Source organism: Bufo gargarizans, chromosome 7 (assembly GCF_014858855.1).
Source record: "Bufo gargarizans isolate SCDJY-AF-19 chromosome 7, ASM1485885v1, whole genome shotgun sequence".
NCBI classification, from domain to species: Eukaryota; Metazoa; Chordata; class Amphibia; order Anura; family Bufonidae; genus Bufo; species Bufo gargarizans.
Window position 1 is genome coordinate 16,842,154 of NC_058086.1, and position 288,358 is coordinate 17,130,511.

A 288,358-nucleotide genomic window follows, 5' to 3' on the forward strand; every position below is an offset into this window, starting at 1 on the left:
CCTAAATATATGCCAATGGACTGTTGCAGTGGTGGCTGACATGAAGCCTGATTCTCTGCTATGACATGCAGACTAATTCTCTGCTGACATGAAGCCAGATTGTCTGTTACGGGACCTCTCTCCTCTGCCTGGGTGCTGGGCCTAAATTTATGACAATGGACTGTTGCAGTGGTGGCTGACGTGAAGCCTGATTCTCTGCTATGACATGCAGACTGATTCTCTGCTGACATGAAGCCAGATCGTCTGTTACGGGACCTCTCTGCTCTGCCTGTGTGCTAGGCCTAAATATATGCCAATGGACTGTTGCAGTGGTGGGTGACGTGAAGCCTCATTCTCTGCTATGACATGCAGACTGATTCTCTGCTGACATGAAGCCAGATTGTCTGTTACGGGACCTCTCTGCTCTGCCTGTGTGCTAGGCCTAAATATATGCCAATGGACTGTTGCAGTGGTGGGTGACGTGAAGCCTCATTCTCTGCTATGACATGCAGACTGATTCTCTGCTGTCATGAAGCCAGATTGTCTGTTACGGGACCTCTCTGCTCTGCCTGTGTGCTAGGCCTAAATATATGCCAATGGACTGTTGCAGTGGTGGGTGACGTGAAGCCTCATTCTCTGCTATGACATGCAGACTGATTCTCTGCTGACATGAAGCCAGATTGTCTGTTACGGGACCTCTCTGCTCTGCCTGTGTGCTAGGCCTAAATATATGCCAATGGACTGTTGCAGTGGTGGGTGACGTGAAGCCTCATTCTCTGCTATGACATGCAGACTGATTCTCTGCTGTCATGAAGCCAGATTGTCTGTTACGGGACCTCTCTGCTCTGCCTGTGTGCTAGGCCTAAATATATGCCAATGGACTGTTGCAGTGGTGGGTGACGTGAAGCCTCATTCTCTGCTATGACATGCAGACTAATTCTCTGCTGACATGAAGACAGATTCTCTGTTACGGGACCTCTCTCCTCTGCCTGTGTGTGTGCTGGGCCTAAATATATGCCAATGGACTGTTGCAGTGGTGGCTGACGTGAAGCCTCATTCTCTGCTATGACATGCAGACTGATTCTCTGCTGACATGAAGCCAGATTCTCTGTTACGGGACCTCTCTCCTCTGCCTGTGTGTGTGCTGGGCCTAAATATATGCCAATGGACTGTTGCAGTGGTGGCTGACGTGAAGCCTCATTCTCTGCTATGACATGCAGACTGATTCTCTGCTGACATGAAGCCAGATTCTCTGTTACGGGACCTCTCTCCTCTGCCTGTGTGTGTGCTGGGCCTAAATATATGCCAATGGACTGTTGCAGTGGTGGCTGACGTGAAGCCTCATTCTCTGCTATGACATGCAGACTGATTCTCTGCTGACATGAAGCCAGATTCTCTGTTACGGGACCTCTCTCCTCTGCCTGTGTGCTAGGCCTAAATATATGCCAATGGACTGTTGCAGTGGTGGCTGACGTGAAGCCTCATTCTCTGCTATGACATGCAGACTAATTCTCTGCTGACATGAAGACAGATTCTCTGTTACGGGACCTCTCTCCTCTGCCTGGGTGCCGGGGCCTAAATATCTGAGAATGGACTGTTCCAGTGGTGGGTGACGGGAAGCCAGATTCTCTGCTATGGAACCTCTCTCCAATTGATTTTGGTTAATTTTTATTTATTTAATTTTTATTTTAATTAATTTCCCTATCCACATTTGTTTGCAGGGGATTTACCTACATGTTGCTGCCTTTTGCAGCCCTCTAGCCCTTTCCTGGGCTGTTTTACAGCCGTTTTAGTGCCGAAAAGTTCGGGTCCCCATTGACTTCAATGGGGTTCGGGTTCGGGACGAAGTTCGGATCGGGTTCGGATCCCGAACCCGAACATTTCCGGGATGTTCGGCCGAACTTCTCGAACCCGAACATCCAGGTGTTCGCTCAACTCTAGTCCATACCACAAGAAATCTCTCATATGACCATAAAAGAGTATCTTCTTGGGTTTTAGTGATCAGTTTGCTAGCACCAGCTAATAAGCAGCTAGGTCTATCAATATCATGTTGGAGGGACGGTCCCTACTTTTGACCTAAGTCAGGGGCGGATTAAGTGCTTGACAGGCCCGGGGCTGTCTACCCAACTCGACCCAACCCCCCCTCCCCTCCATTATTACCCTCCATTATTATTATTTTTTCTGTATGAAGAGGCTGCGGTGCTTCGTAAGTGCCAAAGTCTCTTCCTAGGCCATATGACATCGTTCACATGATCTAGGTGCAGCTCTGTTTCATCTGAGTGATTAGGTCTGATCTGTAATACCATTACCAAGCACAGTGCTATCAAATGGACAGCGCTGTGCTTGGTAAGGAGCAAAGAGGCTGCGGCGCTCACTTTAACATCGCGGTCTCCTCAAACAGCTGATTGGCGGGGGTGCCAGGAGTCAGACCCCCACCATCTCATAACCCTCTAAATACAGATTTCATAGATGTTACCTGCAGTCCTATGTAAAACCCTACATGTGGGGTGTTACATAGGACTGCATGGAACATCTACTACATTATCTGCACACAGAAAGTTATCACTGTTATCTGGGCTGTTACATAGGACTGCAGGTGGCAAATTAAAATTTTAGTTGCCAAATTTAAAATACATATGATTATGATAAAAAAAAAAGACTTGGAGGAGAAGATGAGATGCAGGTGACAGTAGTGAGCCATCTCTACATATAGGGCAATACAACATCACATACCTGTTACATCCAGTGACATCTACTGTCATGTAGATCTTCTTGCCTCTTCTCCTCCGTTTGACCCAAACCGCCATGACTAATTCTTTCAGCCACGTCTCGTCTCTACAGAGTTTGTTACACAGACATGTTAGATTTCTCATAAATGGGGTATTTTATCAAATTGGTGTAAAGTACAACTGGCTTAGGGTCCCATAGCAATCAATCAGATTCCACCTTTAATTTTCCAAAGGAGCTGTGAAAAATGAAAGGTGAAATCTGTTGCTATGAGTAACTAAGCCAGTTCTACTTTACACCAGTTTGATAAATTACCCCAAAGGTCCCTATAGTGTCTACAGCAATTATAATGTCCCCTAGAGTGCCCCCAGTAATAATAACATCCTATATTGTGCTCCAGGTAATAATGCCTGTATAGTGTCCCCAAAAATAATGTCCCCTAATAAAAACGCCCCCCACTACCCCATATAGTAATTTCCCTGACACTACCCCCATATAGTAATTTCCCCGACACTACCCCCATATAGTAATTTCCCCGACACTACCCCCATATAGTAATTTCCCCCACACTACCCCCATATAGTAATTTCCCCGACACTACCCCCATATAGTAATTTCCCCCACACTACCCCCATATAGTAATTTCCCCCACACTACCCCATATAGTAATTTCCCTGACACTACCCCCATATAGTAATTTCCCCCACACTACCCCCATATAGTAATTTCCCCTCCCCCACACTACCCCCATATAGTAATTTCCCCCACACTACCCCCATATAGTAATTTCCCCCACACTACCCCATATAGTAATTTCCCCCACACTACCCCATATAGTAATTTCCCCCACACTACCCCATATAGTAATTTCCTCCACACTGCCCCATATAATAATGTCCCCCACATTGCCCCATATAGTAATTCTCCCCTCACTGCCCCATATAATAATTTCCCCCACACTGCCCATGAAATAATTTTCCCCCACACTGCACTCCCATGAAATAATTTGCCCCCACACTGCCCCCCATGAAGTAATTTGCCCCCACACTGCCCAATGAAGTAATTTGCCCCCACACTGCACTCCCATGAAATAAATTGCCCCCACACTGCACCCCCTCAAGTATTTTGCCCCCACACTGCACCCCCTGAAGTAATTTGGCCCCACACTGCCCACCATGAAGAGTTTGCCCCCACACTGCACCCCCTGAAGTGATTTGCCCCCACACTGCCCATTAATTAATTTGCCCCAAGTAATAATCTGCCACACATGAAGTAATTTGCCCCATTTAATAATCTGCCCCCCTCCGAACTGATTTTCTACCACACTGCCCCATGTCCTCCTCTGCCCCCCCCCCCCACCCCAAAGTTGGCACACAGAAACAATTTCTTTTTAAAAGATAATACTTACCTGTGTCCGGCATGGTGAGGCAGGCGCACATTCTTCATTGTCCTGCGTCCCTCCCAGCACAGGCGCGCGATGACATCGTCACGCACGCATGCACTGGGATTTCACTACCGCACTATTCGCTCCCGTGCCCCGCCGGAGTATGTGAGCGTTCAGGTCGGCGTTGGGCCCCCCAGGGACGCCGGACCCAGGGATACCAACTCGAACGACCCTATTATAATCCGCCACTGACCTAAGTCACTCTTTGCTTTTAAATGCCCATCTTTTTGACTTTGGAAATAGAGATGCATAAAAAAATAAAATCATACTTACATCATCAATTTGAGCACGAAGAGGCCGTCGCGGGCCATCTTGCTTGAAGCTCCTGCACAAAATCTTGTGCGCGGTGATGTATGATGTTACTATGCTGTCCGACGTGATGACATCATCACTCGCTGTGCAAGATTTCGCACTGGATGCTCAAGCAAGATGACCGCGGTGGCCTCTTCGCGCTCAAATGGATGTTCAATTTAATATTTTTTTAACAAACCCTGAAAGGCCGTAATATTGATCTCAGATACCGCGATCAGCGATGAACGCAGCGTCTGAGGGGTTCAATAAAGGGGGCAGCAAAATTGCCATTCCCTGTCATTGTACCCACTATTTACAAAGAAATGCGCCTCATGATGAAGTATTTCGCGAAGCAACCAAATCAAATTTTTGAGAACTTCACTCTTCTCTAGTTGTTATTATGGGGCATCAGTGAACATTATAGCAAGAAGGGTATAATAGGAGAGAACTACAACTCCCAGCATGTTCAGACTGTTATTATCGGGCATCAGTGGACATTATAGGGAGAGGGTTATAAGAAGAGAGAACCTCAACTCCCAGCATTACCAGACTGTTGTTACAGCGCATCAGTGGATATTAAAGGGAGAGGGATATAAGAGGAGAGAACTACAACTCACAAAATGTTCAGACTGTTATTATGGGGCATCAATGGATATTACATGGAAAGGGGTATAAGAGAAGAGAACTACACCTCTCAGTATGACCATACTGTCATTATAGTGCGTTAGTGGCCATTACATAGAAAGGGATATAAGAGACATACAACTCCTCGGATTTCTAGAATGTTATTATGGGCTATCAGAGTACATTACAGTGGGTAAATATAAAGAAAGAACTACAACTCCTATTGTATGACAACTTATAGATGGTAACACTAACCTCTCTCACACACACAGGAGCTCCACTGACATGGTGACATCACACATGTCCTTCATCATTTCTCTGCACTGCTGAGCTCTGTCTCAATGGGTAAATGGCGTGAAATATTATATATGAGCAACAGGCCTTGCACAGGCAGGGCTGCCATCAGAAATTTTGGGGCCCCTTACACAGCTCAAGGCCTGGGCCCCCCTCTTACCCCGCCCCTTTAGAATCTTTCCTGGCTCCGCCTCCCGGCCCCCCTCCACCCCCAATTTCATTATTTTTTTTTACAACTACAAAGAAAGTAAAAAGTGATAATCAGTGATTTCAGTAAGGAATTATTTTTTAACCAAATAATATGAAGCCTGCTACCACGACAAGGTAGACTCGGATCCGTTCGGGGCCGTTTGTGAGAGCCTTCAAACGGAACTCACAAGCGGAGCCCCAAACGCTAATGTGAAAGTAGCCTAACTTACAAAAGAAGCTATTCAGTCGTCTGCTGTGCCGTCCTCCGCTTGCTTTTGAGGATTCTTTCCCCTCCTTTCTCTCTCTTCCTCAGTGTGCAGGCGCAGTGTTATGGGGAATCTGTGGATGACAAACTGTTATGGGGGGGATCTGTGGATGACACACTGTTATGGGGGGGATCTGTGGATGACACACTGTTATGGGGGGATCTGTGGATGACACACTGTTATGGGGGGGATCTGTGGATGACACACTGTTATGGGGGGCATCTGTGGATGACACACTGTTATGGGGGGGATCTGTGGATGACACACTGTTATGGGGGATCTATGGATAACACACTGTTATGGGGGATGTGTGCTGTGACACACTGTTATGGGGGGGATCTGTGGATGACACACTGTTATGGGGGGGAACTGTGGATGACACACTGTTATGGGGGGGATCTGTGGATGACACACTGTTATGGGGGGGATCTGTGGATGACACACTGTTATGGGGGGATCTGTGGATGACACACTTATGGGGGGGATCTGTGGATGACACACCGTTATGGGGGGATCTGTGGATGACACACCGTTATGGGGGGGATCTGTGGATGACACACTGTTATGGGGGGATCTGTGGATGACACACTGTTATGGGGGGATCTGTGGATGACACACTGTTATGGGGGGATCTGTGGATGACACACTTTTATGGGGGGATCTGTGGATGACACACTGTTATGGGGGGATCTGTGGATGACACACTTTTATGGGGGGGGATCTGTGGATGACACTCAACCACTCTCAAACTTGTTAAATGGATCCCAAACACAATATGCACAATAATAACACCCCCCACCCCCTCCAACACTTAATTAACCCCTTCATGACCTAAACTTTTTTTTTTATAAGCAGCACACAGCTAAATGGGGCTGGGTGGGCTGGCAAGGGAGGGGTTAATAATAAGTGATGGATCATGGAGGATCATCATGGCCCTGGTCTGGATAATGTTGTCTTTGCTCGGGGGTAAAATGCAAAGCAGTTTTCTGGATTATCCCACAGGGCTAGCTAGCTGTGTGTTCTGACTGCAGCCGAACACACAGCTAAATGGGGCTGGCAAGGGAGGGGTTAATAACAATAAGTGATGTAGGATCATGGCCCTGTGGGATAATCCAGAAAACAGCTTTGCATTTTACCCCCGAGCAAAGACAACATTATCCAGTGCCATGATCCATCACTTATTGTATTGTTATTAACACCTCCCTTGCCAGCCCACCCAGCCCCTTGCCTTATGGATGGATACAAGTCAAGTAATAACCTAATTTAACCTAATGGACGTTATGGACCTAATGAATTATTAGGGGGGGGGGGGTCCATCCAAGTCCAAGAAGATCATGTATGTGATGGAGGAGAGGGTGAGGGCACTAGGGCAGCTGCACGCACGCACATTCAGACCTTGGTGGTAGGAATGATGTGTCCCCGTGCCTGGGCTAAAACACCCTAGATTCCCTGAGATGGTGAAAAGGGGAAATAAGAGCAGCCTGCTTGCACAGAACCTGGATGGGAGAGATGACACAAACACAACTAGACAGCAAACAACAGAAACTACACTTATCTTTTCTGAGCTGGAACAGACAACCTTCCTTCCTTGCTTCCAAGGCCAGACTGATTTCTATAACGCGCTCAGAGCACTGGAATTGAGAGCCATTTAAACTAATGACCCCACCGAGTGCACCTGATGGGAGGCGGATCCAGCACGACTCCAAAACAAACACTAAACACGTGCTGCTATTCTGGCCGACCTCAGCACATAGTCAGAGCAGGGCATGACAGGACCATTTTGTTTGTGAACCAAAAGGACTGTTGAAAATATTTGCAGCTACATGGGAAATAATAGTTGTGCTGTGATCTGCTGATTCACTGCTTAAAATGTAAAATGCAATGGTTCACTGCTAAAGTTATCAAATGGTTCACTCTTAAAGTTATTAGGATGTTTACTGAAAAGGTTAACTATGCATCATCAGTAATAAAAGTGGTTTATGTAACTTTGCTATGCACAGTGTATTCCAAAAGGCTAAATATGGGTAGAAAATAGTTAACTGGAAGCTCTTAGTAATAGTTGATCAGTAGTGGGCTGGACTCTTTTGCCCTCGTTAGGGTCTTCTAGTAAGCAAGCCAGAGAGAAGACCTGGTTGGTGTGTGCTGTGCCAAGCAAGCCGATACAGAACTATTCTCAAGGAAGATACGATTCCTTTGAGTGAAAACTGCCATAACAGCAACTTTGCTGGGAATTAACCTCTGATGAAATAAGCACTGGCTTTTTAAAGAAGGTTGAGGTTTAAGGGCCATGCATGCACAAAGTCAGTAAAGGTAATGCATGCACATGGCTTTAGACTTTTCACCTGCCAGACTACTGATAAAGACCTGCCATCTGATCTAAGACTGCACACCGTTGTTGGGCATTGCAGAGTGATTGCATGTGCAGCGTGCTTCCCTCCAGGGCCAATCGTGTTCCAGGTTTATAGGAATGCCGAGTGGTGTGGTGCGGCTTTAACAGTCTCTGTGTGTCATGGTGCTCCTACCTGGATACCATCGCTCTCCAGGGCTTGGCTCCTAAGCAATAAAAGGTATAAGTAATGGTGGAGAATAAGTCGAGTCCAGACTTTTATATCAACAGCTTCACTTGCATCCACTTGCATCCAGCCTTTGGCTGTTGACCCCCTTGCAATCTTCTATCTGTAAATCTGTAAGGATTCATGGTGCTCTATTTCCTGCTTCCCTCTGGAGAGACTCCTGGTGCATGAGGGGGAACTTTCCCCTCGCTGCTACATCTTGTCAGCTCCACTGTCTAGACTAGACTAGAACAATCTAGAGCTGCAATCCTTCCTTCTGGTAGGAAACAGAACTTGCCCATTTCTGCCCAAAAGGGAGAGAATGGAATGGTAAGTTCCATTCTATCTAAGGACTCTCTCTCTCTGCCAGATACACATCGTCATCCGCTGAACAACCAGGAACATTACATGAATATAACCGTTTCAGAGCAATATTATCAATGCACAGTGCGAAAAGACCTGGAATAAGTACACAGATGACATTGCGGTTAGTCGTTAAAGAGATCAGCAAGGTTAAGAAATGGTAATACCACTCTAGGGTATTGCACATGTGTTTGGTCAATTAGGAATATTGCTAGTATCCATAGAGAGAAACTCAGAGAAGACCACCATCAACACCACCTCCCATACAAAGCCATTGGGAAAAGTCTACTCTGCGAACTACCTGAAAATGTGCCTACTGCTAGTATTAGTACTGTGACACCAATTATTCAGTAAAGACAGTTTTTTTTTACTATAATCAAGTTGACCTGGTCAACGATATCCCCACTTGATCCAGGTTTTTCTTCCTATTCTCCTGCCTTGCACCGCGCTGCCCAACCACCACCAGGCAGGAGACCCAGAAGTCCAGGGTGTGTCTCGGGAGGAAGAAAGGTTATGTTCCTCCACTTTGCTGGATGTGCGGCCCTGGAAAGTGCCGGGTTTACCACCGTAGGGACTATGACCACCCTCATTGCCACCACCACCACTCCCTATTACCACGTCTCTCCAACTTCCTGCTAAATGTCATCCAGGGAATCGCCCATCAACCAAGAGGAAAGTAACCAAAGCAAAGCACTTTGACCATAACTAAATCTATGGGATAGTGGGGTGGTATAGGGGAAATTGTGCTGTCTAGTTAGTTCATTCCTTGAGGGAATCAGACCACTACAATTGGTAAGTGTTACTGTTCTACAACATTTCTAGTCGTCTTCTGATATCATTCTCTGGACTCTCGGTCTTGGTTTAATTTTATTATTAATGCTTCAAATTTGTAATACTTTGTTAAGAGATCAGCTACACACAGAAGCAAACCAGAACTCCCACCCACCCTAACTACAAAACACATAAAGCGTTCTTCTCCTCCCCACAATTTCCTGTCACAAATGCTAGTAAAACTGTGACATTTATATCTGAGGTCCCTAGCGAAGGGACAGGACTGAACTGGACAGGAGCAGACTGAACATCATACAGCAAATCATACAATGGGATCAGGTAAGAAAAGTAGGTGGTTCTTAGTATGTTCTATAGTGGAGGTCTAGTCTTATTAGTACATTATAAGGCTCAGATTCAATACTATATGGAAAATAGGAGAAAGTACCTGGAGAATTTTGAGTGAGTGAGGGGCAAAGAAACAACAACAAAAAAAAACATTGTAAATATATAAGTGACTGTTATAATATGACAGGTACATGTAGAGATAGAAAATGTATTAGGTATGGTAAAGAGGCACTTTTGGAAAATATTATTTATAAGGGGGAATAATAATTTAGGTTTTCCTGTAATGTTGAATCAGTGCAGGTTGAAAATCGTGCCAACCTCATACCATGTGATCTCTACAGCATATCAAATGTATATTCTCTTACTTATATGGATGTTTGTATTGTAAGTTGAGTTTTAGGAAGAAGCAAAGTAGTACCCTGCTTATCCTTTAAGGATTTTTTTTCTTTTCTTTTTTCAAAAGTTGCACATAGAAACCTACATAATATGGCCATATATGTAGTTCCCACATTATACTTCAATTCCCAAATATACTATCATATAATACAATGTAATACCAGGTGGTTTAAAGATAATTTTGGTAAAGAGGTTACCAATGACAAAGGGGTGGAGAAGGGGGTTGTCCCATCTGGGACATTTGTAGCATATCTCTAGGACATGTCATAAATGTCAGATAGGTGCAGGTTCCACCTCTGGGACCTGGTGCTATTTCCAGAACGGGACTCCAAAGTAAACAGAGAGCACACCACGCATGTGTATAGTCTTCTCTTTTCATTGCTATGGGACTTCCAAAAATAGACAAAGTGAGCACATTCAGCACAGCAGCAAATAAAAAGCAAGCCACACAAGTACAGACACCCCTCTATTCATCACTATGGAACTTCCAAAAATATACAAGCCAGGGAGGTACCATAAAGGTTCCAGATGGGAATACCCCTTTAATGGTAACAGCCATGTCTAGGGTACTAAAGGGTTTAATGGTGGTTTAGAGCTGTGAAGGCACAAATGTTAACCTTGGGTTGCTCCTATGGGGCACCTTGAGAAATGGTGGCCCAGGAAAAGTGCCCAGTTTATTATTCTGTAAAACCAACCCTGCCTACAAGGGGAGTATTGATTATATAGGATAAAATATTGCATTCACCCCACTGGATGTCAAAAATGGTTTGAAAAGAGAGAGTAAGATTTATGTGGTAAGGGGAGCATTGTGAGCGACATGAAAAATATAATTTTATGTTTTTCTTGGAGAAGAACGGGAAGTGGTAGATGGCTGAGAAGATCCTAAATAGTGTTGAGCGAATTAAAGTGTCCAAAGTAGACTCCAATTCGAATTTCAGGGAAAATTCGATTCGCCGCGAAACAGAATTTCCTCGTGCTTCATAGTAGTAAATCCATTTTCCCTGAAATGGGGTAAAAGAGAAAAACCATACTTACCTCATACTTACCTCATTTGTCAGAGCAGCCAAATTGAATTCTATAAAACTTTGCTCAACATTAATCATAAGGGTAAGAACGATACATGACACCTTGACATGCTAAAAACAGACAGCGGAAGGCATGTGTGCCTGACCGTGGAGAATAATTCAGTTGTGAAACAGGAGACAGAGGGTTTCATACTGTCACACTGAGGTGAGATACATATTTGGATCACATTTTAAGTCATACTTATCGGAAGGCAAGAAGTCAGTTGAAATAACCAGCTATAAGGTTCAGTGACTCATCCTGAGAATGGTATGACAAAGATAAGGACAGCTGAAATGTACTGATCGTAAGTGCTCAGTACGTGAATAGGATGCCATGCCATACTGTATCTCATCCATTTGTGCTGTACTAAATAATGAACTCTGTATTCTCCCACAATTCATGATAGGTCCTCAAATTGTCTGGATGTCAGCAGCTCCTTGGATCCATCTGCTCCCTTATCTGTTCCTGCCGCCTGTGGTGATGGGTAAATATAATACACTATAGATGCTAATACACTAGTGAAAAATGAAAAAGAGGACACCTGGAACAACCTGAACAACTTAGTGCAATTGACAATTGACTAAGATCGAGTATTGGATAGACAGTGGGGGGCACTCTATATCTGACCACTAATGGACATGTCCATTAGTGGTCAGATATAGAGTGCCCCCCACTGTCTATCCAATACTCACTCCTTCTATTTCGGTACTGGGGGTACCGCGGGGTGTGCACCTGGTCATTTCCTGTGATTTTGGTTGAGCCACTAACATACATTTTGACTAATTTACTAAGATTGACAAAGTATAAACTGCCAGCGGTGTTTGGTCAATGATCACACAACCAAGATGGTGCACTGTTTATTTTGGGTTCTTCAGCAGGGTACTGTATATGTTGAGGCAGGGGCACATTAATACAGGGTGGCATCTGTCCTTGCTGTGGTAACGGTCATACAGATGATGGATATCCTCCTGTGGTAGGTCATTTCAAGCTCTTTCAACTTTTAGCCAAAGTCAACCTTCAGCCAATGTAGTTGTTGGTTGCTCTGCATGTAAGATCCATCGCCTCATCCAGTCCCAGAAATTCTCTATTGAGGAGAGATCTGGCAATCGAGCTGGACAGGGAAACTGCTGAATACCCAGAAGACCATGTTGTGTAACATAGGTAGTGTGTGGGTGCGAGTTATCTTGTTGGAACACTAAGGGGGTCATTTATTAAGACCGGCGTTTTAGATGCCGGTCTTATTAACCCTGTGCGTTGGCAGTGGATCCGCTGAAGTCTAAATCTACACCAGCTTCCTTGCTGGCTTAAATTTATAAAATTTTTACCCCTGAAAACAGGCGTAGAAAATGATAAATGAGATGGGCCTACCCCCTTCCCCACCCACACCACACCTCCTTTTTTAGACCTGGATTGAGCGGTGAAAAGTCCCAGAGTGCGGCACAAATAACTTTTGCGCTACAATCTGTGCCAGAAATATGCCAAAAATAGGCAAATTTCTGTTAGTAAATGACTCCCCAAGTCTCAGAAGAAAATGAACACTGCAAAATTTGTAATGTAAAAACACTCCCAGAAAGAGTTATAAGTCCCAGTAAAAGTTATATGTCATTACGTTATATGTACCCCAAAATGACACCATTATAAACTACAACTGGTCGTGCAAAAAAACAAACTCTCATATGGCTAAATACATGGAAATAAACTGTTCTGAACCTCTGAAGGCAACAATGAAAAAATAAAAGAAATGACTTTACCATCATTTAAATGGGTTGTCCACGTACCTGAAAAAAATTGAGGCTGACCAGGCAAGGTCTTTAACCCTTTCACGTCCGATGACGTACATGTACGTCATCGGGACGGTCTTTAAATATGGCGCCCACTCGCGCGTGCAGCAGGCGCCATAGCCGCCGAGTTTCTGCTATTTTAAATAGCAGAGACCCGCGGCACATGTATGCGATCAGCCATAAGGCCGTGGTTAAATGTGACCTTCAGATGCCGTGGTTAAATGTGACCACGGCATTTGAGCAGTCTGGAAGCGGAAGTTGCAAACTTCCGCTTTGGTAACAGCGTTCCCCGGCTGAGATCGGGGAACCTGTTACTTCATTGAAATACAGCATTGTATTGTTATATTCCAAATGAAGTGTTCAATGATGTTTTTTTTTAACCATCAGTGAACACAAAGGGCAATCTAAGGGTGACTTAAAAAAAGTTTGAAAAAAGTTTTTACAAATATAAAAAAAAGGGCTTATGGCAAATGGTGTAATGGGAAAAAAATTAAAAACTGCCAATTTGCAATTTTTTGGGCACCATGGTCCTCAGTGTGGCCCTAGAAGCAATGTTTTGTTGGGGGAACACCCTATATTATGGCATTCAATTACTATGGTCCCACAGAAGTCAATGGGGTGCCCTATTAAGACTGCATAATGGAAACATTATTTCTATATATTCATTCTCCAGCACTAGATCATATAGAGCAGATGGATTGCCATGTTCTTGTGGTCATCTCAAGGTGTCACTCAATACAGTAGTGAAATTCTGGAGGTGTCACACGTTACAATAGTTTAAAAACATATAACTCTGGTCTTTTGTACCTGAGAAATTAGCACCTCAGTGAGAAGGTGAGAGCGGTAGGGAAGGGTTTTATGACTCTGCTCAAGGATTCCCCTTTAATAGATGTTAAATCAATCAGCTATGTTAGGTGTTAAAATCTACTGAATTAGCAGCACACAGTCAGAAGCCTTAATATAGTGGAATAGTGCATGAAAACCAAAGTCTGCATCTCACCCAGCTGCCAATGTGAAAAATATTAGATTGACATAGCAGCTGTATAGTGCCACCTAGTGAAACCCTGACATCTAGCAGTCTGGAGGAAGATGGTCTCACAGAACTTGAGTTACCACAATAGTTAGAAGTTCACCATACCTCCCAATGTTTTGCCAGGCAAAAGAGGGATACAGTACTTATCGTTTGTGGTGTGAAAGATCCATTTAGTCACTAAATATATGAATATTTTTTAATGTTATTTTACCATTACAATCATCTGAATAAAGATATTTTAAGGTTCAAATTGCACCAAATGTTGACATAATATATACGTGGGGTTCTAATAAACGGCATTTTAGTCAGTTTATTAAAGCATATTTATTTCCCAGGATAAAAAGAGGGACATTTAAGGAGCAAAGAGGGACAGAAGGACTTAGGACAAAAGTATGGAATGTCCCTCAGAAACCCTGGGGAAATATGAGTTTGTAAAAAAAAAAAAATTTTTAAAAGAAAGGGATCCGCTCACCACTGTCCCCTCAGGGTAGGTGCTCAAGTCCAAAATTGAGACACCCCTCAAAGCTAAGTTGAATTAATATAGTATAAAGGACTGGCACTCATATATGGAATATGAACATGATTTATTGGGAATACAAGAAATAAAAATAGAAATAAAATTCAGCCTGTCAATGTACAGTCTCATTAAAATACAATCATAAACACAATCAGATATAAAAACTCCTAGGATAATATATGGTGTAGGAGCCGATGGCACTCTGCTCAATCTGTATAAATCTTGTCTTGGACTGACAAAAGTGCCGTCGGTTTCCACCACCCTAAAATGGTATTCCTCTCAAAATAACCATGTATCGTCCCACAGACAGCAACTGATTAAACCCCGTTGGTTTCTGTGTGTCAAAATGTCCCGTATCCACGGACTCCAGAATGGCCGGGTAATCAGTGCTCTCTTTAAAACAATGCATCTATCTCCGCAACAGCTGTTGCAAACAAATAGCCAAATAATCCACTTTCAGTGAGGCAAAATGTCTATATCCGCAATGGCTCCTCACTGTTGCAAACGGATAATCTACCGATCGTACTGTCACCCTTTTCAGTAAGGACTTATTCCGCTGGCTGTTACAGACAGTAGATTATCCGTTTGCAACAGTGAGGAGCCATTGCGGATATAGACATTTTGCCTCACTGAAAGTGGATTATTTGGCTATTTGTTTGCAACAGCTGTTGCGGAGATAGATGCATTGTTTTAAAGAGAGCACTGATTACCCGGCCATTCTGGAGTCCGTGGATACGGGACATTTTGACACACAGAAACCCACGGGGTTTAATCAGTTGCTGTCTGTGGGACGATACATGGTTATTTTGAGAGGAATACCATTTTAGGGTGGTGGAAACCGACGGCACTTTTGTCAGTCCAAGACAAGATTTATACAGATTGAGCAGAGTGCCATCGGCTCCTACACCATATATTATCCTAGGAGTTTTTATATCTGATTGTGTTTATGATTGTATTTTAATGAGACTGTACATTGACAGGCTGAATTTTATTTCAATTTTTATTTCTTGTATTCCCAATAAATCATGGTCATTTTCCATATATGAGTGCCAGTCCTTTATACTATATAAATATGAGTTTGTGTTTCTTGTAAACCGGTATTCTGGTACTTATAGGCTGATATGTGTTACTCATAGTTGCCAACAGTGGCGAATTTGCAGGAATTGTCCTGACAAATTTCAGCTATCCTGAGCTGAAAATGAGTTGGGCTTATGTTAGCCCATCCCGGAAGGGGACGTTTCTGGTGGGTTTAGGGTTCTCGCAATTGGGTCATAAATGCCCCAGATTTACAAACTGCTGCCAACACTTACCGCATAAACCTCGGATAATAATACCATGCAGGCTTTATTGAAGAAAAATTAACCATAAAATGTAAAAATGAAAATATAGGCTCCTAAGATGTCCTTATATAAATGTATTAATTTCTCATGAATATCTACTACCTCCATTTTCTCTCATACTCTTATGCTTATGTAAGTGTTCTGATGGTTCTGATGATTATATCCTACCATTATATTCCAGATTTCCAGAACTAGAAACCTCAGATTGCTTGTAGACACTCCCAGAGCAGCGCAATCAATCATGGAAGTTAGGTGGTTGACTAAGGAGGATGATAGTATAGGTGTAACCTACCATCGAAGTGGGGTGGTGTTTGCCTCAGAAGCTTGGTACTAGGTGAGGGAGGCACCAACAAGTCCTTCTATAGTTAAGCTATCTAGTGAGAGGATTAGAGCAGCAGTGGATCTGTAAGTTGAGTATGCTTATCTTATTTTTGTTTTTATTTTTTGCAACATGATGATCTTTTTTTGTTAAATGAACACAGTAAGTAGCTCACTTGTGACATGAGTTGTGGTTATACAATGATTCATATGTGCTGCTTGTATCATGTTTCCTACATTGAAAAATGAGATAACAAATACAGAACCATGGCCAAAATAAAAGACACCTATATAAAAGTCACATGCCTGTTCATCACACCCTGGAGTGAGAAATCCATTCATTCCTTTGATTAAAAGTATTTAGAATCTCTCTTCATCTGCTCGACGGCCACGACTGTGCCCAGTAATTGATAATATAAGAAATATTCCCTTTCTTGTAAAGCAGGCATTCCGTTGTAGATCTATCAAGCATCTTCAGGAAAAGAGGTTTTATAAAGCGTTAGAAGATGGTGCAGTCTGTTGTTTGATGCACTTTCAATCCATTTGCAGTTTATTTAGGTAATAGTATGACTTTCGAACCATACGAATTTACCAATTTTTAGTTGGCAAGAACTGACGAACAGTTCAGGCCACGATTGGATTATAGCATTAAAGAGGTTGTCCCACAACAAAAAAAACATGCATCACCCATTCACAGGATAGGAGATAAATATATGAGTGATGGAGCCATCACTGATCCCAAGAACAGGGGTCCCATGTCCCCCTTTTGAATGGAAAGACGGTCTTGTGCACCAGGATAACTCATCAGTATAAAAATTCTAAACAACCCCTTTAAGGCTATGTTCATATGGTGATTTTGACACTATTAAACCATGGTTTCTGCCTTGGTTTATTTCATTTCAGCAACATGGACTTGCTTGCAGTTTAGCCCCATTGAATGGAGCTAAACCATGAGCAGACTCTTGGCATGGTTTCCAGTGATGTCCATGTGGAATCCACACCAAGAAAGAACATGTCTATTCTTAGTGCAGTGTGGAAAAGTAGATGTACATAATCCATGGCCACATGAATGGCAGCACAGATTACCATTAAAATCAATGGGAGGCAGTTGCACCATGGATGCCGCATGGTTCTTAGTGCAGAATCTGAGCTGAAATCCATGGAAGATTAGATATCATGTTAAAAAGAGTACCAAATATTGCTTACTGCTAAAGTCATATATTCAGTCCATGTCAACTTCAATTTAAGAAGTCAACAGTTTTGAACCTGCAAAGGAGAGGGGTTGTGGAGTGTTTTACTGCAGCAAGTTGACGGTTGTTCGGCATTTGGTTATGCCTACTTGTAGTGGCAGTGCGCTCCAAGTTAAAGGGGTTGTCATCTAAAACATTGGTGGATATGCCACCAATATTTGATAGCTGTGGGTCCCACCTCTTGGGCCTGCAGCTATCTCTAAAACTGAGCCCACAAAGTGAAGGAGAGCAGATCACGCATGTGTGGCCCCCCTCCATTAATTTCTGTAGGAGTGCAGCAAATATTCAAGTACTGGCATCAGCCCCATAGAAGTGAATAAAATGGTGGTGGCGCTTGCGCGGTGTGCTTCCAATTCACATGCGGACCGCTCTCCTTGATTTTGTCGGCTCTGTATTAGAGATAGCTGCGGGTCCCAGAGGTGAGACCTACAGCTATCAGACACTGGTGGCATATCATAGCCGTATGCCACCCAATGTTTGAAGGGTTAAAACTGCTGATGAGCTTCCTTTAACCAAGTACAAAGGGAGGCAACAGTGTCTATCTGCAACATAGAATTCAAAGGGTAAAAGAGCAAATCAGGGATGGACCCTCAACACTAATTTGACTGAACTACAGTTGAATAGCAATGGATAGCAGTGTCATATAAGTAGCTCATCTGCACAAAATCTAGGCAACATAAAATCACCAAATGCGACTCTAAAACCTGTCTGATAGTAAGTGGAGATATAAACACACAGAAGGCCTTTCTAGCATATAACCTATGTCACAGATTCTACTGACAGGAAAACCAATGGACACCACAATGGAAGCTGATGGACCTCATTTTTATTCATTGGAGATAGTCATGTGCCAGTGATATCCACTCTGCAATGGGTCCGACACTACAATGTCGTTATAGACCACAGCACACATGTGAACAGAGCCTAAGGCAGGACTAATGCTACACACATTCTGCTGATATCAATAACCAGTACAACCTATAATGAGCCCCTTTTTTCTCTCTCACTTCAGCACATCTTGACTGCACATATAATTCCTGGACCCTCTTGTCCTGTTCATGGGATGCAGATGGCAATTTCACATCAAGCCCATGCTACATATCCGCAAATGTTATTGATGAAAAAAGGTGAGTTCCCCTATGTAATGGTGGTGGAGTCCACTGTCGGACTGGAGCACCTTCGGCCAATCAGTATAAATGATTATAAGGTCTGGTCCTAGTTAAGTGAATGGGATAGAACACATGTACAGAAATTACAGTGCGCCGCCACTGCAAGCAAGATGATGCACAGTGTAATCTTGAAGAGTAAGTGGCGCTCGCACGAACACGCCTCCTCTACAAACAGCTGATCGGCCGGGGTGGTGGGATTCAAACCCTCACTAATCAGATATGGATAATATGTGAATCGCGGCACACAGTTTCTTTTAGTTGCAATTTAAGACATTTATTGGTGTGATATCATACAAAGGTCATGATCCAGTTACATTTAAAGTCGAGATAGGTGACCACTCTTGACAATGGTGACCAGACGTTCACCATTGTCAAGAGTAGTCATCTATCTCGACTTCAAATGTAACTGGTTTATGAACTTTGTATGACATCACACCAATAAATGTCTAAAATTGCAGCTAAAAAAATCAGTGTGCCGCAATTCACATATTAATATTTACGACTATACAGTCTTCACTGGCACCAGTAACTGTAGTGTGCGGTGCCCCACCTCTAATATTAATCAGATATTGAGGACCTATCCTGAAGATAGGTCATCATCAATAGTGTTGAGCGAAGTTATGAAAACTTCGATTCGGCTGCTTCGCCGAATTTCACAACGAAATTTGCTTTGTGACTAATTACTTTGTTACAAAGTGCATTTCTTTGTAATTAGCAGGCACAATAACTGTGAACGGTCCCCATTGAACCCCTCAGATGCTGTGTTCATTGCTGATCGCGGCATCTGAGAATAAGGGTCCATTCACACGTCCGTTTTTTCTTTCCTGATCTGTTCCGTTTTTTGCTGGCTTTTGTGTTGACAGCATACGTCACCGGACACCGGTCTTCAATCATGATGGCCGCGGTGGCCTCTTTGCACTCAAATGGATGAGGTGAGCTTGTATTTTTTTCCCCCCCATTTCAGGGAAAATTGATTTGTTACCACTTACCATGAAGTACAAGGAAATTCAGCTTTGCAGCTAATTGAATTTTCCCTGAAATTCGGATCGAAGTCCACTTCAGATACTTTGATTCGCACAACCCTAGCCATCAATATAAACCCTCTGCACAACCACTTTAATTAGAACCGTTTTTTGCTGCTCATTTCTATTTTATTCTATATGAAAGGCTGGCTAATGCAATACAGTTATGTGTTTAAACAATAGACACGTTTCTGACCTTGAAAGTATTGTTATCTTTGCAAGGCAAGACTTTGGTAATGGACTTCTTTATATCACCAGACGTCATAGTGATGCACTTATGCGTAAATGTGTGTGGGTGTACTCTGCTCTCTAAATGTAATAATAACCTCTGACAGTATTTACCACACCAATGTTAGAACTTTTCAATTGTGAATAGTTTTTTACCACATTGTGCTTGGAGGTCAGTATCTTCAGGTGCATGCACTGTATACTTCCATTTTCTGAGTATAACAGAAGTAAATAAAATAAATGTTCTAGATATTTGATCCTTGGTTTATCACTGCAACCTCTGAGAGATATGTCCTTCCGTACTGTTATGCAATGGATGTGGGTTGACTGTGTCAACCAACAGATTTGACTTGGGTCTACTCCTAAGGGTGTTATCCTGGCAGACCTGGTCCTGGTTTTCACCCTTTAATCCATGTGCAGGGAGCTGGACTTCGCTGCAGGGGAACCACCAAGCAGCTATCTCCTTGAGTAGTCTCTGTATGACTGACAGCTGACCCATGGAGGTCTAGAAACCGAGGGATCACGAAAAACCATAGTCAGGAACAGGCCAAGGTCAGGACAGGCAATGTATGAGCTAAACAGTTAACAGTTCAAAGTCAGGGTGGGCAGCACAGGGTCAATACGGAATATAGGTCACATCAGGCAGAGGAGGGTATATATCAAGAAATATGCAGAAGTTGGTAGATGGGCAGACAAACAAGCTATGACATAACCTAGCAGGATAACACCGGGCTCGGAATCTGTTACTCAGGCATCCTCCCATAGGGGATGCCTAAAGTATGCCAAGGTGCCCAGCCATAGACTGGTGTTAATTATGGTGTGCACCTGCTGGCCATTTAAAAGCTGGAGGGGGAGCGCGTGCAACCTATGGGCAGAGAAGAGGCGTTGCTGCCAAGCAGGCCACAGTCTGCTTGGAGGGACAGAACAACCCTGGTGGCCAGAAGACTGGGCCAGATGAGCAGAGCAGCAGCAGCCAAAGGCCTCCACTATAGTAGTATCCTCCCTTAATCTTTTCTTTGGTCCAGATTGCTGCAAAAATCTGTTCAGAAAAACAGGAGCAATAATGTTTTCAGCTGGCTCCCAAGATCTTTACCCTGGTCCATAAGCTTCACAATCCACCAGGAAGAAGGTTTTACCTCTGACTTTCTGTATATCCAGAATATCCTTGACCTCATACTCATTTTCTGGAGTATGGTTAAACACAACAGGCTTTAGAAGAAAAATAGAAAATGGTGCCAACTTGTATGAGGGTACCTTGAGTCTGTTTTTGGAAGAGAGACAGATCTTGTCCCCTGGAGAATGTTGTAGTGGAGTCCTGTGCATAGGATCAGTGGACCTTTTCATTCGAGCAGAAGCCTGTAAGCTAAAATTGAGGAAAAATAAGCACAATGGATAGTCAATTTAAAAAGTTTTTTAACATTTTTATTAATTTTCTGTTCTTCTGGAGGACCAGAAGATTGAAAAGTAAACGAAGATGTGAACCTAGCCTTACGAAGGACTGCCAATTAAATATTTTCTACCCATTCATAGCCTTTTGGAATACAGAGTGCATGGATCATAGCATCACAGTAAACATTTTAACAGCTTTAGTAGTGAACCATAATATTAACCCTTTAGCAGTGAACCATAACATTAACTCTTTTTCAATGAACCAGCAGGTCACTGCATGTGGATCTATTTACACTCCCCTAAAGAATTATTAGGAACACCTGTTCTATTTCTCATTAATGTGATTATCTAGTCAACCAATCACATGGCAGTTGCTTCAATGCATGTAGGGTTGTGGTCCTGGTCAAGACAATCTCCTGAACTCCAAACTGAATGTCAGAATGGGAAAGAAAGGCGGGCTACCACTCATCACCACTACAAATAGGAAAAAGAGGCTACAATATGCACGAGCTCACCAAAAGTTGACTGTTGAAGACTGGAAAAATTTTGCCTGGTCTGATGAGTCTCGATTTCTGTTGAGACATTCAAATGGTAGAGTCCAAATTTGGCGTAAACAGAATGAGAACATGTATCCATCATGCCTTGTTACCACTGTGCAGGCTGGTGGTGGTCGTGTGGGGGATGTTTTCTGGGCGCACTTTAGGCCCCTTAGTGCCAATTGGCCATCGTTTAAATGCCACGGGCTACCTGAGCATTGTTTCTGACCATGTCCATCCCTTCATGACCATCATGTACCCATCCTCTGATGGCTACTTCCAGCAGGAAAATGCACCTTGTCACAAAGCTCGAATCATTTCAAATTGGTTTCTTGGACATGACAATGAGTTCACTGTACTAAAATGGCCCCCACAGTCAACAGATCTCAACCCAATAGAGCATCTTTGGGATGTGGTGGAACGGGAGCTTCGTGCCCTGGATGTGCATCCCTCAAATCTCCATCAACTGCAAGATGCTATCCTATCAATATGGGCCAACATTTCTAAAGAATGCTATCAGCACCTTGTTGAATCAATGCCACGTAGAATTAAGGTAGTTCTGAAGGCAAAAGGGGGTCCAACACTGTATTAGTATGGTGTTCCTAATAATTCTTTAGGTGAGTGTATATGCCCCTCAGCTTTATGAACACCCTAACACCATGGAGTCAATCGAAGAGCTCAGAGGTCAATGGCAGGGGGAGGCAATACTTATTCTTGACAGTAATTTTAATTGATACATGGCCGAAGGGAGATGTCCTTTTCTTAACTACTTCCCCACCATCGTATGACTACATATGTCTGTGGTAGGGTCTTTGGTGCCCTCTCCAGAGCGAGATATTTGTTTGTGATCAGCGATAATGGCAATCAAGGACATTTAATCCTGGTAAAAAACCTGGAAGCATGGACTTCCCAGGCAGGAATGCTTTCCCCTTGCTGAAATCTGGGAAGGCATTCCTTAGTAGTAATAGACCATAGCCTATACAAGGCTTCTGCTCCTTTTACTGGTATATTCCAGTTCAGACCTGCAAGAGGCAGCACTGCATTGGAATATACTGAATTTTGCATTCAGTAGTGGATAAAATTCCATTGCTAAATAAAAATGATTGCATTTTGGGAACCCATTTCCCTAAAGTTAAAAAGCAGTAATTAAAAAAGTTTAAAAAATATAAAAATATAAAAATTCTAATTACTCCCCTTTCCCCATAATTAATATAAAAATGAATAAACAATTTAAAAAAAATACCATTATAGGCATTGCTGCATCTGAAAATGCTGTACTATTAAAATATAAAAATATGTATCCCATATGGAGAATGGTGTAACAGAAAAAAAAATCTAAATAGTCCATTTATAGTTCTTTTCATCAGTTCACCTCCCCCCCCCCCCCCCCCCACAAAAAAAAAAGGATAAAAACTGATCAAAAAGTCATGCATATCCCAAATGGTTATTACTAAAAACTACAGATCACCCCGTAGATGTAACTATAAGTGTGGTATTGTTGTAATCATACTGACCCAGAGAATGAACGGCACAGGTTAGTTTTACAACATAGTGACAGCCGTAAAACCAAAACCTATAAAACTGTGGCAGAATTGAATTTTTTTAAATTAAACTACATTTGGAATTTCTTTCCAGCTTCCCACTATATCGTATGCAATATTAAATGGTGCCATTACAAGGTAAAACGTATCCCAGAAAAAACAAGCCCTTGTGCAGATATTATAAATGAAAAAATAAAAAAGTTATATCTAAGGAAAGTCAGGGAGTAAAAAATGAAAACACAAAAATGGAAAATCTCCAGGTAATGAATTGGTTACCAAAGAAGAAACTGGCACATGCCAGCAAGGACTACTTCTGGATGAAGCCGTTTTTAAGGTTCTCTTTAATATGGACAGACATGGCCTGTGTCTTGGATAGAGACAGCGGATAGACACGGCTGTGTGGTGGAGTAATTCCTTGCATTGGATTGATTGAGTAGTCATAGGCACAATGCTGTGGCATAGACTCAGCCTTCTTCTTATTGAAGACATCTGCAGGAGGTAGACACTGTGGATTCTGAGGAACATGTGTAGCCTGGGCTGGTTGTAGAAATTTCAGAAAATGGGAGTGCCAAACAGAACCACAATGCAAAATCTGCCACAAGTTCCAATCTATAACTGGACTATGCATATGGAGCCAGCGCACTCCTAATAGGAGAAGACTAGTAGACACAGGCAAGACATAGAAGGAGATCATCACCATGTGGAAAACTCCCGCTTGAAACTCCATGGGCACAGTGATGTATTGTACAGATTCTGTTAGTGCCATCTCATTAATGAATGTCAACACTAAGGACTACTTCAACCACTTAGTAGGAATACAGCATTTGGTTACCAAAGCCTAATGCAGAACCTTGCCGAGAGGTTCGAACATAATGACCTTTGGTTCTGCAAAGCATGCACAAGTCTTTGTTGTGTCTACAATATGGTGACACTCCTCCTCAGACATTCGAACTTTGTCCAACTGCATAATCTCTGGAGCTAGGGCTGCTCCTAAGGCCATTATCCGTGCATTCCCCTGGTTTTTACCCTTTAACCCATTTACAAGGATCTGGACTTCGCTGTAAGGGAACCACCAGGCCACTGCCTCCTGGAGTAGTCTCTGTATTCATGACAGCTCACCCATGGGGTCGAGGCACAGGAGCAGGGAGCGATCAGGCAAAACCATAATCAAGGACTGGCCGAGGTCAGGGCAGGCAGAGTATGAGCTATACAGTAAAAAGTACAAAGCCAGGGCAGGCAGCACAGGGTTAATACAAAGTACAGGCATAGGTCAGCTTTAGCAGAGGAGGGTCAATGTCCAGAAAATAGGCAGAAGTCGGCACACAGGCAGGCAAATGAAATTCAGCACACCTTAGCAGGATACTAGCAGACTCTGAACCTATTGCTCAGGCATCCTCCTATAGGAGAAGGTGCCTAAAGTACACTAAGATGTCTAGCCTTAGGCTGGTGTGAATTAGGGTGTGCACTGGAACTTTAAGAGGGAGTGCGCATGCCCGCATCCTATAGGCAGAGGATGAGTAGCCTTTCTGGCAAGCAGGCTGCAGCCGGCATGGAAGGACAAAGCAAACCCAGAGGTTAGGCCCTCTGGGAATAAAGGAAAGGTGAGAGGCAGGTCATAGAACATAAAAGACTGGGGCAGGTGATATGACAGGACCAACTTTGTAAAAAAAAAAAAAAAACAACAACATGGTTTTGCGGTACTATGTCAGGAGTTGTTTATGCTATATGTGTGTATATGTGGCCACCTAGTGGCTGAGACATATGATTCAACAAATAGGCATCTGGAGTATTCACCTAAAGGGTTTAGACAAGATCACAAAGAAGCTGAGGAAATTGACTATGGACTGGGAAACAAGCTCACAAACATTCCATATCCTCTTCCAAAATGTATGTACTGTAGGTAATTACACATTAGAATGTCTTACTAAAAAACACAATAGAAAGAAGATGCCTATTTTAGAATTTCTGTTAACTAGACCACAATGAATGTGAGTCAAATGGTGGTCCAAAGGCACTGAGTAACAACCAGCATTGTCATATTAATGGAAATACTGAGTTTGAACTTGGGACCTCTTTGATTGCACAGGGCATGTACTGCTTTCAGTGCTATCCCCTTTCCGCTCATATATTGGAGATTTCCATATTTCCAAGTTTGCTCTCAGGCTCACTGTTGTTCAGTTCAGCTACCATAAACTTTATGGCCTATCTACTTTTCACAGCTGATTCCAGGTTAGAAACAAGATGTTATGCAACCAGTAGCTGAAGTGGTAGTCAAACCAGACAATTCTCTTAGCCAAATGTTACTGTATTTACCATATTTCAACAAAAATTGGCCCATGGGTATACGTGGCTCTGATTTGTAGCATTAGCCATAATCTTTGCACCTAAATGCTTGTTGTAAACCTGTATGGGGATTTGTGCTGCCCAATCTGAGAGTAGGATATGATAGAGGGGGAAAAGCTGATCTCTAGGTTTATATGATTGGTAGAACATTTTCTGGGTAAAAGGCAAAGAAAATGCTGACAGAACTCCTAGGAGAGACCGTGAGAGTCCCACACACATACAGTGATTCATAGTTTTTCCTGTATCATTGTGTACTCAGAAGGTTGTCAGTCATCTGATGTGGGAGGAGTAATCAGGACTCTCACTGCCTATCCTAGGAGTCCTGTCGGGATTTACTCTGCCTTTTACTCAGAAATCCTTCTCAAAATCACATAAACCTATATATCACAGAGATCAGCTTCTCTTCCTCTATCATAATATGATCTTGGATAAGACAGCAGAAATCACCTAACAGATTCACTTTAAGCTTAGCATTGTGGTATACTGTATGTATGGTGTATTTTACAACAAAATGTATTTAAGAAAAAAAGATTTCTTTCAAAAATGAGATATTTGCAGATTAGATTATTTTTACCTAAACAAAACTCATATCAAGCCTTCTGTCCAGTAATTGCCAGTGAAAATTTCAGAAAGTAAATCTACCTGCTATAAAACAGCAATTTTTTTTTTTGAAGAGTCCACTTGTCAGCACACTTCAAAGGGGTTGTCCAATATCATAAAAAAAATAATGCAAAGACAACCAGATAAAATAGCAAAAGAGCAGATACTCACCTGTTAAATCCCCCAACGCAGCAGTGCCCCGTTCTTGGGACTCCCTGCTTCCCTATATGTTAACCATTGTCTATTCAGCACTGAGTAGGTCTTCTGTAACCTGTGTTTGTCTAATGTTTTTAATGTAGTATTGTGATGTATACTGAATTTGTTAAAATTTTTCTTTTCTTTCAGAGACATTAAAGGTTTCTGCTTTCTTACCTCCAGAGATAACCCAAGAAGATGCACAATAAATCTGACTAGTGATGAAAAACCTGTGAGTTCTAGTTTTTTATTTGTTTCTCACTTGGGCTCTCTATGACATTAGACATAGAGAGTGGCACTGGTAAATAGTTCTGTACTAATACTGTATATCAAAAATATATCCTGAGCTATATAAGCAAGAATTTATTTACTAAGTTATGTGCCTAGAAGCAACATGGAAATGGTTTCATTCCAATGTAATATTCTATCGTCAATCTCTTTTATTAAAGTGCGGCATACTTCACAGGTAAAGAACAGTCACTTGGACGAGAGATGTAGACCAAAAAGAGAAAAAGAAACCTGGTTTAAATGTGATATGCTCTTAACTATTTTAGGACTGGTCTATTTAGGGCCTTTAGGGCGAAGCTATTTTTTTAGATTTCCCATCGTCATGATAAAAAAAAAAAAATTCCTTTCGGCATAGCTGTATTTTTCTATGGCCCTATTTTTTGTGGGGTAACATACTGTATAACTCATTGATTCATTTTTATTAACTCTTTTACTTTTCCCAATAAATACACTGTTTAAAAAAAAAATCATATTCTGAGCGCTATAATATTAGATTTTTTTTTCTATAGGTTTCATTGGCAGCATTTTGGGGCACTTAGGTATTTCTGATCATTTTTATTTTACTTTCTGGGAGGCAGGGTGAACAAAAAACAGCAATTCTAGATTTTTTTTCACATTGCTCACTGTATTTTTTCACTGTATCACTGTATAATTATCATATTAACTTTCGGCCTCATGCCCACCATTGTATTTTCAGCCCTCATCCGATCCGTATATTTTGCGGGTCGGATGAGGACCCTTTAATTTCAATGCGGTTCACATATGTCCATTCCACAGCCCCACAAAAAAGATTGAACATGTCCTATTCTTGTCCATTTTGCGGACAAGGATGAGACACCATAGAAGTTTGAAAAAAAAAGGCTGGGTATGCTTGGATCTGTGTTCTGCGACAGTAAAATGGATACTCTCATGTGCATGAGGCCTTATTCTGTGGGTCTTTACAATTGCAACGAAGCCACATATCTTTTTTATGTTCTACCACTTTCATACAAAAAAATTCCAGTAATTTCAAGTTACTCCCTATCCATAGGACATTCTACTGCTGGGCCCCCCATTGATCACAAGAACAGGGGCCTCATACCACGCAGGGCTCCACAGAATGAACAGAGCAGTAAGTGGAGCATGTACACTTCCTCTTTATTTGTCTCTATGGGACTGCTAGAGATAGCTGGGTACAAGTGCTTAGATATTTCTGACAGTCGCTCAGAGAATGTGGGGTACAGTGCCCCCCATTCCTGTAATTGATGGGGGTCCCAGTGGTAGGACAAGCAACAATTTATTGGTTATGTGAGATCCACAATTAATAGAAATTACTGGAATACTCCTTTAAGTTATAATTTGGTGATGTTTAGACCTGGTTAAAGGACTTGTTACAAGATTTAAATATATCACCTATCCGGGGTATAGATGATGCATTTCTGATAGGTGGGCATTCAAGCACATTAACCCCCATTGATCACAAGAACAAGGGTGTCCTCATCGCTATCTCTGTTCCATTCAACTCTATGGGACGACTGAGGGAGATTGAGTTGATCCCTGTACTCTGCTTCTCTTCTGCTGTCCCATAGAGTTGAACAGCAGAGCACATGCTCAACCACTGATCCAATCATATGAGATGACAAAGATACCAATTAGACACTTGTAATATTGGGACAACCTCTTTAAGTCAGAAATTGAATGTATTGGTGCAACTTTTTTCCTTTATTGCATTGTTTTGCTTTATTTGTACACTACATATGTAAGTCTGTTATTTTAACTCAGTAAATCTATTGTCCGCATTATTTGTTGGCTTTAGGTCAAAGAAATTTTGACTGTTGACCATAAATTGAACCTGAGTGTGATCTGTAGCAATGGAATGGAAAGAAATACAAGGCATCACATTTCTATCTGAATTCTTTGCATTTCACAACTGTAAGTACTTTCCTAAATGAAGTACTAAATTAAGTCTAATCTGTTGACTTTGAAATCCTTACATTCTTTAATACTTGGGCAAAGAAAATGGAGAGATTTACCAACGGTGTTGTTGGATGCATAAATATAAATGTGACCGCTCGTGGCTGACATACGTAAACATAAACCGATAATTTGCTCTACATATTAGAACGTATTTGGTAAATTTGAAGCATTTTACAACTCATCTTAGTCATGCCACGTTTGCTCAACGTTTTTGAGAAATGAAGAAGTATAAAGAAGGTAATGTATACATTTTACAGAATAAGAAAAGTGAGTGGAGTGATTTTCCCTATTGTGTAAAATAGGCATTTACGCAAAATGTATGACTTATTTGCTCCATTTTAGAGTGGTTTGCACTATCCAGGCAGTTTTCATTTAATAAGGGCCGGCCAAATGTTTAGAGAGTGGAACTAAATTTTTAGACAGATTTATCATTGCGACTTTTTGCTAAAACTCCCCTGGTGGCATACAAAATGACAGAATCTTTGTAATAACTATGGCTGGATGTTGGACTGAAAAATCTATAAATATTTCTTGAGACACACAAAAAAAAATTGATGTGTGTCAATTGTAAATTTGTCATAAAATACTGGCTTCAAACCACGCTGGTGAATTTTGCTTGGAAAATCTACACCAGTGCTGTCACCATGACCTAAGGTAAATGGTGAATTCTGTGTTATCTACAGTTAAAACCAGAAGTTTACATACATTATTTAGATATGCATGTTTTTCTCAATATCTGACATGAAATCAGAATAAACCTTTTCTGTTTTTGGTCAATTAGGATTACCATAATTATTATTATTTGCCAAATGCCAGAATAATGAGAGAGAGAGAATGTTTTAAGGCATATTTTTGACTTTCTGCAAAGTCAAAAGTTTACATACATTTCATTAATATTTGGTACCATTGCTCTTATGCTCTTTGGTACCATTGCACTGTATGACTTGGGTCAAACATTTTGGATATCCTTCCACAAGCTTCTCACAATAGTTGGTCGGAATTTGGGCCCATTCCTCCTGACAAAACTGGTGTAACTGAGCCATGTTTGTTGGTCGCCTTGCTTGCACCTGTCTTTTCAGCTTTGCCCATACATTTCCAATAGGATTGAGATCAGGGCTTTGTGATAGCCACTCCAAAACATTGACTTTGTTATCCTTAAGCCACATTGTAACCAGTTTGGCAGTATGCTTTGGGTTCATTGTCCATTTGGAAGACCCATTTCCGCCCAAGCTTTAACTTCCTGGCTGATGTCTTGAGATGTTGCTGTTACGGTCCCTCCCATGACAGAAGTTAGAAGATCTAGGAGACTGGCTGCACGTGAGGTTATCTAACAGCCTCTCTGTTTTCACTTGTTGCAGTGTTGTTGTTGGTAATGACCACACCTCTTGTCTCAGGTGCAGCTTGTGGTCTTTACTGCTCCTCTATTTATTATGGACTTCATACCATATGGTTGATATTATCTGCCTGGAGTTGGAAGAGCTGGTGCGTGGTCCTCATCTGAGTTCCTGCTCATCCATTTTTTATTGACGATAAGTTTACATCTCTTTGTATTTTGTTGTCCCCACTTGCTCACTGTTTACTAGGCCTCAGGGAGATGCTGGTTCATTTATCTGGGAAGGAACCAGTAGTCTCAGAACTTATCACTTCTCCTAGGGATATTCAGGGTTACTAGGGCCTAGGTGTATGAATATTCCCACCTTCAGGGTCTAGTCATACTGACAAGAGTCAGGGATAAGTTAAGGGTTTCCTAGGTGGTTACCATTTACCTTTCCCTAGCCTTGAGGCCTAGTTCCTGGTCATTTTCCTCCTGTTGTCATTCTGGTGTTCCTCCCCTCCCCTTACATCGTGAAAGTTGCTTCAGTATTTCTACATAAACTTCTTTCCACATGATGCCATCTATTTTGTAAAGTGCACCAGTGTTCTTAGGCTTCCAAGCTTCTCCCTTTTTCCTCCAAACGTAACAATGGTCATTATGTCCAAGAAGTTCAATTTTAGTTTCGTCAGACCACAGGTCATGTCTCCAAAAATGTAGGTCTTTGTTCCTGTGTGCATTTGCAAAAATGTATCTGGCTTTTTTATGTTTCTTTTGAAGTAATGGCTTCTTCCTGGCAGAGTGGCCTTTCAGCCCATGTTGATACACGCCAAAAAGGGCTTTAATTTTCTCACTTCACCACACAACTGCTAATAAGCCTTTTTTCTTTTCCCCCACTAATACACGCCAAAAAAAGGCTTTAAAACATATAACTGCGGCCGTGAACGGCAAATAATATATATTTTTTGCCACTAATACACGCCAATAAGGGCTGTAATTTTTGGCACTTCACCACACAATGGCTAATAAGCCCCTTTTTTCCCCCCACTAATACACACCAAAAAGGTCTTTAGTTTTCTAACTTCACCACATAACAGCTAATATGCCCCCCCCCCCCCCACACTAATACACACCAAAAAGGGCTTGAATTTTCTCACTTCACCACACAATGGCTAATAAGCACTTTTTCTTTTTCCCCACTAATACACGCTAAAAAAAAGGCTTTCGAACATATAACTGCGGCTGTAAACGGCAAATAATACTTTTTTTGTCACTACTACTCGCCATAAAGGGCTGTAATTTTCTCACTTCAACACACAACGGCTAATAAGCCCTTTTTCCCACTAATACGTGCTGTAAGGGATCGGGGGTCATTCTCACAAGAACCAGGTTTCATGTCCAAACAGTGCATTTATTGTGCCTCAGCAAACCAAACATAAATAATACAAAATAAACACCTGCCCGGCTGGGCTCTAACTAAACATGAAGTTTCTGACTCACCTAAGTCACAGTTCACACCCTGTGAACCCATGCGGCTTTGTCAGCCAGTGTCCCACGGCCTTCTGGCTGTACAAAGTCCAGTACGCCCACTGTCTCCAGTTCAGTGTTTATTGTGGGGGATTGGGGCTTAGTAGTCCACCTGACTATAGCCCTGCGACCCTCCCAGGCGTCGCTTCGTTGCCCAACTCCAGGCTATCTCCCAGCCTTGTGGTTCCTCAGCCTTGCCCAGCTGAGACCACACAGACAGAGCCTCCAGGCCTCTGTCCACAGGCAACACACTCCACCCTTGCTGACACTCTGGGAGGTGCTTTCTGCCAGACTGAGTACCTCCAGCTGGTCTCAACCGTGGTGGAATAGGGGCGTGGACCGCACTATCCACCTCTTCCTTGCCTCTAACCTGCGTGAGACCTGTCACTATCTGACAGCGGCAAAAAAAGGCTTTCGAACATATAACTGCGGCTGTGAACGGCAAATAATATTTTTTTGGCCACTATTACACACCAAAAAGGGCGTTAATTTTCTCACTTCATTACACAACGGCTAATAAGCCCTTTTTCATTTTCCCCACTAATACACGCAAAAAAAAAAGACTTTAGAACATATAACTGCGGCCGTGAATGGCAAATAATATATATTTTTTGCCACTAATACATGCCAAAAAGGGCTGTAATTTTCTCACTTCAACACACAACGGCTAATAAGCCCCTCCCCCCCCCCCCCCCACTAATACACAACAAAAAATTATTTAGAACATATATATATAACTGCACCGCACAAGGGCTAAAAAGACCCCAATAACAAGAATGGTTTGCTGGAATTACAGAGGTATTGCAAACCTGAAATGAGCAGCAGTATATTGGCAATTTGGATCCGCAGTCAGTGCAGCAAGGTGTAATAGGATTGTTCCTATTACCCAGGCTGTAAACTCCCCTATTGAACCCTGTTCTGCTTCTATACTGTGGAATAATTCCTCCCTATCCTTTCCCTTCATTTCTAATGCTCTTTCCCTGCACTTCTATTGAGCAAAATATAAGTTTTCAAGTCTTTCCTAGCACTGTTCCTAGGGCCTTCTAACATCTCTCCCTGCACTAAGTACACAGGAAAATGGCTGAATCCAAGATGGCTGGGGCTATTTATAGGGCCGTGACATCACAGGGCTGGCTGGCTGCTGATTGGCTGCATGTTCCCCGAGTTCCTTGCTCCATGTCCTAACATGTGAAGCAGCCATTTTAGGAAATAATGTGATTCGTTACCACGAATATGACATCATCATATGGGCAGTCAAGAATTGTTTAAAGGCATAGTAATCTTAGTGTATGTAAATTTTTGACACTGCAGAAAGTAATACAAAGGCCTTAAAACATTCCCTCTCTCATTATTCTGGCATTTGGCAAATAATAATAATTATGGTAATCCTATGTGACCAAAAACAGAAAAGATTTATTCTGATTTCAGATATTAAGAAAAACATGCATATGTGTCTTTTTATATAGTGTGTGGTTTCAACTGTATATATAGGTGTTATCCGTCACTGTAATGCTGTCTGGCAGACTTAAAAGTGATCTCTGCTGAACAAGTGGCCAATGTGAAAGCATCAGGATTTACTATTGTAAAAAAAATATAAATATTGACATGGAGAATTAGAAGAAATCACTTTACAGTATATTCCGAAAAAATAGTTTGAACATAAAAGTTTAATTTAAAGAGGCTCACCAGTTTCATATTAACATTTTGATCTACCTCAAACATTGCAGATTTTTGCCCCATATGCCTGTTTCATCACTTTTATTACCCTGTTCTTAGCATCCCTGTATCCTAGCAGGATGTTTACATGCAGAAATTCCTGTTTACATCAGCTTCCTGTTGGGTTTGCTAACAAAACCCAGCATGCTTTGCTTTGCAATGTTTCACAAGGCTTGCTCTGCATACCTCACTATTCTCTCTGCAGTCACACCCCCTACACATCCCCTCCCCATGTTAGCTATGTAAGCTGTGTACCGGGGTGGGCTCCCCAGAATACAGCGTAGTCACGAACGAGGAAAGCAACTCCAACACCAGCTTTTGCCAAAGCAGAATTTTACTAACATGTTGTAATAAACACAACTACAAATGCTCAGAACATAAAATAAATTTACATACACCCAGCACGAAGGCCAAGACCCCTGTGTTGCACAGCACGGCGCCCTCTAATGGATGCCAGAGGAAATTTTACTGCTCTATAGTATTCCCCCTCCCATAACTAGTCTGGTAGCACGTGCCTGAGTATTACTCCTGAGCAAAACGCTGAACTGAGCTGATTGAGTTCATGGGGGGTTTTATCAGCTCTCAAATGTGCAATGTCCCTTTAAGTGATGAAGTCCTTGTAGTAACAATAGCAACACTTTAGGCCTGACATGAAGCAGAAACCCTAACTAGCTAACTACAGAGCTGGTCTAAGTCTTTAGGCGCCAACACTGCAGTGAGGTGCGTGCACAATCTTACCGGACGGGTCTGCTCTTTATCAGCCGATAACTCGGAACCGAATAACCAGTCTCTCCAGCAAACATGAAGACCAGCAGGGTGTGCAGCTTTTTTCCTCACCTATTATCAGCCTTCCTGGAAATAATCCTCTTTTCTCTGGACAGGATCTGTGTCTTGGACAATGATCAGCTTCACTCAGCTGCAGCTGTGGTCACTGAGGGGTCCTCTCACTGCTGGATACATCAGATCCTCTGCTCACACACAGTTCCTCAGTCCAGCTAGCTTCTAAGATGACTAGCAAGTTCTAAATTCAGTCTGTTAGCTGTGTCTTGGAAACAGTGGCATCTTGTGGCCAAACAGTAGAATGTCAGTCCAGATCATCTAACTTAATTTAAACAAACACAATGTTCAGACAATGAGAGCTGTTTCCTCATCTCACAGCTTGGCAGAGCAAGTCCTGAGAATCATACAGAGCAAAGCATGATGGGTTTGTTTAGAAAACCCAACAGGAAGATGGTGAAAACAGGAAGTTATGCATGTAAACATCCAGCCAGGATACAACGATTCTGAGAACAGGGGAAAGAAAGTGTTGACATGAAAAACGGGTATATGGGGCAAAAGTATGCAGTGTTTGGGGGTATTCTGGGTAAATGTATGAAACCATTTAAACAGCCCTATAAACGTATTCTTTAGTGTTGGTTTCTTGATCAGAGCACTCCTAGATAAAAGTCAAAGGGTTGCAGTATAGATTTCAATTATATTGCAGTCTAAAGCACTTTATGATTCATACCTGTATTATCAGGTCAAAATGTTATTTGGATTGAACTATTTTATGGACTACACTTAAAATCAAGCAGCTAAAAAAATCTATAGTACTGTAGAATACAATATAGTATTTCTATATGTAGGTAAGAGGAGCAGATCTGTTGGCTCTTACCTAATAAAAAAAATCTTACACAAAAGGACAGCAAATAGAGTCCAACCTGACTGATATTGCTTTGTTAAAAAAAAAAAGTTAAACCGCATAATACATATATATTTTTATGTCCATAACCTGGTTTCAAATAAGCACTCACTCTGATATCTATGTATGTATATATTGTGTCTGCAGTGCTCCTGGATCCACCTATGTCTACTGACATTAAAATGATAAGCTATGGATTATGGCAGCTCACGTGGGACTTAAATCACAGGAGAAATATAGGAAATACAGAGTGCGAAATCCAATACAAACCAGTTAATCAATTATGGCAGGTAAGAAATGTATAAAAAAGTAAGCTCTAATTGGTGGCAAGCTTCACTATTTTTAGGACCTGGCACAATGACCTAATCAGCAATAGACTTAAATCTAAGACATTTATGAAATTTCAGAATAATATGATTAGAGATGAGCGAATTAAAAAATTGATTCGCTGGTTCGCAGAATATTTGGGGAAAAATTTGGTTCGATCTGAATATATTTGCGGCGAATTTAGGTAAAAACGGCTATTTCCTGGTTGCAGAAAGCCTTTATAGTGGTGTAGAACACTGTGCCTTGCAGTAACACGCATAGGGAGTCTGCTTTGGTAGTGAAATAATACTGTGAGTCCATATGACATGCAGATGACAGGCTTCGCTCTTAGAGTCACTGCACACATCACTTATTAGGGCAGTCACGGGGCCAAAACTGACCAAATAACTCAAGTATGAATTCAGCCTTACAGGTCGATGTTAGCGCCAAGAAGAAGCACACTCCTTTTACACCGCGTCATAAGCTGATTCCGCATAGATGTCTACAGGCCCTGTTCTATTAAACGCTTATACAAGTAGAGCCCCCCAGACAGAGTGGAGAGGGTGTGAGCAGTAAGTTTGTGTTGACGTCACTGATTATTTTGCTCTTCCTCTGATCCATCAGAACAATAACCCACAAAAAACTGATCCTGTCTGTGGAGCATCCGCCTTTACACGGTCAGAATTTGGTCAGTAATCCATCAGTATTGCTAATGCAACAAAAAAAACAGGAGTGGATCCAAAACAGAGATGACACATGAACGGAAAATTTGCATTTCTTCTGTGTTTTGTAACCACTCCTGCTTTTAGCTACCAAATCATATGCCAATTCTGATGGGACCATACAGCCTTACAGCTGCTACACAGAGAGGGTCCATTGTGCGTTTCATTTTTTCTTCCTTCTGACAGATCAGAAGAAGGGTCAAATAAATGATGATGTCAGCCAAGCCAAAAAGGCTAAATAGTGGCCCAGTCATGACGTGGGGAGGGTGGGAACAGCATGAGAAGTCCACAGAGTGGCCCTGTAACATAGTGGTGAGGTGAAAGCAGCATGATGAGACGACAGAGTCTGGAGGTGGCGGCAACATCAGGAGGCCACAGAGTGGCACAATGACAGAGTGTGGAGGTGGCAGCAGCATGAGGAGACCACAGAGTGGCAAGGTGATATGGTGTGGAGGTGGAAGCAGCATGAGGAAGCCACAGAGTGGCAAGGTGACATAGTGTGGAGGTGGCAGCAGCATGAGGAGACCACAGAGTGACCCAGTGACATAGTGTGGAGGTGGCAGCAGCATCAGAAGGCCACAGAGTGGCAAGGTGACAAAGTGTGGAGGTGGGTGGCAATACCAGTACCTGCCGAAGATGGTGGGCGAAAGTACGAGCACTTTGCATCAGATGTGTGGCATTAGGCGGGTGGCAGCATAGCCAGAAGAGGCAGGTAGCCAGAAGAAACCAGTCTCTTTTGTCAAAGTGTTGGTGTGGCACCATGGATGATCTAGTCTGATGCATCAGGAATTGTTGGGTGGAAATCCTGGATGATTCATGCCTGATTCATCTTGACAAAGGTCAGTCTCTCCACATTTTAGGTGGACAGGCGAGTTTTCTTGGGGTGACTATGGCCCCTGCCGCACTAAAAACCTACTCTGATGGCCACACTACTGGCCGGGCAGGACAGCTTTTCCAGGGCAAACTCGGCCAGTTGCGGCCACAAATCCAGTTTGGCTACCCAGTAGTCCAGCGGATCTTCAATTACGTCTGGCAGGGTGCTCTCAAGTATGCCACCACCTGCTGGTTCAGGTTCTGCTCTATGTCTAGCTGCTGGTGAGTAGTTTCTTCACTATGTGAGTGAAGAAAGCTGCTCATCGGCGACTATACTCATTCTGCTGCAGATGGAACTGGTACTGCTCCTGCCACCCTACCCTTCCCAAGCAGCCATGGCAGTGAAACTTGAGCGGAGAGGGCCCCCCCAGTCAGACCTGCGAGAGGATGAACAATGGCGCAGATAGGCAGCGGCCAACTGACTACATAGGATGTCTCTTTAGTAGTTCAGTTTGTCCTCCCTCTCCGCAGGTGTAAAAAAAGGCCCCAACAAGGTCCAACAAGGTGGAGAGCCAGAAGTCATCCCTCTGCCAAATGGTGAAAATTCGGCTGTCACTACCCAAGCAAGTGAGCATGCAGCGGGCCATTTACGCAAGTGACTCAGAGGAACTCTCTACCTCCATCTCCACTGCATACTGCCACGGTGTGTCTGGGTCCTCAGCCTCATCTTCCTCATCGCCCTATAGCTCCTCTGGCTGCTCCTGCTCCTCCTTTTATGCCACCTGTGAAGAAAAACCCACCTATTTTGCTACACACTGCTTGTGCTCCGAAGTCCTCCCCCTTCTCCTCTTCCAGTTCAGCCCCAACAGGGCTCATGTGGCCGTGAGATCTATGTATAAAAAGAAATACCACATGCAAAGGCCGCACAGCATGTAAAAATATATAATCTATTTATTTAGGACACACAGCCAAAAACATAAAAATCATTGTATACAACTACATCCTTATGTGTGGACTACATATCATGTCCTACACATACCTACAACTACCAAGTTCATAATAAGAACAATAAATGCTACCAAAGTAATGCAAAGGTTGTAAATAAAACATAAAAAAATGCATAATACTTATCAAATAGAATGGACAGGCATGGTGTGTAGGTAAAAACGCACCACGCGTATCGCCAGTCACAGCTGACTTCCTCAGTCTATTCTATTTTATACATGGCCATGAGATCTAGGCTCCACGTCTCCAGTCCCCTGAACAGCCAGATTTACCAGCGCTTTTCTCCTTTCGTACTCAAAACACTCAATAGCTGCAGCCACTAAGGGTGCACTTAAGGCGCCACCCTGCAGTGTTAGGAAGTCTTGCCCAAGTCATTCCTATTGAATCGTTACTGACCCTACCTAGCCAGGATTCAAACCCTGGTCTCCCATGTCAAAGGCAGAGACCTTAACCAGTACACTATCCAGCCACTGCTTACATCCTGTAGTCCTGGCGACTGACAAGTAATATGGCCTCCTCAAAGGGCCTGAGCAAATGGCATGTGTCACGCATGAGCTGCCACTGTCTGACATGGAAGTTACACAGGGGAGTACTCCTGTCCGCTTGGATCATCAGGAAATCCTTTATGGCCTTTTTCTGTTTGTACAGTTGGTCCAATATATGGAGGGTGGAATTTTAACGGGTGGAAGCGTCGCATATCAGCCTATGTTAGGGGATGCCGTTCTGCCGCTGCAGAGGGTGTGCTTTGCAGAGTACGAGTGGCTGAGGTGCATGCAATGTTTCCTGGCCATTTTTAGGATGTCTTGCAGATTGACAACCATATTGAACATGTGTGCCATGCAGGGCACATGGCTCAGCCCTCCTTGACGCAGCGTCAACACAATGTTCTTTTCGTTGTTGGTCACCATGGTTCAGATTTTCAGAAAGCCGGGATTCGATTTCTTGCTGAAGGACATGGAGTAGTTCTTTCCCTGTGTGACTCCGTTCGTCCAGGCAAACGAGGTGCAGAACAGCGCCGTGCCCTGCACATGTGTTATGCTGAAAGGGCACTGTGAATTTTCCCTGCAGTGGAGGCTGAGGACATGGTGGAGGATGAGGATGAGGAGCCAGAGGCGGACATTGTCGCTGGACCAACGGTGTGGCAACGTGGAGCCAAGTTGCTGGTGTGGCTCTGCAGGAACCACATTCACCCAGTGACTGACGTCTCTTCCTGCACTTAGTACACGTGTAAATGGCGGAATCTAAGATGGCTGATGCTATTTATAGGGCTGTGACATCACAGGGCTGGCTGCTGATTGGCTGCATGCATGGCATTATGGGTGATCCCGCCTTCCTAGAGTTCCTTTCTCCATGTCCTGACACGTGCAGCAGCCATTTTAGGAAAAAATTTGATTTGTTACCACGAAGTGCAAGGAAATTCGGCTTCGGTGCAAATCGAATTCTTCCTGAAATTCGAATCGAATTCCACTTCATCAGCTTCTATTCGCTCATCTCTAAATATGACATAAAAGTCTGACAGGTCCACTTCCAGGACTCCAACCTGCATATGCAAATGCTCACAACTTCAATGATAGCGATATGCATGTCTGGCCTCATCTACACTTTTCTAGAGTGTTATACAGGAGTGCGGAGCCCCCATTTGCTGATATATGGGGGTCTCAGAGATGGCCACACAGTGTACCATTTGTTCTTCTTACTCATTCCTGCTCCCACTCCTCTTCTTTCTGACATGCAAGATCCATGTGAGTCACCAAACACTGACAGGTACAGTACAGACCAAACGTTTGGACACACCTTCTCATTCAAAGAGTTTTCTTTATTTTCATGACTATGAAAATTGTAGATTCACACTGAAGGCATCAAAACTATGAATTAACACATGTGGAATTATATACATAACAAAAAAGTGTGAAACAACTGAAAATATCTCATATTCTAGGTTCTTCAAAGTAGCCACCTTTTGCTTTGATTACTGCTTTGCACTCTCTTGGCATTCTCTTGATGAGCTTCAAGAGGTAGTCACCTGAAATGGTTTTCACTTCACAGGTGTGCCCTGTCAGGTTTACTAAGTGGGATTTCTTGCCTTATAAATGGGGTTGGAACCATCAGTTGCGTTGTGGAGAAGTCAGATGAATACACAGCTGATAGTCCTACTGAATAGACTGTTAGAATTTGTATTATGGCAAGAAAAAAGCAGCTAAGTAAAGAAAAACGAGTGGCCATCATTACTTTAAGAAATGAAGGTCAGTCAGTCCGAAAAATTGGGAAAACTTTGAAAGTGTCCCCAAGTGCAGTCACAAAAACCATCAAGCTGTCACCGCCAGACATTTGAGAAGCTCTGACAGACGTTCTTCGGAACCTCCTGCCTGAGGTTCTTTTGTTTTGCTTTTGTTTTATCATCTCATTTCCCTCTCTCAGCTGTCATCTAGTTACACTGATTGCATCCCTTTAAATCCCCTCCCATACTGCATCACTTTGCGGTTTATACAACTTCCTGGAGTGTGCTGATGCTAGAAGCTGTTACTACTGCATCCACAAGATAAGTATGTTTTCTTTATTTCTGTTTGCCTGTGGGCTTGATCCTAGGTGACCCTGACTCCCTCCGTATTAAGTGTAGGGAGCCGGCGGTCGTGTCCCCTTACTATTATAGGGTGTTCAGGTGCATACAGTCGAGGAACGAGGGTATGCAATTTTCTACCATTGAGATTTTTGCATAGGCTGAGCAGTAAGGGAGAGAGCTAGGGCTCTTACAGGGCTTACCCTCCTGTTCCTTAGTTTAGGATAAAGTCAGTCGGATCTTCATTTGTGTCTTCTAGTTTTCTGTAACACCATCCGTGACACAAGCGCTACAAAGAAACTGGCTCACATGCGGACCACCCCAGGAAAGGAAGACCAAGAGTCACCTCTGCTGCGGAGGATAAGTTCATTCGAGTCACCAGCCTCAGAAATCGCAGGTTAACAACAGCTTAGATTAGAGACCAGGTCAATGTCACACAGAGTTCTAGCAGCAGACACATCTCTAGAACAACTGTTAAGAGGAGACTGTGTGAATCAGGCCTTCATGGTAGAATATCTGCTAGGAAACCACTGCTAAGGACAGGCAACAAGCAGAAAAAACTTGTTTGGGCTAAAGAACACAAGGAATGGACATTAGACCAGTGAAAATCTGTGCTTTGGTCTGATGAGTCGAAATTTGAGATCTTTGGTTCCAACCACCGTGTCTTTGTGCGACGCAGAAAAGGTGAACGGATGGACTCTACATGCCTGGTTCCCACCGTGAAGCATGGAGGAGGAGGTGTGATGGTGTGGGGGTGCTTTGCTGGTGACACTGTTGGGGATTTATTCAAAATTGAAGGCATACTGAACCAGCATGGCTACCACAGCATCTTGCAGCGGCATGCTATTCCATCCGGTTTGCGTTTAGTTGGACCATCATTTATTTTTCAACAGGACAATGACCCCAAACACACCTCCAGGCTGTGTAAGGGCTATTTGACCATGAAGGAGAGTGATGGGGTGCTGCGCCAGATGACCTGGCCTCCACAGTCACCGGACCTGAACCCAATCGAGATGGTTTGGGGGTGGGCTGGACCGCAGAGTGAAGGCAAAAGGGCCAACAAGTGCTAAGCATCTCTGAGAACTCCTTCAAGACTGTTGGAAGACCATTTCAGGTGACTACCTCTTGAAGCTCATCAAGAGAATGCCAAGAGAGTGCAAAGCAGTAATCAAAGCAAAAGGTGGCTACTTTGAAGAACCTAGAATATGACATATTCTCAGTTGTTTCACACTTTTTTGTTATGTATATAATTCCACATGTGTTAATTCATAGTTTTGATGCTTTCAGTGTGAATCTACAATTTTTATAGTCATGAAAATAAAGAAAACTCTTTGAATGAGAAGATGTGTCCAAACTTTTGGTCTGTACTGTATGTCTGTGACCAGATGGTTGGGGGCCAGACAAAATGGCATCACAAGCCGAAATAACCGTTGGGCTGCAGGTCGTGCACCCCCAAGATAGATAGATATGGGAGGTGGGGGACTTGTCAGGGTTGAGGGAAAGCTGAATGGAGCAAATACAGAGATATTTTTATTGCAAACCTGATCCAGAGTGCTCTGGACCTCACACTGAGCTGAAGGTTTACCATCCAACAAGACAATGACACTAAGTACACAGTCAAGATATATATTTTTTTATTTTATTACAAGGCTACAACATAACAAAATGTGAAAAAAGTAAAAGGATGAAGACTTTCTGAATGCACTGTACACATATATATAGGATTACATAACTATGTACCCATAGAATGTATTGAATTAAAAAAGCTGACATTTTGATGTAGATGTTTAGACCACAGACCTCTCACAAAGGGGTTAGGGTTACTGTGCTCTCTTAGGCCCCTTTCACACGAGCGAGTATTCCGCGCGGGTGCAATGCGTGAAGTGAACGCATTGCACCCGCACTGAATCCTGACCCATTCATTTCTATGGGGCTGTTCACATGAGCGGTGATTTTCACGCATCACTTGTGCATTGCGTGAAAATCGCAGCATGCTCCTCTTTGTGTGTTTTTCACGCAACGCAGGCCCCATAGAAGTGAATAGGGTTGCGTGAAAATCGCAAGCATCCGCAAGCAAGTGCGGATGCGCTGCGATTTGCACACACGGTTGCTAGGAGACGATCGGGATGGAGACCCGATCATTATTATTTTCCCTTATAACATGGTTATAAGGGAAAATAATAGCATTCTTAATACAGAATGCATAGTACAATAGCACTGGAGGGGTTAAAAATAAATTAATTAATTAACTCACCTTAATCCACTTGCTTGCGCAGCCCGGCATCTCCTTCTGTCTTGATCTTAGTTTTGTGTATCAACAAGGACCTTTGGTGACGTCACAGTCATCACATGATCCATCACATGATCTTTTACCATGGTGATGGATCATGTGATGACTGGAGTGATGTCACCACAGGTCCTGTTGCTACAAAAAGCTAAGATGAAGACAGAAGGAGATGCCGGCTACGCGAGAAAGTGGACTAAGGTGAGTTGATTATTTTTATTTATTTTTTTTAACCCCTCCAGCGCTATTGTACTATGCATTCTGTATTCAGAATGCTATTATTTTCCCTTATAACCATGTTATAAGGGAAAATAATACAATCTACAGAACACCGATCCCAAGCCCGAACTTCTGTGAAGAAGTTTGGGTTTGGGTACCAAACATGCGCGATTTTTCTCACGCGAGTGCAAAACGCATTACAATGTTTTGCACTCGCGCGGAAAAATCGTGGGTGTTCCCGCAATGCACCCGCACATTTTCCCGCAACGCCCGTCTGAAAGAGGCCTTAGGGTACTAATTTTCCTTATGAAGCTCCAGCTGGTAAGGAGTCTTTACTTGGGCGCAATTTTGCATAAGGTTACCATCTAATCCATTCAGGTCATGATAGATGTATATTCTTATAGATTTACAGACAACTGTGTTTCTTCCTCAGGATGCTCAAAATGTTAGAGTTAAAAATGTCAAGTTAGTCATATTGCACAGCCTACATCCTGACACTCAGTATGAAGCCAAAGTGCGGGTAAACCAGACAAACTTCCCAGGAGGCAGATGGAGTGACTGGGGGAAGCCTGTACAATGGACAACTCCTCCTGAAGGTATCAATCAGGATATCTAATGTTCACATTTATATGTACACAGTAGGTCTACAGTAGGCCAGTTACTTGAGTTGCCTGCAGTTTTTGGCATAGACTTTCAGGTTACTTTTGGAGTGTTGAACTCAGTCAATAGAGGTGCACCCTCTATTCTTCATTTCACCTTTCTAAATCCACCTAGCTTTTTAGAGTGTCATCTCTTATCTCCGAACCCTCAACTTCTAGGACAAGCTTTGGAATTAGTGCCTGCTTTTAATGTATGTGGTATATTCTTCTTTTAAAAAAATAAATAAAAATGTATAATGCTTTTGTTCATTGGGTGATTGGCAGCTCCTTCACCCAAGGTTACCCATTATTTGGAGTTAAAGTTCCTAGGCTCATCAGTCCATGTAAAGGAACCTCTAGACATGTCACACTTGACAATGAATTAAAGGGGGTTTATTAGGATCAATAGTGTTGGTATGCAGTAAAGCTATGAATAAATAATAATGCCTTAATGGCAGAGGTCTGATTGCTAGAACAAAGTAACAGGTGCTCTGGAAAAGTCTTCCCTTGACTCCACTCAGGTTTCTTCAGAACACCATGGTTGGTCCATTATAGTTCATTGCCAACCATGCAGCTTACAAAGGGCTGACTAAGGGCTCAAGAAAATAATTGTGATTTGCCTGGGAAACATGCTGGATCTTCCAAGCCAACCGCAGCTCCACTGAACTGACTGTATCATAGTGTTTTATGATGCTTTCAGTTCATATCTGGCCGCTGATCTCTGAAATGTGAGTTTAGTACAAGAGATTTGTGATCAGATATGAACTGACTGCATCAAAAAAACTAAGATACAGTCAGTTCAGGGGAGCCATGATGAGCAGTAATGGCCAGTTTGCATTGTTCGCCCACAAACACATGTAGGCTGCCATCTTAAATTACAAGTCCGGCGATGCATAGGTAAGCCCTTCCCTGTGCCTGCGCCGTGAGCCAGTCTGAAACAAATGCGGTCAGCGGGAGCCGGCAGTTCCGAGAACAGACGCCGGGGGCCTTCATCGGGCTGTTCTCGTAACTGCCTGCTCCCGCTGACCGCTTTTGTTTCAGACCGGATCGCGGCGCAGGCATAGGTAAGGGCTTACCTGTGCCTCGCTGGACTTGTAATTTAAGATGGCAGCCCGCATGTGTTCGCGGACAAACAATGCAAACTGGCCATCACTGCTCAGTAGATCCAGCACACATTAGCACCAATGTTGATGAAGTGGCAGAAACAGACCTTGGCTAGGGAAGGTTTAAATCTGCCCTAAAACGGTTAAATACATATAATCAAATAAACCTGAATTCAACTACATCACATGATTTTCCACTGTGTCGGCCTAAATTTACCTGCATTCACAAGAGTCACTTTTGCAACAGTTTTGCTGCATTTTAAGGTAAATTAATAATATATGAAATAAAAACCAAAAAGTTGGTAGAAATAAACAATTGTAATAAAAAAAATCACAAAACAACAAATAATATATACATGTATAGTATCCAAATAGTTGTAAATGCCTGCACAATAAAGTTAATCAATTCTTTAAGGTGACTGGTTTAAGCTGTAAAGAATTAGTGCATTTTTTTTTCTGCAAAATAAAAATTAACTTAAAAGACCCCAAAAGGACTGCTAAAAGAAGGCGTCATACAACCACAATGACACAAAGATTAAATAAAAACTGTGATTGTCGAGCGCCCAAAAAAACTTAAAAACCAAAATTGCCCCCCCACCACCAACACCACCACCACCAATACTTTGTATTCATTTTTGTTCTACCTGTTTTTTTTACTTCAGATGTACGGTATGTGGTTCTAATGTTTCTCCTCATTTTTTTCAGGCCGTCTGGACTGTACACATAACAGCTTAGACACTGTGTCGTGTTCATGGGAAGTAGCTAAAAATTTCTCTTCAACCTCATGCTATTTGTTAGCTTATGTTGTAAATGATGCAAGGTGAGTTCACCTATCAAATGTTCAGCTATTTGTTCATACTGGAAGTTATGATTCTCAGAGACAAAAAGTGGCCTTTCTGCCAAAAGCTACAGTTGCCAGAGAAATGAAATGTGGTCCTCAGATACTGCGGTTACAATGGCACAATTATTCTTGAGTTATTACAGTATACATGGGATAGGATAAGGTCACATTATACAATTTTACTTTTATTTTGTCCAAATTAAGAGTGACCAGCCCTGTGTCTTCGAGTAGGAGTGTAAATACAGCTGACGGGTCAAGTTGCCCAGCCTGTATCCAAGTTCATATGGATATAAAGTGCGGAGTAATGGGACAAGGGTGGACAACTGATGGCGGATGGAGTGGATATATCTGTATCCAGTTCAGGTTGTGTACAGGCCATGGACTATTACTGTGAGACATAGGTCTCCTTGAATGAACTCATTTTCAAGGCACTCTTTTAAAACTGGGAATGTGAACAAGTCTAATGGTGCTGGGGACCCTTCATTCCCCCCTGTGTGATCAGCCCAAGTGCATCAGTTCCCCCCAGTGCCATCAGCTCCACTATATCCCAGTGCCTTCAGCTCTTCCTCACCCCAGTGCCATCAGCTGCCCCCCAGTGCCATCAGCTGCCCCCCCAGTGCCACCAGTTTGCCCCAGGTGCCACCAGCTTACCCCCCAGTGCCACCAGCTTGGCCCCCAGTGCCACCAGCTTACCCCCCAGTGCCACCAGCTTTGCCCCCAACTGCCACCAGCTTGCCCCCCAATGCCACCAGCTTGCCCCCCATTGCCACCAGCTTGCCCCTAGTGTCAACTGCCACCAGCTTGCCCCTAGTGTCAACTGCCACCAGCTTGCCCCCAGGTTCCCCCAGATTGCCCCCCACCAGTGCCACCAGCTTGCTCCCCAGTGCCACCAGCTTGCCCCCTAGTGCCAACTGCCACCAGCTTGCCACCAGTTGCCACCAGCTTGCGCCCCCAACTGCCCTACAGTGCCACCAACTGCCCCCCAGTTCCACCAGCTTGCGCCACCAACTGCCCCCCAGAGCCACCATCTCCCCCTTCTAGCCATGTCCCCAGCAACAGTACTTACATTTACTGTAGGGGCACAGCTCCTCTATATTTTTCTTTGCGCGCTGCACTGACGTCCTGACGTCACACAGGGTTGGGTCATAGTGCGCGTTTACGTGCACTATGACCTGACGATGTGTCAGGAAGAAAGTGCAGAGCACGGGCCAGCGGGTGACCACGGAGCGGTAAGTAATAGCAAGCGCTTCACTCCCACTCCGTAGTCACAAAAAAAGAATAGGTGAAAGACAGGAGGAGACCTTCAGGAAGGAGTTAAATGGGAGGGTGATATTCATAGTTCATACTATACTTTTTATGTCCCCTAGTCAAATCATACAGTGAGCAAAAACATTTAATAATGTGCAGTAGAAGTAAAAAGCTGGTGATCAAGGGTGCAGTTCAAACAATGTACTTTATTATAAAGAAAAAAAAAAGTGCATAAAAACAATACAAAGGCATGGTTTATAATGTGTTATGGAGATATGCGGCCTTCTTCATCAGTTACAATGAAGTCTTGATAGTAGCTGAGGCAATACATCGTTGGAATAGTACCCTTGATCATACACTTTTTTTTACACTGCACACTACTACAAGGATCCAGACCTAGGATCTTGCAGGACAGAGTCGGACTGGGGTTCCTTGGACCCACTAGAGGAAATTGTTCTCAGAGCTCAACCTTCATATCATCATCAAAGAAATAAACCCTAGTGGCAACTTATTGTCTACAAAGGCTCATCCAAATGTTTATTTCTCCTGGACTTTTGGGGTCCACTTTGGTATCGGACCATGGTCCCACCGGAGGATCCACTGGTACTCTAGTGGGCCAGTCCCTCGCACAACCCCCTCTGGTGAACTTAATATCGCTTGCTTAGGCAATTTGAATCTAACTTTAGACACATTGGCATACCTCTTGTCTTTTCTATATATATCAGCTAATGACAGTGGAAGCATACTTTGCCTTGTTAGTATGAGGCCCTGCCACTGATTCCCATCTATTGTAAGTGTCTCTATGGGGACTGATGACAACACGGTCTCTTCCTGTATACTGATTAATGATCTGGTGACTTGGCTGGATTCAGTGATGGATCTTACTTAGGGACATAACAGCCAACGTATCCCACGTATACCATTGCCCACCAATTCCTAGTTTCATCTTTGGAAACCCATGGTTGAACCCTTGGTCTCTTAGGAATCAAATTTGATGAGCAGTGAGTTGGAGAACACCTTATCTTATGTACAAACATCTGTAGTTATCAAGCCTGAACATGGTGAGTGAATTTTCCCTGGAGATCTAGTGCTAATTGCAAGGGTTTCATGTACAGTACAACATATGTTATTATTACTTATATTTAACAATGTGAACAAGCAGGTGCAATGGTTTGCAGTTTGCACTTACTTCCTCTGTGAACAAAATATCACAAAGCCTGCATGAAAGCTTCAGTTTACCCCATAGTAGAACAATACACATCCTGTGCCAGTAAGGCTTTGTTCACACCTACATTGTAGTTTCTAAAGAGAAAGCATGGTGCTGTGCCAGTTCGACTGCACAATGAAAACCAGTGGAGCCCAAGGGACCCTACTGACTTTTTACAGGGTCTGTTAAATTCTGCCAAGGTGTCCTCTGTTTAAACTGTACTCCATTTCTCATATCAAAAATGATACCTCCTATGTTTGACATGGTTTAAATTGACCTGCCCTCTTCCTGACCCTGCTTTGGTAAACATAGACCATGCCAGTAACAAACACCATCATAGAGGGCATAGTGAATAAAACATAACCTTCATTAGAATAATGTATTAAATGGAAATAGGTGAGCCAAGAAAACAAAAAGGAACACAAATCTGGTTAGCTATAAACCATAGGTACATAAAAGAGGATGCAATAGGGGAATGCAAAATAGATATTACTAGGGTCTCTAACGGTACTGGTGAGGTAGAAAAGATGGGGTACCTTCTAATCCTAACCTTCACCCTAGATATCCTAAAATTACAGGGCAACCTGCAAGGGGAAACCCTGCAACACTGGAACCTACCAATATTTGCAGCCTTCAGAATCCCTATACTGTCCCATCATGTTATTCCTGCATTTGTGATAGCCACCTGTCTTGACTATGTTTTTGGCCCAGTCCAAGCCCAGAGGTCAAGCATGAAAATAGTGGATTCCTTAGACTCTGCCCCTCAGGTTACTCTGTGCTGACCAAAGTGTGGTCGTCTTAAGTGTTTCTGCCTCACTACCATGGTCCTTATAACACGTTAGAATCTAGCTTTGTTTTGCTTCTGACTTTCATCCATACATTTGCTCCCTCATGCATCTATGTTGTCTGACTCTGCTGTGCATTGTCTCTCAGAGAAACAAATCCCACATTAGACCTTGGAAATTTGAGGATACTCCCATAAATTCTCAGACACTCTTTTTGTGCTCTTGAATTTCCACTTCCAAACCTTCAGTTTGAGCTTCACACTTATAATTAGATTGTCTTTTTCTAGTGCTCGGACTGCTTTATATTTCTTTATTTGGTTGTCTTCCACAGTACTTTTCACAACCCGTGAAGTGTAGGATCACTGCTTTTGTATTCTCCCCTCATTTTGCACAGTGGTGCACTTACAGATTTGAATTCACTTTAGACGTAAAGGGGTTGTCTCACCTGAGATATGGGAAGCATATTGCTAGGATATGCTATTGTACCAATGTAAGATGGGTGCGGGTCTAAGAGGTGAACAGAGCTCTCAAAGTGCACAGACGCCCCCCATTCATTTTTATGGATGCTCCAAAAATAGCCTTGGTTGTTTCGGGCAGGTCTAAAGAAGTGATTTGAGCAGTGGCCGCACGGTGCTGTCTCCATTCATTTCTATAAGACTTATACCACTCGGCTATTATTGGCACTCCCAAAGATGTGATTGGAGAGTGGCCACACATGTGTGGTGCTCTCTCCTTCACTTTGGGAGCTCTGTTTTGACATTGGTGACATATTCCAGTGATATGCCACCAATGTCTCAGGTGAAACAACTCCTTTAAGACAAAATAACTTTTTCCTATGTGACCTAAAAGGTTATAGTTCCCCTTTAGATCAACAATCCCATGACTATGGTTGTCTATACACTAGCTTGTATAATATCAATAAAACAAGAGGGTTATGCGATATATTCTGACATTTATTGTTACCCTCTTTCAGACATATAAAAGGAATCTGCTATCTTCCCCGCAGTAGTAACCGTAGAAGTTGTGTAATGAATATTACTGTGAATGGTGAACATGTGAGTACACAGGGATGCTGAATTAATTTTTATATTTTTCTTTATTGATGTCGAAAAGGAAGATGACCTTAAAGCACAAGCAGATGTTACAAGGTGCAGATAAAACTTTAAGAGTGGAAAGGTTATTGTAGATGCAATCGGACATTAAAAAAGATTTGTTGTCTCAACTGAAAAAGAACATTTTCCATAAAAAAAAAGTAGATATAAAAACGCTACATTACAATTCCCATGAAGTCTTGTTCTTTTCGGCACAAGTTGTTCCAATCTTAAAGGGGTTCTCCAGGGATCAAAAAAATGAAAATACTTAAATATTATTTTGTAATAAATATAATTAGAAATACCTTTCATTACTTAGAATGGCTTGTTTTTGTCTAGGGAGCAATCATTAGGAGAAATAAAATGGCCGCTGTCCTATCAGTACACAGAAAACCTGTCCTAATCACACAGGTGGACAAGGTACTTCACCACAATGAGCCATAGTGCGGCCTCACCCTCTCTGCTCTGCTCGTCAGGGATTATGATCCTGAATACAGGTGAATCTCTGTGGGAATGGGGATAATGAGGAGACCTGAAAGGAGGGTGAAGTATGGCTAATGAGCAGCAGCACTTGTTTACAATCTCCATTACCACAGCAATACATTGCCACAGCCTGTCCTGTCCGTCCTCTCTTTATTTTATTTCTCCCCATGAACTAAATTCCCCAGAGATTTAGCTAAAGTTCTTATCAGCTGTATTCAGGAGCATATTCCCTGACAAGTAGAGAGGAGGAGGAGGATGAGGCAGCCCTTTACCTCAGTGCTGTGAAGTAACTTGTCCTCATGTGTGATCAGGACAGGTTTTGTGTGAACTAATGGGACAGCGGCCATTTTGTTTCCCTTGATGATTGATTCCAAGACAAAAGGAGCCATTATAACTAATTAAAGATATTTGGGAATATATATATGATAAAGTAATATTTAATTTCTTAATTCCCGGAAAACCCCTTTATCCACTTTGCCAGACCTTTAGAACAACTGGGGAATCCTGGTTTACCATAAGTTACATATACTATATCAGTGATGGCTAACCTTGGCACTCCAGCTGTGGTTAAACTACGACTCCCAGCATGCTCCATTTTTTTTCTACAGAGTTCTGAGAGCAGCCAAGCAAGGGGGGCATCTTGGGAGTTGTAGTGTTACCAAAGCTGGAGTGCCAAGGTTAGCCATCACTGTACTATATAAACGTTATTCTATAAAAATTGCATAATTACATCTTACAGACCTATAAATAATACTCCCATTAAGATGACCAAGTATTACAGCCATGCACTGGACAGGTAAATACAGTACTGATCAGGAACAATTATGGGTATCGTAAACATCAGTTAAAGGGAACCTGTCAGTAGACCAATGCTGTCCTAATACGGACAGACTTCCACATGACTTGAAATACACATGTAAAGAAGTGTCTGCTGGGCAGCTCTCCTCTGGCTTCTCCATGCCCTACTCAATTTGATTGACAGGTGGTTTGACTGACAGACCTGTTCTTTGTCATGTAGGAGACTGTCAGTATTTCATGCTGCCCTTTGTGAGCTTCTGCTTCCCTTTAAATCCAATGGCCCATAATAGCTTCTCTTGATTTATAGTTGTCCACTTTAAATTTCTTATCCATTCGGTCAAAAGCAGCTAGAATATTCCTATTAGTGCCTCTGAAGAGTTTGAAGCCCAGGTATCTCACCGCTTTTAAATCACATCCCTATCATGCCATTTCCAATGCCCCTTATGACAACCACAGTGCCCCCATTACAGCCACTGTGCCAACTAATGGCAACTCGTTCCCTTATGATGTCCAATTGTATCTGCTCTGTAGCCTATTCAGTATGCGACATTTAGCTCTATTATTGGTGTTTACCTAATTCTTTACCCTTTCCTTTTAAACGTTAGTTTAGTGATGCCATGACTGTTGCACAGTTTATGAACGTGAGTGTGATTTGCAGTGTCGGAAAGAACATCAATAAGACAATCACATCTTTATCTCATTTCTATCCATTTATAAATTGTAAGTACTGACTGCTGCATTGCATAACTGCTGATCTACTATGTTTTATGTGTTAATTCTTTCATGGGATACAAAAGCACATGTATTTCCTATTACTATATCCATATGGGAATCCTATTCTAAGTTGAAATGGATTGTCCAGCAGTACTAAAGTATTAGTAAATGCTCAGAATGGTTTAGCAAAATGAATAAATAAATCAATACTCACCCTCACCGATCCCCGCCACTGCCGTTTTAATGCTTACTGGGTCCCCTCTGGTCTCTGCTAGTGATGAGCAGCATGGGCAATATTTGTTTTCATGATATTTCACAAATTTTTGGCCTAATATTTGCGAAAATTAGCAAAATTCTAGAATTCGGGATCTCCAGTCACTATTTTCTTGATTGCGAAAATCAGCAATGTAATATGCGTGTATTGTGCGCGGAATACAGGCGTGGCTCACTTTTGCTACATTTTTCAAGCTGCTAGAAATTTTTTGAGACTGGAGAAAATGCACAGTACAGTAATTCCTATCACCCTGCACTGCAGCAGCTACACTATATCACTATCTAACCTACACTGACTATCTCCCACTAACTATCTGTATTATATATATATATATATATATATATATAAGCTAACTAACTAATGTAATTGACTCAGCAAAGCACAGAGCACAGCAATGACACTGATGTCTCTGTCACAACTGCAAAAAACAGCAGAAAATGGCTGCTGGGTAGGTTCTTATATAGTAAGGGGTAGGCAACTTTCCTATTGGTTGCTAGGGATGTGGCTAAGCTCTGACAAAGACACTGCAGCCTTCTCATTGGCCCACAAGCAAGAAGGGGAAAAAAAAATTTGAATATTCGTGATTACGAATATATAGCAATATATTCTACCTCTTCGCGAATTCTTGAAGTGCTGATATTCGCAATAAAAATTTGCGATTAGAATATTCGCGCTCAACACTAGTCTCTGCTTCCTGATCTGGGCTCACCGCACAGAAAATGGCAGGAGATAAACGCTTAGCCAGTTACTGAGACTGAATCAAGGTATCAAACATTCTTGTAAGTTGTATTCTCAATTAGAATCTTGAATTCGGGTCAAATACTCATTTACGGTTACCACCACTACCCATTTTTTACAGTTTGCATCGCCCTTTAGATCTCCTTATGTTATTTCCAAATATACCTCTCTGTCCTAATACCTCTTCTTTTGGCCCTGAAAAACAGTTTTTTTTATAAATATGTATATGAGGATGAAAGTGCTCAAGAGGCTGTACGTCTCTCCAAAAGAACCCAGCCGCACCTATTAGAATGGAGCCTCGCTCCTCCCCTCCTCTTCTTCTCTCCACCTTTACCCTCTGCGCCCTCATTATGCCTTGCGCATGCGCCGTCTGTGTCCTTCTGTGGTCAGATGCTTCATCCACTAAACTTCACATGCATCTGAAGGATGTGCCGTTCAGTGGATGAAGCTGCTGGCCACAGAAGGACACAGAAATCACAGACACAGGAATGTATTTGAATGGAGGAAACATCACATGGAAGTGATTTTCTATGGTCTTATAACCCTCCATCAGCAGCCATTTAATGGACAAGACCTTCATGTGGACAACACAAAAGACTTGGCAAACAAGGGAGCAGACCTTATGAAATAAAGAAAATAATGCAGACTTTCAACAAAGGCTGTATTAGTAAGTGCCCTATAATCATCTCACAAAAACATTAGTCAACAGTAACAAGAAAGTGGCCAACCCCTTTAATCTTACAAGGGTAAGTTGCCATTGGTTACTCATTGCTGAAAAAAGGAACATGTGGTATTACACGGGACCATTCGAATGAAGGGCTGCCTAGGGAATACACTGATATAATAAGTTCTCCGGAGCGAGAGTCAACTTTTATTAAGTGGCTTCCTGCTAAAGGGTGTCCTGAGTGGGGAACACCTTTTTATCATGCTCATATACTCTAATAGGCTATGATTCTGTGCTATGTAAGGCTCCAGCCTGTCCTAGCTCTGCTAAAGCCTGGCCTAGCACATGGGTGCAGGGTGGTTTTCAGCAGAGCGGGCACAGTCAGGAGCAGCAGTGTGTGCTTCTGCCAGTACAGTGCTCACTGCCGCGCGTATTGTAGAAGTCAGAATCCATAGACCACATACAGTGTATATGCTGAGATGAAAGGCACTACAGAAAAGCCCAAACTTCAGGGCCTGTTTTGCTACAAAAATAATAAAATTACTGAATAAAATATATCACAAAAATTATCATTAGGTCATTTCTAACAGTTTAAAAAATGGGGGTTATCCAATCCCTATAATTGGGGGGGGGGGAGTCAATAGCAGACCGAGACAGGAACGAGCCTGCTGGTGACGCCAGGGAGGCTCATCCACGTTGCCGCCTGCTATTGGCTGCCTTGCCCCCGTCGCCAGATGTTTTGATCCGCTCGACAGGCAGATGCACCGGTGCGGGTGCCGGGGAGCAAGGTAAGTACAACCTGTGTGAGGGGAGCTGGCATAAGTGGGGGCATAATAGGGATGGATAACCCCTTTGAGGCATAATCTGTTTAAGAAAAATTGTAGTTCTAAAGAAATATTAAAACATAGACAATTCTTTTGCAGTGCGTCTTGATCCACCTACGTCCCTTGACATCAGGATGATGGAGGATGGTACATGGAATCTCTCCTGGGTCAACACTTATCGAAATTACATAGACAATGTGGAAACTGAAGTCCATTTCAAACCAGTAAAATGGTCATGGAAGGTAAAAAATTATTACCTAAGCCCCTCAAAATAAATGAAATTGAGCAAGCTACCAAGAGAAACTTTATATTGCCTATACATGGAAATTAATGTTAAGGTGACTTTCACACTAATGTTTTCCGGTATTGAGTTCCGTCATAGGGGCTCAATACCGGAAAAAAAATGCTTAATTTTTCTCCCCATTCATTGTCAATGGGGACAAAACTGAACTGAACAGAACGGAAAGCTCCAAAATGCATTCCATTCAGTTTAGTTGTGTTCCCAAACTGGAGAGCAAACCGCAACATGTGGTATTTTGCTTTCCGTCTTGGGAAAAACGGATCCGTCATGACCCCCAATGCAAGTCAATAGGGACGTTTTCTCTGCCACAATCTGCCACAATAGAAAATGGATCCTTCCCCCTTTGACTTTCAATGGAGTTCAAAACGGATCAGTTTTGGCAATGTTAAAGAAATGTTAAAGATAATACAACCGGATCCGTTCATAACGGATGCAGATGGTTGTATTATCAGTAACGGAAGCGTTTTTGCTGGAGCAAAAACGCTAGTGTGAAAGTAGCCTAAGATTTTCAAAAATAAGAAATAATGTTATCTGTTCTCAGGATGCCAAAAGGTTTACAATTACACAATGTGACCTGTCAAGTTTACTGCGTGACCTATACCCGGACTCTCTGTATGAAGCTAAGGTGCGCATAAACCAGACAAATTTCCCAGGTGGCAGGTGGAGCGACTGGAGCAAGCCTGTACAATGGACAACACCTCCTAAAGATATTCTAGGTAATTAATCAGTTTATAATTACATAACACTGATCAACTATAGCATTAACACCTGATATTGTCCAGATTCCTCTTATGTCACCAAAACAGCACTGACCCTTCAAGGCATGGTCCACAAGACCTCTGTCCTTTGGTATCTGGCACCTTACAGGCTATGCGTACCTTTGGGGGCAATTTTTTATTATTGCATTGTATTTTTTCAAGCTAAAAATCATTTTTAAACTGGTCTTTATTTAAAAGAAATATGGAGCCATTTTTTCTGTACAGCTTTGTGTTCCTCTAGTACAGTGTTTCCCAACCAGTGTGCCTCCAGCTGTTGCAAAACTACAACTCCCAGCATGCCTGGACAGCCTTTGGCTGTGCGTGCATGCTGGGAGTTGTAGTTTTGCAACAGCTGGAGGCACACTGGTTGGGAAACACTGCTCTAGTAGAAGGGTCTAAGGCTACTTTGACACTTGCGTTTTGCCTGATCTGGAAGGGATCAGCAAAAACGCTTCAGTTTCTGACAATACAACCGTCTGCGTCCGTTATGAATGGATCCGGTCGTTTTATCTTTGAAATAGGAATGACAGATCCGGCATGAACACCATTGAAAGCCAATGGGTGCCGGATCTGTTTTTTATTGTATCCGTTTTGCTTAGCATCCAATGCCAGACAGAAAACTTATTTTCTCTCTTTTCTGTCAGCCAGCTCACCTGACGGGCTCCTTATCTCTGCTCTCTAACATTATAAACACTCATAATAGCTCAGTTCTTACAGTATCTTACCGATAAGAAGGGGTTGTCACTTCAGCAAATAGCGCAGTTAATAGAGCAAGTTCCTAATGTATTGGGATTGTCCATATTGCCTCCTTTGCTGGCTGGATTCATTTTACCACCATATTATAAACTGCTCGTTTCCATGGTTACAACCACCCTGCAATCCAGCAGTGGTGGTCGTGCTTGCACACTGTATGAAAAAGCACCAGCCTATGTGAGCACCCACATTCCCAGATACCAGAGAGGCCGACACTTTTTCCTATAGTGTGCAAGCATGACCACCACTGCTGGATTACAGAGTGGTCATAACCCTTGGAAACGAGCGGTGTATAATGTGATGGAAAAATGAATCCCCCCAGCAAAATAAGCAATATGGATAATCTTAATTACAATACATTAGCAAGTGGCTTGTATTAACTTTCTCTTCTTGATAAATGCCACTTGCTGAAGTGACACAACTCCTAGTACTTATGAGATAAGGGTTATTAGATGACCAGCACAAAGTGAAAGTAAAAAGTACCATTCACACAGCTACAAAAACTGTTAACTCTTTGTTACAGAACAGCTCAATATTTTTAATAAAGACCAATTGGAAAATTATTTTTTGCCCAAAAAAATAAATAAACAATCATGAAAAAAATTGTCTCCGAAGGTGTACATAGCCTTTAAGTCCTGTAAATTGCCAAGTGAGGCCTCCATGGATTGCATTTGTTTTTATAGCACATCCCACAGATGTTTGATTGGATTGAGATCTGGGAACATTAGTGACCAAGCGTGGCATGGCACATTATCTTGCCATTGCCACTGCCATTAGAGAATATTGCTGCCATGAAGGGAGGAACTGCAACAATGTTTAGGTACATGTAAAATAAAGATTCCAAATTAATTAATTTGGACCCAAAGTTTCCCAGAAGATCATTGCCCAGAGCATCACACTGCCTCCATTGGCTTGATTTCTTCCTACAGTATATCCCGATTCCATCCCTTACCCAGATAAGCAACATACATGCATTGGACAATGGTCTTGGCCATCCACATGGTGTAAAATAATATGTGGTTTGTTAGACTAGGTTACCATGTTCCATTGGTCCAGTTCTAATGCTTGTCCATAGTAGGTACTTTCTATCATAGTCAGCATGAACTTTTTCAGCAGTTTTTACAACTCATTGGTGAAACCGGACATGTGCATCAAGGAGTCTTGGTGACCCATGACTGTTGCCAGTTTACTAATTCTCCATGCGTTTAGTGGATGCCAACCATTGCCTACCAGCAACACCTCAGTTGTCTGGTCACCACAGTTTGACCCTTGTTAAAGTCCCTCAGATCCGCACTCTTGCTCATTTTTCATGCTTCCAAGACATCAGTTTCAATTTTTTCTGGCCAATATGTCCCACCCCTTAACAGGCGTCATTGTGACATAATCAATGTTATTCACTTCACCTGTCATATTTCAAAGAGGAAGGCAAATATAAAGAACATATTGTGTAAAAGAATTAAAATGTGGTCTGGATTAGGGGTGATCTTCTCAAAAAGATGGTGTTCTTCAGCACTCCAGCAATGTTCAGTAGTTTTATGTATTATTACCTTTTTATTGTATTATATTATATCACTGTATTAGGCCTCCTGCACATGACAGTATTTTTTAACGTCCCGCAAAACGTGGTTCCGTTGTACCGTGATCCGTGCCCGTTTTTTCTTCCGTGGGTCTGCCGTGATTTTTGGAGGATCCACGGACAAGAAAAATGAAAAAAAAATCTAAGTCAAGTTTGCCATTGAAATGATAGGAAAAAACGGACACGGATCACGGACACGGATCACGGACGCGGATGACAATCTTGTGTGCATCCGTGATTTTCACGGACCCATTGACTTGAATGGGTCCGTGAACCGTTGGCCGTGAAAAAAATAGGACAGGTCATATTTTTTTCACGGCCAGGAAACACGGATCACGGACGCGGCTGCCAAACGGTGCAGTTTCCGATTTTTCCACGGACCCATTGAAAGTCAATGGGACCGCAGAAAAACACGTTAAACGGGACAACGGCCACGGGTGCACACAACGGTCGTGTGCAGGAGGCCTCATATGTATTATATATTATTGTAGCTTACAGTTTTTATTATATTAGGTCTTGTGAATTTATGAGTGCTTATTTTAATTATTTTTTTCTTTTTTAACAAAATCATTCTGTCTTATTTTTGCAGTGGAGTTATGGTGTATGGAGTTTTGCACAATATATATATTTCACACTTGATGTCCCTTCAATTTCATGGCCTATTTGTGATTGTGACACAAAAAACCCATACTGAATAGTATATTACAGGATAATGTAAAAACTTAAATAATTGCAAATGAATGACGCATGGTGTCTAACAACCATAACAATTGTGGCTGGTTGTTTCAGCTTTCTAGAGGTCTACACATGATCCCAATACACAACATCTTGATTTGGGGTTGGATGTGAAGTCACCTCTCCCCTTCATAAGCAGCAAGTAATAAGCTATGTAATTAACAATTACATCCTGACTTTACATCCAGAAACTACAGTCATGACATCCTGCATTATCTGGAGATGTATTCATAAGAAATTAATGAAGAGTGTATCCAATCCACATATAGTACTGAAGATTTAACACTACTACTACTACTGTTCTGCTGATAAACAATGTCTTCAATCTCCAGGTTCAACCTTCCCTACACCTGGAGTGGTAGCCATCCCAGTTGTTTTGTTGATTGTAGTGGTCGCCCTTTGTTCTTCAAAAAGGTAAAGTTAAAACTGTATTTTGCATGGTCCTATAAGGAATCTTTGTGTATATAGTATGTTTGAACTCCTCTACTGGATAAGCCATCATTATGTCCTCTATGATAGGGGTTTCCTGGAAAACCTAATCTGTTCCTAGGAGACAACAATATAGGAGTAGGTCAGAAACTTCATTAAAAACATATATTTTTAAGAGGGCTGATCGAATGCTAGTAAAATAAAAGTCATTTTGTTTAACTCTACTTTGGGAGTGCTCCAAGATTTATAAGTCCACTACTTTGACCAATGATCGGGTTTTTATCGCTTGCACACCACCTTTAACATCTGACATTGTATAGCATCTGATACTGTATCCGTATAGAGATATACCCTTATTTTTTGCTTTATAACACGTACCTGTTTTAGAGGAGGAAAATAAGAAAAACACATTTTTTATCCTCAGAGCTCAGAGCCCCAATCAGACCCCCAATGTTAATAAGACTAGTGTTGGGCGCTAATATTCGAATCATGAATATCGGCACTTCGAGAACTTGCAAATATTTAGAATATTGTGATATATATTTGTAATTTTGAATATTCTAGATTATTTTTCATCATTAACCTCCCTTCTTGCTTGTGGGCCAATGAGAAGGCTGCAATGTGTCTGTCGGAACTTAGCAACATCCCTAGCAACCAATAGGAAAGTTGCCTGCCCCTTACTATATAAGAACTCCCCAGCAGCCATTTTCTAAAGTTTATTGCAGTTATGAAAGAGGACAGCAGTGAATATTGCTGTGCTCTGTGCTTTCCACACTACATTAGATAGATAGTTTTATATATATATATATATATTACAGCTAATACAGATAGTTATTGGGAGATAGCGTAGGTTATATCCTGATATACAGTAGTGTAGCTGTTGCAGTGCAGGGTGTTAGGTAGTGTGATAGGTTCTGCTGTCCATACATACATGCAGACCTGCTCAAATGTAAAGTTTCACGTATTGCGCCAAAATATGTGCATCATTAGTGCAGATTAGCGCAATCGCGAATATATTGGAGCACTCTAACTGCATATAAAGCCATTTTTAATGTTCTGCCGTGCCAACCATTTTCTCCAGTCTCAGGAAACCTCTAGCAGCTTGGAAAATTTAGCAAAAGTGACCCACGCCTGTATTTCGCGCACATTACGTGAATATTACATTGCCGATTTTTCGCAATCAAGAAAATAATCTCGAATTTGCGAATATATGACGAATATTCGCCCAAATATTTGTGAAATATTGCGAAATCGAATATAGCCCCTGCCGCTCATCACTAAATAAGACCCTCAATCAGACCACAGATTAGACCCCCATGTTAATAAGACCACCAAAAAGACCTCAGATTAGACCCACATGTTAATAAGACCCCTATTCAGACCTCAGATCAGACCCCCATGTCAATAAGACCCCTCTTCAGAGACTAAGATCAGACCCCTAATGTTAAGACCCCCATTAAGATCTCAGCTCAGATCAGATCAGCATGCTAATAAGACCCCTATTCAGACACTGAGATCAGACAAAAGAAATAATTACTTACCTCTCCTACTTCAGATGCCGCAGCTGCTCTGGGGATCCAGCGCTCTTCCGGCTCTCCCTGCTGCGCTTCCCAGTCCTCCTGCTAGTGAACGCTTTCATAATGACAGCACTCATTAGTATTTGCCCATAAGACACACTGACATTTTTCCCCCCACCTCGGGGGGAGGGGTTGGGATTTTGTCTTATAGGGTGAAAAATGCAGTACATTGTTTTGCAGTCTCTAATTTATTGCTTCACTGTTTTGCTTATTATAGTATATCTTATAATATAGCTAACACAATTTTTTTCAATGGTAGGGTCAAGAAGGTAATGTGGATAGGTGTTCCAGATCCAGCACATTTTTTTCACCCCTTAATAGACACTCACAAAGGAAACTTCAAGGTAAGATGAACTACTATTGTTTCCTATAGCACTGAAGGATTTATATTTGTCATAAAATTGCCAGTTTAACTTCCATATTTGTTCTTTTGGCGTTTCTTTGTTATATAAACACTTTTGTAAAAAATAAATAAAAATATGTACCAGGTGTTGGGATTCACTTGTGAAAGAGGGTCAGCGAGTTCACAGGATTCAACGGTTTAAAAGTCCAATACCGTTAATTTTTCATCCAAGTTTTACTGGCTAGGGCAGCACTAAAGCCCGCCCATCAGTGCCGGTGACATCACCGGGCTTCCTGGCAGCCCCATGGAGAGCCTGATTTATCATCGGAACTCCAGAAAATGCCTTTGCTCTGCGCCATTTAGCGCAGGGAACAGGAGAGCATCGGAGCATGAACTGCTCTGATGCGCAAGTTAGGGGGGCTGCCTGGGTGAAAATGGAGGTATGTCCGGGTTCAGCTCTGAACCCGGACAACCCCTTTAGGTGAATCCACGGTACCAAAAGAGAACATAAACAACAAAACAAAAACTCTTGGCCGTCTGGGCGCTAACTAAACAGTTTTTATTTTTCCCTATGCTTTCATAGGGCGAATAGGCTTTACATAGCCAACAGGTCATGCAGCTTCCAGCATTCTGACCCTGAATGAGCATTTCAGCCCTGTATTTATCCCCACAGTATTTAGCCCAGCCACTACACTTGGGCTTGCCTCAGGCTAGGGGAAATTGTTGTACTTGAGTGGGAAGGGAATGCAATTTCCCCACTACCAACATCTACATGCCATTCCATAAAAATCCAGGCTCATAAAACACTTTCAAGAAAAGTGCCTCAGCAAACTGCTGAAACCACCCAGCTTTCCTGGATTCTTTTACCTCACCCAACTGAGCATTCTGGGTGAGATCTGCCCCTCCTCCAGTACTTTGCCAGCCACCGTGCTACACAGGATAAAGATCCCATGCTACAGACACTTGCTACATGTTAGTGTCCATTCAAAAAGTTGACCATCATTATTGTGTCCATGATCATTTCCAGGACAAATATAACATCAGACATATGAGGTACATTGAAAAATCTGCACATACGTATACATGTATTTTTGTGCATAAAAAAAATAATTTTATATTGTGCAGCCTCCACCCTAGAAATATTGCTCCTGAGGACGAATCTGGTATTTGTAGGGTACACCACACAACATGAAGTACCTAAGGTACAGCTACACAACTGACATCCCGTGATGCCATATGGCTCCCAACCATCTGGTTACAGCCATGCCTGCCTATGTTTGGTGACTGCTCACATTTAATGAGATCCATGACCACTCTGCCATAAAGCCCAGTGGAATGCTGCAGTGATGGTTGAACTTATAGAAGTTTCTGCAGTCTGCACACAGGATCTTTAGAGCTCAGCCACAGTGACTATTGGGTTGTAGGTCACCTCTCTTACCAATTTCTTAGGGGCGACCAGCTTTAGGAAGAGTCCTGGTTGTTCCAAACTTCTTCCATTTAAGAATTATAGAGATCACTGTGCTATTGGGAACTTTCAGTGCAGCAGAAAATTGTTGTTCCCTTCTCCAGATTTGTGCCTCCACGCAATCCTGTCTCTGAGCTATATAGGCAGTTCGTTCCTTCTCATGGCTTGGTTTTTGCTCTGATGTGCATTGTCAGCTGTGAGACATTAAATAGACAGAGATGTGTCTTTCTGAGCCATGTCCATCAACTGAATTTACCACAGGTGACTCAATTCAAGATGTAGAAACTTCTCAAAGATGATCAAGAGAAATGGGAGGCTCCCAGAACGAAATTTCAAGTGTCATGGCAAAGGGTCTTAATACTTATGTCCATGTGAAAATTTAGTTTTCCTAAATCTGCAAACATTTTTAAAATTCTTTTTTCACTTTCTCATTATGCAGTATTGAGCTCAAATTGATTGGGAAAACTAGATTTTTATTTTTATTTTAGCACAAGGCCACACCATAACAAAATTGTGAAAAGAGTTTGAAGACTTTCCTAATCCATGTTTCCAATGAAGAGAGCCACATGCATGCTTGGGCTCCTATTTTCTGGAGGGGAAATAGGGAGAAGGGGAGCCATATTCTCCCAGTAGGTGGGAGTCCTGGAAATGGATGTGGCACCTATCAGACATACAGGTGAAACTCGAAAAATTTGAATATCGTGCACAGTTCATTTATTTCAGTAATGCAACTTAAAAGGTGAAACTAACATATGAGATAGACTCATTACATGCGAAGCGAGATGTTTCAAGCCTTTTTTTGGTATAATTTGTATGATTATGGCTTACAGCTTATCAAACTACAAAGTCTCAATTTTGAGGTACCCTTTGCTCAGGGGGTATGGATTAATTAGCTGACTAGAGTGTGACACTTTGAGCCTAGAATATTGACCCTTTTCACAAAATTCAAATTTTAAGATGCATTATGCAATTCCTTTTAATTTGCATTACTGAAATAAATGGACTTTTGCACGATATTCTATTTTTTTGAGTTTAACCTGTATATGGCATATTATTTTGATATGCTATAAATTATTGTGGCCCTTGGTATTGGTTCATACTGACAATGTGGCATCAGGACAGAAAAGGTTGTGCACCCCTGGCATAAGAGTCTGTTACACTTGGAATACTGTGTGGTACAATGTAAGGTTTGTCTTGTCCTTACGTTAATCATTAATTTGTTTGTCTTTTCAGAAATGGCTATCTACCCCTTATGTTTTTTCATCATTCTTTCTGGATCCAAGTCCTCTTGATATTTCCCCGCTGAATATCAATTGTAAAGTGGAAGAACAAAGTTTGAAAGGCCCCTCCACTGCAGAAGCAGAAAAAGACAAACTCGGACATTCCAGCTCCAGCTATACCAATCAGGAATATTTCTCCTCTGTCTGTCTTGGTTATGACCATTTTCCAACAACAGCTGTAAATGAGTCTTTACATTCCCCAACCGATGAAGAGATTCCTCTGTTCCAGGCTGAGTACCTCTGCGCCCCTCAATCTATTGCTGGTTTTGGTGTCCACAACGGGTCCTTTGAACGGGATGCTTCACCTCAAGTCATTCAAAATCCTGTCCTTGCAAAGGAAGCCATTGCTAAGCCCCAATGTGATGATGAGGGGGGTGAAACGTTTACTCATCAAGAAACAGAGAATGTGAAAGAAGACAAAGGAAAAGAAATCTTTGAGGATCAAAAAGAGTCAAGTGATACATTCTCTACTCCCATGGTATATCAGCAAGATGGCAAACCGTCAATGGAAGCTAATGTTGCAGCGGACTACCTTTCCCTAAAAGAGTTATACCAGAAGCATTGTCAATGGGTGTAATTGGATTACGCTGTTTTAAACGAAGGCATATGATGTACCACTATACCACCATAGACAGGGTTATGCATGAGCGGTGCATTCTGAGAGTAAAGAGAAAAGCTAATAGCACCTGGAGAGAGAAGAGAAAATGAATAGTGATGGACGAACATCTGCCGGGACGGTTCGCGAACGCGATCAAATGTTCGTGAACTGCAAAATCGCGGCAGGTCCCATTCATTTTAATGGCAGGCGAACCTGAAACACCTTCAGCTCATATTTGCAGGCAAGAAATAATTACTAGAATTGCACAAATAGTCCCACAACGTGGACAGTGACATGCCAGATGTATTATTCGAATTTGCGATCTCCATTCATTTTTTTTTTTAATGCAAAATATGTGTACACCAGTTATAATTATTTTTTCCAATACCGTTTGTCACTGTGTGTAGCAGAGGGAACGCAGCAAAACCTCAAACAAATGCTGCTGTACCCAAATGCACTATATAGAAAGTATATTATTGGTATATAACACCCCGCTACTATTAGTTTTTTGGGGGCAACTGGTATATCACACCAGTTATAAATATTTTTTCTAATTGTGTTTGTCCCTCTATATACCTGCAGTATAGCCGCAGAACCGCACACAACTGCTGCACTATACAAATCCACTATAATATGCTTTCTATGTTAGAAAATATATTATAAGTGTATTACACCACTCCGTACTGCACACCTAGACATAGCACACCTATAACAGTCCTTAAAAGGACTTTCGTGGACCTATTTGATAGCGTTTTTGTCCCTAACAGTCTATCTCTGCTCCACACAGCAACCTCTCCCTACAATGTCAAAAGACTTAAAGGGGTTCTGCACCTTCATTTAACTGATGATCTATCCTCTGGATAGATCATCAGCTTCTGATCGGCGGGGGTCCGACACCCGGGACCCCCGCCGATCAGCTGTTTGAGAAGGCAGCGGCGCTCCAGCAGCGCCGCGGCCTTCTCACTGTTTACCGCCGGACCGCCCGCCCACTGACGTCACGACTTGTGTCAACTAGAGTGGGCGCGGCTAAGCTCTGTTCACTTGAATGGAGCTTAGCTGCGCCCACTCTAGTTGATACAAGTCGTGACGGTAAACAGTGAGAAGGCCGCTGCGCTGCTGGAGAGCCGCTGCCTTCTCAAACAGCTGATCGGCGGGGGTCCCGGGTGTCGGACCCCCGCCGATCAGAAGCTGATGATCTATCCAGAGGATAGATCATCAGTTAAATAAAAGTGCAGAACCCCTTTAATGTAAAATGGCGGCCAGATGTCCATGTGCTGAAACTTTTCAATTGGCTGTCCTGTACCAGCTGATGGATGTATCATGGGTCAAAGTTTTTCACAATGTAAAAGAAAAAGGAGGGCGCGAATATCTCCATATGTTTGCCCGTTCGGCGAGCAGCGAACGAGCAAAGTTTGCCGCAAACCGTCCGCTGGGCGAACCACAAGGCCATCACTAAGAATGAGAGGTTAATAGGAATCATTTAGGTGGAGTGATGGAAGTTGGCATTTGCTACAAGGTAGAGATGGATATCAACACCACATTGTAAATGGAGAGTAGGTAAAATTGTGTACAGTCTGACTTTGACACAAGCAATTAGCTTTGGTGTCTCTTCATGGCCTCTGGCCAGTTACATAATGATCTGATGCTCTCAGCATTAATTAATGCTGGAAGCATTGGGTATTTATACACCTGTCTGGCGGCCGAAGGTGCCCTCCTGAATTTGACCGTATTGCCACCCTCAGGATGGTTATACAGTTGAATACTGCAGTGGGGGCGGCAGCATTTTTTGCTGCTCTGATGGTATTTGGTTCTACTGGGGTGGTATTTTGCACTGCACTAAGGCATTTCTGCCCCCACCTACTTCTGTTGCCCCTCCTTCTGTCAATTTGGATAGGCCTATAACATGGGGCCACTTTTAGGCATTTTTTTATTTCCAGGGCCACTTTAAGTTCCCATTCCGCCCCTGCATGGCACCCATTCAAGTGAACGGACAATCATATAACACATTGTGATGTTTCCCAGACTGGGAGTCACACTCTGCACTGGTTTTTCTGTTTGGCTAATAAGTAAGAAAGTTAATGGTACAATGAGACAATCCCTTTAAGGGCAGACGAGTGTTCCTTGTTTGTCCCTTATGCATAACCTTGAACCTAAATAGGCTTTGGTGAAATGTTTTTATCATGAAGAAATGAGTAATAAAGTAATGATATTGTATATTTTTACAACATAAATGTTGGACATAAAAGACATACCGTATGCCACTGACCAGCAGCTACATTCAAATAAATGCAACTTATTTCCTGAATCCACCATCCAAGATTCAGCATACCACGGGTCAGTTTATAACAACCATAACGGGAAAGTGCAAATCCAAATGCAAATGTATTTGTTACTATAAGTGATCTTGAGCTTTAATCTTTAGATGAGAATTGGTGTCAGAAAAGATAAATTATTTATATGCATTACGGCCTTAATGTACATTTGTAAATTAATTTTGTGACTTCTTGGTGATGTGGAATGGTGAATGTTGCTTATAATGAGAGTTATACTTTGTTTTGTACAATAAACAGTATTTTTTTGATTAGCTTTTTAAAAAAAAATCCATGTGATTGTGTCGTCATCTGGAGCCAGTTGTAGCTATTCATGTTATTACTGTATGTGCTTTGTACCACCAGCTCTTATAAAGCATTACATTTATATTTTAGAGTTTTAATGGGATACAGCTTTGCGTTCAATGACATTGCTTCAGTGACATTAAAGGGGTTGTCCAGGATAGCCTTTTTTTTTAAACAATGTAATTTAAAGATAGCGGCTCGCCGCACTTAACTTATGGATCTAGGTGCTCATGTACCAGGACTGCCCCACAGTCCTTGCAGGAGTTTGAAAATGAAAAAGTTTGTGGTGGAACAGGCACTCTATCACCCGGAACCGTTAGTAGAAAGTTATTGTTTATTAATAGTCAATACGTAATAAAAAGTATAAAAGCAGAGACATGTATGGATCAAAAGCATGTATACATGTAACCTTCTTATAAAAATCCACTTATAAAAACCTCTAATATTAGTATCACATAGGGCCTGTCTAATTGGTGTCCGGTATCTCCCAGCAGACTCCTGGGCAGGGTAACCTATGTGAGAGCAATCACTTGGTCTGAATAGATACAGCAAACGTGTTCACACAAATAGATATAAAAATACATATGAAGGATAAAAATGGTGATGAATAAAAATGATATAAATGATAAAAATGGAAAGTCCAAAAAACCGAAAAAAAAAGGTTCCAGGTAGAAGAATAATTCGAATGGGACTACAGGATGAAGATTGTGTAGTCCTGTAAACTCCTGAGAGCATAGATGTTATTGAGAATGTCAGTTGGAAATGTCAATTCGATATCTCTGTTGTACCCCAATGTGTCTCCTTCATGTGGAGGTTTTGTTAGAAGCGGGCATTTAAATGAGTCCGGCTATCAAGTATTCAAGCTGGTATGGGGTAAGTGAGTCTGCTGCGGTCCACTGTGTAAGATTGGCACTCACCCATTTCTTTCTGTACTATCTAGTTGCTCAGGTTAGGTATCTAAGAAGTGTAGCGGATATGGGAGACAAGAGCTATTGGGAGATGGAGGTTACCGATTTAAATTGCTATTGTGCCTTGAGGGAGGCCCTCGACATTTGGAATGTTCCAGCACTCCACTTCATATATTAGAACATAAGGTGTGGTCCCATATACGAACCCTATTTAATCTAGAGGGTTCCTTTCCGTTGTTTGCCCTTGTGGCACAACCCATTACTGCCTGAAGTACAGAGTGTACCTGACCAAGTTTTTTGGTCTTGCAGAGGCATTCAGACCATACAACATATGCTCGATGGTGAAGTGTGGTGCACCTTTGAATCTCTAAGAAACCATTATCATATCCCACACCAGGCCTTCTATAGATTTCTGCAACTGAGACATGCTTTGCAAGCCTTGTTTCCCTCCTACCCCAGGGCAGATGTCCCTACCACCCCATTAGAAGCTGTCCTTTTACTACTGTCTTCAGAGTGTACTGTGTCCTCCCTCTATGCAGCCTTGTTGGCCCAATACCATAAATCACTTCCTTCCTATGGCCCAGAATAGGTATGCACTCCATATTCAACACCTCTCAGATGAGACATGAGGAGAGATGTTAGCGTCTCATCTGACAGTATCCCTAGCTCCACTAATAAGCTATCTCAACTGTATATAACTCGCCCTATTATCTCACCCCTGTTAGGCTACATTCCCACAAACGTATTTTGTTTCTGTGTCTGTTACATTTTTTTTGTGGATAGGATGCAGACCCATTCATTACAACGGGTCTGCAAAAAATGCGGACGGCACACCGTGTGCTATCCACATCCATTGTTACAATGAATCCACAATAAAAACGGATGCCATATGGTCTAATTTGCGGACCACAAAACACATACGGTCATGTGAATCTAGCCTTAGGCTGTATAGAGCTGGAGTCATTACCTAATTGTGTTGCCCCAGGCAGACTTTATTCATCTGATCTGGTCCTGCCCGATACTTCAATCCTTTTGGGCTGAGGTGATAGTAAAGCTTGAGGATACTTCTGCTGGCGATTTAGTCACTCTTGTAGAATATAGCTGAAAGTAAAAAGCGTGGAAGCATTGTTATATTGAGTCTACAGATAAGTATAACCTTCCCTGTGTATCCCGAATATAGTTGGCGTACCCTATAGCCTTGGTAAGAAATGCTAACAACTTGGCAAACTGGTTTCCCAACTCAAATCCAATCAGATTCTGAAAGAAAATACAGTGTTTTGTTTTAACAAAGCTAGAACCAGCCCTGTACCTCACATGGATTCTGAGATCTCCACATTCATTGCTCTGCTAGATTTATATCAAGTTGAAAGCTCAAGAGGAGTGTCTGTTCTGCTGCAGCTAAGGGGGCGTGTCCATGCTCTCCCTATCACAGCTCAGGAGCCAGTTGAAGGATGAAACTGAGCATGTGCGGCCATCTCAGTGAGCAGGACAACAAAATAAGAAAACAAACAAGCATTAGATACAGATATACAGATACATTTTATTGAATAACTCAGTGGCTATGCTAAATTATTAATAACATGCAATTACAAAAGTATTCAAATCCAGGTGCTGGTTTGAAAATTCTTGGGGCAACCCCTTTAAGATGCAATAGATGGGAATATGTTGGCAATTTTGCCAATGAGCTAGTGTAGCCTCAGATGGGTTATCCACAGAAGCCCGCTCCACCTCTCCAGGGACGACTCCTCCATCTTTCTCGAACTGCATTTGATGTAGGAGATTGTAGATCTCAGACAGCCCCGTAATTACGCCTTAGTAGCATCCTATGTACAATGAACCAGGTCATCCAGAAGGAATGAAAGCGCCATGAAGAGGCCTGAGGCGGAGCTGAACTACATTCAATAAACTGGGGAGAGTAATCAAAGATACCTCATGGAAGGTACTAAATATTATTAATAGAGGGAAGGGTGGGATGGGAGACAAACGTGTTGTCTATCGAGGATAAAGACCTATGTGTGGATAATACGTATACTGTCTAGTAGAGGAGTTTAGAAATCTCCAGGGGTCCTGCCATTCAATCTCAGAGAGCCACCTCCTCAATGGCGATGTGGTCACCACTGGTCAGGAGGGAGGGAGTCTGGATAACCTATCCACAGAGGGGTCTGGTACCAAATTTAAATCTCCTGAACAAATAACATAGTGTCCTGGATAGTCCAATGCAAAGAGTTAGCCAGGTCTGCTGGCGGGGGGTTATAAATAAACAGAACACATAAAGCTTGTCATTGAGATTAGCTGCCAGAAATATATAGCGTCCCTCTCAATCTGACTCCACTGTTTCCACCTGCAATCTAATCGATCTCCTGATCAAAACTGAAACTCAGAGAGAATGACTAGTATGATGGGAGTGGTGCATCCAGCCCACCCACCTTTTATGGAGAGATAGGATCTGAAGCAGTATTAGATGTGTCTCAAGGAGACACACCACATCAGGAGAGTAACGTAAGAAAGAGAACACTATATAACTTGTTGCTTAATCCCCGGACATTCCACACCAGGGTTTTAAGAGTGGAAGCCGTCATCATGGCACTATAAACATACATATCCGCAGGATAGGAGGTCATAAACAGGGAGTCTGATCCGATTTGCGGCACCTCCCTGCAACTCATGCCCACACCACGTGTAAACATTTTGTTCATAAAAAGCAAAAATTGAGCAACACCCCCATATTGCTGAGAACAAGAGCCCCACACAGGAAACCATATTTTGCAAAGTGTTTGCAATGGGCCAAGGGTTTCCCTCACCCCTTGGGATGTTTCTACGAAATATATCCCTTTTTATAGAGCAAATAAATGTGACGCCAGCTAAGGTTAAGCAGTGGAAGCACAAGGCTCCCTTTTGTAGATGGTACTGTTGGTACCCAGAGGTAGGATTGCCAGAGTGGTGCAGGGTGGCCTACAGTCTCTGCAGATGTTATATATGTAGTGTCCCACTAGGTAGGGGTGGGCACTACACAAGGGTCAATTGGTGTGCGCGTTACTCCTACTCACAAGGGACAGAAATGTTATATTTAATTGTGTATTTTCTAATGTGTTTTTATATGCAATGTACCCCTGTATGATGCAACAGCAGGCCTAGTTGGGTGTAGTTAGACATCCCAGACACTAGAGGGAGATAGGGAGCCCCTAGTATAAATGTCCAGGCCCAGACAGGGAGAGTTAGTGCAGAGTCAGGAGTCTGAGAAGACAGTGGTTAGAAAGCCTCCTCCTGACATGCAGCTTGATAGCCCTGGCTGCTAGCTATGACCAGGAGGCTAGTGAGGAGATCCTGCCTGCCTGAAGCCAAGAGAGCCTTAGTTAGCTCTGAAGTCACCCCAGTAGCAGGACAGAACCTCCTGGGAGAAACCCACAGTCATCCACCTAACAAGTAAGGAAATTCCAGGGAAAGATAAGTAACCCTGACGGGCAGATGCAAATAGAAAGTAACGCAAGGATTTAATTAATACCAGAGGAAGATATAATTACCAAGGATTTAAGCCACCCTTTAGGCATCCGGGCCTTGGGACAGAAAGCCAGACAGGAGTTCTAGAAAGAACAGTGTACACTATTTCTGAGGAAAGGTACAACCTGCTGCTGAGTGCTTGTGAATTTACCCTCTGCGTATCTTGCATAATTATTACCTGCCATTCTGTGAATAAGCCTACTTGTGAAACTGTGATTTAAAGACTGTGTTACCACCTACTGTACAAAGTTGGACTGTTCAGTAAAGTAACGTTTGGTTCACTATTCGACCTGTGTACCTCCATCATTCCAACTACCAACCGGTGTGCCACCGTCAAAGGCACTGGCGTCACGAATCCAAAAGGGACCTTGCCCCAGGCACTCAAAATACCTGTAACATCCAGGGCACCTCATCCACCATCAGGCCTGGTCCCTACATACAGAGGGTGCCCCAGAGGAACTGTGTCTACCTCTCCTTCACTGCCACGCGCCTGCCCAGGGTTCTCCAATACAGTGAGCAACCCTCGATTGCCCATAACCGTGACCTCACCTCGCTATACCCTGCAGGTCTGGCGTGTTGCATATACACATGTCACGGTTTTCCTATCTGGATATTCGTGGATCCCAGATGGTATGTGGTCCGAAGCAGTCCAAAAGGGGAGTTAACTTGGATAGTGTAGAAATAAAGTTGAGTCCTGACTTGGTTGGTATGGAAGGTCAACAGTTGCTTTACTTTGCATAAACGATAATTCAAACAATCCACAGAACTTGTCTTGGTTCCCAACAGGTTTTAGCAGGACTTTGGCAGGCAAATACTTCTGCAGAACAAACTTCTCTCTACTGAATCTGTGGTGTACTCACTCAGCTCTGCTATGTCAGCAATATTAAGTAGAAGTGCTTTCCTTTCTGCTTGTTGCTGTTGTTCTAAGTCTGTCTCTAACTGTGATTCCAGGAACTTCTTGTCCTGGCTGGATTTTATGGAAAGTTTAGTCCCTCAGGGACGAGCGTCTGCTGTTTCTCCCTACAGCATGGCATACAGGAACCAACTGGTTCTCACTAGACCGTACTGTCTCCTCGGAGGACAGTGTCTACGAGAGCTGAAAAGTCAGGTTCCACCCTCTGTAAAGTAGCACTGCCAAGTCTGCTGCCACCCGCTGGGGAACCAGGTTATCATATGAACAATACAAATGCATAAAAAGAAATGCACACTACATGGAGGACCTGGAATAAAGACATAAGATGAAATGGTTATTCCATATACACACATAAGCAGGGTGTAGAAGTGGTAATGCCACTTGGGGGTGTTACATTCCCCGGCACTTAAGAGGCAAGCCGCCCTCGCCCTCGGCTTGTGCTTAGGGTAAGTTCCAAGGGTAACCAAGGGAAGTTAAAGTGCTGCATTAGACTATATATACAGTTACTAACTAATGTAGCAATGGCTACCCCGAGGTCTCTGTCCGTATGAGTAGGGTGTCCGTGAAAAGTTTCCCTCTCAGGTATAACCAGAGAACCAAATAGGTGTGCACTAAGCGCTCATTCCCGGCTAACTTTGCAGGGTTCTGGCCACGAACACCAAAGGAAGCGCGGGGGTGTATTTACTCTGTTATCCCACCACTATGCAATGAAACGCCTGCAGATAGAAGGGTGGCTTTATCCCGTGTTCCCTTCCAGCAACAAGGTCTAATCATGTGTAGTGTCCCACTAGGTAGGGGTGGGCACTACACAAGGGTCAATTGGTGTGCGCGTTACTCCTACTCACAAGGAACAGAAATGTCATATTTAATTGTGCATTTAATGTATGTTTTAATGTGTTGTTAGATGCAATGTACCCCTGTATGATGCAACAGCAGGCCTAGTTGGGTGTAGTTAGACATCCCAGACACTAGAGGGAGATAGGGAGCCCCTAGTATAAATGTCCAGGCCCAGACAGGGAGAGTTAGTGCAGAGTCAGGAGTCTGAGGAGATAGAGGTTAAAAAGCCTGCTCCTGACATGCAGCTGGATAGCCCTGGCTGCTAGTGATGTCCAGGAGGCTAGTGAGAAGCTCCAGCCTGCCTGAGAACAAGAGAGCCTTAGTTAGCTCTGAAGACACCCCAGTTGCAGGACCCAACCTCCTGGGAGAAACCCACAGTCATCCACTTTACAGGAGAGGGCGATCCAGGGTAAGCTAAGTGACCCTGATGGGCAGATGAAACTAGAAAGTGCTGCAAGAATCTAATACCTGAGGAAGATAGTAACCAAGGATTTAAGCCACCCTTTAGGCATCCGGGCCTTGGGAGATAAAGCCAGAGCAGGAGTTCTAGAAAGGACAGTGTACATTGATTCTGAGGAAAGGTACAACCTGCTGCTGAGTGCTTGTGAATTTACCCTCTGCGTATCTAGCATAAATATTACCTGCCATTGTGTGAATAAGCCTACTTGTGGAACTGTGATTGAAAGACTGTACTACTACCTGTTGTACAAAGTTGGATTGTCCAGTAAAGTTTACGTTTGGTTCACTATTCTACTTGTGTACCTCCATCATTCCAACTACCAACCGGCGTGCCACCGTCCAAAGGCACTGGCGTCACGAATACAACAGGGACCTTGCCCCAGGCACTCAAAATACCCGTAACATCCAGGGCACCTCATCCACCATCAGGCCTGGTCCCTATATACAGAGTGTGCCCCAGAGGAACTGTGTCTACCTCTCCTTCACTGCCACGCACCTGCCCAGGTTTCTCCAATACAGTGAGTACCCTCGATTGCCCATAACCGTGACCTCACTTCGTCTATACCCTGCAGGTCTGGCGTGTTGCATAAATTGGCGTCACGAATAGGATACGAATATTCCTGCGCCATAGCGGATTTAAAAACTGTGTGCTGAAAATTGTCTTAAAGTGACATGCCCCAATTGTTTTATTGAAAATTGCTGGGCCAAAGTGAACTGTAATAATTGCGGTGTGAAGATTGTGCTATATGGACTGTTTTCTGCTTATTTAAGCCACCGCTTGCTGTCAATGAATAGACAGCTATTTTGCTCAAAGATGGCCGCTTAGCTTGATTGAAATTGTTTGCTGCGTCATCTTCATACTAAATTGGCGGTAAAAATTGGCGCCTTCTGCTAAAAGTGCGGGAAGGCTGTATGCTGGCGCCACCGCCCTGTCTGGACATTTGCATGTCTGCTGTGATGGACTCCGCCTCCCCCATACTGGAGTACCTGGGGGGCGGCCTCCCAGTGCAATGGGAGGATCTGTCTGAACTTGTTGGCGCCACCCTGTCGCTCTCCAGAGAAGGATCGAGCATGTTGAGGAGTGAGGACTGTTCTGCTGAGATGTCCGCGCCTGATTTGTTAACCATGAATGTGACTGGTGTAGATCAAGAGGACGCTCCACCGGCCTACTCTCCGGGACCGGAGAGACACGCCTTCCCGCCACCGAGGACGCAACCGGAGACCTACTATGGCTCCTGGAGGGACTTCTTCCAGCCCTCGTTCAAGTGGTCAGCGTTGATGGCAGAGATCCGGGAGGCCGCAATAAAGAAAACGACTAAAACCAAAATATTCTATGAAGAGCTGGCAAAGACCGTTCACGAGTGCCACACCGACACACAACCCCGCCTGGAAAGGAGAATGGGGTTGGTTGTGGCCTTCGACAAGGACCGAGGCTTCGGTTTCATAAAAGACTACCTGACTGGAAGAGACTTGTATGTCAATCGGAGGTCCGTCAAGCGGAGCTACCTCCCAGAACATTTCCATAACCTCCGCGAGGGAGAGGAGGTTGAATTCACCCCTGCTGAGGGCCTGCGAGGTCCCTACACCACTGCTGTGTCCCGTCCGAAAAAGAAATCGGAGGACTAGGACCTTGATGAGGACCACCCTGGCTGCGAGCAAGAACCTGTGTGCTCTCCAGAACCGGCCCATCATGCCTTTCAGGAAAGGGGCTCCTTCATTGGCCCGAATGTATTTTGGCAGCCGACAGTGGTGGAGAAGAGGGTTAGCCCATGGCCCTCACCTGAGTTGCCTCGCAGGGAGAAAACTGTCCGTGAACTTCAGGATGCTGAGAGATTTCGAGCTACCCTAGAAAATATCCGCAGAGGGAGGGAAACGGACGCCTCACCTGAGCCTGCAGCGGCTGCGCAGGACGAACCACCCACCTTCCAAGTGCCGACGGCGACAGCGGAGACCAGCTATCCCGACTCTGAAAGCCTGGACGACCAGATTGTGCGGCTGGAGTTAAAGCTACGGGAGCTACGCCAGATTGCCTCCGCCAGGATCCGGACCCCACCTGACCTACAAGAAAGAGGACGTAAGGACTCGGACGTCTCCGGGTCTAAGGTGAGAGTACCTGTCCCTGCCAGTCGTCCCTCCTTAGTACCGGCACCTGCGGTGGGATCCTCTTACGCTGTGCACCGGCGCACAGAGCCAGTTGTTCCAGAACCCACCGGACCGCTTGCAGCAGCGGTACCCAGGCCAGTGCAGCAGCCCACGATTGTTATGCCTGCTCCGGTGAGGTCAGCGACTTTGATAACTCCTAGGCCTATGGGGCCTATACCTATTAGGGGTCCGTTTATGTTGCAGTTGCCCCCCAATACCGTGTTGTGGGCACATCCGTCTATTGAACCTCAGTACAGGCCCGATATACAAATGGAGCCAGGGAGCACCACTGAAATGCAAAGTGGATATGACATGCCCCTGTGAATTGGCCTGCTAGGCCCTTGATGTTTGCTTTATTTACCAAGGGATCCTAAAGAAGACTAACCCTTTCAGGACAGGAGTCCTTTCTTGTTTTGGCCCTCTGTTGCTGCTGCCAGTTACCCACGGTTCAGTGGAGGCGGCAAGCCACTGAAATACCACGTGCAGCAAGGCCATCTTGTTTACAGGACCTCCTGCCTGCTTTCTCAGAGTGAAAACCCAGTTGTGCCTGTTTTCATGTTGCACCTTTTAACCCTTTTACCCCCTTTTCAGGTTGATTACGGGTATTACAGCACTTGTTTTATATATGCCATTTAAATAATGTGGACTATTTTATGTGCTGCTATGTTATTATGCAACTCGAATTTTAAGAATTGGGCCCAGAGATAGACTCAAATGCACATGAGCCTCTGAGAATTTGCTACTATTTTAAAGAAATGTGCCCAGAGATGGACTCCACCTCGTGCGAGCCTCTGTGATTCTATCTTCCTCTCTATTTGCATCTGCGATATCCTTACTTGGCTGTGGATTGAACAAAAAAGAAAAGAGCCTGGGTACGGACTCATTTTATATGCTTTGAGCCTCCAAGAATTGTTATTTAATGTTTTTACATTTTCCATGGACTACAACTGTTCTATCATGGACAATTTGCACTTGAAAGTATTATTATGGACTATCCTGGTATTTATTGTTACGCTGTGCCAGGTCAGCGCCCCTGTTCCCATTGTGTTATCCTGAGAGAAGAGAACGACGCCCCTTTTCACCATTACTTGCTCCTAATCCAGTGGAACTGCCTGATGTATACATATAATGTATCTTTGCAAATGTAGATGTGTTTTCCTGCTTTGCGTTATCTTCCCCATTACAGGTGCAGTATCCAGCTGTGCAGGGACCCTCCATGTTGCGCCGAGGACGGGCAACGTTATAGCGTGGGGGTATGTAGTGTCCCACTAGGTAGGGGTGGGCACTACACAAGGGTCAATTGGTGTGCGCGTTACTCCTACTCACAAGGAACAGAAATGTCATATTTAATTGTGCATTGTATGTTTTAATGTGTTGTTAGATGCAATGTACCCCTGTATGATGCAACAGCAGGCCTAGTTGGGTGTAGTTAGACATCCCAGACACTAGAGGGAGATAGGGAGCCCCTAGTATAAATGTCCAGGCCCAGACAGGGAGAGTTAGTGCAGAGTCAGGAGTCTGAGAAGACACAGGTTAAGAAGCCTGCCCCTGACATGCAGCTGGATAGCCCTGGCTGCTAGTGATGTCCAGGAGGCTAGTGAGAAGCTCCAGCCTGCCTGAGAACAAGAGAGCCTTAGTTAGCTCTGAAGACACCCCAGTTGCAGGACCCAACCTCCTGGGAGAAACCCACAGTCATCCACTTTACAGGAGAGGGCGATCCAGGGTAAGTTAAGTGACCCTGATGGGCAGATGAAACTAGAAAGTGCTGCAAGAATCTAATACCTGAGGAAGATAGTAACCAAGGATTTAAGCCACCCTTTAGGCATCCGGGCCTTGGGAGATAAAGCCAGAGCAGGAGTTCTAGAAAGGACAGTGTACATTGATTCTGAGGAAAGGTACAACCTGCTGCTGAGTGCTTGTGAATTTACCCTCTGCGTATCTTGCATAAATATTGCCTGCCATTCTGTGAATAAGCCTACTTGTGGAACTGTGATTGAAAGACTGTACTACTACCTGCTGTACAAAGTTGGATTGTTCAGTAAAGTTACGTTTGGTTCACTATTCTACTTGTGTACCTCCATCATTCCAACTACCAACCGGCGTGCCACCGTCCAAAGGCACTGGCGTCACGAATACAACAGGGACCTTGCCCCAGGCACTCAAAATACCCGTAACATCCAGGGCACCTCATCCACCATCAGGCCTGGTCTCTATATACAGAGTGTGCCCCAGAGGAACCGTGTCTACCTCTCCTTCACTGCCACGCGCCTGCCCAGGGTTCTCCAATACAGTGAGTACCCTCGATTGCCCATAACCGTGACCTCACTTCGTCTATACCCTGCAGGTCTGGCGTGGTGCACATGCTTTACGCTTTGTCACTTGATGATTGAAACAGGTAGCTAAAACATAGATATCCATAAGGCGGTGCGCAGGGCCTTAGAACACAGACACATAGGAGGAGGAACCGGTATTCTCCAATATTTTCAGGAGGACTATTTCCTCAAAACTTATAGATTAGCTACGGGTTACCCTTACAAAGTGTTAGACCTGCTTGTGACTTTACCATACCTAGGCTTTCTAGCTAACACAAGAGAAATACCAGACCATTAGTACTTTTAAGACCTCAGAGGCAGTCCGTATGAGTAAGAAAGCAAAAACGCTAACTATCTGACTAGCAATATAAAGTCCAGAGTCCATTTAGAGTGCGAAAGAGGTCACATTGTGCTCGTAACAGAGTCCATACAATGGGCTAAGGTGCTTAAACGTTGCTGAAACTTTAAAACATTAGTGCCAAAATGGTGCAAAAATATAAAAGTAGGAATCACAAAGAGCTCAAGGCTACGTTTGAGTCTATTCTTTAGGTGCTTGCTTGTAACGTTGCAAAACAGGAACACATGATGCAAAAAGAAAAAAAATCAATTGTAATCCACATAAGGTAGTAGGTAGTTCCCACAGTAGGTAGTTTTCCTCACAGCACGAGGTCTCCTCCAGGAGGGGTTGAAGTCTTCCTCCTGGGTCCCATATTTGAGGGCACAAAGGTCCTTCTTTAAGCTGTGTGACATCCTCATTGCTGTCACTGCTAGCTCTGGTGATCTCTGCAGCTGCAACTCCAGCAGAAATTTCATCTGCGATCTACTGGTGGCTTTCTGTGGCAGAACTTAGAACTGCAGGGTCACCTTTTTTTGGAGGATCCTCTGCAAGCATTGGCTTTTTCCTGGTAGGTGACAGATTCTCCAAACAACAAGAAAGGATAGACCCTTGGTCTTTCATACCCAGAAGCTCTGGTTTCAGTGGTGGTTCCGGAGTGCATGGAGCAGTATCAATGAATGCCTCCTTATCCTGGCACAGTGCTCCTGCTTGGTGGGCTCAGGCTGTACAGCAGCAGTAGTAATAGGCCCCTGAGATTTCTGTAGTGGCAGTGATAATGGCCACAGACTGGCTCTTTTCTGGCTCTGCTACTCCAGTAGTCAGGGGCAACTGTGGTAAAATTTGCCTGGCAGATGGCCTACTGCTCCCTACCGAAGGAACTGGAAGTCTTCTTCGCTGTGGTTGCAGCAGTTGAAAGTCCCTAGTGGCCATGAAAATGGCCACAAGGCAGTCCTTATCTGACCCCATTATGGCAGTAGTTAGAGGCATGATGCACGTGGCTGCAGCTGCTGATGGTGCAGGTGGAACAGTGTGGTCCAGGTGGGTGCTATCTTCGCTGTCAGACATGGCTTTTGATACCGTGTACCTGACTAGAGGGGTAACTGTAGGCTAGATTGCGTTTTTTGTGCGCGTTGCTATGGACAACTGCAGCGGAATTGGTGCCTGGCTCTTTTAAGAGACGCTGTGATTGTCCAATTTTGGGGAGTATGATGCTTTGGCAGGCACACAACAGTCCCAAACAGTCTTTAACAAGGGCATTTTCCCCAGTAGTACTCACTCGGATCTTTGGACGGAGTTTCTCAGGATCCAGTGTAGAGAGAACTGCATTCGCCCTTTTCCAAGTTGGCCGCCGCTTCACTTCCTCTAAGGGAGCCATCAATTCCCTTTGTCTTCCCTGGTGCTGACTTGAGCTGAAGACGAAGAAGGAGCTTTGGGGGCTGAGCTGCCACTTCCCTTCTCTTTGCCATGCAATCGCTCCCTGTGGACGAAGCTGGATTTTCGCGCTGTGTTTTTTACTGTAATCCTCGAGGCTTTACAATGGGGTGGCACATAGTTTTGTGTTATCAGTATCCTGCTCGTGACGCCAAATGAAGCCACGGGTTCAGTGTCTGGGGTATCCATTGGCCCTTGGGAGGTTTCTACGAAATATGTCCCTCTTATAGAGCAAATAAACGTAACGCCAGCTAAGTTTAAGCAGCGGAAGCACAATGCTCCCTTTGTAGATGGTAATGTTGGTACCCAGAGGTAGGATTGCCAGAGTGGTACAGGGTGGCCTACAGTCTCTGTAGATGTTATGTACACGTGTCACGGTTTTCGTACTTGGATATCCTTGGATCCCGGATGTGATGTGGTCCGAAGCAGTGCAAAAGGGTAGTTAACTTGGATAGTGTAGAAATAAAGTTGAGTCTAGACTTGGTCCACAGAACTTGTCTTAGTTCCCAACAGGTTATAGCAGGACTTTGGCAGGCGACACAGAGATGCACCGATCCGTGCGACACAGAGATGCAGTGGTGGCCGTGCGTGGATCAGGAGCAGTGTGGGTGCCAGGGAACGGGGTAAGTATAATCTATATGAGGTGCCCGGGCATTGGGGGGTTCATTATAGGAGTATAACCCCAATCTGTCAGCCCAATTAAGTACAGTACAACATGGATAGCACTGCTGCCATTGACCTCAAATCACTAACTTGCATGTCCATACTCACCCCTTGCATTCCCCTGATGTGCCCCTGCAAACTGGCCCTGGAAAGCATTGAGAGGACTGAAAATCACACTCCAGGATAAGTCCTCTCAATGTATTATAGGGCTGGTTTGTGGACACGTGGTAAGGGGATGAGTATGGACTAACAAATTAGTGATCCAAGGTCAGTGTGCGCAGGGTGGTTCATGTTGTACAGTACTTTAGAGGGCTCGCCGGACCTGACAGATCCCCTTCTGCCCCTTGTCCCCTTGTCCTTCTTGCACACATTGATCGTGGTGCATTTTGTGTGTTTTGCACTGTGATTGCAGCCTGTTTTGCATGCTGAGTATTCACGCCCCATGGGATTCCTGCTCTTTTCCAAAACAGCCAGAGGGGCAGAGAAGGACTGCTCTGTGGGGAGCTTGGGGATGTGTCAATAGCAGCCCTGTGTGCGAGGTGGTGTAAGGTTTGTGTAACTGCTACAGAATGCCCCAGCAGCACAACTGTCAGCTGGACGTCCAGGTGGACTGGAGACACAAAGAAAATGTCACTAGATCTTCCCCCTCCTGATTCTACAAATGCCGCCATTGAAAGTCCTCCAAAAGAACTAAGCCAGGTAAGCAACAGAACACACACGTGCAGGCGGACAGGTAATGCTCTAGATGTTCGTGGTGAGCAGATGTAGCAGAGCTGTTTTTGACACTGCACTCTCTCGTTTACCAGCAGTCCTAAGTGAATCCACAATCACTATTCCTGGTGTGTTGTGGTAAATGACAAAATCATTCTGCTATATGGAACAATTTAGATCTAACACATGTGTACACTATCAGTATTCTTGGTTGATATCAAGCAGGCCTGTAACAAGAAGTTTCAGCATATCCATTAATAGTTGGAGATATCAAACCTGGATACTGTGCCCAGAGGCCGCTCCATAGTCTACTAATCATATTCATTGAAAATGTGTATTATACATTACAGTAATCCATATTTCTATATTGATGTTCCTCCTGATTGTGTTTCCTTCTTTTGGAGACCTATATACTTTGACCACCATGAACCACCAAATATGAATCTCCCAGGGGGATATGGAAGTAAAACCATTTTTCCACAGTGTAGTCAGAGGTGTCCATACAGTATGTCCTCTTAATTGTCCATCATTGCCTGTCAATAGGCCAGGATGCATCTACCTGGATGTTTCTACATGAAATCCTCTTCCTACCTGTTCCTGGATACATAGACAATTTATGTTCTGGACCTCCACAGTGCTCTTCTCATAAATGTACAGCATATTGTTCTTCCTAAAGAAAGCAAAGCTTTGTATGGCTGACACAAGGGACTCCTGCAGCACTTAGCTCATATGGCAGAAAGCCGCTTCTCTATAATTTGACTGGCGCTGACTCAGGAGCAGGTTGCGCACATCTGTCCTTCTATATGATCACATCCCTTGGTTTATGATCTCGAAATGTATACACATTTACCGTACAGATGTGATGTTACGTGGAGTTCCACATTTGTCATGCTGTCCTGTTTTTGTGCTGAGCAAGCGATCCTCAGTTGCTCAACCTTTGCATAGCGCTGACTCTCTAGTTAATCATTTTCCACAGTGGAGAGAATGACACTAAGCATCTGAGAAGTAAAATCTAGCCCAAAAATTGAGTAACTAGAAGGCCAGGTTCACACACTGCAGCCATGAAGCAGCAGAAAGCCCCACCACTACGCACGCCATATAGCAAAGACATGATCCGTGGAATGATTCATAGCACCTACAAGTCTCTGATACTTCATTTATAGACCTGAGACTCTTAGGATGTGTATAGTAGCAGTAATATTAGCATACTGTATTAGTATTATTATTTAGGCACTGTATAGATCTTATCTTCTGGTATAGCTCATCATAAGTTATACCTTATATAGCAGACATATTAAGGGTACTGTATTGCATTATTATGTAGGCACTACCCTATGTTATATCTCATTAGGTTGTATGGCAGTATTATTAAGGGTATCATATGGCATTATTATGTAGGCACTACCCTATGTTATATCTCATTAGATTGTATGGCAGTATTATTAGGGTATCATATGGCATTATTATTTAGGCACTACGCTATGTTATATCTCATTAGGTTGTATGGCAGTATTATTAGGGTATCATATGGCATTATTATGTAGGCACTATCCTATGTTATATCTCAGGTTGTATAGCAGTATTATTAGGGTATCATATGGCATTGTTATTTAGACATTAAACAGCTATTCTGTTATAGCTTATAGGTTTGTGCCTTGTATAGTAGTATTATTAGGGTTCTATATGGCAATGTTATTTAGGCACTATCCTCTGTTGTAGCTCTTTAGTTTGTGCCTTCTATGACAATCATTAAAGGGGTTTTCCAGGCTTTTAACATTGATGATGTATTCTCAGGATAGGTCATCAATATCAGATCAACGGGGGTGCTAGGTGTCGGAGCCCCCGCCAATCTGATATTGACGATCTATCCTGAAAAGAGGTCATCAATATTAAAAGCCTGAAAAACCCAGTCAAGGGCCCTATTTGGCTCAATAACAGCTGTGCTTCGTATGGCAGCATTATTAAAGGGGTTGTATTGGCTGAGTCTTTGATGGCATATAGCTAGGATATGTCCTCAAAGTCAGATAGGTGCAGGTCCCTCCTCTGATATCTGCACCTCTCTCTAAAATGGGCCCCCCAAAAGTGAAGGATAGCGCAGCATGCTTGCACAACGTGGTCTCTATTCATCTCTGTGGGAGTTCGAAAAACAGCAGAGTGACAGCGATTTTCGGAAGTCCCATTGAAGTGAATGGAGACTGCACAGCACAGAGTGCAGCAACCGCTCCATTCACTTCTATGGGAATGCCAGACATAGCTGAGCCAGGGCTCTGCGCTCACTTCAGGGGTCCCGTTCTAGAGATGGGTGAGGGTCCCAGAGGTGAATTAGCCATATACCACCATTTTCTCAAATAAGACAACCCATTTAAGGGTACTGCAGTAGCCCAGAATAGGGTTCTTGCAAATTCTATCTTGTTGTATAATGTTGTAATGTATTATATACTCCAGTATTGCTATGTATGGATCAGCCGGGTTTAGCCATTCAGATTCTGCTCTTGTAGAAAGCTAGTTGATGAACCTGGGTCTGCCCCTAGCCACATGCGCTCACTCCTTGGAGCTTTGCATCAAGAAAGCCATCTCTACTTTACAGTATTCCAGAAGAAAAGAAAGAACCAAGAAGATCCAGAATCTGCATGGCCATATATTGGAGTCAGTCAGTGAAGTAATAGATACTTTACTGCAGTGAGAGGGACCCCTTTCCACACTTTGACACGGTCCTGGCCAGCCATACCTTAATCCTGTACCTCTAAGCTGGGAATTACAGATGTGTATTTTCAAGAACCTAATTGCCAGCATTAGATTAGGCAGAGAGAGGCTTTGGAAAAATAGAGGGAAGAAGTACTACAACCCCCACCCTTGCCTATATCCATACATCCCCATCTGGGAAGATTTGCTGTGTGAATTGCTTGGAACTGTGTTTGATATTGTTGGATGTACTACAATTCTCATTTTGCATTTTAGTAAAGAAAGACTTGTCTATTTCTACAATTGGCCTGGTTACTGACTCCAGCACCATTCGCAGGCCACAGCTCCTACATCTCCTCTCCTCCCCCATACCATACTCACAACACCAAGGGCACCCCAACTACCATCAGACAGGAGCCCCAACATCAGGGTGTGCCCCGAGGGAAGAAAGGGTACGCCCCCTATAATTGCCCGGCTCTAGGGAGCATTGGTGTGGGGTGGCAGTACTATATGTCATTATTATTTTTGGCACTATCCTCTGTTGTAGCTCTTTAGCTTGTGCCTTCTGTGACCGTAATATTATTGGCATCATATGGCATTATTATTTAGGCACTGAGCAAGTACACTCATGTGCATGACGACTAAAAGAGCATAAAAAACTGCAGTAATGAACTGAAAACGAAACAGGGGCGGGGGGGGGGGGGGTAGTCTTGGCCTGATGTCAGCTATGTCAGGACCATTTTTAAGTTTATACCAAGCCAAGATGGACCCTATTGACTTAAAGAGTTTTGATAGGATTCATGTATTTTTGACTGCGTTGACTATGCTATTCTTGCAACCACAATACCGGAAACCCTGATGGGCTGGCAAAATCACCAATCTGATAACAGCCTATAGTTAAAGGGCTTCTGTCACTCCACTAATCTCCCTAAAATCCTTATGCTGCGATTTCTCAATATATATGGCTATTACTCTGTTTGGTTCAGTAGTTCTATCAAAAAACTGACTTTTATATTATGCAAATTACCTCTCTAGCAGCAGGTAGGGCGGCTACCTGCTGCTAGCAGCCGCATCCTCCATTCATAATGACGCCCCCTCCTCATGTTGATTGACAGGGCCAGCGGACGCGCTCGTCCTCTGACTGGCCCTGTCTGCGTTTTAAATCTCGCGCCGGTCATCAGTTGGCGCAGGCGCACTGAGTGGAGGACGCTCGCTCGGCCACTCCATCCTCAATGCGCCTGCGCCGGGTGTACATGTGACGTCATCGGCGCATATTATAATTTGCATATTATAAAAGTCAGTTTTTTTATAGAACTACTGAACCAAACAGAGTAATAGCCATATATATATTGAGAAATCGCAGCATAAGGATTTTAGGAAGACCAAAAAAAAAAATATGAGTTTAGTGGAGTGACAGAAGCCCTTTAAATTATTTTAAAGGGTTTTTCCGGAAATACAAAACCAAAGGCTTTTCACTACCAAAATTAATCACAGAAAACCCTTTTTATAGTTTGTCCAAAGGTTGAATCAAGGACTGGGGATTTATTTTATGCTCTTTGTGGTGACACTGGTTTTTAACCCTGATGTAATCTCATCTGCCAGTTCATTGAATAATTAAAAGAGTTGTTCCACCAAAATATTCTACATTTTTCAACCCAGCAATGAAATGAATGGGAGAAGCTCTGGATCCATGTGAAGTACAGGGCTGGTTCTAGCTTTATTCGGAAAGAATTATGTACTACATGATGTCTGATTTTACTTTTTCATGTTAATTATGGGATTACCCCTTAAATTAAAAGTTTCTGAAGCTTCCGTTGAACATAACATGCTGACTTTTCTGGAGGAAATCCCTGAGCAGGGTTGAGTAACACTGCACCAGGTCAATTCCCACTGGCAAAATCCATGACAAAAGTGATAGTTTAATAACACGCACAGTTCCAGCCGCAGCTGCTTATTGCCTGAGGGACCGGAGGATGAGAGAATGAAGAGCAGATCTTTATGGTGAATGCACAGATGTGTGAACGTATCTGCTCCGCAATAACAATGTCATATGGATCCCTACATGTCATGGAGATTACAAGTATTACTCACAGATCCAGTCAAAACCATATTACTGTCTTGAAGCAGAATAATCTATGGGGAAAAATGTATATTTATATATTTCGTAGAAAGCAATGGGGGTTAGGAACCAGAACTCTCTTCAATATATTTCATGGTCTTAGAGGCAACTGAGGTTTAATAGATCCAATACTGGAGGTTGCAGCCATACTTTCTGCCATTGGGACATACACAGGATAGCAATAAAAATGACAGCTTGTATCTCCAACCAGAAGCCTGGAGAGTTTAAATTGCAATAAATCACAGACGTGGCGCAGGTGCCATACAACAGGGTGATTCCCACCTTCATCCATTTCTCAGACTCTTTCTCTCACTCTGTGGGGAGACTCTCTATCCACCCACTGCCACTAACCGGAAGTCCACTCTCTGCTCTCTTATGGTTTCTATTCTGCTGCAACATTTCTCCCAACCAAGCCTGTATACGGCGTCGCTTACTCACTTGCAGGCATAGCCATGGTGCCGGGGGCTCTACTTACCCATCATCTCAAACTGGGCATGGGGCAAAAAAATAGTTCCCAGGAGAGCTATTAAAATAATACCCATTGCTTGTCTTCTGAGTCAAACCTGTGATAAGATTGGAAAAATATGAAACCAGCCAAACCTGTGAATAGAGATGTCGCGAACATAATATTTTCAGTTCGCGAATGGCGAACCCGAGTTTTTGCAAATGTTCGCGAACGGGCGAACCGCCATTGACTTCAATAGGCAGGCGAATTTTAAAACCCACAGGGACTCTTTCTAGCCACAGTAGTGATGGAAAAGTTGTTTCAAGGGGACTAACACCTGGACTGTGGCATGCCGGAGGGGGATCCATGGCAAAACTCCCATGGAAAATTACATAGTTGACGCAGAGTTGGGTTTTAATCCATAAAGGGCATAAATCACCTAACAATCCAATTTTTTGGGGAACAAAATGGTTTAAAACATCCAGTGTGTGTATACGATCAGGTATGATGTATCGATCAGGTAGTGTAAGGGTTACGCCCACTTCACAGACATTGACAGACCAAACTCCCCTTTTAATGCACCGCAAACAACCGCCAGTGGCCACAGTACAGTCTGTGTGGGCCAGACACTCACTGGCTTGCAACTGCGATTGTATTTGTTACAGAGAAAAAAATAATTGACTTTAGTTTTATCTGCAAGGTATTGTGACACCCTGTAACGGTATGAGTGGTGGCCTGGCCAGTGGCCACAGTACAGTCTGTGGGCCAGACACTCACTGGCTTGCAACTGCGATTATATCACAGAGAAAAAATAAATTGACTTTTTTTATCTGCAAGGTATTGTGACACCCTGTATGAATGGTGTGCACATAGTACAGTCTGTGAGCCTGCAGCCTCTCACTGTCTGGCAACTGCGATTATATATTTTAAAAAAATAGACTTTTTTATCTGCAAGGTACTGTGACACCCTATATGAGTGGTGTGCACACAGTACAGTCTGTGGGCCTGCAGCCTCTCACACACGGGCAGGCAACTGCAAAATATATATATATATATATATATATATATATATAAAAAGCAGACTGATGTACCAGCCCTAATCTGCTGTCCTTACAGCAGATGAGTCTGTGGACACAGAACACTGTCCTAGCTAACGCTTTCCCTATTAGATCAGCAGCAGTACTGTCCCTCCTCTCACTAAGAATGCAGCTTCTGAATGAATCTAAAATTGATGCTGTCCAGGAGGTGGGAGGGTCTGGGAGGGAGGGTCTGCTGCTGATTGGCTGGAATGTGTCTGCTGACTGTGATATACAGGGTCAAAGTTTGCTCAATGATGATGTATAGGGGGCGGACCGAACATCGCATATGTTCGCCCGCCGCGGTGAACGCGAACAAGCCATGTTCGCCGTGAACTGTTCGCCGGCGAATAGTTCGGGACATCACTACCTGTGAATGAGACACCTCAAAACTCAGTCCCTACTATAATCAAATAAATAGGTAGCAACAGTTCTGAACCTGTCTGGTCAAAGTCTCTCCCCCACTTTATGCATCAATAGCAAAATAAAAAAAGTTAAAGGGTTTGTCTCACTTCAGCAAGTGGCATTTATCATGTAGAGAAAGTTAATACAAGGCACTTACTAATGTATTGTGATTGTCCATATTGCTTCCTTTGCTGGCTGGATTCATTTTTCCATCACATTACACTGCTCCTTTCCATGGTTACAAACACCCTACAATCCATCAGCGGTGGCCGTGCTTGCATACTATTAGAAAAAGTGCTAGCCTCTCTGGTGGCTGAGACTGCAAGAGGGCACATAGGCTGATGCTTTTTTCTATGTGCAAGCACGACCACCACTGTGGATTGCAGGGTGGTCATAACCATGGAAACGAGCAGTGTATAATGTGATGGAAAAATTAATCCAGCTAGTGAAGAAAGTAAGATGAATAACAACAATACATTAGTAAGTGACTTGTATTAACTTTCTCTACATAATAGACGCTATTTGCTAAAGTGAAAGAATCCCTTTAAGGGTTTCGGAACATTAGGACACAAAAAGAAAATGATTAATTTTACATTAGCAAAATGCATTTATAAAAAATATGGTCATTTATGACCAAATATACACCACATTTTGGCATATGAAAAAAAAAAGATATAAAGTAGTAGGGCACACCACCACTAGATACCACACGGAGAATTGGTATAAAAATATTTATTCCTGATTGTTGTGACATATAATATTATTAAACATACTAAAATACATAAAATTATTACTTTAAAATTCCTAAAACATAAGTCATCAAATAGTGTAGTTGACTGAATTTTGGACAAAATATTGTATGAAGCAGTCTCTCCTGAGGGTTAATTAACCCAAATAATGTCTCTGGCGGGGGTAAAAGAATTGATCAGATGATCGGATAGAGTTGTTTAGATGATAGTCACTTATATCCTATGTGGTTTAATTACCACTTCCCATAATCACAATAGTACCGCTATAATGTCGCTGCCTATTTGCAGACATAAACCGGGATGGTTTTACTCACTGTTTTAGGTGATACCGGTTTTGTTATATCACTCGTGGCGTCCCACGTATAGTGAAGATCTTTATAGGCTGCGGTACGATGCGGTTTAGCTTGCTGCAACAATGGTGAAAGAACTTTCGGGATCCTTGGTGATCGTATGTAGCTGTGCTGTCTTAGAGATCACCTGGTAACATATGCCTTCTGCGCGGTTTATTTAAAGTCCGCAGGGTTGGTTTTCACCAGGAAGAAGGATCTCAGCAAAGAACAGCAGGTATCCAGCTTTTCTTTATAACGAAACGAAAAATCACCGATCCCTTTCTTGAAGCGCTTTTTATCCTCCGGTTCTGTGCTTTTATCTCATGGGATTAATTACCATACGCGTTTCGGAGTAAACTATGACTCCTTCTTCAATCACTTTAGAGGATTGGGTGAATCCTCCTTGCAGGAGCACCCAAAACATTTGAGCCCTCTCTAAACATTTGAATTTTAACCCTACATTTTGGCATATATTTGGCGCAGATTTTGTTGCAAAGGTGATTTGTGGCAAAATCTGCAACTTCTTCTCCTTCCACACCACGTACACTGAAAAAGGGGCCGTGATATGGGTGTGGAAGAGGGCAGGCTGACAGGCCGGTCTCATTTATTATTTTCTATGCCAGTTTTTAGCATAGAAAATGATCTAAATCAAGGGAGCTGGCGTAGATTTAAGGCTGTTGCACATCAGCTGTGCATGCGCCTAGGTTATGTAACTTAGGCGCATCAAGAGACAGTGCAGGGTTATTAAGACCGGCGTCTAAAATGCTGGTCTTAATAAATCATCCCTCATATGCTTGGTATGGCTCAAACTGCTGCACCAATAGAACAATTAAAAATGTATGACTTATGGTTCCCCTACAGCCGCTGCCTCCGTGCTGCAGCAGCGTCCAGTTCCTGGGGAACTAGGATTGCAGGGCGGCCCTCACTGACATCAGAGCCCATGCCAATGAGGAGATGCACCAGGACACCCGAACGTCAGGGTGTACAGGTGGCAGCTCCACCCGGCATACTGACACACTGTTGTGAGCTGCCTTCTTCTGCTATAAAAGGCTGGCTCCTGCAGTTCCATGTGAATTTCTTGTCCTCTGGCTCCACCTACTCGTTCCTTAAATTACAGAAGACTCCCATGGATTTGGATTTCTGGATTTGGCATTGTGACTAAGGTTTTGGTTTCTGGCGTTTGGTATAGTATTCATCTCCTGGCTCTGACTTTTTGGCGTGTTTTTGTTTTCTCATTTGCCTCTGGTGTATTTGTCCTTTGGCATTTGACCCTTTTCCCATACTATGACTGTGTGTGTTGTCCCTGTTTGTGTGTCGCGCTTCACTTACTGCGGTATAGGGACTGTTGTCCAGTTGTGGGTCATTGCCTAGGGTGATTGTGCAAGTAGGTAGGGATAGTGGGTCCGGGCAGTTTAGGGCTGCATTATCCCTGTTTGTGTGTGACGGTAGTCGTTATCCTGACAGTATGGCTTTCAGAATGTAGTAATGCAAATGCTAAAAAATATCACTGTGACCTCAAGGTCTAAAATAGCTACACCCTCAAGGGGTTAATGCTATCCCATCAGGAACTCCTTCGCAAGCAAGACTCACCCACACCAGTGATCAGCTGGTCCACAGTAATGGATCAGATGTGAGACATTTGTATAGTAACTGCCAAAACAATCTAATAGACAGGAGAAGAGAAAACAACAGGAGTGCACCTGCTGGTCATAACAGTTCCTCAGCTTTAGAATTAATAAATGCAACATCCATGTTCCTAAATATATAAAACTTAAAATTCAAAGTAGCCTACCACAGATTCCCTATAAATGCCTATGCTGAAGAGCCTCAGTTGCAATATTTATACGAATGTTCTTACTGTCCTAATATGGGCATAGTTATCTTTTGGGCCCCCAAAAGGCTTAATGACCTGGATACTTCCACACCATCATTAGTTATCATTATGACCCTTGGTGAGAAAGCCAGTCATACAGGTCCCTAAGAGCGGCCACAGATGTTGATAGCTTCCTACTATTGCCTGAAGCACATCCCATGTGATGTTATCATCAACTGAAAAGCCAACAGCTTCATCTGTCCTATGGTTAAACTGGACATGTAAAGCGCAGGGGTGGTAGGCAGTAGGGCGGTAGTCAATTCTTGTCAAAGGAATGATACAGCACACACAAACTAGCATGAACAGCAGCTTTACTTAACAGTGAGGTACAATGGTTATGCAGTACCCTAGACCCGGGGTGGCTGCAATTGTTACATAATGTACTGTACTGTAATATAATGTTATACACTGCAACACCTGAGCCTGCAGACACCATCTTTCTGCTCAGGGCACATGAGTTTTGCCACACAGTAGTGACAGTTCCAGTCCAGGCTCAAAAGCCTTCCCATGTTGTGTCCCTGAACTTTGATTCTGCCTCCTTTTTGTTGACCCACTGCCCTTACATCCTATGGCAGGCTCTGAGTGTTAAATGTGTCCTCCGCTACCATCAGAAAGAGAGATGAATTGAGGAATTTTCAAGATAACCACCTTGGAGCATTACAAACCTTGCTGCTGCATCGGGAAACAAGTTAAGATACCCTATGCGCCCCAGATTAGTGGAATAAAGGGCTACAATAATCAGCATGGTGATCAGCCTACAACATTTCAAACCTTGCTGCAGTAGAGGGATAATGCATTAAGACACCCCGCACACTTTAGGTGCGATTTGTCCAGTCAGATTATTGAAACTGCACAACGCCATGCGAATTGAAGACATTATGACAGATTACAGTTGCTAGGCAGAGATCTCAGTATTAGAGACTGTATCAAGAGAAAGAGTAATCAGAGAGCCATTGCTGCAAACTACATGCTCAGCTCATGCTTGGACATCTGGGTTGAATTTCCACTGTGTACAGATAAATTTGTTAAATTCAATCTGGCCTGGTTACTGACTCTCCTAACACCACAAGCTGGCCATTGTATAATTTTAAAGCCTTCTCTTGCATTCACATGGACATTGAACATCGGCACCCACATTACCATCAGGCGGGAACCCTAGCTACAGACAGTGCCTGAGAGAATATAGGGTGCCCATACTTCACTGCACTGCACTGCCCCCAGGGAGCAACGGCCTGAGGTTGCACACGTTGACATATCATAATCAGGGAGACTACCACTCCCATTCTCTGCTCCAGCTCCTAAGGGGCTCACTGCAGTTAAACTTCAAGTACTAATCTTAATGTTTGCTCTTAGTAGGTGGGTCTAAATCTAGATAAGTGCGTAAAATAAAATAGAAAAAAATCTAGAGGTTCTTTTCAATGAGGCATAATAAGGATGTCCACCTACAGTGGGACAGTGTCTCATTGAGGTAGAGACATGCTACTCAGCCAGGGTTTTGTAAGCCCCTTGCTGTGCACACTAGTAGGCCTGCATTCACTCAATGGGAGCATTCTGCATTCTCCTTGAAGCAACACAGCCGTCATTCCTCCGGTTCTTCTTCCTGAGCAGCTTTCCCTTTCTTTCAAGAATGCAAATCTTACCTGGTAGTTATCATGATTTGGTACTCCTGTTCCTGATATCTAGTGTTTAGCTAGTTGCTTGTGGTTCCTTGTAGATGTTTGGTGCACACAATCATGAATATGTATCACAGAGTGTTGCAAGAAGTACCATATGAAAAGGGAACAGTAGATGAGTGAAATAGGGACTGTCTTGTCATAATTGCAGTTACTAAAGCTTTCAGTACATTGGTATTGCCTTTTGGTATGCAGCCATCATTTAAAGGGGTTATCCTGGAAAAGGTAATGATGACATCCACAGGATAGGTCATTTATTATTATCACATCAGTGGGGTGTCCAAGTCCTGGCATCCCCAACAATCAGCTGCTTCAGGGAGCTGCTGCACTCACCGAAACTATGGTGAACGATTGAGGCTCCCGGAGTTCCGGCCTTTCCGAAGACCGCGACATACATCATATAGTGGAAGTGCTTGGTATTGCAGCTCAGCGCCATTGACACTAGGTCATGTGACCGATGTACAGGGATGTCACTGGTCTAAGAAGAGGCTGCGGCACTAAGGCCTCTTTTAACAGCTGATCGGCTGGGATCCAGGGTGTCGCACCCTTGCAGATCTGAAACCGATGACCTAAATCATAAATATTTTTTCCTGGATAACCCATTCAAGCATACTGATGAGCTATAGTTATGAGAAAGGGGACTCCTCCAGATGCCTGGAGATTGTTCTTAATGTCCAATACTCAGTGTCAAAAGGCAGAATTAAACCATGTGTGGTCAGCAGCACATGGAGAACATTCTGCATTGCTAATTTAATTCTGCCACATTCTCTTCTCAAAACAGGCCTATGATTATAACAAGCTTTCATCAAATGTAAACCTATTTTAGGCAATTTCATGATTGCAATTAAAATAGTGACATAATGGTTCTCATCAAGTCACAATCACTGTTGATTTATGATGCTCAATATTTGCATTTTCCAGAGCTAGATTTCCTGCATGCTGAGTATTCAGGAAATTATACAGTAGTCTAAAACTGGCCATTTTATGAAAAGTCATTTTTGTACAATAGTCCTGATCAGTAGTTGTGCAAGTGTCAGCTTAGAAGTTTACAAATACAATTCTATTCTATACACACAGAAATATCCAATGACAGATGATATGATAAGGGACAATGTAAATTCTCAATTAAATGTCACTTTCTTAACCCAGGAAGAAGTACATTGGCAAATTAAAAATACTAAAGCAGACAAATCACTGGGTCCAGATGGCATTTACCACCAAGTTCTGAAGAAAATTAAAGAGGACCCGCACTGCACAAAATGCAGTGCAATATGCAGGCAACATGTTATAGAGAAGGAGATGCTGATGTATAGTTTTTTGTGGGAAAAGTTTAAGTAAAACTCTAAATAATTTATACAATCATATCTTTGCTCTTTTTCACCTCCTGTGAATACCTATCAGTACAAGAGGGAAGGGTTATTAGTGACTGACAGCTAGCTCTGTGTGCACATGTATACACACGATGCTGTCAACCACTGATAACACCTCTCTGATAGCTGTGTAGGAAGTGAAAAAAGCTAAGATATAAATGTATAAATTACAGGCTTTACTGAATCTTTTCGCACAAAACGATATATCAGTCTGTTTAGATTCTCCTGTTCTATAACATGGTGCTTTCAGTTTTCATTGAATTTTGTGGAGACAGGTCCTTTTTAACCCCTTGAGGACCTCCGCCATACATGTAATTTGCTATCCTGGAGCATTTTAACGATATTAGTCTTATAATACATCATGAGGGATTGGGCTGGCAAACTAATTTGATTAGCTTCTATGAGATGGTAGGTTCCAGGATGGACCAGGGAAATGCTGCATATGTTCTGCACCTAGGCTTTTCAAAAGGAGTTTAATTACGTACCACGTAAATGCTCAGACTATGAAAGAATACGTATAATTGGGTCACTCAGTGGTAGGCTGCAGAGGATACATACATATTAATGGTAAAGCCTCAAATAGGGTAACAGTCATCAGTGGGGCACTACAAGGGTCAGTATATTAAAGAGGTTGTCAGAGATTTTGATATCGATCACCTATCCTCAGGATAGGTGATCAATATCAGATTGGCATGGGTCCGACTCCTGGCACCCACAGCAATCTGCTTTTTAAAGAGGTCACAGCTCTCCATGAACGCTTAGACCTCTTTCTAGGCCAGTGACACCACCGTACATCGGTCATATAGCCTAGGTACAGCTCAGTTTCATTCAATTGAACAGGCCTAAGCTGCAAAACCAAGCACAGCTGGAATCCAATTGAGGCAGCCTCCTCAAACAGCTAATTTGTGGGGATCCCTTGTGTTTGACCCCACTGATCTGATATTGATTACCTATCCCAAGGATATGTAGTCAATATCAGAATCTCTGAAAACCTAATCTGGTAGAGTTTCCATATTTGTTGATTATTCTAAGTTATGTAAGGTAATCAACACACAGGATCCAATCCAAGTTATACACATGGGCCTATGAAACAACCTATATTTTGTACTAAATACTAAAACACTGAGTAAAACTGCCACTGCAAAAAGGCTTGGGGTTAACTGTATACAGTAAACTTTCAGCGACCAGTGCCAGGCAGCTGCTGCCAAGGAAAATAAAATTATAGAAGATTATAGAAGACAAGAACATAGTTTTACCTCTATAAATCACTAGACAGGCCACACAATTGTCATGGAAGGGAGTGGGGGAAACCCTGCACTGTACAATGTCAGGTATAAAGGGGAAGCAGCAAGGCCAGGACGCCAAGATAAGGGAGCAGGTCACTTCCTAAAGCATCCGTAATCCTCACCCTAACTCCTCACCGTATGAGCAGACCTGGATGGTAGGACGGCTCGTACCCAGGATACCTTTAGCCCTGATAATCCCTTTCATAGGAGCAGGGGAGAGATGACCTGCTCTTCAAAGACACGAGAGAACAGGAGTCTCATTGGCCTAGTAGCAAGGAAAAGTAGGACTGTATACAGTAACAAAATCGGCAGGTAATTACACAGAAACACACTTACCTGCTGCAGCCACTATAACTGGAACCCATGCATAAGTACAGGAGCCCACACACCAAACAGGACATTGTACCAACAACAACCACACACAGGTATCCAGCACACCAGATGCTGCCTGGACCTCATGCCTCAAGGTGCACGGCAGTTCCAGGCAGCGCTGCATACAGGCTTATGGTTCACCCCTCTGGGAAACCAGCCCCCTTCCGAAGGTACACAACACAGGAACAAATCTAACAAACATGCTGGACTACAAACACCAAGGGACCAGACATGTAACAACCACTAGACACGACAACAACCACCCATACATAAACATCACCAAACATATGCAAGGGTAGAGAAGAGAGGACAGAGGGATGACAACGGAGAGACATTGCAGGAGACATCGATGTCCCGTCTCCCACCAGGTGGCCCTCAAAGAAATGGGTAGACAGTACACCCTGGACTGGAGCAGAGCTCCAGCACCAACGACTGCTGGAGTACAACTGACTCCAGCCAGGGAGCCACAGGTAATAAAACCCAAGTGACCACACCCAGTCAGGGAGTTAAGCCTTCCAGCATCAGACAGAGGAGGAACCAGGAGAAGGGGAGCAAAGAACACACATGCAGACAACCACGCGTTGCCCCTGGCAACCGGTATGTACGGCAAAGGTGTCACAGCATACAACACCAAGGCCGTGACAACAATACTGTGTATAATTTAGGGCAGCTGTATATAAGAAGGACATTCTGCAGCAAAACTAGAGATGTGCAAACAAGGGCAACCAAGGTAATTAAAGGGGTAGGAAGGGGGCGGAAGCTTCCGCCAAGCTGTTAAGGGTGGTAGTGTCAATCGAGGACACCCGAGCTGGAAGTCAGAGGACAGAGGACACCCGAGCTGGAAGTATGGAGTCCAGTGGCAGAGGCCCACAGAGGCAGGAGGCAGGTAGCGTGGTCGATCAGTCCGGGTCGGCAGCAGAGATGGCAGCGAGGTAACAGCAGGAGTAGATGGAGGCGTGGTCGGTGGTAAGCAGTGAGTCAATGCAGGCGGCAAATCAGCAAGGTCAAACGGTCCAGGTTGGCAACAATGGTAAATCAGCAATAGTGGTGTTGGAGCAGAGAGGAAGCTTGCTACAGGCTTGGAGGCACAATAACCAGCAAAGGGCTGGGTTCAAGGGCTGGGTTTTTATAGGGAAGTAGCAGGTGCAAGAGATTGGAATAATCAGCAGGTCAAGGCAAGGACAAGAGAGGTAGTTAGAAGTTAGCTAGAGAATAGTCCAAGGAGAGACGGTAGTGGGTAGAGCTACTGCCTGGGACATGACTGGCCACGGGTTCGAGTCCTGACACAAGCAGTGTATTATTGTAAATAAAAAAGCCCTTGCCCTGCGAGATCAAGCGCAGGGCAAGGGAGCGAATCGAAGCATGACATGCTCCGATGCTAACATCCGTGGGGCTGCCTGGGTGAAAATATGGGTATATACAACCCCTTTAAGGGAATGGGTTGCTTGAAGTATCAACACAGGTTATTGGGGGTTATTGAAAAACAGATAACTTTACAGTGCAAATACAGGTCCTTCTAAAAAAAATTGCATATTGTGATAAAGTTCATTATTTTCTGTAATGTACTGATAAACATTAGACTTTCATATATTTTAGATTCATTACACACCAACTGAAGTAGTTCAAGCCTTTTATTGTTTTAATATTGATGATTTTGGCATACAGCTCATGAAAACCCAAAATTCCTATCTAAAAAAATTAGCATATCATGAAAAGGTTCTCTAAACGAGCTATTAACCTAATCATCTGAATCAACTAATTAACTCTAAACACCTGCAAAAGATTCCTGAGGCTTTTAAAAACTCCCAGCCTGGTTCATTACTCCAAACGGCAATCATGGGTAAGACTGCCGACCTGACTGCTGTCCAGAAGGCCATCATTGACACCCTCAAGCAAGAGGGTAAGACACAGAAAGAAATTTCTGAACGAATAGGCTGTTCCCAGAGTGCTGTATCAAGGCACCTCAGTGGGAAGTCTGTGGGAAGGAAAAAGTGTGGCAGAAAACGCTGCACAACGAGAAGAGGTGACCGGACCCTGAGGAAGATTGTGGAGAAGGACCGATTCCAGACCTTGGGGGACCTGCGGAAGCAGTGGACTGAGTCTGGAGTAGAAACATCCAGAGCCACCGTGTACAGGCGTGTGCAGGAAATGGGCTACAGGTGCCGCATTCCCCAGGTCAAGCCACTTTTGAACCAGAAACAGCGGCAGAAGCACCTGACCTGGGCTACAGAGAAGCAGCACTGGACTGTTGCATGTCATTCGGAAATCAAGGTGCCAGAGTCTGGAGGAAGACTGGAGAGAGGGAAATGACAAAATGCCTGAAGTCCAGTGTCAAGTACCCACAGTCAGTGATGGTCTGGGGTGCCATGTCAGCTGCTGGTGTTGGTCCACTGTGTTTTATCAAGGGCAGGGTCAATGCAGCTAGCTATCAGGAGATTTTGGAGCACTTCATGCTTCCATCTGCTGAAAAGCTTTATGGAGATGAAGATTTCATTTTTCAGCACGACCTGGCACCTGCTCACAGTGCCAAAACCACTGGTAAATGGTTTACTGACCATGGTATTACTGTGCTCAATTGGCCTGCCAACTCTCCTGACCTGAACCCCATAGAGAATCTGTGGGATATTGGGAAGAGAAAGTTGAGAGACGCAAGACCCAACACTCTGGATGAGCTTAAGGCCGCTATCGAAGCATCCTGGTCCTCCATAACACCTCAGCAGTGCCACAGGCTGATTGCCTCCATGCCACGCCGCATTGAAGCAGTCATTTCTGCAAAAGGATTCCCGACCAAGTATTGAGTGCATAACTGAACATAATTATTTGAAGGTTGACTTTTTTTGTATTAAAAACACTTTTATTTTATTGGTCGGCTGAAATATGCTAATTTTTTTAGATAGGAAATTTGGGTTTTCATGAGCTGTATGCCAAAATCATCAATATTAAAACAATAAAAGGCTTGAACTACTTCAGTTGGTGTGTAATGAATCTAAAATATATGAAAGTCTAATGTTTATCAGTACATTACAGAAAATAATGAACTTTATCACAATATGCTAATTTTTTTAGAAGGACCTGTATATGGACAATACAAGGATCTTTTGTTACCAAGCCCTATAACAATGTCAAAACACCATCCTTTGCGTCTGGGGATAAGAAACTTTCAACATTGTCATAGACAGGGTTTTTTACTGTAAGAGCAGTGAGACTATAGAACGTCCTTCCTGACTATGTTGTAATTAATTAAAAAAGTTCAAGAAGGGTCAGGAGTGGACGTCTTATTGAAAGTAAGAAAAAGTTAAAGGTACAAGATTTGTGGAGATTGGAAATTTATACAGAAACTAGTTCTGACTGCATTGGTTGGGGGTCAGGAAAGGATTTCCCCCCTAATATGGGTTAACTAATGACAAGTCAGATAACTAGTGGCCAGATACACATTAAACGTTATGTCAAAAAAGCTAATGAAGGCTTCACCATGCTTCATATCACACTGATGCTGGAGGCAGAAAGAGCAGCTGACTCGTGAGCCAGTGGTAAAAAAAAATTTAGGTAAATGAGTGACAACTTTCACATCAGCGTTTTTCCTTTCCGATATTGAGATCCATCGTAGGATCTCAAAACAAGAGGCAAACGCTTTAGTTTTGTCAATGGGGACAAAACTGAACGGAAAGCACATGAGAACAAGACGGATTTGGCATGAAACATAATGTAAGTTAATTGTGCCGGATCCGTTTTCTCAGACACAAAAGAAATCGGATCCGGCACCCATTGTCTTACCTTGGTTTTAGTGCCCAATACGTGATACAAATCAGTGTAACAACCACTAGACAAGAGATAATACAATAGATATAATACAACCAGATCCATTCATAATGGATGCAGACGGTTGTACTATCCTAATGAAAGCGTTTTTGCTGATCCATGGCGGATCCAGCAAAAATGCAGATGTGAAAGTAGTCTGAGTGGCTCCACCATGAACTAGGTGATAGTTACCCACTTTATCTTTGTTGGCATAACATTTAATGTTTATCTGACCGTAGGTTGTCGGACTTGTTATCATGTATGATGTATGAATATCCCTCTTGAAAGTCACCTGATGAATCCTTACTCGGGAGGAACCATATCGAGGCACTTGTTTAACCGGATGCATCAGGGCCAAGTTCAAAACCAGGGTCACTCTGCTCTGCGATATTAGGGCATCTAAGCAAGAAAAGTATCAGTAGTTGCTGATTGCACTCAAGGGCCCAGATTTACTAATCCTATAGTTCAATGTTCCTCAACTCCAGTCCTCAGGGACCACCAGCTGGTCATGTTTTCAGGATTTCCTTAGTATTGAGCAGATGAAATAATTAGTGTCAATTCATGAGGACTTACCACAGGTATTCATTCTGTGGGATATTCCCAAATCATGACTGGCAGGTGGGCCCTGAGGACTGGAGTTGAGGAACACTGCTATAGTTGACTAGTGATGAGCGGCAGGGGTCATATTCGAATTCGCGATATTTCGCGAATATTTTGTAGAATATTTGTCGAATATTCGCGAATTCGAATATTCATTATATTCAAAAAAAAATTTACTCGAAAAATCGGTAAGGTAATGATTGCGTAATATGCGAATATTCCGCGATCAATACTGGCGTGGGTCAAAAACAAATATATAGCACTATAGAATTTATTGCTCTATATTGTTTTTTTTTTTCGACTATTCGCTATATTGCTTTATATTCTTGTTTTAGAATATTACGAATATTCCGAAAAACGAATATAGCACTATATTAGCTATATTGTCTATATATTTGTTTTTTTCTGAGAATATTCGTTATTTTTTTCCATCTGAAGTCATGATTCCTCCCTGCTTAAGTAACTTAAAGAGGACCTTTCATGGGTCCAAAGAATATGAACTAAGTAGCAGGCTACATAGAGCGGCGCCCAGGGATCTAAGTGCACTTACTATTATTCCTGGGCGCCGCTCCGTTTGCCCGCTGTGGCCCCCGGTAATTTCTCAACATTTAGAGCAAGGAGGAGAAGACGCCAGTGTCTCTCCTTCTCCCTGACAGCAGCGCTGTCCAATCAGAGCTCAGAGCGAGGCAGTTTTTTTTTCTCCCTGGCTCTGAGTTCTGCGCTGCGATTGGACAGCGCAGAGCCATATAATGCCTGCCGGAATCCATATAATGCCTGCCGGAATCCTCTGCCGCAAGTGTGAAAGTACCCTAACTCCACACCAACTAATGGTTACTTTGGTTTAAGACACAATTTTACATCAGACTGTGGCACAATGATGGTGCTAAAAGGTGCCCAATTGTGTCGCGGTTTACAACACTGTCTACAGTAGATGCATTGACATTAGTCAATTGAGACCAAGGTGTTTTGGACCCTGATGGTTTGTTATAATTATTTCATATTCTGCCATATATCTATGTATGTTTTATGTTTCATGGTTTCAATGACATGGTAGTTAGGCAACTAAGTTACAGTCTTTAATGTATATGAACTATAAATCAGTGATAGTCCTCTAAAAAAAATATTTTGCACAGACGTTTAAATGACAAATTCACGTCAATTACATTTTGGGGGGTTTTAGGTTAAATGCTTTTTTTGTGCCCTATTCCGTTTTGTTTCTTTCTTCCAGGATTCGGTGTCTCTGGTAGAGTCTCAGAGTTCATGGAGATCCCGGGACTGGCTGAGATTTGCTCCTGTCTGGATGATTGTGATTGTGATTGCCGCAGCTGGAATGACATGGTTCCTTTTAGGTAGCTATATCTGTCATCGAAATTACCATCTACAGAACAATAGGCTTGTTAAATTACTGTTCCATTAGTGTAAGTCCAGCTATTTTAGCTCATTCGTATACATCGCCATCTGTCGGTGCTGACTTCACAAATTAAGGAGAAACTAGCATTTTTGTATTTAGTATCACAATCAACTTAATGTTATACCTTTATAGAGGTCTTTTTTATATTTTTATTAAGCATAATACAATATATCTACTTTTATACTTATAATAACCTTATTATTCATGTTCCAGCAAAATGACCACCCTGTCTGTCCTAAGGGTAGGCTCATACCTCCATATAATGGATCCAGCAGCCTGTTCCGGGAGAGAACAGCACCCCACAGTTCCCCAGATCCAGCCTACCCTGATACTGACGTTCACTGTCACCCCATTAACTATAATAAGATCTGGCAGGGATCCAGGCACTCTTTGACATGAGTGTCAGGTTTCAGCCGGATAAAAACCAATGCAAGCAGCAATTTTTGTCCGAACAAAACCCGCTCTGTGCTTCACATAGATTTCCAATTCGTTGCTCTGATAGATTTTCTGACAGGTTAGGGGCATGTCTTTTCTCAGGGAGCTTTCTGTTTCTCACAGAGTCTTCCCCTTTTGCTGCAGCTCTCTCTCTCTGTGAGGCTAGGTCTACACGACGACATTTGTCGTGCGACATTTTGTTGCACCAATGTCGCACAACAATTTTTATGATAGTCTATGGTGTTGCACTGCGACATGCGTCATGCTGCGACTAGACAGTCGCAAAGAATCCATTTGAGATGGATTTTTAAGCGACTGTTGCGTTGCAGTCGCAGCATGTCGCATGTCGCAGTGCAACACCATAGACTATCATTATAAAAATTGTCACGTGACATTGATGCGACAAAAAGTCGTGTGACAAATGTTGCAGTGTAGTTGTGACTTATTGTCGCGCGACATGTCGTCATGTAGACCTAGCCTAAGGGTGCTCGCACACAATGCACTTGTGACATACATTCAGGATGCAGTTTTCAATTTAGCCAGTTTAGCACTTTGGGACTGATTTAATTAATTTCAGCTTCCTACAATAGAAAACTGCATTCTAAATAGATGTCAGAACTGCACCCTAACTGCCACAGCACCGAACAGTAAATGCAACAGGTGACAGTTAAAAGATAGAACTGAGCATGTGTGACCATCTCATTGAAGTGGACAGAGAAATTAGGAAAAAAACTAACAGCAGGTGGCGCTATACAGATACATTTTTTTGAATAATTCAGTGGCTATGCAAAATTTTTAATTAAATGCAATTAAAGCAAACTTTAGGCTTTTCTAACTTGTGTCCTACACTATAAATGCATGATTATATTATCAAAATGTGATTTCTCTTTCTTACTGCATAACAGAGGTGGATTTCAAACCAGAACTCACAACCAATAAAATATTTGCCTGCAACCTGCGAATTGTGAGCCATGAACTTACCCGGGACCTCATGCACCCTGAGAGCAATATATTCAAAAGGGAAGCCGCTCAGCTGAATAAACTGGTATAGTTTTCTCCTGGTTCCTTTATGGACTCACAGAGCATGTGATGAAAGAAACCATCATTTTTCTTCTTATACTGTACATGAATGACACCTTCAAAATTGTTATTCCCTAGACACGGTTATAGGCATTAGGGCTCTTTCACACGAGCATGCCCCTTGCGGGAATCACGCTCCAAGTGAGAGAGGGATTGTGCGGTCTGGACTACAGAAGCACACGATATTATCATGATTGACAATGCTGTGTTCCTCTGACTTTTCTGTAACGGAATCATACTGACATAAAGCTGTCAGTATGATTCTGTTACAGAAAGGTCATGCAGAGGCACACAGCATTATCAATCATGATATTGCCATGCGCTTCTGTAGTCCAGACTGCACGATCCCTCTCTCACTTGGAGCGTGATTCCCACAAGGGACATGCTCATGTGAAAGAGCCATTAAAGGGTTTTTCAAGATAGGTCATCAATATCCAGCCAGTGGAGCCAGACACCTCTGATCCCCATCGATCAGCTGTTCCCAGCAGGAACTAGCACTGAATGAAACAGGAACCACAGCACTAGAGTGCCAAAGCCTCTTCAAACAACTGACTAATGGAGGGCAGCAGCGTGGTTTCAGGAGTCGTATCACCACCGATCTTATAGTGATGACCTATCCTGAAGATACGTCCTCAATATCAAATCCTGGAAAACACACCTCTAAAATAATTGCAGCACATTTGTTTAGGCATGTGCACCAGAACTGAAATCTACCTCAGCAAGGGAGTTGTGGTGGATTTTAGGTATACGGTCAGTTTCCTGACATAAATTATAATAAATGTGTGGGGCTGACTAGGCCCAGCCCCATACTGCACACTTCCCACTTTACCAACTTTTTGAGAAAGTGGCCAGCAGGGAGCAAAGCTCACAAACAGTTGAAAAATTTTGCACAAGCGTGGCATGTGCCTAAATTGTGACTTTTTGATGACAGAAACCCGGAGTAGGGGTACGATAAATGTTACCCATTGTGTAAAAAAGTATGGCTCTCAGAAAATGGTACCAATCAAACCGTCATCTCATCCCGCAAAAAATGAGCCCCTTCCTAAGAGAATTGCCAAAAATATTTTAAAAATATGGCTCTCAGAAAATGGCAACACAAAAACAAGATTTTATTCTGTTCAAAAAGGCTTTCACTGTGTAAAACGTAATACACATATTGGGTATCGCCGCATCCGTAACAACCTGCTCTATAAAAATATCACATGAGATTTCCCCATTTTTTTAAAACTATGCCAAAACAGACACTTTTTGTGAGGCAAGGTGACAAAAAATTGAACACCAAGTGATCAAAAAATCTCATGTACCCAAAAATGAGACCAATTAAACCGTCATCTCATCCTGCAAAAAATTAGCCCCTCCTAAGACAATCGCCCCCTCCCCCCAAAAAAAAATATGGCTATCAATGGTAATACAAAAACAAGATTTTATTCTGTTTAGAAAAGCTTTCACTGTATAAAACTTAACAAAAATAATACACACATTGGTTATTTCCACATCCGTAACAACCTGCTCTTTAAAAATATTACATGAAATGCCCCCCCAGGTGAATGCTGTAAAAAAAAAAACTGCCATTTTTTTCTCACCTTTGATTCACAAAAAAGTGTAACACCATGCGATCAAAAAGTCTTATGTACTCCAAAATGGTACCAATCAAACCATCATCTCATCCCACAAAAAATGAGCCCCTTCCTAAGAGAATTGCAAAAAATATGGCTCTCAGAAAAGGGCAACACAAAAACAAGATTTTATTCTGTTCAAAAAGGATTTCCCTGTGTAAAAGTAAAAATAATAGACACATTTGATATTGTCGCGTCCGTAACAACCTGCTCTACAAATATCACATAAGATGCCCCCTCAGGTGAATGCTGAAAAAAAAATTTTTTTTTAACTTAGCCAAAACAGAAATTTTTTGTCACCTTTCCTTACAAAAAGTGTAATACCAAGTGATCAAAAAGTCTTATGTACCCCAAAATGGTACCAATGAAAATGTCACCTCATCCCACAAAAAATGAAACCCCACATAAGACAATCACTCAAAAAATAAAAACCAATGGCACCCTTAAACCAATCCATCAAAATCTGCTTCAAATGCCATATGGAGCTCCTTCCGTTCTGAATCCGGCCATGTGTCCCTACAGCAGTTCACTACCACATATGGGGTGTTGCTGTATTTAGGAGAGAATGGGTAACAAATTATGGGGTGCTTTTTTTCCTGTTACCCCTATTGAAAATGAAAAATATGAGGCTAAAGCAACATTTTATTGGAAGAAATGAAACTTTTAATTTTTACAGCCAAGTATTTCCAAATTCCGTAAAATGCTTAGGGGGTCAAAGTGCGCAGTACCCCCTTAATATATTCTTTAAGGGGTGTAGTTTCCAAAATGGGGTCACTTTTTGAGGGTTTCCACTGTAGTGGTAGATCAGGGTCTCTTCAAATACAAAATGGTGCCTAAAAACCATTCTAGCAAAATCTGCCTCCAAAATCCATATGGCGCTCCTTTCCTTTTGACCACTGGAACGTGCACATAGAGCAGTTTACCGCCACATATTGGGTATTTCTGTAAACTACAGAATTAGAGTAATGTATATTGAGGTTTATTTTGCTGTTAACCCTTGCTGTGTTGCAAAAAAAATTGATTAACATAAAAAATCTACCAAAAAAAAGAAAATTTTAAATTTCACCTCCATTTTCCTTAAATTGTTTTGAAACATCTCAAAGTTTAACAAAGTTTGTAACATCAGTTTTGAATAATTTGAGGGCTGTAGTTTCTAAAATGGGGTCATTTATGGGTGGTTTCTATTACAAAGGCCCCTCAAAATCATTTTATAACTGAATTGGTGCTTAAAAATTGGTTTTGTAAATTTAGTTGAAAAATTGTTTTTACAATTCTATGCCTTCTAATGTTCTAAAGAAATAAAATTACATTTACAAAATTATGCCAAAATAAAGCAGACATATGGGGAATGTTCATTGATAACTATTTTGTGAGGTATTGCTATCTGTCTTAAAAATAGAGAAATTCTAATTTAGAAAATTGTGAATTTTTGAAAATTTTTGAAAATTTGGGATTCTTTTATAAATAAAGGTGAAATATATCGACTCAAATTTACCACTATCATGAAGTGCAACGTGTCACGAGAAAACAGTCTCAGAACAGCTTGGATAAGTAAAAGCGTTTCAAAGTTATTAGCACATAAAATGACGCATGTCAAATTTGCAAAAATCAGCCTGGGATTAAGGCTAGGTCTACACAACGACATTTGTCGCGCGACAATAAGTCGCACGACAGATAGGGCACAACTACACTGCAACATTTGTAGCGCAACATTTTGTTGCACCAATGTCGAGCAACAATTTTTATAATCTCGAATGGATTTTCTGCAACTGTTGCGTCGCACTCGCAGCATGTTGCATGTTGCAGTGCGACACCATAGACTGCCATTATAAAAATTGTTGCGCAAAATTGGTGCAACAAAATGTCGCGCAACAAATGTGGCCGTGTAGACCTAGCCTTAACGTGGAAAGTGGCTCGGTAGTGAAGGGGTTAATATACTTCTGGTACTACCCCCATAAGCTCGATACTATAAGTTATATATCTGGTTATTTATTTGGAAGAGCTCAGGTTCTCTTAGCTGTCTTCTGCCTTATATTTCTAATGCTTTGTACTCTTAACACTCTATTCTACATCTTTAGGTTACTGCTCTTGTCTTGGCTTCAGAACTGGCTGCATATCACAACTCCAGCACAGTCTATGCTTTTGGGTGAGATTTAGGTGGCTATTTGGGCATACTAAAGTGCTGTTGCAGGATGGTGTAGTTACTAGTGTTGAGCGCGAATATTCAAATTGCGAATTTTTTTCTTGAATATCGTAAATTCGAGATTTTGCGAATATTTCAAATATAGTTCTATATATTCGCGAAATCGAATATTCGTTTTTTTGTTTTTTTTTCATCTGAAAATATGATTTCTTCTTGCTTGTGGGTCAATAAGCCATTGGCCCACAAGCAACTTAAGCAGGGGGGAATCATGTTTTCATATGGAAAATAAAATGACCAATATTCTAAAAAATGAATACATAGCAATATAGTGAATATATTCGTTATTTAGAATTTTGACATTATTTTTTTCCTATCTGTACAGTTGTTCGCATACTCCTCCCCGACAAGCGTCCCCGTCAACATGGGAACGCCTGTGTTTTAAAAAATACCATCGGATCTGAGTTTTCCCTGAGATCGTGAAAGCTCAGATCCGATGGTATATTCTAACGCACAGGCGTTCCCATGGTTACGGGGACGCTTGTCGGGGAGCAGGATGCCAAAGTGGAATAACAGTACACATAAATTACAGTCTATATGTATTTTTTACGAATATTCGTAATATTGCTCTAACTTCGTCTTTTAGAATATTCGTAATATTCTAAAAGACGAAGTTAGAGCAATATTACGAAAATTCGTAAAATATACATATAGACTGCAATTTAGCTAATATAGTGCTATAGTAATTTTTTTAATAGTGTATATATTTTCCAAAACTGAAGTTCAGAAGAGGCAAAAAAAATTAGACAAAAAAAAAAATATGATTATAGCACTATATTAGCTAAATTACAATCTATATGTGTATTTTACGAATATTCATAATATTGCTCTAACTTCGTCTTTTAGAATATTCGTAATATTCTAAAAGACGAAGTTAGAGCAATATTATGAATATTCGTAAAATACACATATTAGCCTAGCCATAGTCAATGTCATAGGAACGTTGCCTTATACTGTCAAAAGAAAAAACTATGTCTGAAGGAATACCATGCAATTTGACAATGTGATCAATAAATGCCTGCGCCAGCGTCTTAGCATTGGGCAAGCCAGGAAAAGGGATGAAATGCACCATTTTGTTAAAACGGTCCACCACCACCAGAATCACAGTCTTCCCCGAGGAACGAGGCAGGTCCGTAAGTAAGTCCATGGACAAATGTGTTCAAGGACGGGAAGGAATGGGTAAGGGAAGGAGAAGACCTGATGGCCGTGAATGAGGGACTTTGGCACGAGCGCAGGTCTCGCAGGCTGCCACAAAACCCTCAACCGACTTACGAAGCGCTGGCCACCAGAATCTCTGAGCGATGAGATCCACAGTGGCTCTTGCCCCTGGGTGCCCAGCAAGGACCGTATCGTGGTGTTCCTTAAAAATCTTGTGTCTTAAAGCGAGAGGCACAAACAACCTCCCAGGAGGACAAAGATCAGGAGCCTCTGACTGGGCTACCTGCACCTCTGCCTCCAATTCAGGAAAAAGAGCAGAGACCACCACACCTTCAGCCAAAATGGGACCCGGGTCTTCAAAATTTCCACCTCCCGGAAAACAACGTGACAGGGCATCTGCCTTCACATTCTTAACCCCAGGGCGGAACAAAATTAAACCTTGAAAAGAACAAAGACCATTTGGCCTGTCTCAGGTTCAGACGCTTGGCTGACTCCAAGTAGGCCAGATTTTTATGGTCAGTAAACACGGTAATAGGGTGTCTGGCTCCCTCTAGCCAATGGCACCATTCCTCAAAAGCCAACTTGATGGCCAACAACTCCCTATCTCCCACATTGTAATTTCTCTCTGCGGAGGAGAGTTTCTTCGAGTAAAAGGCACACGGTCGCCATTTGGCAGGAGAGGAACCTTGAGACAAGACCGCACCCACACCCACCTCAGAAGCATCAACCTCAACTATGAAGGGTAGAGAAATTTCAGGTTGTACCAAGATGGGAGCGGAAGCAAAACTCTCCTTGATATTAGAAAAGGCCTTACGCGCCTCTACCGACCAGGAAGAAAAATCTACCCCCTTTCTAGTCATATCAGTGAGTGGTTTAACAACAGAGGAATAATTCAAAATAAACTTCCTGTAATAATTGGCAAAGCCCAAAAAACGCATCAGCGCCTTCTGATTCTCAGGAAGCTCCCACTCAAGCACAGCGCGGACCTTCTCACTCAAGCACAGCGCAGACCTACTCGGGGTCCATGCAAAAACCAGAAGCGGAGAGAAGAAACCCCAGAAATTGAATTTCTGGAGCCGCAAACACACATTTTTCCAGTTTCGCGTACAATTTATTCTCCCGCAGGATGAGCAAGACCTGACGTAAGTGTTCCTTATGAGTTTTGAAATCAGGAGAAAAAATCAAAATGTCATCCAAATACACTAATACAAATTTCCCCATTAAATGATAAAAAATGCTGTTCACAAAATGCTGAAAAACGGCTGGAGCATTCATCAAACCAAAAGGCATAACCAAATTCTCAAAATGGCCCTCGGGGGTATTGAAGGCCGTCTTCCATTCGTCTCCTTCTCTGACCCTGACCAGGTTGCATGCCCCTCTTAGATCTAATTTGGAAAAAACTTTAGCCCCAACAATCTGGTTAAACAGGTCCGGGATCAGAGGAAGCGGATAAGGGTCACGAATTGTGATACTGTTCAGCTCCCTGAAATCCAGACAAGGTCTTAAAGAATCATCTTTTTTCTTAACAAAGAAAAAACCAGCAGCAACAGGTGACTTCGAGGGTCGTATGTGTCCTTTTCTCAGACTCTCAGAGATATAAGCATGCATAGCGACCCTTTCAGGTTGGGAGAGATTGTATAAACGAGATTTAGGCAGCTTGGCGCCTGGGATGAGATTAATAGGGCAATCGTACTCCCTGTGCGGGGGCAAATCCTGAACTCCACTCTCAGAGAAGACATCCGAAAATTCAGAGAGAAAAGATGGTACAATCTTAGTAGAAACCTCAGAAACAGAAGTCGTAAGGCAATTCTCTCTGCAAAAGTCACGCCAACCATTTATTTGCCTCGCTTGCCAATCAATGGTGGGGTTATGTTTAGTGAGCCAGGGTAGCCCCAACACTAGAGGAGTAGGCAATCCGCTAAGGACGAAACATGACACATCCTCAACATGAGCATCACTCACAATTAAACGGATATTGTGAACTATGCCCTTTAATGATTTCTGAGAAAGTGGAGCGGAATCAATAGCAAAAACAGGAATATCCTTTCCCAAAGTGCATACCTGGAAACCATGAGTTATCGCAAAATGATTATCAATGAGATTGACAGCTGCTCCACTATCTACAAAAATCTCACAAAAAATGTTCTTGCTCTCTAGCGCCACCCTGGCAGGCAGGACAAAACGGGAACTACAAGCAAACGGAAAACCTTCAATTTCCGCCTCAACCCTGCCAATGTTAACAGATGGAACATTTTTAAAGGATTTTTTCCTTTTTGTTTCTTTATTACTTCCAAAAAACTGCCTGAATCTCCTAGAGGGACAAACATTTACCAAATGATTTATACCTCCACAACAAAAACAAACCTTCCCATGTGGGCTGAATCTTCTATTGTCAGAGGCAATCAACCCCAGCTGCATGGGCTCCTGCTCAGAAGGGGTTGACAGCGACTGAGACCCCTGCGCACTGAATGAGACCACTGCACTGTCCTGGGATTGAGTATGACAGGAAGGAGTGATCTCTCCTCTCTCTCTAAGACGCCTGTCAATACGAACGGCCCGAGACATGGCAGAGTCCAAGGAGGTAGGCCACTCATGAAAGGCAAATGCATCTTTCAATCCCTCTGAAAGACCATGGCAAAATTGACTTCGGAGTGCAGCATCATTCCAACCAGTATCAGCTGCCCATCTCCGAAATTCTAAACAGTATATCTCTGCGGATTGTTTACCCTGGCATAACAGACGTAGTCTAGACTCAGCCAAAGCAATACGATCCGGATCATCATATATCTGACCCAGGGCTAAAAAGAATTCATCCACTGAACAGAGGGGCCGTGCCCCCACCGGCAGCGAAAAGGCCCACGACTGAGCGTTACCCCATAGCAGCGATATAATGATCCCCACCCTCCATTCCTCATCACCAGAGGAATGGGGAAGAAGGCGAAAATGGAGTTTGCAAGCCTCTCTAAAACGCACAAAATTCTCACTACCCCCGGAGAACGTATCCGGGAGCGAGATCTTAGGCTCAGAACAAACTCCATGAACGCAAGCTGAACCGGTCACTTGAAACTGAGAAAGAGTCTTACGGAGATCTGCTACCTCCAATGAAAGACCCTGGAAGCGTTCAGTCAAAAGTGAAACCGGATCCATGCTTGAGACGGTTTTGGCGGTTTATAATGTCACGGAAGGTGTACAGGAAACAAGACAACACAAAATGAATATATGACTCACTGGATCCAAAACTAAGGAACAAAAAGGGTGACCCCTGCATCAGACCTGGCACTCTCCCTGACTGCTCAGCCTATGCAAAAATCCCAATGGTAGATGACACCTGAACACCCTATAATAGTGAGGGGACACGACCACCGGCTCCCTACACTAGACACAGAGGGAGTCAGGGTCACCTGGGATCCAGCAAACAGAAAAACACAAATGAATGCACAACACTTATCTTGTAGAAGACTGGGAAGTAGGATCAGCATGCACACACACTCCAGGAAGTAATATAAACCGCAAACTGATGCACTATGTGGAGGGATTTAAAGGTAAGCAATCAGTACAACTACATGACAGCTGAGAGAGGCTAACGAGATGAGGAACTGAAAGCAAAACAAAGGAAGCTCAAGGAGGAGGTTCTGAAAGGCATCTGTCAGAGCTTCTCAAATGTCTTGTGGTGACAGCAGCATCAACTGACCCATGCTGCATGGTCCACCTGCTTATAGAGTGTAAGCTGTGGAAAAACCCTAGTTTTTGTAAGGGCTCATGCACACAACAGTATTTTGCATTCCGTATATGGACCATATTTTGATTCCGTATACGGAATGGTTCCGTGACCCAGCAAAATTTATCAAAATTCTTGCGGACAAGAATAGGCATCTCTATAATAGGCATCCTGTTCCATTCCGCAAATTGCGGAAGGCACACGGGCGGCATCCGTTTTTTGCGGATCTGCAATTTGCAGACCGCAAAAAACGGCACGGCCGTGTGCATGAGCCCTTATTCACAGTGTTGCTTGTGTAGGTGATCTTTTTATTGACCTCTGTGCCATAGGCTAAGCTTGGAGGGATATATTTGCCAGACTTGGTTTTCTTTAGAAAGCTTGTCCCTATGCTGCTGTTATAACATGGTATATGTCTAGTTTGTGATGGTCAGTGCCTCATATTTTCCTTTTTTTTTTCTTTAGAGAGGGCAGCTTGAAGGTTTTCTTTTGGGTCATCCTAGATGTACCTAATTCTCACAGCAAAGATGTTACTGTGAACTCGGTGAAGGCAGCGCTGACTCGTGTCCTGCAATCCAAGCGTAACCGCACAGGGACCTACATATATGATCAATACCATGTGGATCCAAGCTCAGTGGATATATTAGGTAAGTGAATTATGCATATATTATATTGTATTATATTATATTGCCAACCACCACAGATCATAGCAGGACCTACTGTTTTTCAACCATGACACTTTTACACTGTATTTGTGAAGGCTTTTATTGGATAGGGTGTTTCTGGTGGAAGTAAGTCCAATGACAAACCAGGAAGAAGGATTCAAGCATGGGAGATAAGAGAAAACTGCAATTGAGGTGAATTTGAAAAAAATAAAAGCTATCCAAGGAGGAATGGGAGCTAGAGTAATTGATGAAAATACAGAATGAAAAGTAGTTTATGACACAATCCCTTTGTCAGCAGATTTGTACCCGGCTGACCTGTTACATGTGCACTTGGCAGCTGAAGGCATCTGTGTTAGTCCCATGTTCATATGTGTCGGCATTGGGAAAAGTTTTAATATGTGCAAATTAGGCTCTAGGAGCAACGGGGGCGTTGCCATTACTCCTAGAGGCTCTGCTCTCTCTGCAACTGCCTTGCCCTCTGTACTTTGATTGACTTTAGGAGAAATCAGGACCAGGCATGATGACTTTTACACTGCCTGGCTCTGTCAATCAAAGTGGAGAGGGTGCAGCAGTTGCAGAGAGAGCAGAGCCTTTAGGTGTAATGGCAATGCTCCTAGGGGCTCATAAGCATATATTAAAGGGCATCTGTCAGCAGATTTGTACCTATGGCACTGGCTGAAGGCATCTGTGTTGGTCCCATGTTCATATGTGCCCGCATTGCTGAGAAAAAATAATCTTTTAATATATTCAAATGAGCCTCTAGGAGCAATAGGGGTGTTGCCATTACACCTAGAGGCTCTGCTCTCTCTGCAATTCCGCACCCTTTCCACTTTGATTGATAGGGCTGTGTGATCACATTTACACTGTCTGGCCCTGACAATCATAGTGGAGAGGGTGCAGCAGTTGCAGAGAGAGCAGAGCCTCTAGGAGTAATGTCAACACCCCCATTGCTCCTAGAAGCTCATTTGCATATATTAAAACAACATTTTTCTCAGCAATGTGGTCACATATGAACATGGGTCCAACACAGATGCCTTCAGCTGCCAAGTGCACATGTAACAGGTCAGCCGGTGTCATAGGTACAAATCTGCTGACAGATCCCCTTTAATATTACCACAAGGAAACCCCTAAAATATTCTTGCCTAAATGTGTAGGGGCAGGTAAAGAGTTCTCCTATTCTTGTCCAGTGTTATCATTTTGCTCAGAAATGTTTAAAGGGGCAATCTAGTGCAGAGAAAAAAAAAGTTTTTCCATAAACTGCATATGCTGTAAAAAATAACAGGACATATACGCACTGTTTCCCCGCCACAGGTTGCATAATACTGGGTTAGGTAATAGAGTGACAGAATAAGGGGGATATTTACTAAGCAAACTAACTAAAAGTCTGCCACATATTTTTTGCCAAAAAAGTGATGTACACAGCTCGATCTAATTTATAATATTTTTAGACACTTTTTGCACCTTCTATAAAAGTTTTGAAAATTGTCTTAAAAATGGGTGAGTCAATAAATAGCATGATTTGTATTTTTTATTTTTATTGAAGTTTTGCATTTCTACAATAGACAAATAGCACAAATAGCAAGGCATGAAACAGTCATAAAATAAACAAAATAATGACAGTCATAAAATAAACAAAATAATGACAGTCATAAAATAAACAGTTCAAATTACTGATCATTACATTATTTCGGACTAGGAATGAGCGAATCGACTTTGGATGTTTCATCAGAAGTCAATTCACATAAAACTTTGTTTTATACTGTACGGAGCAGACTCAGGTTCTGTTCCAAGGACCTCAGACATAGGCCTCATGCACACGTCTGTGTCTGCTTTGAGGTCCGCAAATTGGGGGTTCTGCAAAACATGGATACCGCGGCCGTGTGCGTTCCGCATTTTGCAAAATGAAACGTCTGGCCCACAATTGAGCAGTCCTATCCTTGTCCGTGATATGGACAAGAATAGGACATCTTCTATTGTTTTTTTGTAGGGCCACGGAACGGAGTGCTGTCCGCCTCTTTTGCTAGCCCATTGAAGTGAATGGGTCGGCATCCAACCCGCAAAAAATACGGCTTAGATACGGACCCAAACCACAGTTATGTGCATGAGACCTTAGGGTCCATTCACACAACCGTATATATTTTGTGATCCGCAAAATTACGGATGATGTCCATGTGACATCAGTGTTCCATCATTTTTTTTTGTGGCTCCATTGTAACAATGCCTATCCTTGTCCGCAAAACAGACAACTGTAGGAAATGTTCTATCTTTTTTGCGGAACGGACATACGGATGCGGACAGCACACAATTTTTGCGGACCAATTGAAATGAATGGGTCCGAATCCTATCTGCAAAAATTGCAGATTGGATGTGGACCAAAGACATGTGTGAATTGGGTCTTAAGGTGCATTCACACGGCTGTGCCCAAAACTAGTCTTGAAGCACAGAAAATAGGTTTTGCAGCTTTTGTTTTTCACAGTTTAGGAAGTACATAGGAAATATTAACCAGTGCTTTTTTTCCCCACACTGCTCAATACAAAATGCCACTTTCACGTAAAAATGTAAAAAGAAATTGCTAAGCATGCAAAACAGTTGTAAAAAACAACAGGTGCTAAAACACACTATATGGACAAAGACTGTTCAAAAAAATGCAACAAAAATACTGTCAAGTCAGGCATTTTTAAGGAACTTTTTTTGTCCAAAATAAACCACCAGAAACAAACCTGTGTGTAAAGGGACTTTTAGGCCTCCTGCATACGAACATATTCTACCTGTTGCCGTTCTGCGGGCCACAATGCACGAACACCGACCGTGGGGCAGCCGTAGTGGATCGCGGACCCATTCACTTGAATGGGTCCGCGATCTGGCCGTTCCGCAAAAAGATAGGACATGTTCTATCTTTTTGCGGAACGGAAGTACGGGCCGAAACCCCACGGAAGCACTCTGTAGTGCTTCCGTAGGGTTCCGTTCTGTGTTTCCGTTCCGCATCTCCGGATTTGCGGACCCATTGAAGTGAATGGGTCCGCATCCGTGATGCGGAATGCACACGGAGCTGTGCCCGGGTATTGCGGATCCGCAAATGCGGTCCGCAATACGGGAACGGGCAGCACACGTTTGTGTGCAGGAGGCCTTAGATGGTCAAACATGAATTGATGAAGAAAGCAAGGACAGCTCTGAAATGGGGGTTTGAATTGTGCAAATGTATTAACAGTGTGAGCCATTTTTTTATGCAAACATGCATGTGAAGTTCTCCAGCCATGAGGTGGTTAAGGAGGAGAAAAGTGACCAATCACCACCAAATATTCTGGCTTCACCATTTTCACCACTTTACAAAAACATGTATTTTACAATCTTCCCTGACGTGCAGCATTCTGTTTGTTGTCTTTGAGTATTACACTTTCTTATAGGATATGTGTCCGCATTTCATTTCTTTGCATTCCTTTCACTTGATTTTATATGCTTGTTTTTCTTTAATGTCCATTGAATTATGTTTTCAGAGGGCACCATACAGAACAAGCAGCTCTTCTCCTCCAGCACTGGTAGGGTAGTTCGCCTCATCCGCTGCTTTCATCAGGTTTTCATAAATCAAAATAAAATGATAAATTGCAAAAAAAATAATCACAAATTCTCTGCCACTTGGTGCTCGGAAATGATTCTTTTCATCAGAGCTGCTGTCACAGACTGTCACATTTCCATTCAAAACCACTATAACCACTTTCACATCTAAGCAGACAAGCCGCCAAATACAATGCCTACTAGAAGACACTATATTAGGACTGCCTGATAAGAAAACTATGGAAGAAGCATGGTATCAGGGCAATAAAAGCATTTCAATGGTCTCTTGTACTTTTGCACAATGAATACACAGGGACAACAGTATAATTACAGTAATAAGCGAATATATTGACTCTGATCTCCCATTATTAATGGAGTGCCTCTTTAGCTTCTAGGGGCGACCAAATGCATACAACTGTATGGCATCCGTGCGCTATCCATATTTTTTGTGGATAGCATGCTTACCCATTCATTTCTGTTGGGTCATGCACGCATCCGTACTTTTTGTGGATCCGAGTGGCCGTTCTTCAAATTATAGAACATGTCCTATTTGTGTCCGTATTGTGGATAAGAATAGTTCTTTCTAGTGATGGGAGTAAGAAAAATGTCGAACGCACAAGGAAGGTATCTGTATTTTGCGGATCTCTTGTGTGTGGACCAAAATACGGACACGGTGGTGTGCATGAGGCCTTAGTCTGTACAGCTGTTAATGTCTGCCATTGACTGCAAGATTCCTATACAAGTGTTCTAGCTTTTCAGTACAATAAGACAATGTCATAGAGCAGCAGGAAATGCTAGCAGAATGCTTGGGTGTATAGGGAGAGGCATTACCAGTAGAAAGAGGGAGGTGCTCATGCCGCTCTACCGAGCACTAGTGAGACCTCATTTGGAGTATTGTGCGCAGTACTGGAGGCCATATCTCCAGAAGGATATTGATACATTGGAGAGAGTTCAGAGAAGAGCTACTAAACTAGTACATGGATTGCAGGATAAAACTTACCAGGAAAGATTAAAGGACCTTAACATGTATAGCTTGGAAGAAAGACGAGACAGAGGGGATATGATAGAAACTTTTAAATACATAAAGGGAATCAACAAGGTAAAAGCGGAGAGAATATTTAAAAGAAGAAAAACTGCTACAAGAGGACATCGTTTTAAATTAGAGGGGCAAAGGTTTAAAAGTAATATCAGGAAGTATTACTTTACTGAGAGAGTAGTGGATGCATGGAATAGCCTTCCTGCAGAAGTGGTAGCTGCAAATACAGTGGAGGAGTTTAAGCATGCATGGGATAGGCATAAGGCCATCCTTCATATAAGATAGGGCCAGGGGCTATTCATAGTATTCAGTATATTGGGCAGACTAGATGGGCCAAATGGTTCTTATCTGCCAACACATTCTATGTTTCTATGGTATACTGATATATACTGGCCAAACATGTGAGAGAAGGACACCTTCTGACACACATTTGGTTGTTGGAGTCAGTGGGCAGGTTACCATAAACCACACCTCAGGAAACATGCCCAATGTTCAGACCAAGAGTACAGCAGAACAATTATGCAAACCCACCGTAACAATTATTGCAGTAGAGCAAAAAATATCTAATGTTGACGCCTAAGACGCATACGCTGCTATTTACATCTGCGTACAGGGGCGGACTGGGAACTTAAAGTGGCCCTGGAAAAAAAAAACTATTAGTGGCCCTTATGGTGTAGGTGGGTCCAAATTGACAGACGGCAGGGCTAACACAAGTAGATGGGGCAAGCAATACCATATTGCAGCACAAAATACCGCCCCAGAATAGCCAAATATCTCAGTGTAAGGCCTCATTCACACGACCGTTTTTCGGGTCCGCATCCGAGCAGTATTTGCAGCTCGGGTGCGGACCCATTCACTTCAATGGGGCCGCAAAAGATGCGGACAGCACTCTGTGTGCTGTCCGTATCCGTTGCACCATTCCGAGGCCCCGCAAAAAAAATATAGCATGTCCTATTCTTGTCCGTTTTGTGGACAAGAATAGGCATGTCTACAATGGGCGGCCCGTTCCGTTCTTAACACAGGCGACTTCCGTTTTTTGCGGATCCGCAGATTGCTCACCTCAAAAAACGAAACGGTCATGTGCATGAGGCCTAACACAGTAAAATGCCCCGGCAGCAGCAAAAGCCACAGTGCAGCACAAAACAATGCCCCAGCAGCACAAAATATCTAATTCTGTCCTCCTACTCCAGGCAACTCAATATGGCCATACAGTCGAATTCAGGAATCAGGAGGGCACCTGTGATCCCCGGCAAGGTGTCACTACTTGATGTGCCCATCGTTAATTAACTCTGGGAGCAACAGATCATTACTTACCTGGGTGGCGGCCATGAGGAGGGCTGAGGCAGCCCCCTGGGCATCGGCCCATCGGGAAATTTCTCTGTAGAGTCTATGGCTAATCCGCCCCTGTCTGCATACAAATGTAAATAGGTTGGACCCCTGTACATTTAGGCAGTATCCATACCGGACCCACGTTCCCCCTTTCTACTTGCATTTGTCCTTTTTACTATAATTTGAATTTAATTTGTTCTAATTGTTTATTAATTTATTTCATGAAATGATTTGGCTGCTTTTTTTTTGTTTTTTTACAAAAACAATATTCTTGGGAACAATGAGATACAGAAACTTGTACACCACCATATGTATGATTGTAATACTCTGACCCAGCCATGTTGGGTATGACAATGGATAATTAATCCTGTGTTATGAATGGGGGGTACTAAATATCTGTGATTGACCTTTACTCCAAAAGGATAGCTACGGGTGGTTTGGTGGGGCATGTGCCCAGGTGCTCGGTGCCATGGGGGTGCCAATGAGCCCCTTTACCTTGGCCATGGTACTTAGATACAGGGCCAGGGAATTGAACTGAAGCTTTGCCCTGGATAAAGCAAAGCCCAGCTACAACTTTGCTTTCATTAGACACATAACTGCCTGCAATGCCATTTTCACAAACCATTCAGTGTTAATGATATGTTGGTTATTATACTGTTGACTTGTATACTATTATATACTGACTTAGTTTTCTTTTTCTTATATGTTTTTTGCATGATTACTTGTCTATATTCTGCAGCCTGTTATAGATACAGCAATGTTCGGGCTGGCCAAGAAATCCGCTTATCAGGGCCTGATTATACGTCTCCTACCTGTGTATGGCATATCCAGGGTCCTCCGGGTCACTTGCTGCGACTGCGTCTCAAGTGGACACGTTCTGATTGCAGGGATCGTCTGGCCATGTACGATGCAGCCGCCCCACTTGACACTCACATCATCACTTCGTAAGTCTTTCTATTCACAGAGCTGTATAATAGTTGATTATGTCCTGGGTGCTGTATATGATTTAGTAGATTACCGCAAATCAAATTAGTAATAAGTGGCAACAGCTGATACAGGTGACATGACTTCATGGCTACAAAGGTAATCACATGTATTCTCTGGATACTTTAAGGGAATCCGTCATCTACATCCGACACTATAAACTGCAGGAGCACATGGGTAGTACATGTAATCCTTTATCGGGACTGCTGGGCTCACACTGAGAAGGTCGTCTCCGTTTTGTGCATGAGCGCAGCAGCCCTGGCAATGTATTACAGTGGAGCTTTGAAGGGGAATGTGTGTAATCAAGATATTAAAGGGGTTTTCTGACATTTTAATACGGATGACCTATTCTCTGGATAGGCCATCATTATCTGATCGGTGGGGGTCCTATACCAGGGACCCCGCCGTTCCCTGTTTGAGAAGGCACTGGCGCTCCTGTGAGAACGGCCTTCTCTCAGCTTTTCCTAGGCCAGTGACAACGCGTTCATCCGTCAAAAGGCCTAGATGAAGTGAATGGGGCGAGCTGCAATACCAAGCACAGCCGCTATACAATGTACGGCGCTGTGCTTGGTGAGCAAGAAGCAGGCAGCGGCGCTCACTGGAGTGCCAGTGCCTTTAGAAACAGCTGTTGGGTGGGGGTCCTGGAGACGCCACATATGCGGTGAAACATGTAGGGAGAGCTCTGATCTCTTTTTTAAATACAAAAGCATTAGTGTTGTGAAACAAGAGGGCTGACCTGCCGGCGTCCCCCTTAATCTAATTTTGCAAAATTGAATTGAGAATCATAATGGAGGATATTTAGGAAATAGATTTTTTTTGAAAAAGCTAGCTCAAATTGGGCAGGGAACGAGTATTAAATTGGCAGCTGTGATATCTAGAAAGTGAGTTGAACAGTGTAACAAACTATCATACTAATAATAAATAATGTTGCCAACAGAGAGCAACTGATTATTAGAGCTTTTCAGTACTCTCAGGGAATAAGGCTACTTTCACACTTGCGGCAGTGTGATCCGGCGGGCAGTTCCGTCGTCGGAACTGGCCGCCGGATCCGCCGATCTGCTGCTGCCTGAAAGCATTTGTGAGACGGATCCGGATGCGGATCCGTCTCACAAATGCATTGCAAGGACGGATCCGTCTCTCCGCTTGTCATGCGGACCGACGGATCCATCTTGTACATTTTTCGCATTTTTACCGATCTGCGCATGCGCATGCCGGAACGACGGATCCGGCATTCCGGTATTCTGAATGCCGGATCCGGCGCTAATACATTCCTATGGGAAAAAATGCCGGATCCGGCGTTCAGGCATGTCTTCAGTTTTTTTCGCCGGAGAAAAAACCGTAGCATGCTACGGTTTTCTCTTTTGCCTGATCAGTCAAAGCGACTGAACTGAAGACATCCTGATGCAAACTGAACGGATTACTCTCCATTCAGAATGCATGGGGATATGCCTGATCAGTTCTTTTCCGGTATAGATCCCCTGTGACGGAACTCTATGCCGGAAAAGAAAAACGCTAGTGTGAAAGTAGCCTAAGCAGAATGTTTACATAATACATAAAAGGTGTTCTAACAAAGCAGCTGCTAATCTATCTTCTTCTATCAATTTAATTTTTTTATTATTATTATTATTATTTATTTATTTTATATATATATATATATGTAAAGAAGGACATATATATGTGTGTGTATGTATGTTCCGCGATCACTCAAAAAACGCAACCATCGATTTCAACGAAACTTGGTATACACATCCCTTGCTACCTGGAAAGAAATCTTGTGGGGGTCATACTCCCCTACACAGCAGCTGCATGGAGTTTGTATGCTCCAACTGTTTTTGCTACACGCATATTGCGTACACATATCACTTACTATCTGGGAAAGAATACTGTGGAGGTAACATGCCGGAACACAATGAGTTTCTGTCTGTCCCAACGTCTGTCTGTTCTTTATGCACGACCAAATGACTGGACCGATCTTCACCATATTTGGAACACAGGTACATCGGGTGTCCGGGAAGGTTTTAGACCGGGTCTCAGCTCTCTAGGACATACCATTACTGAGATATTCCCCAAAAATGACCTGCATTAGCCAATACAAGCCTGCAAGTCTTTCTCTTTATATCCCAACTGCCACACACAAAGTCACATGTCCCTTATCAGCCAATACACACAGTTTTACTCCAGGTTTCCATAACAATCCGGCCATTTTTCTTCACTGCTGTAGGTCAGCTTTAGGCTAGGGCTACACGACAATAAGTCGCACGACACATAGGGCACAACTAAACTGCTACATGTGTCGCACGACATTAATGTCGCACCAATGTCGCGCAACAATTTTTATAATGATAGTCTATGGTGCGATAGTCACAGAAAAATCCATCTTGGATGGATTTTTTGCAACTGTCGTGTCGCAGTATGTCACATGTCACATGTCACAGTGCGACACCGTAGCCTATCATTATAAAAATTGTTGAGACAAAATGTCGTACGACACTTGTAGCCCTAGCATTTAAGGCGCAGGGCGCTGTGGAGGTCACTGTTAAAGGGGCGGGCACTGTGGAGGTAACAGTTAAAGAGGCATTCACTGTGGATGTTACTGTTAAGGGGGCAGGCCACTGTGGCGGTCACTGTTAAAGGGGCGGACACTGTTATGGTCACTGTTAAGGGGGCAGGGGCCACTATTAAAGGGGCAACTGCTGTGGAGGTCACTGTTAAGGCAGCATGGTACTCTGAGGTCACTGTTAAGGCAGCAGGGTACTCTGGAGGTCACTGTTAAGGGGAAGGCTACTGAGGAGGTTACTGTCAAGGGAGTAGGGTGCTGTGAAACTCACTAATAAAGGGGCGGCTGCTGTGAAGGTGGGGCACTGTGGGGAGTCAATGTTAAGGGGTGGGGGACTGTGGAGTTCACTGTTAAAGGGGCGGGGTGCTGAAGAGGACACTGTTATGGGAAATACTGTCGATATCTTTTAACGACACACACAAACATTAAATGAAATAGATAAAATTATAAAAAATACATCTAATTTTTATTGTAGCAGTGGTGTGTGAAAGTTAACACAACCACCATCATAATATATCTATACCTAAATAATAATACCATTAATACATACAGAAGATTTGAAAAAAAACAACACGCTAATGTTTTTTTTCTTATTATTACCAAAGGCTTTTGAAAAAAGATAACACAGAGAGCTATAAAGATATATTATCTTGTCTTGTGTTTATTGTAAAATAATATAATAAAGGTTATTTTTTTAAAAAAGAAAGAGAATAAATAATTAGGTCTAAAACAGAATTGGTATTGCCCTCGGCTATTGATTTATGTTCATTTTCAAAACATTATGAGCCAAAAGGGTCATTCTTTTCTAAAATTAGCTGCCTTTTGGGTCCATTCACACGTCCGTAAGTGTTTTGCGGATACGCAAAACACAGACACTGGCAATGTGCATTCCACAATTTGCGGACTGCACATCGCCGGCACTATAATAGAAAATGCCTAATCTTCTCCGCAATTGCGGACAAGAATAGGACATGTTCTATTTTTTTGTGGAAACGGAAGCACGGATGCGGAAGTGCAGATCCGCAAATGTGGATGCGGATCCACAAATGCGGATGCGGACAGCACATTCGGCCCCATTGAAAATGAATGGGTCTGCACCCGTTCCGCAAAATAGCGGAATGGATGCGGACACATTTTGCGGACGTGTGAATGGACCCTAACATGCAAATGATCACCTCCACAGAATGAGGGCGAGCGATGGCTTCTGCGATCGCTTGTCCTCACACAAAGTCATTGTTCCTGGGTAGGAGAGTGCTGTTTGTTTAGACATATCAACAGTATTTCTCGTGATGCAACAACCCCTTTATTCCAAATAATGTATTGCCCTTATGTATTTCTCTTGATCCTCTTTGAAAGTTTTTTACACCTTGATTGGAGTCCACCTGTGGTAAATTTAGCTAATTGGACATGACTTTGAAAAATACAGCCCTGTCTATGTAAGGTCTCACAGCTGACAATGCATATCAGAGCAAGAACAAAGCCACGAGGAGAAAAGAACTGCCTGTAGTGTTCAAAGACATGAACGTGTGAAGGCACAGATCTGGAGAAGGGTACAAAAAATTTCTGGTGGGCAGAAAATTTCCAAGAGCACAGTGGCCTCCATAATGCTTGAATGGAAGAAATTTGGAACAACCTACCAGGTCTCTTCCTAGAGATGGCCGCCTCACCAAATGAAATAATCGGGGGGGGGGGGGGGGAGAAAAGACTTGGCAGGTAAGGTAATCAAGAACCCAATGGTCACTCTGGCTGAGCTCCAAAGATCCTGTGTGTACATGGGAAGATCAACCATCACCACAGCACTCTTCCAATCTAGGCTTTATGACAGAATAGCCAGAAACAAGCCTCCCCTCAGTAAAAGACACATACAGACGTGGACAAAATTGTTGGTACCCTTTGGTCAATGAAAGAAAAAGTCACAATGGTCACAGAAATAACTTTAATCTGACAAAAGTAATAATAAATTAAAATTCTATAAATGTTAACCAATGAAAGTCAGACATTGTTTTTCAACCATGCTTCAACAGAATTATGTAAAAAAATAAACTCATGAAACAGGCATGGACAAAAATAATGGTACCCCTAGAAAACACAGAACATAATGTGACCAAAGGGACATGTTAATTCAAGGTGTGTCCACTAATTAGCATCACAGGTGTCTACAACCTTGTAATCAGCCATTGGGCCTATATATATGGCTCCAGGTAATCACTGTGTTGTTTGGTGATATGGTGTGTACCACACTCGACATGGACCAGAGGAAGCAAAGGAAAGAGCTGTCTCAAGAGATCAGAAAGAAAATTATAGACAAGCATGTTAAAGGTAAAGGCTATAAGACCATCTCCAAGCAACTAGATGTTCCTGTGAGTACAGTTGCACATATTATTCATAAGTTTAAGATCCATGGGACTGTAGCCAACCTCCCTGGACGTGGCCGCAGGAGGAAAATTGATGACAAATCTAAGAGACGGATAATCCGAATGGTAACAAAAGAGCCTAGAAAGACTTCTAAAGAGATTCAAGGTGAACTTCATGCTCAAGGAACATCAGTGTCAGATCGCACCATCCGTCGTTGTTTGAGCCAAAGTGGACTACATGGGAGACGACCAAGGAGGACACCATTGTTGAAAACGAATCATAAAAAAGCAAGACTGGAATATGCCAAACTACATGTTGACAAGCCACAAAGCTTCTGGGAGAATGTCCTGTGGACAGATGAGACAAAAATCGAAGTTTTTGCCAAGGCACATCAGCTGTATGTTCACAGACGAAAAAATGAAGCATATCAAGAAAAGAACACTGTCCCTACTGTGAAACATGGAGGAGGCTCTGTTATGTTCTGGGGCTGCTTTGCTGCGTCTGGCACAGGGTGTCTTGAATCTGTGCAGGGTACAATGAAATCTCAAGACTATCAAGGAATTCTAGAGAGAAATGTACTAGCCAGTGTCAGAAAGCTTGGTCTCAGTCGCAGGTCATGGGTCTTGCAACAGGACAATGACCCAAAACACACCGCTAAAAACACCCAAGAATGGCTAAGAGGAAAAAATTGGACTATTCTAAAGTGGCCTTCTATGAGCCCTGACCTCAATCCTATTGAGCATCTTTGGAAGGAGCTGAAACATGCAGTCTGGAAAAGGCACCCTTCAAACCGGACACAACTGGAGCAGTTTGCTCATGAGGAGTGGGCCAAAATACCTGCTGAGAGGTGCAGATGTCTCATTGACAGTTACAGGAAGCGTTTGATTGCAGTGATTGCCTCAAAAGGTTGCGCAACAAAATATTAAGTTAGGGGTACCATCATTTTTGTCCATGCCTGTTTCATGAGTTTATTTTTTTACATAATTCTGTTGAAGCATGGTTGAAAAACAATGTCTGACTTTCATTGGTTAACATTTATAGAATTTTAATTTATTATTACTTTTGTCAGATTAAAGTTATTTCTGTGACCATTGTGACTTTTTCTTTCATTGACCAAAGGGTACCAACAATTTTGTCCACGTCTGTAAAAGCCCTTTTAGAATTAGCAAAAAAAGCACCTAAAGGACTCTCAGTGTCACAAATACAGGGGAGGAGAGGGACACAGAACTAGGCCTCAAGGCTATGGAGAGGGAAAAGGTCACCTCCTAGGAAGCCCCTAAACCTGGCCCTAAATCCTGTCAATATGTATAGACCCTGAAGGTGGGAAAATACATATGCCGGAACCTAAACCCTAGCAGCCCTGAAATGCCCTAGGTAGTGGCAGGGAATGAGACTACTGGTTCCTTCCCAGGTGAACGAACCAGCGTCTCCCTGAGGCCTAGTAACAACAAGCACTGGGAAACAACCAACTACAAAGAGCAGTGCAACTTATCTTATAGAAAATGGATGAGCAGGAACACAGGTAAGGTTAACACACCAACTCTTCCAAATCCAAGCAGAGAATATCAACCACATGGTATGAAGTGTGAGACCAAACTAAATAGCAAATGCAGTAATGACCACAGGCTGCACCTGACAAGAGGTGTGGTCATTTCTAAGCCACAACACTGAGAATCAAGAGACTGTCAGTTAACTTCACATGCAGTGAGTCTCTCCGATCTTCTAACCTCTGTCACAGAAGGTACCATGACAGAACCCCCCCCCCCCCACCCCTTCTACGGGTGACCTCCGGACACCTAGGACCGACCTTATCCAGATTAGCCCTGTGAAAGACTTTCACAAGGCGGCTGGCATTAACGTCGGCCGCTGGAATGCACATTCTCTCCCCTGGACTGTAACTGTTCCAGTGAACGAGATACTGGAGGGATCTACTGAGAATTTGGGAGTCCACAATCCTGGCGATCTGAAATTCAAGATTACCGTCCACCATGACAGGAGGGGGTGGCAGGGAGGATGGTTGAGCAGGTTCGACATATCTTTTCAGTAATGATTTGTGGAAAACATTATGAATCTTTAAAGCCTGTGGAAAGTCAAGACGAAAGGCTACCGGGTTAATAATGGCAGAGATGTTATATGGACCAATAAACCTTGGGCCCAACTTCCACAAAGGTACTTTCAATTTAATGTTTCTTGTGGACAGCAACACAGAATAACCCACTCTCAGGACCAGACCACTCATATGTCTCTTGTCATCCATTCGTTTAAACTGGCCCATCTTTTCAGATTATTTTGAATTTTACGCCAAATAGATGACAAAGAAGAGGAAAATCTTTCCTCTTCAGGTATACCAAAAATATCAGTGCCAGAAAATGTGCCAAACTGCAGATGGAACCCATATGACCCAAAAAACAGCAACTTATCAGTGGACTCCTGCCTACAGTTATTTATGGCGAACTCGGCCAAAGGCAAAAAAAGAAGATCACTCCTCCTGATTCTCTGAGACAAAACATCACAGATAAGTATCCAGATTCTGGTTAGTGCGCTCAGTCTGTCTGTTTGACTGAGGGTGAAAGGCCAAAGAGAAAGACAATTGTACCTCCAAGCGAGTGCAAAACGCCTTCCAGAATCTGGAAACAAACTGAGTCCCCCTACCAGACACCATATCAGAGGGAACACCACGTAGCTTCACAATGTTGTCAACAAACAGTTGTGTGAGAGTTTTAGCATTAGGTAGCTCTGGTAATGCTACAAAGTGTGACATCTTACTGAAGCGATCAACAACCACTAGAATCACAATTTTTCCAGTGGAATTCAGCAAATCTGTGATAAAGTCCATGGACAAATGAGTCCAAGGTCTGGACAGGATGGCAACGGAAGTAGAGATCCTGAAGGCCAAGTATGTGCCACCTTAGCACGTGCACAAGTACTACAGGCTGACACATAGCCCTCTACACATTTACGCAACTCCAGCCACCAGAATCTACGAGAGATGAGATCGACCATGGATCTGCTCCCAGGGTGTCCTGTAAAAACTGTATAGTGATGTTCCTTGAACACCTTGTGCCTTAATTCAGAAGGAACAAACAACTTTCCCGGAGGACAAGAATCCGGTGCATCTCCCTGGGCCTCCAACACCTTCAAGGTCGGGATAAAGAGCGGATATTACAACCCCTTCAGACAAAATAGTACCAGGATTTTCCGAATCACCCCACCCAGGAAAGCTATGCGACAAGGCATCTGCCTTGACTTTTTTAATCCCGGGGCGATAGGTGACAATGAAATTAAATCTGGTGAAAAACAACAGCCATCTGACCTGCCTTGGGTGCAGACGTTTAGCGGACTCCAGGTAAGCCAGATTTTGGTGATCGGTAATTACCGTAATGGGATGAACCACTCCTTCCAACCAATTACACCATTCCTCAAAAGCCAACTTAATAGCCAGCAATTTTCTACTGCCTATGTCATAATTTATTTCAGCAGCCCGAGAGTTTCTTAGAGAAGAAAGCACATGGGCGCCATTTGCTAGGTGAAGAACCCTGCAACAAGACTGCTCCTACCCCTAACTCAGATGTGTCAACCTCCACAATAAATGGCTGTGACTCATCCGGCTGCACCAGTATAGGAGTAGACGCAAAACGCTTCTTCACTGCTGAAAAATCTTGTAATGCCGCATCAGACCAAACTGAGACATGACATGACTATACCTTTCCTAGTCATAGTCATGTCCAATAAAGGTTTAACCACAGTTGAGTAGTTCAAAATGAATTTACGGTAGTACCGTAGTTGGTGAACCCCAAAACTCGCATAAGTGCTTTCAGATTTTCGGGTCGATCCCAGTCCAACACTGCACAGACCTTTTTAGGATACATGCGAAAACCAGAAGAAGAGAGTAGGTAACCCAGGAATTGCACTTCCGGAACTGCAAATACACACTTCTCCATCTTAGCATACAATTTATTCTCCATTAGGATCTGTAACACTTGTCTTACTTGATCCTGATGAGTGTCCATGTCTGGAGAATAAATTAGTATATCATCCAGATACACCACAACAAACCTGCCACCAGATAATGAAAGATGTCATTAATCAAATGTTGAAAAACTGCAGGGGCATTGGTTAACCCAAAAGGCATGACCATATTCTCAAAATGCCCCTTAGGGGTATTAAAGGCTGTCTTCCATTAGTCCCCCTCCTTGATCCTTACCAGATTATATGCCCCCCTCAAATCCAGCTTAGAGAACACATTGACACCGACAATCTGATTGAACAAATCTGGAATCAAACGAAGCTCATGGAAATCTAGACATGGCCTAAGAGTTCCGTATTTTTTCTTAACAAAGAAAAACCCTGCATCAACTGGGGATTTGGACGGTCTAATATGTTCCTTAGCCAAACTCTTGGTTAAATACTCTCACATGGTTGCTCTTTCGGGTTCAGAAAGATTATACAACCGAGATTTGGTCAATTTAGCTCCAGGAATAAGGTTAAAAGGGCAATCATACTCTCGATGTGGGGGCAACTCCTGGTCTCCACTTTCAGAGAATACATCAGCAAAATCAGAAATAAACGAAGGTACAACTTTAATGGTCTATGCAATAATCACTCCAATCAAGAATCTGTCTTGCTTGCCAATCGATGGTAGGATTATGTTTACTTAATCATGGTGAACCGAGCACCACCGGAGCAAACAGACCCTCCAGCACAAAACACGAGATGGATTCTTGATAAAATTCACCCACCTTTAAAGAGGACCTTTCACCGATTATTACACTGTGAACTAAGAATACAGACATGGAGAGCGGCGCCCGGGGATCTCACTGCACTTACTATTATCCCCGGGCGCCGCTCCGTTCTCCTGCTATGCCCTCCGGTATCTCCGGTCACATAGTTATGGTAGGCGGAGTCTGCCCTTGTTCTTCTGTAGCGCTGGCCAATCGCATTGCAGAGCTCACAGCCTGGGAGAAAATAACCTCCCAGGCTGTGAGCTCTGCGCTGCGATTGGCCAGACTCCACCTAACATAATTTAGTGACTGAAATCTCCGCCTACTATAACTTAGTGGCTGGAGATACCGGAGGGCATAGCGGGAGAACGGAGCGGCGCCCAGGGATAATAGCAAGTGCAGTGAGATCCCTGGTTGCCGCTCTCCATGTCTATATTCTTAGTTCATAGTGTCATAATTGGTGAAAGGTCCTCTTTAAACAGATGTTCTGCACAATTTTTGATAAACATTTTTGAGTGAGTGGAACGGAATCAATTGCAAACACTGAATTATGATTGTCTTATGCATTTGTTGTCAAACCATGCATACGAACAAACTGACTATCAACTAGGTTAAGCTCCACCTTGAGCGACAGGAAAAATCGGGTACTACCAGTAAATAAAAAAAGGAAGTTTTCTGGCTCCCCACCCACACCTCCAATAGTAAGTTGGTGATTAAATGTTTTTTTTGGTTTTCACCTTGACGCTGAACGTACGGACATATATTCACAAAATGTCCCTTCTTTCCACAACAAAAACAGACTCACTTCATAGGCCAACGCGACCTTCAGCCTCTCAGATAGCCCCTGACAGAATTGGCTATGGAGAGCAGGATCATTCCACTCTGTATCCGTAGACCATCTCCTAAATTCAGAGCAATAGGTCTCCCTGCCGTAAACCATGTAATTTGGTCTCAGCCTGAGAGATCTGATCTGGCTGATCGTAAAAAAGACCCAAGGCTCTAAAAAAATCTTCTACCGACTGGAGGTACTGTGATACAGTCGACAGAGAAAAAGCCTAAGACTGGGTGTCACCTTTAAGCAATGAAATGATCATACCCACACGTTGACTCTCATCCCCAGAAGAGTACAGATGCAGCTTAAAGTACAATTTACATGACCCCCTGAACTGAATGAAATTGTCGCTACCCCCGGAAAATCTGTCCGGGAGGGCAACCTTAGGTTCAGGGCAGGCCTGGTACCCACCACCGGGACTAGCTGCCTGTGGTCTCTGGATCTGCAAGACGGTCGCGTGGAGGTCAGCTACCTCCAAAGACAGACCCTGCAGCTGTCTGACCGGTGCAGACATAGGATAAATAGCTGCACTGATCCGAACAAAATGGCGGTTTTAGACAGTTGATAATGTCACGAATACAGGAGAGGGACACAGAACTAGGCCTCAGGGCTACAAAAAGGGAAAAGGTCACCTCTTAGGAAGCCCCTAAAGCTGGCCCTGACTCCTGTCAGTATGTATAGACCCTAAAGGTGGGAAAATACATACCCCGGAACCTAAACCCTAGGAGCCCTGAAATGCTCTAGGTAGTGGCATGGAATGAGACTACTGGTTCCTTCCCAGGTGAACGAACCAGCGTCTCCCTGAGGCCTAGTAACAACACGCACAGGGGAACAACCAAATACAAAGAGCAAAACAACTTATCTTATAGAAAATAGATAAGCTGGAACACAGGTAAGGTCAACACGCCAACTCTTCTAAATCCAAGCAGAGAATATCAACCGCATGGTATGAAGTGTGAGACTAAACTAAGTAGTGAAAGCAGTAATGCACCTGACAAGAGGTGTGGTCATTACCAAACCACAACACTTAGAATCAAGAGACTGTCAGTTAACTTCACGTGCAGTCAGTCTCTCTTTTAACCTCTGTCACAGAAGGTACCGTGACACTCAGAGTGTGAGAAACAAGATTCTTTGGTCTGATAGAGCCAAGATTGAACTTTGTAGCCTCAATTCTAAGCGTCATGTTTAAAGAAAACCAGGCACTATCCAATACCATCCCTACAGTGAAGCATGGTGGTGGCAGTATCATGCCGTGGGGGTATTTTTCAGTGGCTGGGACAGGGAGACTGGTCAGGGTTGAGGGAAAGCTGAATGGAGCAAAATACAAAGATATTGTTAATGAAAACCTGATCCAGTGTGCTCTTGACCTCACACTGGACTGAAAGTTTACCTTCCAACAAAATAATCATATTAAGCACATAACCAAGACAACGCATGAGTGGCTTAAAAACAATTCTGTGAATGTCCTTGAGTGGCCCAGCCAAAGCCCTGACATGAACCCAATCGAACATCTCTGGAAACAAGTGAAAATTGACACATCCAACCTGACAGAGCTCGAGAGGAACTGCAGAAATTCCTCAAATTCCCAAGAAGACTGGAGGCTGTAACCACTGCAAAAGGTGCTTTAACTAAGTAGTGAGTAAAGGGTCTGAATAAATGATGGAAATTCTGTATTTTAGTTTTTCCTTTTCAATAAATAAGCAAAGAGGTTGAATTACAACATTAAGGGACATTTATCAAGATTGGTGTACCTATACCCATGCCAGCCAGATAAACGGCCTCTTTCACACGAGCGATACAGGTTTTTTCAGGAACTGTTCATGGAAAAATGTATGGTTTTGCGGGCAAATTCAATCAGTTTTGTCTTCGATTGCATTTAGTGTTTCATTTTTTTCTGCGCAGATGCATTTTGATGTGTTTTTGATGCGCGTGAAAATAAACTGAAGAGTAGATATCCATATCTCCGAGCAACCATCAGTGAATGATGTACTGCAGCCTGTTTGCATCTGGATGCCTTCAGTTTTTCACCCAAGCCCTATTCACTTCTATGGAGGCAGGGGTGCGTGAAAAATGCAGAATATAGAACATGCTGCAATTTTTCCTGAACGTACAGATGATGTGTGAAAACTGGATTTAGTCCGGATGCTATGTACTCATTACATGCGTTGCATCCAGATGGAAAACTCACCCATGTGAAAGAGGCCTAACTTCTGTCACTGTCTTGCTAAATTTATCGTAAATCCGGCGGGCCGCACTGAGACCATCCTTCCCGCTAAGCCCCCTTTAACCGCAAAGAACAAAAGGGGGTTAGTCAGCACATCCCAATGCGCAGGTGCACGTTGCTATGGCTGAAAACACAACATAGAACAAAACATACAATGCAACAGCTCTCGGCAAACCAAACAAAGTACAACAACGTATTGTAATGCTAATGCTATGCTTATAAATTAGAGATGCTTGGCAAATACATTTTGTACAAAATTATTTGAGCCCGTCTGCCACACGTCAAGGCGATCTCTGTAAGACGGGAACCTAATACTAAGTTCAACCTGTTATGTGCCATGACAGCGACCATGAAGTTCAGGGGATGTAGGTTCCACATGCATGCTGGGCCCCCTTTGGTTTTTATATTTTTAGTGCCAAAATGGCCTCCATTGAATCCAGGGAATGCAAGTACCAACATGCATGCCGAGTGCACTCCCCACTCCATCTCTAATTCATAAGCATAGCATTAGCATTACAATACGTTTTTGTACTTTATTTGGTTTGCAGAGAGCTGTTCCATTGTATGTTTTGTTCTAAGCCCCCTTTAACCGTCACTTCAGAAAATTTGCAAACTATTGTGGCGTAAAACATTAACAAATATCCCCTATTCTCATTATGAAGTATTAAGTGCAGAATGATGGGGGGGGGGGGGGAGGGGAGTAATGGGTGAAAACTATTTTTTATTTTTTTATTTAGCACAAGGCCACAACATAACAAAATGTGAGAAAAGTGAAAGGGTCTTAAGACTTTCCGAAACCATTGTATATACAACTTATCTAATATATAAAGCTGAGTGTATGTGTGTATGTTTGTATGTCTGTTAAAGGAATCCGCAACGTCTCATTTACAATCACTAAATTTGGCACACAGGTACATCAGGTGTCCGGGAATGTTTTAGACCGGGTCTCAGATCTCTAGGATGTATCATTCCTGCAATATTCCCAAAAAATGCAAATATGGAACATCACATGAACTACATTAGCCAATAGAAGCCTACAGGTCTTTCTCTTCATATCCCAACTGCCATACACATGGTTACATGTCTCTTGTCAGCCAATAGAAGCTCGCAGGTCCTTAGTCTCCACATGCACACAGTTTTACACCAGGTTTCCATAACAACCCAGCTATTTTTCTTCACTGCTGTAAAGGGGCAGGGCACTATGGATGACACTGTTAAGGGAGCGGAGTGCTGTGGAGGTCACAGTTAAGGGGGCAGGTAGGGTGGCCATTCAGGCCACCCTCAAAAGATGGACTTAAAAATCCCACCCCTAGGTCCCGCTAAGCCACTCCCTACCTAGTTGGCCACGTCCTCTCCCACTCCGCAGCCGATGGGGATTGAAAAAATGAAGGTAAAAATCAACTTCTGTCAGCTGAAGAGGTCGAAGGGAGAGTGACTTTCTTCCTGCAGCTCACGCTCAGACAGCACAGTGCTGGTATCTGAGAGTGAGCTGTTCAAAAGGACATCCCTGTGTCTGTCCAGGCCCTGTGCCAGACGGAGGACAGGGAGTCTGAAAGCCGGACTGTCTGGCCTAAAACCGGATCTCTGGCCACCCTAGGGGCAGGCTGCTGTGGAGGTCACAGTAAAGGGGGCGGTCTGCTATGGAGGTCGGTGTTAAGGGGAAGATTGCTGTAGAGTCCACTGTTAAGGGGGTGGGTGTTGTGGAAATCACTGTTAAGGAGATGGGGTACTATGGAGATCACTAATAAAGGGTCGGCCGCTGTGGAGGTCACTGTTAAGGGGGCAGGATGCTATGGAGGTCTCTGTTAAGGGGGCAGGGAAAGGTGGAGGTCACAGTTAAGGGGAAGGTCCGCTATGGAGGTCAGTGTTAAGGGGCTGGGTGCTGTAGAGGTCATGGTTAAGGGGGTGGGGTGTTGTGGAAGTCACGTTTTAAGGGAACAGAGCTCTGTGGAGGTCACTGTTAAAGGGATGGGTTATTGTGGAAATCAATGTTAAGATGGGGTACTGTGGTGGTCACTAATAAAGGGTCGGCTGTGGAGGTCACTGTAAAAAGGGGAGGGTGCTGTGGATGTTACTGTTAAGGGAGGAGGGGACTGTGGAGGCCACTATTAAAGGGGCAGCGGGGTACTGTGAGGTCACTGTTAAGGCAGTGGGGTACATTGGAGGTCACTGTTAAGGGAGTGGGGTACTGTGGCAGTCACTGTTAAAGGGGCAGTCACTGTGGAGGTCTCTGTTAAGGGGGCCAGGAATGGTGGAGGTCAGTTAAAGGGACGGTAAGGGGTGGGTGCTGTAGAGGTCACTGTTAAGGGAGAGGGCCCCTGTAAAGGTCACTTTCAAGGGGGTGGGGTGCTGTGGAACTCACTGTTAAATGGGCAGGCTGCTGTAAAGGTCAAAGTTAAGGGGGTGGGCTGCTGTAGCGGTCTCATTTTAAGGAGACGGGGCACTGTGGGGGGTCAGTGTTAAGGGGTGGGGGGCTGTGGAGGTCATTGTTATAGTGGATACTGTGATAAAATATGAAATATACCCGTACGAAGCTGGGTCCTTCAGCTAGTATTATATACAGTGCCTTGCAAAAGTATTCACCCCCCCCCCCCTTGACTATTTTCATATTTTGGTGCCTCCCAACCTGGTATTAACATGGATTGTTTGAGGATTTGCATCATTTAGTTTAGGACAAAATAACAGAATAACAGAAGTCAATGTGCATAACTATATAAAGTCAATACTTTGTAGAGCCACCTTTTGCGGCAATCACAGCTCCAAGTCGCTTTGGATAAGTCTCTATAAGCTTGCCACATCTTACCACAGAAATTTTTGCCCACTCCTCCTTGCAAAACTGCTTCAGCTCCTTCAAGTTGGATGGTTTGCGCTTGTGAACAGCAATCTTTAAGTCTGACCACAGATTTTCTATTGGATTGAGATCTGGGCTTTGACTAGGTCATTACATGTTTCCCCTTATACACTTACATGTTTCCCTTATACTACTCATGTTGCTTAAGCAGTGTGTTTGGGGTCATTGTCCTGCTGGAAGGTGAACCTCCGTCCTAGCCTCAAATCACGCACAGAGTGGTACAGGTTTTGCTCAAGAATATCCCTGTATTTAGCACCATCCATATGTCCCTCAACTCTGACCAGTTTTCCAGTGCCAGCTGCTGAAAAACATCCCCACAGCATGATGCTGCCACCACCATGTTTCACTTTGGGGATGGTGTTCTTTGGGTGATGTGTTGGGTTTGCGCCAGACATAGCGTTTTCTTTGATGGCCGAAAAGTTCAGTCTTATTATCATCAGACCAGAGCTTTATTTTTCTCATTTCACTTCACCAACTTAGACTATTGTGCTCTGATCCATCACATAAAATTTAGATTAACAAAACATTGAACTTAAGGCTGTAATGTAACAAAATACGAAAAAAGTCAATGGGGGTGAATACTTTTGCAAGGCACTGTATATGGTATTGATATATATATACACTCACCTAAAGAATTATTAGGAACACCATACTAATACTGTGTTGGACCCCCTTTTGCCTTCAGAACTGCCTTAATTCTATGTGGCATTGATTCAACAAGGTGCTGATAGCATTCTTTAGAAATGTTGGCCCATATTGATAGGATAGCATCTTGCAGTTGATGGAGATTTGAGGGAGGCACATCCAGGGCACAAAGCTCCCGTTCCACCACATCCCAAAGATGCTCTATTGGGTTGAGATCTGGTGACTGTGGGGGCCATTTTAGTACAGTGAACTCATTGTCATGTTCAAGAAACCAATTTGAAATGATTCGAGCTTTGTGACATGGTGCATTATCCTGCTGGAAGTAGCCATCAGAGGATGGGTACATGGTGGTCATGAAGGGATGGACATGGTCAGAAACAATGCTCAGGTAGCCCGTGGCATTTAAATGATGGCCAATTGGCACTAAGGGGCCTAAAATGTGCCCAGAAAACATCCCCCACACCATTACACCACCACCACCAGCCTGCACAGTGGTAGCAAGGCATGATGGATACATGTTCTCATTCTGTTTACGCCAAATTCGGACTCTACCATTTGAATGTCCCAACAGAAATCGAGACTCATCAGACCAGGCAAAATTTTTCCAGTCTTCAACAGTCCAATTTTGGTGAGCTCGTGCAAATTGTAGCCTCTTTTTCCTATTTGTAGTGGAGATGAGTGGTACCCGGTGGGGTCTTCTGCTGTTGTAGCCCACCTTTCTTTCCCATTCTGACATTCAGTTTGGAGTTCAGGAGATTGTCTTGACCAGGACCACAACCCAACATGCATTGAAGCAACTGCCATGTGATTGGTTGACTAGATAATCGCATTAATCAGAAATAGAACAGGTGTTCCTAATAATTCTGTAGGCGAGTGTATATATATATTTGTGGTCAGGGCGACGGTCCCTGGATGAAGGAGCTAGCGCCAACCTCTGGCTGGTGAATGCCGGAAGACTGTAACGAGGATAGGTCTAAAAGGGGGCCTATCCTTAAGGAAGAGCTAAAAAAGGGGAAGGGAGGGGTACCTGGCTGCACGTCCCGTCCCTTGCACTCCGAGGAATATATAGCAAGGGGGCGGGGCCTATGCCCTTCCCACAAATACAGGCTGAACGGCAGCCTTATCTACTTGTGGTCAGGGCGACGGTCCCTGGACGAAGGAGCTAGCGCAGACCTCTGGCTGGTGAATGCCGGAAGCCTGTAACGAGGATAGGCCTAAAAGGGGCCAAAAAGGAGACACAATCATACAACAGATACTTTATTGTACCGTTACAGGGCAAGAGAACAGAAAGCATTACGGATTTCTGATTGGGGATTCGGAACGTACCTAGCAAAACATGACGACCTCCAGCGCCCCATGCACCTGATGACATGAGGAGGTATCTGGTGCCTTGATGCCGCAGAGGCCGCCCCAATACGAAAGGAATGTCCCGAGATGCCCTTCGGGTCGTGACCTAACCCCACCACTAATGAGCGCACATGTGACATGAACTGGGGCGTGGACAATGGCCCTCTATTGAAGGGGAGTAGGGGACTATCTGCTGCTGCTGCCTGCAGGGCCACAGACAACTGACGCAGCACCTTGACCGGGCACCAGGCGTTGTGTGAGGGGTAGAAAGAAACCAGGGTTGGAGGCCCTGTCTGAGCGGTCTTGGTAGATGGAATGCTCAGCACAAACAGGTCGTGATGCCAGGTCAAGTGCTGCTTCTGGAGATGACGGCCGTTGCAGACGGAGGTGGTGAATTCCCCTGGACGAAGGAACCCGTAAAACCCTAGGTAAAGGGCGGCTTTAATGATTGTGCTAATCAAGGACCCAAAAGGATCACCATCCAGAGCCAAGGACAATTGCCTAAATAAGGAGCCAGACATGGGTTGCCGGACCACCGGCCTGCTTGCACCGGCTTTCTCAATGCCCCGGAGCGTGGCCTTGATGGCCTGTGATGTAAAGAACGAAATCCGGGCCGGATTGTCCAACGTGAACTGATGTTGCACCCCCGCTAAATACAGGCGGATGGTATTGTGAGCGAGTCCGAGGTTGGCATGGCAATGCGCGATGAAGGCCATAATGAATGACACGTCATCCACGTCGCCCTGTGGATGACTCTCGGCAAATTTCCTAAACAGATTCCAGCCCGTACGATAGTTCCTGACTGTATTTTCCGACAAGCTCTGGTGCAACAGGTCCTTTGCTTTGCTGATCAATGATTTTAGTCCCACACCAGGTTGCTGTATGCCGGAACGTCTGCCCCCGTTGCGTCTGCAAGTGGCATGTTCTGAAAGAAGACATCGACGTTAAACCTGGACAGAGCATCAGCAGCTGTATTCTTGGAACCCTGAATGTGGGAGCACTCAATGCAAAAATTGTGTACCATAGACAACCAAACCAGCCTACGCATAAGAGCCATGATCTTAGGGGATTTGGCTCTGCCATTGCGGATGATGTCGACCAAGTCCTGACTATCGGTAATGAATAATACCCTTGAGTTTGACCAAACGTGACCCCATACATGGGCTGCTGCCACCACTGGATATATCTCCAACAAGGGAGAAGACCGAAGGGCCTGCCCGTCCAGCATAATCTGAGACGGCCAGGCACCGGCCAGCCAGTGGTTGCCAAATATGGCTGCAAAGCCCTTGGATGCGGCCGCGTCAGAATAGACCGTGGGAGAGGACGGGTCCCGGGGGGGAATGAACAACCTGACGCCATTCCATGAGGACATGAACGTGCTCCACATGGACAGGTCTGCCATGGCCTGTTGGTCCAAACGGACGACACTGTCCTGTTCCGGGGCCGATGGCAGGAGCAGCAAGAGCCGAGACACAAAGGTGCGCCCCTGGGGCATGACCCTCATGGCGAAGTTTAGCCGGCCCAGCAAGGATTGGAGGCTTGTCTTGGTCAGGAAGCAGGATTTGGCAGCCTCCTGGATGGTTAACCGGATCTGCTGTAACTTCTCCTCGGGGAGCCTTGCTTCCAACTTAACAGAATCCAGAATGACCCCCAGGAAGGTGATCGTTGAGGAAGGACCGACCGTCTTCCCCGCGGCGACAGGAACCTGAAGCGCCGAAAACAACTCCAGCAGGGAGGATAAACCGGAGGGCTGACGGGAGGGGTGCTCCACCAGCAGGAAATCATCCAGGTAGTGGATACACATAGGAGCCTGCCCATGTTCGACCAGAATCCAGTGCAGGGCCTGGGCCAGCCGGTCAAACAGCCATGGGCTGCTTTTTGAGCCCAACGTTAGACGATTGGCAAAGTTGTATCTGCCTGCCCATTTGATGCCATAATATTGCCACAGTTGCGGGAGGATCGGGGGCAATTTAAAGGCATCGGCAATATCAGTTTTAGACAACCAGGCCTTCTGCCTGCTTTGAGAACAAACTGAATGGCCTCGTCGATAGAGGAGTATGTCATGCTGAACTCTTCTGATGGTATGAGAGAGTTGATATTAGGGATGTGCGAGGAATGAGGAGCCGAGAGATCGTAGATCAGCCTTTTTTTTTTTGAGCCTTTCTTAGCCACCACTCCAATCGGGTTGACTCTCCAAAGTTCAAAGGGGATCGAGTCGAAAGGGCCGATGATGAAACCTTTATCCAACTCCAAGGATAATGCCGCTTGCACCGCCTCAGGATCCTGTCTGGCAGAGAGGAGGTTCTCACACTCCCAATTCGAATGTGGCAGGGCCACCAATCCCGTGTGGAACCCTAGAGACAGGCCAGTGATCAAGTGTTGCACGAACTGCCGATCGTCATGACCTTCCAGGAGTGCCTCCAGGAGATCCACGTTGACGTCGGTCAGTCATGCCTGCTTGGCAGATTTTTTGGGACAGGTGGACCTGGGATGTGTCCGAAAGCAGACCGTGCACACGTGCAGGGCCCTGCACCCACTGAACATGCAGTGACCGAAGTTGAAATTATTGCATATCTGGCTCTTGCCCAGATACACAATAGGCCTGCCAAACTTGTCCATGAGGGCCGGGCCCCTGGGGACACCCGACGTTCCCGGAAGGGCTCTGTCCGGATGGGCGGACGCCTCGTTGGGGCACCATTCCGTGGCATGGAAAATGGACTGGCATGCGCCATAAGTGGGGGCTCGGAGACCAGCAAAATGCCTGCAGAACAGCTCCATATCCAGCACAGCCCAATTGGTCATGAATTGGAACTGTGCTAGGGAGGCTGCGGCCTTAGCCGCGAAGGACCGGTGATAGTCATAGAACGCCTAGCCCCCATACTTGTGACCCAAATCAGTGACCTGGTACAAATAGGAGTCCAGCTCCTCCCTCCTATTAGGCTGAGCCGAGCAGATGATGTCTCTGAACAAGCTGAATGCGAGAACAAACTCCGGTATGGACAGCTTGCGATTCAACCGGGCATCCTTTGACCTCATCACCACTGACACTTCCCCGCAATCAATGGTTCTGTGCTCGCTCGCATCGTGGGATGCTATAAGGATAGATGCCAGGTTGACTTCTTTGCCTGCCAGTATATCCCTCCTAATGTTCTCTGCCACAAAATGAGCTGGGACAATGGCCGGCGGAGTAGAAGACATACCTGGGGAACCCGCCAACGGCCTTGATACTGCCGTCACGGGCGCCACTGACTGTGAAGAGGTGGAGGCCCTGGACTCCAGCTCCATGACCCTGTGCTGGATGTCCGCTACCGAGGCAGCCAGACTCCCCATAGTGGCATTCAACTGATCCAGTGATGACTGGATAGTAGGTACTGCCAGCTGCTCGCTGGATTGAACCGGGCTAGACACCAGCAGCCTATAAAGTTCGGCTTTCCTGGCCGAAGCCGGGTGACTGATGCCCCTTCTATTCAATTCGGCCACCAGTTTCGGAATTGTCCAGTTCCTCAGGGATCCATGACCAGCCAGACCGGAAACCACGGACCCGGAGATGGACGAGGCATCGTCGATGTCTGAGGCCTGGGACATGTTGACCGCGCTGCAATAACTCTACGCCCTGGATATCATCTGAGGACAAAACCTTTGTTACTCGTGCGGACACCAGGCGTGTCTTGGACATCCCGATGGCCCCCCCCTTTTTGCCCCTACCAGAAAGACTGCCCCTAGATTATGGCCGGCTTGACGGACCTGAATTGATACTCACCTGGTTATGGATTTGATGAAAATGGTAACGAAACCGTAATGGAGGCCCGTACCACCGACCGAGGTGGAGGCCTTGTTTATGGGAAACTGAAGGTACTGAGACCCCAAACGTGCTGCCGTATAAACAAAGAACAAGTATGAAAATCTAAATGCACTGGGAATAACCAACCTGGTTGCGTCAGGCCGTACAACCTGCCTCTAAGGGTAGAAAAACAAAAACAAAACAGGGCCTAAACGTTTAAAGGCAACAATGATGAGGACAGAATAGCCAACAACCCAAGATGACGTGCCCCCCCGGGCGTGCTGCTAGGTCATGCATGCTGCTATGGGTGGATGTGTGCCAAGATTGGTGAAAAGACCCCTTGGACGTACTTAGACAGGACACCATGCCGCCGGGGCGGCTGACACCCGACATTGCCTGAACGCTTCAGACAGACGTGCAACAAGAGACGAGTAAGACAACCCGGACGTACCAGGTAGAACCACGTGCCACCGGGGTGGCGGACGTAACATTAGCCCGAACGTTTCAAGCAGACGTGCAACAGGAGACGAATATGACAACCTGGACGTGCCAGGCAGGACCACGTGTCACCGGCGTGGCAGACATACTTTGCCTGAACGTTTCAAGCAGACGTGCAACAAGAGACGAGTATGGCAACCTGGACGTTCCAGGCAGGGCCGCCTGTCACTGGAGTGACCAACATAACAATGCTTGAACGCTTCAAGCGGGCATACCACATGAGATAAAAAGACACCCTGGAGATCCAGTCAGGACACTGTGCCACGGAGTGGCGGACGTAACATTGCCTGAACGTTTCAAGCAGACGTACCACAATAAACAAAATGACAACCTGGAGTTCCAGGCAGGACCACATGCCACCGGAGCGGCGGACGCAACAATGCCTGAACGCTTCAAGCAGACGTACCACAATAAACAAAGCGACAACCTGGAGTTCCAGGCAGGACTACATGCCACCGGCGTGGCGGACGCATTAATGCCTGAACGCTTCAAGCAGATGTACCCCAATAGACAAAGTGACAACCTGGACGTTCCAGGCAGAATCATGTGACACCGGGGTGGTCGGCAGAATGGCGCCTGAACGTTTCAAGCAGACGAGCAACGAGAGAGAGAAACGAGTATGACAACCTGGGCGTGCCAAGGGGGACCACATGCCACTGGTGCGGCGGACATGACATATGGGACGTGTAAACGTGCCTGCGGCCAAACCCCCGTGACACATACCATACCCGTATAGAAGTCAGGACGTACCACCTACTGCAAGCAAGGAATCCTTGGAATGGCGAGGAGCGTCAGATAACCGACCAGAACCAGACACTGCAATGATGATGCATGACGACAATGTAAATGTATGTTTTTTTGTATTTTTTTTTCACAGGCCCCCAACCCAGCTTTCCCACAGAACGCAGGCACTGCTGCTCCCGCACGGAGAGCCCCACAACACCGCTCTAGAGCAGGGAAAGTAGAAAATCTCTAACAGCTTGAAGGTATTCATACATGACAATCACAGACAGGCACTGTAAGGCCGCTGGTTAAATGTACCGTAGACGCCCATATATGATCAGAATGAGAAATGTGCCACAATGAATACATGTCTAGGTTCACCCGACATGTGTCGTAATATCTGAGACGCCCATACAACTTGTGGTGCTTAGAAGTACACTGACTTGTTGACTGTGTCTCAACTGCACAACCTTACCTAAAATAGGAACTAAAAGCAGATCTATGTGGTATGTGATGCGGGGCGACTGTGCACCTGAGTGAGCTAAAAACCCAGACATAATATCATTAACATAATATCATTTCCCATTATGATTTAACCGAAGTGGTGTTCAGTAATGTAGGCACCTATGAACAATGATGCACGTTGTGGAACACTGGGAACAGGGTGACGCTCCCCTGAACCAGCCACGTGCCTAGTAATGTGCACGTGCTGGTGTACATGCGCCTCTGTAACTGCGACCGCAGCCCCCCGGCCGGCGGAGGAGTTACCAACACAATGCGAGCGTGACCAGGGGCGGAGCCGCCCAGCGTGCCTAGCAACCGGCACACGCGGCTGCCCCCCGGACCACACGCCTGCCCGCGACTTGCTTGCGCCGCCCGGCCTGAACCAGGAGGTGAGGTCAGCGGAGCTCCGGCCCCAAGCCCCCCCCCCTCCCCCGCGTGTCTGCGGCGTCCCCGTTGCGAGGTGAGGACTTGAGCCGCCGTCCGCCGCCCCCCGCACCTTGGCAAGGATCCGACCGGCCTACTGGCATCGGATACCAGTTGCTTACCTGGGCGACCCAGACTAGGCGAAGCCGATCCAATACTTACCCGGATAGAGGCTTAAGGGAGCGGGACGTGCAGGAACCAGACGTGACCGGAAGTACCAAGTACCTGGCTGCACGTCCCGTCCCTTGCACTCCGAGGAATATATAGCAAGGGGGCGGGGCCTATGCCCCTCCCACAAATACAGGCTGCACGGCAGCCTTATCTACATATATATATATATATATATATATATATACATACACCAATTCCCTCCCCATCTTGGAAGCACAGAAAAGACATGTCCATTCACAAGTGAAGGCACATTTTACTATTAGAATATTACTACTGTTTCTATTACTGCTGCCATTCATCCTTCTGTGCCTCTCTGTTGTCTACAGTAATCCACCCCCGTCATTTGAGAAATACAATGCAAGGCATCCTGTTTTCTCTGTAGAGCGCTCACTCATTTACGATCATTCTGAGTTATCTTTTTTGTTCTTTTTCCCTGTATTGCTCAGATACAGTCTTATGAGCCCTCTGCTTAAAGCTTTTAAAGTCATAGCTATCCATTTTATAAAACTGATGAATGACATTTATGTCTTGGTTGACTGTTCATAGCTGCACTGTATCGGCATGCACTGCATGGTACACTGCATATCCTTCCATTATTTGTTTAGATCACAAGCTCGCTCATTGTACCCATATGCTGCATGGAAGCATTTTAGGGTATGACAACACGGCACCGACATGATGCAGTTAGGGAACGCATGCATCCAACCGGCTTGCATGTTTATGCTTTTAGGGTGCGTTTTTTGCATGCGATTGTTGTCTGAAATGTTGTCAATTTTCCTGGTACTTTACCATTCTGGCTAACTTCAAATAGTGACACCTGTAGTAAAATATATATCGCAAGTGGCTACCCTACTGTATATCTCATGCAGTCAGCATCCAAACGCAGCAGGACATGTCTTACCTGCGGTCAATCAGGTGCCATCATCACAACTTTGAAAGTACCAGGTCTATCTCAGAAACCTACTGTATTTTCCCATTGACTTCTATTGGGCTCCTAACTTCATCATGACCACATCATGACCGTGCCCTGTGGTCACACCCTTATAAACAAGGTGACTGCTTTCAGTGTGTCAGAGAAAATCAGGCTCAGACTGGCCCACAGGAGAATAGGTGAATCCCCCGGTGGGTCCCTGAGCAAGGTGGGCTCCTCGTCCCCCATCCCTTGCACAAGTAGCACATGACACAGTAGACTGATTGAACTACATATAAATAGTAGGCATACAGGATCTCAAGCAGCCTATGTTCATATAAAAAATTGGGTAGGCTAACAGACAGAACAGTTTATTAGTATAGAAGCATCAGTTGGCTGAGATGTCTTTAGGTACAGAGGCAGGTCAGACACTATCCTCTTACCCCAGGGACCTGTCCTGCCATAGAATCTGACAACCAATTTCACCAAATCTGACCTTAAAACAAATTTTGGAACTTCACTCACCTACTACTTGCTACTCTCCCGAATGTATGTTAGCAAGAAAAAAAAGGACAGAAGGAATGTAGTAAAACTGCAGGATCAGGCTACACAGGGTTTGTTTATACCCTGTAGCCATGGAGATACATAGGACTGCACAGGAGCTGTAGACACAAAATGGTAGGAAATGTCAATAAAGACTATTTGAAGAGATCCGTCATAGGGTCCCAACAGTGGCGGATTACAATAGGGACGTTCGGGTCGGCAGCCCCGGGCCCAGCACCGCTGGGGGGCCCAACGCTGACCCGAACGCACACATACTGCGGCGGGGCACAGGAGCGCATAGCTCCCTGTCCCGTCGCCGATCACCGGCATTCACCGCATAGGCCTCAGGCCTTGTAGGCCTATGCGGTAGTGAAATCCCGGCGCAGGCGTGCGTGATGACGTCATCGCGCGCCTGTGCCGGGACGCAGCACTGTGACGCGCCTGACTCATCCCACCCGCCTTCCTCTGCGAGCAAGTGCCTGGTCCTGGACATAGGTGAGTATTTATTTTTTCATTTTTTGTTCATTTTTTATTTTTTTATTTCATTTGCCTACTTGGGGGGACACAGGAGGACCTATTAGGGAAGATAAATCGATTACATGGGGGGGAATGTGGGGGCTGTATGGGGCCTAATTAATTTGGGAGGGAATACTATGTGGGGGCAAATTACTAGATGGGGCAGTGTGGGGGCAAATTATTATGAGGGAATACTATGTGGGGGCAAATTACTATGTGGGGCAAATTATTATGAGAGGGACTACTATGTGGGGGCAAATTACTAGATGGGGCAGTGTGGGGGAAACTATTGTGTGGGGGCAAATTATTATGAGAGGGAATACTATGTGGGGACAAATTACTAGATGGGGCAGTGTGGGGGCAAATTATTATGAGGGAATACTATGTGGGGGCAAATTACTATGTGGGGGCAAATTATTATGGGAGGGACTACTATGTGGGGGCAAATTACTAGATGGGGCAGTGTGGGGGAAACTATTGTGTGGGGGCAAATTGCTGTGTGGGGGCAAATTATTATGGGAGGGACTACTATGTGGGGGCAAATTTCTATCTGGGGGTAGTGTGGGGGAAACTATTGTGTGGGGGTAATTGCTATGTGGGGACTATGTGGGGGCAAATTACTATGTGGGGGAAACTATTGTGTGAGGGCAGTGTGGGGGAAATTGCCATGTGGGGACAGTGTGGGGTAATTACTATGTGGGGACAGTGTGGGGTAATTTCTATGTGGGGACAGTGTGGGGTGATTTCTATGTGGGGACAGTGTGGGGTAATTGCTATGTGGGGGCAATTTACTATGTGGGGGCAAATTACTATGTGGGGGCAGTGTGGGGAAAACTATTGTGTGGGGGCAAATTATTATGAGAGGGAATACTATGTGGGGACAAATTACTATGTGGGGGAAAATTATTATGAGAGGGACTACTATGTGGGGGCAAATTACTAGATGGGGCAGTGTGGGGGCAAATTACTAGATGGGGCAGTGTGGGGGCAAATTGCTGTGTGGGGAAATTGCTATCTGGGGAAAAATTACTATATGGGGCAGTGTGGGGGCAAATTACTATGTGGGGGAAACTATTGTGTGGGGGAAATTGCAATGTGGGGACAGTGTGGGGTAATTTCTGTGTGGGGTAATTTCTATGTGGGGACAGTGTGGGGTAATTGCTATGTGGGAAAATTGCTATGTGGGGGCAAAATACTATGTGGGGCAGTGTGGTGGAAATTACTATGTGGGGGCAGTGTGGTGGAAATTACTATGTGGGGGCAGTGTGGTGGAAATTACTATGTGGGGGCAGTGTGGTGGAAATTACTATGTGGGGGCAGTGTGGTGGAAATTACTATGTGGGGGCAGTGTGGTGGAAATTACTATGTGGGGGCAGTGTGGTGGAAATTACTATGTGGGGGCAGTGTGGGGCAAATTACTATGTGGGGGCAGTGTGGAGGAAATTACTATGTGGGGGCAGTGTGGGGCAAATTACTATGTGGGGGCAGTGTGGAGGAAATTACTATGTGGGGGCAGTGTGGTGGAAATTACTATGTGGGGGCAGTGTGGAGGAAATTACTATGTGGGGGCAGTGTGGGGCAAATTACTATGTGGGGGCAGTGTGGGGCAAATTACTATGTGGGGGCAGTGTGGGGCAAATTACTGTGTGGGGGCAAACTACTATATGGGGACAGTTTGGGGGAAATTACTGTGTGGGGGAAAATTACTATGGGGGGATTACTATGTGGGGGCAGTGTGGTGGAAATTACTATATGGGGGTGTTGCTATTGGGGAGGCACTATAGGGGCAATTCTATTATTTCTGGGGACACTATACAGGGATTATTGCCTGGAGCACAATAGAGGGTGGTATTATTACTGGGGGTCTCTAGGGGACATTATAGCTGCTGTGGACACTATAGGGACATTTGGGGTAATTTATCAAACTGGTGTAATGCAGAACTGGCTTAGTTGCCCATAGCCGCCAATCAGATTCTACCTTTCATATTTCACAGCTCTTTTGGAAATCCAGTTCTACTTTACACCAGTTTGATAAATTACCCCAATTATATCTTTCAGGGTCACTATTTTTTCAGCAGTATAGTTCCTGGGGCATTGGGGAGCACAACGGGCACAGTATTGGGGGTGGCAGGATGACACTGTGGGGACACCAGGATGAGGAGGTTGATGGAAAAATTGAGAAATCTAACGTGTCTGTGTTACAAACTGTAGAGACGAGATGCGGCTGAAAGAATTTGCCATGGTGGTCTGGGTCAAATGGAGGAGAAGAGGAAATAGAAGGTCTACATGACAGGAGATGTCACTGGATGTAACAGGTATGTGGTGCTGTATTCTCCTCCATGTCTTTTTTATTACAATTATATGTATTTTAAATTTGACGACCAAATCTTTCAGTTTAGGACCCAATTTGGGGTATTTTTTTTTTGCCTGAAGATGTCATATGGCCTAAGAAGAGACTGTGGCGCTCATAAGGCACCGCAGCCTCTTCATACAAAAAAAAACAAAAAACAACTAAACTAAAATGGAGGGGGGGGGGGGCCCAAGTTGGGTAGACAGCCCCGGGCCTATCATGCACTTAATCCGCCCCTGGGTTCCAATACCGGAGGAAACGCTTCAGTTTTGTCCCCATTTATTGTCAATGGGGACAAAACTGAACAGAATGGAGTACACCAGAATGCATTCTGTTCCTTTTGGTTGTGTTCCCATACCAGACAGAAAAACGCTGCAAGCAGCGTTTTTGAGTGTGTCATGGGATGCGGAGCAAAAAGGATCTGGCATGAAACACAATGTAAGTCAATGGTGCCGATCCGTTTTCTTGGACACAAAATGGTTTTAGTGCCCGATCCGTCATGGCTATTTTAGACATAATACAACCGGATCCGTTCATACCAGATGCCGCCGGTTCTATTCTCATGACGGAAGCATTTTTGCTGATCCATGACGGATCCAGCAAAAACGCAGATGTGAAAGTAGCCTAAATAGGACTGCACTGGAGGAATAAAACATATCAGTTTCAAAGACTGATTTGTCATAAGGTTAGCACTATGCAAAGATGTATTCATGATTTTCTTTTGTTATTTTATATCACTATAAAAATATCATATAAATTTCAAGTCTTACATCCTTATAGCAAATAATATGCTTTTTCATGAATGATATTCACTTTTTATATTGCTGTGTAACCCTAGCCTGGACATGAATTTTAATTTCAAACTGAACTTATAAAACCCTAATCACCATAATCAATATATAATATATATTTGCAGTGTCAGAATGGAGTTTCTAGCGCCCGCCAGAGGCAATTATTCTTGGGGCCCAACCCCCATATTATCAATAAAGTCTAAGGCCCCTTTCACACATTGGTCAAGAGTCGACTCCCACTTAGCAACAACAGTTTAACTCTATGCTTTCTGTTGTGTCTGCTGTGTCATTGAGCTTACCTTATATTATATAATAAATCTTAAAGGCACATTATCTTTTTCTGCTTCTGTGGACACAAAATATAACTATTACATGACATCCAAACATGAAGTCACTGTAAATAACTCTGCTTTTGTCTTTAACACACAAACATAGGAACTGTATTAAGGTTATTGGCACGTTTAGCTGTATAAACATATAAGCCATATTAGCAACCTAGGACAGGTCTTAGCTGGCCAGCTACACAGCTAAGTTAGTTTTTCTTTGCATCATTTTTTAGTACCTTGTACCTTGTCCAGCAGTTTTCTGGCTGAACTTACTGGGAGGACTGCAACTCTCAGCAAACCCTGAACTGCAGTCCACAACAACAGTCACAGCTTGCAGACCATGGCTAGCTAAGTCAATTACTCCCAACACAAGTAACATCAGGATACCAGGCAGCACACACCTATCACCTGCGCAACACACTCCACACGCTCCGCGCTCGAGGTTCCTTAATTCCGGGTCTACACGTGTTACAAAATGAGACCAAAATGAGCTCACCGATTGGACGAGTGGCCCAATGAGTCCCCTCCCCTTAGCCAATGAAAGTCTAGATTAGAAACCCGCGGGCAGAGATTGGCTGCTGACTGCAAATAAAGGGCGGGCGGTCAGGCGCGTTGTGATTGGCGGAAAGGAACGTGCGGGGTAAATAGAAAGTGACAACCAACCAAGCGTCATGGTTGTCATAGCAACTGAACCAACCTGAGCGCGACACGATAACAGATCCTATAGAGACTTATATAGGGGAGGGAGGAGGAAAGGGCCCGCACTCCTTACCACCTGAACAGAGGGAAAGCAGGGCCCGGGATGGAAGACAAGTGGGGTGGGGGGCCTTCAATGCGCTCCGGGGCCCCCTGCCATGGGCCCCATAGCAGCTGCATGGTCTGCCTATATGGGCGGTACGCCACGGGTGGCAAGTGATTGGCTCCAAATGTTTTTTTTTCTCTTGGACTTTTGGGGCCCACTATGTTATCAGGGCCTGATCCCACCATCCCATAGCAACTAATCTGATTCCACCTTTCATTTTTCAGGGTTCCTTTGTAACATGAAAGGTGGAATATGATTGGTTGCTATGGGCAACTCAGCCAGTTTCACACACACAGCATTTGTTGAGAAAATGAAACTGCAATTTTTGAGGCCAAAGCTGGGAATATATTCAAAAGAGAAATATAAAGGAAGGATTTACACTTTTTCCTGCTGGATCCTCTACTGGATTTGGCTCAAAAACATACATTGGAAAGCCACAATAACGGCAGCATCTAAAAAAAACACTGTGTGTGTGAAACCACCCTTATAGAAGAACCGTAAAATAATTGTAAGGAACATTACAGTGCCAGCATCCTGGGAGAAGCCCCCTGCACATAGCTAAATGTGACACTGTGTCTGTCTATAATGAGATTCATGAACCAGGTTTCCTATGTAATGGCCGCAGTAACAATACGGGATGTATACAACGCAGCAACTGAAGTTTAAAGGTGACACTCTTGCTCCCCCTACTGTACACAACAAAATAAGCCCAGGACGGCACAATTGACTGCAGTACAGTCGGCCATGGCTGTGCTGCTCCCTGAAAAAGGTGCATCATGTGTTGTACTTTACAAGTTACATCAAGAAATGTAAAGTCTTAAAATGGAAGTGAAGCTCAGATTACACTAATGTTGGTATATAATTACCCCTATTGTAATGTTATTATTGCACTCACTCCCTTGCAAGCTGGAGTGATCCTAAAAGCATACCTCCCAAGTATTCCTCTTTTGGAGGGACAGTCCCTCTTTTTGACCCAAATCCCCCTGTCCCTCTTTGCTCCATATATGTCCCTCTCTTTGATTTGAGGTATAGATTTGCTTTATTACATTTACAATATTGGACCAGAAAGTGTTTGTCTGGCTCCTATCTGTATACTAGAGCCAACCTTCCATATTATTTCATCATTTGATGCAATTTGGATTTTAGAAATGTCTATATTCAGATAATTGTTGCGATATTGATGTTTATACTTATGCAGGGAAAATGGATCTTTCACACAGTGAACCAAAATTGTCCGTCTTTGACCTTCCAAAAAATTGGGAGGTATGTAAAAGAGTATGTCCACACAGGACAGGTTTGTTGTCGAAATGCGTGTAGCGGTTCCCTACAGTTATAGTTGTAAAAATTCATGCACATCCTGCAGTAACAACCCCATCCGAATTACTGGAACAGTTTTTTTTTCTCAATATTTCGGCAGCCAATCTGCAATGTGTGGACATTAGTGGTGAGGGAATTTCTGGAAATATGATTTTGGTCCAACTCGGACATTTGATTCCATTTGGAACCCAATTCAAAAGTGATTCCATTTCCCTCTCTTTCCCATCTGAATTTTTTTTTTTATTCAAGTCAAATTTAGATTTTCTATAGAATCGATTCAGTCATCTCTAGTGAGCATGTTCTAAAAGTCCTGCAGGTTTGTAGGATGTTTACCTCTAGAAGATGACATCAACATGAATCATCAATGTACAATGAACGTGCATGTGGTGCATGCCACAAAGTGTCAGGCGTAACTTAAATGCATTTTCAGAAAACATGAGGATTGGTCTAAAATGGCACTGGATAGGACATTCATCACAATGGAACATCAGGGTTCATTTTATTCTAATCGCAAATTTTTATAGCGAATATTGGCACTTCGAGAATTCGTGAATATCTAGAATATTGTGCTATATCTTCGTAATCGCGAATATTCTAGATTTTTTTTCATCAGTACCCATGATCCCTCACTGCTTTTTGCTTGTGGGCCAATGAGAAGGCTGCAATATCTTTGACTTTAGGAGTAGTGTTGATCACGAATTTTCGCATTGCAAATTTATATCGCAAATTTTTCGATTGCCGATTTTTGCAATCAAGAAAATAATGTCTGGAGATCACGAATTCTCGAATTCGTGAATATATGACGAATATTCGCCCAAATATTAACGAAATATTGCGAATTTGAATATTGCCCCTGCCACTCATCACTGACCATGAATATGGACCCTTAGGATAACATTCTCTCCTGGACGGGTTAAGATTCATTTTCCCAAAAATCTAAATAAACTTGCAAGAAATAGTAACGTAATAGACAGGAATGTTCTGATATAGCTGATTGCAGTGTACAAGGGCACAAGGAGCCATCTTCTCTACTTAGGTATTATTACGACAGCAGTCCGTGCCCACTGCCATCTCACTCTTGGGCATGGTCTCCTAGTTGCATGTTGTGCTCTGCTGGCAGCCCATGAATCGCTCCTTCCCAGCACTGTGCCATCCTGCTCTTAAAGGGACAACAAGGGCACCTAACCTTCCTCAGCTGCCCACCCTAGAGTATTTAAGGCACCTACCTTGTGGGAGGTGACCTCAGCAATAGATTCTAGTTGTCTAGTTTTCTCCAAAGGTACGATACTTATTTGCTCTCCAGTGTACCAACTTCTGCCTTTCTTTAGATTTGACCCTTGGCTTCCTGATCTGACCTCTGCTTGATCTCTGCACTAATCCTGAGGTGCCTGCTCTGACCATGGACTGACTTTGGATTGCATGAACTTTGCCTGCCTTGACCTCTGCTTGTGCCTGACTCCTTGGGGTTTTGCATAGGTCATCCATGGTTCAGCAGTCTGAACAGAGATTTCTCCCATAACAGATAACAGCCTGGTGGTTCCCCTGCAGCGGATTCCAGATGCCCATATAAGAGTTAAAGGGTGAAGATAACACCCTTAGGAGTAGACCCAAATCAAGCGTAAAAATCAAGAAAACTTAATGTAAAGAAATCATCACTTTGAATTAATCACTTACCAGTGTATATCCCAAAATAACAGCAAGAGAAAGTACAACTAGCCTTTACAAAAATACCTCATACACTGTATTGGTCTAAAAGTAAAAAAGAAAAGCGAATGGCTTAAAAGGGTTGTCTCACAAATAATATTCTACAGTTTTCAAACCAGCTTCTGGATCTGAATACTTTTGTAACTGGATGTGATTAAAAATATGTATTATAGCTACTGAGTAATTCAACTAAATCTGTCCGTATTAGCGCCACCTGCTGTTTGCTCTTTTTCTTGTTTTATCTTGCTGACTGCGACGGAAGCACATGCTCAGTTCTATCCTTCAACTGTCTCTGCTGCGGACAGGACACGCCCTCTAAGAAAGGACACACACCCTGAGCTTCCAGCTTTATTTTTTTTTAGCAGAACATGGGGAGATCTCTAAATCCATGTGAGGTACAGGGGTGGTTCTAGCTTTGACAGAAAGATACTGTCATGTACTAGATGATGTCTGTGTGACGAACCGAACCTCGCAGCCCCGTCTGACATCACTACTACGTCAGGATCTCGCAGTACGGTCTCTTCACTTTCACCAAGATGTGACGTTCCGCACCCCCTGGTTGTACGTAAAGTCAGCTTAGCACCGTTTTACACTACACGGAGAGTGAGAGAGGGTGGCCCACGCGACCTCCGTCATGGCACAACACTCACTCACAACCCTGACAGGCTGAGTGACTGTCTAAGGGCTTTCTTTGATGCAGTTGACCAGCTTGGGCCCTCAAACAAGGGGTCGTACTGTCAGAGAAGCTTCCTCCCAGTCCTGCTGCTGGAGGTGTGAGGCTGGGCCACTTGTTTAGTCAATTTCCTATGCACGATGCCCATCACCCTTGACAGAACATTGGCAGGCATCAAATTATAACACCCCATATTCCTCACGGTCTGATTTATTTATTTTTGTACATTAATCCTGAGATAACCCCTTTAATGACAAAAACTCTTTTTGGTCTGTTCTTCCAGGGATATATTTCAAATAAATTGCAATAATCAGCAGTATTTAGGTTACCAATGATATTTATTGCATCCACGTATAATTTCATTTTATGATTACAATGTTCTCTCTATTATGTTGTATGATACAATCGTACATTAGATGTGTTGTAGTCTTGTTATTGTAGCATTGTTTTAGCATGACTCTGGCGACGTGGGAAATGTAACATATGGTCCCTGCTCCTCTCTTACAGACACTACGGCTGCAGTCGTCAGGAGCCAGTGTCTGAAGTGCTGTCTTCTGGGAGCGTGATGCTGGTTGTCTGGAAGCAGGGAATGTACAATTACTATGATCCATTTATGCTCACAGTGCTGCCTCTGCCTATCACAAGTGAGGAAGACCAGGGAGTATAAACTGGTGGGAGGAAAATTACACTGGGACATTGCCCTTGAGTTACAGGAGCAATCTAGAATGACTGAGATAAGTGGAAAGACGGGAACGTGATGACGACTGAAGTGTCATCATCCCCCAAAGCACCAAAAGATGGCTGCCAATTCAGAAAACAAGGGGGGTGGAGGGCGCGCTTTCACCATTAAAACACCGGAAGGCCTATTTAAAATTCATTATGTTCTCATTTGCATGTGGTAAACAGATGCTCGGTGAAGGCCAGGACTCCCGCCCTGTGCCAAACAAAAATGTCATTTATAGATTGTTTTATGCATGAGAAAGCTCCAGGGCGACTGGGGTAATATAGGAAAACTAGAGCGAGAAGTCGCCTGCAGCAAGCAGTCCGGAAACTCATTACATTTCGCAGAAAAAAAAAGATCCGGATTGGTTGCTATAATGTGTTGGATACTCCTAATATATTCCAGTGGAATATAATGGACAATAAGGACATAATGGGATAGCTGCTGTATTTATTCCAATCTGCACTGGTCCAGCTAGGAAAGAAGGTCAATTAATTTTTCCCATTTAGTTTACTTGACTGATCCTATACAACCAATTAAAGGGGATCTCCGGGCTACAGATATTGATGACCTGCCCACAGGATAAGTCATGAATATCAGATCAGTATAGTACTCATACAGAGTGTATGTACCAGTGAGTGCCACCATGTTTTTGGCCAATACTGGTGTGCTGACTCATCAGTGATAGAAAAGGATAACCCCCCCCCCATGAACATTAACCCCTTCCTGACTCATGCTATACACAGTGCACACTGATCAAGTTGTGGCAGAAGCTGCACTTGCTTGATCGGAGGTAGATGCCTACCCTGGAAGTCAGCTACTGACAGCCACGCCCAGGGCCCCTGCTGTACCCACCAGTGTTCTGCCAGATTTCTATACCTTGCGAAAACGCTATACCGGAAGTGACGCGGCTGCACAGGAATCAGCTGGAGGAGGGTGTGTGCGGCACTGTGCAAGCGCACATCCACTGGATTAGCAAAAAATCATTGCAGCGCCGTGGGAGAAGGACTTCATGCGCATGCGCGAAACCATACACCGGGCGTGCGCACTTAGGGGTAGGTTGATTTTCCAGCGCAAAATGTTCCATCAGATCTCCCTACCCCTGAGTGCACACGCACAAATCATCAGGAGCAGTTCATCCTTACCGCAGAGCTGAGTGCTGGATATTGGGGTCACCACATAAGCGGTGTCCCCTAATATCCCGCACTCAGCTCTGCTATGTGGAGACCTCAATATTCTACACTCAGATATGCGGTAAGGATGAACTGCTCCTGAGGATTTGTGCGTGCGCACTCAGGGGTAGGGAGATCTGATGGAACATTTTTACACTGGAAAATCTACCTACCCCTAAGTGCGCACGCGCGGTGTACGGTTTTGCGCATGTGTATGAAGTCCTTCTCCTGCGGCACTGCAATGATTTTTTGATAATCCAGTGAGTGAAGGTGCGCTTGCACAGAACCGCACACACCCTCCTCCAGCTGATTCCTGTGCGGCCGGTATAACGTTTTCGTAAAATGAGAACATTTACAGGTATGAAGAATTCCAGGGAGATATGATAACTATGAGATATAGGACCTCAGGTAGTGACTTCCATTCAAGTCCTGAAATATCAACTGGAAAATGTAATTGCTGTTTGTCAACTGTCTGCATGACATTCGGTGCAAAACAGCACAATGTGACCTTGCACCTTTATGTGATGGTTGGAGTACATATTGTGATAATTAAGCATTGTTCCTGTGAGTCATGATGGATGCTGACATTCTTTGAAGTTATAAATAGTTTCCCCGTCTTACTTTTATAATAGGGAACATGGAAGACGGTATGTCATCTTTTAATACATTCTTGAGCACAACCATTACGTATTGTCAGCTTAGCCATGTCGACAAGGACACATTTAAGTAAAGATATTCTGATGCAGTAGACGTGCCTCACCAGTAATGTATGTCAAATTGATGAGCGGCATAGGCAATATTTGAATTTTGCGATATTTTGTGAATTTTGGGCCGAATATTCGCCATAAATTCGCAAATTCGAGAATTCGTGAGCTCCAGTCATTGTTTGATAAATTTGCAATTAGAATATTCAACGCTATTCGCGAATACGAATATATAGCACTATATTCTAAATATTCGCAAATTCTCGAAGTGGCGATATATGCAATAAAAAATTTGTGACTTGAATATTCACGCTCAACACTAATGTCAATGCCACGATATATACTGCCATTGTCAAGTTTTCTGTGTATGTAGATCAGCTCTATAAAACTAATGATTTTCATTTTGGAGATTCTGAAAGAGATATGGAGACTTTAAAGGGGTCTTAATTTTTGACAATTTCCCCCAGGATGGCCCCTGAAACAGAATATTCATACTTATCTGCTCCACATCGCTCCATTCCACCATGTGGCCTCCACTCTCTCCATCTTCCAGTCCCAGCACTGATTACATCCGGCTGGCTATGGACATGGTCACACACATTGCTCCGGCCAATGACTGGCTTCACAGGTGATGTAGCCGCAAGCGGCACATCACTACTGAAGATAATCATTAACTGGAGCAGTGCATGTGACCATGCCCATAGCCAGCCAGAAGTCCACTGCCAAAAGAACCTAAGATGTGAATGTGAATCAAAATTGAACCATGATGTAACGGATGGTCTGGTCAGATAAATCACATTTTCTATGTCTGGACGGTCATTTGTGTCACAACTTGGAGAAGAGATTAAACTGGGATGCACTAAGGGAGGAAGACAAGCTGGCAGTGGTGACTGGATGCTGTGGGCAATGTCCAGCTAAGACACCATGAATCCTGGTATTAAAGGCTATGTACACCTTTGGGGGGCCCTTTTTTATTATTTTATTGTACTCATTTTGAGATAAAAATATTTTTTTCAATCGATCTTTATTAAAAAAAAAATATATGGAGCCCTTGTTTGTGTACATAGCAGAGGAACTCTAGAAGCAAACTCTGGATTTTCTCTCTATTCCGTCAGTTGGGGAGCTGACGGGCTCCTTATCTCCGTTCTCTCACATTATAAACACTCATTATAGTTCAGTTATTATCTTACTGATAAGAATGTGGCTTAAATAAGTGTTTAAGACCTCTTAGTAGTTTAAAGATAATGTTTATCAGATGACCGGCACAAAGTGAAAGTGAAAGTACCAGTCACACAGTTAGAAAAACAGTTAATCCTTTGTGATACAACGGCTCAATATTTTTAATAAAGGCCAAATAAAAATATGATTTTTAGCCAAAAATGAGTAAAACGCAGTCATAAGCAATATTGCCTCAGAAGGTGTACATAGCCTTTAAAAGGGTTTTCTGAAATTTTTGTATTGGTAATACAAACAGGATAGAGGATATTTAATAAAAGGCACATTGCAGTTGTATTTCTTGGAGATATGACCAATTTTGAGTTTTGCTATGTGACCCTCTGATTTCTCTGTGTATCCCTGGTTACAATGCCACTAAAGATGAGTGAATTTCTTGAAATTAATTTTGAGTCCCATTCCCTCAATTTTTGAAAAAAATTGATTTGGGTAGGAATCGATTCTAACAGAATCAAATATATAACACTCTCTGGTCTCATATAACTTATTTTTTTTATAAAGACTCTGAGACCAGAGAGAGAGTTTGAGAGAGAGAGTTTGAGAGAGAGAGAGAGAGAGAGTTAGAGAGAGAGTGAGAGAAAGAGAGTGAGAGAGAGAGAGAGAGAGAGAGAGAGAGCCTAGTATGCTACTTTAGGTTTCTGGGCAATATACAAACCGGATTCCAAAAAAGTTGGGACACTATACAAATCGTGAATAAAAACGGAATGCAATGATGTGGAGGTGCCAACTTCTAATATTTTATTCAGAATAGAACATAAATCATGGAACAAAAGTTTAAACTGAGAAAATGTACCATTTTAAGGGAAAAATATGTTGAATCAGAATTTCATGGTGTCAACAAATCCCCAAAAAGTTGGGACAAGGCCATTTTCACCACTGTGTGACATCTCCCCTTCTTCTTACAACACTCAACAGACGTCTGGGGACCGAGGAGACCAGTTTCTCAAGTTTAGAAATAAGAATGCTCTCCCATTCTTGTCTAATACAGGCCTCTAACTGTTCAATCGTCTTGGGCCTTCTTTGTTGCACCTTCCTCTTTATGATGCGCCAAATGTTCTCTATAGGTGAAAGATCTGGACTGCAGACTGGCCATTTCAGTACCCGGATCCTTCTCCTACGCAGCCATGATGTTGTGATTGATGCAGAATGTGGTCTGGCATTATCTTGTTGAAAAATGCAGGGTCTTCCATGAAAGAGATGACGTCTGGGTGGGAGCATATGTTGTTCTAGAACCTGAATATATTTTTCTGCATTGATGGTGCCTTTCCAGACATGCAAGCTGCCCATGCCACACGCACTCATGCTACCCCATACCATCAGAGATGCAGGCTTCTGAACTGAGCGTTGATAACAACTTGGGTTGTCATTGTCCTCTTTGGTCCGGATGACATGGCGTCCCAGATTTCCAAAAAGAACTTCAAATCGTGACTCGTCTGACCACAGAACAGTCTTCCATTTTGCCCCACTCCATTTTAAATGTTCCCTGGCCCAGTGAAAACGCCTGAGCTTGTGGATCTTGCTTAGAAATAGCTTCTTCTTTGCACTGTAGAGTTTCAGCTGGCAACGGCGGATGGCACGGTGGATTGTGTTCACTGACAATGGTTTCTGGAAGTATTCCTGAGCCCATTCTGTGATTTCCTTTACAGTAGCATTCCTGTTTGTGGTGCAGTGTCGTTTAAGGGCCCGGAGATCACGGGCATCCAGTATGGTTTAAGGCCTTGACCCTTACGCACAGAGATTGTTCCAGATTCTCTGAATCTTCGGATGATGTTATGCACAGTTGATGATTATAGATGCAAATACTTTGCAATTTTTCGCTGGATAACACCTTTCTGATATTGCTCCACTATCTTTCTGCGCAACATTGTGGGAATTGGTGATCCTCTACCCATCTTGGCTTCTGAGAGACACTGCCACTCTGAGAAGCTCTTTTTATACCCAATCATGTTGCCAATTGACCTAATTAGTGTTTATTGGTCTTCCAGCTCTTCGTTATGCTCAAATTTACTTTTTCCAGCCTCTTATTGCTACTTGTCCCAACTTTTTGGGGATTTTAAATTATACATTTACTCGGATTAGACGTTTGATCTGTCATCTACGTTCTATTACAAATAAAATATTGACATTTGCCATCTCCACATCATTGCATTCAGTTTTTATTCACAATTTGTTTAGTGTCCCAACTTTTTTGGAATCCGGTTTGTATATGCATTGTCTGATGGAGGAGGTACTATTTCTCATAATAGAGAACACCTAGTGTGTTAACTATTGTAGGCTAGGCAACACTACTCTGGGTTTCTGGGAAACAAATTCAAATTCGTTTTCCAAAGCCTGTCTGATGCTGGGCAGATGTAAGATGTGCTAATTTTCATATTTTTTTACCAAGAAAGAGCTGGGTTCCTGGTATGAGATACTAACTTTTTTCCTTTCTTCTGGAAAGGAGACCCAGTTCAATCAGTGCTTTTTTTTATAAGATTTTCCCGGTGGTAACCCAAAACTGTTCAATCATTGCTTTCTCACAATTTTTTTCTAATCTATTGCTGTGCTTGTGTCCCCACGTAATGCTTCTCTAGAAAAGAGACATGCAAGGTAATCTCCTTTTCAAAATGATAAGAAAACAGAGTGTCTCATACCAGGTACCCAACTCTTTCTGGGTAATTGCTTTTTAACAGGCTGCCTGAAAGCCTTGGTGGGGGTAAAAGAATATGAAAATTATCTGTAGCACATGTTACATTTGATAGGCTTAGGAAAGCTAATTTCAATATATTTTCCAGAAACCCAGAGGAGCATTGTCTGGCCTACAATACTCCTCATACATACTACACATACTAGGCATTCTCCATAATGAGAAAGACTACCTCTCAATGCATATAGATTGCCCAGAAACCCAGATTAACATACAACTCTCTTTCTCTCTCTCTCTCTCTCTCTCTCTCTCTCAAATTCAGGATGAATTCCCATTCGATAGAATCAGTTTGCTCATCAAACTTATAACATTTTGAAAATAAAAAAGTGTTTTTACAGCGGTCACTAAGGGGCCTTGGGCTGGAGCGCCACCTTTTTATGGCGGCACTTCAGCCCAAGTTAGTGCTTAAATCAAGCGCTGGAGCTCTGTGCCTGCAGATACCAGAGATAGCTGAGGGCTCGGAGCAGTGATCAGAAACTGTGACAAGTGGTCTCTGATCATGTGATTGCCGTGATACACTGTATCACGGCGATCACCGAAAATGCCGGCAGCAGAGCTTTCGGCAGTAAACTCTGGTGCAGGGATCGGGTCCCCCAGCTTCCCCATAAGGGAAAGCTGAGTCTCGGTCCTCCCCCCCTCCTGTCCTCAAGAAAGATGCGCACACTATAAGCCAGCCGCCGCTGCCCCTGCAGTATGTTTCTCTCCTCAGGAGAGGAGAGATAAGTAATTATGCTCATTGTGCCCCCTGTTTCAGGATCGCAGAGCGGTTAGCAGAGTATCAGCATACAGCTGACACCCTGATTTAAAATGGCCAACATCGGTGCCGCTGCCGAAATGGCCGACATGGCTGCTGCGCTGCTGTGGCAGCGTCCCAATAGTTACCATGGTAACTGGACGCCTTTACAGGCTTCCGGTTTGCCATGGTGTAGCTAAGCTTGATCAGGCTCCTGATAAAGGCAGGAGCCTGATTAGGCTAAGTGTAAAGTCAGTGTATTATAGAGGGATCAGACCCACTGGATCTTCAAGAATCAAGTGGGTCTGGGTCAAAAAAAATTGAAAAAGGTAAAATTAAAATTAAAATAATCTAATTTCTTCTTATAGCCGCACATTTATAATTGATAAAAAATTGAAAAAATAAAATATACTACACATGTTTGATATCACCGTGTCCATAACGACCTAATCGATGAAAGGGTCATGTTACTTTCCACGGGCAGTGAACGCCATAAAAAAAAAAGAAAAACTATGATCTAATTGAAATTTTTCCCACCTCACTTCCCTAAAAAAGGTATTAAAAGTGATCAAAAAAGCTGTATGTACCCCAAAATGGTACCAATCAAACTTTCACCTCATCCCGCAAAAAATGAGCCCATACATGAGACGATCACCCAAAAAATGAAAAAAATATGGCTTTCAGCAAATGGAGACACAAAAATCGTTAATTTCTAACGATAATTTGTTTTCCTTTAGTCCTAACAGCAGCACAGATGGGGGTTAACTGCCCCTGTGGACTGGTAGGACCGGCGGAATTTTTAATGAGCCCAAGAACCAATAAACGATCTTCAGCTCCCTGAAAGGGAGGAGATCGTCCCCCAGCCCACCGTGTTTTTAACAAGCATAATGTACTTAGGGTGGGATATTTGTGTGCTGCTGTTAGGACTAAGGGAAAACAAATTATCGTTAGAAATTAACGATTCCCTTACGTCCTACCAGCAGCACAGATGGGGAGATAGCAAGAAGAATCCCCTAGGGAGGGTCCTCATGCCTGGCAGAACTAAGAACTGTCTGCCCAAAGGCCGAAAACTCTGTCATCCTAGCATCTATCCTATAATGGGAGATGAAGGTTGACTCAGAACTCCAGGAAGCCGCCTTACAGATCAACTCTAAGGGGAGAAGTCTTCTCTCCGCAACAGAGGTGGAGACAGCCCTAGTAGAATGGGCTCTCACAAACTCCGGAGGATCTAGGGATTAGGAGACGAAGGCCTCCCTGATGGCTTCCTTAACCCAGCGACTAATGGTAGCTTTAGACGCTTTACGGCCTTTAGACTTACCGGCAAACAGGATGAGGAGATTCTCGTCTATCCTGAACTCTCTGGATCTATCCACATAGACCTGGAGGCATCTAGAAATGTCCAGCGGGTCTCTAGCTGGAGTATCCGAGGAGGAGGCTGAAAACAAAACTGGTAGAGATTACCTGGTTGATATTTTGGAAGGTTGGGACCTTAGGCCTAAAGTAGGGTAAAAACTTCAGGAGTACTCTGTCCTGCAGAAAAATGATATGGGGTGAATTGCGGAAAAAGCCTGCAATTTAGAGATTCTTTTGGCTGAAGCTACAGCCAGAAGAAAAACCATCTTTAAAGTCAAAAACCTAAATTCCACCTCCTCCAATAGCTCGAAGGGGGGAGATGCTAGCCCCCTGAGCACTACTGAAAGATCCCACTGGGGAATAGGTTTCAGTATAGTAGGCTTTAGTCTTTCAGCTCCCTTAAGGAAGCGTTTGATGAGTGGGTCCCGAGAATGTGGCCTGTTAAGACAGGCCAAGATGGCACAAATCAGTACCTTCAAGGTAGCTGGAGAAAGACCTTTATCTAATCCATCTTGAAGAAATTGTAATATCGCAAGAAGGGGCGGATCTGCAGACGCCACCTGTTTGAAATCACACCATGACATGAAGATTCTCATGATCCTGGAGTAGGCCTTCTTCGTAGACTCTGCTCGGGAATGCGACAAAGTTCTCAGGACCGACTCGGAAAGCCCTTCTATGTTGGGAAGGGACTGATCAACCTCCAGGCTGTCAGGTTGAACCTGTGCAGATCTGGGCAGAGGTGAGTGTCCCACGACACCAGGGTCTGCTCCGGGGGGAGTCTCCAGTATTGTCCCCGACTCATCTGAATGAGCTGGGTAAACCAGGATCTCTTGGGCCAGAACGGTATGATGGCAATTACCGAGGCCTGATCCTGATGGATTTTCGTCAATACCCTTGGTATCATGGAAAACGGAGGGAAGATGTAAGCCAGCCTGAACCTCCACGGTATCGACAGAGCATCTATCGCCAGGGGGTTGTCTTCCCTGTATAGGGAACAGAACCTCAGAACCTTGGCGTTGAACCTGGTTGCCATGAGATCCACCTCTAGCATACCCCATCTGTGAACTAACTGCCTGAAGATCTCCGGGTGAAGAGATCACTCTATGGTCAGTAATCCTCGACTTAGGCGGTCCGCTATCATATTGAGGGAGCCTCGAAGATGAGTGGCAGATAGATGGGAAAAGTTCGACTCTGCCCACCGAAGAATTACCCCGATCTCTGAAAGAAGGGGCAATGATCTTGTGCCTCCCTGCTTTTTTATATAGAGAACCGCAGTCATATTGTCTGACTGGACTTTCACAGCTTTGCCCTGAATCTGAGGGGCGAAGTGAAGGAGGGCTAGCCGGATAGCTCGAATCTCGCGAAGATTGGAGGAGAGACGCCGCTCCAGGGGAGACCAAGATCCCTGTACTGGGGATCCGTCTAGGTGAGCGCCCCAGCCTACAAGGGACGCGTCCGTAGTCAATATGAGCCAAGCCCTGCATACTTCAGCTCCCTGAGGGGAGCGACATGCCAGTCCACCTGTCCAGAGGACAGAAAAAAAACACGGTGGGCTGGGGAACGATCTCCTCCCTTTCAGGGAGCTGAAGATCGTTTATTGGTTCTTGGGCTCATTAAAAATTCCGCTGGTCCTACCAGTCCACAGGGGCAGTTAACCCCCATCTGTGCTGCTGGTAGGACGTAAGGGAACATGTTTTTTTTTCTAAAATTCTTTTATTGTGTTAAAGTGAAATAAATAAAGAAAAAAGTATACATATTAGTTATTGCCACATCCATAACAACCATCTCTAGTGTGGTCAGCGGGAGCAGGCAGATCCGAAAACAGCCACCGGGGGCCTTCATCAGGCTGTTCTCGGAACTGCCTGCTCCCGGTGACAGCATTTGTTTTCAGACTGGCTCGTGGCACAGGCACAGGTAAGGTTGCTTTCACACTAGCGTTCGCTGGTCCGCTCGTGAGCTCCGTTTGAAGGAGCTCACGAGCGGACCCGAACGCAGCCGTCCAGCCCTGATGCAGTCTGAATGGAGGCGGATCCGCTCAGACTGCATCAGTCTGGCGGCGTTCATTCTCCGCTCCGCTCGCCTCCGCACGGACAGGCGGACAGCTGAACGCTGCTTGCAGCGTTCGGGTGTCCGCCTGGCCGTGCGGAGGCGTGCGGATCCGTCCAGACTTTCAATGTAAGTCAATGGGGACGGATCCGTTTGAAGATGCCACAATGTGGCTCAATCTTCAAGCGGATCCGTCCCCCATTGACTTTACATTGAAAGTCTGGACGGATCCGTACTAGGCTATTTTCACACTTAGCTGTTCTATGCTAAAAATAATGCAGACGGATCCGTACTGAACGGAGCCTCCGTCTGCATTATTATGAGCGGATCCGTTCAGAACGGATCCGCCCGAACGCTAGTGTGAAAGTAGCCTAAGGGCTCACCTGTGCCTCGACGGACTTGTGAAAAAAGATGGCAGCCCGCATATGCTCGCGGGCGAACAATGCGAACTGGCCATCACTGAAAATAGGAAGTCTCCTAAATAAAAATAAAAATTAAAAAGTAAAAGTTTTTTGTAAGTGCAGCCAAAATAAAGTAAAGATGTGGAAATATATTTCTGATAAAAATATTGAATAGTATTTATGTATGTATGTATGTGAAATTTTGCAGTTGAAAACATGCCAATTTTTACAAATTTTCATAGATTTTTACGTTTTTTTATAAAGAGACGCATATTTTATCTGTAAAATTTTCCCATCTAAGTAAAGTACAATATGTGACGAGAAAACAATGTCAGAATTACTTTGATTTGCAAAACCTTTACGAAGTTATCTTCTGCTAAAGTGACGCATGTCAGATTTCCTAAATCTGGCTTGGTCATTAAGGCCCAAACAGGCTTGGTCACTAAGGGGTTAAACAATAGAACCTCTCAGGCTGATAAAATGTGAACCAGCAGCAGAAGCTGTGCAGCTCACACCTTGTGACTCCTAATGAAACATGGCCATTTCTGCCAAACCAGTTTAGCTTTGCCTTTACTAACCTACGTTCTAGTTATTTGCCTTTATTGGAATCTATAAAATCTATATGTAGCCTTTTACTAGTCCAATATGTTCGCCTGTTTGAGACATCCCATTTAACACGTGACTTTTCCATGGTAACTTCAGGGGAAAAGCTGCCTTTTGTATCTTGCAAAATAGAGACATATTGTATGAAAACATAGTCTCATCCCCATTTACTGATTAGGAAGCAGTGAAAAAATGTAAATGCTATTTTACTGGACTATAATTCAGCCTGCAACTGTGAATCATTACACTGATGTAAAGCAAGGTATTAACGAAGATAATGCTCCTCAACTGTATGTATATTAATTCATTATGTAAACCATCAATTCATCTTCAAAGGTGAACCAGGAAATTCTGTGTTAGGCCTCTTTCAAACTACCGTATGGCTATTTCAGTGTTTTGCGGTCCGTTTTTCACGGATCCGTTGTTCAATTTTTTTGTTTCCGTTGTGTTTCCATTCCGTTTTTCCATTCCGTTTTTCAGTATGGCATATACAGTATACAGTAATTACATAGAAAAAATTGGGCTGGGCACAACATTTTCAATAGATGATTCCGCAAAAACAGAACGGATACGGAAGACATACGGATGCATTTTCGGACATGTTCCGTTTTTTTGCGGACCCATTGACTTGAATGGAGCCATGGAACGTGATTTGCGGGCAATAATAGGACATGTTCTATCTTTCAACGGAACGTAAAAACGGAAATACGGAAACGGAATGCATACGGAGTGCATTCAGTTTTTTTTTTTTGCAGAATCATTGAAATGAATGGTTCCGTATACGGACCGTATACAGAATGCAAAAAACGTCCCGCAAAACGGAAAAAAAAATGGTAGTGTGAAAGATGCCTTAAAGGGATTCTGTCACCTCTTTTTGCCCTATAGAGATGCGGACATGCACGGCTAGATCGCCGCTGGCATGTCCGCAATATACCTGTCCCATATCTCTGAGTGGTTTTATTGAGTGTAAAAAATTATTTAATATATATATGTAAATCAGCCTGGTAAGAAGCTCAAGGGGCTGCACTAATTCTGGAGCCCAGCCAAGCCCCCCTGTGAAGGAGCCCAGCACCACCTGTATCCAGGAATCTCCTCCTTGCTCACAAAGTCAGATCGCCGTAATCTCGCGATGTGCGAGCTCTCGCATGCGCAGTTCCTTCCCTGAGGCTGATGCCAGCACAGGGAAGGAACACTATGCCGGCACTGCCCATGCGCGAGCTCATGGCGATCTGACTTTGTGAGCAAGAAGGAGATTCCTGGATACAGGCGGTGCTGGGCTCCTAGCAGCCATCAGCGAAAAACGCATTGCATCTGGAAGCAAGTGCAGATGCAATGCGTTTTTCACTGAAGACCCATTAACTTTTATGGGGCCTGGCTGCATTAAAAACGCAGAATATAGAGCATGCTGCGTTTTTCACGCAACGCAGAACTGATGCGTGAACATAAACGATCATGTACACAGAGCCATTGAAATGAATGGGTCAGGATACAGTGCGGGTACTATGCGTTCACGTCACGCATGGCACCCGCACGCAAAACTCGCTTGTGTGAAAGGGGCCTAAGGGCTCTTAATGCTCTCTTCCTTTTTTTAGCTGAATTAGAACCTTCTAGTGGGAGCGGTAGAATGGAGAAACCCAGCACAAATACAATGCTATAACTCCTGACTCTCATAGACTTAGCATAGAGCATTAAAGGATAACTGTCATATTTTTTATTTTTATTTTTTGCTAAAGTGTAGGTCAAGTGATAGGTCAGAATTTTGCAATAGACTTTATTTAACCAAAACGTTTATTTTTGGTAGAAAACTGGGGCTGAAATGGCCCTTAGCAGCAATCTTCAAAAGAGCGTTGCTAAAGGCCATCCGTCTCCGATTAGAAAATACAGGCTGTGCAGCCGGACACTATGCTTCTGCCTCCTGTGCTTCCCTGGGAGACAGAAGGCTGGTGTCACGGCTGTAAGTGAGCAACACACAGTAAATAGCAACTGACCGGACCCAAACTAGGGAGGATAAAGGGTGACCCCTGTCAGACCCTAAAAGCTCTCCCTAAGCTGCTATGCACATGTACAGATCCATATGGTGGATCGAGACATGCCCGCGTACCTAAGGCTGATGACCACTGAAACCCCTACAATAGTGGAAGGGGCACGGCCACCGGTGCCCTGCTCAGTATATAGACGGAACCAGGGTCGCCTCGGATCCAGTCAGCAAAGAAACAGAAACACACAATGTCTGAACACTTAACTGAAGGAGCTGCGGCTGCAGTGAAAACAGATCCAAAGTCAGCAGACAATATCCGAAGTACTTGCTTCAGCAGAACACAGATCCAGTGAAAAGATATCACACAGGTGAAGATACTCAAGCGAGAGATACAGCTCAAATGAAAAGTATAATCCGCACCTCTACAAAGGAGGAGGGGTGATTTAAAGGCAGCGAAATCAAACACAGGAGAGACAGCTGGGAGGAAGGAAACAGAAAGTAAAGACCTCATCACAGGGGTGGAGAAACAGGGCAGAGGGAACTCCTCCAAGCTCTAGTAGTGACATCATCACAGGGGTGGAGAAACAGAGCTGTGAGAACGTCTCAAAGCTCTGGTAGTGACAGCTGGGCACAGGAGTCTTAGGAGTTAAAATTACATTTATATTCCCCCTTTCTATGCAATCTCATGCTCCGTTACATTCACTAAACTGCGATCCCTGTGATAATAATACATGAATCAGCCGCCGGAAGTAAAAGCACTGTGCGCAGTGAGACGGCTGCTGCTTCATGAATTATTATCACAGGAATCGCAGGTACCCTTTGCGCATCTTGGCTGCAAAAAGGTGTCACACATCTGGTATCGCCGTACTCAGGAGAAGTTGGGGAATGTGTTTTGGGGTGTATTTTTACATATACCCATGCTGGGTCAGAGAAATATCTCTCTAAAAGACAACTTTTCCCATTTTTTTATACAAAGTTGTCATTGTATTCTAGGAACTCGCCATGCCCCTCACGGAATACCTTGGGGTGTCTTATTTCCAAAATGGGGTCACTTGTGGAGTATTTATACTGCCCTGGAATTTTAGGGGCCCTAAAGCGTGAGAAGAAGTCTGGAATATAAATGTCTAAAAAATGTTACGCATTTGGATTCCGTGAGGGGTATGGTGAGTTCATGTGAGATTTTATTTTTTGTCACAAGTTAGTGGAATATGAGACTTTGTAAGAAAAAACTAAAAAAAAAAAAATAAATAAACAAATTTCCGCTAACTTGCGCCCAAAAAAAATCTTCTATGAACTCGCCATGCCCCTCAAAAGTGATCTTTTTATAGCGCCGCAGCGATTTTACGGTGTTTTTGCAGTGATCAGGAAAAAAAATTCTGTCACTGCGGTGGGGCGGACTGAACGCAAGTGTGCGCACAAGATCAGGCCTGATCGGGCGAACACTGCGTTTTTTGTAGAGCCTATAGAACATGTCCTATTCTTGTCCGCAATTGCATTTTCTATACAGTTCTGGCAATGATCGGATCCGCAAAATGTGGAAAGCACATTGCCGGTGTCCGTGTTTTGCGGATCCGCGGATCCGTAGATCCGCAAAACACATACGGACATCTGAATGGAGCCTTACAGGGGGGTGATCGATGACAGGGGGTGATCAGGGAGTCTATATGGGGTGATCACCCCCCCCCTGTCATTGATCACCCCCCTGTAAGGCTCCATTCAGACATCTGTATGTGTTTTGCAGGTCCGTGGATCAAGCCTTTTTGGCTTGGCTGACATCATCATTTATTTGACCCTTCTTCTGATCTTTCAGAAGGAAGGAAAAATAAGACGCACAACGGATCCTCTCTGAGTAGCAGCTGTAAGGCCTGTATGGTCCAATCATAATTTGGTAGCCAAAAGCAGGAGTGGGTACAAAACACAGAAGACATGCAAATATTCTGTGCATGTGTCATCTCTGTTTTGGATCCACTCCTGTTTTTTGTTGCTCCACAGACGGGTTCCGTTATTTGTGGGTTATTGTTCTGACGGATCAGAGGAAGGGCAAAAAAATCTGTGATGTCAACACAAACTTACTGCTGACACCCTCTCCACTTTGTCAGGGGGCTCTAATTGTATAAGCGTTTAATAGAACAGAGTCTGTAGACATCCATTTGGAATCAGCTGACGACTATGGTGTAAAAGGAGTGCTCTTCTTCTTGGTGCTAACATTAACCTGTAAGGCTGAGTTACTACATGAGTTATTTAGTCAGTTTTGGCCACGTGACTGCCCAAATAAGTGAAGTGTGCAGTGACTCTAAGAGCGATGCCTGTCATCTGCATGTCATACGGACTCATGGTATTATTTCACTACCAAAGCAGACTCCCTGTGCGTGTTACTGCAAGGCACAGTGTTCTACACCACTATAAAGGCTCTCTGCAGTCAGGAAATAGCCGTTTTTTAACTAAATTTGCCACGAATATATTCGGATCAAAACAGACTTTTTCAAAAAAAAAATTGATGAACCAGCAAATTGAATTTTTGAAAAATTGCTCATCTCTACTTATGGTAGCTGTGGAAAATTACTAGCTTCTCATTATTAGCTAGAAAGTCCCAAAAGTCTCTCAGTGTTCATTAATCATTTACACAGTGCTGTGCAAATACAGTGCAAATGAGCAGGATATATATGACAACAAACATATAAAATGCAGTTACACAGTATTGAACAGTATAAGTCAATGCAATTTAACCCTTTAAAGTGAAATTAATAAGGAGTTGATGACTTTGCATAGGGGAAATAGGGGCAAATGTCCAGACTTCAAAATACCCCTGCGCCCGGGCATTACAGAGGGTCCAAGCCACTCTGTGCGCCCTTGCTCCTCCTGCTTCCTCTGCCAGCTCCTTCTCTCCTTCCAGGTTCCTGCATAGTCATCTCGCCCGGCCATGCCAATCAGAAAGGAGTCAGAGGGGCTGTAGAGGAAGCAGGAGGAGAAGTGGTGCACAGAGTGGCTTTGGTGCCCCTAGGTGCACTTACCTGCTTATTTGCATATGGATTAAAAGTATGTTTTCTCTAGAATAAAGCAATAGATTGCTGCGTGAAAGGTATCATTGCATTCACATGTCCTGGTGACATATTCCCTTCAAATAAACAGCCTTTTCAGTTCCTCTACCATGATTACTTTATCTATCCTGATGAATCCTTACTAAAAGGACATGGAAAAAAAGATAAAATAAATGAATACTTATTTTTTGCAAACAGATTCTTTTAACTTACTAGATAGCCTAAGAAAAGCAAGTCAGATGATGCACCTACTGTACAACCATTGAGTAAATTCCTTACCAAACCCTTTTGGGTTTCTCCAAGAAAGGCATTAGACAGGCATTTAGCAAGACGTGGGGGGCAGATAGACAGGAGGTACCCATACTACTTCAAAGAGCATTTGGACAACAGCAATCTCTTCCAACTTCCCCATACACATATCTATGTGTTTTTAATGGGGAAGAGTATTTCCCGGAAAAAAAAAGAGTTGGGAGTTAAAATTCAATGCTCCCGATTTTTCTCTCTCCTAAATCACCTATCTGGAGAGTCAGGTGGCGCCAATATACATTAAATTGTTGGCAAGATCTGCAGAAAACTGCGTGCTCAGCTATCAGCTGCCTAATATGTATGGGGGACTTTAACACGCAACTGTAATATCTACACACAAGGCTTGTAACTATGCAGACAAATACGTAGGTCTACATAAAAATTGTATACACAAAAGATTATTTTTAATACTATTTGCAAAGTTGCTTCTGTTTATTTTATTTTATTTTAGATGCAATGAAGCAATAAATATGGTTGCAAGTCAAAATAACAGACCATTCTACTTTTTACCCGTTCCACTCTCTCCACCTCCCCTTTTCCTACTTAATGGCTCCAACAATATAGTAATATTACCATGCTCTGTAACAAATCATGGGCAAATTGATGATTTCATTACTCTAACCTGATTATATTATTTTGCAAAGAATTTGTTTTAGTATTGAGTTACGTTTATGGATAGACTTCTGTAATGGGAAATTCAGACAGTTATTTATATTACTAGGTTGTGAAGAGAGCATTGTGTTGAAGAAAGGATTCCATGTCCAGGGCCACCTGAGGACACCTTATTATCCCTTCTACTACCCACCATATCCATATTGCACCTGGAACATAACGGTGAGAAAAGACCTTTTTACTAGGTTTATTTACAGTATATAGGGTCTTTTTATTTCTGTTGGCTTTTATAAGTTACATTATTTTGTATTGCTTCCTCTCACCTTTAAAGGGCATCCGTCAGCAGATGAAAGCATCTGTGTTGGTACCATGTTCATATGTGCCCGCATTGCCGGAAAAAAAATGATATTTTAATATATGCAAATGAGCCTCTAGGAGCAATGGGGGCGTTGCCATTACACCTAGAGCCTCTGCTCTCACTGCAACTACCACTCCCTCTCCACTTTGATTGACAGGATCAGGCATGATGACGTTTTCACTGTCTGGCCTATCTAAGGGCAGAGTGTGTAGCAGTTGGAGAGAGCGCAGAGCCTCTAGGTGTAACATCAACGCCCCCATTGCGCCTAGAGGCTCAATTTGCATTTATAAAAATAATTTTTTCAGCCATATGAGCATATATGAACATGGCACTAACACAGATTTCAAGTGCACATGCAACAGGTCAGCCAGTTTCATAGGTACAAATCCGTTGACAGATACCCTTTAAATGCTCTTTCTCTAGTCTATAGGAAGGAGAATTCTCCTTTCATTCCTAAAAAATTAAAGGGAATGACAGTGGAATTCTCATCTGGTTTCCGTTATGCAGGACAGAAAAGAAAGTCCTGTCGACAGGACTTTCTTTTCTGTCCTGCATAACGGATAACGGAAACCAGACAGATCCATTATGCTTGCCCATACAACGCTATTGTGATGGATCAAATTGGAATGCCTCTAAAGGTTTCCGTTTTGAATTCCCGTTATTTTCCGTTATAACCATGTTATAACGGAAAGCAATAACATAATTCATAATGTTGATGTGAACCCGCCCTTAGAGAGAACACTGCCCAGGAGTCTGACGCTACCAGTCTGATACTGATGTTATATTCTAAGGATGTCATCAATATCATGAAACAGGATGATCCATTTAAGAATCAGATGTAAAAAATCTGAGTTATACAGAGGTACAGTACCATACAGGGTTCATAGATCTCTATAGAACCTGCCGTAACACAGCCATGTGCACGTGGACCCGTATCCCCATCAACATGGCAGATTTTTGTGTTTCATACAGTCACCACCATAGTTATACTAAAAACAGCTGAACTATGTCAGACAGTGACACCTGGACTACAGGCTTTTTGCTGTATGTACATGTTTGATTAGGTCTCCTATTGTCATGACAGGTCCCCTCTCCAGAATACGGGGTCGCTCTGAGGTTTGAAGGCTACATGCTGACAGGACAATACACATATGCCCCTTGCATGCAAGGACAGTGGATAATCCAAAATAGGAGGTAAAACTGCTTTTAAATTCTTTTATTTCACCTTTAAAGGGACTCTGTCAGCATGCGAAACTGCTGAGAGCACTAGGTAGGGACTGGGGAGAGAAGTACAACCACCCCTTTAGGAAGCTTCTATTTTTAAGGATTAGTGTGAATATGAACTTTTATTCTGCTTCTGGGGTTGTCCCAACTGGACATTTAAGGCATATATATAGGATATGGCATAAACATGCGACATGTGCAGGTCCCATCAGAACAGAGCTTGCCAAGTATGGAAAGGACAGTATAAGGACAGTGGCATTTTACATTCACTGCTAAGGGTCTTCTCAAAATAGCCAAGCTCTCTGCATTGAGCTGCATCGCCTCTGGACCCAGGTACAGGAAGAACAGCTTCCTTGAGAGACTGGCGGGCACAAATTTTGACCAGATAAGGTCAAACAAGTGCAACATTTTGCATTTTCTTAGCATAATGAGGTATCTCCAAGGTAAGATAACCATCTCACTAGCGCCACCTTGTGGAAGTGGCTCAATATAAGTCACAGGGGAAATAGCCAAGTCAAATATCCATCCGTAGACCAGGGTTGCCAACCGTCCAGAAATTCCTGGACAGTCCCAAAAATAGGTGATTTTTTTTTCCTGTGTTCGTGAAAAAATTTGACGTGTCTGTGATATTTTAGAGGCTGGTGGTACTTAACTACATTATTTTGGTTGTAATGATGATAATTTTACAGCTCACAGTAAGTGCTGGCAATGAGTCCTTATTAGTATATTCAGCTACAGACATGTATTACGGTACTTATGATCTTTATCATTCATGACGGTTTTCCAATTTGTCCGTAAAATAAGTTGACTGCCCGTGATTTTGGGCTAAGTAGTCCAGAAAAAAAGATAAATTCCGGTTGGCAACCCTGCCGTAGACAGCTGTTTCACAGTAGGATTCTGACTGGCCGGGTGTATTGCCTTTTAATGCAGCTTACATGGATGCTGCTTGTCTTCAGGTTACCAAACAGCAATCATGAAGTACATTATATAGTATGTGCAGACATATTTACATGGTGTAAAGCATGATTAGTGAAGCGTGACTATTATATGTTGCTTTCTGTAGGATGTGTGGAGTGAGGGTGCTGAAACCTTACACTGAGAGGGTCGAAGGAGTATCCAATAATTTCACAGTAAATTTTACCTGCACCAGATCACTAACCGGACCAGGGATTCAAGTCGCTTACAACCTCTACAATAAGACAGATCGTGAGTTGCACAATTAATCATTTAGTGTAACTTTATAACTTTTCTGAAAATATATTCCGTATATGTGTTATATTTTTATGCAGCCTGTCCTGGGGAGTTCCTGTGCATAGTCGATGGTATGTGTGTCCCATTATGTGATGGGGTAAAGGACTGCCCCAATGGGTTGGATGAGAGAAACTGTGGTAAATATAACAACAGTTGTAATTTCATTCATACTTTTCTTTCTTGACTACTGGATCACCTACTTGTCATACGTTTACCCTAGTATGTCCTGCCCAGTACCAGTGCCCAGAAGGACAGTGTATCCCAGCCAAACAGATCTGTGATGGCAAAAAGGACTGTATAAATGGTACCGATGAAGAGCAGTGCCATGAAGGTAGCATCTTTACCATATTATTTCTTATAAGTCATTCTTAAACTCTTTGTCCTAATGGTATTCAAAAAAATATATCAGGATCCCGTATATGACAATATAGCGGGATCCTCATGGGATTATGAGCATCCCAGGTTAGATGGCTATTCGTTTTGGCGGGAATTTTTCCCGCCGAAAGTGGATGGTCAGGATGGCTAAAAATAGCCATTGTATTTAGGGTAGGGAAGGTGAGGCCGGATTGGACGGTTATGTCCTATTCTGGGATTGTTGCTGCAGTCAGGAAGATTAGGAACCCCAGCAACAGTAGGGCATTGGCTAATGGTCAGGAGTGTTTATGGCCAAAGGTGTATATAATGGCGGTGGCCGACAGCATTGTGCTTTCTGTCGTATCGCAATCTGAGGAGCTGCTGCCCGCCCGCCCGCCCTCCCTTAAGTTTTGTTTGTCACGGCCACTTTATTGAAAGGAGGGGTAAAGTCGCTCGCCATATAGTGAATGAGTTGATTATGGACTTATGGTATTTAGGCCGAGCTTATGGCTGGTCTAATCTGTGGTTTTAAAGTTATTTAGTTATTATCTATTGTATAAGCTATTCTTTAATAAAGTTGTCCGTGGCCTAATTTTATACATGCACTAATGTGTCCACGTGTCTTATTATTAATTTATAGTTATTAGTTTAAGTTATTTAATGGGGAGGTTGTATAAATAGATTTTTCAGTCCTTGAAGTTGATGTGTTGGAACCATGAAAAAATTAACTGAGTGACTTTGAAAGGGGTCACATTGTGCTGACTAGATGACTGGATCTGCAAGATTGTGTGGTTTACAATGGAATGAGCTTCCTATGCCTCAAAAAAGTATTTAGCAAAATTAGAAATGAATTCATGAGAGTAATGGGCCACAACCACACCTGCCCAAGGTTTTGGTTTTGGACGATGCAGTGTGGACTGAGTGACGGCAGACATTTTGGTGGAGGTGTGCAGCGAAAGAATTGAATAAAAATGTTTATAATCGTGGACATCCCCTTTAGTATATGGTTTTCACATTTTTTATGTATATCGAAAGACACAAAAAGATTTCTGGAAAGGAAGAAAGAGAGTCGAACAACAAAATTCTTGGGGGAGCTGAGGAAGTTACTGTATGACCTTTTTCTAACATGAAAGAGAAGGGACAGCATATCATAGGTAGGGCTTCCAGATATAAAGACAGGCACTCGGTGAAGAGCTTCTCATCTGGTGGCGTTGTGTCAGGGAGCAACAACCTGCAGGGCAGAACACCAATAGAATAACTGAGGTGCAGCCAGGTATTCCCTCCAGATTGCTCGCAGAACCAGATCATACAGTGATCAGTTGTTATTGCCTGATAAAAGGACAGGTGAAGCCCCAAAACGCGTTGCCAGGATAACTTTAAGAAAATATCACCTGCTATGCAGTGAAGGCCTGACTGTTTACCTTGGTTGCACCACTGGGGAACAAACAGAACACTCACCCCCTTTTCATTTTTTAACTACAGATCTGCAAGCTCCTCTTCTACCATCCAGAATAATTGCATCGTTTCTCAGGGAGCCTGATGCATACTGTGCATTTGGTAGCCCAAGACACTTCCTGCTGGCCTTGGATAGGCCGGCACTGCTCACATGAACAGTGCTGGCCAATCCAAGAGCAGGACTGGACAAACAGGAAGTGTCTGAAGTCTGAGAAGCAGTGCGCCATCTTGTATGACAGAAGCGGAGCCCTGGAATTTGCCAATCTGCAGCTAAAGAGATACAAAAAGGGCATCAGGTAAGTGTTCTGTTCGCTTCCCAGTAATAGTTTTTTTTTTTCTTGAACTGGAGGGTCGCTTTAATAAATGTGGCACCTCTTTGTCTGCTCCCTGCTGCTCTGGCTCCATTATGTGACCTTCCGGTCCCAAGCTGAAAATTTCTGGACAGGGTCATGGGTGCCGCTGCAACCAATGATTGACCTCTGCAGTGACGGGCCCCTTGGGGACACCCCACTGCAGAGGCCAGTCATTGGTGGACATGGCATGTCTGGAAGCTTACAGGCCAAGGGCCTAGAAGACCGCAGAATGGAGCCAGAGGATATAGATGAAAGATCAATGTGGCAGGTTCATGTGATTTTTAAACTGTATTTTTGTCTTGCCTCTTACACAGCTGTTTCTTGTGGAGCCTTCAACTACAGATGTGCAGATGGGAGCTGTGTGAAAAAGAATAACCCAGAATGTGACTCTGTTAAAGACTGTGCAGACGGCTCTGATGAACAGAACTGCAGTAAGATTGGTCTAGCATAAAACTAGTAAAACTTAGATGTTGTTAGATATAACTTTAGCCCCAGACATATGAATTCCAGTCTTATTCCTTGATAAGGGTGAGTAATGTAGTATTCTGTGACATTTTCTTATTTATTTCCTATTTTAAGACAAGGTCCTGTCTCCTGTCAGGTCAAGCTGTACCTTATGAAAAACTGGAAAACTTGACATTTCTTAGGGTAGTTTTTTTCAAACATCAAAGCAAAAATAGCAATGCAGCAATTTTCAAAACACTTGGTACTGGATCCGGCGTTAATACATCTCTATGGAAATTAAGGCCAGATCTGGCAAGTGCGGTATTGTTACGGGATTTTGGCCGGAAAAACTACCGCAGCATGCTGTGGTATTTTGTCTGGTCAAATACCGTACAAGGGACGAAACAGAAGACATCCTGATGCAGACTGAACGGATTGCTTTCCATTCAGAATGCATTATGACAAAACTGATGCGTTTTTTTCCAGTATTGAGACCCTTTACCGGATTTCAATACCGGAAAAGAATAACGCTAGTGTGAAAGTACCCTTAATAAAATGTAGCTACGAAAGTTATTTTTCGCAATGTCCTTGTTATATTTCAAATATTCTGCCCTATTAAAAATAGTGGAAGGACAAAAAGAAACATCATCTCAATGTAAGGCTACATGCACACGATCGTGCTGTTTTTTTGCGGTCCGCAAACCGTGGATCCGCAAAAAAACGGAAGCCGCCCTTGTGCCTTCCACAATTTGCCGAACGGAGTGGGCGGCCCATTGTAGACATGCCTAAAACATTGGTCGTGTGCATGAGGCATTATACTGTATATGAAAAATTAAAGAGCGTTTCTGGGATTTTCATATTATGGGCATATCCTTCGCATAGGTCATAAATATGAGATCGTCTGGGGTCCGACTCCTGGGACCATCGGTGGACTTACCACTCAAGCTCTCCTCAGGCCGATGGGTACATAACAATCTGTCACTCTCAACATTAATTAACAATAGAAGCATAAGGAACTTATGTACCCAGCCGGGTATTACAGGTGTTGTCCTGAATTCAACTGTATCACCATTACGCCTCATATGCCGGCCCTTCCGTACATTGGGGACCGCAATTTGCAGTCCCCAATGCACAGGTACCATCAACTTGAATGGGTCTGTGATCTGTCTGCACCTCAAAAAAATAGAACATATTCTATTTTTTTGCGGTGCGGAGGCACGCCGAGAAACCCAGTGGAAGCACTCCATAGTGCTTCTGTGGGGTTCCATGCCTCCGCTCCACACCGCTCCTTCTGGATTGTGGACCCATTCAATTGAATGGGTTTGCATCCATGATAAGGTGTGCACACAGCCGGTGCTCTTATATTGCGGACCTGCTGCTTGCAGGCCGCAATACAGGCACAGAGGAGCAGCGGCTGTGTGCATGAGGCCTTACCTGTGGTTTCCTGCCCTGCCATTCACCCTCATAGGAAACAGGCCACCAGACTTGAAGCCTTCGAGTCAGCGTACAAATGGCACAGGAGCACAAGCATCTCAGGCTCCAGGCTGGAAGAGGCCTGTGAACAGCACTGCAAATGATATGGCTGAGCCCACCTACTTTTTTGTCCCCACCTTCTGTCAATTTGAATAGGCTACTGTTAGTTTTTTTTTTTCAAGGGCCACTTTAAGTTGCCAACCCACCCCTGTCTGGGACCCCCAATGAGCTGCATGAAGAGGCCATAGTGTTGCATGAGCACTTAGGCCTCTTCCCTGGCTTTTATGGATCATTGCTAGAATATCCTCTGGAAATTAATTTTTAGCCTAGCAGTGTTCGTGGAATATGGATGATATACAGTACAGAAAGCAAAAAACAGACACACAGATACCTCACGTATAAACCACTGACCGTCTTGTTGTGGATGCCATCACAGACATGAGAAAGAGGCCTTATTTTGGCATCTGATGAAATTCCCAGCTCATACAGATGACCCATCTGACATGACTCTCTAACGAAACATCATCTCCTTTTAAGCCCCTTAAATACTGGTCAATAATTTTTTCTCACTTTTCTAAATTTATTTATTCCTATTGATCTTCTTCTTCTGTCTTTAGGCTGTGGTGTACAGGCCCTAGAAAGTCGTATTGTTGGAGGAACTCGGGCACAAGAAGGAGAATGGCCATGGCAGGCGAGTCTACAAGTTCAAGGATCACATATTTGTGGAGGGAGCTTAGTGGCAGACAGATGGGTCCTGACTGCAGCTCATTGCTTTACTCATGATAGGTAAAATACACAGGGTGGTTGTGTTTTACATTTTGTACATGACTGTAGGAAATAAGTTATGCAAATGAGCTCTTCACAAGCTCTGTCTCAGATGACACAAGATGTAAGGTAGCTATCCTGGATAATAATGCCTCAAGGCCTACTTTAAAAGGTCGAACATTGACTTATAGGATAGCTACCTTACATCTGGTGACATTAGAGGCAAAGCTTGTTAAAAGCTCATTTGCATAACCTTTTTCCAGAATTCCAGAGGAGCATTGCCTATCCTATAAGACTCCTCACGCCAATTAAGGGGCTCTCAATAAGGAAATATAGTACCCTCCAAGTACATAATTGTTAGCATGGTGGCTGTGGCTGCATGACTGTATAAAATGTTACTGAACTAAGATTAGACATCATGCTGTTTTTGGACAATAGAATAACATACTAAACATCATAAAATTTGGCACTTACTAAAAAGCATGCATCATGTTGTGGTGTAGCAAAAGGATATCAATGTATGTCATCCATGAGTGTGCTGTATGGAAAATAAATGTGTCTAACATGCCTAATTTAATTAAATGGAAGTGAAGTTGTGATTGGTTGCAAATGATAAAAATGCCAGGTTTGGGGTGGCTTAAATGCTATGCTGGATCCTCCAGACACTGCTGAGGTGTCACCACATGTTGCAACTCTCCAGAAATGGTGGTAAGGTGTGGTGGATGGGATAATGGACAATTGGTCCAGAGGTTCTGCAGTAAACCAATGCGCTTTTTCACTGGAGGAACTCAAGTGCAAAACAATATAGGCAAGGCACTAAGCAGGCTTTTCCCTGGCAGAAGAGGGCTGGCCTGAGGTAAGGCCTGAGCTAGCTGCCCCTCTCTCACAGAAGTCTGGCACTGGCCAAAGGCTGATGGCCCGGGGTTTGTGGCTCAGTTGTCTGGTGGGCTCCCTGATTACAGGGCTAGTGACCCAGGATCTGTGGCAGAGTATCCCCATCTAGCCTCTTAATCGGATCACTCATGTAGTCTGGCAGAGTCTCTCTGACTAAGCATTGGTCCATCTCTATAGACAACTAGGGGCTCTGACTGCTCTCCTTTTATACAGTTTCTAGCTGAACTAGAAGCTTCTAATGGGAGGGGTGGAGTGGAGAAGCACAGCCTAAACAGAAACATTGCTACAATTTCTGTCTCTCATAGACTTGTATAGAGCTGCAATGCAAGTATACAGGAATTTCACAGCAGAGAGTCGGAAGATCAGTGTGTCTGTTTTTTTCCCCTCCAATACTTTGCTTAGGTAGAAAGTAATAAAGTCTCTCAGCATTAGTTAGCTGTAAATTACCCTTTTCACAGTGAAGTGCAGCTATAATGTAATAATAGTGCAAATGAGCAGGATATATTACAACTAGAAAAGCTACAATTTCTGGGGAAATTGTGTGAAGTGTTCTTGCCTCCACCAGTAGTCTACAACTGGAGTGGGCGGAGTAACTGGGTGGAGTGGCTTGAGTAACTGTTGTGTGGTTGGAGTGGCTGGAGTAACTGTGGAAAGGTTGGACTGTGCAGAGTAACTTTATGGAGTGGGCAAAGTAACTGTGTGGAGTGTTTGGAGTGAGTAAAGATAGTAAATATTACACAAACCCAGGCATCCTCAAACTGCGGCCCTCCAGCTGTTGTAAAACTACAACTCCCACAATGCCCTGCTGTAGGCTGATACCTGTAGGCTGTCCGGGCATGCTGGGAGTTGTAGTTTTGCAACAGCTGGAAGGCCGCAGTTTGAGGATGCCTTCACTAACCAGTTGATTGATCAAATTTAAAAAGTGCACATGGCAAGCGTGATAGAGTAAGAAATGCATTTCAACTTTTATTTATTTATATAGCACATTTAATTGCAATGTTGTTGACCAAAGTGCTTCACAGTTACATTAAAACATACATTTATAAAAAAAAACATTAGCAGCCGATTTGTGTAGGTGAGCTTGAAGATGAGCGAGTGGTGTCAGTTTAGAAATCATGTCCTGATTTTTAAGCTCACACTCTAGCTTTTGTCACTCTGCTCGCTGCTCACATACCTGGGTTCCTATGGCAACTCACTCTACAGCAATGGCAGAGAAGAGCAGTTGAAAACAAACTGCTCCAACTTGCTCACTTTACTGGCGGTTGCCATCTTCAAACGGTTGTAGTTTAAAAATGATAAATCCTACAGCGAAGAGCTTTATATTGTGAGAATCACAAGACACAGACCTACATTGATGCATAGTATGTCTCTGAAATATTGAAAATGAAGGCACAGTCGCAGTTTAGAAATTGCCCTTCAAATTTGAGGTGGCTAGAATGGAGTTTCAATGAATGTCAATGGGCGGCATGACTTGCAAACAAATGGTCATATTGTGAAAACTCATTGGAGTAGGTTCTTCTTATTTATTGGAAACCGTTTCCAATAAATAAGAAGAACCTACTCCATTGAGACTGTATTCATTGTGGATTCGCGCCAAAGCAGAATTTTCCTCGTCTACTGCAACTTTTCCTTTTTGGGGGACTGGACATCCCATCCTAAAGAATACTTAGTCTGCGGCTGCAGTCCCGGTACAAAAGTCTCATTACTATAAGCTTTCAATAGGGTTGTGCCTATAGTAGCACAACCCAGAAAGGTGAGCCTTCATAATCCTCACTACATCCCTTTTACCTGTATATACAGTTGCAAGAAAAAGTATGTGAACCCTTTGGAATTATATGGATTTCTGCACAAATTGGTCATAAAATGTGATCTGATCTTCATCTAAGTCACAACAATAGACAATCAAAGTCTGCTTAAACTAATAACACACAAAGAATTAAATGTTACCATGTTTTTGTTGAACACACCATGTAAACATTCACAGTGCAGGTGGAAAAAGTATGTGAACCCTTGGATTTAATAACTGGTTGAACCTCCTTTGGCAGCAATAACTTCAACCAAACATTTCCTGTAGTTGCAGATCAGACGTGCACAACGGCCAGGAGTAATTGTTGACCATTCCTCTTTACAGAACTGTTTCAGTTCAGCAATATTCTTACGATGTCTGGTGTGAATCGTTTTCTTGAGGTCATGCCACAACATCTCAATCGGGTTGAGGTCAGGACTCTGACTGGGCCACTCCAGAAGGCGTATTTTCTTCTGTTTAAGCCATTCTGTTGTTGATTTATTTCTATGCTTTTGATCGTTGTCCTGTTGCAACACCCATCTTCTGTTGAGCTTCAGCTGGTGGACAGAAGGCCTTAAGTTCTCCTGCAGAATGTCTTGATAAACTTGGGAATTGATTTTTCCTTCGATAATAGCAATCCGTCCAGGCCCTGACGCAGCAAAGCAGCCACAAACCATGATGCCCCCACCGCCATACTTCACAGTTGGGATGAGGTTTTGATGTTGGTGTGCTGTGCCTCTTTTTCTCCACATATAGTGTTGTGTGTTTCTTCCAAACAAATCAACTTTGGTTTCATCTGTCCACAGAATATTTTGCCAGTACTGCTGTGGAACATACAGGTGCTCTTGTGCAAACTATAAATGTGCAGCAATGTTTTTTTTGGACAGCAGTGGCTTCCTCTGTGGTATCCTCCCATGAAATCCATTCTTGTTTAGTGTTTTACGTATCGTAGATTCACCAACAGGGATATTAGCATATGCCAGAGACATTTGTAAGTCTTTAGCTGACACTCTAGGATTCTTCTTCACCTCATTGAGCAGTCTGTGCTGTGCTCTTGCAGTCATCTTTACAGGACAGCCACTCCTAGGGAGAGTAAAAGCAGTGCTGAACTTTCTCCATTTATAGAAAATTTGTCTTACCATGGACTGATGAACAGCAAGGCTTTTGGAGATACTTTTATAACCCTTTCCAGCTTTATGCAAGTCAACAATTCTTAATCATAGGTCTTCTGAGAGCTCTTTTGTGTGAGGCATCATTCACAACAGGCAATGCTTCTTGTGAAAAGCAAACCCAGAACTAGTGTGTGTTTTTTATAGGGCAGGGCAGCTGTAACCAACACCTCCAATCTCATCTCATTGAATGGACTCCAGTTGGCTGACACCTCACTCCAATTAGCTCTTGGAGATGTCATTAATCTAGGGGTTCACATACTTTTTACACCTGCACTGTGAATGTTTACATGGTGTGTTCAATAAAAACATGGTAACATTTAATTATTTTTATGTTATTAGTTTAAGCAGACTGTGATTGTCTATTGTTGTGACTTAGATAAAGATCAGATCACATTTTATGACCAATTTGTGCAGAAATCCATATAATTCCAAAGGGTTCACATACTTTTTCTTGCAACTGTACATACTACCCTATTGTGCGCCGCTTTCTTTCCATTCTCTAGTGCCCTCATTTACTGAGGGGAATCTAGATTTGTCCATTATACTAAGATATTGTGAAAACTAATCAGGACTATGGCTTAGCCGTGGACATTTTTAGTGGCAGCAGGGATAGCTTAACGCTTTGATATAAGACTTGTGTAGGTGGGCTTGAAAATGAGGGAGTGGTGGCAGTTTAGAAATCATGTCCTGATTTTCAGCTCACACTCTAGCTTTTGTCATCTCCCACTCTAGTTTTGAATATTCCGCCATTCATTCCTATGGGACCAATTTCGCCATATAAACGCCGATATTTCGTGAACCATTCGGCGAAACGTTCCACAAAGTAACAGCACACCAATCGGGAACAATCCGCACGTTTCGGTTTACTACTGTCTATGTAGTGTAAAAACTGTGGGAGGAGTTAGGGTGGTCTTTCTGGTGTCATCCGGAAAAATGGATCCGGTATTTATTTTTATTTGTTAAAGGTCTGCGCATGCGCAGGCCGGAAAAACTGATCCGTTTTGGTGCCAGATCAGTCATTAATGCATTTTAATGGAAAAATAATTCCGGCAAGTGTTCTAGAATTTTGGATGGAGAAAATACTGCAGCATGCTGCAGTATTTTCTCTGGCCAAATACTATACGAGTGACTGAACTGAACTGAAGACATCCTGATGCATACTGAACGGATTGCTCTCCATTCAGAATGCATTAGGATAAAACTGATCAGTTTTTTCCCGGTATTGAGCCCCTGTGACAGAACTCAATACTGGAAATTTAAAGAGTTAAAGATGAAATATTCCCTTTTTTTAGCAAAACTTTTTTTTTTGTTTTGCTCTTTTACATTTTCAAAACAACAAAAAAGTTAAAGGGCCCAAAGCAAAACTTTGGACACCCTGCATGGTTAGTACGTAGTAGCAAATATAGCTTGTAAACACTTTTTGTAGCCAGCCAAGAGTCTTTAAGTTCTTGTTTGAGGGATTTTCATCCATTCTTCCTTGCAAAAGTCTTCCAGTTCTGTGAGATTCCTGGGCCATCTTACATGCACTACTGTTTTGAGGTCCATCCAAAGATTTTTAATTATGTTCAGATCATGGACTGTGAAGGCCATGGTAAAACCTTCAGCTTGCGCCTTTAGAGGTAATCTGTTATGTGCTTAGGTTCATTATCCATTTGTAGATAATTACTCCCCCAGGAAGGCCATATTTGTGCAGTGTCGCTGAACAGTAGAACAATGTACCACAACTCCAGAGTCTGCTAAATCTTCCTGAAGGTCTTTTGCAGTCAAGCTGGGGTTCTGATTTGCCTTTCTAGAAATCCTACAAGCAGCTGTCTCAGAATTTTTTGGGGGTCTTTCAGACCTTGTCTTGACCTCTATTGTTCCTGTTAACTGTCATTTCTTAATTACATTACGAACTGGCAATATGAAGACACTTTGCTATCTTCTTATAGCCTTATAGACTTCTCCTGCTTAGTGGGTCTCAACCATTTTCATTTTCAGAGTGTTAGGTAGTTGCTTTGGGACAAGGTTAGAGAATTCTCTGTATTTATAAAGCTTTGAAATTTGCATAAATTGGCCTTTTCTAATAGTGATTGTGAATAAGCCTTAAACCTAACAGGCTATTGGAGGTCTGAGACCTCGGTCAAAGTTATCAGAGCATTATGTAGTTACACACAGAAAAATAAAAAACACTGCTATGAAATAATAAAACATAGGTATAATAATAACCTGATGATATACTCCTTATATATTATATAATATATATATAGCATATATATACACACTCACCTAAAGAATTATTAGGAACACCTGTTCTATTTCTCATTAATGCGATTATCTAGTCAACCAATCACATGGCAGTTGCTTCAATGCATGTAGGGTTGTGGTCCTGGTCAAGACAATCTCCTGAACTCCAAACTGAATGTCAGAATGGGAAAGAAAGGTGATTTAAGCAATTTTGAGCGTGGTGCCAGACGGGCCGGTCTGAGTATTTCACAATCTGCTCAGTTACTGGGATTTTCACGCACAACCATTTCTAGGGTTTACAAAGAATGGTGTGAAAAGGGAAAAACCTCCAGTATGCGGCAGTCCTGTGGGCGAAAATGCCTCGTTGATGCTAGAGGTCAGAGGAGAATGGGCCGACTAATTCAAGCTGATAGAAGAGCAACGTTGACTGAAATAACCACTCGTTACAACCGAGGTATGCAGCAAAGCATTTGTGAAGCTACAACACGCAAAACCTTGAGGCGGATGGGCTACAACAGCAGAAGACCACTCATCTCCACTACAAATAGGAAAAAGAGGCTACAATTTGCACAAGCTCACCAAAATTGGACAGTTGAAGACTGGAAAAATGTTGCCTGGTCTGATGAGTCTTGATTTCTGTTGAGACATTCAAATGGTAGAGTCCGAATTTGGCGTAAACAGAATGAGAACATGTATCCATCATGCCTTGTTACCACTGTGCAGGCTGGTGGTGGTGGTGTAATGGTGTGGGGGATGTTTTCTGGGCACACTTTAGGCTCCTTAGTGCCAATTGGCCATCGTTTAAATGCCACGGGCTACCTGAGCATTGTTTCTGAGCATGTCCATCCCTTCATGACCACCATGTACCCATCCTCTGATGGCTACTTCCAGCAGGATAATGCACCATGTCACAAAGCTTGAATCATTTCAAATTGGTTTCTTGAACATGACAATGAGTTCACTGTACTAAAATGGCCCCACAGTCACCAGATCTCAACCCAATAGAGCATCTTTGGGATGTGGAGGAACAGGAGCTTCGTGCCCTGGATGTGCATTCCTCAAATCTCCATCAACTGCAAGATGCTATCCTATCAATATGGGCCAACATTTCTAAAGAATGCTATCAGCACCTTGTTGAATCAATGCCACGTAGAATTAAGGCAGTTCTGAAGGCAAAAGGGGGTCCAACACCGTATTAGTATGGTGTTCCTAATAATTCTTTAGGTGAGTGTATATATATATTTACTAGCAGAAGGACCTGGCTTCGATCAGGTATATTTCATCTATTTAATTTAATGTTTGTGTGTGTCGTTATAGGATATCAACAGCACCCAGCCCTTTAACACTGACCTCACAGACTGTCCCCTTAACTGTGACCTCCACCGTTCCCTGGCACCTTAACAGAGATCTCCACAGCGCCCGCCCCTTTAACCACTTCAGCCCCGCTAGGTGAAACCCCCTTCATGACCAGAGCACTTTTTACACTTCGGCACTACACTACTTTCACCGTTTATCGCTCGGTCATGCAACTTACCATACAAATGAATTTTACCTCCTTTTCTTCTCACTAATAGAGCTTTCATTTGGTGGTATTTCATTGCTGCTGGCATTTTTACTTTTTTTGTTATTAATCAAAATGTAACGATTTTTTTGCAAAAAAATGACATTTTTCACTTTCAGCTGTAAAATTTTGCAAACAAAACGACATCCATATATAAATTTTTCGCCAAATTTATTGTTCTACATGTCTTTGATAAAAAAAAATGTTTGGGCAAAAAAAAAATGGTTTGGGTAAAAGTTATAGCATTTACAAACTATGGTACAAAAATGTGAATTTCCGCTTTTTGAAACAGCTCTGACTTTCTGAGCACCTGTCATGATTCCTGAGGTTCTACAATGCCCAAACAGTAGAAAACCCCCACAAATGACCCCATTTCGGAAAGTAGACACCCTAAGGTATTCGCTGATGGGCATAGTGAGTTCATAGAACTTTTTATTTTTTGTCACAAGTTAGCGGAAAATGATGATGATTTTATTTTTTTAATTTTTTCTTACAAAGTCTCATATTCCACTAACTTGCGACAAAAAATAAAAAATTCTAGGAACTCACCATGCCCCTCACAGAATACCTTGGGGTGTCTTCTTTCCAAAATGGGGTCACTTGTGGGGTAGTTATACTGCCCTGGCAATTTAGGGGCCCAAATGTGTGAGAAGAACTTTGCAATCAAAATGTGTAAAAAATGACCGGTGAAATCCAAAAGGTGCACTTTGGAATATGTGCCCCTTTGCCCACCTTGGCAGCAAAAAAGTGTGACACATCTGGTATCGCCGTACTCAGGAGAAGTTGGGGAATGTGTTTTGGGGTGTCATTTTACATATACCCATGCTGGGTGAGAAAAATATCTTGGTCAAATGCCAACTTTGTATAAAAAAATGGGAAAAGTTGTCTTTTGCCAAGATATTTCTCTCATCCAGCATGGGTATATGTAAAATGACACCCCAAAACACATTCCCCAACTTCTCCTGAGTACGGCGATACCAGATGTGTCACACTTTTTTGCTGCCAAGGTGGGCAAAGGGGCACATATTCCAAAGTGCACCTTTCAGATTTTGCAGGCCATTTTTTACACATTTTGATTGCAAGGTACTTCTCACACATTTGGGCCCCTAAATTGCCAGGGCAGTATAACTACGCCACAAGTGACCCCATTTTGGAAAGAAGACACCCCAAGGTATTCCGTGAGGGGCATGGCGAGTTCCTAGAATTTTTTATTTTTTGTCACAAGTTAGCGGAAAATGATGATTTTTTTTTTTCTCTTTTTTCCTTACAAAGTCTCATATTCCACTAACTTGCGACAAAAAATAAAAAATTCTAGGAACTCGCCATGCCCCTCACGGAATACCTTGGGGTGTCTTCTTTCCAAAATGGGGTCACTTGTGGCGTAGTTATACTGCCCTGGCAATTTAGGGGCCCATATGTGTGAGAAGTACTTTGCAATCAAAATCTGTAAAAAATGACCGGTGAAATCCGAAAGGTGCACTTTGGAATATGTGCCCCTTTGCCCACCTTGGCATCAAAAAAGTGTCACACATCTGGTATCGCCGTACTCAGGAGAAGTTGGGGAATGTGTTTTGGGGTGTCATTTTACATATACCCATGCTGGGTGAGAGAAATATCTTGGCAAAAGACAACTTTTCCCATTTTTTTATACAAAGTTGGCATTTGACCAAGATATTTTTCTCACCCAGCATGGGTATATGTAAAATGACACCCCAAAACACATTCCCCAACTTCTCCTGAGTACGGCGATACCAGATGTGTGACACTTTTTTGCAGCCTAGATGCGCAAAGGGGCCCAAATTCCTTTTAGGAGGGCATTTTTAGACATTTGGATCCCAGACTTCTTCTCACGCTTTAGGGCCCCTAAAAAGCCAGGGCAGTATAAATACCCCACATGTGACCCCACTTTGGAAAGAAGACATCCCAAGGTATCCAATGAGGGGCCTGGCAAGTTCATAGAATTTTTTATTTTTTTTGCATAAGTTAGCGGAAATTGATTTTTATTTTTTTTTTCTCACAAAGTCTCACTTTCCGCTAACTTAGGACAAAAATTTAAATCTTTCATGGACTCAATATGCCCCTCAGCAAATACCTTGGGGTGTCTTCTTTCCAAAATGGGGTCAGTTGTGGGGTGTTTGTACTGCCCTGGCATTTGAGGGTCTCCGCAATCATTACATGTATGGCCAGCATTAGGAGTTTCTGCTATTCTCCTTATATTGAGCATACAGGTAATGAGATTTTTTTTTCCGTTCAGCCTCTGGGCTGAAAGAAAAAAATGAACGGCACAGATTTCTTCATTCGCATCGATCAATGTGGATGAAAAAATCTCTGCCAAAAAAAAAAAATGGAGGGGAAAGGCGTCTGCCAGGACATAGGAGCTCCGCCCTACATCCATACCCACTTAGCTCGTATGCCCTGGCATGTGAATTTCTCCATTCACATCAATCGATGTGAATTTCTCCATTCACATCAATCGATGTGGATGAATAAATCATTGCCGGGATTTTTTTTTTTTTTTTTTTAATATATATATACAAAGTGCTTGCCAAAGCATAGGAACGCCGCCTCCTCCTCAGCTCCTATGCCTCGGCAAACGTATCTGTCACTGCAGAGGAGAAAATCCCGTCTTGCAGCGCCGCATACACCGACTTGCGTGTAATCTGACAGCAGCGCAATGCTTCTGTCAGAATGCACATCGGTGCTGCAGCTAGTCAATCGGTTGGTCCACCTGGAAGGTAAAAAAAGAAAAAGAAAAAAAAAAGAAAAAACCAGGCCGCAACGCAATAATTTTATTAACTTTGCAACAGAACATGTAACTTTAACTTTTTTAACTGAACATTAACGTGTTTGCTTACTGGTGTTTTTTTTGTTTTTTGTTTTTTTACCTTTATAGAACAAACCTCTCCTTCCCCATGGGTCAATGTGCAAAGCGCAAATCGCCCAAAGATGTGGCGAAGTGCGTTATGCACTTTGTCCCATGTGAAAGGAGACGTTTGCAGCAGCAGTGAGTGAATGGGCCCTAATAGCCCTGTGTGCCTGTCCTGGTGAGATGATCCCTATGCTAATAGTGTACCTGTGAGTGGTACTTCCGGAAACACTCTCCAAAGCATAGGGCAGGGTGGTCCGGACAGTCAGGACAGAAATAGCGGGTGTCACGCCTTATTCCACTCCTGCTACAGACACGACATCTTTTTCGGGGTGACTGTTGGGTTGAGGTACCAGGAACGACATTGGGGAAATGTCGCTCGTGTAGACGGCTAACTACACTGGTGGTTGGGGCCACGGAACCTCCTGGATACAGGAGGTTCTCGATGATCTCTTCCTGAAATTTGAGGAAGGATCCAGTTCTCCCAGCCTTACTGTAGAGAACAAAACTATTGTACAGAGCCAATTGAATTAAATATACAGACACCTTCTTATACCAGCGTCTGGTGCGTCGGGAAACTAAATACGGAGACAACATCTGGTCATTGAAGTCGACCCCTCCCATGTGGAGGTTATAGTCGTGGACTGAGAGGGGCTTTTCAATGACACGGGTTGCTCGCTCAATTTGTATTGTCGTGTCTGCGTGAATGGAGGAGAGCATGTAAACGTCACGCTTGTCTCTCCATTTCACCGCGAGCAGTTCTTCGTTACACAGTGCGGCCCTCTGCCCCCTTGCAAGACGGGTGGTAACGAGCCGTTGGGGGAAGCCCGCGCGACTAGTTCGCGCGGTACCACAGGCGCCAATCCGTTCTAGAAACAAATGCCTAAAGAGGGCCACACTTGTGTAAAAATTGTCCACATAAAGATGGTACCCCTTGCCGAATAAGGGTGACACCAAGTCCCAAACTGTCTTCCCACTGCTCCCCAGGTAGTCAGGGCAACCGACCGGCTCCAGGGTCTGATCTTTTCCCTCATAGACCCGAAATTTGTGGGTATAGCCTGTGGCCCTTTCACAGAGCTTATACAATTTGACCCCATACCGGGCGCGCTTGCTTGGGATGTATTGTTTGAAGCCAAGGCGCCCGGTAAAATGTATCAGGGACTCGTCTATGCAGATGTTTTGCTCTGGGGTATAAATATCTGCAAATTTCTGGTTGAAATGGTCTATGAGGGGCCGAATTTTGTGGAGCCGGTCAAAAGCAGGGTGGCCCCTGGGACGGGAGGCGGTGTTGTCACTAAAGTGCAGGAACCGCAGGATGGCCTCAAAACGTGCCCTGGACATGGCAGCAGAGAACATGGGCATGTGATGAATCGGGTTCGTGGACCAATATGACCGCAATTCATGCTTTTTTGTCAGGCCCATGTTGAGGAGGAGGCCCAGAAAAGTTTTAAGTTCGGAAACTTGGACTGGTTTCCACCGGAAAGGCTGGGCATAAAAGCTTCCCGGGTTAGCGGTGATAAATTGTGTGGCATACCTGTTTGTTTCGGCCACAACTATGTCTAAAAGCTCCGCAGTCAAGAACAGCTCAAAAAATCCCAGGGCCGAACCGATCTGAGCCGTCTCAACCCGAACTCCAGACTGGGCAGTGAAAGGGAAAACTACAGGTGCGGCTGAAGTTGGGGACTGCCAATCAGGGTTTGCCAGCACCTCTGGGATTCTAGGGGCTCTACGGGCACGTCTTTGCGGTGGCTGCGACGGGGTCACTACTGCACGTGCCACCGTACCAGCTTCAACTGCCCTTCTGGTGCTCGCTACTTCACCAGGTTGTACGGCAGTGCTGGTACTAGGTCCAGGGAGGGCTGGGCTGCTGGTGTATGCCTCACCACGTAATCCGACAGCACCAGCCCCACTCTGCTGCTCTTGAAGCGGATCCTGCGCAACCTGCGGTCTAGCGACACGGGGCCGGGTACGCCTGGTGGTATCAGGGACCTCAGCCTCCTCGTCCGAACTTTGGGTCAGAGAGCCACTGCTTTCTACAGGTTCGTATTCTGACCCGCTGGATTCATCAGATGAGGGTTCCCACTCCTCATCCGACTGGGTCAGAAGCCTGTAGGCCTCTTCAGAAGAATACCCCCTGTTAGACATGTGGGCAACTAAATTTAGGGGTATTCCCTGAGACTACCCAAGAAAAAAAAAGCAAGCCTGTCTTACAAAGGGGAGGCTAGCGAAGTACCGGAGGCCGCTGCGGTTGATAAAAAATATCAAAACTGATTTTTTTATCGCCGCAGTGCGTGTAAAGTGAATGTGCAGTGATCAAAAAAAATTTTTTTTTTTGTCACTGCGGTGGGGCAGGTGTGGGCGAACGCACGTGTGGGCGACCGATCAGGCCTGATCGGGCAAACACTGCGTTTTGGGTGGAGGGCGAACTAAAGTGACACTAGTACTATTATAGATCTGACCGTGATCAGTTTTGATCACTTCCAGATACTATAAAAGTACAAATGCTGATTAGCGATACGCTAATCAGCGAATAACGGACTGCGGTGCGGTGGGCTGGGCGCTAACCTGATCGCTAAACTACCTAACCAAGGGGCCTAAACTATACTGAAACCTAACGGTCAATACCAGTGAAAAAAAAAAGTGACAGTTTGCACTGATCACTTTTTTCTTTTCACTTGTGATTGACAGGGGTGATCAAAGGGGTGATCAAAGGGTTAATTGGGGTTCAGGGGGGTGATCAGGGCCTATAGTGTAGTGTTTGGTGTACTCACTGTGAAGCCTGCTCCTCTGCTGGATCCAACCGACGAAAAGAACCAGCAGAGGAGCAGGCAGCCATATAACAGATCATATTTACAAATATGATCTGCTATCTGGCACTTTGATTGGATTTTTTAAAAATCAGCAACCTGCCAGCCACGATCATTGGCTGGCAGGTTGCTGACGAAATACCTCTCGATGAAAGGCCGGCGCGAACTGCGCACAAGCGGGCGCATACTCGCGTCATCTCGCGTCTCGCGAGATGACGCGTATATGCGTGACTGTGCGCAGCCCTGCCACCTCCGGACCGCACATCTGCGTTAGGCGGTCCGGAGGTGGTTAACAGTGACCTCCACAGCATCCCGCCCCCTTAACAGTGACCTCCACAGCAGCCCGCCCCTTTAACAGTGACCTCCACAGCATCCCGACCGCTTAACACTGACCTCCCCAGCAGCCCGCCCCTTTAACAGTTACCTCCACAGCTGCCGCCCCTTTATTAGTGACCTTCACAGTACCCCATCTCCTTAAAGGGGCATTCCTATCACAGACAATGGGGGCATATCACTAGGATATTCCCCATTGTCTGATAGGTGCGGGTCCCACCTCTGGGACCCGCACCTTCAACAAGAAAGGAGCAGGGAGAGCTGTGGCTGGAGGACCCCAGATTTCCCAGGGTCTGTCCACCTCCAAGCGCTGCTCCCCACTGCTACCATAGAAGTGAATGGGAGCGCACTCACGGCCCCTGCTCCTATTAATTTCTATGGGGCAGATGGAAATAGTCGAGCCAGCGCTCTGCTATTTTCGGCAGCACCATAGAAATGAATGGAGGGTGGCTGTGTATGCGCAGTGCGGCCTCTGTTTATTTCCCCACTCCGTTCTCATTGTAGGACCTGCACCTATCAGATAATGGGGCATATCCTAGCGATATGCCCCCATTGTCTGGGATCGGAATATCCCTTTAACAGTGATTTTCCCTTAACAGTGGCCTCTACAGCAATCTGTCCCTTAACACTGACCTCCATAGCAGACCGTTCCCTTAACTGTGACCTCCACAGCAGCCTGCTCCTAGGGTGGCCAGAAGTCCTGTTTTAGGCCGGACAGTCCGGCTTTCAGACTCCCTGTCCTCGTCCGGCGCAGGGCCTGGTCGGAGACAGGGGTGTTCTTTTGAACAGATCACTCTCAGACAGCAGCACTGTGCTGAGAAAAAAGGGGGTCAGTCAGCACATCCCAAAGCGCAGGGGCACGTTGCTATGGCTGAGAACAAGACTGTTAAACAAAACAAGGAATGCAACAGCTCACTGCAAACCAAATAAAGTACAAAATTGCATCATAATATCAAATGCTGAACTAATAAGTTAGAGATATTTGGCAAATCGTTTTGTACAAAATTATTTGAGCCCGTCTGCCGACCGTCAAGGCAATCTCTAGTTAGACGGGTTCCTAACACTAAATATATCTGTTATGTGCCATAGCAGCTATCATACAATTCAGAAAGTGCAGGTTCCACTTACATGCTGGATCCGCCTGAATTTCCGTCATTTTCGGTGCCAAAATGGCCTCCACTATATCCAGGGAAAGCAGTCACCAGCATGCACGCCGGGCCCACTCCACACCACCCCCGGCGCCACATGGTCACCAAGGACTGCAATGAGAGTCCACACACTATCTCTCTCCTGGTGCCATGTGGCTTCAGTGAGTGATGGGGACTGCGCTTTGGGATGTGCTGACTGACCCCCTTTTTTCTCTGCAGTTTGTGCTGGAGGTGTGGCTGCCTCTTTAGTCGTGCACTCCTGACCAGCTCGTTTGTCCCACAGGTTGATTTTAATTAGTGTTAGTATATAGCCTGGCCCACTCCCCATCACTCACTGAAGCCACATGGCACCAGGAGAGAGATAGTGTGTGGACTCTCATTGCAGTCCTTGGTGACCATGTGGCGCCGGGGGTGGTGTGGAGTGGGCCCGGAGTGCATGCTGGTGACTGCTTTCCCTGGATATAGTGGAGGCCATTTTGGCACCGAAAATGACGGAAATTCAGGCGGATCCAGCATGTAAGTGGAACCTGCACTTTCTGAATTGTATGATAGCTGCTATGGCACATAACAGATATATTTAGTGTTAGGAACCCGTCTAACTAGAGATTGCCTTGACGGTCGGCAGACGGGCTCAAATAATTTTGTACAAAACGATTTGCCAAATATCTCTAACTTATTAGTTCAGCATTTGATATTATGATGCAATTTTGTACTTTATTTGGTTTGCAGTGAGCTGTTGCATTCCTTGTTTTGTTTAGCAGCACTGTGCTGTCTGAGTTTGAGATGCAGGGAGAAAGTCACCCTCCCTCCCACCCCTGCAGCTGACAGAAGTTGATTTTTAACTTCATTTTTTTCAATCCCTGTCGGCTGCAGAGTGGGAGGGGGTGTGGCCTAACTGGGTTGGGGTGTAGTTTAGTGGGAACTGGGGGTGAGGTTTTTAAGTCTGTCTTTTGAGGGTAGCCTGAATGGCCACCCTACCTGCCCCCTTAACTGTGACCTCCACAGCACTCCGCTCCCTTAACAGTGTCATCCACAGCGCCCTGCCCCTTTAAAGCTGACCTACAGCAGTGAAGAAAAATGGCTGGGTTGTTATGGAAATCTAGTGTAAAACTGTGTGTATGTGGAGACTAAGGCCTCTTTCACACGAGCGTGGCGTGTGAGGGCCCGATAAGATGCGGGTGCGTTGCGGTAAAATGAGCGATTTTTCCGCGCGAGTGCAAAGCGCTTAATGCGTTTTGCACCCGCGTGAGAAAAATCACCATGTTTGGTACCCAGACCCAAACCCGGACTTCCTCACTGAAGTTTAGGTTTGAGTTAGGTGTTGTGTAGATTTTATTATTTTCCCTTATAACATGGTTATAAGGGAAAATAATAGCATTCTGAATACAGAATGCAAAGTAAATAAGGGATGGAGGGGTTAAAAATAAAATAAAAGTTAACTTACCTACTCCATAGCTGCCAGTCTCTGTTCTATCTTCAGGACCTGGTAAAAGACCAGTGAAATCACTATGGTCCAATCACATGGTTCATCACCATGGTGAGGGACCATGTGATTGGATCATGTGATGTGACGTCACCACAGGTCCTTAACCGGCAGCTCAACATTACAGAAGAAGACAGAGATCTGCAACTACGCGATCAAGTGGACTCGGTGAGTTAATTTATTTTTATTTTTAACCCCTCCATCACTATTTTACTTTGCATTCTGTATTCAGAATGCTATTATTTTCCCTTATAACCATGTTATAAGGGAAAATAATACAGATCGGGTCCCCAGCCCGATCGACACCTAGCAACCATGCGTGAAAATCGCACCGCATCCACACTTGCTTGCGGATGCTTGTGATTTTCACGTGGCCCCATTCACTTCTATGGGGCCTGCGTTGCGTGAAAAACACAGAATATAGAGCATGCTGCGATTTTCACGCAACGCACAAGTGATGCGTGAAAATCACAGCTCATGTGCACAGCCCCATAGAAATGAATGGGTCCGGATTCAGTGCGGGTGCAATGCGTTCACCTCACGCATTGCACCCGCACGGAATACTCGCCCGTGTGAAAGGGGCCTAAGGGCCTGCGAGCTTCTATTGACTGATAAGGGTCATGTGACCAAGCTTCAATTGTCTAATACATTTTTGGGGAATATCTCAGGAATGGTACGGTACGTGCTAGAGAGCTGAGACCCGGTCTAAAACCTTCCCGGACACCTGATGTACCTGTGTGACAAATTTCGTGATTGTAAATGCGACAGTGCAGATTCCTTTAGCGGACATACACACATACATACACTCAGCTTTATATATTAGATACTATAATAATAAATCAATGATATACTCCCTTTTAAATCCCTTTCCCTCTTATACTACCTTTTAAATCCCTTTGCTACAAATCTCTGGTCATTTTTTGCTGCAGTTAAATATAGGGAGGAAAAAGACCCTTATTAAAAAAAAAATCCCTTGACCTTTGTTGTAGACCACTTATCAGGAAAAAAATCTATTCACGGGAGTAACAGTAATGGGTGCTTGGGGGCCCACATAGGAACATATCTCCACTAATAATGTTATTACGTATTAAAGAGCGGTCGGTGTATAGAGATCTTATATAGCATAACAAGCTTCAAGCTGTGCACCATAGTCTGGGTGATATTTTAGAAAATAGAGAAACAGATGACTGAATAGAGATTATAACAATCACTTTCTTTCCCATGGAACATGGTCTTTTTTTGCCAACAACTAAAGGCCAATTTCTATTCCGGAGAATATTTAATGAAACAACCTACGAACTTTCGGATGATGCTTATCAAAAATGAATGAACCTCTTAAATATTTATAAAGCCAAAAGTGACTAAACAGTCATCAGCTGCATCTTCATATAACATACATCCCCAGAAATCCCTCTTTTGACCTCGCACAGAAGCCTTTTCAACATTAGAAAGAGAAAGAATCAACAGAATGTGTATTGGGGCCTCCCGACTCTTTACAATGGCAGATATTGTAGGATATTATTGGATTTCAACATGACTGATTCTTTGTATATTTGTAGGAGAGAAGCCTCTCTCCATTCACAAATATGCTTGTTTATATAGTGGGGTAAGGTGAAATAACAGTTTTATAAACCCTCCCAGAAGTTGTGGTTTCTACAAATCAGGACATCCATAGATGTCATCTTGTAGGCTATTCATGCAGCTTGCTTGGACTTAGGCCTCGATCATTGCTTGTCATGATCTGCAATGGTACCCTCTACAGGGACATGCACAGAGATAACTAGATTTGTCTACAATGTTTGTTTTATATTCCCATTTCAGTCTCTCTACTCCAGAAGTTTGGACGGTGATCTTGGGAAAGGTGCGCCTTAGCAGAAGTAGCCAGAAGGAGATGGCATTTAAAGTTACACAGCTGATCCTCCACCCTTACCATGATCCGGACACACATGACTACGACTTAGCCCTTGTCCAACTGGACCATCCTGTTCCCCTTACGTCTGCACATGTCCAACCCATTTGTCTTCCTGCCAGTACCCACCATTTTCCTACTGGCTCCACATGTTGGTTGACAGGTTGGGGGGCAGCAAATGAGTTTGGTAAGTAATTCACTACCTAAAATGACAAAGTAGCACGTTGTTTGTAAATGAATAGCATAATAGGAGCAAGAAAGAATTTGGGTGGACCATTATACTCAATGCTTCGTTAGTTGAGATGCTTTGAACATAGATCTCCATTCTCCACAACAAGAACTTTATATTTATGGAAAACCTTTTCCATCCATATTTATCTCATACTAGCCATAGTATTATGGCAAATCTTGGAGAAGCAGATTGTGTTAATCTGAACCAGACTTTTTACTTTTAGGACCTAACAGTGATGTTCTCCAGAAGACTGACCTTAGGTTAATTTCTCAGGATACTTGCTGTGACCTCTACCATTATCAGATATCTCCAAGAATGTTCTGTGCAGGGTATTCTGATGGGACTAAAGATGCATGCCAGGTAAGTTGGCTTTGAATGTTAATACACTAATCTATTGGACCTCAGATCTGACTATTGACTATAATGGGCCTAAATCACTTGTTTTAGTTAATTAATATTTTTTTTAAACTAGGGCGCCATACCATTTACTAATATACATTATTTTAAAATATTGCCCGCATACCTTTTTTATACAAGTGCAGTAGACCACTGTCTTTCAGTTCAATGGCATCACTCAGGGCTTCTCAAGCTTTACTTTACTGGGACAAGAATGTGACGTGATGCTTGGGCCACATCAGTGGTCAAACTGAATGCCAATGTTAAAATAATTGTGTACCCAGAATTAAACTAAAATATGCACCTGTCAGATTGTTGCATCCACGGTGCAGCAGGCACACCAACATATTATCATGCTTGTGAAAACACCCACCTCACAGTTTGAGAAGTACTAATATACTAATATAGATCAAGAATCAGTCCTTTAAAGCAGTGGTCCCCAACCTTTTTTGTGCCAGGGACCGCTTTCACACAAAACGATTTTCTCGCGGACTGAGAGAAAGCGGGGTGGGGGGGGGGGTGTAAGAGTGTTGGTCAGGCTTTGGGTCAAAACACAGTAATTAATAAACCCTTATAGGCCCCACTTAGTGACTTACAAATGATGTCTCTTCTGACTGGAGTTGTTCTCTTTCCTTTTTTTCTTGGTCTTGCTCAGATTGCTCTGATGATGTCTCCTGACCACAAATTCTTTCTGCATAATTGAAAAAACTGAACACAAATATTTAGTATTAATGCCTCCTTTTATGCCCCTACTTAGTAATCATCCCCATTTAGTCCCCAGTAGATATAATGCTTCCCAGTAGTGCCCTCTTCGCATATAATGCCCCCCCTAGTAGTGGCTTACATATAATGCCCCCAGTAGTGGCTTTTTTACATATAGTGCCCCCAAGTAGTGCCTACCTTTAGTGGCTCTTTACATTTAGTGTGCCCCCACTAGTGCCTCTTTATATATGGTGCCCCCCGCCCCTAGTGCATCTTTATATATAGTGCAGCTTTATATGTAGTGCCCCCCATTAGTGCCTTTTTATATATAGTGCTCCCCCCAGTAGTGCCCCTTTACATCTAGTACCCCCCTGTAGTGCTTCTTTTTATATAATGCTCCCTATAGTGTTTGCAATGGAATAAATAAAAAAGAGCAAAATACTGTACTCACCTCCATCCGGCTGTCTGTCACAGAATCACAGCACAGGCGGTCGCGAACGTAATCACAACCTCCTGCCTGGGGTCTCTGGCAGTATGATGATGGTGTCACTCCGTCTCTGACTTGGCACAGGAGGTCACAATGATGTCATCATTACGACCATCCTGCACCTTAGCACTGCCTCAAGGCCTAGTGGCCTTCAGCCTATGAAGCTAAATGAGGGGGCACAAGAGCCAAAAGTTCCTGTCCCCGCTGTTCAATACTGGCACTCCCCATGGACCAGTACCAGATGATCCGTGGCCCGATACTGATCCGCGGCCCGGTTGTTGGGGACCACTGCTTTACAATACATCCATTAGGTAACTGAATAATACTAAACATGGTCTTAATTACATGCCACTCACATACTTACACCACAACATATAATACAACAGCTCTCTGCGAACCAAATAAAGTACAAAAACATATTATGTGTATGCTATGCTAATAAAGTAGAGATGCTTGGCAAATACATTTTGCAAAAAATTATTTGAGCCCGTCTGCCGCACGTCAAGGCGATCTCTGTAAGATGGGAACCTAACACTAAGTTCCACCTGTTAAGTACCATGACAGTGACCATGAAATTCAGGGGGTGTAGGTTCCACATGCATGCTGGGTCCCCTTTTATTTTTATCATTTTTGGCGCCAAAATGGCCTCCATTGAATACAGGAGATGCAAGTACCAACATGCATGCCGAGTCCACTACCCACTCCATACCTTTCCTGGTGTCAGGGGCTTCCGGTGAGTGGGAAGGAGCAGGCTAAGCTTTATACTCATGCTAATTAAAATCAGCCTATGAGGCAGACAGGCTGGTCAGGAGTGCACGACCGACTGGAGTCAGCCTCACCTCCAGTGCAAAATACAAGGGAAACACCTGCTCTTTTTTATTTATTGCATTGTGAACACTGCAGGGAGCATTATATAAAAAGAAGCACTACAGGAGGGTACTAGATATAAAGGGGCACTAATGGGGAGAGCACTATATATAAAGAGGCACTAATGAGGGGCACTACATATAAAGAGGCACTACCGAGAGGCACTATATATAAAGATGCACTAGAGGCAGGGGGCACCATAAATAAAGAGGCACTAGTGGAGGCACACTAAATGTAAAGAGGTACTAAAGGTGGGAACTATATGTAAAAATGCATTACTTGGGAGCACTATATGTAAAAAAGCCACTACTGGGGGTATTATATGTAAGAGGCAATACTGGGAGGCACTATAAGCCTGCTCCTTCCCACTCACTGGAAGCCCCTGACACCAAGAGAGGTATGCAGTGGGTAGTGGACTCGGCATGCATGTTGGTACTTGCATCCCCTGTATTCAAAGGAGGTCATTTTGGCACCAAAAATGATAAAAATCAAAGGGGGCCCAGCATGCATGTGGAACCTACACCCCCTGAATTTCATGGTCGCTGTCATGGCACATAACAGGTGGAACTTAGTGTTAGGTTCCCGTCTTACAGATATCGCCTTGACGTGCGGCAGACGGGCTCAAATAATTTTGTACAAAATGTATTTGCCAAGCATCTTTACTTCATTAGCATAACATAAGCATTATAATATGTTTTTGTACTTTATTTGGTTCGCAGAGAGCTGTTGCATTGAATGTTGTGTTGTTTTATGTTTCCAGTCATAGCAGTGTGCACTTTGGGATGTGCTGACCAAACCCTTTTGTGTTTCCACTCACATACATACACAATGTGACAGCATCCAATCCACAGTTGATGAATTAGGTCATATGAAACATGTAAATTGACACAATGTTTAGCCTATAGGCACATTATGCTTTGGGATTACATTTTGTGCATCTGCTGGGGAAAGTTCCTGGCGGCTACGCCAAATGTAGCTATAGGTGCCCATTTATCCATCACATGCCAGCAGAGTGTCCTTTTGCCAAATGTTCAAATGGTAAACACAGTTGCATTCATTCTACACACATGGTGGGAGTTTCCAAGCAAATGCACAAAATGTTAACCCAAAGTGTGATGTAAATAGAACCTTAGAGACAAGTCCTATTAAGCTAGTTGATGGATGCACAACACAGAACACATCTATAGACTATATCATTGTAATGTAATGCCAGAGGAGTCTATTCTACTGGCATGAGAAAAGTGTGTGATAAGCATCCCAGACTCATGTACTTTTGAAAACTGTATGGCTACCTAGTGCCACTTAAAGGGGTTTTCCGGTTACAAAAAAAGAAAATAGCAGAATTCAACTTTATTGCAATATACAGTTGCAAGAAAAAGTATGTGAACCCTTTGCAATGATATGGATTTCTGCAAAAATTGGTCATGAAATGTGATCTGATCTTCATCTAAGTCACAACAATAGACAATCACAGTCTGCTTAAACTAATAACACACAAAGAATTAAATGTTACCATGTTTTTATTGAACACACCATGTAAACATTCACAGTGCAGGTGGAAAAAGTATGTGAACCCCTAGACTAATGACATCTCCAAGAGCTTATTGGAGTGAGGTGTCAGTCAACTGGAGTCCAATCAATGAGATGAGATTGGAGGTTTTGGTTACAGCTGCCCTATAAAAAACACACACCAGTTCTGGGTTTGCTTTTCACAAGAAGCATTGCCTGATGTGAATGATGCCTCGCACAAAAGAGCTCTCAGAAGACCTACGATTAAGAATTGTTGACTTGCATAAAGCTGGAAAGGGTTATAAAAGTATCTCCTAAAGCCTTGCTGTTCATCAGTCCACGGTAAGACAAATTGTCTATAAATGGAGAACGTTCAGCACTGCTGCTACTCTCCCTAGGAGTGGCTGCCCTGTAAAGATGACTGCAAGATCACAGCGCATACTGCTCAATGAGGTGAAGAAGAATCCTAGAGTGTCAGCTAAAGACTTACAAAAGTCTCTGGCATATGCTAACATCCCTTTTAGAGAATCTACGATATGTAAAACACTAAACAAGAATGTATTTCATGGGAAGATACCACAGAGGAAGCCACTGCTGTCCAAAAAAAACATTGCTGCACGTTTACAGTTTGCACAAGAGCACCTGGATCAGTACTGGCAAAATATTCTGTGGACAAATGAAAGCAAAGTTCAGTTGTTTGGAAGAAACACACAACACTATGTGTGGAGAAAAAGAGGCACAGCACACCAACATCAAAACCTCATCCCAACTGTGAAGTATGGTGGTGGGGGCATCATGGTTTGGGGCTGCTTTGCTGCGTCAGGACCTGGACGGATTGCTATTATCGAAGGAAAAATGAATTCCCAAGTTTATCAAGACATTTTGCAGGAGAACTTAAGGCCATCTGTCCACCAGCTGAAGCTCAACAGAAGATGGGTGTTGCAACAGGACAACGACCCAAAGCATAGAAGTAAATCAACAACAGAATGGCTTAAACAGAAGAAAATATGCCTTCTGGAGTGGCCCAGTCAGAGACTTGACCTCAACCCGATTGAGATGTTGTGGCATGACCTCAAGAAAGCGATTCACACCAGACATCCCAAGAATATTGCTGAACTGAAACAGTTCTATAAAGAGGAATGGTCAAGAACTACTCCTGACCGTTGTGCACGTCTGATCTGCAACTACAGGAAACGTTTAGTTGAAGTGATTGCTGCCAAAGGAGGTTCAACCAGTTATTAAATCCAAGGGTTCGCATACTTTTTCCACCTGCACTGTGAATGTTTACATGGTGTGTTCAATAAAAACATGGTAACATTTAATTATCTGTGTGTTATTAGTTTAAGCAGACTGTGATTGTCTATTGTTGTGACTTAGATGAAGATCAGATCACGTTTTATGACCAATTTGTGCAGAAATCCATATCATTCCAAAGGGTTCACATACTTTTTCTTGCAACTGTATAAGTCAGATGATGAAGTTCTGAGTGCATTTTGACTCCTCCAGTATAATTACAATCTGTGATCTGCACACTATGTTACTTCCTGGTGCAAGACTCATGAGGAGTGTCTGTAACATCAGGTCTCTGCCTCTCCTTCCCTTGCCAGCTCGAACATCACAGATCCCAGCCTGCTTGAAGCCCTGCTGGAAAAACCTCATCCTAAGACATTGTTGACATCACGTCTACAGGGCAGGGTCCAGGAGAATAAGCAAAAAACCTCCCTCAGAGGCATGGTCTTTTATGCTGTGTCGACAGGGCAGAGCTTTAGAAGCTTTGCCACATCTCAGATGTAGACGTGATGTTATTGGGATAGGAACTAACACAGCAGAAAGTGCCATGATGGGACCGCGATGGAGTGCAGGAAAAACTAAGCATTAGAGATAAACAATCACTATTAGTAAGAGATAAGTAGTGTTTTTTCCTGTCAATTGATGCTGAAAATTGCAACACCAGAATACCCCTTGAAAACAATCTTGTCTGGGCGGAGGGGTTATTTACTCTTTATATGATTTGTTCTTAATATAACATATATATATACTAACTTCCTATATTGCAGGGTGACTCTGGCAGTCCACTTGTATGCAAAGAACCAGGGGGACGCTGGTTCCAGGCCGGACTGGTAAGCTGGGGAGCAGGCTGTGCCATTCCGAAATATTTTGGAGTATATAGTCGCATTACTAGACTTGTCGGGTGGATCCACAATGTAACAGCCCAAGCAAACAAATAATACTTCATACCAATGTTAACTTGAACTCAACGACTTCCACCCAAGGCTTTATGTAATACTGAAGACCATCAAGGAGCAGGAATCAGAAAAAAATGCTACTAGACCCAGGATAATAGAAAAATAAACATCTATGCAATCAACAGTGCTAAACGTTCATTCCACTCATTAAAAAACTGAAAGCGTTGTCTAAGAAAAAGGGAGATGTACATAAAGGATGACATGAGCTTAGCCATCAAATCTGGATTAAATCAAATATGTCTGTTCTAAAAAGTTATTATATTACTATTCCACATTACTGCAGAATACGCACAGGGTTAGTTAAAATACAAAAAAAGTGTGCAATGACTTTGCATGATCCATGGTTCTAGAGACAAAAATGCAGATCTGTGATTAAAAGGGGGGGGGGGGGAGAATTAGTTCAATTTTATATTCTTAAAATGGCCATACATTTTAGATTTAAATGCTTGCTTGGCTGACAGCTGTCCCTCCCGAACCCCATACATATGAACACGTATTTTCAATAGCGAGGTGGGAATAAGCCTGTGCGGATAAAAGCATTGTACAGTTGATGTCACTCAAACTTTCATCACTTTCGGCAAAGTTAGTGTAATTAAAGGGGTTCTCCGGGAATAATTAAAAATGGCAACCTATCCTAGAGCGTGAGTAGGACTGGTTTCCCCCTCTTGCAGAGCTGCCTGGGGTTGGGGGGGGGGGGGGGTGGAGGGACAGGGCCTCACTACACTGATATTCAATAGATGGTAATGATGTGGTGCTGCCTACGATATGCCATCATGGCTGAGCAGCCTGACAGCAAAACTCACCAATATGCAGTATATGCAAGAGTTAAAGCGCAGTGTGCAGTGAGGCCCTGCCCCTCACCCTCCTAGGAAGCTCTGCAAGTGGTCCTTCTCACATTCTAGGACAGGTAGCTAGCAGCCATTTTAATTCATTCCCATAGAACCCCCCTACAGATTCTCTTGGGTATGGGATTTCCTAATTATTTTGGGTTGGATTAATAGTTTCATCATGTTGTGCATAAGGTTACTCAGAATATTGATTTTATTGATTTCAAAATTTCCAATTCTTTGTTCTCACAGGAGATAAGTAAAGGGGAGTTTGAAGTGTTTTTTTTTTTACTTTAGCAAGTGGCATTTATCATGTAGAGAAAGTTAATATAAGGCACTTACTAATTTATTGTGATTGTCCATATTGCCTCCTTTGCTGGCTGGATTCATTTTTCCATCACATCATACACTGCTCGTTTCCATGGTTACGAATATGATCGTGAATATTTTTATTGCAAATTTTTATTGCGAATATAGGCACTTCGAGAATTTGCGAAGATGTAGAATATAGTGCTATATATTCGTAATAGCGAATATTCTCACGATACATGGCCCCATTCATTCTTTCCTTTACACGGATCAGTCGTCCTGGTTCCTTTGCAGAAAAACAGCCCCAAAGCATGATGTTTCCACCTCCATGCTTCACAGTAGGTATGGTGTTCTTTGGATGTCACTCAGCATTCTTTCTCCTCTAAACACAACGAGTTGAGTTTTTACCAAAAAGTTCTACTTTGGCTTTATCTGACCATATGACATTCCCCCAATCCTCTTCTGGATCATCCAAATGCTCTCTAGCAAACTTCAGATGGGCCTGGACATGTACTGGCTTAAGCAGGGGGACACGTCTGGCACTGTAGGATTTGAGTCCCTGGCGGCGTAGTGTGTTACTGATGGTAGCCTTTGTTACTTTGGTCCCATCTCTCTGCAGGTCATTCACTAGGTCCCCCCATGTGGTTCTGGGATTTTTGCTCACCGTTCTTGTGATCATTTTGACCCCACGGGGTGAGATATTGCGTGAAGCCCCAGATTGAGGGAGATTTTCAGTGGTCTTGTATGTCTTCCATTTTCTAATAATTGCTCTCACAGTTGATTTCTTCACACCAAGCTGCTTGCCTATTGCAGATTCAGTCTTACCAGCCTGGTGCTGGTCTACAATTTTGTTTCTGGTGTCCTTCGACAGCTCTTTGGTCTTGGCCTTAGTGGAGTTTGGAGTGTGACTGTTTGAAGTTGTAGACAGGTGTCTATTAGGGCTCATGTACATGACCGTATGCCCTCCGAGACATACGGTCCGTGAGTGGGCCATATGTTCCGGAGCAGCATACATCATGTGAACAGGAGCGCACAGCTGTGCGCTTCGGGACGCCCGCTGGGCTATTGTCCTGCACTCATAATATCTGATAACAAGTTCAAACAGGTGCCATTAATACAGGTAACGAGTGGAGGACAGAGGAGCCTCTTAAAGAAGTTACTGGTCTGTGAGAGCCAGAAATCTTGCTTGTTTGTACGTGACCAAATACTTATTTTACCGAAGAATTTACCAATTAATTATTTAGAAATCCTACAATGTAATTTCCTGTATTCTTTCCCCCCCATTCTGACTCTCATAGTTGAAGTGTACCTATGATGAAAATTACTGGCCTCTCATCTTTGGAGTGGGAGAATTTGCACAATTGGTGGCTGACTAAATAGTTATTTGCCCCACTGTATCTACTCAGACCTGATAAAATGTTAAGTTGCATGTATTGCGCAAAAAATATGCGCATCATCAGTGCCGATTTGCGCAATCACGAAAATAATGACTGAAAATCACGAATTCTAGAATTTGTGAATTTATTGCGAATATTGTGCAAAGAATTCAAGAAATATCGCAAAAAAAAATATTGCCTATGCCGCTCATCACTAGTTACGACCATTATGCAATCCATCAGTGGTGGTCATGCTTGCACACAATAAGAAAAAGTTCCTGCTTCTGTGGTGGCCAGAACAACGAGAGCACACATAGAATGGTGGGTTTTTCCCATAGGCCCAGATTCAAGAAGCACTTGCGCGGGAACAAGTGTGATTTGCGCCGCGCAAGTACTGATTTGCTCCTATGCAAATTTGCGGCTGATTCTGTAAACCAGTTAAGCCTGAAATGCGGCCATTTTCCCGCGCACGCAGCCTAGCTGTTCCTGCGCAATTTTCGTGCAATTTTGCGCGGGGTGTAAGTTGCGCCTTCATGGAATTCCCTCAGCGAATATGCAAATTAGGCACTGCCGATGATTCAGAAACATGCGCGTGTGATGCGCATCTTGCGCTGGAAGCGTGCAAGCTTTTTTCCCTGGGCAAACTTGCTCCTGTTAAAAGCAGGGGCAAGTTAGCAAAAGATGGCCAAATGTCATCTGAAGGAGCGCGCAACTTCAGCAGCACCTAGACAGACGATCTGAACAAGCAGAGCACCCACATTTTCGGGACCTCACATCTGTGCACCAACATGCCAGGGGCAGCTATGGTTCTTGATATTCTATTGACTGAGCCGACTCGTAGGAGGGCACGGGAGAGGATTTACAGAGGGCGCTACAACCTTTTTCAGATGACTGATACTGAGGTGTATCGCATGTTTCGCTTTAGCCCTGAAGTCATCCTTGAGTTGGTAACAATCCTGCAGGATGACATCAGCAGCCCGACCCATCGGGGACAGGCAGTGCAGCCACTGGTGAAGGTAGTGGCAACCCTTCATTTTTTGGCAACTGGCTCATTTCAGCGCACAGGTGGAGTGGTGGCGGGGATGTCCCAATCCAGCATGAGCAGGTGTGTGCACCAAGTGATCCCTGCAATACTCAGACGAATGGGCACACAATTTATCAAACCAACCACGGCTGACGTGCGGCAGAAGGCAATCAGTGATTTTTATTTATTAGCCAGATTTCCACGCACTGTGGGTGCAATAGATTGTACCCATGTGGCACTACGCCCCCCCCCCCCCCCCCCCGGCACCTCGAGCATATCTACTGCAACAGGAAACATTGGCATTCGATAAATGTGCAGATGATTGTGGATGCACATGGCCTCATATGGCATGTCCGTGCCAAACACCCAGGGTCAAGCCATGACAGTTTTATTTACCGACACAGCCCCATCCCAACCGAGTTTGACCAGAACATGTATGGAGACAGCTGGCTGATTGGTGAGTGACATGGGTGTCAGGTATGACTGCCCCCCCCCCCCCCCCCCATGATGCACACATCACAAGGGGCACATGCACGACTAACATCCTCCTGTCTTTTCCCTTCCAGGTGACTCTGCCTATGCCCTGGGACCTCACATGATGACCCCATTTCGTAACCCTCAAACACCAGGAGAGGAAAGATATAACGAAGCCCATGCACGTACCCGTGCGGTGGTGGAGCGCACATTTGGCATCCTTAAATCTCGATTCAGATGTCTGGATAAATCAGGGGGGACCCTATTGTATTCACCCAACTTTGTATGCCAAATCGTAGGGGCATGTAGTATTCTCCACAATTTAGCTCAAAGAAGGGGCATGCACATTGAGCTACGCAATGACCTTACCCCCGAACCACGCAACCCCCCCCCCCCCCCCAAGAAACACTACCGGATCTTCTGAGGGAAGAGCAATCCGGAATGGTCTTGTGGAACGTCTCTTTGCACATTAAACACACCCTGATCTTGTCACAAGTATAATGCATGTATGTACACCACTGTAGTCCCTAGCACACACCCGACACATGCACCCCCAATTGGATTAGACCCAACAATACCCCATGGTATTAGGGAGCAGCAACGCCGCGTCAAGGCTCCAATTATGTTGCTGTCCATTCATACACCTTTCACATGGCAGAGGGTGACACCCCTTTTCCAGCAGGAGTGCCACCCCCCCCCCCCCCCCATTCACACACCAGTCACACTGTAGTATACACTCCTCACCGTGTGTAGGGACTACAAATAAATCTAAAAACTCATATCCTGAGCATATAAAAAAAAAAAAATCTCATACCCTGAGCATATCGAAAAATAATAAAAAAATCATATTGTGTTGAGCAAAAAAATGTAGACATAAAATTATTTTTTTGTTTTTTTCTTTGGGCCAAGGGTGCCCCGGCTCTGGCTCCTCAATCTCCGTGCTGCGGAGGAGGCATGGGGTGGGGATGGAGGGGTGGGGGGAGGAGGGGGGGGAGGAGCATCAACCCCTACTTCCACACTCCTTGCAGGTGGTGGCTGCATGCCCTCCATGGCGTTGGCCAGGCGGGCAAGGATGGTGTTGGTCTGGGCCAACATCCGCATTTGGCGGGTGGTGGTATCCCGCTGATGCCGGCGGGTAACTCTCGCCTCCTCCTGCACTGCAGCGGTGTTGGCCTGCACAGCAGCGGTATTGGCCTCCACCGCAGCTGTCATCCTGCTTAACAAAGCTGGTGTGGTCTCCAGAGCCACCAAGCAGGTGACTATGGCCTTAGAGTTGCCACTAATTTCCCCCAGGCTCTGTGCCACATGTTTGTCCCGGTCCTCATGCAGGGTGAGGGCATGCTGCATAGAGGTGGAGGTGGATGCCATGCTGTCCGCCAGACGACGCACCTCTCCCACCATGGCCCCTATATGGCGGGTCTGCAGGGCCTGCTCCTCCAGCAGACCGTCACGGAGGCTGGAGGATATATGCCTCGTTTTGGACAGAGCCTTCCTGGGAGGAGAGGCTCGGCCACGGACAGAGGGAGAAGGGGAGGGGTCCACAAGGGAGGGGCTTGCCCTGGAGGGGCTTGCCCTGGAGGGGGATGACGTGCTGGGCGGGGGGGTGGTGGGTTGCACAGGGATGGTGGTATCCTCCTGGAGGGAGCCAGAGTCCTCCCGGATGAGGAAAAAGGAATCCTCCTCCAATACCACTTGCTCCTCCATACTTGGCCCCGGTATGATCTCCTCCTGGACCAGCATAGCCAGAATGTCCATGGGGCCTGACTGGACCCCTGGCTCTGGTCTGGATGGGCTGGGTCGAGCCGCAGCCGAAGACGGCCCAGCTTCTTCTTCCTCATCACCACCTGTGGATGACACCAAAACGACATATTTTGCTGGTGCAACACACTTCTCATATGTTCACTTGTACCCCCTCCCATGATGCACAGCAGATATGAAAGAAAAATAACTTACCAGTCCCCAAGTTCCCAACAGTGGAGTCGTACCCTTCAAGTCCCTCCACCTGCTCCTGCACGAACGTTTGTGCAATAAGCTGCTCCTCCTGATTGAGCCGGATCATACATCGCGGACCACCTCCCGTGCCACCGGTATGCTTCCTGATAAGAGCCAGTTTTTCACGGACCCTGCGCCTCATATCATTTAATTTCTTCTGGATGTCATCCCAGGTACACACTTCATTACCCAGGGCATTGATGTCCAGGGCAATGGCTTCATATATAGCCCTCCTTTGGGCAATGGTGGTGTTTGCCCGCTGGGCACCATATAGGACTTCCTTATGCTGCTGGAGTGCAGCAATCAGGATGTCCATCTCTGCAGCCACAAAGTTGGCCTTCCTTATTTTGGTCCCTTTGGGAGGTGCCATGTCTTGCAAAAGGGCTGAATTTCCTTGCTCAGGGGGGGGTAGGAAAAAGCAGGATGAAATTCAGCAAAGAACCTGCGCAAGTCTGCTCCTATTTATTTGCTCAGTGCAAGCAGCTGAGCAGGATTTGCCCTGAAATTATGCTAGCAAACCTCTGCTGAGCCGAAAATTCCTCATTTACATAGGGGCACACCCACTTTGACTTGCACGGCCTTGCGCCCTCAGCTTTGCCTTAAACAGGAGCAAATTAAATGAACAAACGATTCCTGAATCAGGTGGCAATTTGGCAAAATTGCTCCAGCGCAGAGAAATTCAGCTGAGCGGCTCAGGTGTAAGTAATGGGCAAATCTACCTGAATCTGGGCCATAGTGTGCAAGTATGGCCACCACTGATGGATTGCAGGGTGGTCGTAACATGGAAATGAGCAGCGTATAATGTGATGGAAAAATGAATCCAGCCAGCAAAGGAAGCAATATGGACAATCACAATACATTAGTAAGTGGCTTGTATTAACTTTCTCTACATAATAAATGATATTTGAGGAAGTGACACAACCCCTTTAAGGGTGCCTGGTTATATCAAGTTATCCCCTATCTACAGGACAGGACCTGATATTATATTGAGTGCGTCTGACCTCTAGGAGCCTCACCAATCATGAGAAAGGGGGATTCATACCTTGCAGGGAGAGAGAAATTATGATATATGATATATGAGTGTAGAACACACAACATAGAAGATGGCCATTGTCCATTTTTTCCTATCATCAGATGCAAATGAACCCATCTACGTCAAATGCAAATATTCTGCATTATCAGATCTCAAAAAAATAGATACCATTCAAATTTCCTGGAACATTGTTCAATATATCAGTTATGCTAGGCTTCCTATAGTGCCAGCCAAAAAAGGACCAGTATACCATTAATCCTGGTTACAATGTGATCATGTACCTCTCAAATATAAGGCTGTGTTCACACGGCATCATTTTGAAGTTGAAAAAACATTGAGGTTATATCAAGAGAAATCAGCCTCTGAAATCCAGGCACTTTCCATTGTAAAATGCTCATCCTGAAAAATCCGTGGCTGATCAGAGGTGCAATTGGTTGCTGAATTCTGATCTTATTTGACGTCTTATTTTGGGGCATATTTGACGTGTATTTGAATTCTATTGAATTGTATGCACTTGTGCGTATTTTATGGTTTTCCGTTGACTTTAATGGGACGCACTGCATAAAATATGTGACAGGCCGCTTCTTGAAGTGTATTTGAAATCAGTTCAATTGCTGCGTCCGCATTGCTGAGAAAAATAACGTTTTACTATATGCAAATTAGCCTCTAGGAGCAACAAGGGCGTTACCGTTACACCTAGAGTCTCCGCTCTCTTTCTGCAACTGCGGCGTCCTCTCCACTTTGATTGACAGGGTCAGCTGTGATGATGTTTTCACTGCCTGGCCCTGTCAATCAAAGTGGTGAGGACATGGCAGTTGCAGATAGAGGGGAGCCTCGAGGTGTAATGGCAACGCCCCTGTTGCTCCCAGAGGCTCATTTGCATATATAAAAACATAATTTTTCTCAGCAATGCGGGCACATATGAACATGGGACCAACACAGATGTCTTCAGCTGCCAAGCGCACAGGTAACAGGTCAGCCAGTTTCATAGGTACAAATCTGCTGACAGGTGCCCTTTAAATCTCACCCAGTTTGCTTCTACTGTAAAAGTCTATGGATTTTCCATCTGCAATTCCACAGTGGAAAATCCACAGTGTAAATGCCTTGTGTGGAAGTGTCCAGCCACCATGAAAATGCAATGCAAGCTGGAAGAGCTGAGAAGATATGAATAGTTTTTATAGGAAAAGATTCGGCAAAACTCGTAATTTGTTAATTTAAAGAGCACCTTTCATGGGATTATGGGTTACAAACTGCTATACCTACCATATAGGGAGGCCCCTACAGATGCCAGCACTTTTTTTTTCTAAAATACCCCTCCGTTCTGGCACTGTGCCCCCCGCTGTTTTTGGTGCCTCATATGTTAATTTAGAGAATCTGTACAGGGAGAAGTAGACAGACGGGTTTCTCAATGGGCGGTAGCGCTATTCCAATCGCAGCGGAGAGCGTCACAACCAGAGAGAAGATGAGCTGTTTTTTCTCCCTGGCTATGACGCTCTCCACTGCCATTGGACCGCGCTACAGCCAGGGAGATGGAGACGCCCAGTGAGAAACCAAAAACAGCGGGGGGGGACATTGCCGGAACAGAGGGGTATTTTAGAAGAAAAAAAAAAGTTCTGGCATCTGTAGGGGCTGACCTATCTGGTAAGCATAGCAGTTTGTAACCCATAATCCCATGAAAGGTCCTTTAAACCTCTTCTCATTCTGACCTAAGGAGTCATGTGGGCGATCCTACTCAGTGACTAAGCATACAAAGATAGCAGTCAATGAGTTAAGACCGCCTGTATGACTCCTAACTTCCTAAGCATAGAAAGATGCTTGGAGACGTTTTGTTAGTCATCCGTCTGGTTTAGAACAGAATTGAGAAAGCCAGTTGGATGACTAGAGTAACATCTTTAAGAAAAAATACAAGTCTAGATGCTCTGACTTATTACTACTAATGTATCGTGACCTAGATCAAGAATCAGCAACCCCCGACACTCCAGCTGTACACTGAAATTACACCTCCCAGAATGCTCCATTCACTGCTAAGGGAGTTAAAGGAACAGCCAAGCAAGTGTGCATGCTGGGAGTTGTAGTTTTGCAGCAGCTAGAGTGGTGAAGGTTGCTGACCCCAACCTAGGTAAATGAGAACCTTCAAGGACACCTTTGGAAGCATAAGATATAAAAAAAAATATATAAAAAAAACCCTCCTGATAGTTTGCTTGTAGAGAGAGCAATGTAGGTGTAATGTAGTACATATTGTGCATATCACGTGCTTGCATGGCAGCCTATAAATAAACATGAAGATAGACTGGTGTGGAAAAAATCTGCTTTATTTGAGGTATTCATTGACAATAGAAGACTGTGGAGCAATGACCATTGAGGATAATGTCTGAAAGAAAGAGGAAAATGCAGGTGAGAAGATGATAACACAAAATGAGAAACTGATGGTGGTCTAGATTAGTGATCAAGGCCCATAGGTGGGGTCGGACTGGCCTACCAGAGTACCAGAGTATCCTCTGGTGGACCTAAGCTCTGAGGCCATAATGGGCCCCAAAGATCCAGGAAACAAAAACATTTAGCTGCCTTTGGAGCCAATCATTAGGGTGTATTTGTTTGATTCAAAACTTTTTTGATGATATAGGGGGTGGACCTCAAGAATAATTTCTTCTGGTGGCCCCAGGAAACCCAGTCCAACACTGCCCATAGACCTAAGCATATGGTAACAACGGCAAGACTAGAGATGTGAAATCCAAATAGCCATGTTCAGTCTCCATTGTCTTGTATGGGTGAAATACGCCTCTCACAAAGTCAATCATCGCTAAAGGAGACAAAGGGATGGAAGATACTGGATAGACGTTATGGAGGGAATGGAATGTGGGAGATTTGTGAAACTGTCTAAAACTGTCTTTGGTGCCCATATCAACCAATCACAGTGCAGCTTTTATTTTTTTACAGCACTATAAGCAATGAAAGCTGTATGGTGATTGGTTGCCTTCCATTCAGACAGCTTCATGAATGTACAGTAGCCCGTGGTGTCAGATGCATAAGTCTACGTGGGAAACTCACTGGCATTAAGGTCTGCTTTCTCTCTCCCTCTCCTGCAAGACGATATAGTCTGGGTTCAACACATCCTCTTCATCCTGTTCAATATTAAAACTCTGTGAAGGAAAGACACGTGTAGTTAGAAAACCCTTCTTAAAGGGCTCTTCCAACCATGAACTGTATGACAGCTGAAATCCTTATGGTATAGATAACCCCTTTTAAACACACAAAGAGAGGGATTCATGAAAACTAGGACAAGGAAAAAGTGGAGTATTTGCTCAAAACAACCAATCAGCTTGCTGCTTTCATTGTCTAAAGGACTTCTAAAGAATCAGAGCTGTAATCTGATTGGTCACTATGGACAGCTGATCCAATTTTTCTTTGTACCAGTTTTGATAAATCTCCCCCAAAATATGCCTCTCTATTACATTTTAAAGAGCATCTGTCAGCATGATCAACCCTAATATAAAGCCTGTTTCACATATGCGTTTTGAGATTCGGCAGTCTGTTTCAGCAGGGAACAGCCTACTGCATCTCTCTGCATTTCGGCATTGCCGAAAGCAACTGCATAGCCATCAGGCCCCATTCACTATAATGAGAATCGGTGGAGATCCGGCCGCAACCCAGCAAATATGCAGAAAATCGGTCGGACAAATACCGCTGTGCTAATATGTGAAAAAGGCCTAAAGCAGGCATATACTGTAGCTTGGTAGGGTTAAAACAATTTATTTTCTCTATAGGGTTAATAGCTGCTGAAATATGTTCATTTTTATATTTATGTAAATTACTTATTTGGAGCACCAAGGGGCTGGTCATAGAGCTAAGAGCACTGGCCCTAGCACAACACCCCTGTGATCTCTGTACTCCCCCATTGTGTTCTCCATCCAGCGCTAAGTGTCAGTGACTTAGCACTTGCTCAGTAAGGGTCCATTCACACGTCCGCAACTGCGGATCCGCAAAACACGGTCACCGGCCATGTGCGTTCTGCATTTTGCGGACCGCACGTGGCCGGCCTTATAATAGAAATGCATTTTCTTCTTGCTGCGGGGCCGCGGAACGGAAGTGCGGATGCAGACAGCACACTGTGTGCGGTCTGCATCTTTTGCGGCCCCATTACAAATGCAGAACAGATGCGGACCCATTTTGCGGACATTAGATCGGACCCTTAATCAGATGCTGCTTACTGAGCTTGGGAAGCAGAAAAAGATCCATTGTGCAATGGCAGGAATAGTAAACTGTTATGTTGCTGCCACATAAGAATGGTTGAAGTGCAAGGAAAGTCAATTGGACAAGGCCAACACACTCTGCAAGCCACAGTAGTTTTTCAAAAATGCATTGCTCCACTAAATTGATTACATGCGCCAAGCAGGGAGCATGTGTTATTTCCCTCAAATGCAGCGCAGCCACAATGTTCCTGCCATTGTCACTAACCACATTGCCCAGTTGGAGTTGGCGGGGAGACAGTCAGCAGGATGTTTGCTGCTTGATGCACTTTAGCAAATGATCAGCTGTGTGGCTACTCTCGTCCAGGCTCATCAGCTCTAACACAGCATGGCAACTGATAGGAGGGAGAGGGAATGGAAGCAACACTCTGCCCTGCTTTTGTTGGGACAGGAGGATTTCCATTGAGTAGGATGTGGAGGAGGCAGATAAGTATCTGGTGTGGGAACCAGACCAACACAAATGTGGAGGTGTCAATAGGACCTAGCCTCGTTACTGTGTTCCTGTGTTGCAGTTGTCATGAAAAACATTGACCCAGTGGGCCATGACAGCTACTCCAGGTTTCCATGGTGTTGTGCACCTTGCCAGACAGTGACAATTGTAAGGAGCAGCCCGTGTTCTCTGCCATGTGAGAGTACAAGGCAGGAATGGCTTTTTTTGGAGGCATCAGTTCCCTAAAGGCAGGAGAATCCACTAAGTGGTACAGCAGTGACTGCAATGCAGACAACTTGACCAGATGCGAGTTAAGCTTGCGCACCTTCGAATTGCTGGCTGCTGCTACTACTACTACTACTACTACCTGGACGACTGGTGCTGCTGCTGTTTGCACTATTACTTCCACCCACAATCACTGACATGGGTATAGTAATGCATTGTTTGCACTAAAATGCTTTTGCTGTACCTACACAGACTCTTTACGTTATAAAATGTGTTCACTAAAACATGTATAGTAATGGAGTTTTTGTAATAAAACATGTTCACTATCATGGGTATAATGTAGCAGTGTTTGCAGTGAAATGTTTTTTCTATAACTACACGGTATCTTGCAGTAATACAACGCTTTCACTAAAATGGGTATAATGATTCTAAATGATCCTGAAATGCCTAATTACAAAAGACAGATACATTGAAAAAAGGGGACAATTGCCCTGCATTTGTGGCATAATGTATGCTATTGATGCTGGAGGTGCTGTCAAGAAGCCTATGATGAACTGTAGAAAGTTGAGGATTTTACAAAAAATGATGACTGTCTGTTCAAATACAGGATTTTGTCATGCAGAACTTGCCAGCAAGCTTTATGAAACACGCAATTCTCAGTGACCAGTTCCTGACTTTCTAAGTCTCTATGCTTTCCCTGATAAAACCTTAAGTCTACCAAATGATGGTAGACTTATTAAGACCGGCAGTTTAATAACCCCTGCACTGGTGGTGGATCTGCCCAAGTGTAGAGGCGCCGGTCTCTACATAACTTTGGTGTATCCACCGCCAGTCTAAATCTATGCCAGTTGCCTTTCTGGCGTTGATTTAGAACATTTTCTATGCCTTAAACAGGCATAGAAAATGATAAATGAGACGGGCCTGCCACCCCACTCCCTTCCTTGTCCACGCCAAACCACCTTTTTAGACCTGGCATTAGAGGGGAAAAGTCGCAGATTGAGATGCAAATAACCTTTGCGCTGCAATCTGCGACAGATATACGCCAGAAAATCTGCACACCAAAATGGTGTTTCTTCCTCCTGAGCAAAAGGACCAGTTAGAATCCTGCCTCCTGATTGGCTCAGAAGCTAACAGCCTGCAGCCTATCGGGACAAGCTCTCACCCTCCCTCCCAGTGTCATGTGATCCTTCATCTTAATCCTCTCTCCTGTTTTCCCCGCCAATTTTCTGAGGCGCTGGGCACCATTTTTGCGCTATTTGTCCGAAGCAAATCGCCAAAACTTCGGATTCGTTTGGTAGATAAATTTTTGTGAAATCCGTAACGAATCCGATTAGTTCAGAATCAATTCGCTCATCTTCAATATATCTCTATGACATATCAAAATTTTTCTCAAAACTCAGTGATCATTTAACTCAGATTTGTCAAGGGCACATCAATCCACAGCTAAAATGTTTACATGACAAATTCATCTCTGCTGTATCTATAGCTTTTAGTAGATTTTACAATTCATAGTCCTCTGGGTACCTGTGCTGTGCTGCAAGCCTCGCTTCCACATATTTTCAGCTTGCTCTGGAGCTCTCTGGATACCACACAAAGGAATTCTGGCTGTCCTTCACTACTGTAACTGTACGGGGAGCCCACACTCACCAGCTGTAAGGAACGTAATGGCAAACATGAAAATGTGTCATGGTGACAAAAATAAACTCCTTTCACCCTGAGTTGTAATTGTACAGCACTGGCAGCGGCGCACATTCATGTGATTGACAATTGACACCCAGAAAACACTGCTTTAGCATTCAGATTTTTTCTAAAAACATAATAGAATTTACCCCAAAATACATTTAAATTGAAATATTTTTTAAACACAAAAATCACGATAAATTAAAAAATGGATTGTGTCAAAACATTGGCATTATAGTGAGCAAACAGAAACGCTACCCATGTTGCCTTTAAAAGGGTATGCCATGATTGATGTAAAAAATAAATCAGACATCATATTGTACATGACGATCATTTTCTAACAAAGCTAGAAGCAGCCCTGTACCCCACATGGGTCCAAAGATCTCCCCATGCATTGCTCCAATAGCTCTGCTAGATTCTCTTCAGGCTGGCAGCTCAGGGGGCATGTCCTTTCTGCTGCAGCTCTCTCCCTATTACAGCTCAGGTGCATGTCCTTTCTGCTGCAGCTCTCTCCCTATTACAGCTCAGGTGCATGTCCTTTCTGCTGCAGTTCTCTCCCCATCATAGCCCAGGGAGACTTGTCCTTTCTGCGGCAGCTCTCTAACAGAAGATACGGTTGAAGGATGGAACTGAGCATGTGGGACCACCTCAGTAGTTGGATGTGCACAGTATTATACAGGGCGATATCATAATGAAGTAAGGAGAATATCTCCCAAATGGAGCATTTTTGTAACACAAAGTAAATAAACTAGCTTTTAATGCTGAATTATATTAACTCATAAAAAATATTCTACAGTTTTCAACCCAACACCTGGATCTGAACACTTTTGTAATTGTATGCAATTAAAAATTTTGCATAGACACTAAGCCATTCAATAAAATCTATCTGTATAGTGCCACCTGCTGTTTGTTTTCTTCCTTAAATCTCTGTCCTGGTCACTGAGATGGCCACACATGCTCAGTTTCATCCTTCAACTGCCTCCTGAGCTGTTATAGGGAGGGAGAGAGCTTCAGCAGAAAGGACACTCTCCATGAGCTGACAGCTTGATATAAATCTAGCAAAGCAACTGGATAAATGGATGGGGGAATCTCTGGATTTACACGAGGTACGGGGCTGGTTCTAGCTGTGTTTTATGGAGCTTGTCATGTACTACATTCTGTCTGATTTTAATTTTTTACCTTAATCATGGGATAACCCCTTCAGGGCTCCTGCACATGACCGTATCCGTTTTTATGGTCCGCAAATCACACATCTGCAAAACACGGATCCCGGCCGAGTGCTTGCCGTCATGTTTTTTCTGTTCTTGCAGAAATGGCCTATGCTTGTCAAAACGGACAAGAATAGGACATGCTCTATTTTTCTGCTGGGCCGCAGAACGGACTTACGGATACGGACAGCCCATGGGTGTTCTGTCTTCATCTTTTGTGGCCCCATTGAGATGAACAGGTCCACATCCGATCCGCAAAAAACGTGGCTAGGATGCGGACCGAAAATACGACTGTGGACATGAGCCCTTAAAGTAACATTTAATGGTGGGACAACCCCTTTAATTAATTCTTTCATCATTTTATCTTTTTGCTATGGATAAAACTTTCCTGTTGCTGCCTGGAAACTGTCAACAAGTTGATTTTGACACAGATCGTTATCTATATTATGTGTCTTATTTTCATACTACGGTGATCTGAATTATCTTCTTTATGAATCAGTATTGGGCCCGAATGACTATGAACAACGTATCCCCGCAAAACTTATAATAAACATAACGTGAAGATACAAGATTTAATTGCAAAGTGTCCAAGAGTTTTTACAACGTTCATTACTTAAGGTGTTAGTGGAACTTTCCATTGATGACTGTAAATGAGATCGGTATAAACATCCCGTTCTGATGGCTGACATTCCATAGACAGCCCTGTCGCAGATCTCTGTTCCTTCTCCAATGTCACCCCCTGATTATCTGACATATAATTATAATAGCCATATAGTGAGATATCCATATGCTGAGACTTTCATTATTAAAAGGATTATGGAATTTCTAAGTCAAAGGAATTGCAACTTTACTGCTTAAAAAGAGGTTCTGCAGCAGTCAAGGTGTGTAGTATAAGAATGGGGCTGATTTAATAATCCCGCCTAATGCTATGTTCACAGCAGCTCTTTGAAACAGGAACAGGCTGCCACAGTTCACCGGATCCAGCATAGCCATATAATGCCAGGATCCTCCAGATTCCCATTGACTACTATGTGACCTGACAGGGATCTGGCCAGTTTCTTGCTTTCAGCCGGACAAAAAGTCTTGCATGCATGAATTTTTATCCGGCCAAAATCTGGCATTTGGCCCGGAATCCCTCTGGGTCAGTTGGATCCCATTGTAGCCAATGATGATCTGGCGGTTACTGGTATTATCCGGCTATGCTGAATCTGGTGAACTCCAGCAGGCTGATCCTCTGTCAGAACAGTCTGCCAGACTTCTTAATGCTACTGTGAACGCAGAATAACAGCATTGTAGGGTTCACCAAATTTATCCATGTGGTTCATGCTCGATGATAAATTTGGTGCATCTTTAGACGCTTTTGTCTAATTTTACATGTGGTACATACTGGTAAAACCTTGGCGATCGTTGTCGCATCTTAAGCCACATTCTCCGTTGAGCTGGAAAAACAAAACAGGCGAGCGTGGCGCAGTGGATTATTCTTTTAGATGAATTTGCTTTATAAATAGTTCTAAAGGTTGATGCAACATTATACACTAGGTGCAATCACCTTAGCAAATTTCCCCCAGTGTGTTCAGTCACCTCAGAGTTTGTTCTAGGCATTTTTTATACGTTTGTTGAACTCATTTTAATTGGAATAAAGCAACCTTCTGATGCTACATCCTGTAAGGCGAGGGTACGAGGGTACGAGTGTATTCAGGCGAGGGTACGAGTGTATTGAGTGTATCTCGTACTCCCCTCCCTGGTAAAGTAAGTGGTTTATATACCGTTTCAAAACCAGTATCTACCTCACTCAGAAGTATGTAGTTTTTTATCTTTTACTTTGTAATTCTTCACTAACACACCTAGGTTTGGCATTTCTTTGGCGGCCCCACACTTCATATGCACTCTGTGGATAATTCTTTTTTAAGTTTTATCTTGCTCAATTTGAGTAGAAGCAGGAATGGACTGGGAACTTAAAGTGGCTCTGGAAAAAAACTAAAAGTGGCCCCATGTTGTAGGTGGGTCCAAACTGACAGAAGTCTGGACAACACAAGTAGGCAGGGTCAACACAAGCCAGGAAGGGACCAAAGAAGTAGGTGGGGTCGGTAATTATGTTGTGCAGCACAGAATACCACCCCAGCAAAATCAAATACCACAGTGCAGCATAGAATAGCGCCTTATCACCATACTGAGGACGGTGATACAGTTGAATTCAGGAAGGCACCTGGCGCTGGACAGGTACATAAATGCCTGATGCTTCCAGCATTAAATACTAAACACATCAGATAGTTATGTATCTGACCAGTGGCCAAGAGGAGGGTTTGGGAGGCCCCCTGAACATTGGCCTGCCGGGAAACTTCCCTGTAGGGGCTATGGCCAATCCGCCCTGAGTAGAAGGTACTTGGCTTAGGAAGGTTGACAGTGACACACATTGATCTCATGCATTATCACAATGGTGCTATGGTGTTGTGCCCGTTACTAGAATGTGCAAAAAAAACATGGGGTCATACTTTGTGATGGCCACCTAACAAGGCTTGCACTAATGTACTTGAACCTTCTGATTCCTACCATGTAAATATGGAATAAATGTATACCCACTGCACATAGGAGGATACAGCCGCATATACTTCCATGTTGTTCATTTCCATTTATTTGCCAGCTGATAATATGACAATGGTCTTTACCTGCTCAAATTTCCAGCTGTCGGACATGGTGGAAACCATCTGAGCCAACTCTGCCTCTTGACATTGTAACACTCGGTAGACGTGCTTCTGTTGGGACTGAGAAGAAGTTATGAGGTTATAATATCATAGACTCTTCTTTAAACATCTCTAATAAGCTGTACTTGGCTTGTCTCCAGCCCAATAGAGATGAATGAAGTGGCAGCTGCTCCCTTCATATTGGGAGACACAAGACCCCATTATCATGATCATTGGGACCCACTGATTAGAATTATTCCCTCCATTGTAGGTATGGGATACTTATCTACATGTGTAAGTCTGTGACTGAAGAGCTAGGGAGGCTAGTTGATGCTGGATTACTTGGCAGCAGGAGCTAGTGACTGCAACTATCCATTCTCTGATTGACAGGATATTTACTGTAGTGGTTGATAACCACACCAAAAAAAGAGGTATAGCCCTTGGATATGTCGTGTGTAGTGCATCCATGGATCCATGTATTGAACAGGAGTTAAAGGCTATGTACCTATGCAAACCAATTCGGATTGAAGTCAATTTATTTGACTTTAATTCGCTCAACACTAGTTATAAGCATACCCCAGAAAAGCATTAATTGCATGCTGTAATGAAATTGCAACATCTTGTTGAAAAGTCATACTCTCCTGCAGGGCTGGCCATAGTCAGTCCTTCCTGCTATTATCCCACAAACTGGCGTAAAGAGGTCGCAGTTGTTGTCAAAATGTTGCAAACCTGCACTACGTCACATTTATTTTGCTATATATGACATTTAATAAATTTGGTCTCAACTTTCAACTGACCACACCATCTGAGGGGTTAAATGTCTGTGATCGGCATTATCGCTAATCACAGATATTAGTTCTGGGTGTCTGCTATGGAGCGTGCAAGCAGGTGCAATTTTTAAAGATCGGACCTTACATATACTATTGACTAATGTACATGTATGGGGAAGGTCCGGAAAATGGTTTAAGAGTCAGGATATGAAGTAGAATACATGGAGTGAAAAATTAATGGGGGCTATTTATTATCAATAAATACGCTTACGGTATATTAGAAGTATTTCTGGCACAGATTAACATTTGTGCCACAATATGCGACTTTTCCCCGCTCGCGCCAGGTTCTGGCCGTCTCATTCATCATTTTCTATGTCTGGTTTAGGAGTAGAAAATGGTCTAAATGTACAGTAAGCCAGTAAGGAAGCAGCGGTGGATCCGCCAAAGTTATGTAGAGGCGCGCACCTCTACATAACTCCGGTAGATCCACCGCCAACTATAGGGGAGATGATCATATAGATGTTTTATTGGGTTCAGACATTTTGTCATTTAGACTGGCGCTGGATGCGCCGAAGTTACGTAGAGGACGGTGCCTCTTCATAACTTTGGCGGATCCACTGTCAGCTATGCTGATCTTAATAAATGACCCCCTATATCCTGAAAACCATCCACCCAATTTTTGTAAAAGAAAAATACATAGAATATTCACATACAGGATGTTCATTTGTGATTTAAAGAAAAATGCCTACTACATTAGGCTTGCATGCAGTAGATGTATGTACAGTGTGTATTATGAATGGTGGCCTGGTGCATGCTATCCTCACATCTAGTCTTTTATGCCTTATTTTGCAGTTTTCTGCACTCATGATAAGCCAAGAAAAGCAGAATGTTTTGGATCATTCAGTGAACTGTGTAATTTGTTCCCTATGATTTATTCAGATATAACCAGCTGCTCTGTGCCAGTCACAAGGATACACAGCCTACCTGAATTTAGCTGTACGATTACATAACCGTACCTGGGGTGTGGGAGATGTCACTATCTATATTCTATCTATATCTAAACCCGTCACAGGCACATTTCCTAAATAATAAATTATATATTTTCGACAAGCACTGGATAGTTCCAACCTCAGACAGTAAAATGACACAGTGCTAATAAACAACTGACCTCAAAAATAAAGTGGAAGATGGATGGGGTCATGTGATATCCCCCATAAATCACAGAAAGATACAAGTGATATACCAAAGAGGTCTAAAACTCAAATAGATAATTAGGACAAAAGGCAATGAAGATATCAAACATGAACGTTCACTCATTAATAGACAAAAAATGTCTGAACCCGATAACACATCTTGAAGGTCATTTATTAAGACCAGCGTTTTAGATGCTAGTCTTAATATCCCCTATAGTTGCCGGTGGATCCTCCGGAGTTACGTAGAGGTGCAGGGTTCTACATAACTTTGGCAGATCCACCACCACTTCCTAGCTGTCTTACATTTAGACCATTTTCTAAGCCTAAACCAGGTATAGAAAATTGCAAATGAGATAGGGCTGCCGGCCGTCCCCTTCCGTTGAAACTTCTCATTGACATACAGGAAACCTGCAACAAAATCTGCACCAGAATTCATGGGACACTTTCTGAAGTTATGTAGGTCTGTGACACTGCATCTATATCTGTAGTGCAGGGGGCACTGTCTGATCTGAGAAGAATAGTAAGTGCTAATGAGGTGCGATTAACAATACATATGCTGAAAGTAAAATGTGGGGGGTTCAGCCCGCACAACCCAGTATGCAGGTGCACATTGCTATGGCGAAATACAGATACAAACGCAAAAACACAAATGCAATCGCACTCTGCAAACCAGCACTCTGCCCTGCCTTTATGCTGGATGTTGAATAAGGCATTGGTGTACATTTTGGCCAAAGCGTAATAAGCCACTCACCACGTCAAGGTCGTCTCCATGAGTGGTCCCTAACACTAGTTCCTACCTGTTATGGGCCATGACAGCCACACAAAGTCCAGGGAGCGCAGGTACAGCATGCACGCCAAGCACACTCTGCTTTTAACCCCGTCCGGTGCCATTACAGCTTTCATCGGATCCAGGGATGCAAGTACCAACATGCATGCTGAGCCCACTATATACTTCTCCTGGAGCCAAATGGCTACTGGTAGGTGCTATATAAGCAGACTCAGTTTTATACTGACTTTAAAACCAGCCTCCAGGGCAGACTAACTGGTCAGGTGTGCATGACTGCTTGGAGATCGCCACGCCTCCAATGGTTTTAAAGTCAGGGGCTGGATCTGAATGGATGTGCTGTTAGGAAATGGGCATGGCTAGTGGCGTGGATTAACAAAAATCTTGCCACTTTATGTGACCCATTTTCCTTTCATTAAAAGTTGTGAGGCGTGAATATGGGGCACTATTACTGATTGAGGGCAATATTTTCAGATGAGCCATGGCTGGGAGAAGTATTCATGGCAGGCTGGGCAGAATGGAGAAGATGAGGAAAGAGAACTCACTGGATGTAGTTATTGCATGTTTTTTCTGTGACTGATGAGGGCTGTATTCTCTTGAATGTTCTATAAACACCTATAAATACTCAACACAGCAGCATAAGATACGGTATAGAATAGAAAATCTTTATTGTTACTGAAACAACATACTAGTAAAAAACACAAATGCGTGGCAAAACATACACAGGAATCAATGAGACTGAGATAGCATGGTATACGGTAAATGCAGTAACTCCTACTGAATCCTAAAAGGTACCAAGGCAGTAAAACTCCTTAAAAACATTGTAAAGTGCTAAGTGCATTGAAACAGAAGTAAACATCGGAGACACCACTGGCCGATCTATACAGACCAGAATAGTCCTGACCCCGATGCGCGTTTCGCTGTCGCTTCCTCAGGGGATCATTCCATCCCCTGAGGAAGCGACAGCGAAACGCGCGTCGGATGTGGTCTCCTATGTTTACTTCTGTTTCAATGCACGTAGCACTTTACCATTTTTTAAGGAGTTTTACTCCCTTTGTAGGAGTCGGTAGGAGTTACTGCATTTACCGTATACCATTCTATCTTAGTCTCATTCATTCCTGTGTCTGTTTTGCCACGCATATATGTGTTTTTTACTAGTATGTTGTTTCAGTAACAATAAAGATTTTCTATTCTATATCTTATGCTGCAGTGTTGAGTATTTATAGGTTTTTATGGTTTAACTTTAACCTCACAGCTACTACCCCTTTGGGCTAGTTTCTTTAATTGGTGTTGCTTCTCTTGTATGTACTGTAGCTCTGAATTTAATGTAAAAAGTAATATCCATCCTAGGACACCTTTAAAGGGAATCTGTCACCAGTGTCCTCCCTGTCCAACTGTTTGCATACACACATAGCTGTGGTTCGCCTGATTAAAATGCTATTTTTGCTATTTAAGCCTCTGTTCACAAGTTATTATTTTACTTAATATACATATTACGCCTTTGGTGCAGTGAGAGCGTCACTGTTGCTCTTGTTCTACTCTTTTAGGCTCATCGCTTGCTGCTTTCATTGACAGGGCCAGGCAGTGGCAAAGCAGTAAGAGGGTCTGGTCTCAGAAAGGAGCAGAGCTTGGGTACAACAGGAGCAATGGTGACACCTTCATTGCAAAAAGGCCTAATTTGCATTATTTATTTATTTATTATAACTCGGAAATAGAGCCTCAGATCAACAAAAGAAAAACTGAGTTTTATTCAGGTGAACCACAGCTATGTGTCTATGTAAATAGTTGGATAGGAAGGTCGCTGGTGACAGATTCCCTTTAAGACCTTAGCAAGGTTCATGATAAATTACACATCATTTTCCCCCATTGTTCCGTCCCAACACGGTGCCAAGTAGATCTCAAAACCCTCCCAATTTACAGAAGCAGATCTCCACCTCACTAAAGTTGTCCACTGCTGACTTATAGAGTCCGGATACAAGAAAGCTTAGCATGACAACTTGGACTACAAGAATCAGCATAATGGTCTGGACATTAAAGGGAATCTCCGTGCATTTTGTCTAATTAGCGTACAATGCTAACCTGTGGAAGGAAGCTGTCTGTGAAGGTTCTCATTTATCCAGGTCATGGTATATATCTGTAAAGAATAGATCAAGGCAACTGGACATACTGTAAATTTCTTGAAAACGTTTCACTCGTTCTTCCAACGAGCTTTCTCAATTCTGAGTGATTGTACAAAAATTCTGGGAATAAATATGTAACTGAATCCACATCTGGTAATTATACCCAGCATTGGGTCAAAGGTGTTGATTCCATTACTGGGAAGTCTTTATCACCTACTGACTCCAATTAGGATAATGGAATCAACACCTTTGACCCAATGCTGGGTATAATTACCAGATGTGGATTCAGTTACATATTTATTCCCAGAATTTTTGTACAATCACTCAGAATTGAGAAAGCTCGTTGGAAGAACGAGCGAAACGTTTTCAAGAAATCTACAGTACGTCCAGTTGCCTTGATCTATTCTTTACAGATATATCTTTTACATAGTCCTTATCTTCCCTTGCTCCCCCGTCTCTGCTGTACTGATGCGCGTTGAGGGCTCTTCGTCCCAGTTCCCATCTGGATGTGGCCACTTCTTTTCCTGTTCAGCTGTATTGACTATTATCAGCTGAACAGGGAAAGAAGTGGCCACATCTGGTTAGGACCTAGGCAGAAGACCCCACAGCGCATGCCAGGAGGAGAGTAAGTAATATGTAAATGAGCTTCCCTCCATAGGAAGTACCATGCGTTAATTAGATTAAATGTCTGGAAAACCCATTTAATTGCATCAAAATACAGACCCAACTTCATGGTGATTGTGTTTAGAAGTCTCTATGAGGAGACTATTAAAGGGGTTGTCCCACGAACAAAAAAAATCTACATTTTTCAAACCAGCACCTGGATCTTAATATTTCTGTAATTGCATGTAAATCAAAATATATTATAGCTATTGAGTTATTCAATTAAATGTATCTGTATAGCGCCACCTGCTGTTTACTTCTTTCAAATTTCTCTGTCCTGCTCTCTGAAGCGCATGCTCAATTCATTCCTTCCCTCCTACCACCAGCTGCAGCAGAAAGTAGACACCCCTGAGAAAGGAGACAACCCCCTTAGATGACAGCTTGAAATGAATCTAGCAGATTAATTGGAGCAATAAAAATGGAGATCTCTGGATCCATGTGAGGTACAGGGCTAGTTCCAGCTCTGTTAGAAAGAGGTTGTCTTGTACTTTTACTGGACAGTGAGCCATAAGGTTAGATTTTAATGCAATATTCGGGATGATATGGACTGTAGCTCATCTTTACCTGCGCTGGTGCCAAAGACTGTGGAGGCACACGTTGCTATCACGGCAATTTGTATGCAGCATTCTAATAAACAGTTACTCTGAATTACCTTATTGACTTCGAGCTCCTCCATTTGCTCATGAATGACTTTGACCAATGAAGCAATGTTGTAGAACTCAGCCTCTTCTAACACTCCTATGATGGATCCAGTACCATAATCAAAGGATAAAAAGGAAATGTAGATTATTCATGAAAAAGGAATGTGCACTTGTTCAGTGGAAATTAACTGGGGCTCATAGACTCCCCATCACGATTTCAGTTGGGTGCAGTTTATCTGTAGGACTGCTGTTATTTTTCGTGATATAACTAATGCTGGGCACCTAAGACAAATACTCAAGTGATGCAGAAAATTAAGTACAGTGAATAAATGGCTGCATATTGTACACCACATCCATTTATTCACATCAACAAAGCTTGTGACTTAGGCCCATTGCACACGACCGTATGCCCTCTGAGATATACGGTCCGTGAGCGGGCCATATGTCCCGGAGCGGCATTGATCATGTACACGGGAGCGCACAGCATCATAGATTACAATGGTGCTGTGCACATCGGGCTGCCCACGGGACGTGCACTGCATCATTGTAATCTATGATGCTGTGTGCTCCTGTGTGCACGATCAATGCCGCTCCGGGACATATGGCCCGCTCACGGACCGTATATCTCGGAGGGCATATGGTCGTGTGCAAGAGGCCTTAAGGTAATTCTCCATGTGATCTTATTTTCTTCCCACTTTGGTTTATCAAAAGTACCGTTGTTAACTATCCCTGTACATCCCCTGATTAAGCTGACCGAAATGTGCATAAGGGCACTAGGACATTTGGTTTCATACTGGTAGGTGTTGTATTTGCAAAATAAGGCTCGGGTATTTTTGTAGGATGCATATTGTACTCAAGGGAACTTTCTCATCCTATTCATTAGTATTGTAACCCACTTATTTTTGGTTTATTAACTTTTATATCATGACCAATAATGATGAGCAAACTGGTTCTACCACTTTGCGATTTTGTCCAAACTTCTTGAGAGAAAGAGTGCCTAGTGTACAAATCTGATGCCGACAGATGTTAGACATGATCAATTTTGCATATTGTCTTCCTAGAAATCAACAGGAGCATTGTCTAGCCTATAATAGTCATCACGTATATCAACTGGTCTCCATAACAGAAATATTACACACCCCGAAGTTCCCCCTAAGCCGTTGGAACTAGGAAAGTTGTTCTCATTTGCTTTTCTCTGATGAAGAGAATTTCTCCTGAAAGAACTAGTTTCCGATGTGAGACTAGCTTAGCTATTTTTGTAGCTTTGCTACAAAAGTATGTTTAAAAGGCAGGAAGGCAATCTCTGCCAATCCACCATGTGAAAATAATGCATTGCTTATATTGCTGCAGTGTTCTCCTTACTGTTTATCTTCTTGCAGTGCAGCAGCAAGTAGGTATAATTATAGCTCCTGCTGTCTTGCTTCATTGGGACAGCTCCTTCCTATTCACCTGAGGATACATCATAAGTTCTTTCAGGCAAAAGCTCTTTATTATAGAAAAGCAGGTGAGAACAGCCTATCAGGTTACAAGGCCTTAGGGGGAACCTCTGGAAGGGTACTATTGCTATCATGGAGACCAGTTCATATACGTGATGACTATTGTAGGATAGACAATGCTCCTCTTAATTTTATGGGAAAATATATGAAAATGATTGTGTCTTACATCTGCCGGCATCAGAAAGGTTTAGGAAAGCAAATTTGAATATTTTTCCCCGAAACCCAGAGGGGCATCGCCTGGCCTACAATACTGCACACACATACTTGGCATACTAAGGGCATTGCCTGGCCTACAATACTGTGCACACGTACTCCATACTAGGGACATCATCTGGCCTACAATACTCCTCACTAGTGTTGATCGCGAATATTCTAATCGCAAATTTTTAATGCGAATATTGCCACTTCGAGAATTTGAAAATATCTAGAATATAGTGCTAAATCTTCGTAATCGCGAATATTCTAGATTTTTTCTCATCAGTACCCATGATTCCTCACTGCTTCTTACTTGTGGGCCAATGAGAAGGCTGCAATATCTTTGACTTTGGGAGTAGTGCAAATTTTTGTATTGCGAATTTTCCGATTGCCGATTTTCGCAATCAAGAAAATAATGACTGGAGATCACGAATTCTCGAATTCGCGAATATATGACGAATATTTTCACCCAAATATTTTCGAAATATCGTAAATTTTAATATTGCCCCTGCCGCTCATCACTGCTCCTCACACGTACTCAGCATACTAGGGGCTCTCCATAATGAGAAAGAGCACCCCTTGGGCAATGCATATACAGGTGAAACTCGAAAAATTAGACTATTGTGCAAAAGTTCATTTATTTCAGTAATGCAACTTAAAAGGTGAAATATTTACATATTTACATGCAAAGTGAAATATTTCAAGCCTTTATTTGTTATAATTTGGATGATTATGGCTTACAGCTTATGAAAACCCCAAATTCACAATTTTAGAAAATTAGAATACTGTGAAAAGGTTCAATATTCTAGGCTCAAAGTGTCACAATCTAGTCAGCTTATTAATCCATTATACCTGCAAAGGGTTCCTGAGCCTTTAAATTGTCTCTCAGTCTGGTTCAGTAGAAAAATTACAATCATGGAAAAGACTGCTGACCTGACAGTTGTGCAGAAAACCATCATTGACACCCTCCATAAGGAGGGAAAGCCTCAAAGGTAATTGCAAAAGAAGTTGGATGTTCCCAAAGTGCTGTATCAAAGCACATTAATAGAAAGTTATGTGGAAGGGACAAGTGTGGAAGAAAAAGGTGCACAAGCAGCAGGGATGACTGCAGCCGGGAGAGGATTGTCAGGAAAAGGCCATTCAAAAGTGTTGGGGTCTTTCGCAAGGAGTGGACTGAGGCTGGAGTTAGTGCCTCAAGAGCCACCACACACAGACGGATCCTGGACATGGGCTTCAAATGTCATAGTCCTCTTGTCAAGCCTCTCCTGAACAACAAACAACGTCAGAAGCGTCTTACCTGGGCTAAAGAAAAAAAGAACTGGTCTGTTGCTCAGTGGTCCAAAGTCCTCTCTTCTGATGAGAGCAACTTTAGCATCTCATTTGGAAACCAAGGACCCAGAGTCTGGAGGAAGAATGGAGAGGCACCCAATGCAAGATGCTTCAAGTCCAGTGTGACGTTTCCACAGTCTGTGTTGATTTGGGGAATCATGTCATCTGCTGGTGTTGGTCCACTGTGCTTCATTAAGTCCAGACTCAACGCAGCCATCTACCAGGAGATTTTGGAGCACTTCATCCTTCTTTCCGCAGACGAGCTTTATGGAGGTGACTTCATTTTCCAGCAGGACATAGCACCTGCCCACACTGCCAAAAGTACCAAAACCTGGTTCAATGACCATGGGATTAATGTGCATGATTGGCCAGCAAACTTGCCCGACCTGAACCCCATAGAGAATCTATGGGGCATTGCCAAGAGAAAGATGAGAGACATGACACTGAACAATGCAGAAGAGCTGAAGGCTGCTATTGAAGCATCCTGGTTTTCCATAACACCTCAGAAGTGCCATAGGCAGATAGCATCCATGCCACGCCGCATTGAGGCAGTAATTGATGCAAAAGGGGCCCAAACCAAGTACATATGCATGATTATACTTTTCAGAGGACCTACATATTTCTATTTAACATCTTTTTTTTATTGATTTCATGTAATATTAAAATTTTCTGAGATTGTAAATTTGGGGTTTTCATAAGCTGTAAGCCATAATCATCCAAATTATAACAACTAAAGGCTTGAAATATCTCGCTTTGCATGTAATGAGTCTAATCCTTTTATTAGTTTTAAGTTGCATTACTGAAATAAATGAACTTTTGCACGATATTCTAATTCACCTGTATATTGTTGAGAAACACAATTTTTGCTCTTTTGCGGGATTGTACCAGAAGTCATCTGACGGGTTGAGACAGCCAATTAGCCAGCACGGTTTGGTTTTTATGTTTGACAATTTTTCATGCCTCCAACACATCAACTTCAAGAACAGACTCTACACTTGCTACCTAAGGGTGCATTCACACATCAACTTCAAGAACAGACTCTACACTTGCTACCTAAGGGTGCATTCACAGGTTTTTTTAACGGTCTTCCCACGCCCGTTTTCAGAGCCATTGCAGTCTTTAGGGCTATTCATATGGCTGTTTTATTAACAGCCAGTGAATAGCAGCCATCAAAAAATAGGACATGTCCTATTTTTGGCCATTTTTACAGGCAGACGGACTCCATGGAAACTAATGGGCCCGATTTTAACAGCCGTTTCGACAGAATTGCAACCAACGGCCGTTAAAAATGTAAAAAAAAACTAATTACAGGCACATTTGGAACACCTGTTCTGCACTGGAGGCAGCAGGACCTGATGCTCCCAGCATGTTCATGTGACATCACAATTTTAGGAACATCAGGTCCTGCTTTCTCCGGTGTGGAGCAAGTGTCCCCAGTATGCCAGGGGTAGGGTGAGTACTGGAGAGGGTGGCGGCAGCAGCAACACATGCAATAACAGTGACAATAGTGGCCCCATGACAGAGTGGAGAGGGTGGCAGCAGTGGCAGTAACAGTAATGCCCCATGACAGAGTGGAGAAGGTGTCAGCAGCAGTTGCAGTAACAGTGACAATAGTGGCCCCATGACAGAGAGGGAAGGGTGGCAGCAGCAGTGGCAGTAACAGTGACAAAAGTGGCCCCATGACAGAGTGGGGAGGCTGGCTGCAGCAGCAGTTACGGTAACAGTGAAAATAGTGAGCCCATAACAGATTACGGATGGGGGCAGCAGAACTGACAGTGACAATAGTGACCCCATGACAGAGTGGGGAGAAGGTGCAGCAGAAGTGGCAGTAAGGCTGTGTTAACATCACTGTTTATTTTTCCGTTCTTCTAATCCGTTAGTAGAACAGAAAACTAAATAAAATAAAAATAAGCCTGTATTTTGAGCACCCATCAAGCCTCTTTCGGTCAGATTTGAGCAGTAATTGTAAGACAAAACCAGGAGTGGGTCCAAAACAGAGATGTGATGTCATAGAAATATCTTTTGTGTTTTGGACCCACTCCTGCTTTTGCATTACAAATACTGATCAACTACTGATGCAAAATAATGACCATTGCCATCTGTTTTGGCAATTTACACCTGAAATCAGTTTTTTTTAACAAGGAAAAAAAAAGTCCTGCATGCAGGACTTTAATGGGATCTCTCACATGGTCAGTATTTATAATACAAAAACAGGAGTGAGTCCAAAACAGAGATAAAATGTAATGGAAATATTTACATCTCTTCTGCGTTTTGAGCCTACCCCTGCTTTTGACTTACAAATACTGACCATGTGAAAGAGGCCTTAAAGGATTTTTTTTGTGTTCTTCTTATGGATAAGAAGAACGCTAAAATAAACAGTGATTTCAACATTGGCAAACAGGCACAATAGTGGCCCCATGACAGAGTTGGTATGGGGGCCAACAGCAGTGGCAGTAACAGGGACAATAGTGGCCCCATGACAGAGTGTGGAGTGGGAGAAGCAGCAGTGACAGTGACAATAGTCACCCTATGACAGAGTAGGGAGGGGGGGCAGCACAAGATGGTGGCAGATCCCAGTAGTAGCAGAACCCAAAAACAGCAGTGTGATAGCAAACCCACTGGTATGCATATCCTTTTAAAAATTTAACATGTAGGCCAAGAAGCCCCATTGTAGGAATGGTAGTAGTGGCAGCAGGTGGGTGGCATCAGGCGCGTAGCAGCATCAGAATGCTGGCAGCAGCACATGCAGAATATTCCGGTATGGCAGCACACTACAGTATGGTCATTAGTGGCAGAATGATCTATTGTGTTGCATCAGGCATTGGTGTCTGGAAATCCTGGTTGATCCACGTCTGATTTATCTTTATGAAAGTTAGTCTCAACATTTTGGGGGAAAGGCGAGTTCTCTTAGGGGTAACTATGCCCCTCACCGCACTGAACACCCGCTATGATACCACACTACTGGCCAGGCAGAAAAGCATGCCCATGGCAAACTCAGCCAGTTGCGGCCACACTTCAAGTTCGCATGCCCAGTAGTCCAGGAGATCTTGGAACATGAGTGACAGGGTGCAGTCAAAGTATGCCTCCACCTGCTGGTTAAGGTTATGCTGCATGTCCTGCTGCTGCTGGGTGGTTACTTCAGTAGGTGGCTGAAGAAAACTGCCCATCATAGACTCCAGACTGAAGTTGCAGCATATGGAGCTGGTGATGCTTCAAGATCCCCCACCCCTTTAATGTCAGTGAAGCGTGAGCACAGAAGGTCCCCCTGGTCAGGCCTTCATTACAACGGGCGATGGCGCTCATAGGCAGCGACCAACTGACTACACAGCATGTCTCTATAGTAGCCCATTTTTGCACCCCTCTCAGAAGGTCTAAAAAATGCCCCCATTTTTGACCGGTGGCGAGGGTCTAACAATGTGGATACTCAGTAGTCATCCCTCTGCTGAATCCTGACAATGTGGCTGTCACTACACAAACATGACAGCATGCATCTGGCCATTTGTGCAAGGGACTTTGAGGGCCTCCCTGCCTCCATCTCCACTGCATACTGCCACAGTCTGTTAGGGTCATTTACATTGTCGTCGCCCTCCAGCTCCTCATGCTCCTCCCCTGTCGCTTGGCAGATAAGCCACCTAGTTGTGTTTAAAATTCCTGGGTGTTTATGTCCTCCTCCTCCTCCTCTGCCAGTTTATCCTCCTTAGGGCTCAGGTGGCCATGAAATGTAGGTGCCACATCTTCTGTCCCCTCACCAATTAGATATGTCAGCATCTACTCCATGATGTGAAGGAGTGGAATGACATCATTCATCCAGTAGTTCTGACGACTGACAAATAAAGTGGCCTCCTTAAAGGGCCTGAGCAAACGGCACGTGTCATGCATGAGCTGCCACTGGCTAATGTGGAAGTTACAACGGGGAGTAGACCTGTCCCCCTGCGTCATTAAGAAATTGTTGACTGCCTTCCTCTGCTCATACAGGCTGTCTAACATATGGAGCGTGGAGTTCCAATGGATGGAAATGTCACATAAGGTGATTTTAGGGAACAGCATTTTACCTTTGCAACTCAAGGAAGGCGTGTTTTGCACTGTTAGAGTGACTGAAGTGCATGCACAGTTTTCTGGACATTTCTAACAGCTCTTGCATTCCAGGGAAAGCCTTGAGGAACCGGGTGACAACGAGATTAAAGACGTGCGCCACACAGGGCGCTTGGGTCAGCCCTCCCTGACGTAGTGCAGACAAAATGTTCTTCCCATTATCAGTAACCATGTTTCCTATCTCTAGTTGGCAAGTAGACACCCATTGTTCGATTACTTTATTGATGATGCTGAGCAGTTACTCCCCGATTTGGCCCTATTCACCAACTCCGGTCCTTGGGACCCACCTACCGGTCAGGATTTGAGAATATCCCACAAAATGATTACCTGTGGTAAGTCCTGATGCCTGGACACTAATTATATCACCTGCTCAATACTAAGGAAATCCTGAAAACATGACTGGTGGGTGGGTCCCGAGGACTAGAGTTGAGAAACCCTGCAGAATCAGGTGACAATGTCTAGCTTTGAATAAGTGAAATGCTGGAGGACCACTATGAACTGTGCCTAGAGGAGAGGGTGAAGACAAGGTGGAGGATGAGGAAGCAGAGGAGAACATTGGCGCAGAAATCCTAGCATTATAACGCGGAAGCGGTATTGCCAAGTTGCTGGTGTGCCTGGCCCAGAACCACATTTATCAAGTGGGCTGTGAACAACATATATTTTCATTGACAATAGTTGCAACTCCATACGTCAGCGCTGGAGTGAACTCTTTCAGAAACTAAGAGGCCCAAGGGAGACAACCTTGTGCTGATGACAAGAGATTATTATGTAGCAGAAGCAGAGAGACAATTGGGAGATAGTAATATCTATGAGGTTTTAAAAGTAGATCCCATGCACGGTAAAAACCCAAAAGCAACTAAGGAGTTTTCTACACAGACAAGTGGAATTTAATGCTCTATCTAGGAAAAAAGCAGATAAATTGTTGCCTTTGTTTTCACAAAGACCATCATGGTATTTTCTCCTGAAGATACATAAGTCACTGCCCCCCCCCCCCCCCCCCGGGAGACCTATAGTATCGAGGGTTGGCTCAGTGATGGAACCCTTGTCTAGGTACATGGACTGGTTGCTTCGACCCCTATTCCGCCAAGTACCATCCTACCTTAGAGACACTGGGGACCTGTTACTGGCACTGAAATCTGTCCAGTGGCAGGAAGGGTTCCAATTGATCTTTTTAGATGTAGAGAGTTTGTACACCCGTATCCCAGAAGATGAAGGCATTAATGCAGTTATTGAAAAATTTTATGGTACTGATAAAAGTGAGAAGTTTGTTGACTTTGTAGAGGAAGCTTTGAGCCTGATTTTAAAGAATAATGCCTTCAAATTTAGGGACAGGTGGTACAAACAGAAATTTCGGATGGCAATGGGTATGCCAGTCGCATGTACCTTTGCAACTTTATATCTAGCCAGGTTTGATGATAAATTTATATTTTTGGTAGAAAACCCCTATGTGTCTTGTATACAGCTGTACCAAACATTTATAGATAATGTTTTCATAATCTGGTCAGGCACTGAACCCCTGTTTGAAGAGTTTGTAAAACATTTAAATGCAGTGAGCAAAATTAATATGAGGTTTACCCATAATGTTGGAGGCTCTAAGCTGTATTTTTTGGATGTGGTAATATTGGTGAGAGAAGGCGAGTCGGTTACCAAGGGTTACCGTAAACCAACGACATCCAACTCATTATTGCATTATTCAAGCTACCATCCAGATAGCGTAAAGAAAGCAGTTCTATATGGACAATTTGTCAGATTTAGGAGGATTAACAAGATAGATGAAAGTTTTAGGGAACAGTCCTCAGACCTAAAAACATGTTTATTATGCTAGAGGCTACCCCAGGGACCTATTGAATGAAGCAATGCAAAAAAACGCATCCATTCATAGGGATACAGTAATTTCAGGTAATCCAAAAGCTAGAAAAGGAGTGGATAATCAGAAACGGTTTGTCTTCTCCTTTAAATGTAGTCCTATGGCAGATCAAATTAAAAGAGTGATAAGAGAGAATCGGGATATAATGGAAAAAGATGACAGCCTGAAAGAGATAAAAGGATCAAGCCCATTGGTGGCGTTTAAGAAGTGTCATACTTTAAAAGACAAATTGGTTAGGAGTCGATTTGTAGAACTAAAATCAGATACATGTCTGAGGGATAGGATTCCCATGGGGAATCGCCGATGTGGAAATTGTTCCTATCGCAAATACAATCCACAATGGGACTCATTAATGATTGGTGGTGTGCACCATAGAACGAATACATTATTCGTTCTATGGTGCAGGTTTTACATATTTGTGGCAGGTTTTATGTAGGCAAAACCATTAGGCATTTGAATGAGAGATTTAGGGAACATTTGAATTCCATTAATACATAGAGAGGTTGCCCACGTCTAGTAGAACATGTAAAATCTGAACATAATAGTGGTAGTAGGGTTTTAAGGTTTGCAGGGATTGAGCTAGTATGACAGACATCGCGATCTTCTGAGAAGGGAAGTCAGATGGATTATACGATCCGGAGCTATGGGCCCTCTAGGTCTTAATGATAGAAATAATTTGGGAGATCTGATTGTTTTCTTGTTTTTTTGTTTTATCTTATATGTATAAGGGCTCATGCACACAACCGTATGCCCTCTGAGACATACGGTCCGTGAGCGGGCCATATGTCCCGGAGCGGCACACATCGTGCACACGGGAGCACACAGCATCATTGTCCTGCTTTTATATGATGAGTGCAGAACAATAGACCCGCGGGTGGCCCGATGCACACAGCATCATAGTAACCTATGATGCTGTGCTCTCCCATGCGCACGATCTATGCCGCTCCAGGACATATAGCCCGCTTACGGACCGTATGTCGGAGGACATACAGTCGTGTGCATAAGCCCTAAGAATGTGTTTTTATGTATTCGGACAACTCCTCCATGACGGTATTTGTGTGCGCCGCACGGAGATGATGTACGTACGTCAGAACGTTAGTGGCCTGAGGAAGCGCTGAGGCATGAAAAGGCCGTTGCCACGAGTTACATGCCTGCACTGTGCTGGTCTGCCCTATGTATATATTGATGCCTGTAGTGTAAGAACTTTGGAATAAAGAAACCCATTTTTGGTGAGTGTTTTTCTTCTTTGGGACATTTGTAAAAAGCTTGACAGCAGAGCACCACCTATAGTGGGGAAAAGAAAGACACGTACTTGTGCAGGGCTGGTACAGCTTTTTTGGAAAAGTAATGTCGGCTTGAGACTCTCCATCTTGGGTGGGCACAAGCCATCAGTTCTCTGAAATGTGCAGGTCAAACTACATGGAAAGGGAGTTTACTGTTGTGTTTTTGTAATCGACTCAATGATCGATTGCTATCGAAATAAGTGACGAGTAGAAGAAGGAGTATCAGGAGCAATAGACAACATTTAAGTCAATGGAGGACAGCTTCCTTCTGCTGACGTTATTGAGCCCTTACTTCTGGAGAGGGGGTGGGGGCTGGTGGGAGATGCAGCGATCGCTGCATCAGGCTGTAGCACTAAACAAGGGGCATGGTTTTACCACACCACTTTATGTTGACGCTTCATGTGCTGACGCAGAGCTATCATGCCAACATTAGCAACCTGGCCAGGCATCACCTTCTGCCCTCACATCCTGCATACCACCACACTAATGTCCCCTAGAAACTTGGCAAAAAATGTCCACACTGGCAAGTATGGTACTTTCCCTCTAACACTGCATGATGCCTGCCTGCTGCTTCTTTTATGAACCCATGTACTGCTAATGTGTTCCTCACAGGTAGTCTCCCGAGTAGTAGACAGTGTACACCTCTTGTGTTTGGCTGCAGATCTCCCACTGCTTTCACCATGCTGACTCAAGGGCACGCTTCCACCTTGCTGTCTCCTGGGCATGCTGCCACCCTTGACCCAATGATGACGATGCCCCCTCTTCACCCGGCTCCCACGTGCAATCGGCTACATCATCATCTACATCTATTTGGTCATCACTTGTGTCCCCCTTACCTGTCTCTTGCGCACTTCTCTGACCTCTTGCAACATGTGCTCCCATCCAACTGTCATCATCAGTAGTTGCACGCCTAGAGGAGCCTGCAGCTGACCTCTCCTCAGAGTCTTTGCTTGCCTATAACTGCTGACTGTCCTCACAATGCTCATCCTCGCTGAAAAGCGGAGCAGAGCCAGCAGCATACATTACTAGGCTAGCAGAAGGAGCAGCAAAATCAAGAGGCAGGTTCAGGACAGGTGAGGGCACAGAGGCAGTTCCTAGGCCATGCCAACTAAGAGTGGTGTCAGAGGAACCCATCGATTCCTAGCTGTGTGTATCTGTTGTCACTTGAGATGATGTTGAAGAGCAAGTCAACCATTCCAGTACAGCGGGACTGTTGGTCAAAACACAACCAGAGGATGACAGTGGCAGCTCTGGCCTGTTGCTGTGGCTGCTACCAACCCCCTTCTTCTGCTGCTACTTGTGCCAGCTACAGCAACATTTTTGCCACTGCCCGTTCCTTTGGAGGGCCTAGGCAACTGTCTGTTGGCCATAGTCTACAGTAACTGTACCGGTAAAGTAACGGATTAACTAAGAGTGTGGCAGTAGTTGAACAAGATGCACACGTGATATATTAGACCACCCTTTAAAACTGAGTCTGACGCACAGCTATAAAATTACAGATTAACTATGAATGCTAAAGCAGTTGGACAAGATGCACGCAGTAATATATTAGACCGCCCTTTCATACCGAGGCACAGTAAGTCTATGTATAAAATATGTATAAAATAACAGATTAACTATGAATGTGGCAGTAGTTAAACAACATGCTCAGGTGATTACACACAGCCTGCACTGCCCCTGCTGTCTCCCTATGTTCTCCATACAGTCTCAAAAAACTCTCCCTACTATATCCCTGTACTGTCTCTGCACTCTCCTAATCCAGTATTCTTCTATTAATAGCTTTATAAAACACTGTCCATAGAGCATAAGTGTCTGTCACGTCTCTCCCTATGCTCAGCTCACAGGACAATGGCTGAGACCACACTGGATGAGGCTTTTATAGGGCTGTGACATCACATGGGATGGCTGGCTGCACGGCATTATGAGCGTCCTCACATTCCTGGACTTCTTACTTTAACTTTGTAACACATGCAGGTGCCATTTGAAAAAAAAAAAAAAAGATTCATTATTACGATAAGCGAGGAAATTCAGAATAGTTGGCGAATCAAATTTTTTCTAAACTTCGAATTGAATTCCACTTTGGATGCTTAGATTATTTCAACACTTGTCATCAGTATGAGTCGCCAGAATATAAATCGTGAACAGAATCAAAGGCACAAGGGTCTGTACATTATGTAGTGGCCGTGCAAGCATACTGAAGCTCACATTCAAGACCAGTCCTGGAATTTACACAGTGGACAGAACCTTCCATTCACTCCAAAGTTTCTGCAACTGATCTGTGGAGTATGGGGTGTCAAACCACTGCCTATCTGATATTGATGATGCAGTACCCCAGACCTAGAGTCATCTGCAAAGTTTGGTCTGTTATGTAAGATTTGTAATGCTAATGTGATGCACATTATCAGGCATGTACAGAGTTAACCATTAAAGAGGTTGTCCAAATTATTTTTTGTATGTTTCTAACTAAGCAAATGTTCAGGGTTTTCAACTAATTTACTTTATTTACACTAGTTTTGTTCTCCTAGTTAGCTGAGGATTACATGACCTGTGATGTCAGCTTCTTTCCCTGCTCCGATGATGTTCTGTGCAGAAGCCTGAGAGAGCAGGAGGGAGCAGGTCTGCCTGGGAAGGTCACTGTGAGGGCTCTGTTGGTTGGAGCAACAAGCCACCCCCTGCTCTATGATCTGCTGACTGAGCTGTCTGTCCTGTTTCTCCCCTCCCACTGGATTCTTCAGAAAACTTTAACTCCTTCTGCCATCAGCAGTGCAGTCTCAGGTTTGGAGGCTCTGGCTCAGGTACTGAGCATCTGCAGGATTTCCTCTTCTCCAGGCACTGAGGAGACAAATGCTGTGCACAGGATCTTTCCTCCCCCCTCAACCTGCAAACACAGAGTCCTCTCCTCTGTACTCTTCTGCTGGTTGTGAGGAAGTATCTACAGAGCATTACACAAGAACAGGTAGGGGGAAGATCCTGTGTGTGTCATCAATGTCATTGTACTGTACAGCTGGGACTTGTAGTCCTATGCATACAACATGAGTATCCCAGCAGTCATATGCAGACAGGGCAGCAATGTTATTCACTTGCTTTGCAGAGCAGGGGGAGGGGAAAGGCAGTCTTAGTTGAGACCCTCAGAGATTGTTGTTACATGTGCCCACAGGTCTGCAACTGCATGTCAACAAAGGGCCAGAACAGAATTAGGGAAATAAGGAAATATAATTATTTTTTGTCTAAAACTTGTTTATCCTATGTATATATTACAGACCATCAGATTTACAGTGCTTTTTTTAAACATAACTTGGAAAACCCCTTTAAAGAATTCCAGACCCTAATGCAGCAAAGGGGAAACAAGTTAGGATACCCTATAAACCCCAGACTAAAGGACACTACAGCTGCAGTTGCCATATTGTAGTTGCTAGAGATCCCAATAACAAAAACTTTAGCAAGAAAAGTAGTGAATAGAGGGCTATTGCTGCAACAAATGGCCGATCTCATGCTTAGACATTTGGAGGGAATTTGCACTGTGTACAGATAACTGCTGGATGTACTACAACTCTTATTGTACACACATAGTAAAGAGAGATTTTTGTCAAGTTCAATCTGGCCTGGTCTCTGCTTCTCTTTACACCACATCTTGGCAAATGCATTTCCATCATGTGCCCTGCCTAGCAACCACATGGACATTAACACAATGGGCACCCCCAAACCACCATCAGGCTGGGAGCTCATGGTTAAAGGGAGTTCTTCGAGGGAACACAGAGTGCCACTCCTTCACTGTACAGACCACAGGGAGCAACGGCCTGAAGGAATACAGCATGACACATCATTAGGGCCACTACTACTCCCATCCTTTGCTCCGACTCTTCAGAGGCTCACTGCAATTATAGTTGACACGCCAACTACTAATTACTATTCAGCAAATACAAAAATGTGACAATTGCTAAGGAATTTGATTACATATATATGTAAAAAGAAAATAGTTAATAGTTAATGAGAGATTTTACCTTCGATGGATACATTCTTGTCTATTACCAGTTTACCATACCGCAAGTACCGTAAGATTGCACCAAAGTACGATGGGTCCCGGTCAATAAGAAATGCCCCAGTCTCATCCTAAAAACATAATAGATACAAAGATGAAGCACATGAAGGTTAAATATTAAATAATACACATAGAAATGTCACCGACTACAAAACAGAAGTGAAACGGCAAAGGTACGGTAACATTAGCAATATGATAGGAAGGGAAAGAACAGGTGGTAGAAGTAAGAAAAGAAAGATGTAGTCTGTGTCTCACCGTCTCAGACAACAACTGGGACTCCTGGCAGAGCCGGCAAAGGAAAGAGTTGGGCTCCTGGCACAGGGTTTGTTTTGTTGTAAGGAACACTGTACCTCCCACATTCAGACGCACCCACTTTCCTCCATCAGATGCATTTCTCTGTGTGGAAGGGTCATCAGGAACCTCAGGTGGTGGCCTCTCCATCTTCTTAATTCATTTACTTGTGTCATGCACCAGTCTCCACTAATTGTGCATCCACTTTCTTTCAGATGCAACAACACAGAGGCAGTGTTCAATTCAGTGGAATCTGGGATATCCAGTTTCTACAGAACTCCGTGCCCCTGTATAATTCCAGCGCAGCTATCACTGATGTTCATGATTCACTCCTCGCTCGCCTCGGTCTGACAATAGGTTCACTAATCACTCTTTAATCAGGAATTCTTTTCCCTTTCATTCCCGTCGTGCCTCTTGCTCCTGTGCCACAGTCGTTCTGATCACCACACCCTCTCTCATGGGATAGGTTGCCACCACAGGTGTGCTTTGCTCAGATACCTATCTCACTGACTCTCTGAGTCCCATCTGTCTTTGGATTATGTTTCTCGCTTCCACAGCAAGCTGTCAGCAGCAACTCTTACCCTGCAAATCCCGTTCTCTGATTTTGACTTCTGAAAGAGAAACCCCTTCAGTGCCAAATGAAACTTGTCTCCTCTAGCATTGCATAGACCACAATGACTATACAAAATTCAAATAACACAAAAGGAAAGTCCTGGAAATTTCATATAGTACACAGCCCACTACTATAAAGCCATAAGTGATAAGTCTTCCTTGTAGACTAGGGCTATATCACACCAGTCCACAGGGATCCTCTCCAACTCGAGGCAATTATGTTAAAAACTAAAATAATAAAATATAACAAAAAAAATAAAAATCTTAGCACTATATACATTAAATGCAATATGAAATGTGTTTGAAATGTTGAATAATATTTCCTCGCTTTCCATTGACATCCATGGTACCAATAGCTAATCAAAACTCCGAATTTTTTAAACATCACACAGGGAAAGCGAGTGGTTTGTACTCATCTAACCAGGGGTGTAGCTATAGTGGAAATAGGGCCCCCTCAACAGTATTATACAATGACATTATATATAGTTATCAGGGGGAGAAAACAGAACTGGATCGCACATCCACAATGCTATGCTTTGATCTAACTCGCTTCTCAGCGCTATATTAAAGTGTACAGCCCCCCATACTGCATGCTATGCAAGAGGCATTAGTGTACATTTTGATTAAAAGGCATAAGCCCACTCACCACGCCAAGGTCGCCTCTTTGAGTGGGACCTACTCTGACAAAGAGGCGCAGCGACAATGCGGTGACAAAGCGGCACTGCCCTAGTAGGCGGCGGGACCCAGGAGTCAAACAACACCTCTGCTGTCCGACAATGGCACCCCTGGCACTGGGTCGCACCAACCAGCACAGCGCCAAAAACAAAGGCCACTACGCAGTACTGCACCATGTGAACAGTTGTCTAACACAACATCTCCATTGCTATCAGGAGCTACAGGTCAATGTCAGACAGCAGGGTAGCTGTTTGACTCCTGGGTCCCGCCACCTACTAGGGCAGTGCCGCTTTGTCACTGCCTTGTGCTGCACCTTTTTGTCATAGTAGGTCCCACTCAAAGAGGCGACCTTGGCGTGGTGAGTGGGCTTATGCCTTTTGATCCAAATGTACACTAAAGCCTCTTGTACAGCATGCAGTATGGGGGGCTGTACACTTCAACATGGCGCTGAGAAGCGAGTTTGATTAGATCAAAGCATAGCATTGTGGATGTGCGATCCAGTTCAGTTTTTCTCCCCCTTGACACATTATACACTCACCTAAAGAATTATTAGGAACACCATACTAATACGGTGTTGGACCCCCTTTTGCCTTCAGAACTGCCTTAATTCTACGTGGCATTGATTCAACAAGGTGCTGATAGCATTCTTTACAAATGTTGGCCCATATTGATAGGATAGCATCTTGCAGTTGATGGAGATTTGAGGGATGCACATCCAGGGCGCGAAGCTCCCGTTCCACCACATCCCAAAGATGCTCTATTGGGTTGAGATCTGGTGACTGTGGGGGCCATTTTAGTACAGTGAACTCATTGTCATGTTCAAGAAACCAATTTGAAATGATTCGAGCTTTGTGACATGGTGCATTATCCTGCTGGAAGTAGCCATCAGATGATGGATACATGTTCTTATTCTGTTTACACCAAATTCGGACTATACCATTTGAATGTCTCAACAGAAATCGAGACTCATCAGACCAGGCAACATTTTTCCAGTCTTCAACAGTCCAATTTTGGTGAGCTCGTGCAAATTGTAGCCTCTTTTTCCTATTTGTAGTGGAGATGAGTGGTACCCGGTGGGGTCTTCTGCTGTTGTAGCCCATCCGCCTCAAAGTTGTGCGTGTTGTGGCTTCACAAATGCTTTGCTGTATACCTCGGTTGTACCGAGTGGTTATTTCAGTCAACGTTGCTCTTCTATCAGCTTGAATCAGTCGGCCCATTCTCCTCTGACCTCTAGCATCAACAAGGCATTTTCGCCCACAGGACTGCCGCATACTGGATGTTTTTCCCTTTTCACACCATTCTTTGTAAACCCTAGAAATGGTTGTGCGTGAAAATCCCAGTAACTGAGCGGATTGTGAAATACTTAGACTGGCCCGTCACCAACAACCATGCCATGCTCAAAATTTCTTAAATCATCTTTCTTTCCCATTCTGACATTCAGTTTGGAGTTCAGGAGATTGTCTTGACCAGGACCACAACCCTACATGCATTGAAGCAACTGCCATGTGATTGGTTGACTAGATAATCGTATTAATGAGAAATAGAACAGGTGTTCCTAATAATTCTTTAGGTGAGTGTATATAGTGACATTGTAGTAAACGGACGGAGCGGCTGCCAGGCCTCGTCTGAGAGCGCAATCTTGACTAGCTTTAGGAGTGGGGGTTTTACAGGAGTTGAAAGTTGCGAAAAACATTGCAGGGGGAGGAGGGCCCATTCCAAAATTTGCAATAGGGCTCGGTCATTTCTAGTTACAGCACTGCATCTAACAGCAGTTCTGTGGCTGTTTTAGGGATACAAATACAAAAACGAATTCTGGAACAATATAGAATGAATTAGTGAAGGTCACAGTGGCTCAACCAGCCTAAAATTATGGTTCAGGTGTACACTCCACGACAGACCCACCATTGACCGAGTAATTTAGAAATATATGAAATGGAGGGCAGTCTGCTATCTGGTGTTGCACAGATTGATTCTATAATCAAAATAGTATAATATTTGTTGTAAATCCTTTACATTTATTATTAAATATATTTGCATAGTACATTGATCTTTTTCACTCTCCATTGTTTTCTCTTTTTTCTTATTTCTTTCTTTTTCTCTTACTCATCATTCTTTATCTATCCTTCTTTCTTTTCTTTGAATTTTTATGTTTTTTTTGTTTTGCAGATGTAGACATTCTGTTATAAACTATGAAGGTATGTGGAGTAGTACAATCTAAGACAACGGCACCACAGTCAGGGGGACAACACAATGGTGAAGAGATCAGAGACTCACGTATACAATCACCGTCACCAAGTAGAGAAGCACAACAGATGGACACCAAACAGAGCACAAACACACAATATAAAAAGATATGTAGAGGAAAACGAAAGAAGAAGCCCACACAGACAATCCAGGACACGACCATAAAAGATAATATAATAGTGAATCTAAGTCACACACAATTGACTGATGCACAAGTTACCCTTTTAAATAAAGGTTTTAAATTCCCCCCACTACAACTTTGGATATATTTTCCACTTATATAGGTACAGAAAAATGGAAAAGACGAGAGGAAAAAATGATTGAAAAAATATTACATCAAAAACCCAATCACACAGGAAATCACAAATTCCATTAAATATGTATACACAGATTTAAAGGAGAGATCAAAAAGATACCCTAGACTAGAGATAGGAGATGAAATAGCTACATTCTGCAAAAATGTTGAAACCGATATACGTAAATTGAAAATGAGTCAAATAAATAATAATTTAATAAAAATAGAAGTAGAGGCCATAAAAGAGCTACAATCATTGCAAAACATCACAATCAGCCAGCAAACAAAGGAGGGGCCATTGTTATTTTAGAAACTGGCCAGTATGACCAAGAATGTAGGAGACAACTACAGGATGAATCCACCTATAGTGTATTAAAACGTGACCCTACTAATGAAAATCATAAGCAATTAATTGAACTTTGTAATTGGGGACAAGATAAGGGAATCCTCTTAGAACAAGAATATAACTACATAATAGAGATACACAGGAGATTTCCAGACTTCTACTGTATCACTAAGATACACAAATATTATAATCAGCCACCTGGAAGACCGATTGTCTCAGGCATTGGGTCGATTACTTCTAATTTATTACAGTATATAGATAAAATTATTCAACCTGTAGGCAAAAAGATTCCATCATACATAAAAGATACGACAGATATTATCTTAATAGTAGAGAAATTAGAATATAAGGACAACTGGATAATAGGTACAATGGATATGAATTCACTATATACAGTTATTGAACATTCACAAGGCATAATGGCCCTTAGAAAACAATTGGACACAAATTGTTCTTTACATGATCAAATTGCCTTTATATTAGAAGGGGTTGAATGTGTACTTACCCACAATTATTTTATATATTAATCATATTACTATGTTCAGAAGAGGGGAACAGCCATGGGTACCAGATTTGCCCCCAGTTATGCTACCCTCTTCATGGCCCAATGGGAGGAAGATATTATGCGATCCAAGCTGGGGACAAGTTTGGTACTCTGGTGACATTATATAGATTTTGTACCAAACTTCGTGGCTATCTGCCTTTTTATGCTGTAGATAGGGTTTCCAGCCCCGTTATCATCAAAATCATAAATCACAGCAGTAGGTTTCTTTCATTCGTTTTATTTGCAATCGATTTGCGGCAAAAGTTGTGCAAACGTTTTTGGCTGTGTCTGGCCTTCGTCAGGCACTATGAAAGTTACAATACATTTTCAGTAAAACTTCATTTCAGATCAATTACGTCATTTATTCTCGGTACATATACATATATATAACAAACAATTGCCGTCCTTTGATTATGCAGCCGATTTCATATCAATTACAATGGTATAAATATCTGGTTATTTGTTAAGGAAATGGAGAATATTCCACTGTTTATAAATCCTTCTTATACCTGGTCAATTATCAGGATAATGCATTCACTGACATTACATTTGAATGTTTTTATATTTTAATATTAGTGCACTTAGATATATTATGTGCCATTCGATCCTTTGCTAGTCATATCTCAAAAGCTAAGATGCTCAATGTTATCACAGATCACAGATATGTACTTAAATCGCAATTTCAGAGTAACCATTGTACATAGCAGAGATCCAACGACAGTTACTGGACAGTCTATATGGAACTTAAAGGCAACCCTTCCTCATTTATCACTAAAACCAGGACACCCTTTTACATTACCAAACCCGTAATATCATAGACACTAAAACCTTGAATTTCCTTATGAAGTCGCATCCAATCACTCCAGTGTTCTATATTTTGCCTAAAATCCATAAAAACCTGACCAATCCCCCAGGACGCCCCATAGTGGCCTCCACAGATTCACTGCTATCCCCACTTTCCCTACTTCTGGAAAAAATCCTAACCCCACTAGTAAAACAAACCAGATCCTTCTTACTAGACACTAGGTCATTCCTTGAAATCATCCAGAACTTAGGACCACTTCCCCCAGAAAGCTTCCTAGTAACATGGGACGTCACAAGTCTCTATACATCTATTCAACACCAAAAGGGCATCACAGCAGTACACAAACTACTAATCAATCAAAAACAAGACAACGAGATCATCTCTCTCAGCATCGACCTACTTAAAATCATTCTTCAGAATAATTTCTTTTTATTTCAAGACACATTCTACATGCAGATACAGGGGACAGCTATGGGGTCCAATGTGCCCCCCCCCCCCCATGCCAACTGCTATATGTCAGAAGTCGAGGAATCATACATTTACAACAATTCACTTTTCCAACAGTGCAGTCGCCTATGGAAACGGTACAGAGACGGCGTATTTTGTGTTTGGCAGGGACCCCTTGAAACACTCACACAATTCCATGAATACCTCTACAACATCTACCCGGAACTAGACTTTACCCTACTTTGCGACAAAACATCAATCAGCTTTCTGGACACAATGGTATGCGTAGACCCTTCGGGACATCTTACCACTGATCTCTTCCGTAAACCCACGGACAGGAACAACCTATTACACTTCACTTTACCATCCTTCCACCACAATGAAATCACTCCCAGGCTCCCAATTTAGATGCGTACAATCCATAGTCACAGATCCTATCATAAGAAAGAAACGAAAAACAGAAATGAAGAATAGGTTCCGAGAAAGAGGTTATCCCTAAAATACACTGAGAACGCCAGACACCAAAAACAAATAAAATCCGGTAGTAAAGCGCATTCCCTTTGTCCACAAATTTCACCCCAGCACCAGGAAAGTAGTCAACATAATCAAATCCTATTGGCCCCTTCTGCATAAAGCATATCCCGAGGTAGACGAATTTAAAAATCCGATACTCCCATGTAACCAAAGGCCAAAAAACCCCAGGGACCTTCTTGTTAGGGCAGATATAGGACCATCCAAACTCCCACCAAGACAAACCCTCCTACATACACGGAGAACAGGTACCTTTCCATGTCTACACTGTGCACAGTGCACAAACGTACAAAGAAGATCATCTATATCCCATCCCCATACAGGCAAATCCTTCAAAATCCAGGGTTATTTCACATGTGACACAGACTTCGTAGTGTACACTATCAAATGCCCCTGTGGCCTTATGTACGTGGGTGAAACAACACAATCAATAAGAGACAGAATTTGTCAACACAAGTCAACAATACGCCGACAAAACCTACTGCTACCACTCCCATACCACTTCAATGAGGCACAGCATAGGATCTCCCAATTCAAATAATTGAATATATTCCAACATCAAGAAGAGGCGGTGATCGATCCAAGACGCTGAAACATAGGGAGGCGTTCTGGATCCATACCTTACAAACCATGATGACAAAAGGACTTAACAGAGAATACGAGGTACATGCCTTTATCTAATAAATAGTACCATCCGGACGGTAATCGCATGGATTTTTTCTTTCTTTCGGAACATTGGATCATAAACACATTTCAATCCCTTGGCAGTGCTACACTCAACGGTCTCCACTACCACCTGACCATGATGATTTATTATCATAAGGGCTATGACATTTCATAATATTCTAATACCATCTTTTCTTAATTTCCTTCAGGTTCCATGAATATCAAGCTACACCCAGTGCCGCAGGGGGTATCCTTTTTATCTTTATTTTTTTTTCTATATTCATATTAATACTTAAATCAATCCTATACCTAGAAGCCAAGTAGCAGTAGAGTCCATTAGCCATTACACAATATCTTTAGCCAAATTTGCTGGTAACTTTACCATCTAGCTACTTTCTTCCCCAAGGTGACACATTACCATAGATCCTGGTGGAACACAAGCTTGCCCCACCTCCCTCCGGCCGGTGGAGCGCACTGCATCACTAGCGGTGCGCTCCACCCATCCTCATTTACGTAATTTCCGGCTGGTGGAATGCCCCGCGATACTAGCGGTGCGCTCCTCCTCATTCACGTCACTTCCGGCCGGTGGAACGCACCGAGATGCTAGCAGTGCGTTCCACTTTACTTCCGGTCTGCGAATCGCGAACAGGCCTGGATATCCCGCCCACCACGCCACTGCATGCCGGTCTCATGGCTCCTTTAAAAGAGCAGAGACCGGCATGGCGTTTATGCATGTATGCACATCCCGGCGGCCATAGGCTCCCATTACAGCATCAGCATCTCCTTTTACCTCCAGCGGCACAGGTAAGTAGCCATTAGCCATATTATAATTCTGCTTAACAATGAGTACTGTGGATGAAGATTACCAATACAATGGTCACTGAAATTGCGATTTAAGTACATATCTGTGATAACATTGAGCATCTTAGCTTTTGAGATATGACTAGCATAGGATCGAATGGCACATAATATATCTAAGTGCACTAATATTAAAATATAAAAACATTCAAATGTAATGTCAGTGAATGCATTATCCTGATAATTGACCAGGTATAAGAAGGATTTATAAACAGTGGAATATTCTCCATTTCCTTAACAAATAACCAGATATTTATACCATTGTAATTGATATGAAATCGACTGCATAATCAAAGGACGGCAATTGTTTGTTATATATATGTATTTGTACCAAGAATCAATGACGTCGTTGATCTGAAATGAAGTTTTACTAAAAAATGCTCTATTGTAACTTTCATAGTGCCTGACGAAGGCCAGACACGGTCGAAAACGTTTGCACAACTTTTGCCGCAAATTGATTGCAAATAAAACGAATGAAATAAACCTACTGCTGTGATTTATGATTTTGATGACATTATATAGATGATATTATTCTTCGTCTGGCAAGATACAGTGGACAATCTATATATATTACTTCAAGAAATTAATGTAAATGATAGGAATTTGAGTTTTACTACTAGTAAAAGTAGAACACAAGTAGAATTTTTGGATTTAACTATAATGATCGATAATCAAATTGATATGTAGCACATACTGTAAACCAGTTACGAAAATCTCCCTAGATGGCTCTTTAATATTCTAACTAGCCAATTTAGGAGGATTAAGCGTAATTGTACTAATCAAGCACAATTTGAAAATGAGCCCATTGAACTAAAACAATTATTTATAGAAAAAGATTATCCTGAGAAGATGGTGGACTCATCCCTTGAAAAGGTAAAATGTATGAATAGAGCTGACTTTTTCATGATCACCAAAAAGGAAATAATACAAGACGATAATATCCGTATCATTTTGCCTTTTCATGCACAATATAAAAGCATAGAAAAAATAATCAACAAACGCTGGCATCATCTTCTAAGAGATAAAATTATAGGTTCAACATTAACTACCACTCCTCAAATAATATATACGAATGGCCCATAATCTAGGAATAAAAATTGCTCCTACTATAACGCCAAAAACCATTGTGATAAAATCAAATTGGTTATTCCTAACGGGCTTTTATAGATGTGGCAGATGCAATAATTGTAAGATCACCAATTTCCCCCAAAAAAGTATGGAGATATGTTCAACACACAATACTTATCATTTTACTATCAAAGACAACCTCACTTGTGATTTTACGCATTTAATATATTTATTACAATGTCCATGTTGGAAACAATATATAGGTAGAACCAAATGTACACTAAAGAAAGGGATAGCAGAACATGTCACAAATATCAGAAAAGGTCTCGAAAAACATACGGTCTCTATTGTTGCTGTAGAAAAAATTAGAAGGCAATGGAGAGGTGGCAATCATATAACGAATAGTGGGGGCAATATTCGAATTTGGAATATTTTGCGAATATTTGGTAGAATATTAGTCATGTATTCGAGAATTCAAGATTATTTTATTGATCGTGAAAAATCGGCAATGTAATCTTCGTGTAATGCGCTCGAAATACAGTCGTGGGTCACTATAGCTATATTTTTCAAGTGGCTAGAAGTTTCCTGAGACTGGAGAAAATGTTTGGCATGGCAGAACATTATAATAGCTTTATATGCAGATAGAGTACTCATATATTCGCAACTGCAAAAGCGGTACCAATGATGCAAATATTTTGGCGCAATACGTGCAACTTCATATTTTAACAGGTCTGACTACTTATTAGTGATTGGTGCACTAAGTATTGACGTGAACTTGTGACATCACAGAACTATGTATGTACAGTACAGACCAAAAGTTTGGACACACCTTCTCATTCAAAGAGTTTTCTTTATTTTCATGACTATAAAAATTGTAGATTCACACTGAAGGCATCAAAACTATGAATTAACACATGTGGAATTATATACATAACAAAAAAGTGTGAAACAACTGAAAATATGTCATATTCTAGGTTCTTCAAAGTAGCCATCTTTTGCTTTGATTACTGCTTTGCACACTCTTGGCATTCTCTTGATGAGCTTCAAGAGGTAGTCACCTGAAATGGTCTTCCAACAGTCTTGAAGGAGTTCCCAGAGATGCTTAGCACTTGTTGGCCCTTTTGCCTTCACTCTGCGGTCCAGCTCACCCCAAAACATCTTGATTGGGTTCAGGTCCGGCAACTGTGGAGTCCAGGTCATCTGGCGCAGCACCCCATCACTCTCCTTCATGGTCAAATAGCCCTTACACAGCCTGGAGGTGTGTTTGAGGTCATTGTCCTGTTAAAAAATAAATGATGGTCCAACTAAAAGCAAACCGAATGGAATAGCATACCGCTGCAAGATGCTGTGGTAGCCATGCTGGTTCAGTATGCCTTCAATTTTGAATAAATCCCCAACAGTATCAGCAGCAAAGCACCCCCACACCATCACACCTCCTCCTCCATGCTTGACGGTGGGAACCAGGCATGTAGAGTCCATCCGTTCACCTTTTCTGCGTCGCACAAAGACACGGTGGTTGAAACCAAAGATCTCAAATTTGAACTCATCAGACCAAAGCACAGATTTCCACTGGTCTAATGTGCATTCCTTGTGTTCTTTAGCCCAAACAAGTCTCTTCTGCTTGTTGCCTGTCCTTAGCAGTGGTTTCCTAGCAGATATTCTACCATGAAGGCCTGATTCACACAGTCTTCTCTTAACAGTTGTTCTAGAGATGTGTCTGCTGCTAGAACTCTGTGTGGCATTGACCTGGTCTCTAATCTGAGCTGCTGTTAACCTGCGATTTCTGAGGCTGGTGACTTGGATGAACTTATCCTCCGCAGCAGAGGTGACTCTTGGTCTTCCTTTCCTGGGGCGGTCCGCTTGATGGTTTTTGTGACTGCACTTGGGGACACTTTCAAAGTTTTCCCAATTTTTTCGGACTGACTGACCTTAATTTCTTAAAGTAACGACGGCCACTCATTTTTCTTTACTTAGCTGCTTTTTTCTTGCCATAATACAAATTCTAACAGTCTATTCAGTAGGACTATCAGCTGTGTATCCACCTGACTTCTCCACAACGCAACTGATGGTCCCAACCCCATTTAGAAGGCAAGAAATCCCACTTATTAAACCTGACAGGGCACACCTGTGAAGTGAAAACCATTTCAGGTGACTACCTCTTGAAGCTCATCAAGAGAATGCCAAGATTGTGCAAAGCAGTAATCAAAGCAAAAGGTGGCTACTTTGAAGAACCTAAAATATGACATATTTTCATTTGTTTCACACTTTTTTGTTGTGTATATCATTCCACATGTGTTAATTCATAGTTTTAATGCCTTCAGTGTGAATCTACAATTTTCATAGTCATGAAAATAAAGAAAACTCTTTGAATGAGAAGGTGTGTCCAAACTTTTGGTCTGTACTGTATGTATGTATGTATGTAGCATACATACATACATACATACATATATACAGCACTATATCTGTAGCATGTATGTATGGACAGCAGAACCCGCTACACTATATCACTATCTAACCTACACTGACTATCTCCCACTAACTATCTGTATTATATACAGTCATGTGAAAAAATTAGGACACCCTTTGAAAGCATGTGGTTTTTTGTAACATTTTTAATAAAAGGTTATTTCATCTCCGTTTCAACAATACAGAGAGATTAAAGTAATCCAACTAAACAAAGAAAACTGAAGAAAAGTCTTTTCAAGATCTTCTGTAAATGTCATTCTACAAAAATGCCTATTCTAACTGAGGAAAAAGATAGGACACCCTCACATGTATTCCCTCTTAAATTGGCTCAGATCTCACACAGGTATATCACACCAGGTGCACATAATTAGTAGATCGTTACTCTGCATGTTGAATGAGGCTTGCCCTATTTAAACCTCAGACATTTAGTTTGGTGTGCTCCTGACTGTTGAAGTGAGAGTGAGCACCATGGTGAGAGCAAAAGAGCTGTCAGAGGACTTCAGAAAAAAGATTGTAGCAGCCTATGAGTCTGGGAAGGGATTTAAAAAGATCTCAAAAGATTTTGAAATCAGCCATTCCACTGTCCGGAAGATAGTCTACAAGTGGAGGGCTTTCAAAACAACTGCCAACATGCCCAGGACTGGTCGCCCCAGCAAGTTCACCCCAAGAGCAGACCGCAAGATGCTAAAAGAGGTCTCCAAAAACCCTAAAGTGTCATCTCGAGAACTACAGCAGGCTCTGGCTACTGTTGATGTAGAAGTACATGCCTCTACAATCAGAAAGAGACTGTACAAGTTTAACTTGCATGGGAGGTGTGCAAGGAGGAAACCTTTGCTTTCCAAGAGAAACATCGAGGCCAGACTGACATTTGCCAGAGATAAAGTTGACAAAGACCAGGACTTCTGGAATAATGTTCTTTAGACAGATGAGTCCAAAATTGAATTATTTGGACACAACAGCAGAGGACATGTTTGGCGTAAACCAAACACAGCATTCCAAGAAAAGAACCTCATACCAACTGTGAAGCATGGAGGTGGAAGTGTCGTGGTTTGGGGCTGCTTTGCTGCAGCAGGACCTGGTCAGCTCACCATCATAGAATCCACGATGAATTCTACTGTGTATCAGAAGGTGCTTGAAGAACATGTGAGACCATCAGTTAGAAAATTAAAGCTGAAGCGGAACTGGACCATGCAACATGACAATGACCCAAAACATACTAGTAAATCAACCAAAGATTGGCTGAAAAAGAAGAAATGGAGAGTCCTGGAATGGCCAAGTCAAAGTCCAGATTTGAATCCCATTGAGATGCTGTGGGGTGACTTGAAAAGGGCTGTACGTGCAAGAAACCCCTCAAACATCTCACAGCTGAAAAAGTTCTGCATTGAGGAGTGGGGTAAAATTTCCTCAGACCGATGTCGAAGACTGGTAGATGGCTACAAGAACCGTCTCACTGCAGTTATTTCAGCCAAAGGAGGTAACACTCGCTATTAGGGGCAAGGGTGTCCTATCTTTTTCCTCAGTTAGAATAGGCATTTTTGTAGAATGACATTTACAGAAGATCTTGAAAAGACTTTTCTTCAGTTTTCTTTGTTTAGTCGGATTACTTTAATCTCTCTGTATTGTTGAAACGGAGATGAAATAACCTTTTATTAAAAATGTTACAAAAAACCACATGCTTTCAAAGGGTGTCCTAATTTTTTCACATGACTGTACAGTTGCAAGAAAAAGTATGTGAACCCTTTGGAATGATTTGGATTTCTGCACAAATTGGTAAAAAATTTGATCTGATCTTCATCTAAGTCACAACAATAGACAATCACAGTCTGCTAAACTAATAACACACAAATAATTAAATGTTACCATGTTTTTATCGAACACACCATGTAAACATTCACAGTAGAAAAAGTAGGTGAACCCCTAGACTAATGACATCTTCAAGAGCTAAATGGAGTGAGGTGTCAGCCAACTGGCGTCCAATCAATGAGATGAGATTGGAGGTGTTGGTTACAGCTGCCCTGCCCTATAAAAAACACACATGAGTTCTGTGTTTGCTTTTCACAAGAAGCATTGCCTGATGTGAATGATGCCTCGCACAAAAGAGCTCTCAGAAGACCTACGATTAAGAATTGTTGACTTGCATAAAGCTGGAAAGGGTTATAAAAATATCTCCAAAAGCCTTGCTGTTCATCAGTCCACGGTAAGACAAATTGTCTATAAATGGAGAAAGTTCAGCACTGCTGCTACTCTCCCTAGGAGTGGCCGTCCTGTAAAGATGACTGCAAGAGCACAGTGTAGACTTCTCAATGAGGTGAAGAAGAATCCTAGAGTGTCAGCTAAAGACTTACAAAAGTCTCTGGCATATGCTAACATCCCTGTTAGCGAATCTACGATACGTAAAACACTAAACAAGAATGGATTTCATGGGAAGATACCACAGAGGAAGCCACTGCTGTCCAAAAAAAAAATACTGCACATTTACATCTTTCAAAAGAGCACCTGGATGTTCCACAGCAGTACTGGCAAAATATTCTGTGGACAGATGAAACCAAAGTTGAGTTGTTTGGAAGAAACACACAACACTATGTGTGAAGAAAAAGAGGCACAGCACACCAACATCAAAACCTCATTCCAACTGTGAAGTATGGTGGTGGGGGCATTATGATTTGGGGCTACTTTGCTGCGTTAGGGCCTGGACAAATTGCTATAATCGAAGGAAAAATGAATTCCCAAGTTTATCAAGACATTTTGCAGGAGAACTTAAGGCCAACAGAATGGCTTAAACAGAGGAAAATACACCTTCTAGAGTGGCCCAGTCAGAGTCCTAACTTAACCCGATTGAGATGCTGTGGTATGACCTCAAGAAAGCGATTCACACCAGACATTCCAAGAATATTGCTGAACTGAAACAGTTCTGTAACGAGGAATGGTCAAGAATTACTCCTGACCATTGTGCACGTCTGATCTGCAACTACAGGAAACGTTTGGTTGAAGTTATTGCTGCAAAATGAGGTTCAACCAGTTACTAAATCCAAGGGTTCACATACTTTTTTCACCTGCACTGTGAATGTTTACATGGTGTGTTCAATAAAAACATGGTAACATTTAATTATGTGTGTTTTATTAGTTTTGGCAGACTGTTATTGTCTATTGTTGTGACTTAGATGAAGATCAGATCACATTTTTTGACCAATTTGTGCAGAAATCCATATCATTCCAAAGGGTTCACATACTTTTTCTTGCAACTGTATATAAGCTAACCAACTAACTAACTAACTAATGTAATGACACAAGGAAGCAGAGAGCACAGAAAAAACACTGCTGTCTCTCTCAGATCTGCAAAATGCTGCATACAAGGGCTGCCGGGGAGGTTCTTATATAGTAAGGGGTAGGCAACTTTCCTATTGGTTGCTAGGGATCTTGCTAAGCTCAGACAAAGACATTGCAGCCTTCTCATTGGCCCACAAGCAAGAAGGGAGGTTACTGTTAAAAAAAAAATCTAGAATATTCAAAATTACGAATATATATCACTATATTATAAATATTAGCAAATTCTCGAAGTGCCGATATTCATGAATAATATTCGAATATTCGAGCCCAACACCAATAACTGATATGTCTAGAGCATTTGATACTATAATACATGCAGGTTTGAATGCTGAGATGGAATTGTTCAGATTTCTGTGATTCGGGATGGGTGTCAATCTGGGACAGGACATCGAGGTCCGGCTGTATACCAGCACTTCGATCTCCCCTCCTGGGTAGGCCCCCATTTCCACATGCCTTCATAGTTTATAACAGAATGTCTACATCTGCGAAACAAAAAAAAAACATCAAAGTACAAAGAAAAGAAAGAAGGATAGATAAAGAATGATGATTAAAAGAAAAAGAAAGAAATAAAAAAGAGAAAACAATGGTAAGTGAAAATTATCGATGTACTATGCAAATATATGTAATAATAAATGTAAAGGATTCACAATAAGCATTATACTGGCACTTAATTAGGAAAGTATTAAAATATACATTTAGAATTATTTTTATATATATATACAGTATATATTTGATGCATTTGATTTAATTATGTCTTATTATATTTTATTTTGTTTAATCATCCTTAATATACATTCACCTAAAGAATTATTAGGAACACCTGTTCTATTTCTCATTAATACGATTATCTAGTCAACCAATCACATGGCAGTTGCTTCAATGCATGTAGGGTTGTGGTTCTGGTCAAGACAATCTCCTGAACTCCAAACTGAATGTCAGAATGGGAAAGAAAGGTGATTTAAGCAATTTTGAGCATGGCATGGTTGTTGGTTCCAGGCGGGCCGGTCTGAGTATTTCACAATCTGCTCAGTTAATGGGATTTTCGCGCATAACCATTTACAAAGAATGGTGTGAAAAGGGAAAAACATCCAGTATGCGCCAGTCCTGTGGGCAAAAATGCCTTGTTGATGCTAGAGGTCAGAGGAGAATGGGCCGACTGATTCAAGCTGATAGAAGAGCAACGTTTACTGAAATAACCACTCGTTACAACCGAGGTATGCAGCAAAGCATTTGTGAAGCCACAACACGCACAACCTTGAGGCGGATGGGCTACAACAGCAGAAGACCCCACCGGGTACCACTCATCTCCACTACAAATAGAAAAAAGAGGCTACAATTTGCACGAGCTCACCAAAATTGGACTGTTGAAGACTGGAAAAATTTTGCCTGGTCTGATGAGTCTCGATTTCTGTTGAGACATTCAAATGTTAGAGTCCGAATTTGGCGTAAACAGAATGAGAACATGTATCCATCATGCCTTAATACCACTGTGCAGGCTGGTGGTGGTGGTGTAATGGTGTGGGGGATGTTTTCTGGGCACACTTTAGGCCCCTTAGTGCCAATTGGCCATCGTTTAAATGCCACGGGCTACCTGACCATGTCCATCCCTTCATGACCACCATGTACCCATCCTCTGATGGCTACTTCCAGCAGGATAATGCACCATGTCACAAAGCTTGAATCATTTCAAATTGGTTTCTTGAACATGACAATGAGTTCACTGTACTAAAATGGCCCCCACAGTCACAAGATCTCAACCCAATAGAGCATCGTTGGGATGTGGTGGAGCTTCGTGCCCTGGATGTGCATCCCTCAAATCTCCATCAACTGCAAGATGCTATCCTATCAATATGGGCCAACATTTCTAAAGAATGCTATCAGCACCTTGTTGAATCAATGCCACGTAGAATCAAGGCAGTTCTGAAGGCAAAAGGGGGTCCAACACTGTATTAGTATGGTGTTCCTAATAATTCTTTAGGTGAGTGTATATAGAAGACAAAAAACGCATTAAAAACGCAAAAAAAACACATCAAACGCACACCTAAAACACATAGCGTTTTTCTTTTCCTGATTTCTGGTGTTATTTATAATTCCATCTATCTACAGTTGTGTTCAAAATTTTTCAACCCCCACTGAAATTGAGTGTTTTGGCCAGTTTGACATTGATTTTGATCATTTCAGTCATCTTGTTTACAATTAAATCAAAGAGGCTCTTGTAAGTCAGACAAATATAACATAACATTTATAATGAAATAACCACAAATGTATTTTCTGTGCTCACATCATTATCAGTTTTATTCAACCCCCAAGTGACATTCAATCTTAGTACTTAGTACAACATCCTTTTCCAGTTATAACAGCTTTTAAACGTGAAGCATAGCTTGACACAAGTGTCTTGCAGCGATCTACGGGTATCTTCGCCCATTCTTCATGGGCAAAAGCCTCCAGTTCAGTCACATTCTTAGGCTTGCACGCTGCAACTGCTTTCTTTAAGTCCCACCAGAGGTTCTCAATCGGATTTAAGTCTGGTGACTGCGATGGCCACTTCAAAATGTTCCAGCCTTTAATCTGCAACCATGCTCTAGTGGACTTGGAGGTATGCTTGGGATCATTGTCCTGTTGAAAGGTCCAACGTCTCCCAAGCCTCAGGTTTGTGACGGACTGCATCACATTTTCATCCAATATCTCCTGGTACTGAAGAGAATTCATGGTACCTTGCACACGCTGAAGCTTCCCTGTACCTGTAGAAGCAAAACAGCCCCAAAGCATGATTGACCCCCCCGCCATGCTTCACAGTAGGCAAGGTGTTCTTTTCTTCATAGGCCTTGTTCTTCCTCCTCCAAACATAGCGTTGATCCATGGGCCCAAACAGTTCTAATTTTGTTTCATCAGTCCACAGAACACTATCCCAAAACTTTTGTGGTTTGTCCACATGACTTTTGGCATACTGCAGTCGACTCTTCTTATTCTTTGGAGACAGCAAGGGGGTGCGCCTGGGAGTTCTGGCATGGAGGCCTTCATTACGCAGTGTGCGCCTTATTGTCTGAGCTGAAACTTCAGTACCCACATCTGACAAATCTTTTTTCAGTTCCTCAGCAGTCACACAGGGACTTTTCTCCACTTTGCGCTTCAGGTAGCGCACAGCAGTCGAAGTCAGTATCTTCTTTCTGCCACGACCAGGTAGCGTTTCAACAGTGCCCTTTGACTTGAATTAGCGAATGATGCTTCCTATGGTGTCTCTTGGTATGTTTAACATCTTTGCAATCTTCGTATAGCCATTGCCCTTCCTGTGAAGATAAATCACCTCTTTTCTTGTCTTCCTGGACCATTCTCTTGACTTCACCATGTTTGTAAACACACCAGTAAATGTCTAGAAGGAGCTGAGTATCACAGTCCTTTAAATCTGCCTGATTGGTGCTTATTATGCTTGATTGCTGCTCCTTGACATCCACAGGTGTTTTCAATACCTGACCGAAAACACTTGAATGAAACTCTGTTCTTAAGAGTGGTAGTCTTTAAGGGGTTGAATAATTGTGTCAATGAAGAAATCACAAAAAAAAACATTTAATACTGTATAACAAAAACAATTGATGTCATTTTAGTTGCATTTGGTTCTTTAAAAAGTCCTTGTAAGATTTCATTCTGAACACAATTACAAATGTACACTAAATTCCCTAAAACCCTTTACAGCATTGGAGGTTGAATAATTTTGAACACAACTGTAGTTCCATGTCAACCCAATTAGATATCCTCCTAAAGGTTAGTGTTGAGCGCGAATATTCGAATATCGAATTTTTTTCGCGAATATCGGCACTTCGCTAATTCGCGAATATTTCGAATATAGTGATATAAATTCGATATTTCGAATATTCGTTTTTTTTTTTTTGTTTTTTTTTTTATTGTTATATTTTTTTCTTTCCCACTTCCCTAAAGTTGTTCTTACCTGTCCTTTGGATTCCTGGCTTCCTGGCTGCTCCAGTCAGTGCCCGTTGCCGCTTCTGCCGACTTCCATGCTCATGGAGCGTCCCCATCACCATGGGAACATCTCCATATACTAGAATGTACTGTCGGATTTGAGAATTACGTTGAAATCGCAATTCGATTTTTTCAAGTTATAAAATTCGAATTTCGATTTTAACTTAGCACTGCTATATGCCATATTAGTTAGCCTAATATGGCATATAGCAGTGCTAAGTTAAAATCGAAATTCGATTATTATAACTTGAAAAAATCGAATTGCGATTTCAACGTAATTCTCAAATCCGACAGTACATTCTAGTATATGGAGTCGTTCCCATGGTGATGGGGACGCTCCATAAGCATGGAATATGGCTTCAATGGCTTGGTAGAATTAGCGAATTGACGAATATATTCGTTATATTCCACAAAACGAATATAACGAATGTATTCGTCATATTCCACAAAACGAATATAACGAATGTATTCGTCATATTCCACAAAACGAAGATAACGAAGTATTCTGCATCTTCATTTTAGCTACCTATTCATCAATTTCGCTAATTCTAGCAATGATATAGGAAAGTTAACTATAGAGACAGCTAAGTATAATTCGCTATGCGATTATATGACTGCTTTTTTTTATAAATAGTATAATTATAATAATTATCAGGTATTATAATTATTCTATTTATTTTAAAAAAAAGCAGTAATATAATCGCATAGCGAATTAAACTTAGCTGTCCAGTCAGTGCCCGTTGCCGCTTCTGCCGACTTCCATGCTCATGGAGCGTCCCCATCACCATGGGAACATCTCCATATACTAGAATGTACTGTCGGATTTGAGAATTACGTTGAAATCGCAATTCGATTTTTTCAAGTTATAAAATTCGAATTTCGATTTTAACTTAGCACTGCTATATGCCATATTAGTTAGCCTAATATGGCATATAACAGTGATAAGCTAAAATCGAAATTCGATTATTATAACTTGACATAATCGAATTGCGATTCCAACTTGGACCTGGTTTACTATATGGTTGGCTTCAATGGCTTGGTAGAATTAGCGAATTGACGAATATATTCGTTATATTCCACAAAACGAATATATTCGTCATATTCCACAAAACGAAGATAACGAAGTATTCGTCATATTCCACAAAACGAAGATAACGAAGTATTCTGCATCTTCATTTTAGCTACCTATTCATCAATTTCGCTAATTCTAGCAATGATATAGGAAAGTTGACTATAGAGACAGCTAAGTATAATTCGCTATGCGATTATATTACTGCTTTTTTTTTAAATAAATAGAATAATTATAATACCTGATAATTATTATAATTATACTATTTATAAAAAAAAGCAGTCATATAATCGCATAGCGAATTATACTTAGCTGTCTCTATAGTCAACTTTCCTATATCATTGCTAGAATTAGCGAAATTGATGAATAGGTAGCTAAAATGAAGATGCAGAATACTTCGTTATCTTCGTTTTGTGGAATATGACGAATACATTCGTTATATTCGTTTTGTGGAATATGACGAATACATTCGTTATATTCGTTTTGTGGAATATAACGAATATATTCGTCAATTCGCTAATTCTACCAAGCCATTGAAGCCATATTCCATGCTTATGGAGCGTCCCCATCACCATGGGAACGACTCCATATACTAGAATGTACTGTCGGATTTGAGAATTACGTTGAAATCGCAATTCGATTTTTTCAAGTTATAATAATCGAATTTCGATTTTAACTTAGCACTGCTATATGCCATATTAGGCTAACTAATATGGCATATAGCAGTGCTAAGTTAAAATCGAAATTCGAATTTTATAACTTGAAAAAATCGAATTGCAATTTCAATAGGAGAGTAGCCTTTAAGTTAAAATCGAAATTCGATTATTTAAATCGCATATTAATCGCAATAACAAGAATAATGACGAATATTCGATTTCGACGAATATAAAACGAATATTCTATCGAATATTCGCGAATTTCGTCGAAATCGAATATGGCACCTGCCGCTCATCACTACTAAAGGTCTAGCATCAAGTTTATTAGAGGTATAGATTACTTTCTATATATGATATGACTTTCTATATATGATAGACTGACATAAAATCAGTCTATATAATTTAAGATTAATAGCTATAAATATCAGACTGGTTATCTATCCATTATTTATCCAGTACCTGGCGGTACAAAATAATTAAAAGGAGGATTGCAAAATGTTAACCCTTTCATGACCAAAGGTCATTGATGCCCCAGTGTCCAGGTCAAAATTTACAAATCTGACATGCATCACTTTAAGTGGTAATAGCTTTGGAACACTTTTACTTATCCACGCCATTCTGAGAATGTTTTCTCGTAACACATTGTACTTCATGATAGTCATATATTTGAGTCAATATATATCACCTTTATTTATGAAAAAATCCCAAATTTACCCCAAAATTTTAAAAATTTGCAATTTTCTAAATTTCAATTTTTCTGCTTCTAAAACAGAAAGTGATACCTCATAAAATATTTATGACATAACATTCCCCACATGTCTACTTTATGTTGGCATCATTTTGGAAATGTTATTTTATTTTTTTAGGACATTACAAGGCTTAGAAGTTTAGAAGCAATTCTTAAAATTTAAAAGAAAATTTCCAAAACCCACTTTTTAAGAACTAGTTCAGGTCTGAAGTCACTTTGTGGGGCTTACATAGTGTATACCCCCATAAATGACCCCATTGTAGAAACTACACCCCTGAAGTTACGTAAAACCAATTTTACAAACGTTATTAACCCTTTAGGTGTTCCACAAGAATTAAAGGAAAATGGAGATGAAATTTCTAAATTTCACTGTTTTTAGCAGATTTTCTATTTTATTACATTTTTTTCTTTAACACATTAAGGGTTAACAGCCAAACAAAACTCTATATTTATTACTCTGATTCTGCGGTTTACAGAAACACCCCACATGTGGTCGTAAACTGATGTAAGGGCGCACGGCATGGCGCAGAAGGAAAGGAACACCGTATGGTTTTTGGAAGGCAGATTTTGCTGGATTGGTTTTCTGAACACCATATGTTTTTTATTTTTCTACCGATCGTCTTGTGCAGGGGCTCATTTTTTGCAGAAAGAGTTGAGGTTTTTATTGGTACCATTTTTGGGTACATAGGATTTTTTGATCATTCATTATTACACTTTATGGGACAAGGTGGCCAAAAATTGGCTGTTTTGGAACAGTTTTTTTTTTTTTTTACAGCGTTCATCTGAGGGGGAGGGGTTAGGTCATGTGACAGTTTTATAGAGCAGATCATTACGGACGTGGCAATACCCAATATGTATACTTTTTCTTATTTATTTAAGTTTTACATAATAATAGCATTTCTGAAACCCAAAAAATGATGTTTTAGTGTCTCCATAGTCCGAGAGCCATAGCTTTTTTTATTTTTTGGGCGATTGTCTTAAATATGGGCTAATTTTTTGCGGGATGAGGTAACGGTTTGATTGGTACTATTTTGGGGTATATACGCCTTTTTTGATTGCTTGGTGTTGCACTTTTTGTGATGTAAGGTGACAAAAATGGCTTATTTTTTTACACCGTTTTTATATTTTATTTTTATGGTGTTTATTGGATTGGGTTGATGATGTGATATATTTATAGAGATGGTCGTTACAGACGCGGTGACACCTAATATGTGTGGTTTTTTTGTTTGTTTTTTTATAGGAAAAGGAAACTTATTTTTTACATTTTTATTTATTTATTTTTACTTTTATTATTTTCACTTTTTTTTATCAGTTCCCTCTTGGATCTTGAAGATCCAGTGGGGCTGATGGTTGTACTATACTTTGCAATGCTCTTGCATTGCAAAGTATAATGCAATCAGATGCCTGTAGGTGGCAGCACTGGACACCTATACCATGGCAACCGGATGCCTTTGCAAAGCATCCAGTTGCCATGGCAACCATCGGGCGCTGCGATCGCAGCAGCCCTGATGGTTGAGAGAGAGGGAGCCCTCTCCCTCTATTAACCCTATGGATGCCGCTACTGCGGCATCTATGGGGTTACAGCAGTGTCAGCATAGAGCTGACACACGCTGCTGATGGCGGAGGCTCAGGAATGGAGCCGCCGCCATCACACACAGAAGGGGGACCGCATCGGGGGCAGGGGACAGGGGACATCGCTGGAAACTGGGGAGAGGGGGGCAGCATTTCACTACTTACAGGAAGGGGCTGCAGGAAGGGGCGGACCGCATCGGGAGGAAGTGGCAGGAGAAGATGATGGACAAGAAGGGGGCACAGGTCGGGGCAGGAGGGGGCGGACCGCATCGGGGGCAGGACAAGAACGGGGCACAGATCGGGGGCTTCAAGGGGGCACGGGGCTCTTCAGGACACATTACCGATTTCAGGCTCTGATCAGCAGAGCGCAGATCAGAGCCTGAAACCGGCATTTTAACACTGCCGCAATCCGATTGGTTAGTCTGCACAGACTAACCAATCGGATCGATTGCCGGCAAGGGGCCACTCTGATTGGTCCCTTGCCGGCATTACTGCACTGTATGCTGTCCGTGACAGCATACAGGGCAGGGGCAGAAGCTTTGCAGCGCTTGGATTAAAGAGCTGCCAGAACGTATATATAAGCTTGTAATTGTGGACACTAAATGTTTTTATATTTTATCTGTATTTAATTTTAACCCTTATTGATCAATTGAAGGGAGTGACGTGCTATCCACTATTATGACATCACAGCAACTATCCATGAAGAAAGTAATTCCAACAGAGATTTAATGCAGATTCACACCCTCACAGCATACCAGCTGCTGCTGTGAGATTGTGATCTAACCTACATGTTCAGCTAATCTCTTATATATATAAAAATGAGTTTCTGTCTGTCTAGACGTCTGGACGTTTTTTATGCGCGACCAAACGACTGGACCGATCTTCACCAAATTTGGTACACAGGTACATCAGGTGCCCGGGAAGGTTTTAGACCTCTAGGACATACTGTTCCTGAGATATTCCCAAAAAATTACCCACATTAGCCAATAAAAGCCTGCAAATCTTTCTCTTAAAATCCCAACTGCTATAAACACAGTTTTACTACAGGTTTCCATAACAACCCAGCCATTTTTCTTTACTGCTTAAAGGGGCGGGCACTGTGGATGTCACTGTTTTTAAAGGGATAGGCACAGTGGAGGTCACGGTTATTAAAAGGGCGGGCGCTATGAAGGTCCCTGTTAAAGGGGAGGTCACTGTGAAAGTCACTGTTAAAAGGGCGGTCACTGTGAAAATCACTATTAAAGGGGCGGTTACTAGTAAAGAAACAGTCACTGTGAAAGTCACTGGTAAAGGGGCAGTCATTGTGAAAGTCACTGTTAAAGGGGCGGTCACTGTGAAAGTCACTGTTAAAGGGGAGGTCAATGTGAAAGTCACTGTTAAAGGGGAGGTTACTGTGAAAGTCACTGTTAAAGGGGCGGTCACTGTTAAAGGGGCGGTCACTGTGAAACTCACTGTTAAAGGGGCGGTCACTGTGAAAGTCACTGTTAAAGGGGTGGTCAATTTGAAATTCACTGGTAAAAGGGCAGTCACTGTGAAAGTCACTGTTAAGAGGGCAGTCACTGTGAAAGTCACTGTTAAAGGAGCGGTCACTGTTAAAGGGGTGGTCATTGTGAAAGTCCTCCCCCTCCCTCACGCCGAACGAAGTCTCGCACAGGCGCAGTACCCACTGAGGGCTGCGCCTGTGCGATCATCAGGAGACTGAGGGCAGCAGCTTCATCTTCGTCACTGGGCATGCGCCGAGCCCAGTGACGTCTGATGCTTGCTCTTCCCTCAGTCAGCAGGGAAGAGCGAGCATCGGACGTCACTGGGCTCGGCGCATGCCCAGTGACGAAGATGAAGCTGCCGCCCTCAGTCTCCTGATGATCGCACAGGCGCAGCCCTCAGTGGGTACTGCGCCTGTGCGAGACTTCGTTCGGCGTGAGGGAGGGGGAGGAGAGGCAGGAGAGGCTGTGGCAGGCTGGGGGCGGCGGTTAGAAAGTACAAGGAAGGCGGGCTGGGCACTGAAAGAGGGGCGGTACTGGGCTCACTAAGAAGAAAAAAAACGCCCCTCTGGGCACCTTCAGGACACATTTACATATCGATCAAAGTCGTTTTTTGCAGTAACTGCTGGACGGATTTCAAGATAAAAGAGCACAGCTTAATCCAGGTAAGCTGTGCTGCATGGCTGCTTTTAAATAGTTTTTTGGCTGAGGGGAGGTGACAGAATCCCTTTAAGTTAATTTTCATGGCAAAGAAGGACTATGCAATTCATCTGATCACTCTTCATAACATTCTGGGGTATATGCAAATTGCTATTATAAAAACTTTAAGCAGCAACTTTTCCAATTTCCAATATTTATGTAATTCTCAAAACTTTTGTCCACGACTGTACAGCTCAGCAGACAGTATCACCCAGGATAAGATTAGAAACATAGCTCAGCAGACAGTACCACACAGGACAGGATTAGATATACAGCTCAGCAGACAGTATCACACAGGATAGGATTAGATACATAGCTCAGCAGACAGTATCACACAGGATAGGATTAGATACATAGCTGAGCAGACAGTATCACACAGGATAGGATTAGATCACTGTTAGATCACATTAGATCACTGTTATGGGGGAAACTTTCAATATCTTTTAACGACTCATAGAAACTTTAAATGAAATAGATTAAATATACCTGTGCAAAGCCGGGTCCTTCTGCTAGTCTCTTATATATATAAAAATTTGTTTCTGTCAGTCTAGACATCTGTACATGTCTGTCTATTTATGCGTGACCAAATGACTGGACCGATCTTCACCAAATTTGGCACACAGGTACATCAGGTGTCCGGGAAGGTTTTAGACCAGGTCTCAGAGCTCTAGGACTTACTGTTCCTGAGATATTCCCGTGAAAAATGACCTGCATTAGCCAATACAAGCCCCCAACTTCCATGCATATGGTCACATGTCCCTTATCAGCCAATAGAAGCTTGCAGACTCTTAGTCTCCAGATACACACAGTTTTATTCCAGGTTTCCATAACAACCCAGCCGTTTTTCTTCACTGCTATAAGTCAGCTTTAGGTTAGGTATGCATAGCTAAGCAGACAGTATCACACAATAGACTTAAATACACAGCAGACAGTATCAGACATGATAAGATTAGATACACAGCTCAACAGACAGTATCACACAGGATAGGATTAGATACACAGCTCAGCAGACAGTATCATACAGGATAGGATTAGATACACAGCTCAACAGACAGTATCAGACATGATAGGATTAGATACACAGCTCAACAGACAGTATCACACAGGATCGCATTAGATACACAGCTCAGCAGACAGTAGCACACAGAATAGGATTAGATACACAGCTCAGCAGATAGTATCGCACAGGATAGGATTAGATACACAGCTCAGTAGACAGTATCACACATGATAGGATTAGATACACAGCTCAGCAGACAGGATCACACAGGATAGGATTATATACATAGCTCAGCAAGGATTGGATACACAGCTCAGAAGACGGTATCACACAGAAAAGAATTAGATACACAGCCCAGCAGACAGTATCACACAACATGAGATTAGATTCACAGCTCAGCAGACAGTATCACACAGGATAGGATTAGATACATAGCTCAGCAGACAGTATCACACAGGATAGGATTAGATACACGGCTCAGCAAGGATTGGATACACAGCTCAGAAGACAGTATCACACAGGATAGAATTAGATACACAGCTCAGCAGACAGTATCACAGAACATGAGATTAGATACACAGCTCAGCAGACAGTATCACACAGGATAGGATTAGATACACAGCTCAGCAGACAGTATCACACAGGATAGGATTAGATTCACAGCTCAGCAGGCAGTATCACACAGGATAGGATTAGATTCACAGCTCAGCAGGCAGTATCACACAGGATAGGATTAGATACACAGCTCAGCAGACAGTGGGGCGGGGTGCTGTAGAGGTCACTGTTATGGGGGATACTGTCGATATCTTTTAACGACACACAGAAACATTAAATTAAATAGATGAAAAATACCCATGCAAAGCCGGGTCCTTCTGCTAGTTTCTTATATATATATATAAATGAGTTTCTGTCTGTGTGTTCTTTATGCGCGACCAAATGACTGTACCGATCTTCACTAAATTTGGCACACAGGTACATCAGGTGTCCTGGAAGGTTTTAGACTAGCTCTCTAGGACCTACCATTCCTGAGATATTCCTTCAAATGTACCTGTATTAGCCAATACAAGCCCCCAACTGCCATGCACACAGTCACATGTCCCTTATCAGCCTAGGAATCTTGCAGGCCCTTAGTCTCCACATACACAAAGTTTTACTCCAGGTTTCCATAACAACCCAGCCATTTTTCTACACTGCTGTAGGCTAGGGCTACACGACGACAATAAGTCGCATGACACATAGGGCGCAGCTACACTGCTATATACATCCATTTTGGATGGATTTTTGCAACTGTCGTGTCGCCGCATGCGCATGTCGCAGTGCGACACCATAGCCTATCGTTATAAAAATGATTGTGTGACATTGGTGCGACAAAATTTTGCGCAACACATGTCATGTAGCCTTAACCTTAAAGGGGCAGGGCGCTGTGGAGGTCACTGTTAAGGGGGCAGGGGCCACTATTAAAGGGGCATTTACTGTGGATGTTACTGTTAAGGGGGCAGGCCGCTGTGGAGGTCACCTTGCTTCATCCCTCAGTCCGACCGATATTCCGTGCCTGTGCACTGCCTCGCGGTTTTGTAGTAGAAGGATAGTGCAATACATGCAGACAGTCTTTAAGCAGTTTTAACAGTTCTTTGGCCCAATAAAAGCAATAAACAGTTGGGGCTCATTCACCATAGGCAGTCCACAATAAATCAGGGTTTTGTAAGTCCTGTTCATACAGCGCCAATTTCAATTATTGCAGTGCACAAAAATACAACAATGCACAATTCCAGTTCATTAAAGGCACATAGGAATTTATCAGAAATCCTGTTCGTGACGCCAATTTTTTTTATGCGGAATGCGAGACCTAACAGGGGAATTTATAGGCAATAGGTGGGCCGAGGTAAATACAGTTCTGGTTACTCACGGTTAGGTCGTCCCTGGGCAGGCTCGCATAAGTGAAAAGGAGAACTGCACAAAGATTCTCTGGGGCACAGTTAGGCCAAGTGGGACACTGCATACCCCGTTGTATAACATGTGTCGACCCCGACACATCCAGTAGGAGGAAGACGGTCACCTGTAAGACACCAAAACATACGCCATATACAATCACCTCCAAAAAGAGCAAATATAAATATGGACTTTTCAATGTAATACAAATACATTCTAGGCAAATATGTCACATATTATATATATATATATATATATATATATATATATATACATATATATACATATACAGTATATATCAGTAGTCTGGGTGACTAATGGGTGTTGACACTTTTCGGTGCTTGACGAGGAAATATGGGCGACTATCATAAGTGAGGGCAATAAAAGTCCATGGCAAGTGATAAAGAGTCCCAAAAAGTATTGGCATATATCAACGTTCAAATATAATATTATAGCATATAAAACTTTTTAAGAAATAGTTTAGTGCAGTGATCACAGAAAATGTCCTTCTGGGCATATGGCTTAAAACATTATAAAATATAGTCCATAGCAAAAATCTCTAATCAACCTGAAAAGTGGGTTAAAAGGGAAAAATGTGCAAAAACAGGCACAACAGTGATGAAGAAAATTTGTGTTCAGTAGGGAATCCTGAAACAGGCACGATGTGGCATTGGATGCAAAAGTGACTTTAGGAACCGTCACTGGCCGTGGAGAACTGGCAGCAGCTAAACATTGTAATGGTAAATTGAATTAGCAGGCCTACTTACAAATAGGTGTCCATTTCACCCTGGTCATCATAGATGGTGAATCCAGGCTCTTCTTTCAACTGAGGCCAGAGGTTCGGGTCAAATAGAGGGTTAACCTTTGCAACTGCACTTGCTGGCAGGTAAATGGGAAAAGGACCTACCCCATTGCACTGGTCCTACAGGTTGTGGTGCAGTTACTCTCTGTGGACGGACCCGGCTGGTGGCATAAGAAAGTTTCCTCATGGATGCAGAAATTATGGGATCATCACGGGTACATTCTGCATTTAAAGGGACTGTAGCAACTGGCTCTGGTGTAGCAGAGTCCGGAGGGGTACAACTTTTCTCAGGTGGCTGCGTCTGTTCACACTCACCACGTTGGGACTGGTCTGTCTGGAGTGCAGCAATGTGGCGCAGATCCTCCAGGTGAATTTATAATCTGGCAATCCTTTCTTGTTTTGCTTGGGTCTTAGCATCAGGCTCTGCAGCAGCAGGTTTTGTCTTTTCTTGATGCATCTGATCCAGGTAAGCGCTGAACCGTTCCTGGTTTACTATGTCCTCAGGCGTTTAAATTTTGCACGGCATCTCTGGGGATGGCTATGGGCTGATAGGGTGCTCCAGCACAGTGGGCTGCAAGAAAACGTTGGACCCAATGAAGGTTGCTTTCTCCTGGTAGGTAGTATGAATCGGCTTACTGGGGACCTCTGGAGTAGTTTCAGGCAGTTCATCAGAGTCCTCCCAGTTTTCCTGTTTAGGCTGCGGACGCGTCACAGCTGTGGCGTACGGACCTCTCAGGCCATCCGCAGGGGTAAATTCCACGGGCTCACCTTCCCGGAGGTTATGCATGTATCCCAGCAGGTAGCTCCGCTTCACCGATCTGCAGTTTACAAATTGATCACGGCCAGTGGTGAGATCTTTAATGAAGCCAAACCCACAATCTTTATCAAAGGTGATGATAGTGTCCGACCTCCGTTCCAGGCGGGGCTGACGATCTCTAGGGTCTTCATGAATGGCTTTTGCGACTTCCTCAAAGTATATCTTAGCTTGAGTAGTCTTCCATACCGCAGCGGCACGTATTTCCTGCATTAGAGTAGGCCACAAGGGATTCGGCCTAGGGAAATCTCTGTTCACACACACAGGCAGGGGCAGGGCGGCCTCTTCGGTCCCAGAGAGTAAGCAGGTGTCTCACCCATTTCTAGTACTGCTGCTGTGCATCGGCGGGTGCAGGAGTCTCAGTAACTGCTCCGGTGCCCATCATTCTTGGGAGAGCAGTCTCCGGCATATCTACAGGCAGCACAACATGCATCAGGGTTTTGTAAGCCCTGTTCATACAGCGCCAATTTCAATTATTGCAGTGCACAAAAATGCAACAATGCACAAGTCCAGTTCATTAAAGGCACATAGGAATTTATCAGAAATCCTGTTCGTAGTGACGCCAATTTATTTTATGTGGTATGCCCGACCTAACAGGGGAATTATACGTGAGGTCGCAGTGTGAGCAATAGGTGGGCCGAGGTAAATACAGTTCTGGTTACTCATGATTATGTCGTCCCTGGGCAGGCTCGCATAAGTGAAGAGGAGAATGGCACAAGAATTCTTTGGGGCACACTCTCGTGTAAGGGACACTGTCCAGATGGTGGTTTGAGGTGCCCTTGATGGTCTTTATTAATGTGCCAGTGGCAAGGTCCCTTGTAGTTGTGACACCAGTACCTTTTGTATGGAGGTACAACCATTTACTGTAGTGTTAATGGAGGAACTTTAGACTGAGACAGGAAGGATGAAATCCAGGGTAGAACTTTACTGATGATGACTCCTGATAACAGTACATCCAAATTATTACACAGTCTCCTAATACAGCCTGGCATTAAGCCCAATCTCCCATACATATGGGGAAAGGGAAATGCAAATCCTCAGTGAAATATAGGCTCTTGTAATACATAAAAAAGCTACTGCTCAGACTAGGCTTGTAAAATATGAAAGTCTTAGGCCTCATGCACACGACCGTTGTTGTGTTCCGTTCCACAAAATGGGGTTCATTTTTTCAATGATCTGTTTCCGTTTTTGTTTCCGGGTGTCTTCCTTTATTTTTGGAGGACCAACAGACATAAAGGAAGGTAAAAAGGTTTGCCATGCAAATGGTAGGAATAAAACGGACGCGGATGACAATCTTGTGTGCCTCCGCGTTTTTTAGCGGTCCCATTGACTTGGACAGTTTATTTATTTTTTACGGACTGGAACCACGGATGTGGATGGCAAACGGTGCACTATCCGCATTTTTAACGGCTCCATAGAAATGAATGGGTCCACACCTAAAACACTAAAATCGGCGGAACGGACGCGGAAGCAAAAAACGGTCGTGTGCATGGGGCCTTACACTGGTAAAAACTCCAGCCTTATCCTAACCTTGGTTGAAGGTGCTTTTCCAAATCCTGGAACTTCTATTCCAATGTTGTTCTGACACTTGGCCTAACTGTCCTCTTTGAACTGGAGATGTAGATGCTTCATGCTATCTCCTACACCTACTACAAAGGTGCCTGATAAGTCCTCAGGTAATGACTATCTTGCTAATCCTTTGTCTTCCAAAAAAACGTGATAATTCATTAAATAATCGGCTGCATACAGTTTGGACATTGGTCACCCTGGAAGAGCGATCTATAGGAGTGGATTGCTCACCTCTAGGTAGAATACTTGCAGGCTCTAACCCTGGGCTATGGACCGACAGGGACAGAGCAGAGAGGCTGTGAATGGCCTCCCTCCAGGTATTCAGCTACATTGCTGTTGCTTTCTGACTAAGCTCATGAGAGAACTGCTTTGAACTGAACTCTCAATTGGATTGACCTGAGCTGGTTCGAACTGAACTCAACAGCCTTAGGCTACTTTCACACTAGCATTCATGGGTCCGTTCGTGAGATCCGTTTGAAGGAGCTCACGAGCGGACCCAAACGCCTCCGTCCAGCCCTGATGCAGTCTGAATGGAGCGGATCCGCTCAGACTGCATCAGTCTGGCGGCGTTCAGCCTCCGCTCCGCTCGCCTCCGCACGGACAGGCGGACAGCTGAACGCTGCTTGCAGCGTTCAGCTGTCCGCCTGGCCGTGCGGAGGCGAGCGGATCCGTTCAGACTTACAATGTAAGTCAATGGGAATGGATCCGCTTGAAGATGTCACCATATGGCTCAATCTTCAAGCGGATCCGTCCCCCATTGACTTTACATTGAAAGTCTGAACGGATCCGCTCAGGCTGCTTTCACACTTAGAATTTTTTCTAAGTTATTAATGCAGACGGATCCGTACTGAACGGAGCCTCCGTCTGCATTAATATGACCGGATCCGTTCAGAACGGATCCGATCAAACGCTAGTGTGAAAGTAGCCTAACTTAGGTCTAAGCTAAGCTATTTATACACACTGACACTGCTCCCTCTTGTGGAGAAACACGTGTAGTGCACCCTGACTAGGCCTGTGTAAAGGATCTTTGCATATAGAATCACATTGTCACCGGATGTTTTGATCCACACGACGGGGAGATGCAGCGGCGTTCATGCAGGGATTGGAGAGATGCGAGTGCCAGGCAGTAGGTAAGTATGACACCCCCCAAACCCAAGCATTTGAGGGGTCATCATAGGGGTTGGATAACCACTTTAAACACAAAGCACTTTGAAAAGTGGTCTGGCTCTTAAATGTTGCAGAAAATGCTGCAATCGGCATGTTGTTCAACATTTTTACACTCAAAACTAGATGTATCTGCTTTCATAAATGTCCCCCTAAGTGTACAGTTGCAAGAAAAAGTATGTGAACCCTTAAGAATGATATGGATTTCTGCACAAATTGGTCACAAAATGTGATCTGATCTTCATCTAAGTCATAACAATAGACAATCACAGTCTGCTTAAACTAATAACACACAAAGAATTAAATGTTACCATGTTTTTATTGAACACACCATGTAAACATTCACAGTGCAGGTGGAAAAAGTATGTGAACCCTTAGATTTAATAACTGGTTGAACCTCCTTTGGCAGCAATAACTTCAACCAAACGTTTCCTGTAGTTGCAGATCAGACGTGCACAACGGTCAGGAGTAATTCTTGACCATTCCTCTTTACAGAACTGTTTCAGCTCAGCAATATTCTTGGGATGTCTGGTATGAATCGCTTTCTTGAGGTCATGCCACACCATCTCAATCGGGTTGAGGTCAGGACTCTGACTGGGCCACTCCAGAAGCCGTATTTTCTTCTGTCTACGCCATTCTGTTGTTGATTTACTTCTATGCTTTGGGTCATTGTCCTGATGCAACACTCATCTTCTGTTGAACTTTAGCTGGTGGACAGATGGCCTTAAGTTCTCCTGCAAAATGAGTGTTGCATAAACTTGGGAATTCATTTTTCCTTTGATGATGGCGATCCGTCCAGGCCCTGATGCAGCAAAGCAGCCCCAAACCATGATGCCCCCACCACCATACTTCACAGTTGGGATGAGGTTTTGATGTTGGTGTGCTATGCCTTTTTCTCCACACATAGTGTTGTGTGTTTCTTCCAAACAACTCAACTTTGGTTTTACCTGTCCACAGAATATTTTGCCAGTACTGCTGTGGAACATCCAGGTGCTCTTGTGCAAACTGTAAACGTGCAGCAATGTTTTTTTTGGACAGCAGTGGCTTCCTCTGTGGTATCCTCCAATGAAATCTATTCTTGTTTAGTGTTTAACGTATCGTAGATTCGCTAACAGGGATGTTAGCATATGCCAGAGACTTTTGTAAGTCTTTAGCTGACACTCTAGGATTCTTCTTCACCTCATTGAGCAGTCTGCGCTGTGCTCTTGCAGTCATCTTTACAGGACGGCCACTCCTAGGGAGAGTAGCAGCAGTGCTGAACTTTCTCCATGTATAGACAATTTGTCTTGCCGTGGACTGATGAACAGCAAGGCTTTTGGAGATACTTTTATAACCCTTTCCAGCTTTATGCAAGTCAACAATTCTTAATCGTAGGTCTTCTGAGAGCTCTTTTGAGCAAGGCATCATTCACAACAGGCAATGCTTCTTGTGAAAAGCAAAGTCAGAACTGGTGTGTGTTTTTTAAAGGGCAGGGCAGCTGTAACCAACACCTCCAATCTCATCTCATTGATTGGACTCCAGTTGTCTGACACCTCACTCCATTTAGCTCTTGGAGATTAGTCTAGGGCAGTGATGGCTAACCTTGGCACTCCAGCTGTGGTGAAACTATGACTCCCAGCATGCTCCATTTATTTCTATAGAATTCTGAGAGCAGCCAAGCAAGGGGGGCATCTTGGGAGTTGTAGTTTTACCACAGCTGGAGTGCCAAGGTTAGCCATCACTGGGTCTAGGGGTTCACATACTTTTTCCACCTGCACTGTGAATGTTTACATGGTGTGTTCAATAAAAACATGGTAACATTTAATTCTTTGTGTGTTATTAGTTTAAGCAGACTGTGATTGTTTATTGTTGTGACTTAGATGAAGATCAGATCACATTTTATGACCAATTTGTGCAGAAATTCATATCATTCCAAAGGGTTCACATACTTTTTCTTGCAACTGTATATAAAATAAATTAACGTACTCATATGCTTAGGGCAGGATGAGACATCTCAGTGTTGCTGGGAACATGCCTATAATAGTTCACAGAACCTGCAAAGCAAGCATTCCAGGGCTACTTTCTATGTCCCACAGGCTTGCCAAAGATGGAGAGGTCATCTAAGTAACTCGGACCTTCTAGCCAAAGTAGCCATGGTATCAACAAATATTATTACACGTAGTCAGCAATGTTACAGATAACACACAGCCTAGTATGACAACCAATGCAAAATAAAAACACACAGAAACCGGATTCCAGCTGCAATAGGGCAACTGCGCCACTTACTTTCTACTGTCCGCTATTGTTTTTTTACTTTGATAAGAACTGCAGAGGGAAAACACATTTTGGCTGATGGTACATATTATTCTGCAGTAAAACAAACACCATAATGCCAAAGGTTGACCTTATAGAACTGGTTAGACAATTCAAAGAATCTTATCTGAACATATTATTGCAACATTTGTCGATCTTATTTGCCGTTGGTAGGTTTATGCATATTCACCCAGCCTTCTTTTTAGCTTGCTACATGCAATTCTTCCTGATAACAGGAAATGAAGAGAAGTACGCTACACCTTAAGTGGAGCGTGTGGACTGCTGGGGGCGCACGAGACAACCAAACAAGGACCGTGTTTTAATTTCGGCAGTATTCCATTTATTTATAAGACAGCCAGATGAGCCGTGACACTCTCCTAACCTTCCCGGCTCAGACTTGATAAAGGGGACTTTACCCCGAAACGCGTTGTCTTATAAATAAATGGAATACTGCCGAAATTAAAACACGGTCCTTGTTTGGTTGTCTCGTGCGCCCCCAGCAGTCCACACGCTCCACTTAAGGTGTAGCGTACTTCTCTTCATTTCCATTACCCTAGTGGCAGGGTGGCCCCTGCCCAAGGTGTTAGGACGGATCTTGGCTGCACCAACCATCCCTTATCTATACTTGATCTCCATTGCAGTTGCATCCAATTGATGCAACCGCAGTAGGTGAGCAAACCATTTCTTTCATTAGAAATTTGTTTGTTTGAATTTACTTACCCTATGAGCGCCTTCTCTATCCCATTGGCCATCATTTCCTGATAACAGGAGCAGAGCCCATCAGACAAAAACTTTTATTCAAGTATTTTCTCTATGAACATAGAGGTGCATCTCAATAAATTTGAATATCACTGAAAAGCTCATTTATTTCAGTAATTCAATAAAAAAGGTGAAGCTCATATATTGTATAGACACATTACACACAGATGGATCTATTTCAAGTGTGTATTTCTTTTAATGTTGATGATTATGACTTACAGCTAATAAAAACCCAAAAGTTAGTGTCTCAGAAAATTACAATATTATATAAGATCAAATAAAAAAAGATTTTTAATACAGAAATGTTGGCCTACTAAACAGTATGTGCAGTATATGCACTTAAAACTTGATCGCATAAATGACTGCATCAATGCGGCGTGGCATGGAGGCGATCAGCCTGTGGCACTGCTGAGGTGTTCTGGAAGCCCAGGTTGCTTTGATAGCGGCCTTCAGCTCGTCTGCATTGTTGGGTCTGGTGTCTCTCACCTTCCTCTTGACAACACCCCATAGATTGTCTATGGGGTTTAGGTCAGGAAAGTTTGCAGGTCAATCAGGCACAGTGATACTGTGGTTATTAAACCAGGTACTGTTACTATTGGCAGTGTGGGCAGGTGGCAACTCCTGGAAAATGAAAACAGCATCTCTATAAAGCTGGTCAACAGAGGGAAGCATGAAGTACTCTAAAATTTCCTGATTTTGGACTTGATTATAACACAGTGGACACCCAAACCATCACCGACTGTGGAAACATCACACTAGACCTCACGCAACTTGGATTGTGTGCAACTCCACTCTTCATCCAAACTCTGGGGCCTTGATTTCCAAATGAAATGCAATATTTACTTTCATCTGAAAACAGGACTTTGGATCACTAAGCAACAGTCATTTTTCTCCTTAACCCAGGTAAGATGCTTCTGGGTAGTGAGTGGCTTGACACAAGGTGACAGTTGTAGCCCGTGTCCTGGATACGTCTGTGTGTGGTGGCCCTTGAAGCACTGACTCCAGCCGCAGTTCCCTCCTTGTGAATCCCTCACCCCAAATTCTTGAATGGCCTTTTTTTTTTGACAATCCTTTCAAGGCTGAAGTTATCCCTGTTGCTTATGCAGGTTTTTCCTTCCACTCAATGTTCCGTTAAAGAGGTTATCCAGGAAAAGATATTTATGACTTAGTCTACTTTCACACTGGCGTTTTGGTTTCCGTTTGTGAGATCCGTCATCATGGGCTCTCAGAAGCGGTCCAAAACGGATCAGTTTTGCCCTAATGCATTCTGAATAGAAAAGGATCCGCTCAGAATGCATCAGTTTGCCTCCGTTCCGCCTCCATTGCGCTCTGCAAATGCTTGCAGCGTTTTGGTGTCCACCTGGTTATGCGGAGGCAAACGGATACGTCCTGACACACAATGTAAGTCAATGGTGGACAGATCCGTTTTCACTGACATAATAGAGAACGGATCTGTCCCCCACTGACTTTCAATGGTGTTCAAGATGGATCCGTTTTGGCAATGTTAAAGATCATACAAACGGATACGTTCTGAACAGATGCATGCGGTTGTATTATCGGTGCGGATCCGTCTGTGCAGATCCATGATGGATCTGCGCCAAACGCGAATGTGAAAGTAACCTTAGGCCTCATGCACACGACCGTATGCATTTTTCGGTCTGAAAAAAAAAAGATCCGCCAAAAATACGGATGACGTCCGTGGGCATTCCGGATTTTGCGGAATGGAACAACTGGCCCCTTATAGAACAGTACTATACTTGTCCGTAATGCGGACAATAATAGGGCATGTTCTATTTTTTCTGGAAATATGGACATCCGGAAAGCACACGGAGTACCTTCCGTTTTTTTGCGGACCCATTGAAATAAAAAAAAAAGGAACGGACACGGAAATAAAATACATTTGTGTGCATGAGGCCTTATTCTCAGGATAGGCAATCAGTATCAACACCTGGGACCCCCCACAGATCAACTGTTAGAAGAGGCCTTCAGCTCCACAGCCTTTTCCTAGGCCAGTGACATCACTTTACATCAGTCACATGACCTAGTTGCATCTCAGACACATTCAAGTCAATGATGCTGAGCTGCAATACCAATTACTGCCAGTATACAATGTACGGCACTGTCCTTGGAAAGCTGACCTTGGAGAGCCTGAAACAGCTGATCGGCGGGGATGCCAAGTCTTGGACCCCTGCTGATGTGAAAATGATGACCTATAACCATGTTATAAGGGAAAATAATAAAATCTATAGAACACCTAACCCAAACCCGAACTTCTATGAAGAAGTCCAGGTTCGGGTCTGGGTACCAAACATGGCGATTTTTCTCACGTGCATGCAAAACGCATTAAAGCGTTTTGCATTCGCGGGGAAAAATTTAGCATTTTCCTGCAACGCACCCGCATCTGTTCCCGCATGTCACCCACAACGCCCGTGTGAACCCAGCCTTAAAGGCTTAGGAAAACTTTGCAGGTGTTTTGTGTTGATTATCTGATTAGAATGAGGTTACAATATTAACCCTTTCTACCCCGGGCCAGTTTTCACCTTAAGGACCAGGCCATTTTTTGCAAATCAGTCATGTGTCACTTTATGTGGTAATAGCCTTCAAACGCTTTTACTTATCCAGGCGATTCTGAGATTATTTTTCGTCACATATTGTACTTCATGAAAGTGGCAAAATTGAGTAAAAATTTTTCATTTTTATTTATAAAAAATACTAAAAATTACCAAAAATTTTGAAAATTTGCACATTTCAAAATTTCAATTTCTCAACCTTTTTTTTTAATAGATAGTAATAACTCAAAAAATATTTATTACTTTAGATTACCCATATGTCTACTTCATGTTTGGATCATTTTGTGAATGCCATTTTATTTTTGGGGGACATTAGAAGGCTTAGAAGTTTAGAAGCAAACTGAAATGTCTCAGAAAATTTCCAAAACCCACTTTTTAAGGATCAGTTCAGGTCTGAAGTCACTTTGTAGGGCTTACATAATAGAAACCACCCAAAAATGAACCCATTTTAGAAACTACGCCCCTCAAGGTATTTAAAACTGATTTTACAAACTTTCTTAACCCTTTAGGTGTTCAACAAGAATTAATGGAAAATGGAGATGAAATTTCAGAATTTCACTTTTTTGGCAGATTTTCCATTTTAATCAATTTTTTTCTGCTAACAAAGCAAGGGTTAAAAGCCAAACAATATTTATTGCCCTGATTCTGTGGTTTACAGAAACACCCCATATGTGGTCGTAAACTGCTGTACAGGCACACAGCAGGGCGCAGAAGGAGAGGAACGCCATATTCTTTTTGGAAGGCAGATTTCACTGGGATAATTTTAACTTGCCATGTCACATTTGAAGACCCCCTGGATGCACCCATAGAGTAGAAACTACAAAAAAGGGACCCCATTTTGGAAACTACGGAATAAGGTGGCAGTTTTGTTGGTACTATTTTAGGGTACAGATGATTTTTGGTTGCTCTATATTACACTTTTTGTGAGGTATGGTAACAAAAAATAGCTGTTTTGGCACAGTTTTTATTTTTTGTTATTTACAGTGTTCATCTGACAGGTAAGATCATGTGGAATTATTTTTAGTGTCTCAATATTCTGAAAGTCATAGTTTTTTATGTCTTATGTAGGGGCTCATTTTTTTCTGTATGAGATGACAGTTTGATTGGTACTTTTTAAGGGTGCATATGACTTTTTGATCGCTTGGTATTACACTTTCTGTGATGTAAGGGGCCAAAAATTTTATTTTTTGACACACTTTATTTTTATTTTTTACGATGTTCATCTGAGGGGTTAGGCCATGTGATATTTTTATACGGCAGGTCATTACGGACGTGGCAATACCTGATATAGTACATAAGACCGAAAAAAGACATTTGTCCATCCAGTTCGGCCTTTCATCCTGCAAGTTGATCCAGAGGAAGGCAAAAAAAACCTGTGAGGTAGAAGCCAATTTTCCTCACTTTAGGGGAATAAAAAATTCCTTCCCGACTCCAATCAGTCAATCAGAATAACTCCCTGGATCAACGATCTCTCTCTAGTAGCTATAGCCTGTAATATTATTACACTCCAGAAATACATCCAGGCCCCTCTTGAATTCCTTTATTGTACTCACCATCACCACCTCCTCAGGCAGAGAGTTCCATAGTCTCACTGCTCTTACCATAAAGAATCCTCTTCTATGTTTGTGTACAAACCTTCTTTCCTCTAGACGCAGAGGATGTCCCCTCGTCACAGTCACAGTCCTGGGGATAAACAGATGATGGGATAGATCTCCGTACTGACCCCTGATATATTTATACATAGTAATTAGATCTCCCCTCAGTCGTCTTTTTTCTAAAGTGAACAACTCTAATTTTGATAATCTTTCAGGGTACTGTAGTTGCCCCATTCCAGTTATTACTTTAGTTGCCCTTCTCTGGACCCTCTCCAGCTCTGCTATGTCTGCCTTCTTTACAGGAGCCCAGAACTGTACACAGTACTCCATGTGTGGTCTGACTAATGATTTGTAAAGTGGTAGGACTATGTTCTCATCACGGGCATCTATGCCCCTTTTGATGCAACCCATTATCTTATTGATCCTTTTCCATGTCAGTGTTGCCGAGTGTTTTACCATTTAATATGTACAGGTGACTTGCATTATTCCTTCCCATGTGCATAACTTTACATTTGTCAGTGTTAAACCTCATCTGCCACTTATCTGCCCAAGCCTCCAATCTGTCCAGATCCCTCTGTAGCAGTATACTGTCCTCTTCAATGTTAATTACTTTACACAGTTTAGTGTCATCTGCGAAAATTGATATTTTACTATGCAAGCCTTCTACAAGATCATTAATAAATATATTGAAGAGAATAGGGCCCAATACTGACCCCTGAGGTACTCCACTAGTGACAGTGACCCAATCTGAGTATGTACCGTTATTAACCACCCTCTGTTTTCTATCATTGAGCCAGTTACTTACCCACTTACAGACGTTTTCTCCCAGTCCGAGCATTCTCATTTTATATACTAACCTTTTATGTGGTACAGTGTCAAATGCTTTGGAGAAGTCCAGATACACGACATCCATTGATTCGCCGCTGTCAAGTCTAGAACTTACCTCCTCATAGAAACTGATTAAATTAGTTTGACATGACCGATCCCCCACGAAGCCATGCTGATATGGCGTTATTTGCTTAATTCCGTTAAGATGCTCTAACATAGCATCTCTCAGAAAACCTTCAAACAGTTTACCCACAACAGATGTTAAACTTACCAGCCTATAGTTTCCAGGCTCTGTTTTTGGACCCTTTTTGAATATTGGCACCACATTTGCCATGCGCCAATCCTGTAGGACATTCCCTGTCAGTATAGAATCTGCAAATATCAGAAATAAGGGTCTGGCTATGACATTACTTAATTCCCTTAGGATACGGGGGTGTATGCCATCCGGTCCTGGCGATTTGTCTATTTTAATCTTTTTAAGTCGCTGTTGTACTTCTTCCTGGGTCAGACAGGACACTTTTAATGGGGAATTTATTTCAACATTCAGCATTTCATCTGACAGTTTATTTTCCTCAGTGAATACATTGGAGAAAAATAATATTTAACAGCTTTGCTTTCTCCTCGTCGCTCTCTGCGACTCCCCCCTCATTACTCTTTAAAGGGCCGACACCTTCAGAGTTATACTTTTTAACATTTATATAATTGAAGAACATTTTAGGGTTAGTTTTACTGTCTTTGGCACTTAATCTCTCGGTCTCTAGTTTGGCCGCTTTTATTTGTTTTTTACATGTTCTATTTTTTTCCTTATAGTTTTTCAGTGCTTCCGTGCTACCTTCCTGTTTTAGAGCTTCTCAGACATCTGAGAAGCTCTGTCAGACGTTCTTCAGAACCTCCTGCTTGAGGTTCCTTTTGTTTTGCTTTCGTTTTCTCATCTCGTTAGCCTCTCTCAGCTGTCATGTAGTTGCACTGATTGAATCCGTTTAAATCCCTTCCCATACTGCATCACTTTGCGGTTTATACAACTTCCTGGAGTGTGTGCATGCTGGATGCTACTAATGAGTCTTCTACAGATAAGTTTTGTTCAATCATTTGTGTTTTCCTGTTTGCTGGATCCCAGGTGACCCTGAGTCCCTCCGTATCAAGTGTAGGGAGCCGGTGGTCGTGTCCCCTCACTATTATAGGGTGTTCAGGTGTTATACAGTCGAGGAACAAGGATATGCAATCATCTACCATTGAGATTTTTGCATAGGCTGAGCAGTTAGGGAGAGAGCCAGGTCTGTTGCAGGGCTTACCCTTTGGTTCCTTAGTTTTGGATCCAGTCAGTCGGATCTTCATTTTGTGTCTTCTAGTTTTCTGTACACCTTCCGTGACACATAGCTATCATCCAGCCATGTCTCAGTTATTCCCACTATGTCATAGTTCTCCTCACACATCACTAATTCCAGTTCCCCAGTTTTATTAGTCAGGCTTCTGGCATTAGTATACATACATTTGAGAGGTTTATGTATATTTTTTACCCTACACCTTTCCTTCTGAACTGTTCTACCGCGGCACATCAAGGGTTAATGCGTCGGCATCTGTATTTTCACCGACGCCGGCACATACACCAGGGGTCCGACTATCAGTGACTGCCGGACCCCTGCTGCTGATCGGGCGGGCGCAGCTCCTGCACCCGCCGATCAGCGCGCCGTAATAGTACGGCACTGGGCGGCAAGTCACGTCCTGCTGCACCGTACTATTACGGCGCTGGTCGGGAAGGGGTTAAGCCTTCATAATTTTTAAATTTTTGGAGATATTGACTTTTGGGTTTTCAATAACAGTAAGCCATAATATGTGTTGAGCGAAGCGTTTAAACCAGAATTCAGTTCAAAGTTAAGGAAAACTTTGATTCTAAACAAATCCAAATTTTCTCGCCCTTTGTGGTAACTAATTAAGTTTTCATAAAATGGCGGCTGCACGTGTTACAAAGTGAGACTAAGTGAAGAGGAGACATAATGATTTTGGACTCATGCACACAAATGTATTTTCTTTCTGTGTGCGTTCCGTTCTTTTTGTAGACCGTATGCGGAACCATTAATTTCAATAGGTCCGCAAAAAAAGGAAGTTACTCCATTTGCATTCCGTTTCCGTATTTCTGTTCCGCAAAAAAATAGAACTTGTCCTATTATTGTCGGACAAAGATAGTACTGTTCTATTAGGGACCAGCTGCTCCTTTCCTCAAAATACAGAATGCTGTTTTCCGTATATAGAACATGCTGTTTTCCGTATATAGAACATGCTGTGATTTTTTTCTGAACTCAGAAATAATGCGTTAAAAATAATGCTCATGTGCATAGACTCATTGTAATGAATGGGTCAGGATTCAGTCCGGATACTATGTGTTTGTTTACCCATCACACCCTGACGGAAAACTCACTAGTGTGAAAGAGGCCTTAGGCTTTTTTACGCCAGTCTTTTGCAGCGCCTAATTTATGACAAGGTGCACCTCCGGCAGTTCATGCGCATGTGGTGAAAACTACTCCAGTCCCTGACTGAAGTAGTTGTTACTCGCCTTTTACTCCTGTTTCTAGGCATAAATGTTGATAAAATTTACCAGGGTCGATGCTAGGAGGCTGCCGCAGATTTTAGTCACCAGAAAACTGTTGTGAATGAAGACAAATGTGCCAGGCCTGCTGCCCAAGCCCTGTCTTCTCACCACTTTAGGCCTCTTGCACAAGAACGTGTGCTGCCCGTTGCCGTATTGCGGACTGCATTTGTGGATCCGCAATACACCGGCGCCGTTCCTTGGGCATTCACTTTAATGGGTCCGCAAATCCGGAGATGCGGAATGGTGCAGAACGGAAGCACGGAACGGAACCCTACGGAAGCACTACGGAGTGCTTTCGTGGGGTTTCGTCCCGTACTTCTGTTCTGCAAAAAGATAGAACATGTCCTATCTTTTTGCGAAACAGGCGGATAACGGACCTATTAAAGTGAATGGGTCCGCGATCCACTGGGGCTGCCCCGCGGTCGATGTTTGTGCATTGCAGCATGGCCACGGGGTGCACACGTTCGTGTGCAGGAGGCCTTAGAAAAATGGCAAGAAGGAGGAAAAGTGGCAAGGGAGGTCCTAAAAGCTCCTGTAGGAGTAATGTATCTGTGCCCTAATACTTTTTTTTCCCATATAGTGAAGCTTTATTGGTGATTTAGCTGCAAAACATTACACAATGGGTTAACTCACTTGTAAAGTTGTTCAAAATGATGTTTAGGCAATGAAATACATATCATCTACATGGAGAATTTTTGGAGAAGCTCCATTAATCTCTACTGGCTTTGTGTTGTGAAGCCTACTGGAATGGAAAGCATTCTACAACAGTTACATTAACACCGTAATATTGCTAAAAGTTCTCTTACCAATATTTAAAGGGCTTGTCTGGAATTAGAAAAACGTGGCTGCTTTCTTCCAAAAACAGTGCCATGCCAATCCACATGTTGTGCGTGTTGGGCTATATTGCTAGGATATGCCCCCAATGTCTGATAGCTGTGGGTCCCAAAAGGTGGGACACATGTTTATCTTTAGAATGGAGCCTGCAAATTTATGGAGGGTGCACCACGCATGCGCAGCAGTCATCGATTCATTTCTATGGGACTGGCGAAAATAGCTGAGCACTGTCTTAGAAGTAGAAAAACAGCCAGCAGCACTCCGAATAGACAAAAGAAAAATGTGGTTTATTGGACCCAAAGTCAAGCGACGTTTCAACAGCTTGTTGCTGTCTTTATCAAGCATAGTGCACATGTGTTACAGACATGCTTTAAATAAGGACATCAATCCACAATAGATTAACATCAATTAAAGGATATACGATCAAAATACAGTGATTAAACAATGCATGTGGTTACAAAAATACATATGTCAAACTGCCAAAATCCGGCAAGTACAGTGCATCAAAAAAATATAAAACATTAATACAGCATCTCATGCTTTCTGTGAAATAGATCTTAATAAGTGCGAGTGATTACCCTAATAGAGTGAATTAAAAACTCACTGTCAGGTGGGAAACTGTATGCAGCATAGATCATGCTCCTTGGCGTCCCCATTCACTATCCGCGCATGCGCGAGAGGACCAAATCTCGCAATACCTCCGGTGGCCGAAACGGTCTCACATGTATTATGCGCATGTCCAGACGGTAATAGGTGCCGCCCAACAGTCACTATGTAATCGTAGTCATGGGAACAGAAAACAACAAATACATGGATCCTGATGCTATCAATGTAGTGTTTAATCACAGGGTCTAGGACACTGTCACCCGGCGATCCACATGGCAAAGCACGCATGACCACCGGGCACAGTGTCTTGTCAACCCATTACTTGGGCTATAGGAAAAACAGTTCAAAAAGGTAGAGAGAGGGTGTCACCCAACAATGACAGATCATGTTAATGAGCCATCAGTGTAAGTTTAGGAGGAAATTGGCGTCGCCAGGGTATCCCCGCGAACCGCCACCAATCCCCCATAGGGGTGCATCGCTCTCCCACCCATACATTTGGATATCAGAGCCAGGTCAGTATAAAAGGATAACAATAATGATTCAGGTACCATAGAAAAAATGAATAAAATTAAATGCATAAATATATAGACTGTGTGGGTAGGCATCCAGTACAATGTGGACTGAATTCCGCATAAACATGTCTGAAGTGGTGGCTGCCATAGATCGACGACTCCTCGAGGTGGGCCATATAGATGTTCGCATAGGTGGGCGCCACGTTGGACCCCATCGCAGTCCCACGCAACTGAACAAAGAAATCGTCCTGAAATAAAAAGTAGTTTTTTGTCAAAACAAATCTTAGCAATGAGAGCAAAAAGGCTTGACAAGTTTCGGAATATTCTGAGTTTCCAAGGCATGTCTCAACAGCCCGTAGGCCCAGCTCGTGGTCGATTTTACGTGTATAAGCTACACACGTCGAACGAAACAAGAACTGCGCCCACAGGAACCTCAAGATCATCTATCTTGGATAAAAAAATCACCCGTATCTCTGATAAATGATTTGGTAGAGATGGCAAAACGACGCAGCATTTTGTCGTGGAAAATTGCCACATTATAAAAGAGGGACTCTCTACCGGACACAATTGGATGGCCACGGTGGGGCGACACCCCCTTGTGGACTTTTGGAAAGGTGTACAACAAGGGCGTACAGGGCTTATCACGATATAAATAACAAAACAATTTGTCACCAATGATATCAGCCTCTCGGGCCTGATTTAAAATATCTCGCAGTTCCCTTAGTAAACTAAATTTGGGATCCTGTGCAACTCGTTTATACACCTGTACATCGTCAAGTTGGCCATAGATCTCCCGGATGTACTCACTGGTGTCCATGACCACAACCCCACCACCCTTGTCAGCAGACTTGATGGTGAGGCTGTGGTCGGAGGCCAGAGAGCACATCGCAGTGATCTCATCAGAAGTAATGTTAGCAAATCTGAGATCATTTTTAATTCATCGAGGTCCCTCCGTATGGCTAGAAAAAAGGCATCAACAGCAGGATGGTCAATCACAGGGTTAAAATTACTTTTGACATACAATCCTGTATTATATAGAGATAATTCTGTTGGCCTATCGCCTTCACATCTCACAGTTTGATTCCGTGTTGCAAACCATATCTTAAGTTTAATACTCCGCAGGAATCGGTGCAAGTCCAGCTCAATGTTGAACCAATCAGTCTTGGACACGGGGCAAAAAGAAAGGCCCTTGTCCAAGACGGATTGTTGTGCACTGTCTTAGCTATTGGAGTCAACTCAATAGAAGTAAATGGAGCGGTGGCCTCGCTTGTGCAGTGCACTTCCCATTCATTTCAACGGGGCTTCCAAAAATAGCAGAGCGTGCTGCTCGGCTATTTTTAGCAGTCCCATGGAAATGAATGGAGGGTGGCCGTGCATGGGTTGTGCACCCTCCTTTGCTTTGCCAGCTCTGTTCTAAAGACATGTGCAGGTTCAAGAGGTGGGACCTGCATCTATCAAACATTGGGAGCATATCTTGGGAATATGAAACACAATGTATGAGATGAGCCAACCCCTTCAAAGATGGCACCCGCTCCAGAGTGGGAGCCATAGCCACCAGGTGTCTGCTGTTTCACGATGCAGACTCCCAGTGTTAATGTTTGCAATTTGAGATAACGCTGATTGCAGAAACAATGCAGACATAATGCTGATTGCCCCTCAGATGCTGCAGTCAAATATGACCAAGGCATCTGACAGATGACAAACACGGAAGTGTGCGTACCTGGGGCTGGACTGGCTTCCCCTTGCCACTGACCAGGGGAGCCACTGGTTCAAACTGAAAGACCTGACTCGTTGAAGAAACTACAACTTTCAGAGTTGTAGTTCCTATGGAGCCCTGCAGGTGGCAGGGCTCCATAAGAACATAGAAATAGAGCATTAAATTGCTTTACTAATTCGAAAAATATAAAAATTCAAACCATTCCCCAGAATAATTTTTTTTTTTTTTAAATAAACATTATAGGCATCACCACGTGCAAAAACTCCCATACTATTAAAATGCAAAAATACGGCTACTGGCGTAATAGAAAACAAAAGTCAAAATGACTGATTTGCCATTTTTTTATCACTTTACCTTTCTCCAAAAATGTAATAAAAAGTTATGAAAAAGTCATATACACCTCCAAATGGTATTAATAAAATCCATAGATTGTCTTAAAATTAGCCCTCCCACAGCTCTGTAGACATAACTACAAAAGAAATTGTGGGGGTCAGAATATGGCAATAAAAAGACACATTTTTTCCAAAGCTGTATAAAAACTATACAAATGTTGTATTGTTAAAATCGTACGGACCCAAAGAATGAAGGTTTCAGCCATAAAAACATCGCCCATAAATCTGTGGCAGAATTGTTCTTTTTTTTTTCAAAATTCCATCCTATTTTTGAATTTTTTCAGCGCCCAAATATATTATATGCAATATTAAATGGTGCCATTAGAAATTACAACTTGTCCAGCCAAAAACAAGCCTTCATACGACTATGTGAACAGAAAAAAAAAATCACCTGGTAAATAAAAGGTTAATTATGGCACCTGCCCGGTAGCTGAGTGAGTACCGAAGCTGCCAGGTTTCTGCTGTTTTACAAAGCAGACACCCAAGGGCAAAGTCTGTGATCGGCGATTGAAATGGCCTCTCAGATGCTGTGGTTACAAACAGTTCCCCAGCACAGGGATTGAGGGAGTGCTTCATTTGCTGTGACAGCCTCGGACTCTCTGAAGGACCTGAGGCTTTCTACA

General features: G+C 43.3%; 3 protein-coding genes across 8 annotated transcripts; 2 read left to right on the forward strand and 1 right to left on the reverse strand.

The window, feature by feature from the left end:
* Window positions 1-9,736: 9,736 nt before the first annotated feature.
* On the forward strand, window positions 9,737-64,387 carry IL2RB (interleukin 2 receptor subunit beta). Of its 4 annotated transcripts, XM_044301714.1 has the most exons (16): window positions 9,737-9,839; window positions 11,713-11,790; window positions 18,558-18,672; window positions 26,719-26,800; window positions 27,887-27,967; window positions 28,652-28,767; window positions 35,196-35,338; window positions 43,388-43,550; window positions 45,401-45,515; window positions 49,750-49,831; window positions 51,754-51,868; window positions 54,462-54,604; window positions 55,205-55,379; window positions 58,818-58,899; window positions 60,751-60,835; window positions 63,533-64,387. In XM_044301714.1, the coding sequence occupies exons 6-16, from the start codon at window positions 28,707-28,709 to the stop codon at window positions 64,154-64,156; spliced, it is 1,788 nt and encodes a 595-aa protein (XP_044157649.1). In that variant the 5' UTR covers window positions 9,737-9,839; window positions 11,713-11,790; window positions 18,558-18,672; window positions 26,719-26,800; window positions 27,887-27,967; window positions 28,652-28,706; the 3' UTR covers window positions 64,157-64,387. The 4 variants fall into 4 exon arrangements, with proteins under 4 accessions (XP_044157649.1, XP_044157648.1, XP_044157650.1 ...); XM_044301713.1 differs by lacking the exon at window positions 27,887-27,967; XM_044301715.1 differs by lacking the exon at window positions 18,558-18,672.
* Window positions 64,388-80,610: 16,223 nt separating this feature from the next.
* Window positions 80,611-202,534, forward strand: TMPRSS6 (transmembrane serine protease 6). Of its 2 annotated transcripts, XM_044301487.1 has the most exons (18): window positions 80,612-80,991; window positions 101,009-101,129; window positions 102,532-102,671; window positions 106,401-106,468; window positions 111,861-112,042; window positions 115,555-115,596; window positions 118,717-118,921; window positions 153,033-153,169; window positions 170,221-170,333; window positions 171,554-171,663; window positions 172,757-172,899; window positions 172,983-173,081; window positions 173,165-173,275; window positions 175,421-175,537; window positions 177,641-177,809; window positions 195,886-196,160; window positions 196,429-196,565; window positions 202,224-202,534. In XM_044301487.1, the coding sequence occupies exons 1-18, from the start codon at window positions 80,920-80,922 to the stop codon at window positions 202,392-202,394; spliced, it is 2,412 nt and encodes an 803-aa protein (XP_044157422.1). In that variant the 5' UTR covers window positions 80,612-80,919; the 3' UTR covers window positions 202,395-202,534. The 2 variants fall into 2 exon arrangements, with proteins under 2 accessions (XP_044157423.1, XP_044157422.1); XM_044301488.1 differs by lacking the exon at window positions 115,555-115,596 and having other exon boundaries at window positions 80,611-80,991.
* Window positions 202,535-211,743: 9,209 nt separating this feature from the next.
* On the reverse strand, window positions 211,744-241,159 carry KCTD17 (potassium channel tetramerization domain containing 17). 2 transcript variants are annotated; one of them, XM_044302057.1, is made up of 7 exons: window positions 240,646-241,142; window positions 240,353-240,461; window positions 226,101-226,186; window positions 219,904-219,999; window positions 215,874-215,999; window positions 212,496-212,587; window positions 211,744-211,818 (listed from the first exon to the last, which is right to left on the reverse strand). In XM_044302057.1, the coding sequence occupies exons 1-6, from the start codon at window positions 240,829-240,831 to the stop codon at window positions 212,501-212,503; spliced, it is 690 nt and encodes a 229-aa protein (XP_044157992.1). In that variant the 5' UTR covers window positions 240,832-241,142; the 3' UTR covers window positions 211,744-211,818; window positions 212,496-212,500. The 2 variants fall into 2 exon arrangements, with proteins under 2 accessions (XP_044157992.1, XP_044157993.1); XM_044302058.1 differs by lacking the exon at window positions 219,904-219,999 and having other exon boundaries at window positions 240,646-241,159.
* Window positions 241,160-288,358: the final 47,199 nt, after the last annotated feature.

Excerpts from the sequence above, each read along its gene's own strand:
- IL2RB (XM_044301714.1), top strand. The coding sequence starts at position 28,707 with ATGGAATGGAAAGAAATACAAGGCATCACATTTCTATCTGAATTCTTT. Across the intron at positions 28,768-35,195 it reads ATTCTTTGCATTTCACAACT|TGCTCCTGGATCCACCTATG; the intron begins GTAAGTACTTTC and ends TTGTGTCTGCAG. Across the intron at positions 43,551-45,400 it reads ATGGACAACTCCTCCTGAAG|GCCGTCTGGACTGTACACAT; the intron begins GTATCAATCAGG and ends CATTTTTTTCAG.
- TMPRSS6 (XM_044301487.1), top strand. The coding sequence starts at position 80,920 with ATGTCACTAGATCTTCCCCCTCCTGATTCTACAAATGCCGCCATTGAA. Across the intron at positions 80,992-101,008 it reads CTCCAAAAGAACTAAGCCAG|GATTCGGTGTCTCTGGTAGA; the intron begins GTAAGCAACAGA and ends TCTTTCTTCCAG. Across the intron at positions 101,130-102,531 it reads AATGACATGGTTCCTTTTAG|AGGTGGATTTCAAACCAGAA; the intron begins GTAGCTATATCT and ends ACTGCATAACAG.
- KCTD17 (XM_044302057.1), bottom strand. The coding sequence starts at position 240,831 with ATGGAGAGGCCACCACCTGAGGTTCCTGATGACCCTTCCACACAGAGA. Across the intron at positions 226,187-240,352 it reads CAAGAATGTATCCATCGAAG|GAGTGTTAGAAGAGGCTGAG; the intron begins GTAAAATCTCTC and ends GATCCATCATAG. Across the intron at positions 212,588-215,873 it reads AGGCTTGCAGCACAGCACAG|AGTTTTAATATTGAACAGGA; the intron begins GTACCCAGAGGA and ends TTTCCTTCACAG.